Source organism: Zophobas morio, unplaced genomic scaffold (genome assembly GCF_036711695.1).
Source record: "Zophobas morio isolate AGI-343-1 ecotype UQ-CSIRO unplaced genomic scaffold, CSIRO_AGI_Zmor_V1 ptg000030l, whole genome shotgun sequence".
Taxonomy (NCBI): Eukaryota; Metazoa; Arthropoda; class Insecta; order Coleoptera; family Tenebrionidae; genus Zophobas; species Zophobas morio.
The window spans coordinates 7,040,396-7,293,191 of record NW_026972135.1 but is presented as its reverse complement, the minus strand read 5'-3'; the positions used below and the strand labels follow the sequence as shown (position 1 = coordinate 7,293,191).

The 252,796-nt window shown below is 33.1% G+C and overlaps 12 protein-coding genes, 5 non-coding genes and 2 pseudogenes across 29 annotated transcripts; 11 read left to right on the top strand and 8 right to left on the bottom strand.

Annotated features, from left to right (window-relative positions):
- Positions 1 to 5,889: 5,889 nt before the first annotated feature.
- Positions 5,890 to 14,204, bottom strand: LOC135138236 (fatty acid synthase-like). Its single transcript, XM_064068163.1, has 18 exons — positions 13,659 to 14,204; positions 13,327 to 13,530; positions 12,299 to 13,270; positions 11,780 to 12,241; positions 11,500 to 11,729; positions 10,871 to 11,231; positions 10,565 to 10,822; positions 9,503 to 10,508; positions 9,325 to 9,455; positions 9,118 to 9,274; positions 8,432 to 9,069; positions 7,911 to 8,066; positions 7,610 to 7,861; positions 7,407 to 7,560; positions 7,005 to 7,357; positions 6,642 to 6,954; positions 6,324 to 6,587; positions 5,890 to 6,261 (listed from the first exon to the last, which is right to left on the bottom strand). The coding sequence occupies exons 1-18, from the start codon at positions 14,192 to 14,194 to the stop codon at positions 5,914 to 5,916; spliced, it is 6,795 nt and encodes a 2,264-aa protein (XP_063924233.1). The 5' UTR covers positions 14,195 to 14,204; the 3' UTR covers positions 5,890 to 5,913.
- A 19,421-nt stretch (positions 14,205 to 33,625) lies between these two features.
- On the bottom strand, positions 33,626 to 33,813 carry LOC135139166 (U2 spliceosomal RNA). The gene has a single exon (XR_010282133.1). It is a non-coding gene; the product is annotated as a U2 spliceosomal RNA (small nuclear RNA).
- Positions 33,814 to 37,150: 3,337 nt separating this feature from the next.
- LOC135139170 (U2 spliceosomal RNA) lies at positions 37,151 to 37,254 on the bottom strand (annotated as a pseudogene).
- Positions 37,255 to 49,455: 12,201 nt separating this feature from the next.
- LOC135139167 (U2 spliceosomal RNA) lies at positions 49,456 to 49,643 on the bottom strand. The gene has a single exon (XR_010282134.1). It is a non-coding gene; the product is annotated as a U2 spliceosomal RNA (small nuclear RNA).
- Positions 49,644 to 53,443: 3,800 nt separating this feature from the next.
- LOC135139169 (U2 spliceosomal RNA) lies at positions 53,444 to 53,544 on the bottom strand (annotated as a pseudogene).
- A 1,742-nt stretch (positions 53,545 to 55,286) lies between these two features.
- On the bottom strand, positions 55,287 to 55,477 carry LOC135139172 (U2 spliceosomal RNA). The gene has a single exon (XR_010282137.1). It is a non-coding gene; the product is annotated as a U2 spliceosomal RNA (small nuclear RNA).
- A 6,336-nt stretch (positions 55,478 to 61,813) lies between these two features.
- Positions 61,814 to 63,806, top strand: LOC135138183 (zinc finger protein 69 homolog). Its single transcript, XM_064068089.1, has 3 exons — positions 61,814 to 62,048; positions 62,097 to 62,258; positions 62,308 to 63,806. Exons 1-3 carry the CDS (start codon positions 61,905 to 61,907, stop codon positions 63,592 to 63,594), a joined length of 1,593 nt encoding a protein of 530 aa, XP_063924159.1. The 5' UTR covers positions 61,814 to 61,904; the 3' UTR covers positions 63,595 to 63,806.
- A 6,025-nt stretch (positions 63,807 to 69,831) lies between these two features.
- On the top strand, positions 69,832 to 71,585 carry LOC135137829 (Kruppel-like factor 1). The gene is made up of 2 exons (XM_064067580.1): positions 69,832 to 70,819; positions 70,872 to 71,585. Exon 1 carries the CDS (start codon positions 69,832 to 69,834, stop codon positions 70,492 to 70,494), a length of 663 nt encoding a protein of 220 aa, XP_063923650.1. The 3' UTR covers positions 70,495 to 70,819; positions 70,872 to 71,585.
- Positions 71,586 to 92,511: 20,926 nt separating this feature from the next.
- Positions 92,512 to 95,282, bottom strand: LOC135139016 (zinc finger protein 99-like). The gene is made up of 2 exons (XM_064069080.1): positions 95,113 to 95,282; positions 92,512 to 95,057 (listed from the first exon to the last, which is right to left on the bottom strand). Exon 2 carries the CDS (start codon positions 94,995 to 94,997, stop codon positions 92,676 to 92,678), a length of 2,322 nt encoding a protein of 773 aa, XP_063925150.1. The 5' UTR covers positions 94,998 to 95,057; positions 95,113 to 95,282; the 3' UTR covers positions 92,512 to 92,675.
- Positions 95,283 to 102,683: 7,401 nt separating this feature from the next.
- LOC135139021 (myotrophin) lies at positions 102,684 to 103,332 on the top strand. Its single transcript, XM_064069087.1, has 3 exons — positions 102,684 to 102,834; positions 102,881 to 102,991; positions 103,037 to 103,332. Exons 1-3 carry the CDS (start codon positions 102,766 to 102,768, stop codon positions 103,208 to 103,210), a joined length of 354 nt encoding a protein of 117 aa, XP_063925157.1. The 5' UTR covers positions 102,684 to 102,765; the 3' UTR covers positions 103,211 to 103,332.
- Tweek (tweek) lies at positions 103,276 to 211,380 on the bottom strand. Of its 6 annotated transcripts, XM_064069072.1 has the most exons (29): positions 211,039 to 211,380; positions 210,584 to 210,987; positions 201,837 to 202,958; positions 191,721 to 192,584; positions 186,874 to 187,428; positions 179,921 to 180,048; positions 179,101 to 179,872; positions 178,804 to 179,050; positions 178,646 to 178,743; positions 159,202 to 160,590; positions 150,322 to 150,930; positions 144,020 to 144,304; positions 143,681 to 143,795; positions 143,457 to 143,570; positions 143,279 to 143,410; positions 142,828 to 143,223; positions 142,607 to 142,771; positions 142,395 to 142,556; positions 134,153 to 134,335; positions 131,862 to 134,108; positions 126,031 to 126,222; positions 125,460 to 125,985; positions 124,933 to 125,406; positions 124,212 to 124,885; positions 123,650 to 124,162; positions 114,763 to 115,371; positions 114,042 to 114,713; positions 104,134 to 104,319; positions 103,276 to 104,079 (listed from the first exon to the last, which is right to left on the bottom strand). In XM_064069072.1, the coding sequence occupies exons 1-29, from the start codon at positions 211,280 to 211,282 to the stop codon at positions 103,379 to 103,381; spliced, it is 14,778 nt and encodes a 4,925-aa protein (XP_063925142.1). In that variant the 5' UTR covers positions 211,283 to 211,380; the 3' UTR covers positions 103,276 to 103,378. The 6 variants fall into 6 exon arrangements, with proteins under 6 accessions (XP_063925142.1, XP_063925141.1, XP_063925143.1 ...); XM_064069071.1 differs by having other exon boundaries at positions 178,646 to 179,050; XM_064069073.1 differs by lacking the exon at positions 143,681 to 143,795 and adding an exon at positions 143,903 to 143,945 and having other exon boundaries at positions 178,646 to 179,050; positions 211,039 to 211,379.
- On the top strand, positions 167,724 to 173,241 carry LOC135137827 (terpene synthase-like). The gene is made up of 8 exons (XM_064067579.1): positions 167,724 to 167,798; positions 167,848 to 167,891; positions 167,949 to 168,109; positions 168,173 to 168,320; positions 168,383 to 168,509; positions 172,656 to 172,801; positions 172,850 to 172,952; positions 173,012 to 173,241. The coding sequence occupies exons 2-8, from the start codon at positions 167,850 to 167,852 to the stop codon at positions 173,239 to 173,241; spliced, it is 957 nt and encodes a 318-aa protein (XP_063923649.1). The 5' UTR covers positions 167,724 to 167,798; positions 167,848 to 167,849.
- Positions 211,381 to 218,314: 6,934 nt separating the features above from the next.
- LOC135139019 (solute carrier family 25 member 3-like) lies at positions 218,315 to 220,169 on the top strand. Of its 2 annotated transcripts, none has more exons than XM_064069085.1 (4): positions 218,315 to 218,394; positions 218,772 to 219,010; positions 219,063 to 219,859; positions 219,911 to 220,169. In XM_064069085.1, exons 2-4 carry the CDS (start codon positions 218,803 to 218,805, stop codon positions 219,992 to 219,994), a joined length of 1,089 nt encoding a protein of 362 aa, XP_063925155.1. In that variant the 5' UTR covers positions 218,315 to 218,394; positions 218,772 to 218,802; the 3' UTR covers positions 219,995 to 220,169. The 2 variants fall into 2 exon arrangements, with proteins under 2 accessions (XP_063925155.1, XP_063925156.1); XM_064069086.1 differs by having other exon boundaries at positions 218,323 to 218,394; positions 218,780 to 219,010.
- A 124-nt stretch (positions 220,170 to 220,293) lies between these two features.
- LOC135139022 (U6 snRNA-associated Sm-like protein LSm8) lies at positions 220,294 to 226,345 on the top strand. Its single transcript, XM_064069088.1, has 4 exons — positions 220,294 to 220,512; positions 220,576 to 220,616; positions 220,664 to 220,791; positions 226,233 to 226,345. Exons 1-4 carry the CDS (start codon positions 220,482 to 220,484, stop codon positions 226,321 to 226,323), a joined length of 291 nt encoding a protein of 96 aa, XP_063925158.1. The 5' UTR covers positions 220,294 to 220,481; the 3' UTR covers positions 226,324 to 226,345.
- Positions 226,305 to 228,250, top strand: LOC135139017 (uncharacterized). 2 transcript variants are annotated; one of them, XM_064069083.1, is made up of 7 exons: positions 226,305 to 226,681; positions 226,734 to 226,895; positions 227,027 to 227,362; positions 227,421 to 227,624; positions 227,674 to 227,781; positions 227,837 to 228,077; positions 228,128 to 228,250. In XM_064069083.1, the coding sequence occupies exons 1-7, from the start codon at positions 226,369 to 226,371 to the stop codon at positions 228,198 to 228,200; spliced, it is 1,437 nt and encodes a 478-aa protein (XP_063925153.1). In that variant the 5' UTR covers positions 226,305 to 226,368; the 3' UTR covers positions 228,201 to 228,250. The 2 variants fall into 2 exon arrangements, with proteins under 2 accessions (XP_063925153.1, XP_063925151.1); XM_064069081.1 differs by having other exon boundaries at positions 226,946 to 227,362.
- A 2,051-nt stretch (positions 228,251 to 230,301) lies between these two features.
- Positions 230,302 to 244,034, top strand: LOC135138812 (uncharacterized). Of its 2 annotated transcripts, XM_064068833.1 has the most exons (7): positions 230,302 to 231,434; positions 242,100 to 242,548; positions 242,601 to 242,762; positions 242,813 to 243,229; positions 243,288 to 243,491; positions 243,541 to 243,895; positions 243,948 to 244,034. In XM_064068833.1, exons 2-7 carry the CDS (start codon positions 242,236 to 242,238, stop codon positions 244,018 to 244,020), a joined length of 1,524 nt encoding a protein of 507 aa, XP_063924903.1. In that variant the 5' UTR covers positions 230,302 to 231,434; positions 242,100 to 242,235; the 3' UTR covers positions 244,021 to 244,034. The 2 variants fall into 2 exon arrangements, with proteins under 2 accessions (XP_063924903.1, XP_063924904.1); XM_064068834.1 differs by lacking the exon at positions 230,302 to 231,434 and having other exon boundaries at positions 239,794 to 242,548; positions 242,894 to 243,229.
- LOC135139171 (U2 spliceosomal RNA) lies at positions 234,508 to 234,698 on the top strand. The gene has a single exon (XR_010282136.1). It is a non-coding gene; the product is annotated as a U2 spliceosomal RNA (small nuclear RNA).
- Positions 236,460 to 236,650, top strand: LOC135139165 (U2 spliceosomal RNA). The gene has a single exon (XR_010282132.1). It is a non-coding gene; the product is annotated as a U2 spliceosomal RNA (small nuclear RNA).
- A 783-nt stretch (positions 244,035 to 244,817) lies between the features above and the next one.
- LOC135138195 (uncharacterized) lies at positions 244,818 to 248,939 on the top strand. 5 transcript variants are annotated; one of them, XM_064068113.1, is made up of 4 exons: positions 244,818 to 244,930; positions 245,526 to 245,633; positions 245,699 to 247,053; positions 247,108 to 248,939. In XM_064068113.1, the coding sequence occupies exons 2-4, from the start codon at positions 245,565 to 245,567 to the stop codon at positions 247,799 to 247,801; spliced, it is 2,118 nt and encodes a 705-aa protein (XP_063924183.1). In that variant the 5' UTR covers positions 244,818 to 244,930; positions 245,526 to 245,564; the 3' UTR covers positions 247,802 to 248,939. The 5 variants fall into 5 exon arrangements, with proteins under 5 accessions (XP_063924183.1, XP_063924179.1, XP_063924182.1 ...); XM_064068109.1 differs by having other exon boundaries at positions 245,699 to 248,939; XM_064068112.1 differs by lacking the exon at positions 244,818 to 244,930 and adding an exon at positions 245,013 to 245,139 and having other exon boundaries at positions 245,699 to 248,939.
- The last annotated feature ends 3,857 nt before the right edge of the window (positions 248,940 to 252,796 follow it).

The following is a 252,796-nucleotide window of genomic DNA, read 5'->3' as shown; positions in this document are numbered from 1 at the left end:
AAAATGCAATCCCCACAGAAACACAATTGATTCAAAACTACCTAAAAATTTTAGTACACGGGTACTTTCTTATTAAAATACCTCTCTCATAAAATTTTTACTATTTATTCATTTATTTATTTGGAGTACTGAAATATACAAAGTCGCTAGCTCTTAATATTAATGGGTATTTAATTTGCAAATCACCGTGTTACATATACAGGTCCAACTATCTCGATGAATATGCACTTTTGTTTTCACGGAATATCAGGTTACATTCGAAGGAAAATTACGTTCATAAGTTTTCATACATTTCAATCATTCTATATTTTTACTCTTAATATTTAAAGTATTTCTTTAAAAGACAAAGTGGCGAAAATTCACTTATTCTGGCTAAACTTATTTCAATAAATTGTGACGAGCTTGGGAGGTTTTTAAAATTAACTTTTGTTAATTTATCTGATAGGGAACTCTTATCGTGGTCCTTGTGCTCGACATAGAGTGAAAATGTTATTGGACAAAGCGAATACTATATACATTTTACTTAAATGAATAACCAGGTACATATAATTTGGAAATGACTATTTACAAAAGAGATTTAGTTTACAGGAGAATAATTTGCTATAACAATTATAGTATAGTTTAGACATGAAAATATAATTAACAGCAATGAATTTCAGTATTAAATCATTAGAATAAATTCAAGAAAACGTTGTAAGCATAAAACCAAATCATTGAAAGAATAAAAAAAAAACCGTCACGGGGCACAATAGTTACATTGGCACTTTTTTTTTCAAAAATCTTTTTTTTTTCTCTTTTTCTCTCGAATTGTGTATTATCTATGTTTATGACGTCAAAACAATTTCTTATTCATGAAATTACCCCACTTTCTCGTAAAGATGAGAATATGCCCCTCTCTATTTAAAAATGTAAAACCCTCTCGGGGGCGCCAAATGTTTTTTTACTTCCCGAGCGTAAGCAAAGGAAGTATTGTAATCGAGTCCGTCGGCCGACTCTCTACTTTTACGTTTTCTCGATCTTTCATGACCCCTAGAAGACGAAGAAATAGGTCTCCCATTTCCGTCTGTCTGTCCGTCTGTCCGTCTGTCCGTCTGTCCGTCTGTCCGTCTGTCCGTCTGTCCGTCTGTCCGTCTGTCCGTCTGTCCGTCCGTCTGTCCGTCTGTCCGTCTGTTGTCACGGATTTTTATTAGACAGATAATCTCCGAAAGTACTCGACCGATTGTTGTGAAATTTTGTATTTATATTAAGAATATCATGTAGATGGTAAAACGCTAACCAAAATTTGTCTAATCATCCCCACCACTAATGCGATGACGTCACTTCAAAATTGTACATAGTAAATGGGTTTTCAATTGTATAAAATAACATAGTCCTACACATGTAGTTTACAACTCTGAATCGACTTTTCACCCGAAACGTCCAGATTTTTGGAAAAAAAAATCAAAATTATAAAACAACATTTTGAAATTTAATTTTTAATCTGCTAACCAGAATGCTTTGAAATGTTGCAGATGTTTTAAGGCTATAAAGAGCATCATAAATCTTTAGTCAAAAAATATTTGCTTATCCCCTCCAAAAACTTGATGACGTCAGCTCAAAAGTTTGTGGAATAAATCATATCTAAAATGTACAAAATATGATGAGTCTGTACTTGTGAACTATCACTCCATTAATATTTTTTGGATTTGCATATACAGGGTGACTCAAAAAAATTAATGAATGCGTAAATATATTTTATTGATTTAATCAGGAACTACAAAACCGAATGCTCTGAAATCTTGCAGATGTTTTAAGGTCATAAAGAGCATAATAAATGTTTAGTCAAAATATATTTGCTTATCCCCTCCAAAAACTTGATGACGTCAGCTCGAAAGTTTGCCGAATAAATCATATCTAAAATGTACAACATATGATGAGCCTGTACTTGTCATTTATCACTCCATTCATATTTTTTGGATTTGCATATACAGAGTGACTCAAAAAAATTAATGAATGCGTAAATATATTTTATTGATTTAATCAGGAACTACAAAACGGAATGCTCTGACATCTTGCAGATGTTTTAAGGTTATAAAGAGCATAATAAATGTTTAGTCAAAATATATTTGCTTATCCCCTCCAAAAACTTGATGACGTCAGCTCGAAAATTTGCCGAATAAATCATATCTAAAATGTACAAAATATGATCAGTCTGTACTTGTGATCTATCACTCCATTCATATTTTTTGGATTTGCATATACAGGGTGATTCAAGAAAATAAATGAAAGCGTAAATTTATTTTACTGATTTACTCAGGAACTACAAAACCGAATGCTTCGAAATCTTGAAGATATTTTAAAATTATCATAAGCATGGTAAATTTTTGATCAAAATGTATTTGGTCGTCCCCCCTAAAAAATTTATGACGTCACCACAAAATTTTGCTGAATAAATCCTATCTAAAATGTACAAAATATGGTGAGTCTCTTCTTGTGATTTATCATTCCATTCAAATTTTTTCGATTTGCATATACAGGGTGACTCAAAAAAATTAATGAATGCGTAAATTTATTTTATTGATTTAATCAGGAACTACAAAACCGAATGCTTTGAAATCTTGCAGATGTTTTAACGTTATAAAGAGCATAATAAATTTTTAGTCAAAATATATTTGGGTATCCCCTCCAAAAAACTGATGACGTCAGCTCAAAAGTTTGCCGAATAAATCGTATCTAAAATGTACAAAATATGATGAGTCTGTACTTGTGATTTATCATTCCATTCATATTTTTGGATTTGCATATGCAGGGTGACTCAAAAAAATTAATGAAGGCGTGAATTTATTTTATCGATTTAATCAGGAATTACAAAACCGAATGCTTTGAAATCTTGGGAATATTTTAAAGTTATTATAAGCATGGTAAACTTTTGTTCAAAATGTATTTCTTCATCCCTCCTAAAAAAATTGATGACGTCACCCTTAAATTTTGCTGAATAAATCCTATCTAAAATGCAAAAAATATGATGAGTTTGTACTTGTGATTTATCATTCCATTCATATTTTTAGTTCCCGAGCGTAAGCAAAGGAAGTATTGTAATCGAGTCCGTCGGCCGACTCTCTACTTTTACGTTTTCTCGATCTTTCATGACCCCTAGAAGACGAAGAAATAGGTCTCCCATTTCCGTCTGTCTGTCTGTCTGTCCGTCCGTCTGTCCGTCCGTCTGTCCGTCCGTCTGTCCGTCCGTCTGTCCGTCCGTCTGTCCGTCTGTTGTCCCGGATTTTTATTAGACAGATAATCTCCGAAAGTACTCGACCGATTGTTGTGAAATTTTGTACTTATATTAAGAATATCATGTAGATGGTGAAACGCTAACCAAAATTTGTCTAATCATCCCCACCACCAATGCGATGAGGTCACTTCAAAATTGTACATATTAAATGGGTTTTCAATTGTATAAAATAACATAGTCCTACACATGTAGTTTACAACTCTGAATCGACTTTTCACCCGAAACGTCCAGATTTTTGGAAAAAAAATCAAAATTATAAAACAACATTTTGAAATTTAATTTTTAATCTGCTAACCAGAATGCTTTGAAATGTTGCAGATGTTTTAAGGCTATAAAGAGCATCATAAATCTTTAGTCAAAAAATATTTGCTTATCCCCTCCAAAAACTTGATGACGTCAGCTCAAAAGTTTGCGGAATAAATCATATCTAAAATGTACGAAATATGATGAGTCTGTACTTGTGATCTATCACTCCATTCATATTTTTTGGATTTGCATATACAGGGTGACTCAAAAAAATGAATGAATGCGTAAATATAATTTATTGATTTAATCAGCAACTACAAAACCGAATGCTTTGAAATCTTGCAGATGTTTTAAGGTTATAGAGAGCATAATAAATGTTTAGTCAAAATATATTTGCTTATCCCCTCCATAAACTTGATGACGTCAGCTCGAAAGTTTGCCGAATAAATCCTATCTAAAATGTACAAAATATGATCAGTCTGTACTTGTGATCTATCACTCCATTCATATTTTTTGGATTTGCATATACAGGGTGATTCAAGAAAATAAATGAAAGCGTAAATTTATTTTACTGATTTACTCAGGAGCTACAAAACCGAATGCTTTGAAATCTTGAAGATGTTTTAAGGTTATAAAGAGCATAATAAATGTTTAGTCAAAATACATTTGCTTATCCCCTCCAAAAAATTGATGACGTCAGCTCGAAAGTTTGCCGAATAAATCCTATCTAAACTGTACAAAATATGATGAGTCTGTACTTGTGATTTGTCACTCCATTGATTTTTTTTTTTGGATTTGCATATACAGGGTGACTCAAAAAAATTAATGAATGCGTAAATTTATTTTATTGATTTACTCAGGAACTACAAAACCGAATTCTTTGAAATCCACTGCGAAAAAAAAACATAATAGGCATGCAGTCGTCACGTTTCCGACAGCGAGGGAAGTACTGTCTAAACTCTTTAGACCAATTTTTTAGATTTTCTTAAGAGGTGGTTCAAAAAAATTAATGAAGTCAATTTATTTTATTGATTAAATTAAAGGCAACACTTATTATTAGTATTACACCCCAACCAACCCAATTTGGTAGACACAAAATTTGTTAAAGGAAAAACTCGGTTGAAACATAAGGGTAGCACGCTTATTTACATCGACTTTAACATTACAGACCTGCATTTGTTTTATGCGGTCACTTGGTTCCGCGAATGCAAAATAGACATGTTTATAATCAACCAATTGTGAATTTCACCGTCAAGAATTAAAATAAAACCTAATGTTTTGTATAATAAGCAGAAGTCGAAGCAATAAAACCGATGGTCGTGTTGTTTACAGTTTCTCTGTTTGTTAAATTAAGAATGTTTATACATAAACGATTTTCAGTTGCCTCTCATATTACACTGATATTACTAGACAGCGGATTTCTGTCGGGCTACGTCACGATTATAGTTGGGGACGCGCTGGATCGCCGGGACTCAGTAGCGGGTGATAGATAATCACTGAATTTAATCAGTACTAATTCCATAAATATAATTAACGATTTATTAATCAAACGGCTAAGTAAATGAGAGCGGGAATTAACAGCAGAGTGCAACGAAACAGCGTTATTCTAATCTCAAATAAACGAAGTGCAGTCCGTAACTGCAATGAATTCGCACCCCGTACGAGCCGTACCGAGTTTGGCCTTGCCTAACCGGACAGAAATCCGCTCTCTACATATTACACACCGACGTCGTATACGTGAGTAAATTGTTTCGTTATTTTACTGATTATAACAAATCAATATTCAAAACGACCCAATTCATTTTCCCGAAAATTTGGGTATACAATAATTTTATTCTTAGTATTACACTACATCTATCCCAACTGATACACGTGTCCTTGCAAAAATGTTGATGACGTCATCACAATTTTTTTTTAAATTCCCACTACAAAAATGTAATGAGAAAAAACACAATAGGCATGCAGTCGTCAAGTTTCCGACAGCGAGGGAAGTACTTTCTAAACTCTTTAGACCAATTTTTTTAAAAAGGCGAAACCTTCTCGATGGCTCCAAGTGTCTTTGAGTGAATCCTTGTTTTTACTATTATACTCTGACTGAGTACCTTCTATACTGTTTTTACTCTATAGAGGTTATCACGAAAGAGTAAAATTTCGCAAAACAAATTTTATAAATTTTCAGAGAAGCAGTATTTGTTGGAGTGTACTGCAAAAGCGAGGTTAAGTTCTGTCGAAACTACTTTCGGCCAATTATTTGTTATAATAATGCAGTATACTACACGTAACTACAAACCAACCCACAACATCTTGTAGGACACACGTCCATAAAATGTTTTTCCACTATTCGTGTTGCTTCACGGGTCAAAAAAAAAAGAAAGAAGTGACTATTTTATTTCAAGTTATGATTTCAGGGCTACGATTTCATTAACACCTTGCACAAGATCTGGGTTCTTCAAAATTGTTACATGGTCACCATCTATCGCAGTTACTTGCGCTAGTTTTTCGCTTATTTTTGACAATTGATAATCATCCTCTTCGTCAACCATGGAATATTTTGCCTTGAAGAGGTGCACTGACCATTTAATTTTCTCATTTTTGAACGTGTAGTTAAGCATAGATTTGCACCGGTGGTATAGTGCAACACCTGCCTGCTTTTCTAACTTTTGTTTGTTACTTGTTTCGGGGGGTATCAACGCCAAAAGCAAATTGATTCTTTCTTCAAAATCTTTACATTTCAGTAAAGTTTCCTGAAATAAACACATCCCTACTTTAATCGTGTAAATAAAAAAATTATTGAACAACCAGTTACCTCATTCTGAAAAAAAACATCCAACGGAATCACGAAAGCAGAAATTTTTCTTAAAATAGCAGTTTGGAATTGAGCTTCCGTTTCATGAGCGAACTGTTTTTTTAAAAAAGAAGCTAAATAAGCTGGTGAGCCGTCGATTAAAATCAGAATACCGGTATAGCCCTTTTTTTCTAGCAAACTGATCATTTCTAGAGCGACTAGAGTTCCAAATGAATATCCAATAATGTAAAAGGAAGTGTTTCTAGTTAAATAATGTTCGATGTGCTGAAAATATTATCATAAATAAGCTTTAACATACGTATATAAATCTTAACGAACTGGCAGTGTATTCCGTGCAAGTTCTTCAATAGAGTTCTCTGAATGTTTATAATTGTACTGTACTCCTATTACGTGTGCTTTCAATGAAGTCGTCAAAAATTCTAGCGGTTGGAAGATGCCTTCTACTCCTGGTAACAGTAATACGGTTGGAGCTTCCACATCTGGTTCCACTCTACTATTTAATTTAACAACAGGCAGATGAGTATTTTCGTTATTGGGGATACACTGAATAATCAAACTTGTGCCTTCTTCTATTTTTTTGTTTACAACTTCTTCAGACGCTTTCGTTTTCTCTGCCTCCATTTCAGTCAGTCTACAGTTCAACAATAAATTACAACATTTTCGCAATGACATAATAATTACTTTGCAAATGTTAAACTTCTCACATCTTTGGATGTTACGTAGATTCCAAAATCTTTCTCTAAAAGTTGTATAATCTCAGTACCCATTAGTGAATCCATACCGAGTTCTGCAAATGTCGTATACTGGCTTATAGTTTTCATATCTTTTATTCCTAAAACATGCGCAACCGCTTCTACTGCACTAACAATGCCACTTTTATCGTGTTTTTTAGCAACCACCATACTAGAAACAACGGGATATTCGTGTTTCAATAACACATCTAATACCTCCAGACAACTTGAAATTTTTTGTTGAAGAGTACCACCAATTACTAACTCTTTATTCTCCTTCTGCATTTTCGCCACCAAACCAACCTTTAAAATACTCGCAGTCTTAAGGAATATTTAAAAATGGGTTGAGTACTTCACCGATTGCGCCCCATTGGATAGCTACGGCTGGTAGTCCTCCTCGCTTTCGATTTTCACATATTCTTTCCATAACAGAGTTTGCCATACCGTAGTTGCTCTGGCCCGGATTCCCACGACCACATGATACTGACGAAAATACAACAAAGTGCCTAAAATACATCACCAAAGTCAAATGTTGTCTCTAAGTTGTAAGTAAACCTTAGTTTTGGACACAATTTTCTAGTGACTCGATCCAAATATAGGGTAGCGCGTGCTTTAGGTGCCAAGGAAGCTTCGAAATTTGCATGAGTTTGATTTTCAAAGAGTGTGTCTTTAAGGACAACAGCTAAGTTAAAAATAGCATCGACAGGTCCAAGGGTAGTCGCTTCTTTAATTAAATCTTCACATCCTTGCTCAGTCGTTACGTCTTTTATAGAAATTTTAACTTCGACACCGTAGGTTGTCCAAATTCTAAAATTGCTATTGGTTATGTTTACTGGGTGAAGAGATTATATTTTACTTTATTCTTTGCTGATGGTGACCATTTTGTATACCCGATCTCGAAGTTAGTACTAGTTTTCTTGCACCTCTCACAATCAACCAGTCGCTTAATTCTAAACCAACTCCGCCTAGTCCTCCAATAACGACGTAGGTGTAACGCACGTCACAGTGGAAACTTAAAAAAAATGACTGATTATAGACAAAAAATTGTAGATAATGATACCGCATTTACAATATTGAGATATAACATGAACAAAATCATAGTGGGATGAAACCGAAAATATGTGACAAATTATATTACAAATAAATATCTGTTTCTCAAAAAATTTCTAGATTTTTTTCCTTGTTTTCAATCGTCAATTTTTTCTTTCTAATGTCAACTTTTGTAACTTCCCTTCATTCTCTCCTTGCAGCCTTCTGTTTTGCTAACCTCACCTATTCGTGTTACTGCTCTATTTTCATTCATTCCTTCTGAATGTTCCATTTTAGCCACACATCTTTGATTGCATCGAATCGTACTTTATCTCATTATTAACTTACCGTGGATTTGACATTATCTGGAATTTACTGACACTCTGTTCTTCTTCATTCCGCAGCTTGATCAATATCCTCCCAATATGTTTACCTGTCATCATGTATCTGTAAGATTTTTCAACTTCATCTGCCCTGAACACAATCCTGGGAAGTGGTTTTACAAAACCTGCTTCAATTCCCTCCGTTAAACGTTTGACCAGCTTGGGCTTCATTTCTTTAAAGTTTCTAAATACCACATCTAACAATATGCCATGATAGCTGGCTTCTTTTTCCATGAACAAAAGATTTAAAGAACTGTCATTCGCCAAATCGTATTTGCCAATTTCCATAAACTTTCCTCCTCGTGCTAAACACCTAATCGAAGCCTGCAATTTATCCTCACTTAGGGAGTTCAAAATGATGTCAACCCCTTTATTCCGGGTTTTTCTTTTAATCATTTGTTCAAATGAGGTGTCTCGTGAATTCCCGATATGGTTGTCCGGGATTTGTGGATAATTTTCTCTTAAATAAGCTCGTTTTTCTTGAGTGCCTACGGTTACATAAATTTCACATTTGTAGTGAAGGCAGATGTTCAAGGCAGCTAGTCCAATACCACCAGTGGCGGAGTGAATAAGAACTGAGGAATTTGGTTTCATATCGCCAACCTTAAAAAGACGTTATTAGAGAAATTAAGTTTCTTCGGACGTAGGTACCATTAAAAGAGCATAAATAACAGTGGAATAGACAACAGGAACCGTTGCTGCATCTTCAAGTGTCCATGAGTCTGGTATTTTCCAAACTAAGGAAGAGTCGAAAGTAACATAGGACGAAATACCTTGATCGTTAGTCATTCCAGCTATTCTACGACCACTGTAAATCAAGTGTGTAACTTTGTTGATTTTTCCAATAAATAGTACCACCTTAAATCTTTTCCTGAAAATTCAAACCCTATTAGAAATTCTTGCTCCAGTCGATGAGGTTGTAATATTTCGGGATTTACACGTCCAGAAGCGGCCATAATATCTTTAAAGTTAACTGACGAATAATATGTCTACAAACAGAGATCATTTCCATAGAACTGTGTTTTATGTAACTTACTGAAACCAAAAGTTGTCCTTCTTTTAGTGGTACTTGTTCAGATAAATGTCCCTCCAACCATTCGAAACTGGATATGTCCCCTCTACTTTTAAAATATGCATAAGAATGTTCACAGTTAATCTTCGCCCTCTCTTCCAAAACCAAATGTCGATATGTTCCCCACGATTTGTCCTTATATACGTTTACAGCCAAATTTTTACTAATTTGTTTACTATAGAACGGATGTTGGGGATCAAATTCCGGAGCATCGTCCATCATGAAGAAACACTTGACTAAGTTTCCATTGGTTTCTCGCCTGATGCAATTTATCAAACCTAATATTCCTTCGGGATTTGTGTTAGTCGCATACACTATAACATCTCGTCCGACATTTAATGCGTTTTGTACCTCTGAAATCCAGTTGAAATTACTAGAAGATATTTCGATAAACTTCTGATTGACATTTTCCATTTTTCTTCGCAATAAAATGAGTCTTTCGATTGGTGTTACATAGTCAGTTAGAATATCTGCTTCAGGAATATCTTTTTCCAAATTGAAACCGATATCTTCCCGCGTTAGGATAAATCCGTTTCTGCTAACAGGCGCAAAAATTTGTCTTAAAGTATTTGATTGTTCTAGAATTTTACTGCCAATATATAAAAGTATGTTACTTTGAGGAGTTAACGTAACAGTTTCCAATTTTATTCCAGATGTCTCATCTATGGTTGTTTCTGACGAAATGGTTAGATCAGGTGTTACTACAGGAATGTGTTCTAATGCTTTATCGACAAAACCTAAGATGTGTTCAGCATTTATATCCGTGAATTCGTTGACGATTTCCACAGCTTTGAAATTGCTCTCTAAACTATTTTCTAAGATAATTTGCGTATTGACTCTCACGGCTTCTTCTAATTCTAACGATAAATTATTTGGAATAAACACGTTCTTTTCTAAAACTGGGTCCAGTGGTGGTTTTTTCTTGAAAATAGATTTTACTTGGACTCCATGTATTTCAATTCCACCGGACCTAGACAAGATAAAATTATTTTTTTAATGTAATTTATTAGTAAATAGTTTATTTACTGGATCAAGTTGCAATTCTTATTCCCATAGACAGGTAGAAGACATTCTTCTGAATCCTGTTTGTTCACAATATCCATGTGTTTTAAGGGGTCTATAATTATTTTCTTAATGGCAATAGGAACGAAAAGCAACCTTGTGTCAGACTGAAGAATTTTCATTTGAAGCATATTATCCATAAAAGCACACCAGTTGTTCTCCCATTTAATCAAACCAACAGAAGCGTCTACAGTGCATCGTTTAATTGATTTGAATAAACCACTAAAAACGTCTATGCAACAAATTGTGTCTCACCGTTATCAAACTAACCTGTAATTGTAACCCCTTAGGTAAAATTCTCGATAAATATCGTCTTGTTCCAAGATTTCCAATTTATCGTCACTGAACGAATTAAACTCTGGTAACATAATTTGCTGCTGGCTTGCATTTGGGCAAATTTGGAGACGACCACTAACTATTAACGAATCTTTCTCTAGAATTTCAAAATTGCCTGTGCCCCTTTGAATCGTTACAAGCAGTTTCACGTAACCACTATTAGGAATTGTAACAGCTCTGATAAATTTACAGTTTTCAAATAATACCGGAATATCGGTGGTTAATAATCGTCGACTCTGTGCATAAGTTTGCCAAACTAAATTTAAATATTCGGTAGCAGGGAAAAGGTTGCGCCCTAAAAATGTTGTTTGTCATGTTAATACCACATGATCGAACAAAAATTTATTAATATATTTTTACTTTCAACGAAAATTTTCAAAAACTCGGAAAGCAGGCAGTGACAGATTACAAAAGAACGAACAACTCAAAACTTAGAACAGTTGGAGGAACGTATGATTCGTTCACCCAAAACTACTATCCGTAACGTTTCACAGCAAACACAAATACCGTTTGAAATTACTAGACGACTTTTTTCGATCATTTAGTATATTTTTTAGTATTACCATCGATGCAATGGCCTTTCATAAACTGTTGTTCCTCGTGTAAGTATGAAATTCTGTATTCTCTCTGGTCCGCGTCCGATGATGTAAATTCACTAAATTTATAGGTATACCATGATTTTTCGTGATTCCATCGAATAGAAGGTGAAATCATGGAGGTGCTTCTACTTACAGGGAATTCTACTTGAGGATACAGTTTATGAACTTGAAAATGATAACCTTCTGTATATAATCTACAGATTTAATTCATGTTCTTTAAATTTCATTGCTACCAAATTCTTACCTTCCTAACAGACACAGTAAGTTCAAGCCATCATTTTCTACCACTAAGTTATCTTCATCATTCAGTCGTAGATCGGATATATTAAGTATTGTTGTGCCTTTCGATACTTTCATAGAATTTAGGAATGCTGAATAATCCTCGTTTAATATGTTTTTATCTTTTGAATTCATCAAGTTTGATAGTGTTTGGAAATTTAAATTAATATCGGAATTTACTTTACCAAGTTTTACCGCTGTTGACACAGCCTCTTTCAGTTGAATAACGTTGTAATAGTAAGCAGCAACGATTTTCCCGGAAGCGTCACCGAAAACGCCAGTAGGAAACAATTTCAACTCTTTGATAATATCAACCAATATTAACTGCAAACATATTGACCCTAATGCGTCTTCATCAACGTTTGTCTTTGTTTGTAAAATTTCTTGAAACGTTTTTACTTTGTTGAGTACCAAAATTTGATTAACCCTTTCAACAGAAAAATAATATCTTAGTTAAGCACCCACAAATGAGATCTTAACGTACCTTGTTTCGACGTATTCGAAGATCGAAAACTTCTTTAAGTAAGACGCCAGTATGCGAAAATTATTGACGAATTGTCCAAAAAATACATAGAAATGTGGTCTGTGGGAAGGCAATAGTTTGGATGACATCGATACAACTCCACGTTTGGAAACTACAGCATATCCTCGATATAAATGACTTGGGTTATTAATTTTATATAACTGATGGAGAAGACCCACGTATTCTTCATCCAAGCTTTTGTTACTAACGTCTTCTAAAATTTTTAAAACTGCTTCATTAGTGCGACCACTAACACAAATTAATCTAGGAACGTCATCTTTTGGCAATCCACCATCGATTTTCTGTTTTTTAAACCTTTTTAGTATTACGTGACAGTTGTTACCTCCGAAACCAAAGTTGTTAACACCTACAATTGCATCATTTTTTAAAAGCTCTGTGGCTTCTGTCACAATTTTCATTCTATTTTGTTCAATTCCTTCCAGTCCTTTTCGAACTCTTTTCAAGTTGATGTTAGGTGGTATAAATCCGGTTTCCATTGCAATCAACACTTTTACGATTGAACACAGACCAGAAACAGGCTCTGTATGACCGATATTTGACTTTACTGAACCCACGAGAAGCTGCTTTTCACAATTTTTGGCCAGAGCCCTGTCTATAGCATTAACTTCTTCAGGATCACCAGCTTGAGTGCCAGTACCATGTGCTTCGACGTAGCTCACTTCTGAAAGTTTAATGCCACTTTCTTTATATATTTCAGTCATAAGCTTTTCTTGTATTTGCGATGAAGGATATGTTATTCCTTCCTTTTTAAAACCGTCGCAGTTCACTTTGGTATTAATAACTTGTGCGTAAATTCGTTTCGCATTTTTAGACTTTTGGAGCAAAATACAAGCGCAAGCCTCACTTCTAACGTAACCGTTTGCGTCCTGATCGAATATTTTTGGTATTCCGTCCGGACTTAAAACTCCTAAGCTAAAATGTATTGTTGTGACAAAGAAATTATAATCTTGTATAAATCGGAAATGTACCGAAAAAATTGAATTGTGCCTCCAGGATGGATGGTTAAATTACAGCTAGCGACTATTGCATTTTCACATTGACCACTTCTCATGGATTTAAACGCTGCATGGAGAGTATTCCCAGAACTACTACAAGCAGAGTCAGCTGTGAATGACGGTCCCTTTAGTTTCAAATAATAGCTGAGGCGATGAGCCAACAAAGATTTAAAATAGCTGAAAGAAATACATTGTTGTTAAAAATTAAGCATATTAAATATTATCTAAATAGCTTTGCACGCACTGCGTTTATTAACGTTTCTCAAGAAAAATTGAGCTGAAATTTGTTCATAAAATTTTCTTACCCGGTAACGGTAAATTTTTGAGGTTCCGTCATACCCATGATAGTAAGATTTTCCAAATCTGAACAACAAAAAGCGATGAACACGCCAGTTTTGCTTCCTTGAAGCTCTAACGGATTTACTGCAGCATCCATTATAGATTCCATTACCGTTTCCATCAAAACTTTCATGGAAGGGTCTAAATTATCAGCTTGACGATAATGTAGCCCAAAATACCCAGCATCCAGTTTGTCAATATTATTGATGTGAGCACTTCGTTTCGGTACATCTGGATGATTGATTTTCCATCTTTTCTCATTTTCAGTAAACATCTCCTTTTTGTTAAACAGATTATCACGAAACTCGTAGACATTATCACATTCTGGGAAACGACCAGATATGCCAGATATGACCACTTCTTCACCGGTCGGAGGTGAGGACAACCAACGACCATATTGAAAGTTAGCATTAAACAATTCTTTTTCTTGAATTTCGTTTAGGTTCGTCATGATCTTTCCAACAACGTTAAAAATTTGAAGGCGAACAGACACACACAACATGCACGTAGTGCTGTCTAATATATAAAGTGCAGCGGAATGAGGGGAGTTACAGTGTATTATAGTACAATGTTAATGCATTCCAGTGGGCCAAACAATTCAAAACAACAAACTATGAAGGGCACCTGTTTATATATATAAACTATGTTAAGAATTTGGTTAACATTTTAATATATAGGGGCCAATTTTGTCAACGAACGATACCTATGTATACCTTACATAATGTAAATTAATAACACCACCTTAAACTTGTATTTATACAACTCTTTGTTGTATTTAGAGTTCCTATTTAAGATATAGACGCAAAAATCATGGAACCACTATTTTCTACAATTTTAAAAATTGTCTGCGCAGGGAAACTTGAATTTAAACAACTTATTCGACTTAAATTTTTTATTCGATTAGGTTCAAATTGCATATGTAATGATGTCCTCGTAACTAGATTTCATACAACGTTATTAAATTACCTTGGACTTCAGGACATTACTTTTTAACATCAGCGACCAAGTTTAATTAAAAATTAATTTTAAATACAAAAAATGCAATCCCCACAGAAACAAAATTGATTCAAAACTACCTAAAAATTTTAATACACAGGCACTTTCTTATTAAAATACCTATCTCATCAAATTTTAATTTATTTATTCAAAAGTACTGAAATACACAAAGTCGCTAGCTAGTAATATTAATGGGTATTTAATTTGCAAATCACCGTGTTACATATACAAAACATAGGTAATTGTCCAACTATCTTGATGAATATGCACTTTTGTTTTCACGGAATATCGGGTTACATTCGAAGAAAATTAAGTTCATAAGTTTCATAACATCAACACAGCAAACAAATATGCTCTGCTGGTGGACGCTAATCATCCTGTATTTAAAGTATTACTTTAAAAGATAAAAACAATAAAAGTACAATGAAAACAACGAATCTAACATTGTAAAGCGTTGGCGATGTCATCTCTGCGTATTTTTTTGTTTCATTGTTTGTAAATTCACAGTTCATGGTGATACATTTTGTTGTGCCTGCTTCTAAAACAATGTAACTGCAATCACGTCAATGTCAATATAAAACACGTGGCGGAAATTCACCTGTTCAGGCTAAACTTATTTTAATAAACTGTGACGACCTTGGGACATTTTTAAAGTTAACTTTTGTTAATTTATCACCTGACCAAATTCCAATGCAACACAAAATACATATCTCATATATGTAATTCTTTTTATATTTTATTTTTCTAAAATGTACAAACATAGTTACCTAGTGGTTACCTAATTTTGACCTTCGCTATAATTCTATTTCTCAATTTTGAGCTCCGATAAGTTTTTAGTCTTCGCGATAAAATGAGAGGGATAAATACACGAACGATGAAAAGGTTGATATGATTTTGATTTTTGGAGAATGCGGAAAAAATGCCGTTGCAGTAGCAAATCTCCACGAAAGAAGATATCCCGACAGGCGACATCCATCTGACCAAATCTTTAGATGTTCAGAGAAAACGTTGAGACAAAATTGTCCAAAAAAACAAGAAATAAAGGACTTATCGCCACTGGTGTCGAAAATGAAATTCGTGTAATTGAAGTGGTAGACAATGACCCGCATGTGAGCCAAAGATTTATAACACGACAGGTAGGAGTATCACAAACTTCCACTTCAAAAATTTTGAGAGCGAATACGTTCCACCCTTACCATGTGACATTAGTACAATATCTAAAAAAAGAAGACTTTCCCAGAAGAATACAATTTTGCAATTTTATGCAACATCAACCAGAGTTGGACAACAATTTTTTATTCAAAGTTTTGTTCAGCGATGAAGCAAGTTTTGGCAATAGTGGAGTTGTTAATTGGCACAACTGTCACTATTACTTCCAAAATAACCCACACTGGATCAGAACAACTCATTCAAAACGTTTATTCCATAAATGTGTGGGCTGGTATTATTGCAGATTACGTAACTGGCCCACACTTCTTCGAAGGCGACTTAACACGACACAGGTATCGACAATTTTTGGAAAATGAGTTTCCGGGGTTATTAGAAAATGTTCCACTCAATCTCCGACAAGAGCTATGGTTTCAGCCGGATGGGGCACCACCTCATTATCACAGAGTCGTCAGAGACTATCTTGATGAGACGTTTGCAAATAAGTGAATTGGCAGAGGCAGTGTGAATGCGTGGCCCTCTCGTAGTCCCGACTTAACACCTTTAGATTTCTTTCTCTGGGGGGTTGTACAAGAACAAGTTTTAACCAAAGTCCTATTCGGAATTGTGAAGATTTAAAAACCAGTTGTGTTGCATTGAAAATTGGTCAGAGTCCCATTATTATAATACTCACCCTGTATAATGAAATTCAACATAATTTCTTTCTGTATTCATAATTTTAAGAAACTAATAACTAATTTCAAAATTTATGGATTTATTATTATTATTATTATTATTATTATTATTATTTAATTAAATTGCCCAACGAAGAAAATTCCATTTACAGGGCAGGTTAGAAGTAATGAATATTAACAAACAAGAAAATTGGTGAAAGAATTCAATGTAACTAACACAGCAAGAAATGTTCACGAATCCTATTGAAGGAATTTAATCTAAAAATATCTACAGCGTGTTCAATATTTTCGTAATTTGTAATCATTCGATAGATAGGAGAGTTTGATAGAATGTTCGTTTTGAACTTTGGTATAAAGAAAATATTATGAAGCCTTTTATTTAATGCTGGAACTGCAAAGTTTATATTATTTAGTAGCTCTGGACTATCGATTAGGTAGTAAATTAATTTAAATAAGAATATTACAGAAAAATATGATCGCTTGCAAGACAGAAATGGGAGGTTTATACGTTAGTCACTACAAAGAGGATCAGAGAAAGAACTCGAGAAATACTTCGCAAAACCGTTAGCTATCTTCTGAGGGCTATCTAAACTAGAGGACCCATAACTCATAACACTTGGTAAACCACCAGACCGGGAGATTTTGTTCATATATGAAAACAGCTTTTTTAGATTCGTTTTTATATTATCCTTAATTACTTGTAGGTAATTGGAATAGGCAGCTCGTATCTTCCTTTTCAATTCAGACCGTAGTTGTTTAAATTTATTGCCGTATTCTTCGTCACCAGTGGCTTTTTACCTTTTCCACAATTTATACTTTTGTTTAAGACGCAAAATGATGTTTTTATTGTACCATTCAGGAAAAGCTCCCATAGAGTTATTTTTATAGGGAATATGTTGTGCAAAGTTTATCATTAGTTGGTCGTAGAAAATATTGACGATGTCATAGCTGTCCAAAACCGTATTTAAAAAGTCCCAATCTACCTTCAATAAAGCAGCATAAAGACCCACAAAATTGGCCTTTTTAAAGTTAAACTCTTTTAGGTTTGTGGCGCAGGATTTTATAGTTTTTGATGTTTCAAAACTAATTCCAATTTCTAACGCAGGGTGATGTTTGTCCTCCAAGATTATTTCACTATCTTTGCAAACTGAAGGAAATTTATTACTAAACACCAAGTCGAGAAGTCTACCCATTGAATTTGTAATAAGATTAAATTGTTTTAATTCAAAATAGTTAATCAAGTTATTAATAATATCAAACTTTGCGGAGTGTGTATTACATTCTTCACAATTAAGAAATTCCGAGATATTAAAGTCATCAATAACTATAAGATCAGACCCATATATGCAATTCAATGACATGAGTATATCAGAGAACACAGCAAAATCATCACAGGTACTGTTCGGTGGTATATACACAGTAAGTATATATATATAATTCGATGTTCAAAAAATACCTTAACACGAAGTAGATCAATATGAGGAATATCACCGAGATTATCAGTAATTAAATCTAGTTCAATTTTTATGCCCGTTAATATTTTAGATCTTAGTGCTAGTAACACACCACCACCTCTTTTCTCAGTTGAACGATCACTTCGGAAGACACTGAAATTAGATAGATCAAAAAGTTCACCATTCATTATATTGTCATTAAGCCATGTTTCAGACAAAGCTAATATATCATAAAAGACAGATTGAGAAGCTAGCAAGATTTGACTGGTTTTGGTACCAAGTCCACGTACATTCTGATAATACATCGTAAGAGAGCATTTTCTAACACAAGGTAAATTATTATTGGTACTACAACGAGTTGATTGCTATTGCGAATTTAAAATAATGTTTTTGAAGTTGTCTACATGGGTTTTATACACAACACATTTGTTAATTTCCCAAGTCGCATGATTTGAGTCTACATTGGAATTAGTTTGTTGGCAAAATGATGGAAACCACAACAATTGTAACATCGACGCACATCTATACCATCCCAAATTTTGCAATATTTATATCCAATCAGCACTTTTTGCGCTTTCAACAATTTATTATAGGACTCTAAGGCAGTTTGAACAACAGCCTGATATAATTTACTATTTGTATTACGCATAGCTCTAAAACTAATTACTTTATGGTTCTGATTACTATTGAATAATAATTGATTCTGATGTACAAGACACCTCGAAAACATCTCAGAATTAATCTCCTTGGGAATTCCTGAAACTCTTACTCTGGGACAAAGACTAGGCAATTGTTCAGCATTATAATTCTCATGAAGTTCACTATTTACCAAATCAATGATTTTCTTTGTGTCCTCACTTTTTTCACAGTTGATAATGGCACCTCCGTTTAATATACTGGCCCCGCATGCGGGGCGTATCAGATATTAAGCTGATAAGAACAGAAGAAACTTTATTCAGAAAATTTTTTTACAAAGTAAGAAGAGACGCTGTATATATATAAATGTGTAAAAAAATAAAATGTAAAAGTATATATATCAAAGAAAATATGTAAAAGAAAGAAAAGAAAGAAATTAATCAGGCTTCCTCCGCATCTGGTCCTGGCGCCTTGTATTGCCGGACCCCCGTCACGTGTTTGAGGTAAATGTCCCGGCTCCACTTGATGGCGTCCGAACACATCAATTTCCGCATTAGGCCAGAGTATTTACAACTAATTCCTAAGCGGTTCATGGTGTGTTCGTTGGCCGGGTCCCATCCCCCGAGGGGTCCGACAGCGAAGTAGAGATGTGTCGTTCGCGAACGAACGAATCAAATTGAACGGGTCGTTCGAATGAACGAGTGACCGAAATCGTTCCCAACGCAAACTAGTCGTTCTTTCGTTCATTTCGTTCACTCGTTCACCGTTCGTTCACATTGTCTCGACTGGATCTTGGTTTCGTTGGATCTTTGAATCATGGCACCAGCACAGTTCTATGTTCTGTATCCAATACTAGGAGCACATGCTATGCTATTTATGGAATTAACTAAGAACGTAAGTTTTCCAGACAGATTAATTCCAGTAGTATGAATTTAAATTAGGAACCGGGAACAAAAATGACAATTTATGACGATAACTTATATACAATGTTCATAAACGACTGAACATTAGAAACTAAATAAATAAATGTAAATTAAGAATTATTATTACTATTGTAATGATTATTAATAAAAAAAAATCCGTGTTATTTTTTTAGAATACAGGATTGTGTGACGTCAGATTAAATCGTTTTAAATATGCTACGACCTGATTAATTAAGAATATTTAACATTTAACGTTCATTTGTTTTTGTCTATGACATTCAACTTTTTTTTAATACATCGTATACATTGTTTAGAGATTCTTCTAGGTTTTTTTTTAATTCTTTGATTTAGCATATGCCATATTTTACTGAAAAGTTGCTTGGAAGCTGTGATAAAAACGAATTTAATTTTTGTGTCGAAAGTGCTATTGATGTATTTATTAACACAATTATTTACGTCCACAAATTCAAGTTACTTTTTTTAAATATTAAATTATTATTTATACATCACAGAATTCAGAAAAAAATCGTTACATGAATCTCTAAAAAATGGGAGGCATTAAAAAAAATTAAATGTAGACAAAACCAAATAAACGTTAAATCATTAATTTTTCGAATCAGATCATAGTATATTTCAAACGATTTAATTTGACGTATCACACAATGCAGTATTCGAAAAAAAAAAGACAGCAATGGCCCGGGTTTTTTTTCTGAATACCTATGCGATAGTTCTGAGCATGACCTTCCCTATAAAGTGATCAGATTCAAGCAAAAGGGAAACTAAGACCATTGACCGAAGAGCCGAAAGACCGAATGATTCATCAATAGATCCCTGAGCCTTGAATGATTAAGAACGAAGTGAACGGTGAACGAAGTGAACGAAATGAACGAAATGAACGAAATGAACGACATTTGACGGCCGGGTCTTCGTAACGACCGAACGATGAACGATCCGTTCGTAGTGATGACCGAATCTGCCCATCCCTACAGCGAAGCCTTCCAGGAATACTTCGAACCCCTCCTCTTCGAAATGCCTCTTCATATGGTCGTATTTCGTCCTCTTCTCCCTCCTCGCCTCCTCGAACGCCTCGTACTTATTTTCAAATGGCATGGTGACATCGACTATCGTCACCCTCTTCGTCCCCTCATTTATGACGACAAGGTCAGGCCTGAGACCGTCCGTGAATCCGGGCACCGTTTGATTCACCCTCTTTACGGCCCCCGGGCGACGGCCTGATGGCGTTGCGTCGGATGTCACGTGGTAAACTTTGCCCTGGTCAGGTTTCGCCAGCAGTCTCCGCTTGTAATAATCCCGGATCGCGCAGCGGAGGGCCTTCTCGGTGTCTCTTGCCTTAAGGGGGCTGTCGTTAAGCGTTAGCTGGAGCACGTCGTTGTCGTCGGTCGCCCATGCGACGTTGGTCGTCGTCTTCAGCCTCGTCGTGGCCGCCCGCAGGCGAATCCAGGTGCTGGAGATATCGCTGGACTCGTTGGCGAAGTCGTCACGCATGCTCCCGTTAAGGTACTCGGCGACTTCTGGCGGCGTTTTTTGGCGACCGCTGCATTTTTGAGGTGGAAGGAAATGCAGGGCAGAATAAACGTGCTGACGGTGTCGATTTTTTGCCACGGAGCCAGCAGCGAGGCGTCGATTTTTGTTAGATCGGCGGTCATCTTTTCTAGCACTTTCTCCGCGCACGGTGCTTTATGGTAGCCGGTGGGACACCCCGATGTTCGTACACGTCATCCTCCTTCATGGGCTCAGGTACGCCGCTTTGAATAGTAAATCGTGTTGGGACGGCTTCTCGATGTTTCCCGTTAATGTGCAGGGTGGCACATTTTCGGGCGTTGAAGGTCAACCCTGCCCAGCGGGCGACCGTTGTTGTCACGTCGAGAAGCCGTTGCAGGTCTTCCGGCTTCGGCGTAATGAGGACGACATCGTCGGCGTATGCAAGAGTATCAATCTTGGACTCCTGCATCCTGTAGCCGACGTTGAGTGCCCCGACGGCGCGGAGAATTGGTTCGATCGCCAGATTAAAGACTATGGGCGACAGCGGGCATCCTTGTTTGACGCCGGCTTTGATGGGGATGGCCGGCGTCGGTCCCGTGCTCGTGCGGACGCTGGTGGTCGTGTCTGCGTACAGGTGTCGCACGACCTGGATGGCATCCTCGTGCAGGCCTGCCCACTTCAGCGCCTCAAAAATGGTGTTGTGCGGTACGGAGCCGAAGGTGTTCGTCAGGTCCAACCACGCGACGCAGCACTGTTTGCCGTTGCGACGGGCGTCGGTGATGATTGACTGGAGCACGAAGTTGTGCTCCGCGCACCCGTCCACCGGCATGAAGCCCTTCTGTTCCCCAGGCGTTCCGCGAACACGGACGCGTAAGCCTTGGCGATGGTATTTGCCAGCGCGATGGGCCTCCAGTTGCTGATGTCGTCGCGGTCCCCCTTTTTGTGGATGAGGATCGTCGAGGAGGTGGTCCACGCCTGCGGAATGTACCGCAGGCGCTTGACGCAATTAAAAATTGCAGCCAGGACATTCGCACCGGCGTCGGCCCTTTTCCAAACGGGATATCGAATCCCGTCGGGACCGGGCGCAGTGTTACTACACCTCCGTAAACGTCTCCATACCTCTTCCGCGGTGAAGTCGGCGGCGAAGGGGTTGTTGTCGTCGTCGTCTGCGAGGAGCTGGTGTTCTGGCACCTCCTCCGGCATCTCGGCTCCGGTGGGAGCTCCGCCGCCGTACACGCCGGTGAAATGCGTGTGGATCGCCTCGGCGGGGATCTCGCAGAGGGAGGACTCGGCCTCTGTTACCTCCCTGAAGTCGTGGGGGCGCCATCGACGATACAGCTTCTGTATCCTCCACGCAGCTTGGGCGTCGTACTGCTGTTGCTGGCGGCTGCTGGATCGGCGGTCGATGGGGCCATCGCTTCCGGTGGTGTGGTTGGCGTGGCCGCCAATGATGCATTCCGGTTGCTGCTTCTGCTGGGTTTTGCATGCCTTGAGGGTCTCGAAGACGGTTTCACATCCTCGACACTTGAAGACAAGCTGGTGGACGTGGTAGCGGCGAATGTGCTTACTCAGGTCCCCATGTCTTTGTATTTTTTTGGCATGGGGGCGCAGATTCGGCACACAAACTCCTCCTCCAGCGGGCAGTCCAATTCGTAGTCGAGAAGTGATTCTTCGTTGACCTTGGTTAAAGCTGCAGCGGTCGCAGTAGAACTTGGGATTGCCATATTTTATTTTATAATTTTTTTTCCGGAGATATCTGAGCGAATATGTGTGATCACTTCACGGTACTTTAACTATTGCACTGAACCAGTGAGTATAGATGTTAAAAGAGAGGCAACCTTATGGACAAGTGGGGGGCTAATGCTCCGTCTTACCCCTCACTTCACTTCATCCACAAACGTAATAGTGGCTAGTGGCTCTCCCTCCTTTTTTCTTGTGAACTACGTTAACAGTAGTCTGGACGAACACCAACTCATCAGCCTTGTGGCCAGTGCGATTACGTTAAAGCAAAATAGCCCATCCCCAGATGTACGGTAGACTGGTGAAAGGTTTTTGTTCAATTTTAGCCAAATTTCAGATTTTCTTTAATTATTATTGTTATGATAAGCACATGTTGCCAGTAAATCCCAATTTTTGGAGGATGCCTGGTGTATGCGTTTAAATTCATCCTTAATTTAAATAAAAAAATGAACGGCCATTATAGTAGATATAGTTATTATTTTTATTATTTTTCAGTTTTTCGACCGTTTTATATTTCAATTTCTCAATTTTTCAACTTCTCAATATTGTAATTTTTCATTTTTAAAATTCTAGATTTTTCGATTTCTCGAGTTCTCTGTTCTTCTATATTTTAATTTTTTTATTTTCACAATTTTTAAATTTTCGATTTTTCAATTTTTGAGATCCCGATTTATCAATTTTTCCATTTTTAACTTCTCGATGTTTCGATTTTGGCCTATTTCGGTTTCTCAATTTTCCGATTTTTGGACTTGTCGACTTTTCGATTCCTCGATTTCTTCATCTTTTGATTTTTCGATTTCTCGATTTGTCGGGTTTTGATTTTTACTTTTCGACTTTTCGGCTTTTCTATGTTTAGATTTTTATATTTTAGATTTTTCAATTTTTATTTTTTTTATTTTTTGCTTTTTAGATTACTCCATTTTTCAATTTTACGATATTTTAATTTTCCAATGTTTTAAATTTTAGATTTTTCGATTTTTCAGTTCTTCAAAATTTTTTAATTTTTCAAATTTTGACGTTTCAGAATTTTCAGGTTTCCGATTTCTCAATTAATCTACTTATTTTGACTTTGCTTTTTGATCTCTTGATTTCTCAATTTTTCAATTCTTTAGCTTCCTAATCTTTGAATATTTTGTTCAATTTTGTAATTTTTCACTTTTTCGACTTTTTACTGTTTGAATTTTCAATTTTTCGTTTTTTAAACTTTTCAGCTTTTAAAATATTAGGTTTCAGTTCTTCTATCTCAATTTTTCAATTTTTGGAATATTAAAATTTTTGATTTTCCATTTTTTTTTAATTTTTCGATTTTCCATTTTTTTTTTAATTTATCGATTTTCCGTTTTTTTTTTAATTTTTCGATTTTCCATTTTTTTGTGGGTATCGTTGGTGATTTTTAGAAAAAGCGACGGTTACCGTTTTCAGATTTTATTTAGTTCCTTACTGTTTGAGAGTACCAGGGAGAAGAAGATCGAAGGGTGTTTGAATGGTCAACAGGTAGGCTCGGTTTCAAATAGGTGGAAGTAGGTAAAGAAAGAGTTTAGAAAATTCTAGAAACGGAAAGAGAAAGTATGTAGGAGCGTAGGGCAGGTAGACGAAAGATAGGACGTATTTACATTTGTACAAATATTATGAATGCGCTCAGGTAGAACACCTGATGTTGTGGGAACGGTTGTTCCTACATTTTAATTTTCCGATTTTCCACTTCTTTTTAATTTTTCGATGTTTCGATTTTTCATTTATCCAATTAATCAATTTCTCTGTTTTTAAATTTAATTTTTTTTTTATTTCTTTATGTTTAGACTTCTCGATTTTACAGTTTTTCGATATTTGAATTTTTCAAGTTTTAATTTTGCCATCTTGGTTTTTCGATTTTTTAAATTTTTCAATTTATAGATTTTCCGATTTTTCAAGTTTTCGATTTCTCAATTTTTTCAACATTATCAGTTTTGGGAACTTTTCAATTTCTTTTTACTTCCCGAACGTAAGCAAAGGAAGTATTGTAATCGAGTCCGTCGGCCGACTCTCTACTTTTACGTTTTCTCGATCTTTCATAACCCCTAGAAGACGAAGAAATAGGTCTCCCATTTCCGTCTGTCTGTCCGTCTGTTGGCCGTCCCGGATTTTTATTAGACAGATAATCTCCGAAAGTACTGGACCGATTGTTGTGAAATTTTGTACTTATATTACGAATATCATGTAAATGGTATAACGCTAACCAAAATTTGTCTAATCATCCCCACCACTAATGCGATGACGTCACTTCAAAATTGTACATAGTAAATGGGTCTTAAATTGTATAAAATAACATAGTCCTACACATGTAGTTTACGACTCCGAACTCAGTTTTTACCCGAAACGTCCAGATTTTTGGAAAAAAAATCAAAATTATAAAACAACATTTTGCAATTTAATTTTGAAACTGCTAATCCGAATGTTTTGAAATGTTGCAGATGTTTTAAGGCTATAAAGAGCATCATAAATCTTTAGTCAAAATATATTTGGTTATCCCCTCCAAAAACTTGATGACGTCAGCTCAAAAGTTTGTCAAATAAATCCTATCTAAAATGTACAAAATATGATGAGTCTGTACTTGTGATATATCACTCCCTTCATATTTTTTGGATTTGCATATACAGGGTGAAAAAAATTAATGAATGCGTAAATTTATTTTACTGATTTACTCACGAACTACAAAACCGAATGCTCTGAAATCGTGAAGATGTTTTAAATTATCATAAGCATGGTAAATTTTTTATCAAAATGTATTTGGTCGTCCCCCCTAAAAAATGTATGACGTCACCACAAAATCCTATCTAAAATGTACAAAATATGGTGAGTCTCTTCTTGTGATTTATCATTCCATTCAAATTTTTTCGATTTCCATATACAGGGCGACTCAAAAAAATTAATGAATGCGTGAAGTTATTTTATTGAGTTAATCAGGAACTACAAAACCAAATCCTTCGAAATCTTCTGCGAAAAAAAAAATAGGCATGAAGTCGGCACGTTTCCGACAGCGAGGGAAGTACTGTTTAAACTCTCTAGACCAATTTTTTCAATTCTGAACCAGTGACTATGTATTTAAAAGACCGGCAACCCCGTATCCTTATGCGTACCAGTGAGTTAATATTCGCGGTCAGATGGCGCCCCAAAATGCAACAAAAGCCCTCTAACCTTCAATGGTTGTTACTAATACCATTTTACGGATTGTTGTCTGAGCTTGTACAACACAACTACTGTAAGTGAATCGCTCTTGCAGCCGTTTTAGTTTGAAATTTAACAAGTCGGACGGCGCGGAAAATTACTGACACTTTGCGACTCGAATCAAATAAGGGTGTGGGGACCAAAAATCTGCCCAAGTTTCAAACTAGCATAACTTTATTATTGAATGACGAATTAAAAATGTAACTGTTAACATTTATAAAACAACTTTATAGAGTACGATTTGCAACATATCTACTTGCTTCACAAATTTTTGTTTTAACACGGCGCGGCGCATTAAATTTGTGAAAGCCAATATTTTTTTCTGCCAAATTTTCAGCAATACACACTGCTTAATTCTATATGTGTGAAGGATTCCTACCCTACATTTTTCACACAAATTCCACTTTAGATTTCTTCAAAAGCGTTCAATTGGTCGCAGTTGAGGGACGTTCGGAACATTTTTGTCCTTAGGAATAAACTGAATATTTATGCATCAATAACGTTGGCAATGTAATGATTCAGATTTTTTTTTTTTAATTTTTGCTTTTGTTCCAATTTTTGTTTTTCTGAATATTTGGGAATTGATTTTCGCTTTGCAAATATTATTTTATTCTCCCTTAGTAACGTACTTTTTGCCGATTTTAAATTTCTGTCCAAGATTTCTAAATGACATTTCAAGTTTACCGTGGTTAGTGAGTATGGATGTTAAAAATAGGGCACACTATTTACACTATTATATTACTAAATTACTAGTTACAATGTTTCAATACATGGTTACTGCCGTGGTTCTGACTGATTAAGGCTTCTCTCCTCTTCTGGGCCATTTTTGTTGCTGGAATTCCACTTCTTGTCTGTCTTTCTATCGAATTACCATTCTCTAGAGTTATAATTTGTCCTTTTTGATATCCCCATTTGGAAAAAGTGATTAAATGTGAAGGCCTTTTTTAAATGTATACGAGTGTTCCATTTTCGCACAAAAGATTAAACTTCTAGTGGAATTAGCGATAACAATTTTTGATAAGTCGTCGCCTGGGAACATGTTTGATCCACAGACCAGAGCGCGCTCATGCCAATGTCGATTCTAAGCGTTCAGAATTGAAAAAAGAAATCGAAAAGTTCCCAAAACTGATAATGTTGAAAAAATTGAGAAATCGGAAAATCTATAAATCGAAAAATTTTAAAAATCGAAAAACCAAGATGGCAAAATTAAAACTTGAAAAATTCAAATATCAAAAAATTGTAAAATCGAGAAGTCTAAACATAAAGAAATAAAAAAAAAAAATTTAAAAACAGAGAAATTGAATAATTGGATAAATGAAAAATCGAAACATTGAAAAATTGGAAAATTGAAAAATTAAAGAAAAGTGGAAAATCGAAAAATTAAAATGTAGGAACAACCGTTCCCACAAATTCAGGTGTTCTACCTGAGCGCATTCATAATCTTTGTACAAATGTAAGTATCTTTCGTCTACCTGCCCTACGCTCCTACATACTTTCTCTTTCCGTTTCTAGAATTTTCTAAACTCTTTCTTTACCTACTTCCACCTATTTGAAGCCGAGCCTACCTGTCGACCATTCAAACACACTTCGATCTTCTTCTCCCTGTCACTCTCAAACAGTAAGGAACTAAATAAAATCTGAAAACCGTACCCGTCGCTTTTTCTAAAAATCACCAACGATACCCACAAAAAAAATGGAAAATCGAAAAATTAAAAAAAAAACGGAAAATCGAAAAATAAAAAAAAATGGAAAATCGAAAAATAAAAAAAAATGGAAAATCAAAAATTTAAAAATTACAAACATTGAAAAATTGAGATAGAAGAACTGAAAAGTCGAGAAATCGAAAAACCTAATATTTTAAAAACTGGCAAGTTTAAAAAACGAAAAATTGAAAATTCAAGCAGTAAAAAGTCGAAAAACTGAAAAATCACAAAATTGAACAAAATATTCAAAAATTAGGAAGTTAAAGAATTGAAAATTGAGAAATCAAAAGATCAAAAAGCAAAGTCGAAAAAAGTAGATTAATTGAGAAATCGGAAATCTGAAAATTCTGAAACGTCAAAATTTGAAAAATTAAAAAATATTGAAGAACTGAAAAATCGAAAAATCTAAAATTTAAAACATTGAACAATTAAAATATCGTAAAATTGAAAAATGGAGAAATCTAAAAATCAAAAAATAAAAAAAATAAAAATTGAAAAATCAAAATATAAAAATCAAAAAACTAAAAAATCAACAAATCGAGAAATCAAAACTCGAAAATTAAAAAAAATTGGAAAACTGAAAAATCGAATAATATAAAAATCTAAACACAGAAAAACCGAAAAGTAAAAATCAAAAACCCACAAATCGAAACATCGAAAAATTCAAAAACTGAGACATCGAGAAATCGAAAAATCGAAAGATGTAGAAATCGAGGAGTCGAAAAGTCGACAAGTCGAAAAATCGAAAAATTTAGAAACCGAAATAGGCCAAAATCGACAAATCGAAAAGTTAAAAATTGGTCTAAGGAGTTTAGACAGTACTTCCCTCGCTGTCGGAAACTTGACGACTGCATGCCTATTGTGTTTTTTTTCTCATTACATTTTTGTAGTGGGAATTTAAAAAAAAATTGTGATGACGTCATCAACATTTTTGCAAGGACACGTATATCAGTTGGGATAGATGTAGTGTAATACTAAGAATAAAATTATTGTATTCCCAAATTTTCGGAAAAATGAATTGGGTCGTTTTGAATATTGATTTCTTATAATTAGAGAGCGGATTTTATGAAATTTGCATATTCTTTATTTTTTGCATAGAAGTCTTGATATTTAATATGTGAACGAATCATGCTAATTAAAAATGAATGCAGCTATAAAAAAATTGCATATTTGCATATTTTTGCCTTCTGCTGCATATTTCACGTAACGGGTGCATATTTTGCATTTTTATCAATGTTTGTGCTAATTTGAAAAAAAAAAATTCTATCGGCATTTATCTAGCACGACGAAATTTCATGAATCGTATTGCAAATATTGTCCTGAGTTTCAAATAACTAGGAAAGGTATGAGTTAAATACTTTTGGAAATATAGTTCGTTCCCAATATTTTGTTAATTTTGTTAATCCTATTATTTTTCATCCTGAGTTTGCATTGAAAGCATTTAAAGCGATACAGGTAGGTCAATGTGTCGAAGATAACTCAAATTAATTTATCAAACCTTTTCCTGAACTTGTGTGAGTGCGCAGTTTTTCTATTTACAAATACATACTTTAGAATCACCGGAAATACTTTTTGTTAGAATATCACGAAAAGTGTTTAAAAATAAATTGTTTCCAAAATAGTAAATAGCTGATTACTATTATTTTTTTAATTCGTTCTGTTTACCTATTATATTTTAGTATAAAAACATTGTCTTTAAAAATGTGATTTATGTGCCAGTGAGATCTAATTAAACACTTTACAATGTGATTTATGTCTTTTTTTTAATACAAGGTAAGCACGGTAAACCTGTATTTGTAATTTGTAAATAAATTTAGTTCGGTTGTTACGCTTTTTTTTAATTTTTGGAGCATATGCAACTGCATATCTCTGCATATATTAAGAAAGTTACTGCATATTTGCATAAATTTGATGCATATCATATGATCATATTTCCCAAAATTTTGCTGCATATTTTCCGCTCTCTACTTACAATCAATAAAATAACGAAACAATTTACTCACGTATACGGCGTCGGTGTGTAATATCTAGAGAGCGGATTTCTGTCGGGCTAGGCAAGGCCAAACTCGGTACGGCTCGTACGGGATGCGAATTCATTGCTGTTGCGGACTGCACTTCGTTTATTTGAGATTAGAATAACGCTGTTTCGTTGCACTCTGCTGTTAATTCCCGTTCTCATTTACTTAGCCGTTTGATTAATAAATCGTTAATTATATTTATGGAATTTGTACCGATTAAACGTGACGTAGCCCGACAAAAATCCGCTGTCTAGTAATATGAAAGGCAACTGAAAATCGTTTATGTATAAACATTCTTAATTTAAGATGACAAGCGTAACAGCATACGTGAGAGTCAAACAGAGAAACTGTAAACAAAACGACCATCGGTTTTATTGCTTCGACTTCCGCTTATTATATAAAACATTGTGTTTTATTTTAATTCTTGACGGTGAAATTCACAATTGGTTGATTATAAACATGTCTATTCCACATTCGCGAAACCAAGTGAGCGCATAAAACAAATGCAGGTCTGTAATGTTAAAGTCGATGTAAATAAGCGTGCTACCCTTATGTTTCAACCGAGTTTTTACTTTAAAAAATTTTGTGTCTACCAAATTGGGTTGGTCCAATGTAATACTAATAATAAGTGTTGCCTTTAATATAATCAATAAAATAAATTGACTTCATTAATTGTTTTGAGCCACCTCTTAAGAAAATCTAAAAAATATGAATGGAATGATAAATCACAAGTACAAACTCATCATATTTTTTGCATTTTAGATAGGACTTATTCAGCAAAATTTAAGGGTGACGTCATCAATTTTTTTAGGAGGGATGAACAAATACATTTTGAACAAAAGTTTACCATGCTTATAATAACTTTAAAATATTCCCAAGATTTCAAAGCATTCGGTTCTGTAATTCTTGATTAAATCGATAAAATAAATTCACACCTTCATTAATTTTTTTTGAGTCACCCTGCATATGCAAATCCAAAAATATGAATGGAATGATAAATCACAAGTACAGACTCATCATATTTTGTACATTTTAGATACGATTTATTCGGAAAACTTTTGAGCTGACGTCATCAGTTTTTTTTAGAAGATAACCAAATATATTTTGACTAAAAATTTATTATGCTCTTTATAACCTTAAAACATCTGCAAGATTTCAAAGCATTCGGTTTTGTAGTTCCTGATTAAATCAATAAAATAAATTTACGCATTCATTAATTTTTTGAGTCACCCTGTATATGCAAATCCAAAAAATATGAATGGAGTGATAAATGACAAGTACAGGCTCATCATATTTTGTACATTTTAGATATGATTTATTCGGCAAACTTTCGAGCTGACGTCATCAAGTTTTTGGAGGGGATAAGCAAATATATTTTGACTAAACATTTATTATGCTCTTTATGACCTTAAAACATCTGCAAGATTTCAGAGCATTCGGTTTTGTAGTTCCTGATTAAATCAATAAAATATATTTACGCATTCATTATTTTTTTTGAGTCACCCTGTATATGCAAATCCAAAAAATATTAATGGAGTGATAGTTCACAAGTACAGACTCATCATATTTTGTACATTTTAGATATGATTTATTCCACAAACTTTTGAGCTGACGTCATCAAGTTTTTGGAGGGGATAAGCAAATATTTTTTGACTAAAGATTTATGATGCTCTTTATAGCCTTAAAACATCTGCAACATTTCAAAGCATTCTGGTTAGCAGATTAAAAATTGAATTTCAAAATGTTGTTTTATAATTTTGATTTTTTTTCCAAAAATCTGGACGTTTCGGGTGAAAAGTCGATTCAGAGTTGTAAACTACATGTGTAGGACTATGTTATTTTATACAATTGAAAACCCATTTACTATGTACAATTTTGAAGTGACGTCATCGCTTTAGTGGTGGGGATGATTCGACAAATTTTGGTTAGCGTTTTACCATCTACATGATATTCTTAATATAAGTACAAAATTTCACAACAATCGGTCGAGTACTTTCGGAGATTATCTGTCTAATAAAAATCCGTGACAACAGACGGACAGACGGACAGACGGACAGACGGACGGACAGACGGACGGACAGACGGACAGACGGACAGACAGACGGAAATGGGAGACCTATTTCTTCGTCTTCTAGGGTTCATGAAAGATCGAGAAAACGTAAAAGTAGAGAGTCGGCCGACGGACTCGATTACAATACTTCCTTTGCTTACGCTCGGGAAGTAAAAATGGAAAAATTGATAAATCGAGATCTCAAAAATTGAAAAATCGAAAATTTAAAAATTGGGAAAATAAAAAAAATTAAAATATAGAACAACTTTTGTTAAGTTTTGCGTTAATGTTTCGTTATTTGATGATTTCTATTTAGTTTATTTGTTTGTTGATTCGTTTTGCTACAAATTGTACTCCTTTATCTTAAATCTATTTTATTACTTTCATAATAACCCGTCAATTCTTAATAAAAATTAACATTACTTAAAAAAAAACTCTAAAAATTCGGGTGTGCCATCATAAGAAGAGTACTACCTATGATGGCACACTTCATGGTTTTTGGTTCTAATTTTTTTTCAAAATAAATATTGAATATATTGAAAATTTGATGAATTAATATCAATTTCAATATAATTGCTCCTTTAAATTATCCACAAAAAATCCCTAATATCATAGAGGAGGTTATACTAAGGTGTCAAAGTTAAGTATGCAATCATAGGTAGGTTTCCCCTAAGCATGCAGCTTTTTGTCTGTAAGGATACGATGCATGATTGATCTTGAGCTTCCACTCATTTGTGCCACTTGTTCTTCACCGTCTACGCGTACAATCCGTGGAGCCAGACATCAATAACTTAGTGGTACTGGTACCGATTTGTTTATAGTTTGTATTGTTCTTAAATAAAAAAAATGCAATGAAACGATTTTTGTTATATTTTGTATTCGTATATTTTCAATCTCTAATTAAAAAGTATCCACAACTTTAAAGAAACTGTTTTAAATCATCATGTGCAACATCAATATTATTCTTAAATAAGTCTCCGTTTTCATTATCTTCTCCATATGATTGACACCACAGCAGATACCTATGATCTCAATACACCAGAGAAGTGGAGTCTCGTCTCTTTCTTCGTTATTTAGATTATCAGCAACAAAGCTGTTCAGTAAAAATTGATACTCTTTATTGAAAATGATAGGCCCCGATTAACCAAAAGCGATATTTATGTTTTAGTACACTTAATAACGTCCTTTGAATGGACATGTGGTACTTTTTTCAGTAATAACGATAAACTTAATATCAATGATATGATATATAGTGAATTCTGAAAATGCACTAATTTTCGTTAAAAAAAGAACACATTATTCACGGGGCTCTTAAGAAAATGACTTCTAATACCTGCTCTTCGGTATCTACAGTACAAACTATGTGGAATCCTAATAAATGTTTTATTTGTCTACGATGAAATGAAACAGCTTCTCTTATGTCCCTTGCTACTTGTATACATTTTAATTTTTTACAAAAAAATTAAAGAGTAAACAATGGTCCCATCAAAACATGAAGAATGTTTTTTAGAATGTCTCTGTGAAAATTACACATAACTACAATAATTCCACCAGAAGATCAGCTTTAAACCATCAAAACCAATGCAACTAAACTGTCGAATTTCAAATATTTCGGATTACAGTCACTTGACATGTCAAGATCAAGACTTGCTTTCTGAAATCCTGTCTGAAATGGCCTAAAGATGTGACCGTTTCGTCCAAAAACAGTTGCAACGTTGCAACAGGTGCGTTTTAGCGTCTGCGCACTGTACTTCCTGCACGTGCCGGACTGTTGAACTTTAACCAATATTGCAATTAGTTTCCCGAAAATCTGAAAACTTCGTGATTTTACCGTGAATATGTTCGATGAAATTATGTTTAATTTTATTAGGTGGGCCGATCCCGACTGTACTGCAATGCCGGGCCAACCCGCGACGGAGGTGGAGCAAGCCCCTAGCCTCCGTCAATTTCCAAAAATCAGTTTAATATACTGGCCCCGCATGCGGGGCGTATCAGATATTAAGCTGATAAGAACAGAAGAAACTTTATTTAGAAAAATGTTTTACAAAGTAAGAAAAGATGTATATATATAAATGTGTAAAAAAAAAATAAAATGTATAAGTGTATATATCAAAGAAAATATGTAGAAAGAAAAAGAAAAAAAAGAGATTAATCAGGCTTCGTCCCCATCTGGTCCTGGCGCCTTGTATTGCCGGACCCCCGTCACGTGTTCGACGTAAATGTCCCGGCTCCACTTGATGGCGTCCGAACACATCAATTTCCGCATTAGGCCAGAGTATTTACAGCTGATGCCTAAGCGGTTCATGGTGTGTTCGTTGGCCGGGTCCCATCCCCCGAGGGGTCCGACAGCGAAGCCTTCCAGGAATACTTCGAACCCCTTCTCTTCGAAATGCCGCTTCATATGGTCATATTTTGCCCTCTTCTCCCTCCTCGCCTCCTCGAACGCCTCGTACTTATTTTCGAACGGCATGGTGACGTCGACTATCGTCACCCTCTTCGCCCCCTCGTTTATGACTACAAGGTCAGGCCTGAGGCCGTCCGTGAATCCGGGCACCGTTTGATTCACCCTCTTTACGGCCCCGGGCGACGGCCTGATGGCGTTGGCCAAGCGATCCAGGACTGCGTTGTGGCGGCGCGTGACTGTGACCATGTGGTGGCGACAATGGTTCAGGACGTGTGGCAGGGTTTCGTTCGCGTGGCCACATCGTCTGCACCTCTTGTCGCCGTTCCCGAATCTCTTCGTCCCGTTCAGGGGCACACAGTCCAGCCTCGCGCGATGGACAAACCTCCAGTCGGCAAAGCGGGTGAAGTCGCCGGCGCGCATGAAATGGTTTGGCGCCGTTGCGACGGATGTCACGTGGTAGACTTTGCCCTGGTCAGGTTTCGCCAGCAGTCTCCGCTTGTAATAATCCCGGATCGCGCAGCGGAGGGCCTTCTCGGTGTCTCTTGCCTTGAGGGGGCTGTCGTTGAGTGTTAGCTGTAGCACGCCGTTGTCGTCGGTGGCCCATGCGACGTTGGTTGTCGTCTTCAGCCTCGTCGTGGCCGCCCGCAGGCGAGTCCAGGTGCTGGAGATGTCGCTGGACTCGTTGGCGAAGTCGCCACGCATGCTCCCGTTCAGGTACTCGGCGACTTCTGGCGGCGTTGCGGCGCGACGCAGCCTCCGTCGTACCACCGACTGCAGGAGCCGCTCGGAGAGCGGTCCCACCGACGGCGATTTCAGGAGGCGGAGGCCGTGGATGAGCTGGCTGGCGTCGGCCAAGGTGTTGATCGGCATCAAGTTCATCCCGCCCGTTTGATGGCTCATGTATAGAATTTCCGTCCCCACTCGTTGGGGCAGATTGAGCCATCTTTTTGCGGCCGCCTTTATCTTGTTGTCGAACGCCGTCAGGCGTTTTTTGGCGACCGCTGCATTCTTGAGGTGGAAGGAAATGCAGGGCAGAATGAACGTGCTGACGGCGTCGATTTTTTGCCACGGGGCCAGCAGCGAGGCGTCGATTTTTGTTAGGTCGGTGGTCATCTTTTCTAGCACTTTCTCCGCGCACGGTGTTTTATGGTAGCCGGTCGGGACACCCAGATGTTCGTACACGTCATCCTCATTCATGGGCTCAGGTACGCCGCTTTGAATAGTAAATCGTGTTGGGACGGCTTCTCGATGTGTCCCGTTAATGTGCAGGGTGGCACATTTTCGGGCGTTGAAGGTCAACCCTGCCCAGCGGGCGACCGTTGTTGTCACGTCGAGAAGCCGTTGCAGGTCTTCCGGCTTCGGCGTAATGAGGACGACGTCGTCGGCGTATGCAAGAGTATCGATCTTGGACTCCTGCATCCTGTAGCCGACGTTGAGTGCCCCGACGGCGCGGAGAATTGGTTCGATCGCCAGATTAAAGAATATGGGCGAGAGCGGGTATCCTTGTTTGACGCCGGCTTTGATGGGGATGGCCGGCGTCGGTCCCGTGCTCGTGCGGACGCTGGTGGTCGTGTCTGCGTACAGGTGTCGCACGACCTGGATGGCGTCCTCGTGCAGGCCTGCCCACTTCAGCGCCTCAAAAATGGTGTTGTGCGGTACGGAGCCGAAGGCGTTCGTCAAGTCTAGCCACGCGACGCAGCACTGTTTGCCGTTGCGACGGGCGTCGGTGATGATCGACTGGAGCACGAAGTTGTGCTCCGCGCACCCGTCCACCGGCATGAAGTCCTTCTGTTCCCCAGGCGTTCCCCGAGCACGGACGCGTAAGCCTTGGCGATGGTATTTGCCAGCGCGATGGGCCTCCAGTTGCTGATGTCGTCGCGGTCCCCCTTTTTGTGTATGAGGATCGTCGAGGAGGTGGTCCACGCCTGCGGAATGTACCGCAGACGCTTGACGCAATTAAAAATTGCAGCCAGGACATTCGCACCGGCGTCGGCCTTTTTCCAAACGGGATATCGAATCCCCTCGGGACCGGGCGCGGTGTTACTACACCTCTGTAAACGTCTCCATACCTCTTCCGCGGTGAAGTCGGCGGCAAAGGGGTTGTTGTCGTCGTCGTCTGCGAGGGGCTGGTGTTCTGGCACTTCCTCCGGCATCTCGGCTCCGGTGGGAGCTCCGCCGCCGTACACGCCGGTGAAATGCGTGTGGATCGTGTCGGCGGGGATCTCGCAGAGCGGGGACTCGGCCTCCGTTACCTCCCTGAAGTCGCAGGGGCGCCATCGACGATACAGCTTCTGTATCCTCGATGCGGCTTGGGCGTCGTACTGCTGTTGCTGGCGGCTGCTGAATCGGCGGCCGATGGGGCCATCGCTTCCGGTGGTGTGGTTGGCGTGGCCGCCAATTGGTCGCGGGGGCGGTTTGGCGCTGGGGCGGGCTCCCGTGCGTTCGGCAGTCTCGGAGGCGGAGTGGCGGCAAGCGCGGGTGTTGGGGCGGCTGGTTTTTCTGACCGTGGCGTTTGGGTTGGCGGGCTGGCCGGCCTCGGTGCGTTGACGTCGGTGGCATCGACGGCGGTGATGCATTCAGGTTGCCGCTTCTGGTGGGTTTTGCCTGCCTTGAAGGTCTCGAAGACGGTTTCACATCCTCGACACTTGAAGACAAGCCGGTGGACGTGGTAGCGGCGAATGTGCTTACTCAGGTCCCCATATCTTTTGTATTTTTTTGGCATGGGGGCGCAGATCCGACACACAAACTCCTCCTCCAGCGGGCAGTCCAATTCGTAGTCGAGAAGTGCTTCTTCGTTGACCTTGGTTAAAGCTGCAGCGGTCGCGGTGGAACTTGGGACTGCCATATTTTATTTTATAATGTTTATAATTTTTTTCCGGAGATATCTGAGCAAGTATGTATGATCACTTCACGGTACTTTAATTATTGCACTGAACTTTGAATTTTAATTATTGCACTGGTTTTTGAATTTTGAGTTATTGCACTTAGGTGATATGGACATTTGACAAATTTTGTATTTTAAATTGAGGATATTAAGCTGATAAGAAAAGATTCTACACTTTGATCTTCGCCATAAGGCCGAGAAGCGATAACAACTCAAAATTTTCAAAAAACTGATATACCAAAACCGAATTTATCCGTTCGGCAACAGCAAGCGTCAGCGGTATCTACGAGTCACACTAGTTACTAGCACGACTACGCTCGCTCAATAACCCTCAGTTCCACCGGCGTGAATATGGTGGGGTGGTATTGACCCCCTATGACTTGGAGCAGTAATAAAAGTAATAAGAAAATATCGCAAAAAAGTTCGTATAAACCAAAAAATCGATCCATCAGACTTTGACAATCTGCGATATCTTTCATAGCACCCATTGATCCATCTGAAACATAATAATTAATGTTCCAAAAATCAGTTTAATACACTGGCCCCGCATGACGTCGGCATCATTTACGTAGATCAAGAAAGTACGGGGCTCATATATACTAGACCCTTTTGGAAGTTCATATGTTTCACCTCAATTTTAATGGATTTCTTGTAATTGAAGCCGTAGACAATGATCCGATGCGAACCAAAGATTTATAACACGACAGGTGGCAATATCTCAATCTTCCAAAAATTTTGAGAGCGAATAAGTTCCACCCTTATCATGTGACATTAGTACAAGATCTAAAAGAAGAAGACTTTCCCAGAAGAATACAATTTTGCAATTTTATGCAACATCAACTAGAGTTAGACAACAATTTTTTATTCAAAGTTTTGTTCAGCGATGAAGTAAGTTTTGGCAATAGTGGGGTTGTTAATTGGCACAACTGTCACCATTACTTCCAAAATAACCCACACTGGATCAGAACAACTCATTCAAAACGTTTATTCCATAAATGTGTGGGCTGGTATTATTGCAGATTACGTAACTGGCCCATACTTCTTCGAAGGCGACTTAACAGGACACAGGTATCGACAATTTTTGGAAAATGAGTTTCCGGGGTTATTAGAAAATGTGCCACTCAACCTCCGACAAGAGCTGTGGTTTCAGCCGGATGGGGCTCATTTTCACAGAGTCGTTAGAGACTATCTTGATGAGACGTTTGCAAATAAGTGAATTGGCAGAGGCAGTGTGAATGCGTGGCCCTCTCGTAGTCCCGACCTTTAGATTTCTTTCTCTGGGGGGTTGTAAAAGACCAAATTTAACCAAAGCAGTGACTATATATTTAAAAAGACCGGCAAGCCCGTATCCCTATGCGTACCAGTGAGTTAATATTCGCAGTCAGAGGGCGCCCCAAAATGCGACAAAAGCCCTCTAACCTTCAATGGTTGTTACTAATACCATTTTACGGGTTGTTGTCTGAGCTTGTACAACACAACTACTGTAAGTGAATCGCTCTTGCAGCCGTTTTAGTTTGAAATTTAACAAGTCGGACGGCGCGGAAAATTACTGACACTTTGCGACTCGAATCAAATAAGGGTGTGGGGACCAAAAATCTGCCCAAGTTTCAAACTAGCATAACTTTATTATTGAATGACGAATTAAAAATGTAACTGTTAACATTTATAAAACAACTTTATAGAGTACGATTTGCAACATATCTACTTGCTTCACAAATTTTTGTTTTAACACGGCGCGGCGCATTAAATTTGTGAAAGCCAATATTTTTTTCTGCCAAATTTTCAGCAATACACACTGCTTAATTCTATATGTGTGAAGGATTCCTACCCTACATTTTTCACACAAATTCCACTTTAGATTTCTTCAAAAGCGTTCAATTGGTCGCAGTTGAGGGACGTTCGGAACATTTTTGTCCTTAGGAATAAACTGAATATTTATGCATCAATAACGTTGGCAATGTAATGATTCAGATTTTTTTTTAATTTTTGCTTTTGTTCCAATTTTTGTTTTTCTGAATATTTGGGAATTGATTTTCGCTTTGCAAATATTATTTTATTCTCCCTTAGTAACGTAGTTTTTGCCGATTTTAAATTTCTGTCCAAGATTTCTAAATGACATTTCAAGTTTACCGTGGTTAGTGAGTATGGATGTTAAAAATAGGGCACACTATTTACACTATTATATTACTAAATTACTAGTTACAATGTTTCAATACATGGTTACTGCCGTGGTTCTGACTGATTAAGGCTTCTCTCCTCTTCTGGGCCATTTTTGTTGCTGGAATTCCACTTCTTGTCTGTCTTTCTATCGAATTACCATTCTCTAGAGTTATAATTTGTCCTTTTTGATATCCCCATTTGGAAAAAGTGATTAAATGTGAAGGCCTTTTTTAAATGTATACGAGTGTTTCATTTTCGCACAAAATATTAAACTTCTAGTGGAATTAGCGATAACAATTTTTGATAAGTCGTCGCCTGGGAACATGTTTGATCCACAGATCAGAGCGCGCTCATGCCAATGTCGATTCTAAGCGTTCAGAATTGAAAAAAGAAATCGAAAAGTTCCCAAAACTGATAATGTTGAAAAAATTGAGAAATCGGAAAATCTATAAATCGAAAAATTTTAAAAATCGAAAAACCAAGATGGCAAAATTAAAACTTGAAAAATTCAAATATCGAAAAATTGTAAAATCGAGAAGTCTAAACATAAAGAAATAAAAAAAAAATAAAATTTAAAAACAGAGAAATTGAATAATTGGATAAATGAAAAATCGAAACATTGAAAAATTGGAAAATTGAAAAATTAAAGAAAAGTGGAAAATCGAAAAATTAAAATGTAGGAACAACCGTTCCCACAAATTCAGGTGTTCTACCTGAGCGCATTCATAATCTTTGTACAAATCATTGATTAAATACATATAGATAGACCCATGCTATTGTTTGGAGCGAACAGGCCAACGGCCGGCGAACAAGAGATGGCGCACCAACAGTCGGCCGTCAAACGCCGGCGAAAAGCTTGGACACCAATCGCGCGCGTAGATAACTCAAATCACAGCAACAATACATTTAATAAAGCTACCACTCGATAGAGGGCGACGAAAAAATGTGTAAAAATCTCATAGTTATCATTTAAATAATTTGCAACGTTGCCAGATGAGCCTAACACAAATTTGCCGTTATTTCTAGCCAAGTAGGATTTATTTCGTTTAAAAGTTTCTGATAAAGAAATGGGATTATTATAATGAATAAAAATAAATAAAACAAACAAATTATTAAGTACTTGTTATTTTAAATACTTGTTAGTGCTAACATTATTATAAATACGGTCCGGTAACTCAAATTTTATAGAAAGAGTGAGATGTTTCAGGACGAGGCGACCGTAGGGAGCCGAGTTTTTAATTTCGAAACGAGTTCTGCGAAAAGAGTTATCGGAGGTATGTCGTTATGGATTTTATTTCATACTGTCAACATATTTTTTTTGTTCGATAAAATAATTACTATTTTGGAAAAAGTTCAAATCAAGTCACTTTTTCTGACATCGTTAGCAACCGCTGTTTGGCTAATGTTTTAATTTGTTTATTCGTGCAAATCAGCATCAAATGTTTAAACTAAAATTTATTAGTCTAGAGACGGACAGATATATACTAAAGACAAAACATATCCATTCATATATGTCTTAAAAAACGGGTAACATATGCCGCATAAACTAAAAAATAAGACATTTTCTTTCACATTTTATATTGTAAATGCAATTAAGTATATCGATAACTCGCTACTGAAAATTTATTGAAATATAATTTCTGCAAAAAAAAGATTGTTGTGGTTTTATGGTTTATTGACATAGTTTACTTATTTAAAATGAATCTTTTTCATACATAGCACAAGTTCTTGATATTATTTATTTTAATTTCAAATAATAATTGTGTTTCCTTTAATTTTAACCAAGAAAATTTTTCGGTTATTATCCAACATACTTTTGTACATTAAGAAACTCCATTTCACGTCGCGGGACGTTACAGAACAATATTTAAGTAAATAAGCTTTTCCAAAAAGAAGTCGTTTTTATGTGTTTTAAAACTCACTCTTTTATCTCCGGACTTTCGGCTTTTTAGTGTTTCACTTCGACACAAGAATATAAACAGTGGAAAAATGGAACAGTTTTAAAAACTATTCATCTATTTGTTCTGTCTTGCAGCGAGAAAGGAATATAGCATATTGTACCCACATTTCATAGTAAAAATATGGATCCGGTTTAAAATTTTACCTACCTACTTAATTACGTTAACAAACTAAAATTTTCATTGAAGAGACAGGCTGTTCTAGGAAACTTTATTACAAATCTCTTCATTTACGAGCTGCTGAAGGACCGCCGGTCTCATTGATAATTCTTACCTACTTCAGTTCTTACCTGGCTTGTACTTAAGAATGAAGCGAAAAATAGGATAAAGAATTAAATGCGCACTGGCTTTCCTAAATGATAAAATTTACAGTTCAAAATTTTTGACGTTCGGTTTACTTGAACAGTGAGCATTACATACAAATACCATAATTACATCACAATATTTGTTGGGCAAACTTTTGTTTGGAGGAGCAGGATGACAATAGGAAAAAATTAAAATTGTATTAGGTGGTACGTCTTTCGATAAAAATCCTAACTGTAGTCATAATTTGTACTTGTAGCTGTAAACGAAAATAAATATTTTGTAGTTATTATTGTGAACTTCCTACGAATGCAACAGAGAGAAAGATGAATTTATGGTAGTGTTTCCCGCGTAATTTTCAGGTAGTCACTCAGATGTTACGATTGTTTGCCTGGTTTTCAAAATTGTCTAGTACTTTTAGATAACAATGTCCTATACGACCCAACCTATTTATCTTTTACGTGTATTACTGTTTTTCAGAATTTGACAATTTTCATTAATATTTATATGTATTAATGATAATGAACATGGTTTCATCGAAAGCTGAGTGAGCGTCACTTTATTAATAACTCGATGTTTATCGTGTGTTAACATTTCATAATTTAATTTTTATATTACAGTTCTGAAGGAATTAGTTTTGTCAAATGTATTATATACATATATACAGGGCGATTCGGCCTAAATGACGAATTTAATTTGTCGTTAGCACGAAGTCTGTGATTTTAAAAACGTCAAAACAACTGTACAAAAAATTGTATACCTAAAAATCGATAAATAATATACAAATTGTAAAATAAATTTAAATATAAAATTAAATAATAAATTTAAGAAAATAAAATATACGAACAATGTAAGTAAATAGTTCTTTATGCAACTAGTGAGTAAAGTGTATCTTTTTTTCACGAGAAGGAAAATTTGCCACAAGAGCCGAAAGCGAGTGCGCAAATCCGCCAAATGAAGAAACGTCACTTTGCTCGCAAGTTGAGTTCAAAATTTTTTTCGCGTTCATAACAAAGCTCAACAACCACCTACTTCAAAAACTCTTTATTTTGGAACATGGAATATTAAATGTGGCCGTACTTGCCGACTTGATGATTTCTTCAGGAGACCACGAGAAATCTTCGTCGCTGTACGACTCCATGGTGCGAGTGAACAGTTTAGCACAAAACAGAGAGAAAACTAGTGCAGTGCACTTAAATAAGAATTAAATTATACAATTTTTGAATGCATTTTAATTTCTGACAAATGTGTTGATGAATCGTCATAGCAACGGCAGCTTCTATATTTTGCGTTTAAATGTCTTCCGTTAACAAATGACAAGCTACGACACAATGTTTCATTTAAATGCGCGAAAAAATGAACTGTGACATTTTTTTTCACTCCTCTAGTACATTGAAAAGAATGTATCCTTTATAAACAAAAATTAATAAAAAATGTTACACTTTTTTTAACGAACGTGAAAAAAAAACAAAATTTTTAGGAATATCTACAACTTTTTGTAGATATAGTAATATATAATTGCGTTATAATTTTTATTTGCAACCATGCAGTTTTATTTATGTATTTTATGTAAAATAAAAGTTGAATTTATTCTGGAATATGTTTTATACAGTTTAACCAATAACTTGTCAATGCTTTTCACAAAATCAATAAAATTGTATATTTTTTATTAACTGTTTTTCTTTGTAAGTCATGTGTCATACACTTATATCCAAATCAGTAAATGTCATTAGAAAATTATTAATTGTCATGTTTGCATTTCGTGTCAAGATATTTCCTTTGTGCTGCATTCACCTCATATGTACAGTGTGGGACACGGAATTTCAAACGACCTGTCAATCATAATGACAATAAGGTATAAGACTACAATGTTTTTAAATGTCAGAAAGTTGGTTGTCGTTTGAAATTCCGTGTCCCTGACTGTACAGAGTAATTAGGGTTAACATTCTGATTACTTTAAAAATCATATTTCCTAATTAAAAAAATATGTATGTGTAAGTACAGACTACAAAAGCATAAATAAAATATTTAATGCAATTGTAGAATACACCCGCCAGTACGCAACTACGCATTACAGTAGACGCCGCTTAATATGATCACGGTTAATGTTATCAACCGCTTAGTGTGATCAAAATGGCTTGGAACGGGCCCACGCAATACCTATGCACTACAGTTTTTCCGTTTATTGTGATCAATATTTCGCTTATTGTGATCAATCTCGCAATTCTAAAACAAACGGGAATTGCTTTTTTGGAGAAGCGAGACGACTGAAACTAGTATTGTGTTTTAATGAACATTCATTGCTCTCAAAAGGTACTACTCATTTTATACAACCACAATCAGTGGTCAGAGAAAAAAAAAAAAAAAAATTCAGCCCTTACTTAACAAATTTCTACAACAACCAAAGGAAATCGAGGGTTCCTTTCTCAGAATGGTAACCAAAATTTAAAATAAATTCTAATGTTTATGTACCTTCATCTACCAGCGTAATAAACACTGTCTTGTTCATGATTTTGTTTTGTTTCGAGTTTTACTGTCACTGATTGTGGTTTTCGCTTATTATTATCAGTCGGTTAGTGTGATCAATTTGTCTGAGTCCCAAAGTGATCACATTAAGCGGCGTCCACTGTATATTAAATTAAATTTATAGTTAAAAAATTTGCATTAAGCAGCTTATGAATTAGTAGTGTTCAAACACTCTTACATTTTTTAATTAATCCTTATAATACAATTGACAAGACTAATTCCTTTAAAACTGTAATATAAAAATTATAAAATGTTAACAGACGATAAATATAGAGTTACGTATTAATAAAGTGACACTCACTCAACTTTCGACGAAACCATGTTCATTTATCCTTGTACGATATTAGTGAAAATGGTCAAATTCTGAAAAACATTAATACACGTAAAAGATAAAATAAATACGTCGGGTCGTATAGGACATTGTTATCTAAAAACGCTGGAGAAACTTGAAAACCAGGCAAATAATTCCAGAATCGTAACATCTGGGTGACTACCTGAAAATTACGAGGGAAACAGTACCATAAATTCATCTATTGTGGCTCTGTTGCATTCGTAGGAAGTTCACAATAATAACTACAAAATATTTATTTTCGTTTACAACTACAAATAGATACAATTTACCGAATACCGTTAGGATTTTTATCGAAAGACGCAGCACCTAACATAATTTTAATTTTTATATTTTAAAAAGGAATGATTTTAAATTTAACTAGTCATCAGTAACAACTTGTTTTCTATTCTCATACAGCTCCTCTTCTGTTTGCCGAACAAATATTGTGATGTAATTTTGGTATTTGTTTGTATGTAATACCCACTGTTCAAGTAAACCGAACGTCAACAATTTTTAACTGTAAATTGTATCATTTAGGAATGTCAGTGTGCATTTAATTCTTTATCCTAAAACTAGCTTTTGCCCGCGGCTTCGCACGCGTTAAATTAGGAGTAAAACAATGTTATTGTGGGTTATCTATAAGAGATAGACATATACCATCGCGCAGTTTTCTGTAGACCTTTTCAAACTGTACAATATCGTACTTCGTACATTATTTTGAGAAATCTCGTAGGGTTCAGCCTGCGTTTGCAATGTAAACGGAAAAAATGTAATTATTATTAATAACAATATTTCTTTACTATATAACATTGATTAAATACATATTTATGTATTTAATCAATGTATATAATGAATGTTATTATACATATAAACCTTCCTCTTGAATCACTCTATCTATTAAAAAAACCGTATCAAAATCCGTGGCGTAGTTTTAGAGATCTAAGCATACATAGGGACAGACAGCGGAAAGCGACTTTGTTTTATACTATATGTAGTGATGCATGCAATTTGTTTACAAACATATGAATATATTTTGGATTAACTTATTGAGGTGTTCATATATTATTTTAAAGGATTCAGCTCTGAGGAATATTTAATGAAATTTTTAAACACTAAAATATTTTGCTCTTCTTAAAAAAAAACAATAGATAAACGAATATCACTAAGAGTATGTTATTGTTAAATTCAGGAAAAACATGTATTGCATTTTTCATGTATTTTAAATTGAGAAATTTTTATCAAACAAAATCAAAAGATACGATTTGAAAACATGCGAATGAACGTATGTTCACTGATTCGTTGTAAAATTCGACCAAACAATTCTTTCCCGCAGAAATTATGGTAGAAACCGGTTCCTTCGTTACAGTAGACGTGGACCGAATTCGCTCTAACGCAAGGCAGCAAACGTTTCTAGAATGTGGTCTGTAGACCAAATCGCGTCTGAACGCTAAGGTCGAAATTGGCCCGGACTCGCTCTGGTCTGTGGACGACTTAAGTTCTCAGGCGACGATATATCTGTCCGTCTCTAGACTAATAAATTTTAGTTTAAACATTTGATGCTGATTTGCACGAATAAACAAATTAAAACGTTAGCCAAACAGCGGTTGCTAACGATGTCAGAAAAAGTGACTTGATTTGAACTTTTTCCAAAATAGTAATTATTTTATCGAACAAAAAAAATATGTTGACAGTATGAAATAAAATCCATAACGACATACCTCCGATAACTCTTTTCGCAGAACTCGTTTCGAAATTAAAAACTCGGCTCCCTACGGTCGCCTCGTCCTGAAACATCTCACTCTTTCTATAAAATTTGAGTTACCGGACCGTATTTATAATAATGTTAGCACTAACAAGTATTTAAAATAACAAGTACTTAATAATTTGTTTGTTTTATTTATTTTTATTCATTATAATAATCCCATTTCTTTATCAGAAACTTTTAAACGAAATAAATCCTACTTGGCTAGAAATAACGGCAAATTTGTGTTAGGCTCATCTGGCAACGTTGCAAATTATTTAAATGATAACTATGAGATTTTTACACATTTTTTCGTCGCCCTCTATCGAGTGGTAGCTTTATTAAATGTATTGTTGCTGTGATTTGAGTTATCTATGCGCGCGATTGGTGTCCAAGCTTTTCGCCGGCGTTTGACGGCCGACTGTTGGTGCGCCATCTCTTGTTCGCCGGCCGTTGGCCTGTTCGCTCCAAACAATAGCATGGGTCTATCTATATGTATTTAATCAATGTACAAATGTAAGTATCTTTCGTCTACCAGCCCTACGCTCCTACATACTTTCTCTTTCCGTTTCTAGAATTTTCTAAACTCTTTCTTTACCTACTTCCACCTATTTGAAGCCGAGCCTACCTGTCGACCATTCAAACACACTTCGATCTTCTTCTCCCTGGCAGTCTCAAACAGTAAGGAACTAAATAAAATCTGAAAACCGTACCCGTCGCTTTTTCTAAAAATCACCAACGATACCCACAAAAAAAATGGTAAATCGAAAAATTAAAAAAAAAAACGGAAAATCGAAAAATACAAAAAAAAATGGAAAATCGAAAAATAAAAAAAAAATGGAAAATCAAAAATTTAAAAATTCCAAACATTGAAAAATTGAGATAGAAGAACTGAAAAGTCGAGAAATCGAAAAACCTAATATTTTAAAAACTGGCAATTTTAAAAAACGAAAAATTGAAAATTCAAGCAGTAAAAAGTCGAAAAACTGAAAAATCACAAAATTGAACAAAATATTCAAAAATTAGGAAGTTAAAGAATTGAAAAATTGAAAAATCAAAAGATCAAAAAGCAAAGTCGAAAAAAGTAGATTAATTGAGAAATCGGAAATCTGGAAATTCTGAAACGTCAAAATTTGAAAAATTAAAAAATATTGAAGAACTGAAAAATCGAAAAATCTAAAATTTAAAACATTGAACAATTAAAATATCGTAAAATTGAAAAATGGAAAAATCTAAAAATCAAAAAATAAAAAAAAATAAAAATTGAAAAATCAAAATATAAAAATCGAAAAACTAAAAAATCAACAAATCGAGAAATCAAAACTCGAAAATTAAAAAAAATTGGAAAACTGAAAAATCGAATAATATAAAAATCTAAACACAGAAAAACCGAAAAGTAAAAATCAAAAACCCACAAATCGAAACATCGAAAAATTCAAAAACTGAGACATCGAGAAATCGAAAAATCGAAAGATGGAGAAATCGAGGAGTCGAAAAGTCGACAAGTCGAAAAATCGAAAAATTGAGAAACCGAAATAGGCCAAAATCGACAAATCGAAAAGTTAAAAATGGAAAAATTGATAAATCGAGATCTCAAAAATTGAAAAATCGAAAATTTAAAAATTGGGAAAATAAAAAAACTAAAATATAGAACAACTTTTGTTAAGTTTTGCGTTAATGTTTCGTTATTTGATGATTTCTATTTAGTTTATTTGTTTGTTGATTCGTTTTGCTACAAATTGTAGTCCTTTATCTTAAATCTATTTTATTACTTTCATAATAACCCGTCAATTCTTAATAAAAATTAACATTACTTAAAAAAAAACTCTAAAAATTCGGGTGTGCCATCATAAGAAGAGTACTACCTATGATGGCACACTTCATGGTTTTTGGTCCTAATTTTTTTTCAAAATAAATATTGAATATATTGAAAATTTGATGAATTAATATCAATTTCAATATAATTGCTCGTTTAAATTATCCACAAAAAATCCATAATATCATAGAGGAGGTTATACTAAGGTGTCAAAGTTAAGTATGCAATCATAGGTAGGTTTCCCCTAAGCATGCAGCTTTTTGTCTGTAAGGATACGATGCATGATTGATCTTGAGCCTCCACTCATTTGTGCCACTTGTTCTTCACCGTCTACGCGTACAATCCGTGGAGCCCCAGGAAGGCCTTCCCGAATAGGCTGAAAAGATCCATCTTCTTTTGCTAGATGCCACAAACGACGAAACACAGTGGCTGCATAGCGTTTACATTCTTCATAAATTAACATCATTTCCAAATATTCTTTATATGAATAAGACATCAATAACTTAGTGGTACTGGTACCGATTTGTTTATAGTTTGTATTGTTCTTAAATAAAAAAAATGCAATGAAACGATTTTTGTTATATTTTGTATTCGTATCTTTTCAATCTCTAATTAAAAAGTATCCACAACTTTAAAGAAACTGTTTTAAATCATCATGTGCAACATCAATATTATTCTTAAATAAGTCTCCGTTTTCATTATCTTCTCCATATGATTGACACCACAGCAGATACCTATGATCTCAATACACCAGAGAAGTGGAGTCTCGTCTCTTTCTTCGTTATTTAGATTATCAGCAACAAAGCTGTTCAGTAAAAATTGATACTCTTTATTGAAAATGATAGGCCCCGATTAACCAAAAGCGATATTTATGTTTTAGTACACTTAATAACGTCCTTTGAATGGACATGTGGTACTTTTTTCAGTAATATAATATATTATACGATAAACTTACTATCAATGATATGATATATAGTGAATTCTGAAAATGCACTAATTTTCGTTAAAAAAAGAACACATTATTCACGGGGCTCTTAAGAAAATGACTTCTAATACCTGCTCTTCGGTATCTACAGTACAAACTATGTGGAATCCTAATAAATGTTTTATTTGTCTACGATGAAATGAAACAGCTTCTCTTATGTCCCTTGCTACTTGTATACATTTTAATTTTTTACAAAAAAATTAAAGAGTAAACAATGGTCCCATCAAAACATGAAGAATGTTTTTTAGAACGTCTCTGTGAAAATTACACTTAACTACAATAATTCCACCAGCTTTAAACCATCAAAACCAATGCAACTAAACTCTCGAATTTCAAATATTTCAGATTACAGTCACTTGACATGTCAAGATCAAGAAGTGCTTTCTGAAATCCTGTCTGAAATGGCCTAAAGATGTGACCGTTTCGTCCAAAAACAGTTGCAACAGGTGCGTTTTAGCATCTGCGCACTGTACTTCCTGCACGTGCCGGACTGTTGAACTTTAACCAATATTGCAATTAGTTTCCCGAAAATCTGAAAACTTCGTGATTTTACCGTGAATATGTTCGATGAAATTATGTTTAATTGTATTAGGTGGGCCGATCCCGACTGTACTGCAGTGCCGGGCCAACCCGCGACGGAGGTGGAGCAAGCCCCTAATCTCCGTCAATTTCCAAAAATCAGTTTAATATACTGGCCCCGCATGCGGGGCGTATCAGATATTAAGCTGATAAGAACAGAAGAAACTTTATTTAGAAAAATGTTTTACAAAGTAAGAAAAGATGTATATATATAAATGTGTAAAAAAAAAAAATAAAATGTATAAGTGTATATATCAAAGAAAATATGTAGAAAGAAAAAGAAAAAAAAGAGATTAATCAGGCTTCGTCCCCATCTGGTCCTGGCGCCTTGTATTGCCGGACCCCCGTCACGTGTTCGACGTAAATGTCCCGGTTCCACTTGATGGCGTCCGAACACATCAATTTCCGCATTAGGCCAGAGTATTTACAGCTGATGCCTAAGCGGTTCATGGTGTGTTCGTTGGCCGGGTCCCATCCCCCGAGGGGTCCGACAGCGAAGCCTTCCAGGAATACTTCGAACCCCTTCTCTTCGAAATGCCGCTTCATATGGTCATATTTTGCCCTCTTCTCCCTCCTCGCCTCCTCGAACGCCTCGTACTTATTTTCGAACGGCATGGTGACGTCGACTATCGTCACCCTCTTCGCCCCCTCGTTTATGACTACAAGGTCAGGCCTGAGGCCGTCCGTGAATCCGGGCACCGTTTGATTCACCCTCTTTACGGCCCCGGGCGACGGCCTGATGGCGTTGGCCAAGCGATCCAGGACTGCGTTGTGGCGGCGCGTGACTGTGACCATGTGGTGGCGACAATGGTTCAGGACGTGTGGCAGGGTTTCGTTCGCGTGGCCACATCGTCTGCACCTCTTGTCGCCGTTCCCGAATCTCTTCGTCCCGTTCAGGGGCACACAGTCCAGCCTCGCGCGATGGACAAACCTCCAGTCGGCAAAGCGGGTGAAGTCGCCGGCGCGCATGAAATGGTTTGGCGCCGTTGCGACGGATGTCACGTGGTAGACTTTGCCCTGGTCAGGTTTCGCCAGCAGTCTCCGCTTGTAATAATCCCGGATCGCGCAGCGGAGGGCCTTCTCGGTGTCTCTTGCCTTGAGGGGGCTGTCGTTGAGTGTTAGCTGTAGCACGCCGTTGTCGTCGGTGGCCCATGCGACGTTGGTTGTCGTCTTCAGCCTCGTCGTGGCCGCCCGCAGGCGAGTCCAGGTGCTGGAGATGTCGCTGGACTCGTTGGCGAAGTCGCCACGCATGCTCCCGTTCAGGTACTCGGCGACTTCTGGCGGCGTTGCGGCGCGACGCAGCCTCCGTCGTACCACCGACTGCAGGAGCCGCTCGGAGAGCGGTCCCACCGACGGCGATTTCAGGAGGCGGAGGCCGTGGACGAGCTGGCTGGCGTCGGCCAAGGTGTTTATTGGCATCAGGTTCATCCCGCCCGTTTGATGGCTCATGTATAGAATTTCCGCCCCCGCTCGTTGGGGCAGATTGAGCCATCTTTTTGCGGCCGCCTTTAGCTTGTTGTCGAACGTCGTTAGGCGTTTTTTGGCGACCGCTGCATTTTTGAGGTGGAAAGAAATGCAGGGCAGGATGAACGTGCTGACGGCGTCGATTTTTTGCCACGGGGCCAGCAGCGAGGCGTCGATTTTTGCTAGATCGGCGGTCATCTTTTCTAGCACTTTCTCCGCGCACGGTGCTTTATGATAGCCGGTCGGGACACCCAGATGTTCGTACACGTCATCCTCATTCATGGGCTCAGGTACGCCGCTTTGAATAGTAAATCGTGTTGGGACGGCTTCTCGATGCTTCCCGTTAATGTGCAGGGTGGCACATTTTCGGGCGTTGAAGGTCAACCCTGCCCAGCGGGCGACCGTTGTTGTCACGTCGAGAAGCCGTTGCAGGTCTTCCGGCTTCGGCGTAATGAGGACGACGTCGTCGGCGTATGCAAGAGTATCGATCTTGGACTCCTGCATCCTGTAGCCGACGTTGAGTGCCCCGACGGCACGGAGAATTGGTTCGATCGTCAGATTAAAGACAATGGGCGACAGCGGGCATCCTTGTTTGACGCCGGATTTGATGGGGATGGCCGGCGTCGGTCCCGTGCTCGTGCGGACGCTGGTAGTCGTGTCCGCGTACAGGTGTCGCACGACCTGGATGGCATCCTCGTGCAGGCCTGCCCACTTCAGCGCCTCAAAGATGGTGTGGTGCGGCACGGAGCCGAAGGCGTTCGTCAAGTCTAGCCACGCGACGCAGCACTGTTTGCCGTTGCGACGGGCGTCGGTGATTATCGACTGGAGCACGAAATTGTGCTCCGCGCACCCGTCCACCGGCATGAAGCCCTTCTGGCTCTCGCTGACGCGTCCGTTGCGAACGGCCCAGTTCCCCAGGCGTTCCGCGAGCACGGACGCGTAGGCCTTGGCGATGGTATTTGCCAGCGCGATGGGCCTCCAGTTGCTGATGTCGTCGCGGTCCCCCTTTTTGTGTATGAGGATCGTCGAGGAGGTGGTCCACGCCTGCGGAATGTACCGCAGGCGTTTGACGCAATTAAAAATTGCAGCCAGGACATTCGCACCGGCGTCGGCCTTTTTCCAAACGGGATATCGAATCCCGTCGGGACCGGGCGCGGTGTTACTGCACCTCCGTAGACGTCTCCACACCTCTTCCGCGGTGAAGTCGGCGGCGAAGGGGTTGTTGTTGTCGTCGTCGTCTGTGAGGGGCTGGTGTTCTGGCACTTCCTCCGGCATCTCGGCTCCGATGGGAGCTCCGCCGCCGTACACGCCGGTGAAATGCGTGTGGATCGTGTCGGCGGGGATCTCGCAGAGCGGGGACTCGGCTTCCGTTACCTCCCTGAAGGCGCGGGGGCGGCATCGACGATACAGCTTTTGTATCCTCGATGCGGCTTGGGCGTCGTACTGCTGTTGTTGGCGGCGGCGGCGAGGTTGTTGTGGGCGTTCGTTGTGGGGTCGGTCGGCGGGGGCTCTCTGGGGGCGGGCGTCGACGGCCTGGCGCGCTGCCGTTTTCACTTTCTCCGTGAATTCGGCCAGCAGGCGCTCGAGCTCTCCCGGTTCCTGGACGTTATTGAACTGTGCGACCCAGTTTCTCTGGGACGCGGGGATGTCGGTCGGGACGGTGGCAGGTGTGGCCGGCCCGGGGGATGGCTCGCGGGGGCGGTTCGGCGGGTGTGCGGGCTCCCGTGAGTTGAGCAATCTTGGGGACGGCGTGGGGGCTGGGGACGGTGTTTCTGGCGGGTTCGATTCCACTGCGGCGGCTGCTGGCTCGGCGGCCGATGGGGCCATCACTTCCGGTGGTGTTGTTGTCGTGTCTGCCGATTTATCGCGGGGGCGGTTTGGCGCTGGGGCGGGCTCCCGTGCGTTCGGTAGTCTCGGGGGCGGTGTGGCGGCAGGCGTGGGTGTTGGGGCGGCTGGTTTCTCTGGCCTTGGCATCCGGAATCTCATAACCGGCCGGCCAGTCGCGGACGCCTGTGGCGGCGTTTGGGTTGGCGGGCTGGCCGGCCTCGGTTCGTCAATGTCGGTGGCATCGGCGGCGGAGATGCACTCCGGTTGCCGTTTCTGGTGCGTTTTGCACGCCTTGAGGGTCTCGAAGACTGTTTCGCATCCTCGACACTTGAAGACAAGCCGGTGGAGGTGGTAGCGTCGAATGTGCTTGCTCAGGTCCCCATGTCTTTTGTATTTTTTTGGCATGGGGGCGCAGATTCGGCACATAAACTCCTCCTCCAGCGGGCAGTCCAGTTCGTAGTCGAGGAGTGCTTCTTCGTTGGTCTCCGTCAAGGCTGCAGCGGTCGCGGTGGAATTTGGGGTTGCCATTTCTATTTTTCTTTAATATATCTGAGTAAATATATCTGTGATCACTTCGCGGTATTATTGCACTGAACTATGATTTGATTTTTAATATTGCACTGAGATTTACTTATTGCACTGAGGTTTAATTATTATTGCACTGAGATTTAATTATTGCACTTTTGAATTTTGAGTTATTGCACTTAGGGGTGGTTGCGGATAATTTGTAAAAAAAAAAAAAAAAATATTAAGCTGATAAGAACAGATACTACACTTTGATCTTAGCCATAAGGCCGAGAAGCGATAACAACTCAAAATTTTCAAAAAACTGATATACCAAAACCGAATTTATCCGTCCGGGAACAGCAAGCGTCAGTGGTATCTACCAGTCACTTTCGTTACCAGCACGACTACCCTCGCTCAATAACCCGCATTCGCACTGGGGACAGCATGGGGTGAAGGGGGGGAGGTGATGCTACTACCGACCCCACAAATCAAAAAAACATCAAAAACGGGAAAACGTAAAAAATTTTCGAATCTGAAACATAATTAAATTACGTTTCAAAAATCAGTTTAAGACACTGGCCCCGCATTAATAGTGATAATGACTTGATTTCTTTCACAATTCTCCAGAATCTTTTCCGCTTGCCATGCCGAATCTATGATTTGTTCCTACAAATAAAACACAAATATAAGTATAGTGTACTTATCAAAACTAAAATAAACACCATAAGTCTACTGTGATAAGTTGCACTATCCATTACAATAAGAGACGCTTCCGGAAGATTGGATATTAATTACTCTTTAAACCACTTGTCACAATTTTCCTGGTTCATGTTATGATAATCACCAGATTTTGTTTTTGCTTTAAAAACTAGAGACGCTCCTTCAGTAAATCGGTGTTTATTGCCAGCGCGAACTACAATCTATCTACATCCTTCTCCATGCTGATATTTACGCAAAAATTTTGTTCTTCTTAGCTTAATGGATGGTCTCTTCATTAGAAACAATCGATTATTATTTTTATGAAACTTAAAACAAACGTTTCTAATCCATGTGTTTAGTGTCGTGGGTCCAACTTTAAAGTCCGTTATCCCTTCCATAACTCTAGCATGAAGCGTTTTAATAGCTACGTGGAACCTGGATTTTTTTGTAAATTAATAGACTAATCAGAAATTTTTAACATTTCGGCCGCCAGTTCTGTTTTTCCTTTTCTCTCAAATTGCACAACATCATGGTTTCTTTCTAGATAATCCAAAACAATTTCAAAATTTGACAAAATATCTACGACATATTCAAAATTTGGTAATTTTTAGTCTCACACAAAATACCTGGGGTATTTTGTATTAATAAAATTGTCAGGTTTCAACTAAATTCTTTCAGTTTATGCAACCAATTACTTAACAACAACATATGATACCTCGACCTGCCTCCATATTTGCGATCGTTATTTATTTATTTTATGTCCACGAGTTTTTAAGGGTCCCTTCTTATCCTTCGCAATGTTCTCAACACAAAATATCTGTGCTCATCAGATGGCAGCACCGAAAACTGATGTCCAGAGGGATGATATCGTGTTTTCGTTCCTATAGGGCGACAAAATGTTTGAAACGGACCCAACAGCCAACTTTCTAGAAAGGCCGATGTATGTGATCCGTGTTTTACCCAATTCGGTTCCTCAAACCTTAGATTATCTAATCTTGAACCTTGTCCCCGCTCGACGCCACATGTTCGGAGAACCCGTCTCTGAATGGCAATGAATTGAGTGTTAAAATGGTTGTGTCGATCTATGTTGAATGATGGGCCCGTAATTTGACATGTCAAGTAGGCCTTTTGAACTGAAAGAGGCTGAAGATGCGACCGTTTCCAACAGTACACAATAACAAGCAACAGGTGCGTTTAGCGTCTGCGCATTGTGCTTACTAGACAGACGCAATTAAGAGCGACTGTTGAACTTCACCGAATGTTGCGATCAGTTTTTCGAATAACTTAAAACTTATTCGCAGTTTTACCACGAAAGTATCGATGAAAACTTATGTTTTATTGAATTAGGTGGGCCGATCCCGACTGTACTGCAATGCCGGGCCAACCCGCGACGGAGGTGGAGCAAGCCCCTAGCCTCCGTCAATTTCCAAAAATCAGTTTAATATACTGGCCCCGCATGCGGGGCGTATCAGATATTAAGCTGATAAGAACAGATACTACACTTTGATCTTAGCCATAAGGCCGAGAAGCGATAACAACTCAAAATTTTCGAAAAACTGATATACCAAAACCGAATTTATCCGTCCGGCAACAGCAAGCGTCAGCGGTATCTACCTGTCACTGTACTTACTAGCACGACTACGCTCGATCAATAACCCACATCCTCGTATAAAATTAGGTATTTTTTAAAAATTCCACAGATTTTACTTTGTTTTAAACGAAAGTCATGTTCAGGTGTTTCACCTAAATGCATAAACACGCACGCATGTAAGCAGTATCACAATTCGACTGTATTTTATATCATTTTAACGTTAAATAAGGATGAAGCACGAGTGTATTTAATGTAATGTTTTAAACATTTCGGGTGCTTTAGTTACATGTTTTGTACATTTTTTACTTTTCCCGTTTAATAAATTAAAAATCTGTAAACGGAAAATTGTCTTACAAGTAACACACACCCTTGGAAATTTTTCCACCGAGTTTCTGCGGTTTTTTTTCTCGAAAACTACCTACTTAATAATAAAACCATAATCAATATAACAAATAAGTGTGACCTTTTGAATCAAAACCGAAAACGAATTAATGGATTCTAACGAAAATAGCGACGGTCTTATGAATTAAATTTTATACTATTTTATTATTATTGCAATAATACACGAAGTGTCCAAATAATTTGAAAAATTGTTATCAATACATACGTTACATAAAATAAGGTTTAGATATGCCGCGTACGACACTGAAACATGCCATGAGAATCACCTTTAAAAAATAATTGGTAATTAATATAATTTTAGAGCACTCATCTCTTAGAAAACTCGTCTGACGACTCGTTTTCTAATTTTGGGATGTAATAGAGAAATAATAATGACAAGGAGCGGACTCACCGATTATTCCAAATTATCTCGAGAACCGATTACTAATAAGTAATAACTAATAAGTGATAGCTACACCCCTCAACACCCTTTCAACTTTTGCCGCTTGTTTCGCACAACATTTTATCTATTTCCCCGTTCGCGTTTATTTTCCGACTAAATTATCCACCAACACCTTTTTAGTAAATGTATCACAAGATCACGGCATGGGATGTGGGTGCCCATCAATCAGTCAACCCCGATTAGGTATGGCCAATTGAGTTGACGGATTTGTAGTGGTTCCAGCAAACTGTTACCTGCTCCACTCGTCGTTTTATGATAAGACATTTCTAACGGTGCCAAAAATGCGGGAAAACTTAGAAGGACTCCTTCAAATTAATGCTGAGAAATTTAACAACACTTATTTAATGATTTCAGAACATTAATAAGTCAATTACATTTATTCATCCACTCCAAAAACTAATCATGTCTGTTGAAAACAACGCTTTTGGTTCATTTTTTTTTAGATGTTATGTATACGAAAATAAATTCCAACAAATTACTTAAATCTGTTTTACTTTCACAAACTGAAACAAGGACTGTAAAATGAGTGAAATAAATAATTGTTGTTTGAAATATATGCGACGCAATTAATAGCCCTTAACCTATTACATAATAAAAGCGAAATACTCGATCAAACTTGAACGATCCACAAATACCCTCTTTGGTTTAGTGCGAAATTAATTAAAATAAACAAAATACCATTTACCTCCGTCTTGTAACACATAACAACTTCGTAGATACATAGGTATATTTATTACACGTACTTTCGTACTTTCACAACAGAAAATCTTGTGAAAATGATTAGCAATGAAGCTTTAGAGAACACTTTGACAGCTTAAATGGCTTAAACCGAATTTGATGAGTCTATCTACATTTTCTACATCTTCGTAACTATTCACTAACACTGTCTGAACTTTGTAGTACAAGCAAATGGGCCACTTGTATTGTAATATTGTTAGTTGAAAAATATACAAGTGGTTGGATATGCAACCAACAATTACAATTAGCACACAAATCAGTATGTTCTAAGTCCTAATAAGATCTGGTCACATCTGGTTTTAGTACCCGTGATGTCAGAAATTTTGTCTGGATTTTATTAGAAAAATTATCTCTGAAAGTACTGGACTGATTGTTGTTACATTTTACATACATTTTAAACGCATACCAAAACATCCCCGTCAAGCATTTGATCTTATCTCAAAATTTTGCAAAATAAATTCCGCTTAAATTAGTTTTTAACTTAAGTGTCTAGATTTTTGGAAACATGTAAAATAATATTTTACAATTTAACTTACAACCCAAAAAAACCGACTGCTCTGAAATTTTGCACATGTTTTAAAATCATCATAAACATCGCTAATCATTTTTTTGTTTATCCCTTTCAAAATCTTCACGACGTCATTTCAATTTTTTTTTAATAGTATGGACTTAGGATTGTGGTTTATGACTGCATTCGTGTTTGTTACAGTTATAATTCTAATATTTTAATATTTTAACACTATGTAAAAAAATTGAAGATGCTGTTTGAAAAATTTAAAACATTAATGAAGACAATTATAATTAATTAATTATATATATTATGTAGTGAGTGACTATTTTGGTTCGTGACAGTTCTCATGACATTTTCTGTGGTCACACTTGCGAGTCCAAATCAGAACTTTGATAGGAGAATAACTCACGTCAAAATTAACCACTGATAATTGACATGCTACCATTTTTGCTGCCAATATTTCAGAATTGCCAACACAAAAATTTGTTTCAACCAACAATCACCTTGTGTTGTTAAATAGCCTGCAATTTTTAAAAATAGCTTTAATAGCTGAATATTTATGTGGTTAAAAATCTGGATTTTCAGTCGTAATTTATCCAAGCAGATTGATCTGGTAAAAATCCTTTAGCAGAAGATGAATTAAGTTATATTATATAGCTTATTCTATAGACGACATAACCCTTCAAATTTTAATTTTTCTTTTAAATATTTGACTATACCGGGTGTCTGGAAAATGGTGGATTAACTCTTCAGCACTTGATGTATATTTCGGAGTCCCAAAAAAATTAAAAAAATTCTTTATGATGTAGATTATGTATGAAAAGTAAAATTGGCAACACTGCACGCACCTAATGTGTGAATACCTCCGGGTTCCTTTCTGATTTCTTAGTATCCTTATGACTGAAATCCACCTTTTATTTTTTAATCGTTGTGTACTATTATCAGTAAAACAAGCTGTTATTTTTCATTAATAAATAAACCAAAAAAAAAATGTAATAAGACATTTATATATTATAAACAAGAACAAAACTAATAAAAGAAAAATCCATTAAAACATAACCAACTAAACACTAGAGAAGATGTTCTAAATTCCTGCCTTGTACATATATTATATAAGTAAACTCGTAATGTTTCCAAACTTTGATATTTTTTTGTAAATGTTAGTCATCAGTAAGTACTTGCTAAGATAAGACTGATTTTGGCAAATGCCATATCCTCTAAGAAACGAGAGGGTGGGTGGGTGGGGCTAGTAACTGCTAATAAGATAAGACTGATTTTAGCAAATGACGTATCCTCTAAGAAATTTAATTAAATTATTATAAGAAAAGACATTAGAGACTCCAAAGTACTGTAAATTTTTTTCTAAACAGGAATATCTACAACCTCAAGATTGTTTTAAACTTTTCAAAAAAAATCTCCATGGGCTCCCAAAATAAAAAAGTCTCCCGAATTAAAAAAAAAACACTGCGGCACTGAAAACTTTTTCAAATTCATAAAAAATAAAACACTAAAAGCTCAAAAAATTTGTTCAAGTTCATCCAGCAACGAAACGCCAGATCCCTTCGATTTTGGCTGATTTGTACATTCGCAAACATTGTTGTCAAATGGAATTTTATCAAATTACTACAAAAACAACACAACCATATCTTTGTACATTTTAAGTGGATTTTCCAGACACCTGGTGTTTTATTTCATGTTTTTACACATAGTTTTCTCTGTTTTCATTTTATAATATGTATCATAAAAATCTTAATAATTTTTCAGAATAAATATGACAACAGTGGCTAATGTTTCACCATTTTTAAGTTATCTGTCTAAAGCGATACCTATTTTGTTTTTAAACGTGAAAGTTAAAATTTGATTTATTATTACAATATTGTCAAAAATAAAAAAAAACAATTCTATTATATACAATACAAAATTTTTAAAATTGAAACGTTTTGTCTGTGTCAACAGAATTTTCATTTTCTTCGGTTTATTCACAGTCCTCGAGGACTGTGAATAAACCGAAGAAAATCATTATCATGATCATTATCAGTCTCGACTTATAAAAATATTTCTTGTGTTTCTGGATCATTTGCCAATAGCTTTACATCATTGTGCTTATCAGTTTCCTTTGATTACTTTTTTCTTTATTGCTATTAATCAGTTTTAAATGAGCCTGGATTGCTACAAGATTTGCCATTTTCTTATTAGATTCCATCTCCATTGGCGGCAAATTTGAAAAAAAGCTTTACGGCTATTTTAATAAAGAGCCTCGGATATTTCACCTGATCTTTTGTGGCTATTTACTATGTACTATCAATACTACTCTCGTAGTATAGTAGCATAAGCTCGAAAAAAGTGCTCTTAGGCCATGAAATTTATTTTTTAAATAACTCTGTTTAGTTTGACAGTTATGGCAGGGCTATGAAAGTCTCAGCTGATTCCATAAGAAATACATGGGGAGCTTACGGAACGACATAAAGAGGTCACTAGCGTCACTAAAGGTGCTCCGACCTTGAAGAACATAGTTTCTTTTTCATTTTAAGGTTTTCGGTGAACGTTTTGTCTGGTTTTGTCAACAAGAAATGTCATTTTAATTACGGAATCATACGGGATGTTGGGTTATGGAGTTAAAAACAAACGTAAAATTTATTTTAACAAAGTAATAGATACTTACGATACATGTAAAAAGTACTAGAAAATTCCAGGCTAAAAAGGTCAACAAACTGCAGGTTAAACGAAATAGTTTAATTTTCGATGTGTGCGTGTTTGAGCCGTCCAAGATTTATTTTTAAATTTTAATGTGTAAAAAATTCTAACTAATAAAAACTGAAACTAGGTAATCAAGAGGAAAGTCTTTGCAGGGGTGGTGGAATGGTATTTTTGTATGGTTCGTTTTTTAGCCGCAAACCAGTTAACGACTACGGTGCATAAATTGGGAAAACTGACAAAATGTATTACCCATCGGAGTATAAACTGCAAAATGTTTAGGTGGTATCATTAAATCGCTAAAAATCACATCTTCATTGAAGACTTTAAAATGTCACACAATTAAAACAGGATGTACCACTTCGTAAGAATGTGCAAAGTTCACAACAAACTTCGCAGAAGTGGTGGTGTAAGAATTTTCGTATTAATGAGTATCCACAAACATACCATAAACAGTTGTGTTCTTTCAAGGTGAGTTTCCGGTAACTCACATCACTTAATGATTGTTGAAGAGGCTGGAATACAGGGGAGATGTGTTGTGGAAGTTTGTTTAAAAGAACACCTTAGCAAATTTTCCATTTCGAATAAAATAGTGTTTCACAGTTGGTTCTTGCACTCGTATCGAAATAATCTGTAGTAAATAGTTTCCGAAACACACTTTGGAATTGTATTGGTGTGGGATTTATACAATTCCCAAATTGACGTCTCACAGAGACAAACAAATATGTCGAGGGTATTTTATGAATATGTCAAACAATACTGATTTAGCTGCAGCAACCTTTTAGTGAAAATTGTAAACAAATTGTATTCTGTGAAAACTTAAAAATAATAAGCAAAATGTTTATGTTCCTGAAGTTGTTTTTTATTTTTTTGTGAGTGATTTAAAAATATTAAGAGTGAAATAAAAATTTTGCAATTCACTTGTGGATAACAACTTATTTGTCAGACTTGTTAAGGATTTAATAAACGCAGTTTAAAACGTCAAAATTGAATAAAAATGTTTTGCTTGAATACATTAATAATTTATAAGAAAGAAAAAAATGGCCAATGTCACTAGTATATGCCACCCATTTTTATTTTTGTGTACAATTATTAGTATTATATGAATCACATACGAATGCTACGAAATATTTGAATCTTCGTGTTTCCCGGGAACGGGCTCCCAAGGTCACACCCGTTCCGCAAATATTGCTGAAGTTTCGTTACTGATCTACTGTGGTTATGGTGTCAAACAAAATGTCAAAAGCTGCGATGCCAACATCATTATTTCAAAAATAAATTTCATGGCACCTTTGAGGTTTTTTTTTCGATCATACTGTGTTATAGAAGTGATAAATTATTACTTCTTGAGCATATTTATTCTATTTATTTAAGCTAACGCAAATGACGTTTCCGCGTTCTCAAAACGGCGCCAAACTTTCAAACTCCGCCACATTTTTTAATTCAAACCGCGCTTCCTTTTCCCGCCACTGGTGTCGCTGGCGCATCGGCGTCGTCAGCTGTCATTCAAAAACTGACATTTATGTAAATAATCATCAATAAACTAGAAAATAATTAATGTTTTTATAAACAGAAACCCACAATGGCAGGTTATAAACGCGTAAATTTTTACGAGCTATGCAGACTATGCGCCACGAACCAACAAAAAGACAAAACTCACATATTCCAAGAAGAGGGACGCAAAATTCAACTACAAAACAAAATCCAAAGTTGTTTATCTTTAACAGTAAGTACACCCCTGTGTGCGTTCAGATGAAAACAGCCCCAATTGCAGGTTTGCGAAAACGATTTCCTGCCCAAAGTCGTGTGTTCCAAATGTCTTCGTACCTTAGAAGTGTGTTACTCGTTCCGACAAGAGTGCGTCAGTTCGGAGAGCATGTTGTCGAGTTATTTTAAGAACTTTAGGTATACGGAGGATTTTAAGAAGAGTGGAAAAGTATGAGTCGTTTACTGCGGTAATCACGCACTCAAGTGATCAATTTTAGGTTTATATCAAAGACACGACGAGTAAGTGTACGGTACCTCAATATCAGCAAACGGAAGCAACAACGGCGGCCTCGAGTAGTGTAATTAACACGAACACTTTTGCGACGGTTAACGAAGTCAAACCCATGGAACATGTCCCTTTTTATACGTTACAGTTACCGGCGATAGTCACCAACCAACCCATTGACAACAAAGTAGTCAAAACGGAGAAGATTTTACAGAACGCGAACCAGCTGCAGGGACAGGTTGGCTATAACCTCAACACGATCAACTTGGCGGCGATTAAAGCCATCCCGAAAGTGGGCTCGAACGAAGGTTTGAGCAACGTCGTGGTGAACGCGAACGGTGAAGTGATAAACATCGCCCAGTTGGTGGATTTCGAGTCGCTCATCAACCAAGCGAATTTACAAAAAGTGAAAAGTACAAAACCCCAGAAGAAGGACAAAGAAGATCCTATTATTAAAATAGACTTAACGAATAGCGAAGTTGAGACTAATTACGATACGGGTCAAAGTAAATTTGACAAAATCCAAAAAAACAATCAGAACAAGTTTGCTTACGCAATCAAAGTCGAGGAAAAAATAAACCCCAGCGTTATTTTTAATAATCTACAAGAGTTTAATCAAAACGGTTTCAACGGGTATAGTAATAATATATACCCGACGAATTTATTGAACGGGAACACTAGCAACGTAGTCGCCACCCCCAACATCATTTGTAATTCCACAGTAGAACCCTCAACTGTAAATTTAAACGTTTTGAACCAAGACCTGAACCAACAACAAACACAAAATTTCCCTAGAAGCCTACCAACCAACAACTTTCCAACCAACATAGTGACGAGTCAGCCGAAAATCGCCCCTCCAGCCGACGACTTACAGAACTCTCAGGTCAACAATCAAATCATAAAAACGCACGTGTGTGAGATCTGTCAGAAGAGCTTCAAGCGGAGAGAACACTTGTACCAGCACGTGAAACTCCATACGGGGTTTCGGCCGTACACGTGTGAGAACTGCAATAAGAGTTTCATGAGGAAGGAGCACCTGTTGAGACACATGACCTCGCACAGTGGTCAGAAAAACTTCACCTGTAATATTTGCGATAAGAGTTTTTCGAGGAACGATAATTTGTTGAAGCATAAAAAGACTCACGATAAGCAGGCTAGTTATACTTGTGATATATGTCAGAAACAGTTTGTAATGAAACATTATTATTTGGCGCACAAATTGACGCATGACAGTGATCGGTGCAGCTTGGCTAATGTCTGGAATGCACTCAAAACGTAGGTTTATGTATTCGGCGAGCTTTGACTTGTGTAATCTCATGATATGGTACAAAGTTAGTATTAATTTTTATTTATTTATTTATTAGGGAGAGTGCGTACGACCAAACCAAAAATTTTGAAATTGGAAATGCTAGTCTTTTATTTATTTTTGATGTAAGTTTTGTAAATACGTTTGAGTTGATGTGTTTTGTTTAATAAACTAGACTGATGAAGCGAGGGGTGTTTTTCTGGGGGGGATAATCAGTGTTTTTGAGTTCCAGATGTCACTGATAAAAATTTTAGTGCTTTAACTTGTATTGTGGGTTGCCTATACAAAATCTACTTATGGAAGCATTATAAACAAAAAAGTGTATGGTTAAAATTTCAAATTTCTTGGAACAATAATGCCGCATAATTTTTTAAATTAAACATAAAGAGAAGTTCTGCAAACAAGCGATGTCGAAGACGTAGGGTGTAGCTTAATTATTTTTTATTAAACGTGATTGTCACTGACACAAATTCAGGTTAAACTGATTAAACTGCACCCTACGTCTTTCACATCTTTTGTTTACAGATGTTTTCCGTATGTCGAGTCTGTCTAAAAAATCATACGGTATTTAATAAAATTACCACCAGCCAGTGGATAAAGGATGAACAGACGACAGACAAACGGAAACGGGACCTACTTTTTCTCATTCTAGGAGCAATGAAGTGTCGACAAAACATGAACTTTGTTATTTGGCAATTGGGTCTAGAATATCTAGAATAGCTGGTTTTGGTTTATTGGTTTTTCGAAGTTGATTAAGGGCCGAATTCTGTATCTTAACCTTTTAATAAGGGATCCGTTTGTTAAAGGCATTACCGTAAAGGAAATGTGAAAGTGAATCCTTGTGCAAAATGTAAAGGAACGAACGGATGTTTTTACTACGATAGTATACGCTTTTAAAAAAGGAACGCTTGCGTTTATCATTGTGTCAAGAGAGACGGAATCTATTGTACATAACCTCAAATTTTCACAATATCGCTATGGTTGGTGTGACGGGCTGGGGAGATTTTTAAACTTAAATTTTGTTAATTTATGAGATATGAAATTCTTGTCGTGGTCTTTGTGCTTGACATATAGTAAAAGTATTATTTATTTGCTCGTATGTTGGTTCGTGATGATGGTAACACATTAAAAACTTAAAAAAAAATAATAAACACTTTATGAAATCATGTACATTTTTGGAGATATCAGCACTGGCCCCTTATGTACCAACACACTGGAGTGGCAACTGGTCAGGGGAGTCTGGCGTTTAATGGATTTTTTGGTCTTTTTTATAAGTAAAGACTCCTCCAAAGGAATTGTTTTTGCAAAGTTGTTTATTAGAGTTACCAGTCTATTTGGAGCATCGTAAAAGTATTTGTATTTCCACCAAATTGGGCTTAATTAACTTTAATATGACGATTTTTAGTGGTTTTTGCTATTCTTAACAAATTTAGACCATGAAATTATAAAACTGGAAGGAGACATGATTGTTCTGATTCATATATACCTTTATTGTAATTCCTCTAGGATAAATAATCATAGATTCTCCATTTCTTCCCTTTTATTTAGAAACGGTCACCACATAAAGCTAATGAAACTGACAGATAATTTGCATAAAGTGACTGACACATATGACCATACGTTGCACAAGGGAAACTATAAAGGACTTCACCTTTATGCAACGGATCTATAAGGGTCCTATCTTTATATAAAGGACAATCCTTTTACCAAAGTGCCTTTATACTTTACAGAATTCGGCCCTAAAAAACAGTGATTCAAGATTCAACGAAAAAATACTGTGTTTTGATATAAATTATTTTGTATTATTTTTTATTTTATTATACCGGAATAGTGGGTGACTATTAATGGTTGTAATTTTTTTGTCTAACTGGCAACGAAAAATTGAAAAATTTCTCACTGAAAAAAAGGTTATAAAATCAGAACATTACAAAACCGAAAAATTGAAAAAATAAAAAGATAAAATCCCCAAACCAAAAATTGTAACATCCAACTTTTCGATTTTTGAGTTTCTTAATTTTTATTATTTCGATTTTTCAGTTATTCGTTTCTTCAATTTTTCAAGTTTTTTTTAGATTTTTCAAAGTTTTTATTTTGAACTTTTCCTTTTTTCATTTTTGATTTTTCAGTATTATTATTTTTATAAAATCGGCACATTAAAAAGTCGAAAAAATGTAAAAAAGAAAATAAAAAAGAGGAAACGAAAAATTGATAATCGAAAATTTGAAGAATGAAAAATTGAAAAAGCGAAAAATCGGGAAACTTAAAAATCGAAAAAAAAAAATCAATCGAAAAATTGGAAAACCCAAAAATTATAAAGTCGAAAAATTGTTAAGACTGAAAGTTCGAACAATTGAAAAATTAAATATCGAAAAATTGAAAATCCAATAAATGAAAAAGTTTTAAAATCTAGTAAATGAAAAATGGAAACATTCTAAACTGGTACAATTGAAAATCAAAAAATTGAAGAAATAGAGAAAGTAAAAGACGCAAACGAAAATTTGAAGAAATGTAAAACTGAAGAAACGAAAATTTGAAAATTACAAATAGAAAAAACGAAAAGTCGAATACATAAAAAAAATTTTTGAAAAATGAAAAAATTCTAAAATCCTAAAATTGAAACAATGAAATTGCAAACAGAAAAATTGCAAAATCAAAAAATTGAAACATTCAAAAGTTGGAAAATCGAAAAACTGAAAAATTTAAGAATGGAAATGCATTACGTAAAATTAAAAAAGAAAGAAATGAAAAACTGAAAATCCAAAAATTGAAGAAACAAATAATTGAAAATATCGAAAAATTTAAAAAATAGTAACTGAAAAATGGAAAAATTCTAAAATGGTGCAATTGAAAAATCAAAAAATTTAAGAAATAAAGAAAATAAAAGACGTGAACGTAAATTGCAATCGAAAATTTGAAGAACTGTAAAACTGAAGAAACGAAAATTTGAAAATTAAAAATAGAAAATTGAAAAGTCGAATACATGAAAAAAATATTTCAAAAATAGAAAAATTCTAAAATCCGAAAATTGAAACGGTGAAATTGCAAACAGAAAAATTGCAAAATTAAAAAACTGAAACATCCAAAAGTTGGAAAATCGAAAAACTGAAAAATTTAAAAATGGAAATGGATTACGTAAAATTAAAAAAGAAAGAAATGAAAAACTAAAAATCCAAAAATTGAAGAAACAAATAATTGAAAATATCGAAAAATTTTAAAAATAGTAACTGAAAAATGGAAAAATTCTAAAATGGTACAATTGAAAATTCAGAAAATTGAAGAAATAAAGAAAATAAAAGACGTGAACGAAAAATTGCAATCGAAAATTTGAAGAAATGTAAAACTGAAAAAACGAAAATTTGAAAATTAAAAATTGAAAATTGAAAAGTCAAATACATGAAAAAAATATTTCAAAAATGGAAAAATTCTAAAATCGGAAAATTGAAACGGTGAAATTGCAAACAGAAAAATTGCGAAATTTAAAAATTGAAACATCCAAAAGTTGGAAAATCGAAAAACTGAAAAATTTAAAAATGGAAATGCATTACGTAAAATTAAAAAAGAAAGAAATGAAAAACTGAAAATCCAAAAATTGAAGAAACAAATAATTGAAAATATCGAAAAATTTAAAAAATAAAAATCGGAAAAAATCGAAAAATTGAAACATCGAATAAATGAAAAAGTTTTAAAATCTAGTAACTGAAAAATAGAAAAATTCTAAAATGGTGCAATTGAAAAATCAAAAAATTGAAGAAATAAAGAAAATAAAAGACGTGAACGAAAAATTGCAATCGAAAATTTAAAGAACTGTGAAAATAAAGAAACGAAAATTTTAAATTTACAAATAGAAAAATCGAAAAGTCGAATACATGAAAAAAAATATTTGAAAAATGGAAAAATTCTAAAATCGTAAAATTGAAACGGTGAAATTGCAAACAGAAAAATTGCAAAATTAAAAACTGAAACATCCAAAAGTTGGAAAATCGAAAAACTGAAAAATTTAAAAATGGAAATGCATTACGTAAAATTAAAAAAGAATGAAATGAAAAACTGAAAATCCAAAAATTGAAGAAACAAATAATTGAAAATATCGAAAAATTTAAAAAATAGTAACTGAAAAATGGAAAAATTCTAAAATGGTACAATTGAAAAATCAGAAAATTGAAGAAATATGAAACTGAAGAAACGAAAATTTGAAAATTACAAACAGAAAAATCGAAAAGTCGAATACATGAAAAAAATATTGGAAAAATGGAAAAATTCTAAAATCCTAAAATTGAAACAATGAAATTCCAAACAGAAAAAATGCAAAATTTAAAAATTGAAACATCCAAAAGTTGGAAAACTGAAAAATTTAAAAATGGAAATGCATTTCGTAAAATTAAACAAGAAAGAAATGAAAAACAGATAATCCAAAAATTGTAGGAACAAATAATTGAAAATATCGAAAAATTTTAAAAATAAAAATCGGAAAAAATCGAAAAATTGAAAAATCAAACAAATGAAAAATTTGTAAGTTTAATAACTGAAAAATGGAAAAATTCTAAAATCCTAAAATTGAAACAATGAAATTCCAAACAGAAAAAATGCAAAATTTAAAAATTGAAACATCCAAAATTTGGAAAACTGAAAAATTTAAAAATGGAAATGCATTTCGTAAAATTAAACAAGAAAGAAATGAAAAACAGATAATCCAAAAATTGTAGCAACAAATAATTGAAAATATCGAAAAATTTTAAAAATAAAAATCGGAAAATATCGAAAAATTGAAAAATCAAACAAATGAAAAATTTGTAAGTTTAATAACTGAAAAATGGAAAAATTCTAAAATGGTACAATTGAAAATTTGAAGAAATGTAAAACTGAAGAAACGAAAATTTGAAAATTACAAATAGAAAATTGAGAAGTCGAATGAAAAATGAAAAATATATTTGAAAAATGGAAAAATTCTACAATCCTAAAATTGAAACAATGAAATTCCAAACAGAAAAATTGCAAAATCTAAAAATTTAAACATCCAAAAGTTGGAAAATCGAAAAACTGAAAAATTTAAAAATGGAAATGCATTTCGTAAAATTAAACAAAAAGAAATGAAAAACAGATAATCCAAAAATTGAAGAAACAAATAATTGAAAATATCGAAAAATTTAAAAATGGAAATGCATTACGTAAAATTAAAAAAGAAAGAAATGAAAAACAGATAATCCAAAAATTATAGAAATAAGTAATTGAAAATATCGAAAAATTTAAAAATAAAAATGGGAAAAAAATCGAAAAATTGAAAAAGGAACTGAAAAATGGAAAAACTCTAAAATGGCAAAACTGAAAAATCAAAAAATTGAAGAAATAAAGAAAATAAAAGACGTGAACGAAAAACTGCAATCGAAAATTTGAAGAAATGTGAAACTGAAGAAACGAAAATTTGAAAATTTCAAATAGAAAAATCAAAAAGTCGAATACATGAAAAAAATATTTGAAAAATGGAAAAATTCTAAAATTCTAAAATTGAAACAATGAAATTGCAAACAGAAAAATTGCAAAATCTATAAATTGAAACATCCAAAAGTTGGAAAATCAAAAAAGTGAAAAATTTAAAAATGAAAATACATTTCGTAAAATTAAACAAGAAAGAAATGAAAAACAGATAATCCAAAAATTGTAGGAACAAATAATTGAAAATATCGAAACATTTTACAAATAAAAATCGGAAAAAATCGAAAAAATGAAAAAGTTTTAAAATCTAGTAACTCAAAAATGGAAAAATTCTAAAATGGTGCAATTGAAAAATCAAAAAATTTAAGAAATAAAGAAAATAAAAGATGTGAACCAAAAATTGCAATCGAAAATTTGAAGAAATGTGAAATTGAAGAAACGAAAATTTGAAAATCACAAATAGAAAATTGAGAAGTCGAATACATGAAAAAAATATTTGAAAAATGGAAAAATTCTACAATCCTAAAATTGAAACAATGAAATTCCAAACAGAAAAATTGCAAAATCTAAAAATTGAAACATCCAAAAGTTGGAAAATCGAAAAACTGAAAAATTTAAAAATGGAAATGCATTTCGTAAAATTAAACAAGAAAGAAATGAAAAACAGATAATCCAAAAATTGTAGAAATAAGTAATTGAAAATATCGAAAAATTTAAAAATAAAAATGGGAAAAAAAATCGAAAAATTGAAAAAGTAACTGAAAAATGGAAAAACTCTAAATGGCAAAACTGAAAAATCAAAAAATTGAAGAAATAAAGAAAATAAAAGACGAGGAGAAAATAAACCCCAGCGTTATTTTTAATAATCTACAAGAGTTTAATCAAAACGGTTTCAACGGGTATAGTAATAATATATACCCGACGAATTTATTGAACGGGAACACTAGCAACGTAGTCGCCACCCCCAACATCATTTGTAATTCCACAGTAGAACCCTCAACTGTAAATTTAAACGTTTTGAACCAAGACCTGAACCAACAACAAACACAAAATTTCCCTAGAAGCCTACCAACCAACAACTTTCCAACCAACATAGTGACGAGTCAGCCGAAAATCGCCCCTCCAGCCGACGACTTACAGAACTCTCAAGTCAACAATCAAATCATAAAAACGCACGTGTATGAGATCTGTCAGAAGAGCTTCAAGCGGAGAGAACACTTGTACCAGCACGTGAAACTCCATACGGGGTTTCGGCCGTACACGTGTGAGAACTGCAATAAGAGTTTCATGAGGAAGGAGCACCTGTTGAGACACATGACCTCGCACAGTGGTCAGAAAAACTTCACCTGTAATATTTGCGATAAGAGTTTTTCGAGGAACGATAATTTGTTGAAGCATAAAAAGACTCACGATAAGCAGGCTAGTTATACAGGGTCATTATAAAATATTGTAGTCGAAGAAGGCCATGATTTTGGTGACATTTTGTGCCGCCTTTTTCAGTTTTGTGGAAAGGATTACACTAATATTGGAATTTTTATTTTTAGCGCCACATTAGTTGACATTAGCGGCTGCACTGTTTCAACGCTTCATCAAATTCTGTCAGATGTCAATAATTTTTTCGTTTGTACTGCTACGTTTTCCCTCACTTTGTGCGTTAATTGACTTGTCTTGTTTTCATTTTTGCTGTCTTCCTCTTTGTTAGAACTTTAATAAGTGTCTCAAAAAACAGTTTTTATCAAAACTACAGATCATTGTGGAATAATCTCAGGTAATGAACAGAGAGGAATAACTATGGTCAGTGTTACAAATGATTTTTTTAGTCCTTTGGCGCAATCATCATGCCTATTACCGTAATGGGGTGTTAAATGAGGATGGGGATGGAGTGTACTCTGTGGAGGCGTCTAAAAACGAGTATCTAGTGAAATGTTCTGTTGTCATTGATGAAGAATCTTTGAAGACGCTATATGGCGAATTATGGCCAGATTTAACGACACTGGTAGCATTTCTAAGTGAAAACCGACGGGGAGACCTCAAGTTAGTGAAGACGTTGTTGAAGATTTAAGGATGAGAATGGAACAAAGTCCGAATAAAGCTTTGTCAAAAATCTTTACTGTCCGGAGTACCATACAGCCCATGTCAGAAAATCGTAAAAGAGAAGTTACATATGCATCCATACAAGATTTTGTTGGTTCAGGAGCTGCAACCAGCTGATTTTCCTTGCCGCGTTGGGTAGTGTAGTTGGTTTCAAGCTGATATGGACGATAACGGGATTCTCGATTTGTCGTTCTTTTCTGATGAAGCCTGGTTTCATCTGTTAGGCTATTATGTCAACTGACAGAACTTCAGAATTTGGTGTATAGAAAATACTCACCTTTTGAAGAAACACCATCACACGCAATGAAGGTTGGTGTGTGGTTAGCAGACGACGATTCATAGGCCTGATACTTTTTCAAGTAAATGAATGTGATCAATAAACAAAATTAGATGCAGAAAGTGTATGTAGGTACTGCAATAAAGTTTTTTATTTTCAGTAACTTTCATTTTTCTTTCGGTGTTAGTTGCATTCTCTTAATTTAAAACTTACTTCAACTTACTGTTTAGTAATAATTGTAATTTTACTATTAGGAAAGTTAAAAATCTTTATTAAACATTCTGTTGTTTCAAGAGATCTCATAATCAGCTACAGAACTCTTAACACTATGCTCCTGAAATTTTATTGGTTTTTTCATCTTTTTTCTTATAGAAATTTTGAAAAATCTTGATATTACGATGGCCATGTGGGCGTGTTTTGGGTAGAACCTCTTTGACATTCCTGTTATGCAGATCTGGCATGTTTCAGATATCTAGAAACTGCAAAGCTGAAGGTAATGTTTGGACATAGCAATTTTCACCTATTGTAGGGATGAAGATCAAGGATTTCAGTTGTGTTTTTTCAAGAGAAAAGCACCGGTCACAAACCATGTCTGCACCAATATTTTGACGATTCCTTACAATTTACAAACAGAACTTTCGCGGGATCACAACTTTGGCAAAATTATTTACTGCAAAAACTCATTAGGTACTCATAGTGTTCGTTAACTGTGATAAGACTTGCTCTGCCATTGTCCATTACGTGATTTTTCACAATTTTTACCTTCAGGGTACCTATAAAAATGTAATTTTTTAAATAATTACCGTGTTCATTGGTTTCGACAAACTTAACCTCACTTTTTGGATTTCATTATTTGAAAAATTATTGCTTCTTTGCAAAACAGACCAGATGATTTATTCTGTTCAACTCCAATCGACTTTCCAAGGTGTAATTCATGACAAAGCCCTTAAACGTTTTTCTGACAATTTACAATTTTTGAAACTGAAATGTATTGCAGTGGCGTTCACAAATGCTCGATAACACTGCAACCCTTAATGCTCTGGCCTGGCGTCTTTTCGTGTCTATTTAAAATGAAATTAAACCGCGAACCGGGCATTTCAATTTTTGACACATCTGACAGATTTGTTTGGACGTTCGTGACATTTCAAAACAGTTCAAATCATTTTGGTGATTAGCGGCACGAGAAAAATTTCATTTGTTTTTCATAGGTGAGTTGACTACAATATTTTATAATGACCCTGTACTTGTGATATATGTCAGAAACAGTTTGTAATGAAACATTATTATTTGGCGCATAAATTGACGCATGACAGTGATCGGTGCAGCTTGGCTAATGTCTGGAATGCACTCAAAACGTAGGTTTATGTATTCGGCGAGCTTTGACTTGTGTAATCTCATGATATGGTACAAAGTTAGTATTAATTTTTATTTATTTATTTATTAGGGAGAGTGCGTACGACCAAACCAAAAATTTTGAAATTGGAAATGCTAGTCTTTTATTTATTTTTGATGTAAGTTTTGTAAATACGTTTGAGTTGATGTGTTTTGTTTAATAAACTAGACTGATGAAGCGAGGGGTGTTTTTCTGGGGGGGATAATCAGTGTTTTTGAGTTCCAGATGTCACTGATAAAAATTTTAGTGCTTTAACTTGTATTGTGGGTTGCCTATACAAAATCTACTTATGGAAGCATTATAAACAAAAAAGTGTATGGTTAAAATTTCAAATTTCTTGGAACAATAATGCCGCATAATTTTTTAAATTAAACATAAAGAGAAGTTCTGCAAACAAGCGATGTCGAAGACGTAGGGTGTAGCTTAATTATTTTTTATTAAACGTGATTGTCACTGACACAAATTCAGGTTAAACTGATTAAACTGCACCCTACGTCTTTCACATCTTTTGTTTACAGATGTTTTCCGTATGTCGAGTCTGTCTAAAAAATCATACGGTATTTAATAAAATTACCACCAGCCAGTGGATAAAGGATGAACAGACGACAGACAAACGGAAACGGGACCTACTTTTTCTCATTCTAGGAGCAATGAAGTGTCGACAAAACATGAACTTTGTTATTTGGCAATTGGGTCTAGAATATCTAGAATAGCTGGTTTTGGTTTATTGGTTTTTCGAAGTTGATTAAAAAACAGTGATTCAAGATTCAACGAAAAAATACTGTGTTTTGATATAAATTATTTTGTATTATTTTTTATTTTATTATACCGGAATAGTGGGTGACTATTAATGGTTGTAATTTTTTTGTCTAACTGGCAACGAAAAATTGAAAAATTTCTCACTGAAAAAAAGATTATAAAATCAGAACATTACAAAACCGAAAAATTGAAAAAATAAGATAAAATCCCCAAACCAAAAATTGTAACATCCAACTTTTCGATTTTTGAGTTTCTCAATTTTTATTATTTCGATTTTTCAGTTATTCGTTTTTTCAATTTTTCAAGTTTTTTTAGGTTTTTCAAAGTTTTTATTTTGAACTTTTCCTTTTTTCATTTTTGATTTTTCAGTACATATTATTTCTATAAAATCGGCACATTAAAAAGTCGAAAAAATGTAAAAAAGAAAATAAAAAAGGGGAAACGAAAAATTGATAATCGAAAATTTGAAGAATGAAAAATTGAAAAATCGAAAAAGCGAAAAGTTGAAACACTGAAGAATCGGGAAACTTAAAAATCGAAAAAAAAAATGAATCGAAAAATTGGAAAACCCAAAAATTATAAAGTCGAAAAATTGTTAAGACAAAGTTCGAACAACTGAAAAATTAAATATCGAAAAATTGAAAATCCAATAAATGAAAAAGTTTTAAAATCTAGTAAATGAAAAATGGAAACATTCTAAAATGGTACATTTGAAAATCAAAAAATTGAAGAAATAAAGAAAGTAAAAGACGCAAACGAAAAATTGCAAATGAAAATTTGAAGAAATGTAAAACTAAAGAAACGAACATTTGAAAATTAAAAATAGAAAAATCGAAAAGTCGAATACATGAAAAAAATATTTGAAAAATGGAAAAAATTTAAAATCCTAACATTGAAGCAGGGAAATTGCAAAATCAAAAAATTAAACATTCAAGACTTGGAAAATCGAAAAACTGAAAATTTTTAAAATGGAAATGCATTTCGTAAAATTAAACATGAAACAAAAGAAAAGTTTTAAATCCAAAAATTGAAGAAACAAATATGTAATTGAAAATATCGAAAAATTGAAAAAATAAAATCGGAAAAAATGGAATAAATGAAAAAGTTTTAAAATCTAATAACTGAAAAATGGAAAAATTCTAAAATGGTACAATTGAAAAAAAAAATGAAGAAATAAAGAAAATAAAAGACGTGAACGAAAAATTGCAATCGAAAATTTGAAGAAATGTAAAACTGAAGAAACAAAAATTTGAAAATTAAAAATAGAAAATTGAAAAGTCGAATACATGAAAAAAATATTTCAAAAATGGAAAAATTCTAAAATCGTAAAATCGAAACGGTGAAATTGCATACAGAAAAAATGCAAAATTTAAAAATGGAAATGCATTACGTAAAATTAAAAAAGAAAGAAATGAAAAACAGATAATACAAAAATTGAAGAAACAAATAATTGAAAATATCGAAAAATTTTAAAAAATAGTAACTGAAAAATGGAAAAATTCTAAAATGGTGCAATTGAAAAATCAAAAAATTGAAGAAATAAAGAAAATAAAAGACGTGAACGAAAAATTGCAATCGAAAATTTGAAGAAATATGAAATTGAAGAAACGAAAATTTGAAAATTACAAATAGAAAAATCAAAAAGTCGAATGCATGAAAAAAATATTTGAAAAATGGAAAAATTCTAAAATCCTAAAATTGAAACAATGAAATTGCAAACAGAGAAATTGCAAAATCTAAAAATTGAAACATCCAAAAGTTGGAAAATCAAAAAACTGAAAAATTTAAAAATGAAAATACATTTCGTAAAATTAAACAAGAAAGAAATGAAAAACAGATAATCTAAAAATTGTAGGAACAAATAATTGAAAATATCGAAAAATTTTAAAAATAAAAATCGGAAAAAATCGAAAAATCGAATAAATGAAAAAGTTTTAAAATCTAGTAACTGAAAAATGGAAAAATTCTAACATGGTGCAATTGAAAATTCAAAAAATTTAAGAAATAAAGAAAATAAAAGATGTGAACCAAAAATTGCAATCGAAAATTTGAAGAAATGTGAAATTGAAGAAACGAAAATTTGAAAATTACAAATAGAAAAATCGAAAAGTCGAATACATGAAAAAAATATTTGAAAAATGGAAACATTCTAAAATCCTAAAATTGAAACAATGAAATTGCAAACAGAAAAATTGCAAAATAAAAATTGAAACATCCAAAAGTAGGAAAATCAAAAAACTGAAAAATTTAAAAATGGAAATGCATTTCGTAGAATTAAACAAAAAAGAAATGAAAAACAGATCATCCAAAAACTGAAGAAACAAATAATTGAAAATATCGAAAAATTTTAAAAATAAAAATCGGAAAAAATTGAAAAATTGAAAAATCGAATAAATGAAAAAGTTTTAAAATCTAGTAACTGAAAAATAGAAAAATTCTAAAATGGTGCAATTGAAAAATAAAAAAATTGAAGAAATAAAAAAAAAATAAAAGACGTGAACGAAATACTGCAATCGAAAATTTGAAGAAATCTGAAATTGAAGAAACGAAAATTTGAAAATTATAAACAGAAAAATCGAAAAGTCGAATACATGAAAGAATATTTCAAACATGGAAAAATTCTAAAATCCTAAAATTGAAACAATGAAATTGCAAACAGACAAATTGCAAAATCTAAAAATTGAAAGATCCAAAAGTTGGAAAATCGAACTACTGAAAAATTTAAAAATGGAAATGCATTTCGTAAAATTAAACAAGAAAGAAATGAAAAACAGATAATCCAAAAATTGTAGAAACAAATAATTGAAAATATCGAAAAATTTTAAAAATATAAATCGGAAAAAATCGAAAAACTGAAAAATCGAATAAATGAAAAAGTTTTAAAATCTAATAACTGAAAAATGGAAAAATTCTAAAATGATGTAATTGAAACATCAAAAAATTGAAGAAATAAAGAAAATAAAAAACGTGAACGAAAAACTGCAATCGAAAATTTGAAGAAATCTGAAATTGAAGAAACGAAAATTTGAAAATTATAAATAGAAAAATCGAAAAGTCGAATACATGAAAAAAATATTTCAAACATGGAAAAATTCTAAAATCCTAAAATTGAAACAATGAAATTGCAAACAGAAAAATTGCAAAATCTAAAAATTGAAAGATCCAAAAGTTGGAAAATCGAAAAACTGAAAAATTTAAAAATGGAAATGCATTTCGTAAAATTAAACAACAAAGAAATGATAAACAGATAATCCAAAAATTGAAGAAACAAATAATTGAAAATATCGAAAAATTTAAAAAATAAAAATCGGAAAAAATCGAAAAATTGAAACATCGAATAAATGAAAAAGTTTTAAAATCTAGTAACTGAAAAATGGAAAAATGCTAAAATGGTACAATTGATAAATCAGAAAATTGAAGAAATGAAGAAAGTAAAAGACGTGAACGAAAAATTGCAATCGAAAATTTGAAAAAATGTAAAACTGAAGAAACAAAAATTTGAAAATTCTAAATAGAATAGTCGAAAAGTCGAATACATGAAAAAAATATTTGAAAAATGGAAAAATTCTAAAATACTAAAATTGAAAGAGTGAAATTGCAAAATCTAAAAAGTGAAACATCCAAAAGTTGGAAAATCGAAAAACTGAAAAATTTTAAAATGGAAATGTATTTCGTAAAATTAAACAAGAAACAAATGAAAAACTGAAAATCCAAAAATTGAAGACACAAATAATTGAAAAAATCGAAAAATTGTAAAAAAGAAAGAAAATAAAAAACCAAAACGAAAAATTATTATCGAAAATTTGAAGAAATGAAAAATCCAAGAGTCGAGAAACTGAAAAATTAAAAATCGAAAAATTGGGAAGTCGAATAAATGAAATAGCTTTAAAATGCAATAATTGAAAATCGTAAAATTGAAAAAGTGAAAAAATTTTTGAAATAAGGTTATTACATATTTAAAATAAAAACTAAAAAATTACAAATCAAAAATTGAAGAAACGAAAAATTGAAACATCATGAAATTAAAATTTATAGAAGCATAATAAACAAGAAGTGTACGGTTAAAATTTCAAATTTATAGTTCCAGAGATAATATAGTCTAATAGGAATATAGAACAATAATACCGTATAATTTATTAAATTTAACATAAAGAGAAGTTCTGCAAACAAGCGATGTCGAAGACGTAGGGTGTAGCTTAATTATTTTTTATTAAACGTCATTGTCATTGACACAAATTGAGGTTAAACTGATCAAACTGCGCCCTACGTCTTTCACATCTTTTGTTTACAGATGTTTCCCGTATGTCCAGTCTGTCTAAAAAATCATACGGTATTTAATAAAATTATCAACAACCACTGGATAAAGGATGAACAGACGACAGACAAACGGAAACGGGACCTACTTTTCTCATTCTAGGAGCAATGAAGTGTCGACAAAACATGAACTTTGTTATTTGGCAATTGGGTCTAGAATATCTAGAATAGCTGGTTTTGGTTTATTGGTTTTTCGAAGTTGATTAAAAAACAGTGATTCAAGATTCGACGAAAAAATACTGTGTTTTGATATAAATTATTTTGTATTATTTTTGATTTTATTATACCGGAATAGTGGGTGACTATTAATGGTTGTAATTTTTTTGTCTAACTGGCAACGAAAAATTGAAAAATTTCTCACTGAAAAAAAGATTATAAAATCAGAACATTACAAAACCGAAAAATTGAAAAAATAAGATAAAATCCCCAAACCAAAAATTGTAACATCCAACTTTTCGATTTTTGAGTTTCTCAATTTTTATTATTTCGATTTTTCAGTTATTCGTTTTTTCAATTTTTCAAGTTTTTTTAGGTTTTTCGAAGTTTTTATTTTGAACTTTTGATTTTTTCATTTTTGATTTTTCAGTACATATTATTTCTATAAAATCGGCACATTAAAAAGTCGAAAAATTCTAAAAAAGAAAATAAAAAAAAGGAAACGAAAAATTGATAATCGAAAATTTGAAGAATGAAAAATCGAAAAAGCGAAAAATCGGGAAACTTAAAAATCGAAAAAAAAAATCAATCGAAAAATTGGAAAACCCAAAAATTATAAAGTCGAAAAATTGTTAAGACTGAAAGTTCGAACAATTGAAAAATTAAATATCGAAAAATTGAAAATCCAATAAATGAAAAAGTTTTAAAATCTAGTAAATGAAAAATGGAAACATTCTAAACTGGTACAATTGAAAATCAAAAAATTGAAGAAATAGAGAAAGTAAAAGACGCAAACGAAAATTTGAAGAAATGTAAAACTGAAGAAACGAAAATTTGAAAATTACAAATAGAAAAAACGAAAAGTCGAATACATGAAAAAAATTTTTGAAAAATGAAAAAATTCTAAAATCCTAAAATTGAAACAATGAAATTGCAAACAGAAAAATTGCAAAATCAAAAAATTGCAACATTCAAAAGTTGGAAAATCGAAAAACTGAAAAATTTAAGAATGGAAATGCATTACGTAAAATTAAAAAAGAAAGAAATGAAAAACTGAAAATCCAAAAATTGAAAATATCGAAAAATTTAAAAAATAGTAAGTGAAAAATGGAAAAATTCTAAAATGGTACAATTGAAAAATCAAAAAATTGAAGAAATATCAAACTGAAGAAACGAAAATTTGAAAATTACAAACAGAAAAATCGAAAAGTCGAATACATGAAAAAAATATTGGAAAAATGGAAAAATTCTAAAATCCTAAAATTGAAACAATGAAATTCCAAACAGAAAAAATGCAAAATTTAAAAATTGAAACATCCAAAAGTTGGAAAACTGAAAAATTTAAAAATGGAAATGCATTTCGTAAAATTAAACAAGAAAGAAATGAAAAACAGATAATCCAAAAATTGTAGCAACAAATAATTGAAAATTTCGAAAAATTTTAAAAATAAAAATCGGAACAAATCGAAAAATTGAAAAATCAAACAAATGAAAAATTTGTAAGTTTAATAACTGAAAAATGGAAAAATTCTAAAATGGTACAATTGAAAATTTGAAGAAATGTAAAACTGAAGAAACGAAAATTTGAAAATTACAAATACAAAATTGAAAAGTAGAGTACATGAAAAAAATATTTCAAAAATGGAAAAATTCTACAATCCTAAAATTGAAACAATGAAATTGCAAACAGAAAAATTGCAGAATCTAAAAATTGAAACATCCAAAAGTTGGAAAATCGAAAAACTGAAAAATTTAAAAATGGAAATGCATTACGTAAAATTAAAAAAGAAAGAAATGAAAAACAGATAATCCAAAAGTTGAAGAAACAAATAATTGAAAATATTGAAAAATTTAAAAAATAGTAACTGAAAAATGGAAAAATTCTAAAATGGTACAATTGAAAAATCAGAAAATTGAAGAAATAAAGAAAATAAAAGACGTGAACGAAAAATTTCAATCGAAAATTTGAAGAAATGTGAAACTGAAGAAACGAAAATTTGAAAATTACAAATAGAAAAATCAAAAAGTCGAATACATGAAAAAAATATTTGAAAAATGGAAAAATTCTAAAATTCTAAAATTGAAACATCCAAAAGTTGGAAAACTGAAAAATTTATAAAAAGAAAATGCATTTCGTAAAATTAAACAAGAAAGAAATGAAAAACAGATAATCCAAAAATTGTAGGAACAAATAATTGAAAATATCGAAAAATTTTAAAAATAAAAATCGGAAAATATCGATAAATTGAAAAATCGAACAAATGAAAAAGTTTGTAAGTTTAATAATTGAAAAATGGAAAAATTCTAAAATGGTACAATTGAAAATTTGAAGAAATGTAAAACTGAAGAAACGAAAATTTGAAAATTACAAATAGAAAATTGAGAAGTCGAATGAAAAATGAAAAATATATTTGAAAAATGGAAAAATTCTACAATCCTAAAATTGAAACAATGAAATTCCAAACAGAAAAATTGCAAAATCTAAAAATTGAAACATCCAAAAGTTGGAAAATCGAAAAACTGAAAAATTTAAAAATGGAAATGCATTTCGTAAAATTAAACAAAAAGAAATGAAAAACAGATAATCCAAAAATTGAAGAAACAAATAATTGAAAATATCGAAAAATTTAAAAATGGAAATGCATTACGTAAAATTAAAAAAGAAAGAAATGAAAAACAGATAATCCAAAAATTATAGAAATAAGTAATTGAAAATATCGAAAAATTTAAAAATAAAAATGGGAAAAAAATCGAAAAATTGAAAAAGTAACTGAAAAATGGAAAAACTCTAAAATGGCAAAACTGAAAAATCAAAAAATTGAAGAAATAAAGAAAATAAAAGACGTGAACGAAAAACTGCAATCGAAAATTTGAAGAAATGTGAAACTGAAGAAACGAAAATTTGAAAATTTCAAATAGAAAAATCAAAAAGTCGAATACATGAAAAAAATATTTGAAAAATGGAAAAATTCTAAAATTCTAAAATTGAAACAATGAAATTGCAAACAGAAAAATTGCAAAATCTATAAATTGAAACATCCAAAAATTGGAAAATCAAAAAAGTGAAAAATTTAAAAATGAAAATACATTTCGTAAAATTAAACAAGAAAGAAATGAAAAACAGATAATCCAAAAATTGTAGGAACAAATAATTGAAAATATCGAAACATTTTACAAATAAAAATCGGAAAAAATCGAAAAAATGAAAAAGTTTTAAAATCTAGTAACTCAAAAATGGAAAAATTCTAAAATGGTGCAATTGAAAAATCAAAAAATTTAAGAAATAAAGAAAATAAAAGATGTGAACCAAAAATTGCAATCGAAAATTTGAAGAAATGTGAAATTGAAGAAACGAAAATTTGAAAATTACAAATAGAAAATTGAGAAGTCGAATACATGAAAAAAATATTTGAAAAATGGAAAAATTCTACAATCCTAAAATTGAAACAATGAAATTCCAAACAGAAAAATTGCAAAATCTAAAAATTGAAACATCCAAAAGTTGGAAAATCGAAAAACTGAAAAATTTAAAAATGGAAATGCATTTCGTAAAATTAAACAAGAAAGAAATGAAAAACAGATAATCCAAAAATTGTAGAAATAAGTAATTGAAAATATCGAAAAATTTAAAAATAAAAATGGGAAAAAAAATCGAAAAATTGAAAAAGTAACTGAAAAATGGAAAAACTCTAAATGGCAAAACTGAAAAATCAAAAAATTGAAGAAATAAAGAAAATAAAAGACGAGGAGAAAATAAACCCCAGCGTTATTTTTAATAATCTACAAGAGTTTAATCAAAACGGTTTCAACGGGTATAGTAATAATATATACCCGACGAATTTATTGAACGGGAACACTAGCAACGTAGTCGCCACCCCTAACATCATTTGTAATTCCACAGTAGAACCCTCAACTGTAAATTTAAACGTTTTGAACCAAGACCTGAACCAACAACAAACACAAAATTTCCCTAGAAGCCTACCAACCAACAACTTTCCAACCAACATAGTGACGAGTCAGCCGAAAATCGCCCCTCCAGCCGACGACTTACAGAACTCTCAGGTCAACAATCAAATCATAAAAACGCACGTGTGTGAGATCTGTCAGAAGAGCTTCAAGCGGAGAGAACACTTGTACCAGCACGTGAAACTCCATACGGGGTTTCGGCCGTACACGTGTGAGAACTGCAACAAGAGTTTCATGAGGAAGGAGCACCTGTTGAGACACATGACCTCGCACAGTGGTCAGAAAAACTTCACCTGTAATATTTGCGATAAGAGTTTTTCGAGGAACGATAATTTGTTGAAGCATAAAAAGACTCACGATAAGCAGGCTAGTTATACTTGTGATATATGTCAGAAACAGTTTGTAATGAAACATTATTATTTGGCGCACAAATTGACGCATGACAGTGATCGGTGCAGCTTGGCTAATGTCTGGAATGCACTCAAAACGTAGGTTTATGTATTCGGCGAGCTTTGACTTGTGTAATCTCATGATATGGTACAAAGTTAGTATTAATTTTTATTTATTTATTTATTAGGGAGAGTGCGTACGACCAAACCAAAAATTCTGAAATTGGAAATGCTAGTCTTTTATTTATTTTTGATGTAAGTTTTGTAAATACGTTTGAGTTGATGTGTTTTGTTTAATAAACTAGACTGATGAAGCGAGGGGTGTTTTTCTGGGGGGGATAATCAGTGATAAAAATTTTAGTGTTTTAACTTGTATTGTGGGTTGCCTATACCAAATCTACTTATGGAAGCATTATAAACAAAAAAGTGTATGGTTAAAATTTCAAGTTTCTTAAAACAATAATGCCGTATAATTTTTTAAATTTAACATAAAGACAAGTTCTGCAAACAAGCGATGTCAAAGACGTAGGGTGTAACTTAATTATTTTTTATTAAACGTCATTGTCATTGACACAAATTGAGGTTAAACTAATTAAACTACGCCCTACGTCTTTCACATCTTTTGTTTACAGATGTCTCCCGTATGTCCAGCCTGTCTAAAAAATCATACGGTATTTAATAAAATTACCAACAGCCACTGGATAAAGGATGAACAGAGAACAGACGATAGACAAACGGAAACGGGACCTACTTTTTCTTATTCTACGAGCAATGATGTGTCAACAAAACATGAAGTTAGTTATTTGGCAATTGGGTCTAGAATATCTAGAATAGCTGGTTTTGGTTTATTGGTTTTTCGACGTTGATAAAAACAGTGATTCAAGATTCGACGAAAAATACTGTGTTTTGATATAAATTATTTTGTATTATTTTTGATTTTATTATACCGGAATCCTGGGTGACCATTAATGATGGTGATTTTTTATCTCGTTGGCAACGTATTTAGAATTTTATGATGGCATACCTGATTATCAGAAAAAAAAAATCCAAAATTGTCAAAACTGAAAAGTAAAATTTTTAAAAAAAGTATAATTATTATTACATATTAAAATGATTGCTACAACTGCAACTCAGAAATTGAAGAAACGAAAAAATGAATAAGTTCTCACTGAAAAAAGAAAGATTATAAAAACAGAACATTACAAAACCGAAAAATTGAAAAAATAAAAAGATAAAATCCCCAAACCAAAAATTGTAAATCGAAAAACTGGAGGAATGAAAAGTTGAAAACTCGAACAACTGAAACATTGAAATTTTCGATTTTGTACATTTCGATTTTTCCGTTTTTCGTTTCTTCAATTTTTCAAGTTTTTTTTAGCTTTTTAAAAGTTTTTATTTTGAACTTTTCTTTTTTCATTTTTGATTTTTCAGTATTATTATTTTTATAAAATCGGCACATTAAAAAGTCGAAAAATTGTAAAAAAGAAAATAAAAAAGAGGAAACGAAAAATGGATAACCGAAAATTTGAAGAAATGGAAAATTAAAAAATTTGAAAAATTGAAAAATCGAAAAGGGAAAAATTGAAACACTGAAGAACTAAAAATCGGGAAACTTAAAAATCGAAAAAATAAATGAATTGAAAAATTGGAAAACTCAAAAATTGTAAAGTCGAAAAATTGTTAAGACTGAATGTTTGAACAATTGAAAAATTAAATAACGAAAAATTAAAAATTAAAAATCGGAAACAAATCGAAAAATTGAAAAAACCAATAAATGAAAAAGTTTTAAAATCTAGTAACTGAAAAATTTTAAAGTGGTACAATTGAAAAATCAAAAAAATTAAAAAATTAATAACAAAAAAAATTAAACATTCTAAAGTGGGAAAATCGAAAATCTGAAAAATTTTAAAATGGAAATGCATTTCGTAAAATTAAACAAGAAAGAAATGAAAGACAGATAATCCAAAAATTGTAGAAACAAATAACTGAAAATATCGAAAAATTTTAAAAGTAAAAATCGGAAAAAATCGAAAAATTGAAAAATCGAATGAATGAAAAAGTTTTAAAATCTAATAACTCAAAAATTAAACAAGAAACAAAAGAAAAATTGAAAATCCAAAAATTAAAGAAACAAATAATTGAAAATATCGAAAAATTTTAACAATAAAATTCGGAAAAAATCGAATAAATGAAAAAGTTTGTAAGTCTAATGACTGAAAAATGAAAAAATCCTAAAATAGTACAATTGAAAATTTGAAGAAATGTAAAACTGAAGAAACGAAAATTTTAAAATTACAAATAGAAAAATCGAAAAGTCGAATACAGGAAAAAAATATTTGAAAAATGGAAAAATTCTAAAATCCTAAAATTGAAACAAAATTGCAAAATCTAAAAATTGAAATATCCAAAAGTTGGGAAATCGAAAAACTGAAAAATTTAAAAATGGAAATGCATTTCGTAAAATTAAACAAGAAACAAAAGAAAAATTGAAAATCCAAAAATTGAAGAAACAAATAATTGAAAATATCGAAAAATTTTAAAAATAAAAATCGGAAAAAATCGAATAAATGAAAAAGTTTGTAAGTCTAATGACTGAAAAATGAAAAAATCCTAAAATAGTACAATTGAAAATTTGAAGAAATGTAAAACTGAAGAAACGAAAATTTTAAAATTACAAATAGAAAAATCGAAAAGTCGAATACAGGAAAAAAATATTTGAAAAATGGAAAAATTCTAAAATCCTAAAATTGAAACAAAATTGCAAAATCTAAAAATTGAAATATCCAAAAGTTGGGAAATCGAAAAACTGAAAAATTTAAAAATGGAAATGCATTTCGTAAAATTAAACAAGAAACAAAAGAAAAATTGAAAATCCAAAAATTGAAGAAACAAATAATTGAAAATATCGAAAAATTTTAAAAATAAAAATCGGAAAAAATCGAATAAATGAAAAAGTTTGTAAGTCTAATGACTGAAAAATGAAAAAATCCTAAAATAGTACAATTGAAAATTTGAAGAAATGTGAAATTGAAGAAACGAAAATTAGAAAATTACAAATAGAACAATCGAAAAGTCGAATACATGAAAAAAATATTTGAAAAATGGAAAAATTCTAAAATCCTACAATTGAAACAATGAAATTGCAAACAGAAAAATTGCAAAATCTAAAAATTGAAACATCCAAAAGTTGGAAAATCGAAAAACTGAAAAATTTAAAAATGGAAATGCATTTCGTAAAATTAAACAAGAAAGAAATGAAAAACAGATAATCCAAAAATTGTAGAAACAAATAACTGAAAATATCGAAAAATTTTAAAAATAAAAATCGGAAAAAATCGAAAAATTGAAAAATCCACTAAATGAAAAAGTTTTAAAATCTAGTAACTGAAAAATGGAAAAATTCTAAAATGGTGCAATTGAAAAATCAAAAAATTGAAGAAATAAAGAAAATAAAAGACGTGAACGAAAAACTGCAATCGAAAATTTGAAGAAATATGAAATTGAAGAAACGAAAATTTGAAAATTACAAATAGAAAAATCGAAAAGTCGAATACACGAACAAAATATTTTAAAAATGGATAAATTCTAAAATCGTAAAATTGAAACGGTGAAATTGCAAACAGAAAAATTGCAAAATTAAAAAACTGAAACATCCAAAAGTTGGAAAATCGAAAAACTGAAAAATTTAAAAATGGAAATGCATTACGTAAAATTAAAAAAGAAAGAAATGAAAAACTGAAAATCCAAAAATTGAAGAAACAAATAATTGAAAATATCGAAAAATTTAAAAAATAGTAAGTGAAAAATGGAAAAATTCTAAAATGGTACAATTGAAAAATCAAAAAATTGAAGAAATATGAAACTGAAGAAACGAAAATTTGAAATTTAAAATTAGAAAATTGAAAAGTCGAATACATGAAAAAAATATTTCAAAAATGGAAAAATTCTAAAATCGTAAAATCGAAACGGTGAAATTGCAAACAGAAAAATTGCAAAATTTAAAAATTGAAACATCCAAAAGTTGAAAAATCGAAAAACTGAAAAATTTAAAAATGGAAATGCATTTCGTAAAATTAAACAAAAAAGAAATGAAAAACAGATAATCCAAAAATTGTAGAAACAAGTAATTGAAAATATCAAAAAATTTTAAAAATAAAAATTGGAAAAAATCGAAAAATTGAAAAATCAAATAAATGAAAAAGTTTTATAATCTAGTAACTGAAAAATGGAAAAATTCTAAAATGGTACAATTGAAAAATCAGAAAATTGAAGAAATAAAGAAAATAAAAAACGTGAACGAAAAATTGCAATCGAAAATTTGAAAAAATGTGAAATTGAAGAAACGAAAATTTTAAAATTACAAATAGAAAAATTGAAAAGTCGAATACATGAAAAAAATATTTAAAAAATGGAAAAATTCTAAAATCCTACAATTGAAACAATGAAATTGCAAACAGAAAAATTGCAAAATCTAAAAATTGAAGCATCCAAAAGTTGGAAAATCAAAAAACTGTAAAATTTAAAAATGGAAATACATTTCGTAAAATTAAACAAGAAAGAAATGAAAAACAGATAAAGCAAAAATTGTAGGAACAAATAATTGAAAATTTCGAAAAATTTTAAAAATAAAAATCGGAAAAAATCGAAAAATTGAAAAATCGAATAAATGAAAGTTTTAAAATCTAGTCACTGAAAAATGAAAAAATTCTAAAATGGTGCAATTGAAAAATCAAAAAATTAGAGAAATAAAGACAATAAAAACGTGAACGAAAAACTGCATTCGAAAATTTGAGGAAATGTGAAACTGAAGAAACGAAAATTTGAAAATTACAAATAGAAAAATCGAAAAGTCGAATACATGAAAAAAATATTTGGAAAATGAAAAAATTCTAAAATTCTAAAATTGAAACAATGAAATTGCAAACAGAAAAATTGCAAAATCTAAAAACTGAAACATCCAAAAGTTGGAAAATCGAAAAACTGAAAAATTTTAAAATGGAAATGCATTTCGTAAAATTAAAAAAGAAAGAAATGAAAAACTGAAAATCCAAAAATTGAAGAAACAAATAATTGAAAATATCGAAAAATTTTAACAATAAAAATCGGGAAAAATCGAAAAATTGAAAAATCGAATAAATGAAAAAGTTTTATAATCTAGTAACTGAAAATTGGAAAAATTCTAAAATGGTGCAATTGAAAAATCAAAAAATCAAAACATCCAAAAGTTGGAAAATCGAAAAACTGAAAAATTTAAAAATGGAAATGCATTTCGTAAAATTAAACAAAAAAGAAATGAAAAACTGAAAATCCAAAAATTGAAGAAACAAATAATTGAAAATATAGAAAAATTTTAAAAATAGTAACTGAAAAATCGAAAAATTCTAAAATGGTGCAATTGAAAAATCAAAAAATTTAAGAAATAAAGAAAATAAAAGACGTTAACGAAAAATTGCAATCGAAAATTTGAAGAAATGTAAAACTGAAAAAACGAAAATTTGAAAATTAAAAATAGAAAATTGAAAAGTCGAATACATGAAAAAAATATTTTAAAAATGGAAAAATTCTAAAATCGGAAAATTGAAACGGTGAAATTGCAAACAGAAAAATTGCGAAATTTAAAAATGGAAACATCCAAAAGTTGGAAAATCGAAAAACTGAAAAATTTAAAAATGGAAATACATTACGTAAAATTAAAAAAGAAAGAAATGAAAAACAGAAAATCCAAAAATTGAAGAAACAAATAATTGAAAATATCGAAAAATTTAAAAAATAGTAACTGAAAAATGGAAAAATTCTAAAATGGTACAATTGAAAAATCAGAAAATTGAAGAAATAAAGAAAATAAAAGACGTGAACGAAAAATTGCAATCGAAAATTTGAAGAAATGTGAAACTGAAGAAATGAAAATTTGAAAATTAAAAACAGAAAAATCGAAAGTCGAATACATGAAAAAATATTTGAAAAATGGAAAAATTCTAAAATCCTAAAATTGAAACAATGAAATTGCAAACAGAAAAATTGCAAAATCTAAAAATTGAAACATCCAAAAGTTGGAAAATCGAAAAACTGAAAAATTTTAAAATGGAAATGCATTTCGTACAATTAAACAAGAAAGAAATGAAAAACAGATATTCCAAAAATTGTAGGAACAAATAATTGAAAATATCGAAAAATTTTAAAAATAAAAATCGGAAAAAATCGAAAAATCGAATAAATGAAAAAGTTTTAAAATCTAGTAACTGAAAAATGGAAAAATTCTAAAATGGTGCAATTGAAAAATCAAAAAATTTAAGAAATAAAGAAAATAAAAAAGTTTTAAAATCTAGTAACTGGAAAATAGAAAAATTCTAAAATGGTGCAATTGAAAAATAAAAAAATTGAAGAAATAAAGAAAATAAAAGATGTGAACGAAAAATTACAATCGAAAATTTGAAGAAATGTAAAACTGAAGAAACGAAAATTTGAAAATTAAAAATAGAAAATTGAAAAGTCGAATACATGAAAAAAGTATTTTAAAAATGGAAAAATTCTAAAATCGGAAAATTGAAACGGTGAAATTGCAAACAGAAAAATTGCGAAATTTAAAAATGGAAACATTCAAAAGTTGGAAAATCGAAAAACTGAAAAATTTAAAAATGGAAATACATTACGTAAAATTAAAAAAGAAAGAAATGAAAAACTGAAAATCCAAAAATTGAAGAAACAAATAATTGAAAATATCGAAAAATTTAAAAAATAGTAACTGAAAAATGGAAACATTCTAAAAAGGTACAATTGAAAAATCAGAAAATTGAAGAAATAAAGAAAATAAAAGACGTGAACGAAAAATTGCAATCGAAAATTTGAAGAAATGTGAAACTGAAGAAATGAAAATTTGAAAATTAAAAACAGAAAAATCGTAAGTCGAATACATGAAAAAATATTTGAAAAATGGAAAAATTCTAAAATCCTAAAATTGAAACAATGAAATTGCAAACAGAAAAATTGCAAAATCTAAAAATTGAAACATCCAAAAGTTGGAAAATCGAAAAACTGAAAAATTTACAAATGGAAATGCATTTCGTACAATTAAACAAGAAAGAAATGAAAAACAGATATTCCAAAAATTGTAGGAACAAATAATTGAAAATATCGAAAAATTTTAAAAATAAAAATCGGAAAAAATCGAAAAATCGAATAAATGAAAAAGTTTTAAAATCTAGTAACTGAAAAATGGAAAAATTCTAAAATGGTGCAATTGAAAAATCAAAAAATTTAAGAAATAAAGAAAATAAAAAAGTTTTAAAATCTAGTAACTGGAAAATAGAAAAATTCTAAAATGGTGCAATTGAAAAATAAAAAAATTGAAGAAATAAAGAAAATAAAAGATGTGAACGAAAAATTACAATCGAAAATTTGAAGAAATGTAAAACTGAAGAAACGAAAATTTGAAAATTAAAAATAGAAAATTGAAAAGTCGAATACATGAAAAAAGTATTTTAAAAATGGAAAAATTCTAAAATCCTAAAATCGAAACGGTGAAATTGCAAACAGAAAAATTGTAAAATTTAAAAATGGAAACATCCAAAATTTGGAAAATCGAAAAACTGAAAAATTTAAAAATGGAAATACATTACGTAAAATTAAAAAAGAAAGAAATGAAAAACTGAAAATCCAAAAATTGAAGAAACAAATAATTGAAAATATCGAAAAATTTAAAAAATAGTAACTGAAAAATGGAAAAATTCTAAAATGGTACAATTGAAAAATCAGAAAATTGAAGAAATAAAGAAAATAAAAGACGTGAACGAAAAATTTCAATCGAAAATTTGAAGAAATGTGAAACTGAAGAAACGAAAATTTGAAAATTACAAATAGAAAAATCAAAAAGTCGAATACATGAAAAAATATTTGAAAAATGGAAAAATTCTAAAATTCTAAAATTGAAACAATGAAATTGCAAACAGAAAAATTGCAAAATCTATAAATTGAAACATCCAAAAGTTGGAAAATCAAAAAAGTGAAAAATTTAAAAATGAAAATATATTTCGTAAAATTAAACAAGAAAGAAATGAAAAACAGATAATCCAAAAATTGTAGGAACAAATAATTGAAAATATCGAAACATTTTACAAATAAAAATCGGAAAAAATCGAAAAAATGAAAAAGTTTTAAAATCTAGTAACTCAAAAATGGAAAAATTCTAAAATGGTGCAATTGAAAAATCAAAAAATTTAAGAAATAAAGAAAATAAAAGATGTGAACCAAAAATTGCAATCGAAAATTTGAAGAAATGTGAAATTGAAGAAACGAAAATTTGAAAATTACAAATAGAAAATTGAGAAGTCGAATACATGAAAAAAATATTTGAAAAATGGAAAAATTCTACAATCCTAAAATTGAAACAATGAAATTCCAAATAGAAAAATTGCAAAATCTAAAAATTGAAACATCCAAAAGTTGGAAAATCGAAAAACTGAAAAATTTAAAAATGGAAATGCATTTCGTAAAATTAAACATGAAAGAAATGAAAAACAGATAATCCAAAAATTGTAGAAATAAGTAATTGAAAATATCGAAAAATTTAAAAATAAAAATGGGAAAAAAAATCGAAAAATTGAAAAAGTAACTGAAAAATGGATAAACTCTAAATGGCTAAACTGAAAAATCAAAAAATTGAAGAAATAAAGAAAATAAAAGACGTGAACGAAAAATTGCAATCGAAAATTTGAAGAAATGTGAAATTGAAGAAACGAAAATTTTAAATTTACAAATAGAAAAATCGAAAAGTCGAATACACGAAAAAATATTTGAAAAATGGAAAAATTCTAAAATCGAAAAACTGAAAAATTTAAAAATGGTAATACATTTCGTAAAATTAAACAAGAAAGAAATGATAAATTGAAAATCCAAAAATTAAAGAAACAAATAATTGAAAAAAGTCGAAAAATTGTAAAAACGAAAGAAAATAAAAAACCAAATCGAAAAATTATTATCGAAAATTTGAAGAAATGAAATAGCTTTAAAATGCAATAATTGAAAATCGTAAAATTGAAAAAGTGAAAAAATTTTTAAAATATGAACATTACATATTTAAAATAAAAACTAAAAAAATTGCAAATAAAAAATTGAAGAAACAAAAAATTGAACAATCATGAAACTGAAAAAGCTAATTGAAAAATCTAAACAAAAATAAAATATTTGGCAGTTTTGAACTCCTTGTATACTTAAACTACCATGTGAGTATTAAGACTGTGATTAAGGATTGAAGAAAAATTTTGGGTTGGCCGTTCTGAAATATTAGCAGCACTGTAAACATGTCAGTCTCAGTGGTCACAGTATAGGAGGATAACCTGTAGTGTGTGTCAGTTCACAGTTGTCAATTTTGACATAAGCATGAACTTGTGCCCAAAATTTCAATTTTATATCAGGTATGCCATAATATTTTTTTAAATGTTACCAACCTGACAAAAACAGTCACAAACACTTTAACAGTAACTCAGTCGACATTGCTGCTAATAATTGAGAACTGTCAATTTGTATAAGGAAAAATATGGCTACGTATATTAAGAAAAAAAAAAGACAAAATATAAGACCCGCCCACCCACCCTATCTCAATTGTGATGATTTTTTTATTCGTCGTGAGCCAAAGGGGCAGAGCTTAACTGCAAAATCCTTATTTCTCTACAAGAAATAAAAATATGTTTTTGAGTATCGTGTTATTCAAAGAATACTATGTATATTAAGAAAAAAACAAGCCAAAAATTAGGCCCCACCCATAACGAAGCTATAACGAATTTTTCATTCGTTGTCAGACCGAGGGGCGGAGCCTAATTGCAAAATCGATATTATCCTACAAAAATTTACCATGTCACAAAACTAGATTTTTTTATTACTACTAGTGGGATTTTTATGGAGCTTTATTTGAGTCATATTCTGACTAATATTTAATTAAATTATTGTGCATACTTTGATACATTTTTTGACCATATATTTTCACATTATTACCTGTTGGATTAAAAAAAAAATTGTGGTGGCAGCACTGTTGTTTTCCATTTAGGTAACCTGTCAGTTTGACATTTGTACTGTCAGTTAATTAAAAAACGCATATTAAGATATATGCAACACATTATACACACGATATTTTTTTTACAAATTTATAAATTGGCTTATGAATATACATAAACATCTAACCACAATGTTTACCCAGAAAAAAATCACTTTATTCCACATAACAAGCTGTTAAGAAAAATCAGAAAAATGAAAATATTCACTCTAATCAGTCCCTTTTCCAGCATTACACAATTTCTCCATCCGGATCACGGAGATAGAAGAGATCCGGATGTTGCGAATTAACATGTTTCTTCAAATCAGAACCCCTCTTAGACTTATACGAACACATTTTGCACTCAAACCATTTAACATCCTTCTCTTCCAAATGGCGCTCATTGACGTGATTTTTCAAACTCGACTTTCTTTTAGCTTTGTACGAACAATCCTGGCACTCGAACCACTTAATCTCACTCTCATCCAAATGCCGAGCCGTCACATGCGTCTTCAAATCCGCCTTCTTTTTAGCTTTAAACGGACAACTCTTACACTCAAACCACTGAATCTCACTTTCGTCCAAATGTCGCACGTTGATGTGGCTTTTCAAGTAAAATTTCTTTTTAGCTTTATACGGGCACTTTTTACACTCGTACCATTTAATCTCGTTGTCTTCCAAATGTCGTGAGTTTACGTGATTTATCAAATAACTGTTTCTCTTAGCTTTATACGGGCACTGTTTGCATTCGTACCATTTAATGTCCTTTTCGTCCACATGATGCACGACGACGTGTCGTTTCAAAATGTATTTTTCTTTAGCTTTATAGGGGCACTTGTCGCATTGGTACCAATTAATGTCTTGTTCGTCCAAATGTCGCACAATCATGTGACGGTTTAATCTCGACTTGTCCATAGCTTTAAATGAACACTGGTCACATTGGTACCATTTGACGTCGTTTTCGTTTAAATGGCACGACCGTACGTGGTTTCTTAAAGTTGTACTAACTTTGGCTTTGTAAGGACACTCGTCACATTCGTACCATCGGACATCTTTTTCGTCCATGTGGTGGGCGTTTATGTGGTACCTTAATATAGTGGTAAATTTACTTTTATACGGACACTCTTTGCACTGATACCATGTAATATTGTGTTCGTGAAAATGCGGCACAGCTATGTGCTGAATTAAATTACTAATCACTTTAGTTTTGTATGGGCACTTTTCACACTTATACCATACGGTATGCTGTTCAACCGCATGGTTGTTTACGTGTTTATTTAAATTCGATTTGTTCTTAGATTGGTACGAACACTTGTCACATTTGTACCACTGAATATCCCGTTCGTCTTCATGCACCATATTTATGTGGTGCTTTATATAATATTTATATTTAGTTTTATACGGGCACTTTTCACATTTGTACCACTTAACGTCATGTTCGTCCAAATGTCGTGAGTTAATGTGTGTTTTTAAAACTCCTTTATATTTAGTTTTAAATGGGCACGATTTGCATTGAAACCATTTAACAACACTTGTGCGATTGCTTGAAACGTGATTGCTAGACGAATGGTATGAATTCACGTGTTGCTTTAAATTTGACAGTGCTTTAGCTTTATATGGACACTTGTCACACTCATACCATTTGATATCACTTTCATTCGCATGTCGCGTAATCATGTGCTTTTTTACATACGACTTGTATTTGGTTTTAAATGGGCACTTTTTGCATTCGTACCATTTAACATCCAAGTGGTGCCAACTTAAATGACCTTTTAAAGCACAATGAGTTTTAGCTTTATATGGGCACTGATTGCATTCGTACCACTTAATTTCTTTTTCGTCCAAATGAAGCGCAGTTATGTGGTTTTTCATACACAACTTATACTTAGCTTTATAGGGGCACTTTTCACACTTATACCATTTGATCTCCCGTTCGTCCAAATGTACAGCATTTTCGTGCTTTTTTAAATGCGATTTATACTTGGTTTGGTGTGGACACTTTTCACACTTATACCACACAATATTCTCTGTGTGTTGTAAATCTATATGTTTTCGCAAGTTTGATTTTAATTTCGTCTTGTACGAACATTTTGTACAGTGGTGCCAACACACTTCATCGTCGTTCGAGTGTTTCAGAATTTTGTGTTTTTTCAGGTTTTGGTTGCACTTGAAGACGCGCCCGCACTGTTTACAGTCGTACAATTTGGCGGTTTTTTCGTTTTTGGGATGATTTATTAAAACCTGAAGGTGTTCATTACCGAAACACGTAGCGGTGTGTTGAAGCCACTTAAGCACGAATAGGGTTTTGAAATCGCATTTTTCGCACTTGTAGCTTTGGATGGCGATTTCGTCTTCGTTTTCTGTTTTTATTTTGTAATGGTTTTCATTGTGTTGTTTGTACAGGAGGCTCAGATTTGTCTGGAAATTGCAATCTTTGCAGTAGTAGCTTTCGATGGGGAGGTCGCATCTGAAGGGTGGGGGCGTTGAGTGGTGGCGTCTGCCGTGGCTTACCAAGAGAAACCATGATGGGGTAAAGTATGGGCAAAGCTTACAATCGTGGATATTTTTTGACATTTTTTGGTTAGTGGTGAGCTCGTTCAGGCATTGCACGAAGTATATGGATGTTGGTTATACCTAATAAATTACCATTTTTTTAAACAAAAATGAATAATTGTGTGTAGTTTCTCACCTATGTTTAACATAACCACAAAAATAGTAGTCTCGATTTATTAATTCTAACACTGCACATTTGCCACTCGTTTTTTTTTTCAAACAATACCTCTATCACACAAAAAATCGGTACAGAAAATTGTAGAACTTTCAAAAATATATAATTTCGTCGTATTTCCAAAATCAAATTTACATAACCTCAATCACAAGCAATTTGGTTTTTAGATGTATGCAACACACAATACACATGCAACAAGTGAACGATAGCTTTAAAATGGTCAGAATCGGGTGTTTGACGCCTGTATTTTAATCATAAGGGGGTAAGGTGGTCTAAATTTTTATTTTGGGATTAAAATTCTACTATATAACTACATGGATACTTCAGTGTTTTAACAAATTAAAATAACCTCTTTCTTTCTTCCTATAAGAAACAATGTTATTATTAAAATAAGCAATCACTGTACAATTTTTGAGAAGAAGCATAACGATTTTTTCCTTTTTTCTACGATAAAATGAAATTAATATACATAGATGAAAATCTGGTTCTAGTCCACTTTATTCTACCTAAGTGTTTAGAGCTTATGGAAACCCGCAGTGAGGAGATGGAGCAGCCTAATTTCCTTGCTCTCTTTCTTCGGTCCTCTGTTCTCTGTCTTCCATTCTCCGCTCTGTGTCCTCTTTTTTCTGTATTCTATATTTTGTGTTTTATCCGCTATTCCGTGCGTTCTATTCTCTGTCTTCTATCCTCTCTTCTCTGCCTTACACCCTGTTCTGTGACCACTACCCTGTTTTATGTTCTCTGTCCTGTGTTTTCTAACCTGCTCTTTGTCGTTTATCCTGGTCTTTGTTCTCTATACCCTGTTCTGTGTCCTCCATACTCTGCCCTTTATCTTCTATCCTCTCCTCTCGGTCCTAACCTGTTGTGTTCTCTGTTACCCGTTTTCTCTTTTAAATCTTTTATTCTCTTTCCTCTGACCTCTATCGTGTTACCTGTCCTCCATTCTCCTTTCTCTGTCCGCTATTCTCTATTTTTTATCTCATGTCTTATATCCTTTGCTCCTTGTCTTCTATCCTCTCTTCTCCGCCCACTAATCTCTTTTATGTCATATATCCTCTGTATTCTAACTTGTTCTTTATCGTCTGTCCTATTCTATGTCCTCTATCCGTGTTCTGTGTCCTCCATGCTCTGCCCTTTATCTTCTTTATTCTCTCGTCTCGGTGCTCTATTTTGTTGTTTTCTGTTATCTATTTTCTCCTTTCTATCTTTATTCTCTCTTCCCTGAGCTCTTGTTACCTGTCTTTCATTCTTCTTTCTTTGTGCGCTCCTCTCTATCTTCTATCTTCTATTTACTGTTCTATGTCCTCATCCTATACCCCGTTCTGTGTCCTCCATACTCTGCTTGTTTATCGTCTATTCTCGCTTCCCGGTCCTCTATCTTGTTGTGTTCTTTGTTATTTCTTTTTTCTTTTCTCGCTTTTATTCTCCCTTGTCTGACCTCTATCCTATTACTTGCAATCTATTCTCTTTTTCTGTCCGCTGTTCTCTATTCTTTAGCTTTTGTCTTCTATCCACAGTTCCCTGCCTTCTATTCTGTACTCTGTGTCCTCTATCCTCTGTTTTCTGTCTTCCATCTTGTTTTCTGTCCACTATCCTGTTATATGTCTCCGCCCGAAGTTATCTGTCTTCCATTCTCCCTTCTCTGTTCTCTGTCTTCTATTCTCTGTTCTCTGTCTTGTACCCTCTCTTCTCTGCCCACTAACCTTTTCTATGTCTTCTAACCTTTGTTTTCTAACCTGTTCTTTAACGTCTGTCATATTCTATGTCCTCTATTCCCGTTCTGAACCCTCCATACTTTGCTTTTCATCTTCTCTATTCTCTCTTTTCCATCGTTATTTTCTCTTCCCTGACCTCTATCCCGTTACCTGTCTTCCATTCTCCGTTCTCTGTGCGCTCTTCTCAATCTGCTATCTTCTATTTTCTATTTTCTTTTCTCTGCCTACCATTCTGTTCTATGTCCTCTATCCTCTGTTTTCTAACCTACTTTTTATCGTCTATCCTATTCTGTGTCCTCATCCTAAACCCCGTTCTGTGTCTTCCATACTCTGCTTCTTTATCTTCTATTCTCTCTTCCCGGTCCTCTATTTTGTTGTGTTCTCCGTTATCCCTTTTTTCTTTTCTCTATTTTATTCTCTCTTCTCTATGTTTTATCTTTTGTCTTATAACCACAGTTTCCCACCTTCTATTCTCTGCTCTGTGTCCTCTATCCTCTGTTTTCTGTCCTCCATCTTGTTTTCTGTCCACTATCCTGTTATATGTCCCCTGCCCGATGTCATGTGTCTTCCATTCTCCCTTTTCTGTCCTCTGTTCTCTATCTTCCATCTACTATCTTCTATCCGCTGTTCCCTGTCTTCTACCCTCTCTTCTCTGCCCATTAACCTCTTCTATGTCCTCTATCCTCTGTTTTCTAATCTGTTCTTTATCGTCTATCCTGTTCTGGGTCCTTATCCTATACACCATTCTGTGTTCTCCATACTCTGCTTCTTTATTTCCTATTCTCTCTTTTCGGTCCTCTATCTTGCTGTGTTCTCTGTTATCCCTTTTTTCTTTTACCTCTTTTATTCTCCCTTCTCTGACCTCTATCTTATTACTTGTTCTCCATTCTCCTCTCTCTGTGCGCTCTTCTCTATCTTCTATCTTCTATCTTCTATTGTCTGTTCTCTGTCCTCTATCCGCTCTTTTCTAACCTGTCCTTTATTGTCTATCCTGTTCTGTGTCCTCATCCTATACCCCATTCTATGTCCTCCATATTCTGCTTCTTTATCTTTTATTCTCTCTTCCTGGTCCTCTATCTTGTTGTGTTCTCTGTTATCTCTCTTTCTTCTCTCTTTTTTATTCTCTCTTCTCTGGTTTCTATCCTATTACTTGTCTTCTATTCTTCTTTCTCTGTCCGCTATTCTCTCTTTTTTATCTTTTGTCTTCTATCCACAGTTCCCTGCTTTCTATTCGCTGATCTGTGTCCTCTATCGTCTGTTTTCTGTCGTCCATCTTATTTTCTGTCCACTATCCTGTTATATTTCCCCTGTCCGATATTATCTATTTTCCATTCTCCCTTCTCTGTCCTCTGTTCTTTGTCTTCCATCTTCTATCTTCTATCCTCTGTTCCCTGTCTTCTACCCTCGCTTCTCTGTCCACTAACCTCTTCTATGTTCTCTATCTCTGTTTTCTAACCTGTTTTTTATCGTCTATCCTGTTCTGTGTCCTTATCCTATACACCGTTATGTGTTCTCCATACTCTGCTTCTTTATCTTCTATTCCCTCTTGTCGGTCCTCTATCTTTCTCTGTTCTCAATTAGTTACACCTTTTTTTTTATCTCTTTTATTCTCCCTTCTCTGACCTCTATCATATTACTTGTTCTCCATTCTCCTCTCTGTGCGCTCTTCTCTATGTTCTATCTTCTATTTTCTGTTCTCTGTCCTCTATCCGCTCTTTTCTAACCCGTCCTTTATTGTCTATCCTGTTCTGTGTCCTCATCCTATACCCCATTCTATGTCCTCCATATTCTGCTTCTTTATCTTTTATTCTCTCTTCCTGGTCCTCTATCTTGTTGTGTTCTCTGTTATCTATCTTTCTTCTCTCTTTTTTATTCTCTCTTCTCTGGTTTCTATCCTATTACTTGTCTTCTATTCTTCTTTCTCTGTCCACTATTTTCTCTTTTTTTATCTTTTGTCTTCTATCCACAGTTCCCTGCTTTCTATTCGCTGATCTGTGTCCTCTATCGTCTGTTTTCTGTTCTGTCGCCCATCTTATTTTCTGTGCACTATCCTGTTATATTTCCCCTGTTCGATGTTATCTATCTTCCATTCTCCCTTCTCTGTCCTCTGTTCTTTGTCTTCCATCTTCTATCTTCTATCCTCTGTTCCCTGTCTTCTACCCTCGCTTCTCTGCCCACTAACCTCTTCTATGTTCTCTATCCTCTGTTTTCTAACCTGTTTTTTATCGTCTATCCTGTTCTGTGTCCTCAACCTATACACCGTTCTGGGTTCTCCATACTCTGCTTCTTTATCTTCTATTCCCTCTTCTCGGTCCTCTATCTTGCTGTGTTCTCTGTTATCCCTTTTTTCTTTTATCTCTTTTATTCTCCCTTCTCTGACCTCTATCTTATTACTTGTTCTCCATTCTCCTCTCTCTGTGCGCTCTTCTCTATCTTCTATTTTCTGTTCTCTGTCCTCTATCCGCTCTTTTCTAACCTGTCCTTTATTGTCTATCCTGTTCTGTGTCCTCATCCTATACCCCATTCTATGTCCTCCATATTCTACTTCTTTATCTTTTATTCTCTCTTCCTGGTCCTCTATCTTGTTGTGTTCTCTGTTATCTCTCTTTCTTCTTTCTTTTTTATTCTCTCTTCTCTGATTTCTATCCTATTACTTGTCTTCTATTCTTCTTTCTCTGACCGCTATTCTCTCTTTTTTTATCTTTTGTCTTCTATCCACAGTTCCCTGCTTTCTATTCGCTGATCTGTGTCCTCTATCGTCTGTTTTCTGTCGTCCATCTTGTTTTCTGTCCACTATCCTGTTATATTTCCCCTGTCCGATGTTATCTATCTTCCATTCTCCCTTCTCTGTCCTCTGTTCTTTGTCTTCCATCTTCTATCTTCTATCCTCTGTTCCCTGTCTTCTACCCTCGCTTCTCTGCCCACTAACCTCTTCTATGTTCTCTATCCTCTGTTTTCTAACCTGTTTTTTATCGTCTATCCTGTTTTGTGTCCCCATCTTAGACCCCATTCTATGTCCTCCATACTCTGCTTCTTTATCTTTTATTCTCTCTTCCCGGTCCTCTATCTTGTTGTGTTCTCTGTTATCTGTCTTTCTTCTCTCTTATTTATTTTCTCTTCTCTGGTTTCTATTCTATTACTTGTCTTCTATTCTTCTTACTCTGTCCGCTATTCTCTCTTTTTTATCTTTTGTCGTCTACCCACAGTTCCTTGCCTTCTATTCTCTGCTTTGTGTCCTCTGTCCTCTGTTTTCTGTCCACTATCCTGTTATATGTCCCCTGCTCGATGTTACCTGTCTTCCATTCTCCCTTCTCTGTCCTCCGTTCTCTGTGTTCCATCTTCCAGCTTCTATCCGTTGGTCCCTGTCTTCTATCCTTTCTTCTCTTCCCACTAACCTCTTCTATGTCCTCTATCCTCTGTTTTTTAACTTGTTCTTTAGCATCTGTCTAATTCTATGTGCTCTTTGTTCCTTCTGTGTCCTCCATACTCTGCCCTTTATCTTGTCTCTTCTCTCATCTTGGTCCTCTATCTTGTTGTGTTTTCTGTTATCTATTCTCTCTTTTCTATCTTAATTCTCTCATCCCTGACCTCTATCTTGTCACCTGTCTTCCATTCTCCTTACTCTGTGCGCTCTCCTCTAACTTTTATCTTCTATTTTCTGTTTACTGTCTACTATTCGAATCTATGTCCTCTGTCCTCTGTTTTATAACCTGTTCTTTATTGTCTATCCTGTTCTGTGTCCTCATCCTATACCCCGTTCTGTGTCCTCCATAGTCTGCTTCATTATCTGCTATTCTCTCTTCCCGGTCCACTATCTTGTTGTGTTCTCTGTTATCTCTTTTTTCTTTTCTCTCTTTTATTCTCTTTTCCCTGACTTCTATTTTATTAATTGTCCTCTATTCTCCTTTCTCTGTCCGTTATTCTGTATTTTTTATTTTTGGTCCTTTATCTACAGTTCTCTGCTTTCTGTTCTCTGATCTGTGTTCTCTATCGTCTGTTTTCTGTCCTCCATCTTGATTTCTGTCTATTATATTGTTATATGTCCCCTGTCCGATGTTATCTGTCCTCCATTCTCCCTTCTCTGTCCTCTGTTCTCTGTCTTCGATCTTCTTTCTTCTATCCGCTGTTCCTTGTCTTCTACCTTCTCTTCTCTACCCACTAACCTCTTCTATGTCCTCTATCCTCTGATTTGTAACTTGTTCTTTACCATCTGTCTAATTCTATGTGTTCTTTGCCCCTTCTATGTCCTCCATACTCTGCCCTTTATCTTGTCTCTTCTCTCAACTTGGTCCTCTATCTTGTTGTGTTTTCTGTTATCTATTCTCTCTTTTCTGACCTCTATCTTGTCACCTGTCCTCCATTCTCCTTTTTCTGTGGGCTCTTCTCTATTTTCTATCTTCTATTTTCTGTTTACTGTCTACTATTCGAATCTATGTCCTCTGTTCTCTGTTTTACAACCTGTTCTTTATTGTCTATCTTGTTCTGTGTCCTCATCCTATACCCTGTTCTTGTCCTCCATACTCTGCTTCTTTATCTGCTATTCTCTCTTCCCGGTCCACTATCTTGTTGTGTTCTTTGTTATCTCTTTTTTCTTCTCTCTCTTTTATTATCTCTTCTCTGACCTCTGTTCTATTACTTGTCCTCTGTTCTCTTTTCTCTGTCCGTTATTCTCTATTTTTCTACAGTTCCTTGCCTTCTATTCTCTGATCTGTGTCCTCTATCCTCTGTTTTCCGTCCTCCATCTTGTTTTCTGTCCCCTATCCTGTTATATGTCCCCTGTCCGATGTTATCTCTATTCCATTCTCCCTCCTCTGTCCTCTGTTCTCTGTCTTCCATCTTCTATCTTCTATCCGCTGTTCCTTGTCTTCTACCCTCCCTTCTCTGTCCACTAACCTCTTCTGTGTTCTCTATCCTTTGTTTTCTAATCTGTTCTTTATCGTTTGTCCTACTCTATGTCCTCTATGTCCGTTTTGTGTCCTCCGTACTTTGCCCTTTATCTTCTCGATTCTCTCATCTCGAGCCTCTATTTTGTTGTGTTTACTGTTATCTATTTTCCGTTTTCTCTCTTTTATTCTCTCTTCTCTGACATCTATCCTGTTACACCTGTCTTCCATTCTACTTTCTTTGTCTGCTGTTTTTTGTATTCTATCTTCTATCTTCTGTCTACTATCTGCTGCCCCCTGTCTTCTATTCTTTCTGTGTCCTCTATCGTCTGTTCTCTGTCCTCCATTCTATTGTCTGTCCACTATCCTGTCCTATATCCCCTTTCCTCTAGTATCTCTCTTCCATTTTTCATTCTCTGTACTTTTTTCTCTGCCTTCTATTTTGTTCTCTATCTACTAGTCTCTCCTCTATCCTGTGTGCCCTGTGTCTATTCTCTTTTTTCGTCCTCTATTTTCTGTTGTTTATCTTCTATTCTCTATTCTGTGTCCTCTATCCTCTGTTCGCTGTTCTCTATCCTCCATTCTCTCTTCTCAGTCCTCCATTCCGTTCTGTCCTCTATCGAATGTTCTACGTCCTCTATTCTACATTTTTTATGACCCGTTATGAGGTTGAAAAAAAAAATAGAAACTTTCATAGATTTTTCTTCAGTAAACCATTTTTAGTTGCCCCATTTAGTAAAATTTGCCTTTTTTATCCGGATCAGCACACTGAGCAACAATTTGCATTATTAATATTTCAAAAAGAATACGGAAAATGATTATTATGTGTTGAAGGTCTAATAAATATGTTTGAAATTGCTAAAAGCGCGGTGTTTTTCGATTTTCAAATTTGACATTTCCGTCAGTTCCAAACGCAAATTCCCCAGCCGGTTATTTACTTACGTCATATGTGGTTGACAGCTGTCACTTTCGGCAAGTCACAATTCGTTGTTTTCCAAATATTACAGTAAAAAAACATGAGTGAGTTAGTGTGGGGCATCAAGAACGGTGATTTGGAGCAAGTTAAGGATATCGTCGAGAAAAAGGTAAGAATTGGCAGCGCAGCCCCCTTGTGCTAACTCCGCTTCGCAGGCTGTTAACGTAAATGAACAAATAGATGGGCGCCCCCCGATCCTTTACGCCGCCGACTACGGCCAGACTGACGTAATACAGTATTTAATCGCGGCAGGCGCCGACGTCAACGTAAGTAGCCCCCTCGAAGCGACTTTCATGACCCGTCCGTTTCAGTCGAAAGACAAACACGGAATCACAGCGATCCTAGCCGCCATCTGGGAGGGCCACAAAGACTGCGTCAAGCTCCTCTTGGCGAACGGAGCATCGAAAAATGGGGTAGCCCCCGACGGAAAGACTTATATCGAATCTGCCGATAATAACGAAATTAGGCAGTTGCTGTCGTCCTAAATTATTTATATGCTTATTGACGCTGTCCTAGATATTCTAAAGAGAGTTAAAAAAATCGAATGCAATAGAGTGCTTATTTATGTTTTATTAATCTAAATTTCAATAAACGTTTTTTTGTATTACTCCATCACTTTATTTTCCTACTGACTGACTAACATTGAACTTAACCTACTTTTTCCCTTCAACAGCCTTGGTTTCTTTGTCGGTTTTGTTGCCGTCTCCCTTCACCACCTGGACCATCCGGAGGGTTAACACTGCCAGGATGGCGTCCAGCGGATCCATGAAGCCCCGTTGCATCCACTTGGGAATCGTGGTGCGGGCGTGCGAGAAGCCCAACTTTTGTAAAATATAGTCTATACCGTACGGTTCTATGTACTTCCCGGCGACACTCAGCAGCCTCACCGTGGGCTCCAAATGCCACGTTTTGCAATTGTAGTTCCTCCAATCTTTCGCAAAAATGTCCATGTCGATCGAACCTTTTTTCGTCGGGTTTTCCGACAATTTGGACTTTTCAGCGACGTCTGCAGCGCTACGTTTTTCACTGAACCCAAGCTTCTCTTTTTCCTTGACGTACGACGTGATCAAGTCGTGTAGAAAGAAAAAGGCTTCGGCGTCCACCGTCACGAAGATGTGGTCTTCGAACTCGGTGATGAAGCTACACTCGACGGTGGGTTTTTCCCCCAGGAGGTCGGGTACGGTCGCTGTTTGTAGATGTTCGGTTTTTAAGTGCAGCTGCAAACTTGGTAGGGCAAAAATCACTTCGCGGTTGTGGTTGGGGTCGGCTAGTTTTGAGGCGCTGCCGCGCCCTCTGTCGATGGAATTGTTACCGTCGCCTTTTTCGCGCTCGAGGGACGGGAATTTGTCGACTTCTGCAAAAAGGGGTGGTGTGATTGTTATTGCGAGCGAAGCGAGCTATTGTTTACCGTCAATTTGACTATTAGCGAAGGCGTAGTGGAACCACTCCTGCAATGTCTTGAACTGTGGTGGAAAGATCACACTCCGGCTCACTTTACACACCGTCGCCATCGACAAGTGAGTCTTGTAAGTACTCAGACCTAAACTGCACGTGAGGGTTTGCACCACGTGCACATCCTGCGCTGGAGCGTTTTCTAAAAAAAAAAAATAATTATAAAATAACAAACTACTCTATTATCCATTCACGATCTTTATTTTTTTTTCCTAACAATCCTTATTAGACATATTTTGTCCCTCTTATTTTTACTCGTTTTATGTAACTCGCCAAGTTTCGATTCTTTCGTCATTTTGTCAAAATAGAAAATATTGGTGGAATTAAAAAAAAATATCAGCACAACACACTCAAAATTATTCGAATGCTATCGGTGTTTTATTTTTGACACTCAATGTAAATTGTTGAATTATAAAAATTGGTCTAAAGTTATTTAGACAGCACTTTCCTCGCTCTTAAAGTCCGGTAGGTATAACATATTCAGTTTTGTCAGATAATTGTAAGATTCGATTTAGAGATTTCTTTTGCTGATAATGCAGTAAAGAGATCCATCTGGCGCAGTTTTTCTAATTTTCAGGCTTTCATTTTTCCATTCCATGATTTTCCACGTTGAAAATTTTTCAATTTGCAGTTTTTGGATTTCCAGTCTTCCAATTTTTCAATTGCTTTAATCTTCAATATTTTGATTTTACAATATATATTTCTTTTTTTATTTTTCACTTTTTAGAATTTTAAGTTTTTCAAATTTTAATTTTTCGATTTTTCAAATTTTCGTTTCTTCAAATTTTCATGTTTGATTTTCACTTTTGACATTTTTCAAGTTTTCACTTTTTCGTTTTTTTATTTTTGATTTTTCAATTTTACAGTTTCTTGACTTCTAAATTTTCCAATTTTTCGATTTGCAATTTTTTAATTTTGCAATTTTTCGATATTACAGTTTCTCATTTTTCGATTTTTAGATTCTCAGTTTTCAATTCTTCGTTTTCTCGATTTTTTAATTTTCATTTTCTCGATTTTGTCACAATTTTCATTTTTTCAGTTCCTTTATTTTTTGTTGTTTCTTTCGATTTTTCAATTTTTCGTTTCTTCAATTTTTCGAATTTTCAGTTTCTCAATTTTTCGTTTCCACAATTTTTCATGTTCCTGATTTTTATTTTTCAGTGTGGCGAATTTTTAATTTTTATTTTCTCGATTTATATCACGATTGTCCGTTTCCCCATTTCCTTTATTTTTTTTTATTTTACAATTTTTCATTTGTTCAGTTTTTCAAAGTTTACATTTTGTAATTTTTCGTTTTTTATTTTTGATTTTTCAATTTGGCAATTTTTCAATATTACAGACTTTCATTTTTCGATTTTTCAGTTTCTCAACTTTTCATTTTTTCCTTTTCCAACTTTTTGTTTCCGATTTTTATTTTTCATTTTCCCGATTTTTTAATTTTCACTTTTTCGATTTTATATCACAATTTTCCTTTTTCTGATTTCCTTTATTTTTTGTTGTTTATTTCAATATTTCAATTTTTCGTTTCTTTGATTTTTCGAATTTTCAGTTTCTCAATTTTTCTTGTTCCCGATTTTTATTTTTCAGTGTGGCGAATTTTTAATTCTTATTTTCTCGATTTATATCACGATTGTTCGTTTCTTCATTTCCTTTATTTTTTTTTTCGATTTTACAATTTTTCATTTGTTCAGTTTTTCAAATTTTCAGGCTTTGAATTTTCAGTTCGTCCATTTTTCAATTTTTAAATTTTTGGCTTTGCAGTTTTTGGATTTCCAGTCTTCCGATTTTCCAATTTCTTTAATTTTAAATATTTCTATTTCATATTACATATTTCTTTTTTTTTTGATTTTTCACTTTTTCGATTCTTCAGATTTTTCAAGTTTTCATTTTGTAATTTTTCGTTTTTTATTTTTGATTTTTCAATTTTACAATTTCTCGACTTCCAAAATTTTCAATTTTTCGGTTTACATCAGTTTTTCAATTTGGCAATTTTTCAATATTATAGATTTTCATTTTTCGATTTTTCAGTTTCCCAACTTTTCATTTTTTCCTTTTACAACTTTTTGTTTCCGATTTTTATTTTTCATTTTCCCGATTTTTTAATTTTCACTTTTTCGATTTTATATCACAATTTTCCTTTTTTCTGATTTCCTTTATTTTTTTTCTACAATCGTGTAAAAAATGACTCATATGTCAATGGTTTAGAGTGCAAAAAGTGGCACTTTCTTGCACTAGTGCAAGAAAATTTTTATTGCACTCTAATGTCAATCTAATCGACGTCAAATTTCATGTATATTCATATTTTCTTTCACCAAAAGGGAAGCACGTATCATGGAATATTCGGACTCGAGGGTAGAAGACTTTACCTTTGTTGACTGATTGGAAAAATAAGCCAGCAGCACGGTTTCTGTTAACTACACAACATTTTTGTCCGCACACCATTCTTTGAACCGGTTGTATGTCAGATCATATTGTTTTGTGGGATTTCTCGGGCAACAAATTAAATATTGACGCATTGGCCATCTCGGTAATTTCATTTTCGCTCGAATCGCTCATTTTGGGGTCAGCACGGTTCAAAACACTCACTCACTACTTATTTATGGCGTTTTATTTTATTTTGCAAATTGTTTTTTTTGGAAACATTGTTTGGTTGTCATGGTAGTCACGACTAACTAACATAAGACAGCATGATGATACCTTTTGGTTGTTGTAGAATTTTCTTCAAATCTCCAATAAAACTGGTGCATTATACCCACGATTGTAGAAAAAATGTTGTATGCAACACGTGCAAAAGTGTTCTTGCACTTGACGTATTGTCCAACTCGACCTTCGGTCTCGTCGGACAATTGTTACGTCGCGTGCAAGAATCAGTCACTTTTTGCACTTGTTGCATAAATAACTATTGTTGTTTATTTCGATATTTCAATTTTTCGTTTCTTCAATTTTTCGAATTTTCAGTTTCTCAATTTTTCTTGTTCCCGATTTTTATTTTTCAGTGTGGCGAATTTTTAATTTTTATTTTCTCGATTTATATTACGATTGTCCGTTTCTTCATTTCCTTTATTTTTTTTTTCGATTTTACAATTTTTCATTTGTTCAGTTTTTCAAAATTTTCAGGCTTTGAATTTTCAGTTCGTCCATTTTTCAATTTTTAAATTTTTTATTTTTGATTTTTCAATTTTACAATTTCTGGACTTCCAAAATTTTCAATTTTTCGGTTTGCATGTTTTTCAATTTGGCAATTTTTCAATATTACAGACTTTCATTTTTCGATTTTTCAGTTTCTCAACTTTTCATTTTTTCCTTTTACAACTTTTTGTTTCCGATTTTTATTTTTCATTTTCCCGATTTTATATCACAATTTTCCTTTTTCTGATTTCCTTTATTTTTTGTTGTTTATTTCAATATTTCAATTTTTCGTGTCTTCAATTTTTCGAATTTTCAGTTTCTCAATTTTTCTTGTTCCCGATTTTTATTTTTCAGTGTGGCGAATTTTTAATTTTTATTTTCTCGATTTATATCACGATTGTCCGTTTCTTCATTTCCTTTATTTTTTTTTCGATTTTACAATTTTTCATTTGTTCAGATTTTCAAATTTTCAGGCTTTGAATTTTCAGTTCATCCATTTTTCAATTCTTAAATTTTTGACTTTGCAGTTTTTGGATTTCCAGTCTTCCGATTTTCCAATTTCTTTAATTTTAAATATTTCAATTTCATAATACATATTTCTTCTTTTTTTGATTTTTCACTTTTTCGATTCTTCAGATTTTTCAAGTTTTCATTGTGTGATTTTTCGTTTTTTATTTTTATTTTTCAATTTTACTATTTCTCGACTTCCAAAATTTTCAATTTTTCGGTTTGCATGTTTTTCAATTGGGCAATGTTTCTATATTACAGACTTTCATTTTTCGATTTTTCAGTTTCTCAACTTTTCATTTTTTCCTTTTCCAACTTTTTGTTTCCGATTTTTATTTTTCATTTTCCCGATTTTTTAATTTTCACTTTTTCGACTTTATATCACAATTTTCTTTTTTCTGATTTCCTTTATTTTTTGTTGTTTATTTCGATATTTCAATTTTTCGTTTCTTCAATTTTTCGAATTTTCAGTTTCTCAATTTTTCTTGTTCCCGATTTTTATTTTTCAGTGTGGCGAATTTTTAATTTTTATTTTCTCGATTTATATCACGATTGTCCGTTTCTTCATTTCCTTTATTTTTTTTTTCGATTTTACAATTTTACAAAATTACAAATGTTCAGTTTTTCAAATTTTCAGGCTTTGAATTTTCAGTTCGTCCATTTTTCAATTTTACAATTTCTCGACTTCCAAAATTTTCAATTTTTCGGTTTGCATGTTTTTCAATTTGGCAATTTTTCAATATTACAGACTTTCATTTTTCGATTTTTCAGTTTCTCAACTTTTCATTTTTTCCTTTTCCAACTTTTTGTTTCCGATTTTTATTTTTCATTTCCCCGATTTTTTAATTTTCACTTTTTCGATTTTATATCACAATTTTCCTTTTTCTGATTTCCTTTATTTTTTGTTCTTTATTTCGATATTTCAATTTTACGTTTCTTCAATTTTTCGAATTTTCAGTTTCTCAATTTTTCTTGTTCCCGATTTTTATTTTTCAGTGTGGCGAATTTTTAATTTTTATTTTCTCGATTTATATCACGATTGTCCGTTTCTTCATTTCCTTTATTTTTTTTTCGATTTTACAATTTTACAAAATTACAAATGTTCAGTTTTTCAAATTTTCAGGCTTTGAATTTTCAGTTCGTCCATTTTTCAATTTTACAATTTCTCGACTTCCAAAATTTTCAATTTTTCGGTTTGCATGTTTTTCAATTTGGCAATTTTTCAATATTACAGACTTTCATTTTTCGATTTTTCAGTTTCTCAACTTTTCATTTTTTCCTTTTCCAACTTATTGTTTCCGATTTTTATTTTTCATTTTCCCGATTTTTTAATTTTCACTTTTTCGATTTTATATCACAATTTTCCTTTTTCTGATTTCCTTTATTTTTTGTTGTTTATTTCGATATTTCAATTTTTCGTTTCTTCAATTTTTCGAATTTTCAGTTTCTCAATTTTTCTTGTTCCCGATTTTTATTTTTCAGTGTGGCGAATTTTTAATTTTTAATTTCTCGATTTATATCACGATTGTCCGTTTCTTCATTTCCTTTATTTTTTTTTTCGATTTTACAATTTTTCATTTGTTCAGTTTTTCAAATTTTCAGGCTTTGAATTTTCAGTTCGTCCATTTTTCAATTTTTAAATTTTTGACTTTGCAGTTTTTGAATTTCCAGTCTTCCGATTTTCCAATTTCTTTAATTTTAAATATTTCTATTTCATAATACATATTTCTTTTTTTTGATTTTTCACTTTTTCGTTTCTTCAGATTTTTCAAGTTTTCATTTTGTAATTTTTCGTTTTTTATTTTTGATTTTTCAATTTGGCAATTTTTCAATATTACAGACTTTCATTTTTCGACTTTTCAGTTTCTCAACTTTTCATTTTTTCCTTTTCCAACTTTTTGTTTCCGATTTTTATTTTTCATTTTCCCGATTTTATATCACAATTTTCCTTTTTCTGATTTCCTTTATTTTTTGTTGTTTATTTCGATGTTTCAATTTTTCGTTTCTTCAATTTTTTGAATTTTCAGTTTCTCAATTTTTCTTGTTCCCGATTTTTATTTTTCAGTGTGGCGAATTTTTAATTTTTATTTTCTCGATTTATATCACGATTGTCCGTTTCTTCATTTCCTTTATTTTTTTTTTCGATTTTACAATTTTTCATTTGTTCAGTTTTTCAAATTTTCAGGCTTTGAATTTTCAGTTCGTCCATTTTTCAATTTTTAAATTTTTGACTTTGCAGTTTTTGAATTTCCAGTCTTCCGATTTTCCAATTTCTTTAATTTTAAATATTTCTATTTCATAATACATATTTCTTTTTTTTGATTTTTCACTTTTTCGATTCTTCAGATTTTTCAAGTTTTCATTTTGTAATTTTTCGTTTTTTATTTTTGATTTTTCAATTTGGCAATTTTTCAATATTACAGACTTTCATTTTTCGACTTTTCAGTTTCTCAACTTTTCATTTTTTCCTTTTCCAACTTTTTGTTTCCGATTTTTATTTTTCATTTTCCCGATTTTATATCACAATTTTCCTTTTTCTGATTTCCTTTATTTTTTGTTGTTTATTTCGATGTTTCAATTTTTCGTTTCTTCAATTTTTTGAATTTTCAGTTTCTCAATTTTTCTTGTTCCCGATTTTTATTTTTCAGTGTGGCGAATTTTTAATTTTTATTTTCTCGATTTATATCACGATTGTCCGTTTCTTCATTTCCTTTATTTTTTTTTTTTCGATTTTACAATTTTTCATTTGTTTAATTTTTCAAATTTTCAGGCTTTGAATTTTCAGTTCGTCCATTTTTCAATTTTTAAATTTTTGACTTTGCAGTTTTTGGATTTCCAGTCTTCCGTTTTTCCAATTTCTTTATTTTTAAATATTTCTATTTCATAATACATATTTCTTTTTTTTGGTTTTTCACTTTTTCGATTCTTCAGATTTTTCAAGTTTTCATTTTGTAATTTTTCGTTTTAATTTTTATTATTCAATTTTACAATTTCTCGACTTCCAAAATTTTCAATTTTTCGGTTTGCATGTTTTTCAATTTGGCAATTTTTCAATATTACAGATTTTCATTTTTCGATTTTTCAGTTTCTCAACTTTTCATTTTTTCCTTTTCCAACTTTTTGTTTCCGATTTTTATTTTTCATTTTCCCGATTTTTTAATTTTCACTTTTTCGATTTTATATCACAATTTTCCTTTTTCTGATTTCCTTTATTTTTTGTTGTTTATTTCGATATTTCAATTTTTCGTTTCTTCAATTTTTCGAATTTTCAGTTTCTCAATTTTTCTTGTTCCCGATTTTTATTTTTCAGTGTGGCGAATTTTTAATTTTTATTTTCTCGATTTATATCACGATGGTCCGTTTCTTCATTTCCTTTATTTTTTTTTCGATTTTACAATTTTTTATTTGTTCAGTTTTTCAAATTTTCAGGCTTTGAATTTTCAGTTCGTCCATTTTTCAATTTTTAAATTTTTGACTTTGCAGTTTTTGGATTTTCAGTCTTCCGATTTTCCAATTTCTTTAATTTCAAATATTTCTATTTCACAATACATATTTTTTTTTGATTTTTCATTTTTTCGATTCTTCAAATTTTCAAATTTTCCTTTTTTTATATTTTTGGTTTTTTATTTTTGATTTTTCAATTTTTCAATTTCTCGACTTCCAAAATTTTCAATTTTTCGGTTTGCATGTTTTTCAATTTGGCAATTTTTCAATATTACAGACTTTCATTTTTCGATTTTTCAATTTCTCAACTTTTCATTTTTTCCTTTTCCAACTTTTTGTTTCCGATTTTTATTTTTCATTTTCCCGATTTTTTAATTTTCACTTTTTCGATTTTATATCACAATTTTCCTTTTTCTGATTCCTTTATTTTTTGTTGTTTATTTCGATATTTCAATTTTTCGTTTCTTCAATTTTTCGAATTTTCGGTTTCTCAATTTTTCTTGTTCCCGATTTTTATTTTTCAGTGTGGCGAATTTTTAATTTTTATTTTCTCGATTTATAACACGATTGTCCGTTTCTTCATTTCCTTTATTTTTTTTTTATTTTACAATTTTTCATTTGTTCAGTTTTTCAAATTTCCAGGCTTTGAATTTTCAGTTCGTCCATTTTTCAATTTTTAAATTTTTGACTGTGCAGTTTTTGGATTTCCAGTCTTCCGATTTTCCAATTTCTTTATTTTTAAATATTTCTATTTCATAATACATATTTCTTTTTTTTTGATTTTTCACTTTTTCGATTCTTCAGATTTTTCAAGTTTTCATTTGTAATTTTTCGTTTTTTATTTTTATTTTTCAATTTTACAATTTCTCGACTTCCAAAATTTTCAATTTTTCGGTTTACATCAGTTTTTCAATCTGGCAATTTTTCAATATTACAGATTTTCATTTTTCGATTTTTCAGTTTCTCAACTTTTCATTTTTTCCTTTTCCAACTTTTTGTTCCCGATTTTTTAATTTTCACTTTTTCGATTTTATATCACAATTTTCCTTTTTTTGATTTCCTTTATTTTTTGTTGTTTCTTTCGATTTTACAATTTTTCCATTATTAGATTTTTAAAATTTTCAGGTTTTTAGCAATTTTTCTTCAAATTTTCAAGTTTGATTTTCACTTTGTACATTTTTTAAGTTTTTATTATACCCTTTTTCGTTTTGTTATTTTTGATTTTTCAATTTTACAATTTGTCGACAAATTTTCCAATTTTTCAATATTACAATTTATCATTTTTTCATTTTTCACATTTTTCCGAGGTTTACGATGCGTAAGCATAGCAAGTATGATATAATTAACAGTGACATTGCAAGTCAAAGTAAATATGCATAAAATAATAATAAATAATATTTCATTCATATTTTTTGGATTCGGATATACAGGGTGACTCAAAAAATTTAATGAATGCGCAAATTTATTTTATTGATTTAATCAGAAACTACAAAACCGAATGCTTTGAAATCTAGTCGTCACGTTTCCGATAGTCTTTAGACCAATTTTTTTGATTTTCCCATTTTTCCATTTCTGAATTTTTCAATGTTTCAGTTTGGGATTTTTTCACTGTTTCGATTCTTTAATTTTCCTTCCATTTTTAGGTTTTTCAATATTTCAGCTTTGGAATTTTGCAATATTTCGTTTCTTCAATTTTTCAAATTTTTGATATTGTGTTTTCTCGGTTTTTAAATTTTTCGATATTTTAATTTTTCAGTTTTTAAAGTTTTAGGTTTTTAGATTTCTGACTATCTCGACTTTTCGATTTTTCAGTTCCATGATTTTTCAATTCGTCGAATTTTTAAATTTTAGATTTTTTGTTCTCGATCATTAAATTTTCTGAGTTTTCAGGCTTAGATTTTTTTTGTTGTTCAATTCTTGGATTTTTAAAATTTTTGTTTTTTAAATTTTCCTATTTATCAGCTTACTGGAATTCCAATGTTTTGATTTTTTGATTGTTCAATTTCTCGATTTTTTGAATTTTTTGTTTTTGATACGATTTTTTTTTTTTCAAAAATTTTCAGTGTTTCAATTTATTAACTTCACGATATTTTAGTTTTACGATTTTTAAATTTTTTTATTTTTCAGTTTTCAATTTTTGACGTTTCTAAATTTTTCGATTTTTCAATTTTTCGATTAGCTGATTTTTTGATTTTCCCATTTTTCTATTTCTTGATTTTTCAATTTTTTCTTCAATTGTGATTTTTCAATTTTTCGATTTCTGGATTTTTCAATGTTTCAGTTTTGGATTTTTTCGCTTTTCCGATTCTTCAATTTTCTCTCCATTTTTCAGTTTTTCAAGATTTCAGTTTTGAATTTTTTCACTTTTTCGATTTTTCAATTTTCCTTCCATTTTTCAGTTTTTCAGTATTTCAGTTCTGAGATGCAATGTTTCGGTTCTTCAATTTTTCCATTTTTTGATGTTTCGATATCTCGGTTTTTCAATTTTAGATTTTTTGGTTTTCCAATTTTTCGATTTTTAAATTGTTTAATTTTTAGATTGTTCAATTTCTCGATTTATAGATTTTTCAATTTTTCGGTTTACCGATTTTTTCATTTAAAATGTTTCAATTTTTCAATTATTAAGTTTTCGATTTTTCAATTTTGGTGTAATTTAAAAACGGTATTAATAATACATTTAGGCGAATAAACTAATATTACTATGTAAAGATCGTGAACGGATATACTTATAGTTTATGAATCCGAGTTGAGTTTTTTTTGTTACACAATTCCTCCAATACCAACCTGACGTCGACGGTATCTCCTGCCCCTCCGTGTTGAACGTGATCGACGGCTCCCTCAAGCTAAACAGCGCCCACGATTTGCTCTTGAAGTTGATCCCGTGGAAGCACGCCAGCGAGATGTTGTTCCCGCACAACTCCATCGTGCCGCCTAGGACCGTCCCAAACTGCGGCAGCGGCATGTCCATCGTGCTCAGTTGGAGCCCCCCCACGTGCGCCATGACCTTCTGCCAGTGCCTGTGGTGCCTGGCGTCCGTCGTGTTCGTCGGGGGCGTGGTGAACTCGCGGCTCTTCTGCGGGGTGACCCGCGGCGGCCGCGACGAACCGGCGAAGCCGCTGAACGCCCTCTTGCTGCTGTTGAACTGCTGCGAGAAGAACTCCTCCAGCTTGTTGAACATCTTGAGGAGGTCGGCCGTGGTGGATTTGGAGATCATCATCTGGAGCTGGTCCCAGGTGAGATTACCGTGCATGAAGATGGAGGCGGGGCGGCGCGTGGGGATGGAGTCGCGCGACATAGCCCGATTGAGTTTCCACTCGTCGCGTAGGTTGACGTTGAGGTCGCTGACGCGGCACATGAGGACCGAGGTGGCCATGTAGTCAAGGCGGAGCTCGAGAGCGCGCAGCCGCAAACCCACGGTGTGGTCAGGCTCAACCTCCGGTTCTTCACGTATATGGACTGCAATAAAATTCATGTTTGGTTGTTCAAGTCACAAAAAATAACTTACTGAATGTGTCAATGTTGGCAATTTCGATGTTTCCGCCCACAATACCACCCTTAGCGTCAAGACTCGACCCCCCTAACCCTAGCGCTATGTACAAATTCTTGTGTCCAGTGGACCCGATACTCAGTCGACCGTCGCTGCGGAAGTCCTTCGTCATCCACGACACATTCCCCATCACATTCCCCATATTCATATGAACATTCAACTTCTTAAAATTAACCGCGAAGAGCACCAGCGTCTCCCAGGCCGTCAAATTCTTGAACTCGGAAGGACTCGGAGTGTCCTCCTTGTTCGAGTCGCCGCTGAACGCCCGCCCCAGCTCCTTCATTTTGTTGTGCCTGATGACATCCGAGTCCAAACTCAGCTTCAGTCGATCCTTGTTGTTCAAAAGGGGCGACTTCTCGTTCTTCCGGGCTTCGTGGTTCTTCAAATTGGGCGAACCTTGGCTCATCATCGACTCGTCTTCTTCGTTATACGCAGCGGACATACTTAAGTCACCTAGGAACATTCTGCGGACGATCGACCGCCGGTACCAGGCTTTCGGAAATGCGAGAATTTCAGTCAGACGGCGCATGTCGTACTTGAAAGACGCTGAACCGATGTCAATTATGGCTAAAAATGAACAATACGACATGTTTTAGCACGCGACGAATCTCAGGACTGGAGCTAAATATATGCCCCGCCCACCCGCCCTAGCGCAGTTGTGATGATTTTTTTTATTCGGGGTGGAGCTAATTGTAAATCCAATTTTTCTACAAAAATTGACCATTTTGAAGATGCTTTAACTTTCTTGTTTTTTCTTAAATCCATATATGTAGTAATATTTTCATAAGAAAATACGTAAAACATCTTCAAAGTGGTCAATTTTTGTAGAGAAATATGGATTTTGCTACTAAGCTCCGCCCTCCGGTTCACGATGAATAAAAAAAATCATCACAATTGAGATAGGGTGGGTGGGCGGGGCTTATATTTATCCTGTTTTTTTCATTTACAATTTTCTTTCCAAAATGAGAAACTTAAAATATGTTAAAAATAATTAATTTTTGTAGAGAAATATGGATTTTGCAATTAACCTTGCCTCCCGGCTCACGACGAATGAAAAATTGATCTCAATTAACGTTGGGGCGGGTGGGTGGGGCTTAATCTTTACCTTTATTTTCTTAATACAGTTTTCTTTTAACAACAGAATTCCTAAAATATCAAATGGTCAATTTGAGGTTAGAATTATATCCGACACTTCGTATTTTTAGATTTTTACAAAATGTTGGACATAATTAACCTCAGATTCACTATTTGATACTTCAAATATTCTATTGTTCAGAGAAAACTATATATAAATTGTGATGAATTTTTCATTCGTTGTCAGACGGAGGAACAGAGCTTAATTGCAAAATTACATATATTAAAAAAAAAAAGATGGAGCTAGTCGCTGCTAAGATAAGACTTATTTTGGCAAATGAAATACCTTCTAAGAAAAGAGAGGGTGGGTGGGCGGGGTTTTACTAAGGTAAAACTGATTTTGGCAAATGACGTATCCTCTAAGAAATTTAATTAAATTATTATAAGAAAAGAAACTAAAGGCTCCAAAGCACTTTCAAATTTTTTCCAAACAGGAATACCTAGAACTTCGAGATTGTTTTAAATTTTTCAAAAAAAAAGGGGGTCCCAATATTTGCTACCCTTGAGAAGAGTACAGCTATAGATTTTAGTGCTCTGTCTTTGAACCAGCAAGTCTCGATTGCGGCGTCCAGAAAACGTTCGAAGCGGCGTTCGCTAAAGAAAGGCCTAGAAACGGAAGTCGCCATGGATTCCAGAAAGACCTCGATTGGGAAACATCGAGAAGGGAATACGAGTTTAAATACGGCTACCGTCGGGGGCGGGATTATTCAGGAATTCAGTCAGAGTGTCGAGAAACTCCAGACAAGAAGCGCCGGAATTATTTTATGCTTAATCGTGTAATAGTTGGTTGTGTAAATTCAAGTTAGTAAAAAATAAATTGTTAAGTTTTTCCACATGAGTTCTTTAAATATCATTCGTGTACTAAGCTTGAGGAAAAGTTTGAACGCGGCGACCCAAGAATTAACCAGTTAGTACAGCTTGTAAGGAGCACGATCTTGCTTATTCACGAAATATAACTTTCAAACAAATCAATTTCATCAAATAAAATTTAACCATAAGTATAGAGTATAAGAATTAAGTTTAATTTCACTAAATATTTATTGTATTTGAATTTGGGAGGATAATTTTTTTATTTCTTCGAATTTTTGGTTTACCTTTGCCGATATTCCGTTACGTTCTCGGACAAAAACCATCCATGTGGAATCGTATTGTTCAAAGAAAACTATGTGTATTAAGTAAAAATAAAGCCAAAGATTATTATTATTCTCTTAGAGGAAATGACATTCGCCAAAATCAGTCTTATCTTAGCAAGAATTAGCCCCGCCCACACGCCCACTATTTTCTTACAGGTTATATCATTTGCCAAAATGAGTCTTATCTTAACAAGTATTATCTCCGCCCTCTTATCTTCTTCGAGCGGATATGACATTCGCCAAAATCAATCTTATCTTGCCAAGTATTAGCCCCTCCCACCCACCCACTATTTTCTTAGAGGTTATACCATTTGCCAAAATGAGTCATATCCTAGCAAATATGTCCTCTATTTTCTTAGAGGATATGACATTCGCCAAAATCAGTCTTATCTTAGCAAGTATTAGCCCCTCCCACCCACCCACTATTTTCTTAGAGGTTATACCATTTGCCAAAATGAGTCATATCCTAGCAAATATGTCCTCTATTTTCTTAGAGGATATGACATTCGCCAAAATCAGTCTTATCTTAGCAAGTATTAGCCCCGCCCACCCGCCCACTATTTTCTTACAGGTTATATCATTTGCCAAAATGAATTTTATCTTAGCAAGTAATATCCCCGTCCTCTAATCTCTTAGAGGACATTACATTCGCCAAAATCAGTCTTATCTTGGGCAAGTATTAGCCCCGCCCACTCACCCACTATTTTCTTAGAGATTATATTCTTTGCCAAAATGAGTCTTATCTTAGCGAATATTGTCCCCACCCTCTACTTTCTCTGAGGATATGACATTCTCCAAAATCAGTCTTGTCTTAGCAAGTATCATTAAGAAAAAAGGTAAATGTGAGTCCCACGCACCCGCCCTATCTCAATTGTGATGAATTTTTTATTGGTTGTCAGACCGAGGGGCGGAGAGTTTTTGCATATCCATATTTACGTACAAAAATTTACCATTTCAAACAATTTTCAACTTTCTTGTTATGAAAACAAGACTGCGTCTATTAAGAAAAAACGGTAAATGTGGGTAGCTGCGAAGATAAGACTGACCTTGGCAAATGCGATACTCTCTAATAAACGAGAGGGTGGGTGGGCGGGGCTAGTACCTGCTAACATCAGACTGACTTTGGCAAATAAGATACCTTCAATAAAAAGAGGGGGCGGGTGGGTGGGGCTAGTACCTGTTAAGATAAAACTGATTTTGGCAATGACAATTTGTGAAACCAATTTTTGCCAGTGGTGCATTTGTAAATTTTTTACAAAATATAATCTCTTTCCACATCTTTTGGTGTGACGCGTGCAGCACTTGTACTCATTTTAATAGGAAAATACCGAATTGTTTTCAGTTTTCACCGTATTATAAGACCATAAAAATCTCGAATTACGTTAACCTGATTATCAATATTGAGGATCGCTTATAAGGTTGAGAAGAAGCTTAAACGCGGTGACCCAGGAATGAACCAGTTAGATACAGCTTGTAAGGTGCACGATCTTGTATATTCACGAAATATAACTTTCAAACGAATCAACTTCATCAAATAAAATTTAACCATAAGTATAGTATAGTGATAGTATATATGAATATATATCAATACTGGATCAATAATTGTGCAAACATTTATTTTGCAAAACTTAAGTTTTTCGGTTAATTACTAAAGGAATTCACTGGCTCATTTTTGCACTGGTAAGATTCATATCCCTGTCGGGATTAGACGTCACAAACTGGAAAATATGCCTTCTACGAACGCATTTATTATATTCATTTTATTGCTTCTTCGAATTTTTGGTTTACCTCTGCTGGTTACGTTCTCGGACAAAAACTATCCATGTGGAATAAAAGTAATTTAGCAGGTGAGGGACATGAGAATAGTGATTAATATAAAAGCTGGGATTTTCAAAATTTCCAGCCACTTTTCAAACAGCCCTTGAAGAGCAATTGTCGATCTTATAAGTGTGAGTTATATTGAGATTGTGATTATTATTATTACAACGACCACCATAAACAGTGGTCTTCATTTACCTTGGCTTGGCTATGAAAAATTTTTTGCATGTAGTGAGAAGTCGTCTAAAAATTTAAAAGCGTAATGTAAGCTTTGTTTACCTGTAACAAAAATATTATCGTGCATCCTTAAATCTGCAGAAACAAATTTATCATTTCAAATATTTTTCAAATTTCTGTTGTGAAAACAAGCCTACGTCTGTTGGGAAAAAAGCTAAATGTGCGCCCCACCCACCCGCCGCATCTCGATTGTGATGAATTTTTTATTGGTTGTCACACCGAGGGGCGGAGCATTTTTGCAAAATCCATATATACATACAAAAATTTACCATTTCAAACATTTTTCAAGTTTCTTATTATGAAAACAAGCATATGTCTATTAAGAAAAAAGGTAAATGTGAGCCCCACCCACCCGTCCTATCTCGATTGTGATGAATTTTCTATTGGTTGTTACACCGAGAGTTTTTGCAAAATCCATATATACATAAAAAAAATTACCATTTCAAACATGTTTCAAATTTCTTGTTATGAAAACAAGCCTACGTCTATTAAAAAAATTGGTCTAAAGAGTTTAGACAGTACTTCCCTCGCTGTCGGAAACTTGACGACTGCATGCCTATTGTGTTTTTTTTCTCATTACATTTTTGTAGTGGGAATTTAAAAAAAAATTGCGATGACGTCATCAACATTTTTGCAAGGACACGTATATCAGTTGGGATAGATGTAGTGTAATACTAAGAATAAAATTATTATATTCTCAAATTTTCGGGAAAATGAATTGGGTCGTTTTGAATATTGATTTGTAATAATCAATAAAATAACGAAACAATTTACTCACGTATACGTATCAGAGGCAAATGAAAATCGTGTATGTATATTCTTAATTTAAGATGACAGGCGTAACAGCATACGTGAGAGTCAAACAGAGAAACTGTAAACAAAACGACCATCGGTTTCATTGCTTCGACTTCCGCTTATTATATAAAACATTGGGTTTTATTTTAATTCTTGACGGTGAAATTCACAATTGGTTGATTATAAACATGTCTATTTCACATTCGCGGAACCAAGTGAGCGCATAAAACAAATGCAGGTCTGTAATGTTAAAGTCGATGTAAATAAGCGTGCTACCCTTATGTTTCAACCGAGTTTTTCCTTTAACAAATTTTGTGTCTACCAAATTGGGTTGGTTGGGGTGTAATACTAATAATAAGTGTTGCCTTTAATTTAATCAATAAAATAAATTGACTTCATTAATTTTTTCGAACCACCTCTTAAGAAAATCTAAAAAATATGAATGGAACGATAAATCACAAGTACAAACTCATCATATTTTTTGCATTTTAGATAGGATTTATTCAGCAAAATTTAAGGGTGACGTCATCAATTTTTTTAGGAGGGATGAACAATTACATTTTGAACAAAAGTTTACCATGCTTATAATAACTTTAAAATATTCCCAAGATTTCAAAGCATTCGGTTTTGTAATTCCTGATTAAATCGATAAAATAAATTCACGCCTTCATTAATTTTTTTGAGTCACCCTGCATATGCAAATCCAAAAATATGAATGGAATGATAAATCACAAGTACAGACTCATCATATTTTGTACATTTTAGATACGATTTATTCGGCAAACTTTTGAGCTGACGTCATCAGTTTTTTGTAGAAGATAACCAAATATATTTTGACTAAAAATATATTATGCTCTTTATAACCTTAAAACATCTGCAAGATTTCAAAGCATTCGGTTTTGTAGTTCCTGATTAAATCAATAAAATAAATTTACGCATTCATTAATTTTTTTGAGTCACCCTGTATATGCAAATCCAAAAAATATGAATGGAGTGATAGATCACAAGTACAGACTCATCATATTTTGTACATTTTAGATATGATTTATTCCACAAACTTTTGAGCTGACGTCATCAAGTTTTTGGAGGGGATAAGCAAATATTTTTTGACTAAAGATTTATGATGCTCTTTATAGCCTTAAAACATCTGCAACATTTCAAAGCATTCTGGTTAGCAGATTAAAAATTAAATTTCAAAATGTTGTTTTATAATTTTGATTTTTTTTCCAAAAATCTGGACGTTTCGGGTGAAAAGTCGATTCAGAGTTGTAAACTACATGTGTAGGATTATGTTATTTTATACAATTGAAAACCCATTTACTATGTACAATTTTGAAGTGACGTCATCGCATTAGTGGTGGGGATGATTAGACAAATTTTGGTTAGCGTTTTACCATCTACATGATATTCTTAATATAAGTACAAAATTTCACAACAATCGGTCGAGTACTTTCGGAGATTATCTGTCTAATAAAAATCCGGGACGGCAGACGGACAGACGGACGGACAGACGGACGGACAGACGGACGGACAGACGGACGGACAGACGGACAGACAGACGGAAATGGGAGACCTATTTCTTCGTCTTCTAGGGGTCATGAAAGATCGAGAAAACGTAAAAGTAGAGAGTCGGCCGACGGACTCGATTACAATACTTCCTTTGCTTACGCTCGGGAAGTAAAAAAAAGATAAATGTGAGCCCCACCCACCTGCCCTGTCTCAATTGTGATGAATTTTTAATTGGTTGTCACACCGAGGGGCGGAGCCTAATTGCAAAATCCATATATACGTACAAAAATGTACCATTTCAAACATTTTTCAAGTTTCTTGCTATGAAAACAAGCCTACGTCTATTAAGAAAAAAAAAGACAAATTTGAGCCCCACCCACCCACCCGCCTTATTTCAATTGTGATGAATTTTTTATTGGTCGTCACACCGAGGGGCGGAGCCTAATTGAAAAATCCATATATACGTACAAAAATTTACCATTTCAAACATTTTTCAAGTTTCTTGTTATGAAAACACGCCTATGTCTATTAAGAAAAAAAGATAAATGTGAGCCCCACCCACCCGCCCTTTCTCGATTGTGATGAATTTTTTATTGGTCGTCACACCGAGGGACGGAGTCTAATTAAAAAATCCATATATACGTACAAAAATTTACCATTTCAAACATTTTTCAAATTTCTTGTTATGAAAACAAGCCTACGTCTATTACGAAAAAAAGGTAAATGTGCGACCCACCCACCCGCCCTGTCTCGATTGTGATGAATTTTCTATTGGTTGTTACACCGAGAGTTTTTGCAAAATCCATATATACATAAAAAAAATTACCATTTCAAACATTTTTCAAATTTCTTGTTGTGAAAACAAGCCTACGTCTATTAAAAAAAAAAGATAAATGTGAGCCCCACCCACCTGCCCTGTCTCAATTGTGATGAATTTTTAATTGGTTGTCACACCGAGGGGCGGAGCCTAATTGCATCTAGTATGCAGTTTTTACAAAAAAAAATTATAAAATTGAACAACTTTTACATCACATTTTAACCGGCACATTGATGCATTTTTTGACGAAGTGCTGAAGTTTTTTGCATTCTGAGATAGGATGTCCCCTGGGGAAAAGTGTCAGCTTTCTTTTGATACCATTTATAATATTAAAAAATCCACGACTGAGGTAACTAACTCGCGAAAGTCAAAATCTATTGAAACGAGAAATCGGCATTAAACGAGCTGTGATGCGGTAGCAGAATACAGGTTTACTTAGATTCAGACTTGTTTGGAGATTTCAGTATTTTAAAAATGCAATTCCGGAAACTACGACGATGTTTTCAATGTATTTACTATTGGGCGAAACCGAACCAGACGCCACCCTTAAGAAAAAAAAGAAAAATTTGTGTCCCACCCACCTGCCTTATTTCAATTGTGATGAATTTTTTATTGGTCGTCACACCGAGGGGCGGAGCCTAATTACAAAATCCATATATACGTACAAAAATTTACCATTTCAAACATTTTTCAAGTTTTTTCTTTTGAAAACAAGCCTACGTCTATTAAGAAAAAAAAGGTAAATGTGAACCCCACCCACCCCCCCTGTCATACCAAGGGGCAGAGCGTTGTTTTTGCAAAATCCATATATACGTACAAAAATTTACCATTTCAAACATTTTTCAACTTATTTGTTATGAAAACAAGACTACGTCTATTAAGAAAAAAAAGACAAATTTGAGCCCCACCCACCCGCCCTATTTCAATTGTGATGAATTTTTTATTGGTTGTCACACCGAGGGGCGGAGCCTAATTGCAAAATCCATAGATACGTACAAAAATTTACCATTTCAAACATTTTTTAAGTTTCTTGTTACAAAAAGAAGCCTACGTCTATTAAGAAAAAAAGGTAAATTTGGGTAGCTGCTACGATAAGACTGACGTTGGCAGATGCGATATCCCCAAAGAAACGAGAGGGTGGGTGGGCGGGGCTAGTACCTGCTAAGATAAGACTGACTTTGGCAGATGGGATACCTTCCAAGAAAAGAAGGGGCGGGTGGGCGGGGCTAGTACTTGTTAAGGTAAGACTGATTTTGGCAAATTTTTCAATAACTATGACATACACATATTTCTGACAACCACATACATAACCTAAATTATTTTGATATGGAAGCTGTCATTCGTGTCTACACTCTTAAAAACCACATCATACGTCAAACCAGTCTACTCAGATCAAACTTACTCGAAAACCTGATCACTGCTCTGCTCTGATCACCCCCTTTCCCCTTCGTCGCTCCTTCCTGCTTAAAATTCAGCATCCTAGACCTCGACAGGTGGAACTTCACGAATTCCACGTTAATCGAAAGCGAGTCTTTGCGTTCGCTGTCGGACAGCGGCGACCACTGCGCTTCCTTAAGCGCCGACTTCTTGCCCCCATACGGATGAAAAATGTACACCGAGAAGTCCGAAAGACACCCCGTGACGCTCAAACCGCCCACCGCGGTGGCGGCGGCGTGCGACGTCCCACCGTCCCCGAATTCGCTGCAGAAAAGTTCGTCCTCGGCGCGCTTCGAACTGAACACGATATCGAGAGACGGCAGCTGAAGCATACACTCGACCCTCGACACCGGCAAACAACTAAAACGGAATGTACTCGGTTGCATGTGGAAGTAGACGATCACGTCAACCGGGAAACTCGCGTAGACGTAATTGCCGTAGTTGGTGATGTCTTGATCCGACGGCAGGATCGAGGTATCTAGAAAACACGGGTTAACCATAGTCGGGCGCCAGTTTTCCAAATTTACCTGTCGTGCTGAAGTTGGTCTTGGCAGGGATCGGCTCGAGGGTTTGCTCCAGAAACTCCAATATGTGAGGACTGATTATAGTTTCCTCGGGGACACTTTGTAGCGTCATCCACGCGAAAAGCGACGCTTTTTTAACGCCGCCTCTGCGATGACCCGGTGGTCCCCCGGTTTTAATGTCGTGCGGGGGAGTAGGAGTCCCGCCGAACTGCAAATCGTCCAAACTCGTTTTGCTCGAAGTCGGGCTGCAACCGTAGTTCGGGTTGGTGATTCCGTGCATCGAGCTCGACATTTTAATATCGTAGTTGCGTGCGGGAGTCGCTATTGGTTGACTCTCTTGTCGTTTGAAAGCTTTATCGATTCGGTTTTCTTCGGATTCGTCGAAACTCAGGCGCGTTTTGCTGTGTGGTCTACTGAAGGCCTTCTCGAAGTCGGGACTTTGGATTAGGGTTTCGTTTTCACAGACTACTTTCGACGTGTAGTGTAGTTTGACGTCCATTCCCGGGATGTGGAATATGGTGAGGTCGACTAGAGTGGCGTGCGGGGTCGATCTTAACCGAGACGCGCTCGACTGACCGAGCAGTTTGTCTTTGTTGCGTCGGGTGGGATCGGGGCTGCTCGTTGGCGGAAACTCGAGGAGACCGGCGGAACAGCTACGATCCTTCCGCATCCGACTCCTAAAAAAACAAGGGTTAAAGTCACTCTTATTGGGTCACCGTCTTACAATTTGAGTTCGTCTTCTCTCGGGTCTTTGGTGTGTAAAACACACTTCCCGCTGTTGATGAAGACCTTCACGTCCAACTCCAAGTCGACGTTCGGTTCTTGGGTTTTTTGCGCGATTGACGACTGCTGAGCCGCACCTCCCCCTCCTTGGAACGGGCTCGAAGTCGCTGCCTGGTCATGCGCTAGCTCCAACCCACTCCCTTCTTCCACGGACTCGCAACTCGTCGGAAACTTCTTCCTCAGCAAGATCTTCTCACCATCTATATCTAGATACTCAGCCCAGTCGAGCTGCGCCTCAGGCAAACTAATCTCAGAGCTGGCACTAGCCAAACTCGCCTGTCGAGAGTCACTGAACGTCACCTTCGGCACCATTTCGTTGTTCCTCACTCTCAACGAAGCCGACCTTGATGGTCCCGATCTGGGCGAACTCTCAAAGCTCCCAGAATTCCCAGTGGCAGCTCCTTGATTATCCGGACTAAATTAAATCAAAAGTGAAATCAAATCCCACCGACTGCGCCATTTACGCACCTGTCTTTGCGCTCCATCATCGGACTCTGCACCATGAACGACTTGGACCGGAAGGCGCTCTTCGACCCCAACCCGAACTTACCCTTAATCGACTGCGCCTTAATGCTCTGCCTGCGCAACTTCTGGATCATATCCCGTCTGAAACCCTTATAAACGATGGTCTCGAGTTCGTGCAGTCGCTTCATTTCCAGCTCGATCGTGCCGTGGGAGGCCCCCAGGGTCCGCAAGTCGTTGATTATTTTCGCCTGTTCGTTCATTTCTTTCTCCATGAGTTTGGAGCGGCTTCGGTTGTCCAGATTCGGGTCGAACATGAAAGGCGGGAGGATGCTCTCTTGGGAGACCCGGGTGCCGTCGATGGGTTCGTTGTCGTCGCTGTCGTAGTCGACGGGGAAGGGTGCTTCCTCGGCGCCGGTGAGCATGGTGAGGGTGTGACCCAAGGCGGAGAGTTGCTTGCCCACGTTGGTGTCTAGGTGGATGTCGACGCCTTCCATTTGCCACTGGACGTTGAGGAACCATTTCGCGTTTTCTGTAAATGGAAGGTGAGAGGGAGAAGTGAGGGTGGAGGACGTACCGTTGGGTTGCTTGGCGGCTATGGTGCGACTGCACACTTCGTAGGTGCCGTCGCTCACCACGCACAAGTTCATTATGGAGGAGTCGGTCATGTCGGGCTTCCAGTCGTCGAGGGAGGTTTCGAAGTCATCTGCGAAGCGTAGGCAGAGGTTGGAGAATTTACCCTTGCTGACGAGTGAGCCGGAGCTACAAGCTATAATGGAGAAATTCCAGTGTAGTCTCAATAAAATAAAGTAATAAGGTAGATGAAAGAGTGGGGAAAGCATTACTGAGTAAAGTAGAAAAAAGGTTTCATTGTAACCAGTGTTTAAGTGAACTCCCACACCCTTTCTTCCTCATCCTCAAATGATGTAAAAAGAAATTAAGAGTCGAGAGGAAAAACAGGAATAAATTTTACAAAATCTTCTAATATCTGCTAGTACTGAACGAAAGGCAAATTTTACATTTGCTTTTATCCTCTTAAGGTCTTTATATTCGTTCAACATAAGAGTCAATTTTGTTACGAAAGCTAAAGCAGTAAGCGTTCACTACTGGTTTTATTTACTTGAAAAAAAACTAAGATCGAAATATTCAAAAACTGACACATCGAGAAATTGAAACATCAAAAAATCGAGGAATAGAAAATTTGGAAAAGTCGAGAAGTCGAAAAATTGAAAAACCCAAAAATCTAAAACCGAGAAGTCGAAAAATCGGAAGATCGAGAAATGGAAACATCAAAAAACTGAAAAACCAAAATTGGAGCAACGAAGAACTGAAAAATTGAAAAATCTAAAAAAATTAAAGAGTCGAAATATTCCAAAATCTCAAAACTGAAATATCGAAAACTCAGTTAATCGAGAAATTGAGAAATCGAAAAATTGAAAAGTCTAAAAATCGGAAAATTGAGAAATCTAAAAATAAAGAAATCGAGAAATCGAAAAGTTGAAAAATGGAGGAATCGAAAAGTTGAAGAATGGAGGAATCGGAAGGCCAAAAAATCGAAAATTTGAAAAATTGCCAATTTTTTTTTAAAAACTCTCGAAACATCAAAAAACTGAAAAATCAAAAATCGAAAAAGCATATCGAAAAATCGAAAAACTGACAATCGAAATATTGCAAAATCCCAAAACTGACAAATCGAAAATTTGAAATATGGAAAATTTTAAAAATTTCAAAACTGAAACATTGAAAAATTGGGAAATAGAAAAATTAAAAATTCGAGAGATCGAAAAGTTGGAAAACTGAAAAATCAAAAAACTGAAAGTCGAAAAATTGAATGGTCTAGAAATCGAGAAATCGAAAAATTGAAAAATCGAATAATTAAAAACTGAAAATTTTAAATTTAAAAAAAATCGATCACTAGACAAATCGAAAAACCGAGAAGTCGAAAAATCGGAAGACCAAGAATTCGAAACATCGAAAAACTGAAAAATCTAAAAATGGAAAATCCAAGAACTGAAAAATCGATTTTTCGATCGAAAAATCTAAAACCGAGAAGTCGAAAAATCGGAAGATTGAGAAATCGAAACATCAAAAAACTGAAAAACAAAAATTGGAGCAACGAACAACTGAAAAATTGAAAAATCTAAAAAATTGAAAAACTGAAAAATCGAGAGATCGGAAAATCAAAAAATCAAGTAATCGAGAAATTGAGAAATCGAAAAATTCAAGTTTAAAAATCCGAAAATTGAGAAATCTAACAATAAAGAAAACGAGAGATCAAAAAGTCGAAAAATTGAAGAATCGAAAGGCCAAAAAAATCGAAAATTTAAAAAATTGAGAACTCGAAAAATTGCCAACTTTTTTTTAAAAACTCTCGAAACATCAAAAAAACTGAAAAATTCAAAATTTAAAAATTCGAAAAATTGAAAAATCAATTGAAGAACTCAAAAATCGAAAAAGCAAATATCGAAAAACTGACAATCGAAATATTGCAAAATCCCAAAACTGAAAAATCGAAAAATTGAAATACCTATGGAAAATTCTAAAAATTTCAAAACTGAAAAACGAAAAATTCAAGAATCGAAAAACTAAAAAATCTAAAAATGGAAAATCCAAGAACTTCGATCGAAAAATCTAAAACCGAGAAGTCGAAAAATCGGAAAATTGAGAAATCGAAATATCAAAAAATCGAAAAATCTAAAATTTTAAAATGTGTGAAAAATTAAAATATTGAACAATCGAGAAATCGGAAAATCAAAAAATCAACTAACTAATCGAGAAATTGAGAAAACGAAAAATTGGGAAATCAAAAGTTGAAAAATCGAGAAATGGAAAAGCCGAAAAATCGAAAATTAGAATAATTGAGAAATCGAAAAATTGTTGACTTTTTAAACTTAATAAAAATCTGAATAACCCGAAAAATAGAAAAATCAAAAAACTGAAAAATCTAAAACTTAAAAATTCGAAAAATGAAAAATCGAAAAATTTAAAAATGGAAACAAATTGAAAAATCAAAAAACTGAAAATCGAAAAACAGAAAAATCGAAAAATTGAAGAATCAAAAAAGTGAAAAATCTAAACACTGATTGGTCCAGAAAGCGAGAAATGGAAAAGTCCAGAAATTGAGAAATCTAAAAATAAAGAAATCGAGAAATCGAAAATTTGAAGAATCGAGAATATGAAGAATCGAAAAATTGAAAAATCTCAACACAAAAAATCTAAAAATTGAAAATCGGGAAATAGAAAAACTGAAGAATAAAAAACGGAAAAGTCCCAAACCTGACATATCGATAAACTGAGAAACCAAAAAATTGTAAACTTCTTTTTCCAAAAATCTCGATAACAATTTTAAACTTATTGAAAATATGAATAAAAAGAGAATAGAAAAATCGCAAAAATTGAAAAATAGGAAAATAAAAAAATTTAAAATCAAAATATCTAAAGCCAAGAAATCGAAAACTCGAAAGATCGACAAATCCAAACAACAAAAAACTGAAAAATCTAAAACTTAAAAATTCGAAAAATTGAAAAATCAAGAAATCGAAACATCAAAAAATCGAAAAATTGGGAAATTGAAAAATCAAAAAACTGCAAATCGAAAAATCGAAGAATCAAAAAACTGACAAATCTAAACATTGAATGGCCGAGAAATCGAGAAATGGAAAATTTTTCCAAAAATTGCCATAAAAATGTTAAACTTACTAAAAACAAAGCGAAAAATAGAAAAACAGAAAAATCACAAAATTGAAAAATAGAAAAATAAAAAATTTTAAAATCAAATTTAGAGAAGACAGTAAGTCGAGAAATCGAAACATCAAAAAACTGAAAAATTTAAAATTTAAAAATTCGAAGAACTGAAAAATCGAAAAATCGAGAAATCAAAAATCTAAACTTTTAAAAATTGAAAAATTATAATATTGAAAAACTGAAAAATCGGGAAATCGAAAAATTTTAAAAATCGAAAATAGAAAAATTGAATAATCAAAAAACGTAAAAATTTAAACATTGAATGGTCCAGAAATCGAAAAATTGAAAAAACGAAATACGCCAAAATCTAAAAATCGAATAATTAAAAATTGAAAAAAAAATCGATAACTAGACAATCGAAAAACCGAAAAATTTAAAACCAAGAAGTCGGAAAATCGGAAGATCAAGAATTCGAAACATCCAAAAACTGAAAAATCTAAAAATGGATAACCGAAGAAATGAAAAATCTAAAAATCGAGAATTATGAAAAGTAAAAAATTTAAATATCGAAAAATTGAAAGATCTAAAATTAAAAAAACGAGAAACCGAAAAATTGAAGAATCGAAATATTGAAAAAATTCCAGAATTGGAATATCGAAAAATTGAAAAATCCCAAAACTGAAAAAACGAAAAATTGGAAAACTGAAATATCGAAAAATTGGGAAACTTAGATAAATTGAGAAATCGAAAAATTGTTATATGTATTTTTAACTTTTTTTGAAAAATCTCGATGTCTAGGGTAAAAATTCATAACGGATTCATAAACCACAATTTCAGGGCTATGTTATTTTTTAACATTTAGACGACATTGTTATACAATTTATATCATCAAGTTAAATGGCAAAATGTTCTTATACAATTTTCATTTCTTTTATTTCTGGGTAAACACTCAACACAGATTCATAAACTACATGTATAGGAGTATCTTATTTTATACAACTTAACTAACAATTACCAACGTAAATTTTAGTGATGACATCATCCTATTGTTGGTGGGGATGACTACGCAAATTTGAATTTTAAATTTATTAAAAATCTGAATAAATCGAGAAATAGAAAAATTGAAAAATCGAGAAATCAAAAAAATGAAAAATTGGGAAATCCAAAAGTTGATAAATCCAAGTCCAAAAATTAAAAAACTGAAAAATCGAAACATTAAGAAAGATCAAAATCAAAAAATTTAAAAGTCGAAAAATTGAGAAATCTAAAATTTTAAATTTTAATTGAAAATCCTAAAGTTAAAAAACCGAGAAATCGCAAAATAGAAAAAATATTTAAGAACAGAAAAATTGAAAAATCCCAAATCTGACACATCGAAAAACTGAAAAATTGAAAAATCGAGAAATCGAAAATTTAAAGAATCCAAAAATTGAAAAACTGAAAAATCGGAAAACTGAAATATCGCAAAATTGAAAGATGGAAGAAAAATTTAAGAATCGAAAAATTGAAAAATCCCAAAACTGAAACATCGAAAAATTGGAAAATGGAAAAATCGAAAAGTCGAAAAATTAAAAAACTGGAAAATGGAAACATTGCAAAGTCGAGAAATCGAAAAATAGAAAATTTAGATCCCTCAAAAATTGCAAAATTGAAAAATTTAAAAATCGAAAACTTGAAAAATCGTTAAACTGAAAGAAACACCGAGAAACCTAAACATCAAAATATCGAGAAACGAAAAGCCGAGAAGTCGAAAAATGGAAAAATTGAAAAATCGAAATAGACCAAAATCGAAAAATCGAATAGTAAAAAATTGAAAAATTTAAAATAAAGAAAAAAATCGATAAATTGAAAAACCGAAAAATTTAAAACCAAGAAGTCGAAAAATCGAAAGATCCAGAAATCCAAACATCAAAAACTGAAAAATCGGAAAATCGAAAAGTCGAGAAATCGAAAAATTGAAAGTTTAGATACGTCAAAAATTGAAACATTGAAAAGTTTAAAAATCAAAAAATTGAAAAGTCGAAAAATTGAAATTGTTAAGATTTTTTTTTAGGGTAAAAACTCAACACAGATTCATAAACTACATGTGTAGGAATATCTTATTTTATACAACTTAACTAACATTTTAGAGATGACGTTGTCCTATTGTTGGTGGGATGACTGGGCAAATTTAAATTTTAAACTTATTAAAAATCTAAAAAAATCGAAAAATTGAAAAATCGAGAAATCAAAAATTTTTAAAATCAAAAAATCTAAGACCGGGAAGACGAAAAATCGAAGGATCGGAAAATCGAAACATCAAAAAAACTGAAAAATCTAAAATATAAAAATGGAAAAATAGGAAAAATTAGAAAATTGAAAAAGTAAAAAGCCAAGATATCAAAAAAATTGAAAAACTGGAGACGTAAACTAAAAATAGTAAAGAGGTAATAGTCAATTACAAATAGAACAAAACTGTTGTCTTGTAAAGTCATCATGAAATTTTGTAGTAGTAATAGTTAGCATAGGTCACAACTGTGCAGATGTTTCGACTTTATCAAAATTATTAAATCTTTATTAACCCTCAATGTACTTTTTACCGTTTTTGTACACGTGTAGTGTAGTGAAAATAAAATAAAGTAATAATGAAAGAAATAAATATTGTAGGAGAAATGCTTCCAATTCTCTAAGTCTTTATACTCCTTTAGCATAAGACTCAATTTCGTTACTAAACCTAAAACTCACCTGAAATACTCGTATTCTCCAACGTCACCACCACCGCGCCCCGACTCTCCTCATACACATTCCTCTGATTCCACGCCATCGGCAACGGATTCAACGGCAAACAAATCCCCATATCCTCCACCGTCAGCTGCAAAAACAGCATCCCCAAATGCGGCGCACTCAACTGACTCGTGAACTGCCCGAACTGAAACTTCTCATACACCTGCTGCGTCGCCGTCAACACCTCCTTATTCAAATTCGCCCTCTTCTCGTTCCAATAATCATACGCATTCTTGTAATTCAGCCACACCAAAATCGCCTTATCGATCGCCACCGGCTGTATATAAATCAGCGGCCGCTTCAACGTAATCAGCACCACCTCCTTATCCTCCCCTTCCACGATCTCGTCCTGGAAGGCGTTCCTCAACCCGATCCGCGTATTGAAGAACGCCACCGGCTGGTACTCGATCTCGGCCTCCTCGAACACCGCATTTCTAATAATCTGACCTAAAGACAGGTTCAAGTCGACTTGCGCTTTCCCGAAGAGACGCGCGGTGGCGCTGCTTTGCGCCGACCCGGACACGTTTTGCACGCGGTTGGATAGTTCCAACACGACTGCGCCAGTTTCGAGGCGCACGGCCGAGCTGCCGGCGGTGGTGGCGGTGAGTTGGATGCGGCGAATCCTGATGACTAGGGAGAAGAGGAGGCGGTTGAGGGAGGAGGGGTCTTCGGTGTCTTCCAGCCAGATGGGGACGGGGCGTTCGCCTCCGTACACCTTTTGTACGACTTCGTTCACCTCTTTCATGAATACTTTTTGGACGAAAACTAAGTGGTTGAGGAGGTCGGTGGTGAGGCTGTGTTCGAAGACCCCGATGTCGGCTTGCGCGCTGATGTAGCCGCCTTGACGGAACACCACGCCGTCGGGGTTCTTGTGGACGGTGGTGGCGTTCTCTGGAATGTATTCAGCGGAGACGTGGACCGCCGGAAGAGCGATACTGGCCTCGGATGGTAAATTAGCCTCGACTTTTTCGTAGTAGCCTTGGAGGATCGTGTTGAAACTGAGCGAATGGTGGGGTAAATCAACCGTAAACTTGGCTTTGCTACCGGTAACCCCCGAACTGTTAACCTTGTCCATTTTATAGGTAGCTTGTAACGACGGTAACAAAGCCGCAGTGATGCTCAAACTTTGCAAAATGACCGAAAATTGCATCACTAGTGGCTGCAGAAGACTCTTCTCCTCAGTACCACTCTTAGCGAAAGTACTCGACACTGGTACGTTCCGAGTCGGGTGATTCGGCGAACTTTGTTGCTCATCTTCGGGTTGTACCCCCCTAGATAACCGACTCGCGGTCCGGGTGACCCTCAACTCCTGCAAGGTCGAGCTCAACTGTTTGCTCCCTCTGGTGACCATCCCGTGCAAAGCGACAGGGTGCTGAGGTATGTCGATGTTAACCGCCCCCACAGTCAACAACCCCGAATTCTTATCCTTACTCTTTTTCTTCACACTAGAATACAACGTCTGCGACTTTCCAATAGTCACCTTAACCACGGTTTGCTGATTCGGGGACACCCCCTCCAACAAATTAATCATAGTGCGCCCGATTTGCCCCGTCAACGAACATTCGAGCATCGCAGGCGTCGACTTCTTCCGACACGTGAAACTCGAGTGCAAACTCGTAATCTCAGCCTCGAGTTTCAACCCCGACAACGTCGCTAAAAGTCGTGTCCGGTGTATGCGCGCCACCCCAAACACAACCAACTTCGTGTGTTCTTTCGAAACCGCCCCCTTACTAGTCGGAACTGGGGGCGTCGACTCCGGTTTATCCAACTCCTCACTGGACTTCATCTCCGTCAGAAGATCGTACTTCCGATTACCCTTATAGTGCTCCGAAATGTCGTACGTCCCCACCGAAAACCTGTGTTTGATGGTCTTCGTGTCGGGCATGTTTGCGTACAAATCCACCAGATGGTAGATGGTTTTCCAGCACCGACCTGTGCTTTTGTCCGACGACACGGTCATGTGGTCCAGCGCGGAGCCTGAAGGGCTGCTCATGGTTAAGGGTGTGCCGACTCCTTCGTTGAGATTGACGTAGCCTTTGACGCTTTTCCCGGTGGAACGGAGCTTCTGGGCGAAGCTTTGGGGGCGCGAACGCAGACTGGGTGATGGGGATACTACTGGTTTAGGTTGCGAGGTGACGGATCCCGGGTCGGAGATCTTCAAGCTTAGTTGTTTGGATGTGTCGATGAGGGGTTCTTGGATGTCTGAAACTGGATGACAGTTAGGGAAGAGTGGTGATTTAGTGGTGGCTTACTGGATGAGTGGTGGTGCTTGATGTCGATGTGGTCGCTGGCGCTCGTTTTCGGTCGGCGGATTTCGACGGGTTGTTGCTCGCGTAGCTCGTTTTGGGTGTCCTTGACGTTTTGGTACATGTTGGTGATTTGGTGGAGAAGGCGGAGGAGGGGCATGTTGACGCGCTGGGAGATGTAGCGGACACCTGGGAACAAAGTACGTGTAGTAATGGGCAGTAGCCGTGGTACACCAGGCCGAATCCAAATTTGCTTAAATTACGTCAACAACAAAACAAGGGATCCTTAATATTCTCTTAAACTACTTTAAAAATAAAACAAAAGGAGTTGTCGAGATTCTATCAAAACTACATACTTCCAAAAACTAAACACAAGGAATCCCCAGGATTCTTTCAGGCTGTTTCAAAAACAAAACAACTGGGTAAACGAGATTCTTTTAAACTATTTCAAAAACAAAAAGGGAATCGAGGTTCTTTCAAAACTACTGCAAAAAAAAACACAAAAGGAGTTCGCGAGATTCTTTCAAACTACTTCGAAAAAAAAAACAGCTACCAGACACATTTTTTCAAATTACTTTAAAAACACTACAAGGGATCCCAAAGACTCTTTCAAACTACTTCAAAAACAAATCAAAAGTGGTAATCCAAAACTACTTCAAAAATCAGACACAAGGGGACCGAAGGATTCTTTGAAATTACTTCAAAGACAAAACAAAAGCGATCGCGGAGATTCCTTCACGCTACTGCAAAAATAAGACAAGTGATCTCCGAGGTTCTTTCAAACTACTTCAAAAACAAAACACAAGGGGTCGCCAAGATTCTTTGAAATTACTTCAAAAACAAAACAAAAGTGATCCTCGAGATTCTTTCAAAATTACTTCAAAAATTGTCATAAGGGATCCCTAAGATTCTTTCAAACTACTTCGAAAACAAGATAAGGGATCCCCGAAAATTGTTCAACTATTGCAAAAACAAAACATAAAGGAACCCCCCGATTCTCTCAAATTACTTCAAAAACAAAAGAAAGTATCCCTGGAAATGTTTCAAACTACTTCAAAAACCAGACACGAGGGGTTCCTCAGATTCTTTTAACTTACTTAAACTTGCTTTAAAAACAAGACAAGTAAGTGAAACTGGATTTTCATTCAAACTACTTCAAGATTCTTTCAAATTACTTAAAAAAAAGGGGTCCTCGAGATTCTTTCAAACTATTTCAAAAACCGAAGCCAAGGGATCCCAGTGATTTCTTCAAATTACTTCAAAAACAAGAGAAGTGATCCCCACGATTCTTTCAAATATAAAGATAGAACTTCCCTTGTCTTTTTTAAATTCAAATTCAAATTACTTCAAAAACCAGACACAAGGGATCTCTAGATTTTTTCAAACTACTTCGAAAACAAAACAAAAACCAGACACAAAGGAATCGCAAGATTCTCTCAAATTACTTCAAAAACAAGACAAGGGGAAAATATTAAAAAAATTATGAAATCCATGACAAAATTACAAGACAAAAAAATCTGTTTCAGGTTCCATTCAAGAAAAAAACCATTTGTAAAAACTGTTTGTATCAGGTTTAGAAATGTATAATAGGTTACCTACGGAAATTACAGCTACTACAAATTTGCGGCTCTTTAAAAATAAACTAGAATATTATTTAGTTAAGAAGTGTTTGTATACAGTGAATGAATTCTTGGTTTGACTTATGTCTTTGTAAATTGTAAATGTATTCTCTTTTGTTTTATTTTCTATACTGACGATTTCCATGCAAATGTATTTGTCTCTCTGGAAATAATATTATTAAAAAAAATGGTTTCTCGAGATTCTTTCAAAGTATTTCAAAAACCAGAAACAAGAGATCCTCGAGATTCCTGCAAACTACTTCAAAAACAAGACAAGGGATCTCCGAGATTCTTTCAAATTACTTCTTCAAAAACAAAACAAAAGTGGTCCTCGCGATTCCTTCAAAACTACTTTAAAAACCCGAGATTCTTTCAAACTACTTCTAAAACAAAACAAAAACCACCCAAGGGATCCCCGAAATTCTTTCAAACTAGTTCAAAAACAAGATAAGAAATCTCCGAAAATTGTTTAAACTATTGCAAGAGCAAAACACGAAGGAATCTCAAGATTCTTTCAAATTACTTCAAAAACAAGACAAGGGATCCCAAGCTCGTTCTAAACCACTTCAAAAACCACACGAGGGGTTCGTCAGATTCTTCCAAATTACTTCAAAAACAAAATAAAAGGGTTTTTCAAGATTCTTTCAAACTATTTTAAAAACAGAGACAAGGGATCCCCGAGATTTCTTCAGAATACTTCGAAAACAAAACAAGGGATCTCCGAAATTCTTTCAAACTACTTCAAAAACAAAACAGAAGAGGTTCCCAAGATTCTTCCAAATTATTTTATTTTATTTTTATTTTATTGGTTAACGTTACCCAACAGGCCGGAGGCCCAATTACAGGGTAACGGGGGACATACACAACACCCAGAGCAGGGCGGAAATCGAACCCACGACCCAAGGTGTGGCAGGCAAGCGCGATGCTACCTAACCCACCCGGGTTAGTTAGCATCGGGGTAGAAATTATTTCAAAAACCAGACACCAGTGGTCCCGAGATTCTTTCAAACTACTTCAAAAACAAGATAAGGGATCTCCAAAAATTGTTCAAACTATTGCAAAAATCTTACACAAAGGAACCCCACGATTTTCTCAAATTACTTCAAAAACAAGACAAGGAATCCCAAGATTGTTTAAAACTACGTCAAAAACCAGCCACAGGGGGATTTGCCAGATTCTTCCAAATTACTTCAAAACTAAGACACGTGAATCCGGATTTTCATTCAAATTACTTCAAGATTCTTTTATTAAATTACTTCAATAACAAAATAAAAGGGTTTCTCGAGATCCTTTCAAACTATTTCAAAAACCAGAGACAAGGGATCCCCGAGATTCCCTCAAACTACTCCAAAAACAAGATAAGCAATCTCCGAGATTCTTTCAAACTACTTAAAAAAAAAAACAAAACAAAAGGGGTAATCGAGGTTATTTCAAAACTATTTCAAAAACCAAATAAAAGGGGTCGGGAGATTTTTTCAAGTTACTTAAAAAAAAACAAAAGCGGTCCCCGGGATTTTTTCTATTACTTCAAGAACAATACAAGGGATGCTAAAACTCCTTCCAACTACTTCAAAAACAAAACAAAATTGGTCCCCGAGATTCTTTCAAATTTATTTTATAAACAAAAAAATACAAGAGGGATCCCTAACATTCCCTTAAACTACTTCAAAAACAAAACAAAACAAGTCCTCGAGATTCTATCAAACTACTTTAAAAACTAGACACAAGGGGTCCCCAAGATTCTTTTAAATTACTTCAAAAACAAAACAAAAGTGGTCCTCGAGATTCTTTAAAAACTATGTACTTCAAAAACCAGGCACGTGGGGTTCGCCAGATTCTTTAAAATTACTTCAAAAATAAGACAAGAGAAACCTAACATTCGCTTAAACTACTTCAAAAACAAAAAAAAAACCAAAAGCGGTCCCGGAGATTTTTTCTAGTACTTCAAGAACAAGACAGGAAAATCTAAAATTCCTTCAAACTACCTCAAAAACAAAACAAAAACGGTCCCCGAGATTTTTTCAAATTTATTTTATAAACAAAAAATACAAGAGGGATCTAACATTCCTTTAAACTACTTCAAAAACAAAACAAAAGGAGTCCCCGAGATTCTATCAAATTATTTCAAAATCTAGACACAAGGAGTTCCCAAGATTCTTTTAAATTACTTCAAAAACAAGAGAAGTGAACCCCAAGATTCTTTCAAATTACTTCAAAAACACGAGATTCCTTCTAACTACTACGAAAACAAAACAAAAACCAGACACAAGGGTTCCCCGAGATTCTTTCAAACTATTTCAAAAACAAGATAAGGGATTCCCGAAAATTTTTCAAACTATTGCAAAAACAAAACACAAAGGAACCCCAAGATTCTCTCAAATTACTTCAAAAACAAGATAAAGGATCCCAAGATTGTTTAAAACTACTTCAAAAACCAGACAAAAACGGTCTCCGAGATTTTTTCCACTACTTCAAGAACAAGACAAGGGATCCTAAAACTCCTTCAATCTACTTCAACAAGAAAACAAAAATGGTCTCCAGGATTCCTTCAAATTTATTTTATGAACAAAAAAATACAAGAGGTATCCCTAACATTCCTTTAAACTACTTCAAAAACAAAAAAGAAATAATCCAAGAGATTCTTTCAAATTTATTTTATAAAGAAAAAAATATATAGAGGGATCCCTAACATTCCCTTAAACTACTACAAAAACTAGACACAAGGAATCCCCAAGATTCTTTCAAACTGTCTCAACTACTTCAAGATTCTTTCACATTACTTCAAAAACAAAACAAAAGAGGTCCTCGAGATACATTCAAACTATTTCACAAACCAGACACAAGGGATCCCCGAGATTTCTTCAAATTACTTCAAAAACAAGACAAGAGATCTCCGAGATTCTTCCAAACTACTTCAAAAACAAAACAAACAGGGTCTATGAGATTCTTTCAAAGTACTTCAAAAACACAACAAGATATCCCCAACATTTTTTCAAACTACTTCAAGAACAAATCAAAAGGAATCCTCGAGGTTCTTTCAAACTACTTCAAAAACAAGATAAGGGATCCCCGAGATTCTTTTAAACTACTTCAAAAACTGGACACAAGGAACCCCAAGATTCTTTCAAACTGTTTCAACTATTTCAAGATTCTTTCAAATTACCTTAAAAACAAAACAAAAAGGGGTCCTCGAGATACTTTCAAACTATTTCAAAAACCAGCGACAAGGGATTCCCGAGATTTCTTCAAATTAATTCAAAAACAAGACAAGAGTTCTCCGAGATTGTTCCAAACTACTTCAAAAACAAAACGAACAGAGTCCATGAGATTCTTTCAAAGTACTTCAAAAACAAAACACTAGGGCCCCCCGAAATTCTTTCAAATTACTTCAAAAACACAACAAGATATCCTCAACATTTTTTCAAACTACTTCAAGAACAAATCAAAAGGAATCCTCGAGGTTCTTTCAAACTACTTCAACACCAAGATAAGGGATCCCCGAGATTCTTTTAAACTACTTAACAAAACAAAAGCGATCCCCGAGATGCCTTCAAACTACTTCAAAAACAAGACAAGGAATCTCCGAGATTCTTTCAAACTACTTTAAAAACAAAAGACATGGGGTCCCTAAGATTGTTATAAATTACTTCAGAAACAAGAGAAGTGATTCCCAAGAGTATTTCAAATTACTTCAAAATCCAGACAAATCGGGTCGCGAAATTCTTTCAAATTACTTCAAAAACAAGACAACGGATCCCTAACATTCCCTTAAACTACTTCACAAACAAAACACTAGGGCGCCTCGAGATTCTTTCAAACTACTTCAAAAACAAGATAAAGGATCACCGAAAATTGTTCAAACTATTGCAACAAAACACAAAGAAACCCCAAGATTCTCTCAAATTACTTCAAAACCAAGACGGGGATCCCAAGATTGTTTAAAACTACCTCAAAAAACCAGACACGAGGGATTCGCCAGATTCTTTCAAATTACTTAAAAAATAAGACAAGGGATCCCTAACATTCCCTTAAACTACCTCAAAAACAAAACACTAGGCCTCCCCGAGATTCTTTCAAATTACTTCAAAAACAAGACTAACGGATGACTAAGGTTCTCTCAAAACTACTTCAAAAACCAGACAAAAGGCGCCGTGAGATTCTTTCAAATCACTTAAAAAAAAAAAAACCAAAAGTGGTCCCCGAGATTTTTTCAAGTTTATTTTATAAACAAAAAAAAATAAAAGGGATTCCTAACATTCCCTTAAACTACTTCAAAAACAAAACAAAAGGGGTTCTCGAGATTCTATCAAACTACTTCAAAAACTAGACACACGGGGTCCCCAAGATTCTTTTAAATTATCTCAAAAACAAGATAAGGGATCTCCAAGATTCTTTCAAACTACTTCAAAAACAAAATAGTGTCCCCGAGATTCTTTCAAAACTACTACAAAAACCCGATATTCTTTCAAAATATTTCGAAAACAAGACAAGGGATCTCCGAAATTCTTTCAAACAAAACATAAGGGGTAATCGAGGCTCTTTCAAAACTCAAAAAACAGACAAAAAAAACAAAAGCGGTCCCCGAGATTTTTTCTACTACTTCAAAAACAACACAAGGTATCCTAAAACTTCTTCAAACTACTTCAAAAACAAAATAAAAATGGTCCCCGAGATTCTTTCAAATTTATTTTATAAACAAAAAAAATACAAGAGGGATCCCTAACATTCTCTTAAACTACCAGAGACAAGGGATCCCCGATATTTCTTCAAATTACTTCAAAAACAAAACAAATGGAGTCCCTGAGATTCTTTCATACTACATCAAAAACAAAGCACTAGGGCTCGCCGAAATTCTTTCAAATTACTTCAAAAACACAATGAGGGATCCTCAAGATTCTTTCAAACTACTTCAAGAACAAATCAAAAAGGATCCTCGAGGTTCTTTCAAACCACTTCAAAAACAAGAAAAGGGATCACCGAGACTCTTTTAAACTACTTCAAGAACAAAACAAAAGGGGTAATCGAGGTTCTTTCAAAATTACTTCAAAAACCCCACAAAAGTGATCCTCGAGATTCTTTAAAATTATTTCATGAACAAAATGCAAGAGAGTCGGCAGATTCTGTCAAATTACTTCAAAAACAAGACAAGGGATCCCAAGATTCTTTCAAACTACTTCAAAAACAAGACAAAAGATGTCCTTGAAGTTCTTTCAAGCTATTTCGAAAACAAAATACAAGAGGTGCCCGAGATTCTTTCAAAATACTTCAAAAACAACCCAAAAGGGGTCCTCGAGTTTTTTCAAACTACTTCAAAAACAAGACAATTGATCCTCAAGATTCTTTCAACCTACTTCAAAAACAAAACAAAAATGGTGCCCGTGATTCTTTCAAATTATTTCATAAACAAAATACAAGAGATTCTCCAGATTCTGTCAAATTACTTCAAAAATAAGGCAAACAATCCCCAAGATTCTTTCAAACTACTTCAAAAACAAGATAAGGGATCCCCGAGATTCTTTTAAACTACTTCAAAAACAAAACACAAGAGGTCTCGGACACTCTTTGAACTACTTCAAGAACAAAACAAAAGGGGTAATCAAGGTTCTTTCAAAATTACTTCAAAATCCCCACAAAAGTGATTCCCAAGATTCTTTAAAATTATTTCATGAACAAAATGCAAGAGAGTCTGCAGATTCTGTCAAATTACTTCAAAAACAAGACAAGGGATCCCAAGATTCTTTCAAACTACTTCAAAAACAAGACAAAAGATGTGCTTGAAGTTCTTTCAAGCTATTTCGAAAACAAAATACAAGAGGTGGCCGAGATTCTTTCAAAATATTTCAAAAACAACCCAAAAAGGGTCCTCGAGTTTTTTCAAACTACTTCAAAAACAAGACAGGGGATCCTCAAGATTCTTTCAACCTACTTCAAAAACAAAAACAAAAATTGTGCCCGTGATTCTTTCAAATTATTTCATAAACAAAATACAAGAGATTCTCCAGATTCTGTCAAATTACTTCAAAAATAAGACAAAGAATCCCCAAGATTCTTTCAAACTACTTCAAAAACAAAACAAAAGAGGTGCTCGAAGTTCTCTCAAACTATTTCAAAAACAAAACACAAAAGGTGCCCGAGATTCTCCCAAATTACTTCAAAAAAGGGCAAAGGATCCCCAAGATTTTTTCAAACTACTTCAAAAACAAGATAAGGGATCTCCAAGATTCTTTCAAACTACTTCAAAAACAAAACGCAGTGTCCCCGAGATTCTTTCAAATTACTTCAAAAACAATACATAGAAAAATTCCCGAAACTCTTCCAAATTTCTCCAAATACAAGACATCACGGGTAGTAGCGGATGGGAGCGCTCGTGCCCGAATCCAAATTTCATATACCACGTGATCAGAAATGACTGAGTCCGTTGGCAATCCTGGATTTTTAGTTAAAAATGGCATCATGATGTTTTTTACAATTTTCGGGTGTCGGCTGTCAAAATTGACAGACTGTTGACATTTTTAATTTGGAAAATGTATCCAATTCGGTTATGCCAACATAAACGCAAGAAAAATTCACATTTTTGTTCAAAAAGTATTGCCTCTACCTTCTAGCATTGAGTAAAGCTTAATATTTACCAATCGTGAAGTTAATGACCGTGCTCGTGTGATTCTTCAGTTGACCCCGCGAGATGTAAAGCACGTTCTTCGTCTTCATCATTTCATTTACGGCCATGTCCGTCATTCGGTCGATTTCCAGCTCAACGGACACCTTTTCGCACACAAAAGCCGGAGATTCGTCTGCGAACAAGTTTGATTAATATGACCATCTCGCAATTCCGACCACTCACTTGCGTTAACTTCGATATACAACCGCTTCCCTTTAGTTTTGGCCTTCTTCTTCTCGGTTTTGCCGTGTTCTGACACCACGATGTCGATGTGCATGGTCTCCATGTTTCCGACTAGACAAAAATTGGAGCCAAGGGCGTCCAGCGTGGTCACGTCATTACCAGCATCTGATAGACAAATCGTGCGTGAATTTTTTGTCAGTTTAAAAAAGTTAATAAATTACTTGAATCCGACATGGTCGTGAATCGTAGTTGTTGCGGCATGACTCCGAGCCCTGATAGCAGCGGCTGGAAGATCTGATTGGCGTCCAGTAGTCTGACGGAGTCGTGTATCGGGTATAAAGAAATCTCTGGGGCGGTTATGCTTTCTTTGGGTAGAGTGCCTGCGTCGCCTGACGACTCGGTCTGCAACGTGTCAATTTTGGACTCCATGTATCCTTTCAACGAGCCGACTGTGTCTTGTTTCGCCATCCAGGAATACAAATCCTCTGATGAATGCGTGTGTCCCATGGTCTTGTGTAGAGGACTCGACGGTAGTTCGGGACTCGAGTGGCTGTAGACCTCGCTGGGGTCCGACCCCATGTTGTAGATCAAGCAGTCTTCGCGCAACGTCCCGTAACCTAAACCCGGCGAAAATAAACATAAAAATGGCGCAGTCGGTCGGATCGCACTCACATATGCTATCGTCATTGATGCGTTTTTGATTAAAAGGGTTGTTGTTAGTTAGTAAGGGTAAGACTACGCTAGCCCTGCTACTATTCGGATGCTGAGTGGGCTGCAAGCTCTTTGTTCGTTTCCTGTGGGGAACTTGACGGGATCGTTAGTACTGTTAAGGTTGAAACGTCACAATTACCTGTCGGACTCGGCGAAGTCAGCACGCTCTCGACCCCTCCCGACACCACCGCCACTTGCGGCGTGTGCACCGACGTCTCCAAGTAACTCGGAATGTTCTCCTTACTCGACACCCCTAAACACGAACGATTAGTCTTACTAAACCTGGATTAATAGGTCTGGGGGACGGTTAGTCACGAACACATGCAAACTAATCAGCGTCAAGATGATGTCTAAACAACCTACCCACGTTTTTGTGAGCGTTCGGCTTTAAAATGATGCCCGAATGGAGCAAGCGTGCGTGCTCGTCGGTTATATCGTGATCTTCGTTACCGCTGGCCTCTCCGTCAGTGATACAGACCTGCGAGCCAAAAGCACACACGGAAAAAATCAAGTGTTATGAAACAATGGAAAGTTAGTGCAATGATTCTAACAGAAGCGGCGTTACAATTAAATCAAGGCGCTTACTGTTTTCCTCTACATCTATCTCCACTTCTAACTCGCGGCTCATCTGCAGAGGATTTTTTTCGAGAGGAGCGAACAATCCAGTCATTAATCACGTAAGCTCAACGTTTGTAATCTTACCTCCTCCACCTCGGGCACCGCGATCGTCACGTTCAGCGGTTTGATTTTCGACTTGCCAGTGTGCTGAGGCAGCAGGGGCGTGTACAGGATGTTCTTCCATTGGCGGCTTAGCACGACCACGCCCTGCCTCAAAGTGAACAACTGCGGCAGCTCGGATTCGCGCAGGTTGTTCTCGATGAAGCTAGGGTCGATCTCGAGGTAGTACTGCTGGAGGATGCAGCATAGTTGGAGACTTGGGTCTTCCTGGAGGGTCTGGGCCAAGGGAGTCAACTTGTCGTAGCGACTCTGAAAAGCAAGTTTCTCTATTATTATTATTATTATTATTGCATTGTAATTGTAATTGCACCAGTTATAGTTTACTTCTTTTAAACTTGGATGTTCTATATTTGGAAGTACCTATTCCTGATTTTTAGAACGGAAAGAGACAATATCTTAAAAATTGGTCGAAGGTCATTTCGACAGAACTCCCCTAGTCACTCAAATGCAGCCCAACAAATCCCGCTTTTTTGAAAAGTTATAAAAAATGTTTGTGATTTTTGTTTTATTCTGATAACCTCTATAAATTAAAAACCAGTGCCGTAACTAATACTCCCGCAATTTTTTAAGTTTAAATTTTACAATTTTTCGATTTAAGTTTTTCGAGTTTTCAATTTTTAATTTTTCAGTTTTTCGATTCGCAATTTTTCGTTTTGGTTTTTTATTTATTTATTTATTTATTTATTTATTTATTTCAATACAGTGCCCAACGGGCTTAAGGCCCAATAACAGGACAAGGTAATCATACATACATAAAAATACAATACTTATTACAAAACAAAAATAAACTAATAATAACATGTGCAGATAGGTGACTTACGGATGTTCAGGTCGAAATTGTTTTTTTATATCATTTGAAGTTGAATTAAAAATGTCGATATTATCTTGGATACAGGTGTAGTTGGCGAGCATGAAAATGAGAGGTGAATTGGACATAATGTTGGTCCTAGAAGTCTTGATGTAGAAAGTGTCGTTACTTCTAGTGTCGCGTACAGGAATCTTGAAATCCAACTGATTTAGTATACAAACACATTCATGTCGCCCGTGTATGAGATTAAAAAGAAATAGGATTTTTTATTTTCTTTATTTTTTCGCTTTTTCCGTATTTCAATGTTCCGATTTTTATCTTTTTTTTAAGTGAAATTTTTCAATTTTTAGATGTTTCAATTTTTCGTATTTGGAACTTTTAGATTTATTAACTTTTGGTTTTTTCCGTTTTGCAATTTTTTTGTTTTCATTTTAAATATGTAATAACACATTCACTATTTTTATTTAATTTTTTCAATTTTACAATTTTAGTTTTTCCATTTTGCACTTGGAATTTAAAATATCTTCATTGATTCCATTTTTCAATTTTTAATTTTTCGATTTGGAATTTTTATTTTCTTTATTTTTTCAATTTGTCGGTATTCAATTTTCCAGTTTTATTTTTTTTTTCAAAGTGAAATTTTTTTTTCAATTTTTCGGTTTTAATTTTTCGTATTTTCAACTTTTAGATTTATTAACTTTTCGTTTTTCCAGTTTTTCAATTTTTCAATTTTTCGTTTCTTCAATTTTAATTTGCAATTTTCTAGTTTTCATTTTAAATATGTAATAATATTCATCATTTTTATTGCACTTTTTCAATTTTACAATTTTAGAGTTTTTCAATTTTTCAATCATTGGATTTTAAAACATTTTCTTTGATTCGATTTTTCAGTTTTCCATTTTAAAATTTTTCAGTTTTTGGATTTTCTAACTTTTGGACGGACGAAAAAGAACGAAAAAGGGTAATAAGGGCGAACAGAACGAAAAAGGATAATGAGGACGAACAAGGACGAAAATGACGAAAAAGGACGAAAAGGACGAAAAGGACGAAAAAGACGAACAAGGACGAAACAGGATAATAAGGACGCAAAAGGACGAAAAAGGACTAAAAAGGATAATAAGGAGGAAAAGGACGAAAAAGGATAATAATTTTCAATTTTTAGATTTTTGCGATTTTTCAATTTTTAATTTTTCGATATGCGATTTTTGGTTTCGGTTTTTCAATGTTTCGATTTATATATATATTTTTTTAAGTGAAATTTTTAAATTTTTCGTATTTTCTACTTTCAGATTTGTTAACTTTTGATTTTTTCAGTTTCAGATTTTTCATTTCTTCAATTTTAATTTGCAATTTTCTAGTTCTCATTTTAAATATGTAATAATATTTATAATTTTTATTTCATTTTTTCAGTTTTACAATTTTAGAGTTTTTCCATTTATAAGTTATTGGATTGTAAACATTTTCATTGATTCGATTTTTTAATTTTTCAATTTTTTGTCTGGGTTTTTTATTTTCTTTATTTTTTCAGTTATTCGATTTTTCAATGTTTCGATTTTACCATTTTCTGTTCTTTCAATTTTACGATATGCAACTCTTCGAGTTTTCGTTTTTAAATTATTCAGTTTTTCGATTTTTCAACTTTTGGATGTTTCAATTATTACATTTTGCCATTTTTCGTTTCGGATTTTTATTTTCTTTATTTTCTCAATTTTTCGGTTTTTCATTGTTTCGATTTCATAATTTTTTTTTCAAAGTGAAAATTTTCAATTTTTGGATTGTTCAAGTTTTCATGTTGTCAACTTTATTAACTTCTCGTTTTTTTAGTTTTAGATTTTTCAGTTTCTCAATTTTTCAATTTTTCGATTCTTCAATTCTAATTTGCAATTTTCTAGTTTTCATTTTAAAGATGTAATAATATTTATTATTTTGATTTCATTTTTTCATATTTACAATTTTATAGTTTTTTCTTTTCCATTTTTAAGTTCCCATTTTTAAATTTTTGAGTTTTTCTATTTTCCAACTTTTGGATGTCTCATTTTTTAGATTTTTGCCCTTTTTCGATTTGCAATTTCACAAGTTTTCAGTTTTTATTTTTTCGATTTGCGATTTTTGGTTTCGGTTTTTTTATTTTCTCTATTTTTTCAATTTTCTTATTTTTCAATTTTTAGACTTTTTAGCTTTTGGTTTTTCAGTTTCAGATTTTTCGTTTCTTCAGTTTTAATTTACAATCTTCTAAATTTAATTTAAAATTGTAATAATATTTATAATTTTAATTTCATTTTTTCAATTTTACAATTTTAGAGTTTTTTCATTTTTTAATTATTGGATTTTAAAACATTTTCATTGATGCAATTTCTCAATTTTTCGATTTCCAATTTTTCGTTTTGGTTAATTTTTTTTATTTTTTCAATTTTTCGGTTTTTCAATGTTCCGATTTTATAATTTTTTTTTTTCAAAGTGAAATTTTTCAATTTTGGGATTTTTCAATTTTTTGATTTTCAATTTTTCGATTAATTAACTTTCCGTTTGGTCAATTTTGATTGGCAATTTTTCTAGTGGTAATTTTAAATATGTAATGGAGTAATATTTACAATTTTTATTTCATTTTTTCAATTTTTTATTTTTCGATTTTCAATTTTTCATTTTTACGTTTCCATTTTCCTACTTTTGGATTTTTCAATTTTGCGATTTTTCAATGTTCTGATTTTATAATTTTTATTTTAAGTAAACTTTTTCAATTTTTGACTTTTTTTAATTTTTCGGTTCTCAATTTTTCGTATTTTTAACTTTTCGTTTTTTTCAATTCTAATTTGCAATTTTCCAGTTTTATTTGAAAAATGTAATAACAGTTAGAATTTTTTTTTCATTTTTTCAATTTTATAGTTTTAGGGTTTTTCGATTTTCCAATTATTGGGTTTAAAACATTTTCATTAATTCGATTTTTCAATTTTTCACTTTTTCGATTTTCCAACTTTGGAATTTTTCAATTTTTAATTTTTCCATTAGCAATTTTTCCTTTCGGTTTTTGTTTTCTTTATTTTTTCAATTTCTCGTTTTTTTATTTGTCAATTATTGGATTTTAAAACATTATCAATGATTCGATTTTCTAATTTTAATTTTTCTATTACCTAAGTTTTCATGTTTAGGTTTCAATTTCTAAATTTTTCATTTTTACAACTTTTGGGTATCTCAATTATTAGATTTTTGCCATTTTTCGATTTGCAGTTTCACGAGTTTTCAGTTTTTAATTTTTTGATTTAAAATTTTTCGTTTCGATTTTTTATTTTCTTTATTATTTCAATTTTGCAGTTTTTCAATGTTCCGATTTTATAATTTTTGTTTTCAAAGTGAAATTTTTCAATTTTCGATTTTTTATTTTTTCGATTCTCAATTTTTCAGTTTCTCGATTTTTCAGTTTTTCGATTCTACAACTTTAATTTGCAATTTTCTAGTTTTCATCTTAAATATCTAATAATATTTACCATTTTTATTTCATTTTTTCAATTATTGGATTTTAAAACATTTTCATCGATTCGATTTTTCAATTTTTATTTTTTCAGTTTTAAGTCTCCATTTTTAATTTTTCAGCTTTTTTTAATTTTCCAATTCTTGGATATTTCCATTTTTATATTTTTGCCATTTTTTGTTTCGGTTTTTTATTTTCCTTATTATTTCAATTTTTCAGTTTTTCAGTGTTCCCATTTTTGTCTTTCAAATTAAAATTTTCCAATTTTTGTTTTTTTTAATTTTTCGATTCTCAATTTTTCAGTTTCTCGATTTTTCAATTTTTCGATTCTTCAACTTTAATTTGCAATTTTCTAGTTTTCATTATAAATATCTAATAATATTTATAATTTTTATTTCATTTTTTCAATTATTGGATTTTAAAACATTTTCATTGATTGGATTTTTAAATTTTCATTTTTAAATTATTCACATTTTCGATTTTCCAACTTTTGGATTGTTCAATTTTTAGATTTTTGCATTTTTCATTTCGGATTTTTATTTTCTTTATTTTTTGGATTTTTCGATTTTTCAATGTCCTGATTTCATTTTTTTTTCAAAGTAATTTTTTTCAATTTTTGGTTTTTTAATTTTTCGGTTCCCAATTTTTCTACTTTTAGATTTATTAAATTTTTAATTTTAAATATGTAATAACAGTCATAATTTTTATTTAATTTTTTCATTTTTATAATTTTAGAGTTTTTCCATTTTCCAATAATTACATATTAGGTTTTAAGATATTTTCACTGATTCGATTTTTCAATTTTTCACTTTTTTGATTTTCCAACTTTTGGATTTTTTCAATTTTTAGATTTTCGCCATTTTTCGATTTGGAATTTCATGAGATTTCAATTTTTTATTTTTCTATTTGCAATTTTTCGTTTCAGTTTTCTGTTTTCTTTATTTTTTCAATTTTTCGATTTTCTATGTTTCCATTTTGTATATTTTTTTCAAAGTAATTTTTTCAATTTTTGATTTTTTCAATTTTTCGGTTCTCAATTTTTTGGAATTTAAACTTTTAGATTTATCAATTACATATTCGTTTTCTCAGTTTTAGATTTTTCCACTTTTCGATTTTCCAACTTTTGGATGTTTCAATTCTTAAGGATTTTGCCATTTTTCGAATTCCAATTTCACGAGTTTTCAATTTATAATTTTTCTATTTGCAATTTTTCGTTTCAGTTTTTTGTTTTCATTATTTTTTCAATTTTTCGTATTTTCAACTTTTAGATTTATTAATTATTCATTTTTTCAGTTTTAGATTTTTCAATTTTTAGTTTCTTCGGTTTTAATTTGCAATTTTCCAGTTTTCATTTTAAATATGTTATAATAATATTTATAATTTTTATTTCATTTTTTCAACTTTACAATTTTAGAATTTTTTTCCATTTTTCAGTTATCGGATTTTAAAATATTTTCATTGATTTGATTTTTCAAATTTTCAATTTTTGATTTTTCCATTTTTAAGTTTTCAATCTCTCAGTGTTACTTACAGTTTTTCGACTTTACAATTTTGACAATGCTATAATAACAATTTTTGGGTTTTCCAATTTTTCGATTCGATCCATTTTTGCTTTACAATGTTTAATTTTTTTCTTCAATTCTTCGATTTTCCACTTTTTCGATTTTGCAAATTTTCGTTTTTTCAGTTTTTCGATGTTTCAATATTTTCCGATCTTTAGTTTTTCGATTTTTAATTTTTCGTTTTTCAACTTTTCGGGGAACAAAATGGAAAAATTGCAAAATTGTAAAACTGAAAAATCAAAAAAGAAAAAAACGAAAATGTATAAAATTATAACTTTGAAAAATCTAAAAACTGGAAATCAAGAACTTGAAAATTTCAAGAAACGAAAAATTCAAAAATCGAAAAATTTTGATATAAGATCGAGAAAATAAAAATAAAAAAAAAATCGAGAAAATCAAAATTAAAAATCTGGAAACATAAAGAACTAACCTTAGTCAGCATGTGTGCCTTCTGCGTCTCTAACGCCTCCGCCATAAGGCACGCCACCGTCGCCGTAGACCTCCTATACATAGTCCTTACCATATGTACCACCCGAATCGCCAACCGATTACTCGGGTTCATCCACGCATTAATCGCTGGCGACGCCGTACTCAAAAGGTTCCAATCCAACCTAGTATAGTCGATTTTCCGGGTAATCGGAGCCCTCGGAGGTGCCGCAAAATTGAACCAAACCACCTTAAGCTCGATAATACACGACGCCACATTCCCCGAATCCTTAGCCAAGACGGTATTCTCCTTATCGTTGACGTTTTCCCAGTCGCTCTTCGGAGCTTCCGCATCACCGCCTTCCTTCGGCGTGTGCGTTTCTTGCTTTTTCTCGTTCAGCTTCGGAGTCGTCGTCGTGGATTTAGTCGGTTCGGAGGACTCGACGTCCTCGGCTGACTTAACCGACTCTTCCACCGTGTCCTTCACGTTCAATTTACACTCCACGTGCTCGAACTGCGACTTCTTCACGATTTTCAAGGACACACCTTCTAAGCCGCACTCGAACATGATGAAACCGAGTTTGTCTTCGGTGCCTTCTTCGCTTTGCACCACCTGAAACCCAATGTCACTCTTGTTTCGACTTAAGGCTCCACCACACCTCAAGAAAATTTCTATTTTAAAAGATATGCAACTTGTAAAACACCCATGCTACCTCGTTATGACAGCTGCCACTCATCTCTAAGGGTTAAAATCGTTCACTTCGTTTATACGAGCCCTAACAACTAAATATTGGGACACAGACAATTTCTCAAAAAAATCCAGTACATATTTTTGATATCATTCAATTCGTTTGGACTAAATGCAAATTTGGCATGGGCATCTATTTTGGCACAGAGTCAGGTATTTTGCAAATTAATAAATTTTCTTAGAGCGCAAAAATTGTCACCTAAATAAAAAATGTGCCATTTTTGCTGACATTTAAATGTTGGGACACCCGAGAAAATTTGCTAAGTATACCATCGAAATACAAACGTAGTAGCTGGTAAATGGTGCCATTATTATAGGGATCGTAGCATTTCATACTAGTGTTGGTTTCACTTAGAAGAAAATAGTTAGTGGTGGGCTAGTTTTAGTAAAATTTCTGAAAATAATAATTTCGCAGTACTGCATGGGAAAATCGATAAGAAAAAGTGAAGATTTGTTCTAAATAGCTAGGTCGTCGATGGTAAACATCGTAAAATATTACGCAGACAGAGGTACCATAGGAATAAAAGGTAAAATTGCCGGTAGGCCACCACTTGTGAAGCCGCATGATCAACGACAACTGATGAAAATTTATAAAATTGGACGACGGAGTACTTCAAGAGAAATTACTACTTGCTGGAATAGCGATAACCAACTAAATGTTTCAAGACAATATTGTCACGAATGGATACACAAATCAGGCCTTGGTTTTTACGTTGTAAATCTTAAATAAAGCGATCTTTGATTGACTTTATTATTTATTTATATTATGTTAGGCTAAAGTAAAACCACAATTAAAAACTGCCCATAAGAAAAATTGGTTAATATGACCAAAATAAAAATTGGAGAAAAGTAATATATAACGCTGAGTCCAAATTTGATGTATGGGTGAGATAATAGTCGAAAAAGAGTTATTGAAATAAAAAAGGAATTTTAATATTGATTATCTTAAACAATCAGTCAAGTTTGCAAGCGGAAAAATGGTTTGGGGGTGCATGTCTATTAACGGAATTTAAAGACCAGTTAACAACGTTCATGGAAGGGAAATTACAAATTCAAACAAATGTCAAGAGCCTTTGTAAAAAAATATTAACAACTACTGAAGCAGTCTATCCTGTTGATATTTATATTTTTCAACAGGATGATGCTTCAAGTTACACACCTACAACACCTATTACAAAGAATAATAATATAAATGTTTGCCCTGACCATCGAATACCCCAGATCCTAATCTTGTATAGACGGTATGGCGTGAAATAAAAAAATATTTAGGAAATCATCCATGACAAGCGATTGTCAATCTTCAACAGGAAATTTAGCGAGTATAGCATACCGTAACAACTCCTATGTATTGCAGAAAATTAGTTGAAAGTATGATGGCAAGAATTCCTGCAGTTATTAAGGCAAAAGGAGATATGACCAGGTACTGAATTTGCTGTGTTCCAATATTTATGTGTCACAAAATGTTACGTTGTTTTAGAGTTTTATGTCACTGTTTGAGTTAGAAATCAGTTTTTGTTGTGCTGTAAACATTAACAGTTTTGCAAAACCAAGTAATTTTAAAATTTTAATTATCTAAAATAAATTACATTTTTGTTAAAAAGTTTGGTGATTTTTTTATAAAAAATTTTTGTTGTCCCAATATTTAGTTGTTAGGGCTCGTAGTAACTAGTTTTATTACTGCTATTGTCAGCGGGGGAACTGTATCCCAGCTTGCAGGTAGAGCAGAGTAAGGAACTAAAATATTTATCTACTATGAAAGAAAACAAACAATATTTCTTAGCTTACGTTCCAGAAGTAAAAACGCAAAAACACGTCTACTGGTATATAAAAATTGCCATTTTGTAATATTAGTTTCAAAAGTTTTGAGCGATATTTGACAGGTGTATGACGTCATCGATATTTTTTTAAATAGCACCTCCTACCTTTTTTTAGCATAAAGTCCCTTGAAAGAGAATTTTTGATATGCGGTTTAACCTAATTTACTGTCATAAGAAATGAAAAAAGCCAAATGTGTGTTTTAAAATAAATTAATAAAATCATTGTCAGAGACTGTTGAGATCTTTACTCGCAATACACACAACAAAGAAATGCTTGTTCATATATATAATTCCGACCATAATTCTTCCTCTTATTTTTAAATTCCTGTATTACCAGTGCAAGAAAAAACAACGAGACGTATATCAATTTGGATTGGTGCAATGTAATACTAAAAAAAATCAGTATTGAATTCCCAAAATTTTCTGAGAAAATGGAGTGATCAGTTCCTGATTCAATCAATAAAATAAATTGACTCATTCATTAATTCTTTTGACCCACCTCTTTAAGTAAAACTAAAATATATGAATACAATGATAAATCACAAGTAAAAACTTATCATATTTTGCACATTTTAGGTAGAATTTATTCGGCAAAATTTTGAGATGATGTCATCAATTTTTTGAGAGAAATAAACAGACATATTTTGATTAACAATGTACCATACTTACAATAAATTTAAAACGTCTTATTCAGTTCAGTATCCAGTTTTACAATTCTTGATTTAATCAATAAGAAAATTGACTCAGTCATTAATTTTCTTGAGACACCCGTTATAAGGAAATCTAAAAAATATTCATGCAGTGATAAATCACACGTATATTTTGCACATTTAAGACAGAATTTATTCAACAATATTTTGAGATGACGATATACATTTTTTAGGGGGATGAGCAAATACATTTTGATAAAAAAATTACCATGCTGTTGATCATTCATTGATTTTTTTTTAATTAGCCTGTATAAGCAAATTCAAAAAATATGAATGGAACGATAAATCACAAGTATAGACTCATCATATTTGGACATTTTAAATAGGATTTATTCGGAAAAATTTTGAGCCGACGTCAGGAATTTTTTGGGGGGATAAACAAGTGTATTTTGATTAAAAATGTATTATGCTTATCATAACTTTAAAATAGCTGCAAGATTTCAAAGCATTCGGTTTTGCAAATTCAAAATTAAATTTCAAAATATTGTTTTATAATTCTGATATTTTTTCTAATAAATCTGGAGGTTTCGGGTAAAAACTCAGCACGGCGTCATAAACCATTTTCTTATTTAATACAATTTAAAACCCATTTGCTATGTACCATTTGGAAGTGACGTCACCACACAATTAATGGGGATGATTAGATAAATTTTGGTTAACGTTTTACCATCCACATGATCTTCCTAATGTAAATACAGAATTTGACAACAATTTGCCCCATACTTTCGGACATTATCTGTCTAATAAAAATGGGGACAGCAGACAGAGACATACTCTTGCATGTGTAATTGAAGAATCCGTGTTGACTTTTTACGCTAGAGATCCAGATTTTTTGGGAAAAAATTAAAAATTGTATTTTACAATTTAACTTTGAAATTGCAAAACCGAATGCTCCGGAGATAAATGATTACTCAAAATTTACTGATTTACGACCTCCCCGAAAATCATGATGCTATATCATACAATTCTGCCGAATAAAATTATATAAAATGACATGCACCTGCATGTGTAATTTATGAATCCGTGTTTTTACCCTTGATTTACCCAGATTTTTGAAAAAAACTCAAAATTATCTAAAAATATTTTACAAATTAAATTGTAAAAGCTGAATGCTGTGAAATCTTGAAAATATCTTAAGTTTATTGGAAGCATGGTAATCGTCAATAAAACTTTGTCCATCATCTTATAATCTTGCAGGATAAATGTTCTTCAAATGTATTGTGTTTTTGGCAAAAAACTGAATGTGATTAATTTATTAATCAGTCCTCTCTTCTGCTTTGAAGTGAAAAAAATCAGTTTAATTTTCTTTTAAGAGCTGATGCTTGTAATCTAAACTTTTTAGTCGTCTAATTATATAGGCAGTTGAGAGTAAGCATGTACTGAGAAATTGAGAATATCTACATTTTTTCCTGTTGATTATCTGCGATGCAGAGGCTGCCTAATGTTAATTACGCCACTGGTTTTTACTTTATAGAGGTTATCACGAAACCAGTGATTGGAACAATTACTTTTAAAAAGTAATGCATTACTTTAACAATTACTTTTTGCACTTTGAAAATTTTGATCGACACTATTTTAGATGTTTGTTGTATGGTTCCAAAGGGTCAAGAAAAAACATGTTAGAATGAAAAAGGGAGTGAATGATTTATTTTACTAACGCATTTGTTGCATATCCACATCAGTAAATAAAATAAAACGAATAAGTACTTCATGTAAGAAGACTATATTCATAATTTAAATTCAATAATAACCGATATTCAAAATTTTCGTCATTTAAGGCACGACGTTTTGTCTTAAAAACATCCTTTCCACTGCGGCGCTAGATGGAACTGTTGTGGGGCAACATGTTACATATTTTACTAAAAATTGAAGAGCCAATTCTTTTGCGCCTAATTTCATTCCACTCTAGCTACCAATAAAAGTTCGATGCCAGCTGCAACAACAAACGAACAAACAAAAATTTGCATTGGTAGGAGATTTCAAAATATCTTATTGGTTTGCAAATGTATCGTAAATATTAGTTCACTAATCTTTAACAAAAAGGGTGTTCCCAAGTACTTAGAAGGGGGCTACAAGATAATGTAAACTTAAAAGTCTGTCTTTAATTGCCTCTTGCTTGGAGTTGTGACTTACAGATAAAATTTAGAAAACCTTAGAGGGTGGACACTCTCATAAAATATTATGGTCGGATTATGAGGGGTTTAAAAGGACGGGCTCTATGGGTTACTTCTTATAGATTTGAGTGGACCAGAAAAATGGCCTAAAGTTTGTTTGGCCACAATTTTTAAATATTCTGCCCCTGTTTGCTTCTGTTTATTAAGATATTTTATTTCTGTAAAGCGCAATGGATTTTTTTAATACAATTTCTACCAATGTACCTTTTTGAAAATTTAAAATTGATCCATAAATAGCGAAAACCAGATAATTTCATATTCCCCACAATTTTAATGCGTTGTAGTTTTTTTTGACTACAAAATTTAAAAAACGGAAAAGCACTGTGGGTAGGGTTTTTTACGCACATTTCAACGGTGTGAAGTTTATTACAATCGGACGTATACTTTTGGGAAAAACTTGGGCAGAACTGTATATGAATTTCCTTATGCTGCAATATATTTTAGCTCACCCTTAAAATGATGAAGAGCTTATGTATATTATGGCTAAACTCCTTTTAGATTTTAACTCCCTACTGGGTTAATCTTCTGTTTGTGGGGACGATCTAGGTATAATAAACCCAGCAGGTTAAGTAAATGATTCGCAGAGAAAAACAAAACAATATTTTTGAGTATTTGGGTAAGTATTTGGGTAAGTAATTGTAGAAGTGACTGAATTATTCAAAAAAAGTAATTCGGTACAATTACTTATTACATTTTTTTAAAAGTAATGCATTACAATTACTCATTACTTATTACTTCCAACCACTGCACGAACCTAACGTCGCAACATCAATTTTTTAATGGATCGGGATTTGTCGGACTATATTTCAACGACCAGGAAAGTTTTGTCGAAGTAACCTTCAACCATTTTTTTTTACTGTATCAAAAACGATATATTCAATTTTTGTGACATTCTTAAAATAATGTCATCTTTCACCACCTCACAGATACGTACATACAAAAATTTTGAACTTTTGTATAAATAATTTTAGATAGCAGTAATTCTTCTAGCATATTGTCACCCAAAAACCTAAGCTCCGGTCCAAGTCGTGTGGTCACTAATTCGAAAACCTAATAACTGTATTTTCTTCTTCGTCATTTTCATCTTTCCAGATCGATTTCAATTTCTTCCAATGCTGTATTTTTAAAATTAATAGTATTTGCTTTTTTTCCATTAATTTTTTCAAACTGTAGCCACTTATTTTCTCCGCAAACTGTGCTTTATAAGTTTCCTTCGTCCTTTATACAGATAACACTTTTTTTCTTTTCCAACTTTGTTTATCTAAATTAAATATTATTTTAACTTTTCTCTCTGTCTTTGTAAATGTCTTGCAAAGTATTTAGAAGTCATGGTACTGTAAATTTATAAAACGTAAAGTTTTTTTTAAATCTATTTTCCACTAAATCTGATTAATTGTAAACTTGAGAAGTTACCGGCTGTATTTCAAAAATTTAGAATTTTCTACTTTATGGCATATATGTAGTTATAATTAAGAACTAAAAAGTATTTTAAGGGAAATTTGATTTTTAAGATAATATGAAATTAAATAGAACGATATTCTTCCATTTATAAGTTGTTGTATTCTCAGATGAACTAATCTTTTACTTCTTGAATACATGTTTCACAATTAAAACTCAACGAAAAACTTCACGGCGAATACGAATACTCTGTAAATGCCGTGAACGCAGTGGTGCCAGTTTGATACAAGTACATAGTGGTGCCAGTTTGTGGTGCTATTATATCTGTATATAAATCTGTATATGCAAGGGCGCCCTCTGGTGAGTACACCTTCCAACTAGTGGAATATAAGCGGAAATATATATTGTAAAAGTGGCACCAATACGAAATTTCGTAGTTTTTCATTTCGATGTCAGATGACGCTAATGAGCCGACTCCCATTTAAAAACAAACTGGCACCCAAAGTCGGGTGCCACTTTGTAAAATCGGGTGCTACTATTGCAACGAACATACGTTTTGGGTGCTACAATTACAAAAAAAACATGTATATATATATACTGAAAAAAGATTTATAGACTAACGTTAAGTTTCTTTTAGCAATAAGTGTAAAATGTTGAATTTTATGCTTTGAAGAGGTCTTTGCTTTGTTATTATTTTTATTTTATTAATATGATTTTATTGATGATGATATTTTCCTGTGATTGTTTAATATTTAAATGCTTATTAAGATTAGATTTAATGTCCCTCGGCCTGCATCGAGATATGTTAACACCTTTGATATCTCCACCGCCCGAACTAATATCCTTCGTCGTTCGCCAATTACTACAATGTGTCGATGTGCAGATAGATATGTAGCTGATATATTTTATTCAAATTAGTTTATACTTGGAATTATGTTTTTGTTATTGTTATAATTTTTGTGTTGGTTATTCATGTAAGTAATTATTTAGATTTGTCCTGTCATTAGGGTAACCTGTTGGACAATAAAAATTATTATTATTATTATTATTATTATTAAATGCAGTGTATAGAGGCAGGGATGTCAGCACTCTGCTTACCAAACTCACAAAACGCAATGCGATTACACCTTTTTGCTATCTATAAATTCCTGCTTGAAAATTCTTTGGTATCATAAAATCTATCTCTCCCTTTCGTACTGTCGGAGCCAACGTAACAACTCAATATTCGGCGCCGGATTAAAAAACCGACCGCGTCAGCCAGTTTGTATGTACCCGTTTCCATTTGTGCAGTATAAGTACTCCTCTCTTAGGAATTTATAGCTGCAATTTTATTTGCTTTACTGCACATATTGTCATATTGCTTAATTATGGAATATTGTCATAGACATATCCTAATATAGCTTGAATAAATGTATTCCAATAATAAAATTCCATTTAATTAATATCATTCATTTAATTAAAAGGGGGAATCAAATCAAAACAACAACGTAGAAATGTCATCATATTTCTGTAAAAATTTTACTCGCCTATATCCTTCTTAATGCTATTGTCAGGTACTTCAAAGGGTGGTCAAATAAGCTGAAGGTATTTAAAAGGTGCTCTATTGTGTGGGCCATTAATTACAGCTTACCGCCTCAGCTAATATTTTGGGTTGCCTAAACTTACCAAAATTTGCCCAAAATGCTTTGCAGTTTTTTTACAATAACTAAAAGAAGTAAAATTTTAACAGAAAACGAAAAATGGCGCCTAAAGTAGAAAAAAATTCTCTATCACCTCGATATTTTTTAAAAGCACACCGAGTTATAGTTTTCGCTAAAAATCCGCTCGGGTTTTACGCACTTTATTTTTTATTTTAAAAACTGCTACGTTTTTAAAAAATACAAGACTCTTCCTTAAAGATTTTTATGTCATGAGCACGTACATGTATCGTCCTGCTCTTCAACTGTTAAAATGAAGGCGCAAAATGGGTTGGCGTTTTGCCTTATTTTGGCATTTTTTAATGACTGTGTGGCGGAGCCTTAAAATCAACAAACTTACGCTACTTTCAATAGGTGGGGGCTGCAAATAGTACTCCACCCCGCGGTACTGTGGCCCCACTTTGGCCGGCGTGAATAAAACCTTGGACTTGTAGTTCGGGATGGCGGTGATGATCGCGTCGTCCAAGATCGAGCTTTCGTTCCGCAGTCGCCTCAACTGCGCATGCGCTTTACCTACGTTCAGACAAACGACGAGCTGCTGCTGCTGTTTCTCACAACTTTCGATAAACACAGGCTCGCCTTGGATGATGTCCGCGTTAGTGTTGGTTTGCAAACCCAGCAAGATTTTGGCTTTGTTTGCGCCCTTTTTGCTCCCGGTTTGGACGACAGCGGGTCGATTGAACCTTTGTAACACCTCTCTGGCTTGCTTGTCGCAGTGGAGCTTCGCGGTGACGTTGTCGAAGCAAACCGAAAACAAAGACACACAAGTCAAGTCCTTCATGTTGTCTAGAGCAGAGAAGGAGATGATTTCCTCGACTATGGACACTTGTAACAAGGTCACGTTGACTTTTGGCAAGAAAATGGCGGCTTGCAGCTGGGTTTTGACGGTTTCTTCGTAGATGCCGTCGCTGACTGGAGCGTCTCCAGTAGGGGTTTGACACAGCTTCGCTATATTTTCTGTGGTTTTTAAAATATTGGCGGACTCGACTTGACTGACGCAGGATGTGTGTAGGTGGTTGACTACAGTGAGCGGGTGTAAATTGGCCACGGTGGGAGTCAAAGCGTCTACGAAGCGTTGCAATGACTCTAGAAGCAGCGGGCTGATCATAATATCCAAGTCACCCTTGAGTTTCACAATAACCAGAGTCCTAGACCCCGCGTCTGTCTGATTACTCAACAACTCCTCCTCTTGGAACGACGTCGGGTCGTCCACGTCCTCTTGGTCCCAGACGTGGATAAAAGGCGACGTGGGTGTCTTATTATTAACGACGGGGTCCGACTTGGACACCATCTTCAACGACGTGATGCCCTCGCTTGACAGTTCCATGTTGGGTACGAATCGCGCGCCCACGTACACTAGTTTACCTTCGGGGTTTTTCTCGAAGAGGGGTACGGAGAACTGGTCGGAGTTCTTGGATTGGCCGCCCCAGTTGCTGCATTTGCTTTGGCTTAAGTGGGTGACGTAGCTGGACATCAGCATGGGGGAGTCGATGATGAGGCGGTTCACTTGCATGTGGAGGTCGACGAGGGTGAAATCTTCTTGGCTTCCTACTGCCGAGACGTAGGAAGTGCTGCTGTAGCTGTCGGAGGAGTCGCCGAGGCTGTCGCTGACGGCGTCCTCGCTCTCGGTGCCCGTGACGGCGATGAATTTGGGGCTGATGGAGCGGTTGACGTTGGGGAGTCGTTGCGGGGTGACTAGGCCTTGGACTGTGCGCTGGTTTTCTTCCAACTGGAACAAGGGGTGTCGAGGACGACATTAGAAAAGCTGTCACTAACAAAATGACGTTTAAGCAAAGGCTACTATGTTTTACATTTGAAAAAAATCGTAAAAACGGAAAATTGAAAAATAGAAATATTGAAGAACTGAAAATCGAAAAAACGAAACATCAAAAAATTTAAAAAAATTAAAAATTTGAAAATCTAAAATGAAAAATCGCCCTTTCAATTTCTCTATTACTCAATGTTTCAGTTTTTTAATTTTTGGACGTTTCGATTTTTTGTTTTCTCGCTTTTTCGATGTTTCAGCTATTCAAATATTAGATTTTTCGATTTTTCAGTTACTCAGATTTTCGAGTTCCCAATTTTTCGTCTTTTCAAAATTACAAGTTTTTAAATTTTAATTTTTTGATATTTTAGTCTTTTATTTGTCTATTTTTTTAATTCAAATTTTCCAATTTTTTTTGTTTAAATTTTCGATTTTGCGGTTTTGGGTTATTTATAATTCTTCTCGACTTTTTCGCTTTTCAATTATTAGATTTTTCAGTTTTTCCATTTCCCAATTTTTCGTCAGTTTTGGACTTTGTCAATTTATCGAGTTTTTAGTTCTTTGGTTCCTCAATTTTCCAATTTTGCAAATTTTCGATTTTCTAAATTTTGTATCTTTCGCTTTCTCGATTTTTCGGTTTTTTGATTTTCAAATTTTTAGATTTCGCAATTTTTTAATGTTTCAATTTTGGGGTTTTTCAGTTTTTAGATTCTTGAATTTTTCTCAATTTTCCAATTGTCGATATTACGACATTTCGATTTTAAATTTTTGAGGTATTTCTATTTTTCGAATTCTCGACTTTTCAATTTCTCGATTTCTCAACGTTTCAGTTTTTCAACTTTTGTATGTTTCGATTTTTTGAATTGTCGCTTTTTTCCAATTTTTGATTTTCGGCTTTTAGATTATTAGAGTTTTTAGATTTTTCAGTTTCCCAGTTTTTCAATTTCCCAATTTTTCGTCATTTCAGTTTTGAAATTCGTCAATTTATCGATTTTTCTTTGAATTTAAAATTGTTTAATTCTTTGTAATTGTTAATGTTAAATTCTTCATTTTCAACATTTCGATTTCCCGAATTTTCGACACCTCGAAATTTCCATTTTTCGATGTTCCAGTTTTTCAAATTTTCGACTTTTCGGCTTTTTAGATTTTTCGATTTTCTAGTTTTTCGATATTTCGATTTTTCATTAAAAAAATAACTCATCAAAAAATTAAGAAATCTAAAAAGATTTCTTAATATTTTAATGTTTTAGTTTTAGGATTTTTCAGTTTTTAGATTTTTTAATTTTTCTCGATTTTCCAATTTTTCGACTTTTCGATTTCTATATCTTCTGATTTTTCTAAATTCTTCAATTTATCGTTTTTTTTTAATTTATTTTTTTTGTAGTTGTTATTTTTAAATTTTTCATTTTCAACTTTTCGATTTCCTGAATTTTCGACATCTCGAATTTTCCATTTTTCGATTTTTCGATTTTCTAGTTTTTTGATATTTCGATTTTTCAATAAAAAAATAAAAGATTTCTTAATTTTTTGATGTTTTAGTTTTGGGATTTTTCAGTTTTTAGATTTTTCAATTTTTCTCGATTTTCTAATTTCTCGATTTGTCAATTTTTCACTTTTTCGATTTTTGTATCTTCTGATTTTTCTAAATTCTTCAATTTATTGATTTTTTTAATTCATTTTTTTTTAATTTTTTGTAGTTGTTAATTTTAAATTTTTCATTTTCAACTTCTCGATTTCCCGAATTTTTGACATCTCGAATTTTCCATTTCTTGATTTTTGGATGTTTCAGTTTTTCAAAATTTCGAGTTTTCCGCTTTTCAAGTTTTAGATTTTTCGATTTTCTGTTTTTCGATATTTCGATTTTTCAATTTTTAGATTTCCCAAATTTTTCTGATTTCAGTTTGGAATTTTTTAATTGCTCGAAGTTTCAGTTTTTTGAATTTTCAATTTTCCAATTTTTAGATTTCTTAATTTTTTGATGTTTTAGTTTTGAGATTTTTCAGTTTATAGATTCTTCGATTTTTCAATTTGTCAGTCTTCGATTTCTGTATATTCTAATTTTTCAATTTTTTAAATTTTAGATTTTCCGATTTTTCAGATCTTCAATATTTCTATTTCTTCATTTTTCTGATTTTTAAATGTTAGTTTTTCAGTTTTTTGGTGTTGCGACTTCCCGATCTTTCGATTTTTCAACTTCACAATTTTTGATTTTTCAATTTTTCGATTTTGGGTTATTTATGTTTTTCGGTATTTTTCGACTTCTCGACTTTTCACTTTTTCGACATTTCAGTTTTTCAATTTTTGGATGTTTCGATTTTTTGATTTTCGGCTTGAAAAAATTTTAAAACCTATAATTTAAAAACCGAAAAATAAATAATGGAAAAATCGAAACTCGAAAATTTTAAAAATCGAAAAATTTAAAGATCAGATAATTGAAAAATCGAAACATCGAAAAACTGGAAAATCGAAAAACCGAAAATTAGAAAAGTAAAAAATCGAAAAACCGAGAAATTGAAAAATCAAAAGATGGAGAAATCGAAAATTTATCAAAAAAAAAGCATCCAAATCTCGATAAATCGAGAAATCTAAAAATCGAAACATGAAAAAATCGTAAAACCGAAAAATTGAAAAATAGAAATATCGAAGAACTGAAAATCGAAACATCAAAAAATTAAAAAAAAATAAAAATTTGAAAATCTAAAAACGAAAAATCAACTTTTCAATTCCTTTATTACTCGATGTTTCAGTTTTTTAATTTTTTGGATGTTTCGATTTTTTCATTTCTCGATTTTTCGATTTTCTGGTTTTTCGATGTTTCAATTTTTAGAATTCCCAAATTTTCCTGATTTCAGTTTGGAATTTTTTAATTTTTTGGATTTTCGATTTTCAATTTTTAGACTTCTTCATTTTTTGATGTTTCAGTTTTGAGATTTTTCAGTTTTTAGATTCTTTAATTTTTCTCGATTTTCCAATTTTTCGACTTTTCGATTTCTCAATTTTTCACTTTGTCGATTTCTGTATCTTCTGATTTTTCAATTTTTCGATATTTCAATTTTATGATTTTTCAATTTGCCAGTCTCCAAATTTTCTATATTTTAATTTTTCAATTTTTTTAATTTTAGATTTTTCGATTTTTCAGATGACAATATTTCTATTTCTTCATTTTTTAAATTTTTAAATGTTAGATTTTTCAGGTTTTTGGTGTTGCGATTTCCAGATCTTTCGATTTTTCAACTTCTCAATTTCTCGATTTTTAAAAATTTTTGATTTTTTAGTTTTTCGATTATTCAATGTTTCAATTTTTAACTTTTGGATTTTTCGATTTTCGGTTATTTCTGTTTTACGATATTTTTCGACTTCTCGATTTTTCGATTTTCGGTTTCAAAAAATTTTAAAATCTAAAATTTAAAAACCGAAAAGCAAATAATGGAAAAATCAAAACTCGAAAAATTGAAAAATTAGATAACTGAAAAATCGAAACACGAAAAACTGGAAAATTGAAAAACCGAGAAATCGAAAAATCAAAAGATGGAGAAATCGAAAAGTTAAACAAAAAAAAACATGAAATAACGATAAATCGAGAAATCAAAATATGTATTTAAAAATTAAAAATCGAAACATAAAAAAATCGTAAAACCGAAAAATTGAAAAATAGAAATATCGAAGAACTGAAAATCAAAACATCAAAAAATTCAAAAATTGAAAATCTAAAAACGAAAAATCAACTTTTCAATTTCTCTATTACTCGATGTTCTAGTTTTTTAATTTTTTGGATGTTTCGATTTTTTGATTTCTCGATTTTTCGACTTTTCGGTTTTTCAATTATTAGATTTTTCGTCATTTCAGTTTTGGACTTTGTCAATTTATCGATTTTTTAGTTTTTTAATTCCTCAATTTTCCAAAATATGTATTTAAAAATTCGAAAAATTGAAATATGTATTGAGAAATCGAGAAATCTAAAAATCGAAACAAAAAAAAACGTAAAACCGAAAAATTGAAAAATAGAAATATCGAAGAACTTGAAAATCTAAAAACGAAAAATCTACTTTTCAATTTCTCTATTACCGGATGTTTCAGTTTTTTAATTTTTGGATGTTTCGATTTTTTGATTTCTCGATTTTTCGACTTTTCGGTTTTTCAATTATTAGATTTTTCGTCATTTCAGTTTTGGACTTTGTCAATTTATCGATTTTTTAGTTTTTTAATTCCTCATTTTCCAAAATATGTATTTAAAAATTCGAAAAATTGAAATATGTATTGAGAAATCGAGAAATCTAAAAATCGAAACAAAAAAATCGTAAAACCGAAAAATTGAAAAATAGAAATATCGAAGAACTTGAAAATCTAAAAACGAAAAATCAACTTTTCAATTTTTCTATTACCGGACGTTTCAGTTTTTTAATTTTTTGGATGTTTCGATTTTTTGATTTCTCGATTTTTCGACTTTTCGGCTTTTCAATTATATTAGATTTTTCGACTTTTCGATTTCTCAATTTTTCACTTTTTCGATTTCTGTATCCTCTGATTTTTCTATTTTTCGATATTTCAATTTCCCGATTTTTCAATTTTTCAGTTTTTTAAATTTTAGATTTTTCGATTTTTCAGATCTTCAATATTTGTCTTCATTTTTCTGATTTTTAAATGTTAGATTTTTTAGTTTTTTGGTGTTGCGATTTCCCGATCTTTCGATTTTTCAACTTCACAATTTTTGATTTTTCAATTTTTCGATTTTTAAAAATTTTTGATTTTTCAGTTTTTCGATTTTTCAATGTTTCAATTTTTAACTTTTGGATTTTTCGATTTTGGGTTATTTCTGTTTTTCGATATTTTTCGACTTCTCGACTTTTCAATTTCTCGACTTTTCAGTTTTTCAATTTTTGGATGTTTCGATTTTTTGATTACTCGCTTTTTCCGATTTGTCGAAATGAAAAACTCGAAACTCGAAAATTTTAAAAATTGAAACATTGAAAAATCAGATAATTGAAAAATCGAAACATCGAAAAACTGAAGAATCGAAAAACCGAAAATTAGAAAAGTAAAAAATTGAAAAACCGAGAAATCGAAAAATCAAAAGATGGAAAAATAGAAAAGTTAAACAAAAAAAAACATCCAAATCTCGATAAATCGAGAAACCAAAATATGTATGTAAAAATTCGAAAAATTGAAATATTGAGAAATCAAGAAATCTAAAAATCGAAACAAAAAAATCGTAAAACCGAAAAATTGAAAAATAGAAATATCGAAGAACTGAAAATCGAAACATCAAAAAAATTTTAAAAATGAAAAATTTGAAAATCTAAAAAAGAAAAATCAACTTTCAATTTCTCTATTACCCGATGTTTCAGTTTTTTAATTTTTTGGATGTTTCGATTTTTTGATTTCTCGATTTTTCGACTTTTCGGCTTTTCAATTATTATTAGATTTTTCGATTTTACAGTTTTTCCATTTCCCAATTTTTCGTCATTTCAGATTTGGACTTTGTCAATTTATCGATTTTTTTGTTTTTTGATTCCTCAATTTTCCAATTTTCCAAATTTTTGATTTTTAAAATTTTGTATTTTTCGCTTTCTCGATTTTTCGATTTTCCAATTTTTAGATTTCTCATTGTTTAAATGTTTCAGTTTTGGGATTTTTTCAGTTTTAGGATCCTTGAATTTTTCTCGATTTTCCAATTTTTCGGTTTTAAATGTTGGATTTTTCGATTTTGGGCTATTTCTATTTCTCGATATTTTTCGACTTCTCGACTTTCAATTTCTCGATTTCTCAACGTTTCAGTTCTTCAATTTTTCAATTTCTCGGTTTCCCAGTTTTTCAATTTATCAATTCTTTTATTTTAATTTTTTTTAATTATATGTAATTATTAATTTAAAATTTTTCATTTTCAACTTTTCGATTTCCCGAATTTTCGACATCTCGAATTTTTGCATTTCTCGATTTTTTGATGTTTCAGTTTTTCAAATTTTCGACTTTTCCGCTTTTCAAGTTTTAGATTTTTCGATTTTCTGGTTTTTCGATATTTCGATTTTTAGATATCCCAAATTTTCCTGATTTCAGTTTTTTGATTTTTCAATTTTCCAATTTTTAGATTTCTTAATTTTTTGATGTTTTAGTTTGGAGATATTTCAGTTTTTAGATTCTTCAATTTTTCTTGATTTTCCAATTTTTCGACTTTTCGATTTCTGTATCCTCTGATTTTTCTATTTTTCGATATTTCAATTTTCCGATTTTTCAATTTTTCAGTTTTTTAAATTTTAGATTTTTCGATTTTTCAGATCTTCAATATTTCTGTCTTCATTTTTCTGATTTTTAAATGTTAGATTTTTCAGTTTTTAAAAATCGAAAAATTGAAAAATCAGATAATTGAAAAACTGAAACATCGAAAAACCGAGAAATCGAAAAATCAAAAAATCGAGAAATCTAGAAATCAAAATACATATTTAAAAATTCGAAAAACTGAAAAATTGAAATATTGGAAAATCGAAAGATCAAAAGATCGAGAAATCGAAGTCATGAAATCGAAAAACCGAAAAATTAAAAAATCGAAATAGGTTAAAATCGAAAAAACGAAAAGTTGGAAGTCAAAAAATTGGAAAATCGATAAATCTAAAAGTGGAAAAATAAAAAAACGAAAATAAAAAATCAAAAAATTGAAAAATCAAAATTGAAGAATTGAAGCTGGAAAATCGAAACAGTCGAAAGTGAAGAAATGGGAAAATCAAAACATCAATTGATCGAAAAATCGAAAAACTGAGAATTTAGAAGTCAAAAATTGTAAAAATTGGAACTTTTGAAGATATCAATATGAATATGAGTCACGACAATCGTCATCGCCTTAAAATATCCAGGATATCTTATCAATCTTGCAATTTATGTCTTCCCAAAATAGCAACATTGTCCTTATCGCCCTCGTAGTTTAAATTCACGTATAATTTAAATAATGTAAACGTTTTGCCACAAAAAACGTCACCATTTCGATAATTTAAAGCTCATTTGGTACGACATGAATAACTTTCCAAAATAAAAGCCACATTTTATTACGTCAAAAAAAGTCAGTATAAAAACCGGACAAAACACACTTTTTGGAGTGCACTCACTTACAAATTCAAGGGAGGAAATCGAGCCCATTCGCTCTAAAACGGTGAGTCATAGTGGCGGTATTGTTAAAATAAGGAGTAAGTACTGAATTTTGCTGTTGGTTTTGGTAATAATTTGAAACTGTAGACATGACAACAAGTAGACCTCAAACGCAAATCCAAGACGAAGAGGTAACCTACAGGCAAAATAAAACACCACAAGCTATTTAATTAAAACTATGCTCGTAGATAATACTAAGACCTACGGTACATATTACACAAGCAGGAAGAGAATATAAAAATATTATGAGACGAATTTGGCGTGCTTGTAATTATTGGATCAAGTGTCCCAAAGACAGACAAAAAATTTATGGCAATATTGGAGAAGCATTTTATAATGTTGCCCTTATGTATGTAAACAGACGTTATGTTTACGTACTGGTTTAAATACATTTTGTTTTGTACTTTTTTAGTGTAGATGATATGGAAGATCATACGATACTTCGTCGAGGAATTCCTGCCGCTCATATGGTTTATGGAATTCCTTTGACCGTGCAAGCTACGATTTACAAGACTATTCTTTCACTTGAAGAATTGTTCCTTTATTTAGAAGATAGTAAGGTTTGTACATAGTAATTTCTTTATTGAGATTCATTTTCTACTGAGTTATTATTTTCGTTTAGGAAGAAGCTACTGATTCATTAATTAAACTCGGAACTCGCCTGTTTGCAGGACAAGGAATAGAGATACACTTCACTGATATCGTAAAGTGCCCTACCTTTGACGATTACAGAGCGATAATTTACGGCAGTAAGTTAAAATTTAGCACTACGTTGTTTAAGGTGGTATCACTCAGAATTGTCACACAACAGTTAAGCATAAATAACTCTTCACGTAGTCCAAACACTCTCTAGTGTTCTCTAGTCACTTTCCAAATATCTTAACGCCTAAAATTGAAAAATTCAAATATAGAAGAACTGAAAACTCGAGAAATCGAAAAACTTAAAATTTTTAAAATTGAAAACTTAAAATATCGAAAAGTTGAAAGATTGTGAAAACCGAAAGTTCAAAAAATGAAAAATTGAAAATCCAAAAAGTAAAGTCGAGAAATTCCGAACGTGAAAAATCCCAAGTCGAAATACTCAAAAATCCCAAAATTGAAAAATTGAAGAATCGAAAAACTGAGAAAACTTACAAAATTGGACGAAATATCCAAAAATTAAAAAATTGAAAAATTGGGAAATCGAAAAGCCGAAAAATTGCAAACCTAAAGAATCGAAAAATTGAAAAATCTGGAGCCTGAAAAATCGAAAAATTGGGGAACTGGAAACCTGAAAAATCGAAACCTTGGCAAGTCTAAAATGGAAAAATAAAAAATAGATCAATTGAGAAATCGTCAAAACTTGAAAATTTAAAAAATCGGAAAATTGAAAAATCGGAAAATTCAAAAACTGAGACAATCAAAACATCGAAATATCCGAATCTCGATAACTTGAGTTCTCAAAAAATTGAAAAATCGCAAAATAAAAAAATTCGGAAAAAAGAAAAATTAAAATATACAAGAACTGAAAACTCGAAAAATTCACTAATCGAAATATATATAAAACAGACGAAAATTGAAAAATCTAAAGTTTAAAAAACGAAAAACTGAAGAATTAAAGAACTGAAAAATCGAAACTGCGAATTCGAGAAACGGGAAAATAAAAAAATATATATATTAATCGAAAAATCGGAAAACTGAAAATTTAGCAACGTCAAAATTTGAAAAATTGTAAAATAGAAATACTGAAGAAATCGAGAGAATTGAAAAATCTAAAATTTAAAGCATTGAACAGTTGAAATATCGCAAAACTGAAAAATGGGGAAATCCAAACATCAAAGAATCAAAAAAGCAAAATTCGAAAATCTAAACTTAAAATCGAAAAACTGAAAAATCGACACATCGAAACTCCAGAATTTAAAAAAATTGAAAAGTCGGATAACTGAAAAATCGAAACATCGAATTCAATAAATAGGGAAACAAAAAAAATTGAAAGATTTTAAAACAGAAAAATTAAAACATGGAAAAGTTGAAAAAAAATTAAGAAATCGAGGTATAAAACTGTCGAAAATTTGAGAAATCTAAAGTTTAACGAAAAATTGAAAATCCAAAAAGTAAAAAAGGGGTGGAAACCCAAAAACTGCAAACTGAAAAATTTTTAAATTGTAAAATCGAAAGAAACAACAAAAATTAAGGTAATGAAAAAACAAAAAATTGTGATATAAATTCGAGAAAATGAAAAATAAAAAATCGGGAAAATGCAAAATAAAAATCGGGGAGTTGAAAAATTGATGGGGCGGAAAATTGGAAAAGGGCACAATTAAAAATCGAGAACGTGAAAAATGGAAAAATGCGAAATTGTAATATTGAAAAATTGGTAAATTTGGAGGTCGACAAATTGTAAAATTGAAAAATAAAAAATAAAAAACGAAAAAGTGTATAATAAGAACTTGAAAAATGTACAAAGTAAAAATCAAACTTGAAAATTTGAAGAAAAATTGCTAAAAACCTGAAAATTTGAAAAATTTAATAAAGGAAAAATTGTAAAATCTAAAGAAACAACAAAAAATAAAGGAAATCAAAAAAAGGAAAATTGTGATATAAAATCTAAAAAGTGAAAATTAAAAAATCGGGAAAATGAAAAATAAAAATCGAAATCAAAAAATTGGAAAAGGGAAAAATTAATAATTGAGAAACTGAAAAATCGAAAAATGAAAATCTGTAATATTGAAAAATTGCCAAATTGAAAAACTGATGCAACCGAAAAATTGAACGAACGAAAAATTGAAAATTTTGGAAGTCGAGAAATTGTAAAATTGAAAAATCAAAAATAAAAAACGAAAAATTACAAAATGAAAACTTGAAAAATCTTAACAATCGAAAAAGTGACAAATAAAAAAAAAAGAAATATGTATTATTAAGTAGAAATATTTAAAATTAAAGAAATTGGAAAATCGGAAGACTGGAAATCTAAAAACTGCAAAGTGAAAAATTTAAAAATCGAAAAATGGATGAACTGAAAATTCAAAGCCTGAAAATTTGAAAAATTGAACAAATGAAAAATTGTAAAATCGAAAAAAAAAACACAGAAAATAAAGGAAATGAAAAAACGGATATAAATCGAGAAGATAAAAATTAAAAATTCGCCACATTGAAAAATAAAAATCGGGAACATGAAAAATTGTGGAAACGAAAAATTGAGAAACTGAAAATTGGAAAAATTGAAGAAACCAAAAATTGAAAAATCGAAAGAAACAAGAAAAAATAAGGGAATTGAAAAAAAATGAAAATTGGTGATATAAAATCGAGAAAATGAAAATTAAAAAAATCGGGAAAATGAAAAAATAAAAATCGAGAACTTGAAAAATTGAGGAAACGAAAAATTGAAAATGACAAAAATTAAAAACTGAGAATGTGAAAAATCGAAACTGTAATATCAAAAAATTGCAAAATTCAAAAATTGCAAATTGAAAAATTGATAAATTCAAAAATCGAAAAGCCGAAAAGTAAAAAAACGAAAAACCGATAAATCGAAAAATCGAAAAATCGAAACATCGAAATATTAAAACTGAGACAATCAAAACATCGAAACATCCGAATCTCGATAAATCGAGTTCTCAAAAAAAATGAAAAATAAAAAAAATCGGAAAAAAGAAAAATTAAAATATACAAGAACTGAAAACTCGAAAAATTCACTAATCGAAATATATATAAAACAGTCGAAAATTGAAAAATCTAAAGTTTAAAAAACGAAAAACTGAAGAATTGAAGAACTGCAAAATCGAAACTGCGAATTCGAGAAACGGGAAAATAAAAATATATATAGTAATCGAAAAATCCGAAAACTGAAAATTTAGCAACGTCAAAAGTTAAAATGGAAATACTGAAGAACTGGAAAATCAAAAAATCCAGAAATCGAAAAATCTAAAATTTAAAGCATTGAACATTTGAAATATGGCAAAATTGAAAAATGGGAAAATCCAAACATCAAAGAATGAAAAAAGAAAAATTCGAAAATCTAAAACTTAAAAATCGAAAAACTAAAAAATCGACAAATCTAAACTCCAGAATTTAAAAAAATTGAAAAATCGGAAAACTGAAAAATCGAAACGTCCAAAAATTCGAAAATCGAAAAAAATTGAGAAATTGATAAATTGAGAAATTGAACAATCAAAACATCCAAACGTCTGAATTCGATAAATCAAGAAATAAAAAAAATTGAAAGATTTTAAAAAAAAATATTAAAACATCGAAAAGTTGAAAAAAAATTAAGAAATCGAAGTATAAAACTGTCGAAAATTTGAGAAATCTAAAGTTTAAGGAAAATTTGAAAATTCAAAAAGTAAAAACGGGGTGGAAACCCAAAAACTGCAAACTGAAAAATTTTAAAATTGTAAAATCGAAAGAAACAACAAAAATTAAGGTAATGAAAAAACAAAAAATTGTTTTTTCATTTTCAAAAATCGAAAGAAACAAGAAAAAATAAAGGAATTGAAGAAATGAAAACTTGTGCCATAAAATCGAGAAAATAAAAATTAAAAAAATCAGGAAAATGAAAAATAAAAATCGAGAACTTGAAAAATTGAGGAAACGAAAAATTGAAAATGACAAAAATTAAAAACTGAGAATGTAAAAAATCGAAAAATGAGAAACTGTAATGTCAAAAAATTGCAAAATTAAAAAATTGCAAATTGAAAAATTGAAAAATTTAGAAGTCAAGAAACTGTAAAACTGAAATCAAAAATAAAAAAACGAACAAGTTTATGATGAAAACTTGAAAAATGTTAAAAGTGAAAATCAAACATGAAAATTTGAAGAAACGAAAATTTGAAAAATCAAAAGATTACAAATTGAAAAACTTAAAATTCGAAAAAGTTTTTTTTATTTTGTCATATTTGAACCCATTTTGGTTTTAGAATCTTTCGCTGTTATACACTGGGGAGTTCGATTATTGGAATTATTTGCCAAGAAAGAAAAAATCCAGTTTGGTGCAAAATTTTGGGATAATTTGAGTTACTTTGCAGCGGTATATGACGATTACGTAAATTTGCACAACCCTAAGGTAGGCAAATTTTTGTTATTTTTGAGTTTGGTTTGACTCGTTTCGTAGTGGGCAAGCGTTCGGGTCTACTGTGATGATCTCGATGAAGGAAAATTTAGCTTTCCTATGATTCATGCTATTCAGAGTCATCCGAATGATCATCGGCTTTTGAGTATCCTTTACATGATATTCAGTCAAAGAAAGCATTTATTTTCTTAATTATTGTCTTAGCTATGTTAAAAAACAGGCCACTGGATATGGAAAGTAAGAAACTTTTCGTAGATATAATGGAAAGTTTTGGAAGTTTTGAGTATACTAGAAAACTACTGGAAGATACGAAAAATGGTGTTTTCGACGAAGTGGACAAAATGAAAATAGGGAAAAATCCACATTTGCAACGAGTTCTTGAAGATATATTTACTAAATTAGAAACTGACCTTTTTATCGACAAGTGTAATTAAACGGAAACTTTGTTCTTTTTTATATCTCCACTAATTACTAAAATAATCGCACTTGGGTTGTAAATGTTTTGGGAAACCTGCTGTCTAAGCTTACAGTTACACTTACTTATAGTTACGCCGATTTTGCAAACTTTTATTTGTGGTAACCTCTATACATTAAAACGAATATAGATAAGGCAAGTCTTGTAAATTTTGTACCGGTTTTATGATCTGTCAAAGGTAAAATTGACTGGCAAAAAAATTAGTACTCATTCAAGCAAAAACACTACTTGGTCATATTTATATGTACCTGTTGAAGTTACAATTATTCAAATTACTCAAATTGCAAATTTTCAATAATTTAAGCTCATTTGGTACGAGATAAATAATTTTACAACCTAAAAACGCACCGAAATATTTAAAAATCCTAAAACTGAAATTTCGAAAAATTGAAAAATGGAACAAAAACTGAAGAATGAAAAAATTGAAAACTCTCAAAACCGAAATATCCAAAAACTGAGCAATAAAAAAATTTAATTTTGAGAAATCAAAAAGTCAAAAAAGTGAAGTCCAAAAATCAAAACCTTAAAAAATTGAAAAATCAAAAACATAAAAAATTGAAAAATTGAAGAATTAAAGAAACGAAAAATCGAAAAACTGAGAGTTCATAAAAGTCAAATTTGAAAAATTGAAAAATCAAAATATTTAAAAATCGTAAAATTGAATAATACATAAACTAAAAAGTCCCAAAACTGAAATATCCAAAAACTGCAAAAAGTGAAGTCGAAAAATCGAAACTTTAAAAAATAGAAAAATTAAAAACCTGAAAAATCGAAAAATTGAAAAACTGAAAAATCGAAACAGTCGAAAGTCAAGAAATGGGAAAATCGGAAAAATTGAGTTTATAAAAGTCAAAAATTGAAAAATCGAAATATTTAAAAATCTTAAAATTGAAGAGGAAAATAATTTAAAAAACGTGAAACTTTGCATTTTTAACCCTAATTGGCCACTTGACGTAGTAAAATCACAAAATTGAACGAAATATTCAAAAATTGAAAAATTGAGAAACCGAAAAATCAAAAAAGCAAAGTCGAAAAATCGAAATCAAAAACCTGAAAAATCGAAAAATTGAAGAACTGAAGAATTGAAAGATCGAAATATTGGGAAGTCGAGAAATGGGACAAACAAAAAACAGATTAATCAAGAAATCAGAAAACTGAAAATTCAGAAATGTCAAAATTTAAAAAGTTAAAAATATAAGGAAGAACTGAAAAATCGAAAAATCGAAAATTGAAAACATTAAAAAATTAAAATATCGTAAAATTGAAACTCGAAAATTTGAAAAATTGGATAAATTCAAGAATGGAAAAACCGAAAAGTAAAAAATCGAAAAACCGACAAATTGAAAAATCGAAACATCGAAAAATTCAAAAACTGAGACATCCAGAAATCGAAAAATCAAAAGATCGAGAAATTGAGGAGTCGAAAAATCGAAAAATTGAGAAATCGAAATAGGCCAAAATCAAAAAATCCAAAATTTAAAAATTCGGAAAATTGAAAAATTAAAATATAGAATTGGAAACTCGAGCAATCGAAAAATCTAGAACCCGAAAATTAGAAAAGTCAAAATACTAAAAAATCCCATAACTCGAATATCGAAAAATTGAAAAATAAAAGAAAAACTGACGAATCGAAAAACTGAAAAATCATTGAAAAATGGAGAAATCCAAGCATCAAAAAATCAATAAATCGAAACTCGCAAATTTAAAAAATTGGATAATTCAAAAGTCGAAAAACCGAAAAGTAAAAAATTGAATAACCGACAAATCGAAAAACCGAAACATCAAAAAATTCAAAAACTGAGACATCGAGAAATCGAAAAATCAATATATCGAGAAATTGAAAAGCCAAAAAGTCGAGAAGTCGAAAAATCGAAAAATTGAGAAACCGAAATAGGCCAAAATCGAAAATTTAAAAATTCGGAAAATTGAAACATTAAAATATAGAATTGGAAACTCGAGCGATCGAAAAATCTAGAACTCGAAAATTCGAAAAGTTGAAATGCTAAAAAATCCTAAAACTCAAATATCGAACAATTGAAAAATAGAAGAAAAACTGAAGAATCCAAAACTGCAAAATCAGAAAATTGACCGAAATGTCCAAAAATTAGGAAATTAAAAAATTGAAAAATTGAGAAAATGAAAGGTCGAAAAATCGCAAACTTAAAAAATCGAAAAATTGAAAAATCAAAAACCTGAAAAATCCAAAAATTGAAGAATTGAAATATCGACACTTTGGGAAGTCGAAAAAGGGGAAAATCAACAAATAGATTAATCGAGAAATCTGAAAACTGAAAATACAGAAACGTCAAAAATTGAAAAATTAAAAAATATTGAAGAATTGAAAAATCGAAAATCGAAAATTGAAAAATTCGGAAAATTGAAAAATTAAAATATAGAAATCGAAACTCGAACAATCGAAAAATCTAGAACTCGAAAATTCGAAAAACTGGAGAATCGAAAAACTGAAAAATCACAAAATTGAACGAAATATCCAAAAATTAGGAATTAACAAAATTGAAAAATTGGGAAACCGAAAAGTCAAAAAAGCGAAGTCGCAAAATCGAAAACTTAAAAAATCGAAAAATTGAAAAATCAAAAAATGCAGAACTGAAAGATCGAAACTTTGGGAAGTCGAGAAATGGGAAAATCAAAAAATTGATTAATCGAGAAATCGGAAAACTGAAAATTCAGAAACGTCACAATTTGAAAAATTAAAAAAATCTAAAATTTAAAACATTGAAAAATTAAAATAGTGTAAAACTGAAAAATGGAGAAATCCAAACATCAAAAAATCAAAAAAATAAAATTCGAAAATCTAAAAATTAAAAAATTGGAAAATTGAAAAATGGAAGAAAAATTGAAGAATCCAAATACTGAAAAATCGAAAAATTGAACTGAAATATCGATACTTTAGGAAATCGAGAAAGGGGATAATTAAAAAATAATTAATCGAGATATCTGAAAACTGAAAATTCAGAAACGTCAAAATTTGAAAAATTAAAAAATATTGAAAAACTAGAAAATCGAAAAATTGAAAATTTAAAACATTGAAGAATTAAAACATCGTAAAATTGAAAAATTGAGAAATCCAAGCATCAAAAAATCGAGAAAATTAAATTGGAAATTCTAAAATTTAAAAATCGAGAAATTGAACTACCGGATAATTGAAAGATGGAAAAATTGGAAAAAAATTAAAAAAATGGAAAATCGAAAATTTAAAAATTCCGAAAATTGAAAATTTTGAAATATAGAACTGATGAAAACTCGAGAAATCGAAAAACCTAAAATTTTAACAACTGAAAAGTTAACATCGAAAAGTTGAAAAATTGAGCAATCGAAGTATAAAACAGTCGAAAAATTGAAAAACCCAAAGTTGAAAAAACGAAAAATTGAAAATCCAAAAAGCAAAAAGTCGAGACATCTAAAAATCCAGAACTCGAAAAATTGAGAAGTCGAAATACTAAAAAATCCCAAAACTCAACTACCGAAAAATTAACAATAGGAGAAAAATTGAAGAATAGAAAAACAGAAAAATCATAAAATTGAACGAAATTGAGAAATTAAAAAATTAAAAACTTGGGAAATCGAAGTCGAAACAGCAAAATCGAAAAATCTAAAAATTGAAGAACTGAAAAAATGAATGATCGAACTTTGGGAAGTTGAGAAATGGGAAAATCAAAAAATGTATTAATTGAGAAATCGGAAACCTGAAAATTCAGAAACGTCAAAATTTGAAAAATTAAACTATCGTAAAATTGAAAAATGGAGAAATCGAAACATCAAAAAAATAAACATTCGAAAATCTAAAATTAGAAATCGAAAAACTGAAAAATGAACAGATCAAGAAATGGAAACATCGAAAAATCGAAAAGCCGAAAAGTGAAAAAACGAAAAACCGACAAATCGAAAAATCCAAAAACTGAGACATCGAGAACACGAAAAATCAAAAGATCGAGAAATCGAGGAGTCGAAAAGTCGAGAAGTCAAAAAATCGAAAAATTGAGAAACCGAAATAGGCCAAAATTGAAAATTTACAAATTCGGAAAATTGAAAAATTAAATAATAGAAGAACTGAAAACTCGGGTAATCGAAAAATCTAGAATTTTAAAAATAAAAAATCCAAAGTTTAAAAAACGGAGAACTGAAAATCCAAAAAATAAAAAATCGAAAAATCCAGAAGTCGAAAAATCGAAAAGTCGAAGAATCGAAATATTGAAAAATCCCAGAAATGAAAGAAATATCCAACAATTTAGAAATCGAAAAACGAATAAAGCAAAGTCAAAAAATCGAAGAATTGAAAAACTGAAAAATCGAAACTTGGAGAAGTCGAGAAATGAGAAAATCAAAAATGTTTGGTTATCGAGAAATCGGAAAACTCAAAATTTAGCAACGTCAAAATTTGGAAAATTGAAAAATAGAAATACTGAAGAAATGAAATCAAAAATTAAGAAATCTAAAAACCTAAAATTTAAAACATTGAACAATTAAATTATCGCAAAATTAAAGAATCGAGAAATCCAAACATCAAAAAAGCAAAAAATAAAAATTCGAAAATTTAGAATTTAAAAATCGAAAAATTGAAAAATCGACAAATCGAGAAATCGAAACTCCAGAATTTAGAAAATTGAAAAATAGAAAAAATCGAAACATCAGAAAATTGGAAAGTCGAAATACTGAAAAATCCATAAATCGAAATATCGAAAAATTCAAAAACTGGGACACTGAGAAATCGAAAAACCAGAGGATCGAGAAACCAAGGAGTCGAAAGCTGAGAAGAAAAGTTAAAAATTGATAAATTGAGAAACTGAACAATCACAACATCGAAAAAATTGAAAAATCCAAAGTTTAACGGTAAATTGAAAATTCAAAAAGTAAAAAATCGAGAAATAAAAAAAAAAAGATTACTTCAGAAATCGGAAAACTGAAAATTTAGAAACGTCAAAATTTGAAAAATTGAAAAATCGTATCATTGAAACATTGGAAAATTGAAAAATAAAAAAATCAAGAAATCGAAAATTTGAAGAATGAAAAAATTGAGACATCTAAAGTTGAAAAATCGAAAAATCGCTTAGAGTCGATATTGGCCTGAGTGCGCTCTCGGGTGGGATTTTGTTTCCATAACGATAAAATATCGATACCGATAAAATGTGGTCGTCTTTTTCTTTCGCATCTGAAATTTATATTTTCGTCCTTATCATTTATCGCTTCGTATCGTACCGGTAGAAACAACATCCCACCCCATGTCTATAGATCAAACAAGTTCTCAGGCGACGAATCTATTGGCAATCCTGGTTGTCAGCTGTCAAGATTGCCATATTTTTGACACTTAAATTTGCAAAACACACTGACACTCCCCCACTCACCTGTCGATTCGTGCCGAAGCTCCGATGCTCGGGCGTGTGTATCTCATGGTCGCTCCTATGCGAAGACAACCGCAACCTATTAGCCTCAGGAGCCGAACCTGGAGCATGAATCGGACCAACCGTTTTATATTGCCTATCGGCAACAATACTAAGCTCACTCGAAAACTTTTTTCTCTGCGGCGGCACACTATTACTATCCTGCCTCGTCAACGTCCCTCCCGCACTCAAAATCGAGTTCCTCAAACTCGAACTCCTCGAGTTGATTATATCCTCATCCGCCGAAAAGAACGCCTCTGATTGGTTCTCGCTCGACATCGACGTCGTCCTTTGCACTTCCTTCTGGAGACGTTCGTCCGAGCTTATCCTTTCTCCAAGCGAGTGATGCGATTCCGACGTCTTGGCCACCTGCGACAATCAAAGTTAGGTTATGTTCGTCTAGAAAGCGAACGAAGTACATTAGGTGGGGGTGACTCGGGGTGCGTGTCGATCACGGGGGCGTTGAAGTAGTCGACTGCCAGTTTCGAGTCTGATATGCTGTTTTTAGGTAGGGGATCGGGTTCGTTGGTCACTGACAATTTCCCGACTTCCGTGTGAAGCTTGGAGTCGCTGTCCAGCTTCGACGGTAGCATGGAGGGGCAAGTTTCGACCAGTCGTGCATAGGGGACTTCTTTCATCACCGAGCTCCGGATGGAAGTCGAGGAAAAGCGGCGGCTGACTTTGCGTTCGTTCGTACTGACAGGGCTGACTTTCGAGTCCTCGTCTTTCTCGGTAGGGCCGATTCGGGGGCTTGGGGTTTTTCTGCGAAGAGTGTCCTGGAGGGAGATCTCCTGGACTATGTATGGCGGGGTGCGGAATATCAGCATGCCGTCGTGGAGGATACTCTGGCCGAAACCTGGATCCTTGCCGGGCTCGTTGATCCTGAAGGCTGCCACGTTGAGTCCTTCCTCCAAATCCTTGCGACTGGGTTTGAAAAACCTAGTCCCGTTTTTGTTCGTCCCGAAGAAGGTGCAACCTCCCGTGCATCCGCACTTCCCGATGGTTTTGTTCAACTCGGGCCACAGAAACCAGAGTTTCTTGAACCTTTCGTCGTGCATTTTCAAAAATTTTTGCTGGGTTGCGTGGAGATCTTGCTCTTTGACGTCGGAGGAAATTGCGGATTCGACTATCAGGGGTCCGAAGTTTATGGCACCTACTTCTAACCAAAGGTCCATATTGTCTGAATTCAACCTAATATTTCGTTAGTAACACATAATTGAAAACGAAAATTGGACTTACTTGCTGTGGTTGTACTTTTGGGTTTGCCACACCATCTGTCGTATGGACATACTGTATATGATGCAGCTGAGTCCAGAGCTCACTTGTTTTCCGTGTAAATTGCAGTTAGCCAATCGAATGGGAGACACCTGAAACAACAAGTAAAAAAAATTTTTGTGTTGGTAATTCTGAATTATTGTACGTCAATTCACAGTTGTCAATTTTGACATTAGACGCCTAGTAAACATGTTGATTGGTTCAGGTATGCGATCATAAAATTTTAAATGGGTTGCCAACTTGACAAAAAAAATCACGAAAATCAAAAACCGAAGAATCGAAATCCGACAAGTTGAAAAATCGAACAATCGAATCATCAAAAAATCGAAAAAGTAAAATATCCAAGAATTGAAAAATCCAGGAATTGAAAAGTTCCCAAAATTAAAATATCGAAAAATTGAGAAATCGAAATATCGAAGAACTCAAAAATCGAAAAATCGAGAAATTAAGAAAATCGATAAACGTCGAAAAATTGGGAAATTATAAAACTGAAAAATTGAAACATCGAAAATCCGAAGAGTCGAAAAATTGAAAAACAAAAAAATCGAAAAATTGAAACATCGAAATATTCCAAAAATTGAAACACCGAGAAAACGAACCAACAAAAGATCGAAAAGTTCAAAATTGACATATGTATTTACAATTAAAAAAAAATGCATAAATCGAAAATTCGAGAAATTGACCAATCGACAATTAGAAAAACTGAAAAATCAAAAAAATTAAAAACCGAAAAATTAGAAGATCGAAAAATAAAAAATTTTGAAAATCAAAAATTTAAAACCGAGAAGTCGAAAAACCGAAAAACGGAGAAATCGAAAAGAATAGAATTTTAAATATTGAAAAAACTGAAATATCGAAAATTTGAAAAAATTGAAATATCACAAAATCGATCGGATAGTTAAAAATTGAAAAATTCAAAATTAAAAAAATGGTAAATCGAAAAATTGAATAATTAATAATAATCGAAATATTGCAAAATCCCAAAACTGAAATACCGAAAAATTGAAAAAAGGGAAAAATCAAAAATTTTAGAAATCGAAAAATTGAAAAACCGAGAAGTCTTAAAATCGAAAATCCGAAATTAAAAAAAAAAGTTGGAAAAGCGGAAAATTAAAGAATCTTAAAACTGAAATGATGAAAAATTCGGAAACTGCAAAATTGAAAAAATCGAAAATCGAGAAATCGACCAATCAAAAAATCGAAACATCTTGATAAATCGAGAAATAAAAAAAATTGATAATAGAAAAAATTAAAAACCGAAAAACTGAAAAATGGAACAATGGAACAATAAAAAATTTTAAAAATTGAAAAATCTAAAACGGAGAAATCGAAAAACCGACAAAACCAAAGTCCAAAACAACTGAAAATCGAAAAACTGAAAAATTTTAAAAGTGAAATGATGGGAAATCCGAAAAGTCGAAAAATCGGGAAACCAAGAAATCGAAAACTAGAAACATTTAAATATTCAAAAACTGAAATACCGACAAATCGAAACAACAAAAGATGAGAAATTGGGAATAGAAAAGTCAATAAGTAGAAAATCGAAAAATTGAGAAATTGAAATGCGCGAAAATCGAAAAGTTAAAAATTGACAAATTTACAATTAAAAAAAATCGATAAGTCGAAAATTCGAGAAAGCGACCAATCGAGAAATAGAAAAAATGAAAAATCAAAAAACTTAAAAACCGAAAATTAAAACAATCGAAAAATCAAACATTTTAAAAATCAAAAATCTAAAACCGGGAAGTCGAAAAATCGAAAAATGGAGAAATTGAAAAAACGAAAAGTCGAAAATTTTGAAAATTGAAAAAATTGAAATATCGGAAAATTGAAAAAATTGACATACATTAAAAAATCAAGAAATCGAAACATTAAAAAATGCAAAAGTGAATAATATAAAGAATCGAAAAATTGCAAAATCCCAAAACTGAAATATTGAAAAATTGAAAAATTTCAAACTTAAACATCGAAAAATTGAGAAATCGAAAAATTGAAAAATCGAAAAGTCGATTAATGAAAAATAAAGAAAAATGAAGAATTGAAAAACTGAAAAATCAAAAATCAAAAATTTCTAAAATTGAAAAATTGAAAAACCGAGGAGTCGGAAAATCGAAAAATCGAAAATCTAAAATTTAAAAAATCGCAAAAATTGAAGAACCGAAAAACTGAAAAAAGGAGAAAATTGAAAAATCTTAAAACTAAAATGATGAAAAATTGGGAAACTGCAAAATTGGAAAAATCGAAACCGAAAAGTCGAAAAATTGAAAAACAAAGAAATCGAAAAATAGAAACATCGAAATATTCCAAAAATTGAAACACCAAGAAAACGAACCAACAAAATATAAAAGTCGAGAAGTCGAAAAATCGAAAAATTGAGAAATCGAAGTAAGCCAAAATCGAAAGTTTCAAAATTGACATATTTACAATTAAAAAAAATCCATAAATCGAAAATTCGACAAACTGACCAATCGACGATTAGAAAAACTGAAAAATCAAAAAATTTAAAAACCGAAAAATTAGAAAATCGAAAAATCAAAACTCTAAAACCGAGAAGTCGAAAAATCGAAAAACGGAGAAATAGAGAAATCGAAAAGAATAGAATTTTAAAAATTGAAAAATCAAGAAATCCAAATAAGCCAAAATCGATCGGATAGTTAAAAATTGAAAAATTCAAAATTAAAAAAAAAATGGTAAATCGAAAAATTGTATAATATAAGGAATCGAAATATTGCAAAATTCCAAAACTGAAATATCGAAAAAATTAAAAAAGGGACTAATCAAAAATTTTAAAAATGGAAAAATTGAAAAACCGATTAAGTCTTAAAATCGGAAAATCGAGAAATCGAAAATCCAAAATAAAAAAAAAATTGGAAAGGGGAAAATTAAAAAATCTTAAAACTGAAATGATGATAAATTCGGAAACTGCAAAATTGAAAAAATCGAAAATCAAGGAATCGACCAATCAAAAAATCGAAACATCTTGATAAATCGAGAAATAAAAAAAATTGAACCATCGAAAAAATTAAAAACCGAAAAACTGAAAAATGGAACAATGGAACAATAAAAACATTTAAAAATTGAAAAATCAAAAGTCCAAAATTTAAAAAATTGCAACAATTGAAAATCGAAAAATTGAAAGGACCGAAAAACTGAAAAATGTAGAAAATTGAAAAATCTTGAACTGAAATGATGAAAAATTGGGAAACTGCAAAATTGAAAAAATCGAAATATGGAAAAATCGAAAAATTAAGAAATTGAAAAATAGAAACATCTAAATATTCTAAAACTGAAACACCGAGAAAACGAAACAACAAAAGATGAGAAATCGGGAAATAGAAAAATCAAGAGGTAGAAAAATCGAAAAAAACAAATTATTATTATTATTATTATTAATAATAATAATAATAATAATTTGTTTGAGAATGAGAAATCGAAATAAGTTAAAATCGAAAAATCGAGAAATTTAAAATTGAGAAATTTACAATTAAAAAAAACCGGTAAATCGAAGAACTGAAAAATCGAAAATCGAAAAATAAAAAATTTAAAAAGCGAAAAATTTAAAAACCGAAAATTTGAAAAATGGAACAATAAAAAATTTTAAAAATTGAAAAATCTAAAACGGTGAAAACGAAAAATCGACAAATCGAAAGTCCTTAATTTAAAAAATTGCAACAATTGAAAATTGAAAAATTGAAGAATCGAAAAACCGAAAAATTGAAGAATCGAACAACCGAAAAATTTTAAAACTGGAATGATGACTGAAATTAGGAAATATCAAAATTGAAAAATCAACATATCCAAAAATTGGAAAATCGAAAATCCGAAAAATCGAAACAAAAGATGAGAATTTACAATTAAAAGAAAATGGGTAAATCGAAAAATTGAAAAATCGAAAAAAATGAAAAATCGATAAACTGAAAAATTTTAAAACTGAAATGAAAAATTGGGAAATTGCAAAATCTGAAAAGTCGAAAAATCGAAAAACAAAGAAATCGAAAAATCGAAACATTTAAATATTCAAAAACTAAAACAATGAGAAAACAAAACAACCAAAGATCGAGAAATCGGTAAATCGAAAATTCGAGAAATCGACCAATCGAGCAACAGAAAAACTGAAAAATTAAAAAAATAAAAAATCAAAAATTAAACATTTTAAAAATCAAAAATCTAAAGCCGAGAAGTCAAAAAATCGAAAAATGGGAGAAACTGAGAAATCGAAAAGTAGAAAATTTTGAAAATTGAAAAAAACTGAAAAATCAAAACATTCAAAAACCGAAAAATTGAAAAATCGAAAAATTCAAAAATTGGAAAACCGAAAATCCAAAAAGTCAAAAAATCGTAAAGCCAAGAAATTGAAAAATAGAAACTTGGAAATATTCAAAAACTGAAACACCGAGAAAACTAAAACGCAAAAGACGAGAAATTGGGTAATAAAAAAGTCAAGTAGAAAAACTGAAAAAATAAAAAATCAAAATAAGCCAAAATCAAAAAGTCAAAAATTGACAAATTCACAATTAAAAAAAATCGGTAAATAGAAAATTTGAAAAATCAAAAATCGAGAGATCGACCAAAAACTGAAAAATTTAAAAACTGAAAGATTGAAAAATCGATTAAAAATTTTAAAAATCGAAACATCTAAAACTCAGAAGTCGAAAAATCGAAAAATCTAAAACTCAGAAGTCGAAAAATCGAGAAATCGAAAGATGTAGAATTTAAAAAATTCAAAAAATTGAAATTTCGAAAAACTGAAAAATCGAACAATCGACAAATCGAAAATCCAAAATTAAAAAAAAAAATGCAAAAATTGAAAAATCGGAAAATGGAAGTATCAAAAAACTGAAAAAATTTAAAACTGGAATGATGAAAAATTGGCAAACTGCAAAATTGAAATATCGAAAAATTGGAAAATCAAAAATCCGAAAAGTGGAAAAACCAAAAACTGAAACACCGAAAAAACGAAACAACAAAAGCCGAGAAATTAGGAAATAAAAAAGTCAAGACGTAGAAAAATCGCAAAACTGAAAAATCAAAATAAACCACAACCGAAAAATCGAGAAGTTAATAATTGGTAAATTTACAATTAAAAGACAAATCGGTAAATCGAAAAATTGAAAAATCAAAAATCGAGAAATCGACCAAACAAAAAATAGAAGCATCGAAATCTCGATGAATCGAGAATTACAAAAATTTTAAAAATCGAAAAATCTAAAACGGAGAAGTCGAAAAATCTACACCGAGAAGTCAAAAATTGAAAAATCGGGAAACTGAAAAAAATTTAAATACCGAAAAACTGAAAAATTCCAAAACTGAAATTATGAAAAATCGGGAAATTGCAAAAGTGAAAAATCGAAAAATTGGAAAATCGAAAATCCGAAGGCGAAAAATCGAAAAACCAATAAATCGAAAAATAAAAACATGGAAATATTCCCAGAAACGAAACAACAAAAGATCGAGAAATTGGGAAATAGAAACGTCGAGATGTAGTTAAAATGAAAAATTGAGAAATCGAAAAATTGAAAAATCTAAAATTCGAAAAAACGAACAATCAGAAAATCGAAACATCGAAATCTCGATAAATCGAGAAATAGAAAAATCGAAAAATTTAAAAATCGAAAAATTTAAAACCGAGAAGTTGAAAAATCGAAAAATGGAGAAAGTCAAAATCCAAAATTTAAAAAATTGCAGGAATTGAAAAGTCGGGAAATTGAAGAATCAAAAACTGAAAAATCGAGAAACTGAAAAATTGACATTTCCAAAAGTGGAAAATAAGCAAGAAATCGAAAAACAGAAACATCGAAATATTCAAAAACTAAAACACCGAGAAAACGAAACAACAAAAGATCAAGAAATAGGGAAACAGAAAAGCAGAGAAGTACAAAAATCGAAAAATTGAGAAACTGAAAATAGTCAAAATCGAAGTTAAAAATTGAAAAATCAACAATGAAAAAAACCGGTAAATCGAACAATTGAAAAGTCTAAAATTCGAAAAATCGATCAAAAATTTAAAAAATCGAAAAATCTAAAACCGAAAAATATAAAATTTTAAAAATTGAAAAATTAAAAAATTAAAAAATCGAAACATCAAAACGGGGAAGAAAAATTGAAGAATAGAAAAATTGAAAAATCGGGTAATCGAAATATCGATTAATCGAAGTCGAAAAATTGAGAAATCAAAAAACTAAAAATCAAAAAATTGGAAAACCGAAAAACTGAAAAATCATTGAAATGACGGGAAATCGAGAAATAGGTCAATCAAATCGAGAAACTGACAAACGGAAAGATTGAAAATTTAGAAATGTCAAAAATTGAAACAATTAAAAATCGAAAATTAAAGAGTCGAAGAATTAAGAATCGTAAAACTGAAACATCTGAAAATTGAGGAATCGAAAAAAAAAGAAATCGATAAATCGAAAATTTTAAAATTCGAGAAATTGAAGAATCAAAAAATTGAAAAATCCCAACACTGAAATACCGAAAAATTGAGTAATCGAAAAATTGAAAATCGAGAAAAATTGTTATATCCATAATTATGTTTTTTTTTCCACAAATCGCGATGTCCAGGACAAAAATTCATAGTGGATTCATAAACCACAAGTTCTGAACTGTTACTTTTTGAGATTTGAATAACATTTATTTGATAAAACTGTAAGATGACATCATCAATTCCTGGGCGGACATGGATAGAAAAATTTTGATTAACGATTTACCATGCTTACGAAAAAGTTAAATTTGATTTTTTTTTTTTTAATTTGTACTCGACACATATTCATAAGCCACATGTGCAGGGGTACACAACTTAAGTAATATTCACTAACGTGTAATGATTTGCGTTTTGTCATCTACACGATATTCCTATTATACATATAAATTTGACAACTATCAGTCCAGTAGTTTTGAAGATTATCTGGTGAACTTACCCAAAGCTGTAAGGCGGCGCCGCTCTCCACCAACCAGAAATCCACGGCGTCCACCGCCAACCTACACAGCTTATACTTCAATTTGTGAGCATTCCTATTATCCGGGTGCTCCTCAGGGGGAACGGTGCTCCGCACCGAGCCTTTCTTCTCCTCCTCGGCCTTCTTCTTGTCCGCTTTGCCCTGGTTTTGGCCCGTTTTGGGGGCGTTCGTGCTGCTCTGGTTGTTTTTGGACGAGTTCGACGTGCTTTTGGGTTGCAGGAGTTGCTGGATGGCCTGTTGGACTTGTTGGACGTGGACGTTTTGACTAGACACGGTGCTCTTTTTCGTGGTGACGGGTCGTGTGAGGAGGACGTCTTCTTTCGTGGAGTTGAGTTCGTTCTCTGTGTCTGTTAGTAGGAGGATTAGGGTTTCGAGGGAGGCGAGGAGGGAGTAGAGTTGAGGGGAGGTTAGTTTTCCGCTGAGTTTGCCGAGTTGGACCTCGACGAGCCAGGCGTACTCGATGGTGTCTTGGTCGAGGGATTGGCCGACGTTCGAAAACATGGCGTGGCCTCTGACCTAGAATGTGGTTTTAAAATGAGCTATATAGAGACAGGCACAACTAAAATATTTACAAATATTAGTTTTCCATGCTGTTTATTTTGTAAACTGGAAATATGAATAGTATTGCTTTCATATTTATTGTTTATTAAAATTTATGTTGTGTGCTTTTTAAGTGCCACTAATTTTAAAATTACAATTTTTTGGCTTTTCATTTCTCAATTTTTAAATTTTCGATACCTCAATTTTTAATTTTTCGATTTTTCAAGATAATTTTTATTTTTGATTTGCCGACTTTCCAATGCATCTATTTTTCGGGGACATATTACTGTGTAAAAAGGAGTAAAAAATAGTGTTTGCACAGGGAAAATAAATAATCCAAAATCCCTATAGTTTACAATTTTTCAAAATTAATTTCTGTCTGAATAAATAATGTTTTTTGCTGAAAAATTGTGAAACTAAAAATCTAGAAAATGAAAAATCAAAGAAAAAATTATTGAACAAACTAAACTACTTGAAAAATTGTAAAACTGCGAAATCGTAAAATGGGGAAAACGGAAAGCTGAAAAATTTATAATCAAAAAATAGGTTTAGAAATCGAAAAGTTAAAAGTGTAAAATCGTAAAAATGAAAAACTCTCAAAGTGACAAATCGGAAAATCGCAAAATTGTAAAAATTAAAAGTTATAAAATTGCAAAACTATCAAATTACAAAGTAGAAATGAAAAATCGAGAGACTTAATTTCGAAAAAATGAAACCATCAAAAATTAAAATTTCTAAAAATTGTAAAATCGAAAAATTAAACTCGGGAAACCAAAAAATTGAAAAAAAAATCGCAAAACTGATAAACCAAAAATTGACGAAACAAAAAATTGAGGACCGAAAATTAAAAAAATAAAAAACGAGAAACCGAGAAAGCGAAAAATGGAAAATCAATTAAGAAATCGGACAAAATTGTAAAACTAAAAAATCGAAAATTTAAAAACCTAAAAACAGATGTCAGACTGAAACACGAGAAACCAAATTATCTAAAAATTGAAAAATTGAAAAGTTGAAAAATGCTAAATAAAAATCGACAAACAAACAAATCGAAAAACGGATAAATTGAAATTTGAATAAGTGTAATCTGTAAAAAAAATAAAATTGGGAACCAAAAAATCAAAAAACTGAAAAATTTTACAATGAAAATTCAAAAATTACGAAAATAAAAAATCGAAAAATTGGGGAATTAAAAAGAAATCGAAAAATCAGTTGATTGGGAAATCCAAAAGTCGAAATATTAAAAATCAATTTGCGAATCAGATATAATTACAAAATTAAAACTCGACAAACCAAGAAATTGAAAAAAAAAATCGCAAAACTGATCATCCAAGAATTGAAGAAACAAAAAATTGAAGACCGAAAATTGAAAAATTAAAAAAAAAAATACCGAAAAAGTGAAAATTTGGAAACCAATTGGGAAATCGGACGAAATTGTAAAACTTATAAGTTGAAAAATCGAAAAATTAAAAAACTAAAAACCCCGAAACCGAAAAATTGAAAAATTACATAATTAAATATCGATTGATCGATTGGAAAATTAATAAATATGTAAAATCGAAAAATTAAAAGTCGGAGAATCGAAAAACTGAAAGATTAAAAATCGAAAAATTGAAAACTAAAAAACGAAAAACTGAAAAATTAAAAATCAGGAAATTGAAAAATCGGTTGACTGAGATGTCGAAAAATCACAAAACTGAAATTGAAAAATCAAAAAATAACAAAATTGTAATTAAATTGAAAAATCTCAAAGTGAAAAATCAGAAAATTGCAAAGTTGTCAAACTGAAACACGAGAAACCAACTTATCTAAAAAGTGGAAAAATTGCTAAATAAATATCGAAAAATAATCTAAAAACGGGAAAATTGAAAATTCGAAAAACTGTAAAACAGTAAAAAAAAATAAAATGGAGAAACTAAAAAATCCAAACATTGAGAAATTGGAAAATCAATTGATTGAGAAATCTAAAAACCACAAAACTGCAACATGAAAAAGTCTCAAAAATTGCAGAATCGAAAAATTGTAAAATTGAAAAAACGAAACACCACAATATCTATAAATTAAAAAATGGAAAGCGAAAATAAAAAAATTAAAAATCAGGAAACTATAAATAAAAAAAAAACAAAATTAAAATATTGCAAAATAAAAATCGATATACAAAAAATCGACAACGGATTAATAGGAAATCAAAAAATCAAAAGACATCGAAATCTCGATAAATTGAGAAATGGAAAAATCGAAAATTTTTAAAACCGAAGAATTGAAAATCCAACATTTAAAAAATCGAAAAACTAAAAAATCCAGAAATTGAAAATTTTTAAAACGGAAATGATGAAAAATTGGGAAATTGTAAAATTGACACATCGAAATATCGGAAAATTGAATATCCGAAAAGTCGAAAAACCGAAAAACCAAGAAATCGAAATATAATAAAACTGAAACACCGAGAAAACGAAACAACAAAAGAGAAATCGGGAAATAGAAAAGTCAAAAAGTAGAAAAATCGAAAAACTGGGGAATCAAAATAAGCCAAAATAAAAAATTAAAAAAATCGGTAAATAGAAAAATTGAAAAATCGAAAACCGAGAAATCGACCAATCAAAAAATCGGAACATTGAAATCTCGACAAATCAAGAAATAGAAAAATTGAAAACTCGAAAAATCTAAAACCGAGAAGTTCAAAATTTGAAAAATGTAAAACCGAGAAGTCTAAAAATCGGAAAATCGAAAAATAGAAACATCGAAATATTCCAGAAATGGAAATCCCGAGACACGAAACAACAAAAGATCAAGAAATAGGGAAATCGAAGTCGAGAAGTAGAAAAATCGAAAAATTAAGAAATGAAGAAATCGAACCAAAATTTAATAATGTAATCATTTAAAAGTCGAAAAATAACAAAACTGTAATAAAAAATTAGAAAAATTGGAAAATTAAAAAATTAAAAATCTCAAAGTAAAAAATCGGAAAATTGCAAAGTTGTCAGACTGAAACATGAGAAGCCAAATTATCTAAAAACTGAAAAATTGGCAAATAAACAAATCGAAAAACGGATAAATTGAAAATTCGAAAAACTGTAAAACTAAAAGAAAAAATTTAAATTGGGAAACTAAAAAAACGAAAAATTGAAAAATTAAAAATAGGGAAAAAAACGATTGATTGAGAAATCATAAAATTACCAAAATGGAGAAGTCTAAAAGTTGAAAAATCTAAAAATTGTAAAATTGAATAAACCAAAATCCAAAATATCTAAAAATTAAAAAATTTAAAGTGAAAATTAAAAATTAAAAATCGAGAAACTATAAATCAAAAAAGTTAAAAAACCAAAAATTAAAATTTTGCAAAATAAAAATTCAAAAACAAAACATCGAAAACGGATTAATAGAAAAGTCAGAGAAAAATTAACAATAGAGAAAAAAAAAATATAAAAAACTCAAAAAACACATAAAATCGCGAAATCGTAAAATTGAAGAAGCGAAAAATTAACAAATTCAAATTTGAAAAGTAAACAATTTCTAAGCAAAAATTGATAAAATAAAAATTTTTATGCAAGTATACGTTTCCGGGAAAATCCGAAATCCAAAAATTGGAAAAACAAAAACTTAGTTCGAAAAATTGAAAAATTCAATACACAGTTGAAAAATCAATAAATTGAAAAAATTTAAATTGAAAACTCGAAAAATTGCATGACGAAAATTTATAAACCCGATAAATTCTACCATTGAAAGATTAAAAATCGAGAAATTGGTAAATTTAAAACTTGCAGAAACGAAAAATAAAAAAATCAAAAGCTGCAAAGCAAAAATTTATTATCTAACAATTGTACAAACCAAAAACTACAAAATAAAAATCGAAAAACAAAAAGCAAAGAATTAACTGAACATTTTGAAAAACCGAAAAATTAAATATGGAGAAATGTAAAATTGAAAAATCGAAGAAATTCAAAATTGTAAACAAGAAAAATGGAAAAATTAAAAGATACAATCTAGGGAAAAATCGAAAAATTCAAAAATTTCATAGTTACAACTAGAAACATTGCAAACCGAAAAACTGAAAAATTGAAAATTTGAAAAACTCAAAATTGAAAAATCAAGAAATTGTTAAACTGAAATTCGAAAATCGGAAAATTGTAACATTGAAAAAACGAAAAACTAAAACATCGAAAAATTGGAAAAAATTGTTACGTCGAAAAATTGGCGATTTTTTCATTATTTAAAAACAAAACGCCCTTTTTCAAACCCATCATTTTTTATTTTACGCCTTCTCAACCTACCTGCAGCGACGACAAAGTAAGCTTCCCTTGATTCAAGTGCTTATCCTTCGACGACCGATTCACATTGTCCGACACCAGCAGCACCGACGGACTCACCAGAAGCTGCAACTCCGTCTGATCGTACCTCTTCTTCATCTCAAACCCGAACCTCTCGATCAAAATAATCGGACACGGCGGATCCTTCTCCGTGCAATTCTTCAACAAATGCGCCTGAATATCGTGCGCTATAATCGACACGTCCACCTCCAGCGGCCTATAATTCCTATGATCGAAATCCTCCCTCAACTCCAGCGGCAAATTCGCCGAACTGTCCTCGCTCTTCAAGTCGCCCCCGGTCCCGTTCTCCGCCTGACTCGCCTGCTGCATGTCCGTGAACGACTGATCCTCCCCAAAGATGTTCTCCTTGAAGTTCATGAAGTTCTTCAGCGCCGTGCCGTACAAGAGGAGAACCGACGGCCCGATCTCCAGCTCCACGGAGACGGTGTCGGCCTTGAGGCTCATCGGGTCGAATTTCTGGACGCCCTCTGGGGAGCGCTTGCGGTTCTTGCGGTGGTGGGGGAAGCGCATGGGGGATAGGAGGATTTCTTCTTTGACGGGGGTGGAGATGTCGGCTTGGGGGGTGGTGCCGAGGGGAGGGCAGGGGTGGTAGGTGTAGACTATGTTGATGGCGCCGATCGGCACCCACCAGAAGTCGACCCAGCCGGCGCTGTTCTGACACGCGTTGCGCCACTTTGGTATGATTTCAGTCTTTTTGGTCGTGGAGCCGTCTTTTGAAAGGACTTTTGCGTACTTTTCGAGCGACTGGACGATGTTGCGGCTGGTGTGGAACTCGGGGATGAAGAGGCTGAGGTCGATGCTTTCGCCCTGGAAAAATTGGTCAAAAGTTAATTAAATAAAATAAATTTGATATTGCGAAAATTTTACTTTTTTTTTTTTTGATTTTTGATTTTTGTTTTTTAGCTCTATAAAGTAAAAACTAGTGGCGTAAATAATAACTTCGAAAAATAGAAAAAGAGAAAATCGAAAAATCACAATATCGAAAAATCTTTTGGACAGTCAAAAAATCGAAAATTGAAAAATTGAAAATTCGAAAAGTCAAAAATCGAAAAGTAGAAAGACAAATAAAAAAAAATCGAATATCGAAAAATCGCAAATTCTAAAACGAGAAAAATCGAAAATTCGAAATTTAGAAAAATTGAAAAATTCGAGAGTCGAAATATAGAAAAAAAGAAATGTCGAAAGTCGAAAACTCGAAAATTCTAGAACTGAAAAGTCCAAAAATGGAACAACTGAAAAATCAAGAAATCAAAATCAAAAAAATTTGAATACCGAAAAATCGAAAATTGGAAATTTCGAAAATTGAAAAATTAAAAATTCAAAAAATCAAAAATCGAAAACTCGAGAACTTTCAAAATCGAAAAGAAAAGTGATCGAAAAGTCGAAAAACTGAAGAATGAAAAATTGAAAATTCGAATGTCAAAATATCAAAAAGTAAAAAAATCAAAAAGTCTAAAAACTGAAGAAATAGAAAAATTGAAAAAACGAAAATTCAAAAAATTAATAACCAAAAATTTGAAAAATCGAGAGATCTAAAAGAAAACAAAAACAAACTGAGAATTCGAATATTGAAAAATCGGAAATTCGAAAATTAAGATTTCGAAAAATCGAAAAATTCGAGAGTCGAAATATAGAAAAAACAAAATGTGGAAAGTCGAAAACTTGAAAATTCGAAAACTGCAAAGTCCAAAAATGGAACTGAAAAATTGAGAAATCGAAATTAAAAAAATTCGAATACCGAAAAATTCAAATTTTGAAATTTCGAAAATTGAAAAATTAAAAAATGGAGACCTCGAGAAATAAAAAAATCGACAAGTAAAAAAATTGAAACGGCGAAAAAATGAAGAATGGAATTAAAAATTTGAGAAGCAGAAAAGCAAAAAATTGAAAAATCAAAAATCGAAAACTCGAGAACTCAAAAAACCGAAAAGAAAAGTAATTGAAAAGTCAAAAAACTGAAAAATAAAAAATTGAAAATTCGAATATCAAAAAATTGAAAAGTAAAAAAATTTAAAACTCTAAAACTGAACAAATGGTAAAATTGAAAAAACGGAAATTCAAAAAATCAAGAACCGAAAATTTGAAAAATCGAGAGATCTAAAAGAAAACAGAAACAAACTGAAAATTCGAATATTGAGAAATCAAAAAATCGAAAAGTAAAAAGATTGAAAAACCAAAAAAATGAAGAATGAAATTCAAAATTTGAAAAGTAAAACTGAAAAATGCAAAAATTGAAAAATCTAATAACTGAAGAATGTAAAAATTGAAAAATTAAAAATTCAAAAAATCAAAAATCGAAAACTCGAGAACTCAAAAAATCGAAAAGAAAAGTAATTGAAAAGTCGAAAAACCGAAGAATAAAAAATTGAAAATTTGAATATCAAAAAATCAAGAAGCAAAAATTTGAAAAATCGAGAGATCTAAAAGGAAATAAAAACGAACTGAAAATTCAAATATTGAAAAATCGAAAATTCGAAAATGGTGATTTCGAAAAATTGAAAAATTCGAGAGTCACAATATAGAAACGAAATGTCGAAAGTCGAAAACCCGAAAATTCTAAATCTGAAAAACTGAAAAGTCCGAAAATGGAACTGAAAATTAATCGAGAAATCCAAATCAAAAAAACTCGAGAAATCAAAAAATCGAGAAGTAAAAATTTAAAAGTCGAAAAAATGAAGAATGGAATTAAAAAATTGAGAAATAGAAATGCAAAAAATTGAAAAATCTAAAAACTGAAGAATGTAAAAACTGAAAAATTAAAAATTCAAAAAATCAAAAATCGAAAGCTCGAGAACTCAAAAAATTGAAAAGAAAAGTAATCGAAAAGTCGAAAAACTGAAGAATGAAAAATTGAAAATTCGAATATAAAAAAATCGAAAAGTATAAAAATTAAAAAAAAGTCTAAAAACTGAAGAAATGGTAAAATTGAAAAAACGAAAATTCAAAAAATCAAGACCGAAAATTTGAAAAATTGAGAGATCTAAAAGGAAACAAAAACAAACTGAAAATTCGAATATTGATAAATCGAAAATTCGAAAAATCGAAAAATTCAAGAGTCGAAATATAGAAAAAAAGAAATGTCGAAAGTCGAAAACTTGAAAATTTTAAAACTGAAAAGTCCAAAAATGGCACTGAAAAATTGAGAAATCGAAATCAAAAAAATTCGAATATCGAAAAATCAACAATTCGAAATTTCGAAAACTGAAAAATCGAAAAAATGAAGACTGGAATTACAAATCTGAGAAATCGAAAAGCAAAAAAATTGAAAACTCTAAAAACTGAAGAATGTAAAAATTGAAAAATCAAAAATTCAAAAAATCAAAAATCGAAAGCTCGAGAACTCAAAAAATCGAAAAGAAAAGTAATTGAAATGTCGAAAAACTGAAGAACAAAAAATTGAAAATTCGAATATAAAAAAATCGAAAAGTAAAAAAATTAAAAAGTATAAAAACTGAAGAAATGGAAAAATTGAAAAAACAAAAATTAAAAAAAATCAAGAACCGAAAATTTGAAAAATCGAGACATCCAAAAGAAAACAAAAACAAACTGAAAATTCGAATGTTGAAAAATCGAAAATTCGAAAATCGAGATTTTGAAAAATTAAAAAATGGAGAACTCGAGAAATCAAATCAAAAATGGAATTAAAAATCGGGAAAAGCGAAAAGCAAAAAAAATGAAAACTCTAAAAACTGAAAAATGTAAAAATTGAAAAATTTAAATTCAAAAAATCAAAAATCGGAAACTCGAGAAATCAAAAAACCGAAAAGTAAAATAACTGAAAAATCGAAAAACTGAAAAATGAAAAACTGAAAATCCCAAATTCAAAAAAACTGAAAATCGAAAATTCAAAAAATCAAAAATCGAACATTTAAAAAACCGAAAATTTGGAAAATCGGAGAACTCAAAAATTGAAAAATCGAGAGATCTAAAAGAAAACAAAGCGAAAATTCGAATATTGAAAAATTGAAATTTGGATGACTCTCGAAAATCGAGATTTCGAAAAATCGAAAATCGAAAATTGAAAATTTTTTGCGAAACGTCGGAAAGTCGAGAAATTGCCAACCCGAAAAATCTAAAATAAGTGTTGAAAAGTTGAGAAATCGAAAACTTGAAAAATTGAGCAATTGGAACATTTGAAAGATTGAAAAATGGGAAAGTTCAAATCAAAAAAATTAATTATATTCAAAAATTAAAAATCCGTAAAATTCTATGAATCAAATATTCAGAATTCGAGAATTCGAAAAATGGAAAAATCCATGAGTCGAAATACAGAAAGTAAGTAAGTAAGTAAGTAGTTTATTTACGGAATAGAACTTTCCATTAGTACAAATAAAATATACAATAAATAATAAGATATTACCAGCGTACAAAAATATTAAGAAATATAAAACAGTATACAACACTCCAGATGGGTACACAAAAACACTTAAGACAAATATAAAACAAACAAACCATTACAAATGACTTATCTTATGACTTAATTACTGGTTCGAATTAATTATGAGTCTTCTTGCTTGGAACTTAAAGGAAGCATATGACTTGCCAGAAAAAAAATCTAATTTGTCACCATACTTATTACATGCATGGCATATTGCGTTTAACGGGCAGTTAAGTGCATAGTTGGTTTTGGCGGATGCAATCTTAAATACAGGCATATTCCTAGTAGGATATTGAGGGACATACAGCTGAATGTTGCCTAATATGTCCTGTGAATCAATCAAATTGTTGAGTAACTTGTACATAAAGCATAGAGCAAAAAATTCTCTTCTTCTCTTTAGCAAAGAGAAGCCGAGGTAGTCCCTGCATAGGGCAATATCTTGGCGTACAAATGAAGGTAGTCTACTTTTTATGAAGTTAATAAATTTAATTTGCACTGATTCGATTCTCCCCTCATGTGTGCGATAATATGGAGACCATATTAAGCAACCGTATTCGAGAATAGATCTTACATTAGACACATATAAGGTCGAGAGCGTTGCGATATTCCGAAAGCCTCTGCAATGTCTTTTAACTGCACCCAGTGATCGATTTGCTTTGTTAACAATGAAGTCATAGTGCGATCTAAACGAAAGTTTGTTATCAAGTAGAATACCTAGGTCTTTAACTACCGGCTTCAAAGCCAAATTTATGTTATTGAGCATATATTTAGGAATTGATGAAGAGAGTTTCCTACTAAAATTGATTGCAAAGCATTTATCTGAGTTCAGTGACATGGTATTAAGCGTGCACCATTTATGTAATGCATCGATGTCAGATTGTAGCGCTTGGACGTCGCGATCTGAATGTATAACATTATATATTTTCAGGTCATCGGCGAACAATCGGAAGTTACATCTAAAATTGTAGCCGATATCGTTAATAAAGACCGAGAAAAGGATGGGACCAATTACTGAGCCCTGAGGCACTCCAGACGGCACTGTTTGCACGCGCGAATAACAGCTCCCAATTTTGACCTGCTGGGTTCTTTCACTCAAGTAACTCTTAAACCATTCAAGTAAATTTCCGGCAATACCATAAGCTTGTAACTTTTGAATAAGGATATAGTGATTCACCTTGTCGAATGCTTTGCTAAAATCTGTATATATCGCGTGTACCTCAGATCCTTTGCCTATCGCGTTGATGATAAAATTGACATAGCCGATTAGGTTAGTAATTGTAGATCGACATTGAAAAAACCCGTGTTGTTCTTCCACTAAAACATTTCTCAAAAGGGGAGTAACCTTCGAACAAACAACTCTCTCGAATACCTTGCTAACAGAAGAGAGAATCGAAATAGGGCGGTAATTGACAATTTCTGTTATTGAGCCAGATTTGAAAATTGGGACTAAATAGGCATGCGTCCATGCTGCCGGGAAAATGCCTGAACTTAATGACATATTGAATAAAACATGCAATGGTAGTACTAGACTGTCTTTACAATTTTTGAGAAAAACAGGTGGTACGCCGTCAGGACCGCAGCCTTTGCTGACATCTAGATTTCGCAAGGCAAGATCTATTTCGCAAGCGTGTATAGTGATAATACTAAGATCTACAGAAATATCCGACTTTAAGTGAGATTTTACAAATTTGGAGTCGTCATACACCGAGTAAAAGTAGTCCATAAAGGCATTGCTAATATCAGTTTCACTAGTTAAAATGGACTCTCTGTATTTCATCTGTGGAGGTAAAGATGTTCGCGTTTTAGTTCTGATAAATTTCCAGAATTTCTTTGGGTGCCTTTTTAAGTCCGTCTCTAAATTATTTAAATACGATGTGTAAGATGCCTTTATGCTCTCCTTACACTGGCTTCTCAACTTGTCAAATTTTAAATAGTCCGCTCCACTTTTACTAGCTTTGTACTGTTTGTGGGCAGCTTTTTTCATTTTAACTAATGATATTGAACGGGAGTTAAACCATGCGGGGTAGGTTGATTTAAATTTATAACTAACAGGAACGAACAGAACAATTGCTTGATACAGAAAAGAATATAAACTGTCAAGTGCCTCATTAACATTAGAGGCGGATGAAAAAATTTCTAGCCAGCTAATGTTACTTAAAAACCTGCCTATTTCTTCATAGTTTGCTCGTTTGAAATTGTAAAAGGAATCGATACTATTGTATAATAAATTATCCTGGTAACTATCTAGATACACAACAAAGCAAGGGTGGTAAACATCAAGTTTAGAAATAGCGGCACATTTTACCAATTCGATGCCACTGCAGTTACAGAAACATAGATCAAGAATTTTGCCATTAGCGTTTTCAATGTTGTTGAGCTGATTAAAACACAAATTAAAATAATTGTCACAAACACAAATTTCGCATTCACTTGTAATATTGGTTGGAAGAAGCCCATCGAAATCTGGCTCGTGAGTCCATACAATATTTGGCAGATTAAAATCGCCGACGACTACTATGTCACAGTTTGGATTTAAATCGCAGATACTCTGAACAGACTGGATATGTGCATTGTAAGTTTCGACAGCAGATTTGGGAGGCAGGTATATGCAACCTATGATAAGAGAGCGTGAGGGGATATAAACTTTCACCCACACCTGTTCAGTCACTGAGTCCTCACTAGACACTTGCGAACATTTATATTTGTTGTTTATTGCTAGGAGAACACCTCCACCGCGACTTTTAGAACTATTTTGAGCATTACGGTCGTTCCTAAAAACATTATACCTGGTGTCTAATATTTCGCTGCTGTGTATGTCTGGTGATAGCCAGGTTTCAGTGAAAGCCAGGGCACAAAAGTTCTCTCCTAATACTTCACAATAGATGTCACTAAGCTTAGATCTGATGCCTCTGGTGTTCTGATAATAGACAGAGAATTTTGGGATTTCCTGATTAGAACCATTGGGATCCAGCACAATGTTGCGTTTCATCTCATTTATTGAGCTTAGGTAGTTTTCTCTAAAAAAGATTTAGTTGAAAAATTGAAGCGTCTTACAACGACGCCCTGGGGCCAGAATTCTTCCTTGAACAGGGTATCTTTGTAGGCGAACTTCACACCAACCCTGAAAGACTGGTAGGACCCTTGAGTATTAAGCTTATCCACCGTCACTTCATCCGAGGGGAGCTTTCCACTAATGTATGATTTGACATCATCACTGCTTGTCTCATTGTTAACCTTGCCGACATAAAACCAGGCTTTCTTCACATATGTTGACCTGAAATTACTCTCCGATGCCGATGCAGCAACGGACGTTCCTATTATGGGCGGAGGCTGCTTCTTCCTATTTCTTCGCGAACGTCGAGGTACGGTCCATTTTTCTTCAACGCTGACATTCGAGAGACCGTCTTCTACTTCCGAATGCCAAGAGCGAGAGGGAGGCGTCTGAGGAACAGCTGATGTTTGTTTACCACCTTTATCATCATTTCTTATATTTTCATTTCTTGTATGCAATTTCCCATGATTACTTATAATAAAACCTTGTTTTTTCGAGATTGGTTCAGTTCTTTTCTGTCCAACGTATGACAATGGAATAGGGTCCACTTTTTTCAATTTTGAGGAGAAAAGCGATTTATTATCTGATACATTAGCGCCACTGGTTAGAACTTTAACCAGGTCGATGTTACTTTCTTTGAGGGAAATAATCTCTGCTCGAAGGTACTTGATTTCCTCTAAAAGCGGTTCCATTGCTTTCTTTATTAAAACCGAAATATCCACAGTACTATTTGTAGGAGATGAGTGCAGGGATAGATTCACCGAATCCAATTCCTTTTTCGACGAGCCATCGACGTTATCGCAGCATATTATCTGCGTATCACTGATAATCTTGATGTTTTTTGATATTTTCACACAACTGGGATGGCTTAACGAACCACATTTTACACATAATAACCCACTAACCGGTAAAATTTTACACTTCCTACACGGAAGTCCGGAGAGAGCTGGAAACACGTCTTTACTCTGTGACATCGCACTGAAAAAACGAAATATCGAAATTCGAATAATCGAAAATTCTAAAACCGAAAAAATCGAAAAGTCCAAAAACGGAACAATTGAAAACTCGAGAAATTGAAATTTTAAAAATTCAAACGACAAAAAATCGAAGATTCGAAAAATGAAAAAAAAAATCAAAAATTCGACATTTTGAAAACTGAAAATTTAAAAATCAAAACAACGAGAAATCGAAACATCGAAAAATTGAAAAATTCAAACGTCGAGAAACCGAAACAACAAAAGATCCAGAAATCCAGAAAACCAGAAATCCAGAAATCGAAAAGTCGAGCAATCGTAAAACCGGAAAATCAAAATTAAAATATCGAGAAATCGAAAAAATTGAAAAATGGACAAAAAACTGTCATAATTGAAGTCTTGAAAAATTGAGAAGTTGATAACTTAAAAAAATGAGAAATCGAAAAATTTTAATTAAACATTGAAAAATCGGGAAGTCCAGAAATGGAAAATTCGAAAAATCGACATGTCGAAAAATTGCAAATCGAGAAATCGAAATTAAAAAAATTCGAATATCGAAAAATCGAAAATTCAAAAAATGGAAAATCGAAAACTCGAAAATTGAAAATTTGAAAAATAAAAAAACCGAGAAATTGAAACTAAAATTCGGGAAGTCACGAAATCGTCAAACCGAAAAATCTAAATTAATATATCAAAAAATTGAAAAATCCAGAAATGGAAAAATTACCAAAATTGACAACTTGAAAAACTGAAAAATCGAAAAATTTTAAACTTGAAAATCGAGGAGAACTGGAAAACTGAAAAATGGCGAAATCGAAATTAAAAAATATCGAATATGGAACAAAACGAAAATTCGAAAAACTGAAAAATCGAAAACTTCATCAAAAAATTGAAACATTCAAACATCTAGAAATCGAAACAACGAAAGATCGAGAAATCGAAAAGTCGGAATGTCGAAAAATCGTCAAACCGAAAAATCTAAAACAAGAAGTTGAGAAATGGAAAATTCGAAAAATCAAAAAACTGAAATATTAAAAAAATTCAAAATCATAAAATTCAAGAATCCAAACATCGAACAAGAGAATTGAAACATCAAAGGATCGAGAATCGAAATAGCCCAAAATTGAAAAACTAAAATTTGAAACATTGAAAAATTTTAATTTAAAAAAAATCGAAGAATTGAAGAATTGAAAAATTAAAAAACGAAAAACTGAAATATCGAAAAATTGAAAAATCAAGACGAGAAATCGGTAAACTTAAAACTTAAGAAAAAAAAAAATTGAAGAATCGCAAAATTGATCAGTCCATAAGTCGAAAAATTGAAAAACTGGAAATTTGAACAACCGAAGAAAAATTAAAGAACTGAAAAACTGAAAAAGCCGACAACATTGAAAAACTGATTTGCAAGATTGCTTTTGTATTTTGAAAGTTAAATTGGAAAATGTTATACAATTTTTTTTTTTTTGGTTAGCGTTTTACACACAGCATACAGACAGACAGACGGAAACGAGAGACTACTTTTTTCGTACTCTAGTGATCATGAAACGTCGAGAAAACATAGAAGTAACTAGTTGTCCAATGGACTCAATTACAATACTTAAAATGTATATGTATATATAAAAATTTTGGGTCTCGGGCGCCAGTTTTCGACTCACCTGCACGCTAAAATTCAACGGCACCGTCTCCGGCAAGAACTCATCGAACGGCAAATCGAAGCTCAAATGTAAAAAGTGCGCACACAGCGCCAACTGCGTGTTCTCCAACCTCGTCCTCTGGCCCACGCTACTACAATCTATCCAATTATACTGATTGACTAGAGTGATCAACTCGCAGTGCTTCAGCGTCAGCCCGAACCGCCACGTATACGGCACGAAGTGCATCAAATCCGGCAGCTGCTTCGACGCCCAATCGTTAATCAAGTCTTGAAAGAACCACTTGTGCGAAAAAATCAGCTTCACCGTCGCCTTGCAACCCGTCAGGTTGATCTCCCACAGCTGATGGTCGTTCCACACGAGCGGATAATGGCACAACAGGCAAAACTCCAGCGTCTCGCTCTCCACCAGGTCCCTAAACTGCAGACTCGTCGTCGCCTCCAGGTGAAGCAGCTGCCCGTTGATCTTCGTCGCGTACCCCTCCTGGAGCGTGATCCACGGCAGGGTCACCTCCAGGTAGCTCCCGGCCCCCACGTTAATATGCACCGCGTTGGTCTCCTTATCCTTCGTGAAGAGTATATCTATGGTGGCGTCGTTCTGCATCACCAGCCGCACGTCGAACGACTGCATCTGTCTTTTTTCGCCGGGTTTGGGCATCTTGGTCACCTCCATGGGCACGTAGTCCTGGGGGTAGAAGAATTTGAAGAGGTGCTCGCGCTGGCGGTCGGCCCACGGTCCGTAGCTGAAGTCCGTGCCTTTGCCGCACTTGATGTCAACGCCCCATTGCGGCGGGCTGGACTCGACGATGTCGCCGTTGGCGAGGGTGATCAGGACGGGCTCCTCGGGGACTAGGCCGGGTTCGTCCATGTAGAAGTACAGTTCTAGGTCATTGGTGGACATGAGGACGAACCCTTCGCCCATGTAACGAGGGGGGTCGTCGAGCATTCCTGTGTATTTGAGGCTGGGGGCGAGCATGACGCGGACGTTCTCGGCTTTACATTTGACGAAGTGCATGAAGCGGTCGAGGGTGCAGACGGCGGGTTTGGTGGAGTAGACGAAGTGGGATTCTTCGAAGGTTATGCTGAGGGTGGTGGGGACGAGGCGGTTGCCGAAGACGAGGCGGCTCTGGAAAAAATTAAAGAATCAAACTATCAAAATCACTACTATCAAACCGTAAAAATCTCGAATTATATTTATCTGCGGTTCGGGTACTAAGCTTGAGAAAAGGCTTGAACTCAGGAATTAATAAGTTAGATACATCTTGTAAGCAGTACGATCTTGCATACTCAAGAAATATAACATTCAAACAAATCAATTTCATCAAATAAAATTAAGTAAGTATAGTGTAGTAATAGTATACAGGGTGTTCATTTTATCTGTTCACGCCTGAATATTTCTGCATAGGCAACCCATAGGAAGGGAAAATATTGTAGAAGAAAAATTTTTAAATGTTTTAGTGACAACAAAAATTAAAATAATCTAAAATTCGAAAATTCCAGAAATTTAATAATCGAAAAATCGACACCTTAAAAAATCGTAAAACTAAAACATTGAAAAACCGAAATATCGAAGAACTGAAAATCGAAAAATGAAACATCAGAAAATCGAAAACATGTATAATTCAAAAATCTAAAGTTTAAAAACCGAATAACGAAAAATCAAAAGATCAAGAAATCGTGCAGTCGAAAAGTCGAACAATTGAGAAACCGAAATAGGCCAAAATCGAAAAATCGAAAAGTTAAAAATTGAACAATTTATAAATTGAGAAATTGACAATCAAAATATCGAAAAATCCAAATCTCGATAAATCGAGAAATCAAAAAACTTAAAAATTCGAAAAATTGAGAGATTGAAAGATCAAAAGAACGAGAAATCGAAAAGTGATGAAGTCGAAAAATTGGAAAAGCGGAAAAATAAAAAAAAAATAATTTTTGTTCTATTTTTCAAATTTCCAATTTTAAAAATTTTCGAGTTTCGATTTCTCGATTTGTTGATTTTCAGTTTTTCGATTTTTAAATTTTAGTTTTTCGAATTTTTGTTTTTATGATGTTTCGATTTCTCCATTTTTCAGTTTTACGATGTTTTAATTTTTCAATGTTTTAAATTTTGGATTTTTCGATTTTTCAATTCTACAATATTTTGTAATTTTTCAAATTTTGACGTTTGTGAATTTTCAGTTTTCCGATTTCTCGATTAATCTAAAAAATAGATTATTCTCCCATTTCTCGACTTTCTAAAGTTCCGATCTGTCAGTTCTTCAATTTTTCGATTTTTTAAGTTTGCGATTTTGAGACTTCGCTTTTTTGAATTTTCGGTTTCTCAATTTTTCAATTTTTTTAATTCTTAATTTTTGGATATTTCCTTCAATTTTGTGATTTTTAAGTTTTGCGACTCTTCAGTTTTTCTTCTATATATTTTTTAATTTTTCGATATTTGAGTTTTGGGATTTTTTTAGTACTCCGACTTTTCGAATTTTCGGTTTCTCAGTTTCTGGATTTTTCGATTTTTCGACTTCTCGACTTTTCGACTCCTCAATTTCTCGACATTTTGAATTTTCGATTTGTCGATTTTTCGATTTTTTACTTTTTGGTTTTTCGATTTTTGAATTCTTTCATATATTTTTTAATTTTTTAAATTTTGACGTTTCTGAATTTTCAGTTGTCCGATTTCTTGATTAACCTATTTTTTGATTTTCCCATTTCTCGACTTCTCAAAGTTTCGATTTTTCGACTTTGCTTTTTTGACTTTTCAATTTTTCAAATGTTTCGATTTTTCGACATCCCGGTTTTAGTTTTCAGTTTTTCAATTGTCGTTTTTTCAATTTTTCGATTTTTAAATTTTAGATTTTTCAGTTTTTTGATATTTTAATTTTTCAATATTTAAAATTTTAGATTTTTCGATTTCTCGATTTTTCATTTCAGTTCTTCGATATTTCCGTTTTTCATGTTTTCGAATTTTTCAAATGTTTTGATTTTTTAATCTATCGATTTTTCGACTGCCCGGTTTTAGATTTTCTGTTTTTCAATTGTCATTTTGTCAAATTTTCGATTTTTTAATTTTTCAAATTTGACTTTCATAAACTCTCAATTAATCGATGTTTTCATTTTCCGATTTCTTGACCTTCGAGTATATCGATTTTCCTGTTCTTCAGTTCTTTAATTTTTTTATTTTTCAGGTTTTTGATTTTTCAATTTTGATTTTTCAATTTTTCGATTTTTTTAAGGTTTCGATATTTCGACTTCACTTTTTGGATTTTTCGGTTTCTCAATTTTTCGATTCTTTAGGTTCTCAGTTTTTGGATATTTCAGCTTTGGGATTTTTTAGTTTTGGATTTTTCGATGTGTCGACTTTTTACTTTTTCGATTTTTAAATTTTAGATTCCTCAATTTCTCAGTTTTTTTGGTAATTTAATTTTTCAATATTTAAAATTTTAGATTTTGCGATTTCTCGATTTTTCATTTCAGCTCTTCCATATTTCAATTTTTCAAATGGTTCGATTTTTCGACTCAAATTTTGACGTTTCTGAATTTTCAGTTTTCAAATTTCTCGATTAATCTATTTTTTGATTTTACTCTTTCTCGATTTCTCAAAGTTTCGATTTTTCAGGTTTTTGATTTTTCATTTTTTAATTTCCTAATTTTTGGATATTTCGTGCAATTTTCTGATTTTTCGGTTTTTGGATTCTTCAATTTTGCTGAAATGAAAAATCGAGAAATCGAAAAATCTAAAATTTTAAATATTGAAAAATTAAAATACCAAAACATTAAGGAATCTAAAATTTAAAAATCGAAAAAGTAAAAAGTCAACACATCGAAAAATCCAGAACTGAAAAATCCCAAAACTGAAATTTCCAAAAACTGTGAAATTAAAAAATTGAGAAACCGAAATAGACCAAAATCGAAAAATCGAAAAGGTAAAAATTGAACAATTTATAAATTGAGAAATTGACAATCAAAATATCGAAAAATCAAAAAACTTAAAAATTCGAAAAATTGAAAAATTGACAGATTGAAACATCAAAAGAACGAGAAATCGAAAAGTGATGAAGTGGAAAAATCGAAAAATAGAGAAATCGATAAACAAAAAGTTAAAAGTTGAAAAATTGGAAAAGCGGAAAAATCAAAAAACGAAAAAATGGATAACTGGAAAAACTGAGAAACCGAAATAGGCCAACATAAAAAATTGAAAAACTGATAAATCGAAAACCTGAACAATCAAATCAAAACAAATCGGGAATGAAAAATTAACAAATCGAAAAATTGAAAAACAGAACATCTAAAACCAGGAAGTCGAAAAATCTAAAGATTAAGAAATATTGAAAAATTAAAATATCAAGATTGAAAAATCTAAAATTTAAAAATCCAAAAATTGATAAATCGAAAAAGTACAAAGATAAATCAAAAAAGTGAAATCGAAAAATAGAAACCTTAAAAAATCGAAAAATTGAAAAATCAAAAACCTGAAAAATAAAAAATTAAAGAACTGACGAACCGGAAAACCGAAACACTCGAAGGTCAAGAAATGGGAAAATCAAAACATCGATTAATTGAAAAATCGAAAAATTGAGAGTTTATGAAAGTCAAATTTGAAAAATTAACAAATCGAAAATTTGACAAAATGACAATTGAAAAACAGAAAATCTAAAACCGGGAAGTCGAAAAATCAAAAGATTAAGAAATCGAAACATTTGAAAAATTCGAAAACTTGAAAAATTTAAATACCAAAAAACTGAGAAATTTAAAATTTAAAAATCGAAAAAGTAAAAAGTCAACACATCGAAAAATCCAGAACTGAAAAATCCCAAAAATTGAAATATCCAAAAACTGAGAATCTAAAGAATCGAAAAATTGAGAAATCGAAAAATCCAAAGAGTGCAGTCGAAATATCGAAACCTTAAAAAAATGGAAAAATTGAAAAATCAAAAACCTCAAAAATAAAAAAATTTAACAACTGAAGAACAGGAAAATCGAAACACTCGAAGGTGAAGAAATGGGAAAATCAAAACATCGATTAATTGAAAAATCGAAAAATTGAGAGTTTATGAAAGTCAAATTTGAAAAATTAAAAAATCGAAAATTTGACAAAATGACAATTGAAAAACAGAAGATCTAAAAGCAGGAAGTTGAAGATTAAGAAATCGAAACATTTGAAAAATTCAAATATCAATGAACTGAACTGAAAAATCGAGAAAAAAAAATCGACACATCGAAAAATCCAGGAGTCGAAAATCGAAATGTCGAAGAATCGAAATATTGAAAAATGCCAAAACTGAGATATCGAAAAACTGAAAAATGAAAGATAAACTGAGAATCTAATAACCTGAAATTTCCGAAAACTAAAATATCGAAAAACTGAGAACCTAAAAAGTCCAAAAATTGAGCAATCGAAAAATCCAAAAAGTGAAGTCGAAAAATTGAAACCTTAAAAAAACTAAAAAATGAAAAATCGAAAAATTAAAGAATTGAAGAACAGGAATAGCGAAACCCTCAAAGTCAAGAAATGGGAAAATCAAAACATCGATTAGTTGTAAAATTGACAGTTTATAAATGCCAAATTCGAAAAATTGAAAAATCGAAAATTTGAAAAAACGACAATTGAAAAGCAGAAAATCTAAAACCGGGAAGTCGAAAAATCGATAGATTAAAAAAATCAAAACATTTGAAAAATTCGAAAACATGAAAAACGGAAATATCGAAGAACTGAAATGAAAATCGAGAAATCGAAAAATCTAAAATTTTAAATATTGAAAAATTAAAATATCAAAAAACTGAAAAATCTAAAATTTAAAAATCGAAAAATTGAAAAAACGACGATTGAAAAACAGAAAATCTAAAACCGGGATGTCGAAAAATCGAAACATTTGAAAAATTGAAAAGTCAAAAAAGCAAAGTCGAAAAATCGAAAAATCAAAAACCTGAAAAGTCGAAAAATTGAAGAACTGAAGAACTGAAAGATCGAAACTTTGAGAAGTCGAGAAATGGGAAAATCAAAAAATAGATTAATCAAGAAATCGGAAAACTGAAACGTCATAATTTTAAAAATTAAAAAATATATGAAAGAATTCAAAAATCGAAAAACCCAAAAGTAAAAAATCGAAAAACCGACAAATCGAAAAATCAAAAGGTCGAGAAATTGAGGAGTCGAAAAGTCGAGAAGTCGAGAAGTCGAAAAATCGAAAAACTGAGAAACCGAAATAGGCCAAAATCGAAAAATCGAAAATCTCAAAATTCGGAAAATTGAAAAATTAAACTATAGAATTGGAAACTCGAGCAATCGAAAAATCTAGAACTCGAAAATTCGAAAAGTCGGGAGTACTAAAAAATCCCAAAACTCAAATGTCGAAAAATTGAAAAATAGAAGAAAAACTGAAGAATCGCAAAACTGAAAAATCACAAAATTGAAGGAAATATCCAAAAATTAAGAATTAAAAAAATTGAAAAATTGAGAAACCGAAAATTCAAAAAAGCGAAGTGGCAAAATCGCAAACTTAAAAAATCGAAAAATTGAAGAACTGAAAGATCGGAACTTTAGAAAATCGAGAAATGGGGGAATCAAAAAATAGATTAATCGAGAAATCGGAAAACTGAAAATTCACAAACGTCAAAATTTGAAAAATTAAAAAATATGGTAGAATTGAAAAATCGAAAAATTCAAAATTTAAAACATTGAAAAATTAAGACATCGTCAAACTAAAAAATGGAGAAATCGAAACATCAGAAAAACAAAAATTCGAAAATCTAAAATTTAAAAATCGAAAAACTGAAAATCAACAAATCGAGAAATCGAAACTCGAAAATTTCTAAAATTGGAAATTTGAAAAATAGAACAAAAATTTAAGAATCCAAAAACTGAAAAATCAGAGAAAATTGAACGAAATATCCAAAAATTAGGAAATTAAAAAACTGAAAAATCAAAAACCTGAAAAATCGAAACTTTGAGAAGTCGAGAAAGGGTAAAATCAAAAAATAGATTAATCGAGAAATCTGAAAACTGAAAATTCAGAAACGTCAAAATTTGAGTCGAAAAATCGAAACATTTGAAAAATTGAAATATGGAAGAGCTGAAATGAAAAATCGAGAAATCGAAAAATCTAAAATTTTAAATATTGAAAAATTAAAATACCAAAACACTGAGGAATCTAAAGTTTAAAAATCGAAAAAGTAAAAAGTCAACACATCGAAAAATCCAGAACTGAAAAATCCCAAAACTGAAATATCCAAAAACTGAGAACCTAAAGAATCGAAAAATTGAGAAATCGAAAAATCCAAAAAGTAAAGTCGAAATACCGAAACCTGAAATCGTAAGATCGAAAAATTGAATAATAAGTAAACTGAAAAATCCCAAAACTGAAATGTCCAAAAACTGAGAAATTAAAAAATTGAAAAACTGAGAAATCGAAAAATCAAAAAAATCGAAACCTGAAAAAATAGAAAAATTGAAAAACCAAAAAACCTGAAAAATCAATCAATTGAAAAATCGACAAATAAAGAGTTTATAAAAGTCAAAAATCGAAAAATCGAAATATTTAAAAATCATAAAATTGAAGAGAAAAACTGAAAACTGAGAAATTGAAAAATTGAGAAATTGTAAAATCCAAAAATTGAATAATAAATACGAGTAAACTGAAAAGTCCCCAAACTAAAATTTCGAAAAACTGAGAATTCGAAAGTTGAAACAGCAAGAAATTATAGGTTAGGATGTGTATCAGATCACGGATCATGGCTTATAAATCAAATCGTTTCTAAACGCTGAGAGTCGACATTGGCCTGAGTGCGCTCTGGTCTGTAGATCAAACAAGTTCTCACACGACGAACTGTAATTCGTGTGATTTGAATTAAAAGTGAAGTGGTAAATCTAGTGTCAATTTGTCGAAAGTAAAACGCGTCGTTAAAAATATTGACATTTTTTCTATTGTAGTTAATTTTATTCCTAGTTAGAAACAAACACTGTTGCCAACATAAGTCGAGGAGTCCTCAACCGTCATTTAATTTAAACTATGACGCTTCTCTATGTTCTCTGATTATATTCTGAACTTTGTGCATTACCTTATCATAACCCTGTATATATACATTTAAAACTTGTCAAAATAAATTTCATGGCCTACTAGACGGCTTTTTTGATTATCTGTCAAACAAATTTTTAACAGACAAACTAACGCGGAAAATACACACAAAACATGACTTTCTTTGATAAACGTAAATATGAATATGAAATTTATGATTTCATTGTAGAAATTCCCACTGTTAACTTTATTATTGTATACATCATAAACAGTGTCATATTTTAACACAAAATTGACAATGTGGGTACCACGTGCTGGAAATAAATTAAGACATTCCTTAAAAATTACAGTCCATTATAATCGTGTTATTAGTCATTTCTGACTCAGAGAATTTTAATTGTCATAAAAATCTGTACACACTAGTATCAGTGAACAGTTTTATGACCGAACAAACAAACGAAAATCAACGTCAGTCTAATTGTAAATTATAATTGCTTCAGCCAGTTTAGTACATAACCAACAATAATTAATTCTATGTTTGCTTGTGATAAGCCAACATTATATTTATATTATACAAACATCCTATTTACAAACATAAATACCAACCAATTTCATATTTACTTTAATGCTTGTTTGTCGTTAATAATAATTAACCTTGTACGCCAAGCCAACACTAATTTCATTATAAAATAAGCCACAACTCTGTTTTACTATTTTTTCATTCATGATTTAATAAAACAGTACTTACTGAAGAGACATCACATTTTATGACTGGTATCAAGTCTCGCCATGTCCTCGCCATGGCAGCCTCTGGTCTCGGTTTCCTCACCGAGCTCTGACTCTCTGACTGTGTCACATTCTCACTAGCCTTCACATCATAGTTAGGTATAATATTAGCTGGAAGTCCAAACGTCCGCTCCAAATTTGAATACAACTGAGATCTATTGTACACATGTAACTCAAACCCATTCAACATCACCGACAGCCTCGTATCAGAGTGCGACAAATCCTCGCTCACGTCTTTAGGAACATAGGACCTCCACCACCGGAAGATCAAATAGCCATCTTGCACCCGAATTGTGTAGTCATGTGTAATATAAACCACATCCCTGAACATGATCTTTCCAGACAGAGCGTTCAGCGACAGCGACCCTGCAAACGACACTATAGTAAAAAAGTTACAAACAAAAGTCGTCAAAGTACCAATTTTGAAATAGCCCTCTCCAATGAAGAACCGGTTCATGGTCTTCGTGATCACAAAACCCACCAGCCGGGAGTTGTAGTACGTTATGTAAATCACCCAAATCACTGCAAATACCAAACTGCACAACAACATAGCAAAGTTTGAATCCATTTTTATGTCTTCTAAGTTCCCAAAGGTCGAGTTGGAGTTCCATTCTAGCGTTTTTGCTTGGTCGAAGCTGTTATTTCGGTAAGTGTCTTCCATTATTGCGGTGTTGATGATTTTGTACTGATTTTTGTCTTTTAGCCCATGTTTAACAATAACAAAAACATTTTGTTGCTGTCAGAGTGACAGTTCGACAGGGGGAAGGGGGCACGGATACGCAGTTGTGCCAACTCATGCGCACTTGAACTTTGGTTTGGAAAGAACGTGATTACTGTAATTACGACGAAATAGGATTTTTACAAGTAATGATAAGGGAATGCGATAGAGGGGAGGATTAATATCACGAATTCTATGATTTACGACAGCGGAGATATGGTAATGATGGGTAATGAGTTCACGTGGGAAATTGGTGTTCATCAGGTATTATCACGTTCACGTTGGTGTCGCGGCTAAAAAATCTAGAATGTCTTAAGGCCCCAGCCAATGAAACACGGTTCCATTGCATCCAATCACGAAACGTTGTTTTCCCGCCGAGTTTAAACTGTAACTTCCTTTTACCAATTTAATTCCCGAGCGTATCCAAGGAAGAACTATATTGTAATCGAGTCCAACGGCCGGCTCCCTATTTTTACGTTTTCTCAATCGTTCATCATCCCTAGACTACTCCGAGTGAAAGTAACTTTCGACCAACTTTTTTCAATATTTTATTTGTTTAAAATAATATTGAACAAAGATTATCTTATTATTGTGTAAACGTTTGCTGTAAATAAGGAAAACTAAGACGTACAGATACAAAAAACTAACAATATAAGAAAAATATGTTTGAATCTTTAATAAGATTATTCTTTTTTGTCAAACATTTTTAGTAAGTACATTTTAAATCAAGGACGTATTGATTTATTAATACAACGTCTTTGAGACAAATATGTTAATTTGAATAAGTATAGTGTAATATTAATATTAATAGTAATAGTACTGTATTCCTCTAATTTTACGAAAATAAAATAAAGTATTTTTGACTTTCAACCAATCAAATTGAAGGAAAATTGCTTAAGGTAGGTTGGCCATTTTATCGATATTGCAACACAATTGAGCTTCCGATGGATATGGGTGGGGCTTAATTTTTGGCTTGTTTTTTCTTAATATACACAGTATTTCTTTAACAACAAGACACTCAAAAACGTGTTTTTTATTTCTTGTAGAGAAATAAAAATTTTGCAATTAAGCTCCGCCCCCTTGCCTCACGACGAATAAAAAAATCATCACAAATGAGATAGGGCGGGCGGGCGAGGCTTATATTTTGCCTTTTTTTTCTTAATGTGTAGTCATCTTTTCACAACAAGAAACTTAAAACATGTTTAACATGGTAAATTTTTGTAAGGAAATATGGATTTTGCAATTAGGCTCCGCCCCTAGGTCTGCCAACGAATAAAAACTTGTTTACAATTTATACCAGGGCAGATATAGGTGGGGCTTAATCTTGGGCTTTAATTTTTTCTTAATATACGTAAGTAGTATTCTTTGAATAACACGATACTCATAAACATGTCTTACATGGTAATTTCTTGGATCTTGCAATTAAATTCCGTTCCTTTGGCTATCGACGATTTAAAAAAAAAATCATCACAATTGAGATAGGGCGGGTGGGCGGGGCTTATAGTTAGCCACAGTTCTTAATATACGTAGTCGTCTTTTCAGAACAAGAAACTTAAAACAATTCTTGTAGACAAATAACTTTCAATTAAGCCCCGCCTCTCGATTTGACAACGAATGAAAAATTCATCGCAACTGTGAATTGAGATCGGAGCGGGTATGGGTGAAACCTGATCTTTGGAGTGATTTTTTTCTTAATTGTATAGTATCCTTTGAACAACAGTATACACAAAAAGATATTTTTAATTTCTCGTAGAGAAATGAGGATTTTTAGTTAAGCTCCGCCCCCTTGGCTCACGCCAAATAAAAAAAAATATATCACAACTGAGATAGGGTGGGTAGGTGGGTTTACATTTTGTATTTTCGTTGTAATGTTTGTAGACTTCCTTTCACAACAAGAAACTTAAAACATATTTAAAATGGTAAATTTGAATAGGGAAATATCGATGTTGCAATTACGCTCCGCCCCTCGGTCTGACAACGAATGAAAAATTGTTCACGATTGAGATCGAGACGGTTGGGTGGGGCTTCTCTTTTGGTTTTCTTATAGGTTTTCTTTTTTAATTAATACATTTAAAGGGCCGGTTTATAGAACAGTAAATTAAATATTTAATCCTCGATTAATTTAACACAGGATTAAAATGTCGAATATGAGACCGTGATTGGTTAAAACATATACGTTACCTAGCAACCAACCTCAATTAAAAGTTAATCGCGAATTAACTTTCATTTCGTGTTCTGTAAACCGGGTCTTACTTTTTTTTGTATAACACGATTACATAAAAACATATTTCACATAGTAATTTCTCGTAGAAAAATAAAGATTTTACAATTAATCCCCTCCCCTCGGCTTACGACGAATAAAAAAAATCATCAGAATTGGGATAGGGCGGGTGGGAGGGGCTTTTATTTTAGCTTTTTTTTAATATAGCTAGCCATCTTTTTATAACAAGAAACTTAAAACAAGGTTAAAATGGTTTTTGCAAGGAAATGTGGATTTTGCAATTACGGGGCGGAGCCTAATTGCAAAATTGATATTTCCTTATACAAATTTTCCATTTTGAACATATCCTTAAGTTTCATGGTGCGAAAAGAAGTCCACATATATTAAAACAAAAAGACAAAATGTCAACCCGCCCACCCGCCCTATCTCAATTGTGATGATTTATTTTTATTCGGCGTGAACAAAAGGGGCGGAGCTTAACTGCAACATACTAATTTCTTTACAAAAATCAAAAACATGTTTTTGAGTACGGTCGTGTTCAAAGAATACCATATATATTAAGAAAAAACGAAAAAATATAAACCCTGCCCACCCACCCCGTCTCAATTGTAATGATTTTTTATTTTTAGAAACTTAAAACAGGTTGAAAATTGTAAATTTTTGTAATATGGATTTTGCAATTGAATTCCGCTCCTTTGACTCTCGACGATTAAAAAAATCATCACAATCGAGATAGGGTGGGTGGGTGGGGCTACATTTTGCTTTTTTTTTTTTTTTTCTTGATATGTGTAGACTTATTTTGACAACAAGAAACTTAAAACCTGTCTAAAATGGTAAATTTTTATAGTAATCAATTTAAATCTTGCACTTTTCACAATTTTCAGCACTAAAAGCAACGTCAGCAGTATAAATTCATACTATTTGGATTATTTAAGATACAATTTATTTAAAAGATTTGAAACGACATCAAGTTTTTGGAGAAAATAAATAAAACATTTTTGATTAGCAATTTACCATGTTTGCAAGATTTTAGAACAGTTAGGTTTAAAGTTTCCAAGTTAAATAGTAAAATGTTATTTAACAATTTTTTTTTGTCAAAAGCTAGACTTCTAAGGTAAAAAATAAGAACGAAAGAATAAACCACAAGTACAATAGTACAAAAACATGTTATTTCATAAATTTGAAGCTTTATTATCTGCACAATATAGTCCTAAAATTTTAATAAAGAATAAATTATACTGTAAATATTTCCTGCAATCTTCTTGTGCCTAAAAAAGTTGTCGGTTAGAGTATCACTTCTTCTGGAAGAAAATGAAAAATTAGTAACAATGTATTTCAATCAACAAGTATCTTTCTTTTTGAAAGATTAATATTCGAACTACTTAATTTTACGAAAATAAAGTATTTTTGACTTTCAACCAATCAAATTGCGGTAGTGTGCAGTGCTGCGAACTTGAAGGAAAATCGCTTAAGGTAGGTGGGACATTTTATCGATTTTGCAATTGAGCGTCGGATGAATATGGGTGGGGCTTAATTTTTGGCTTGTTTTTTCTTAATATACACAGTATTCTTTGAACAACATGATACTCAAAAACATGTTTTTTATTTCTTGTAGAGAAACAAGGATTTTGCAATTAAGCTCCGCCCCCTTGCCTCACGACGAATAAAAAAAATCATCACAATATTTTGCCTTTTTTTTTTCTTAATATACATAGCCATCTTTTCACATCAAGAAACTTAGAACATGATTAAAATAGTACATTTTTGCAAGGAAATCAGTATTTCCTTATACAAATTTTCCATTTCAAATGTTTTAAGTTTCAAATTGTGAAAAGAAGTCTACATATATTAAAACAAAAAAGCAAAATGGCAGCCCGCCCACCCACCCTAACTCAATTGTGATGATTTTTTTTATTCAGCGTAAACCAAGCCGGAGCTTAATTGCAATATACTTGTTTCTTTACAAAAATTAAAAACATGTTTCTGAATATGGTCGTGTTCAAAGAATACTAAGTACATTAAGAAAAAAAGGCAAAATATAAACCCCGCCCACCCACCCTGTCTCAATTGTAATGATTTTTTTATTTTTAGAAACTTAAAACAGGTTTAAAATGGTAATTTTTTGTAATATGGATTTTGCAATTGAATTCCACTCCTTTGGCTCTCGACGATTTAAAAAAAGTCATCACAATTGAGATAGGGTGGGTGGGCGATTCTTATATTTTGCCCTTTTTTCTTAATATACATGGTATTCTTTAAAACAACACGATATCCAAAAACATGTTTTTAATTTCTTGTACAGAAATAAATATTTTGCAGTTAAGCTCCGCCCTCTTGGTTCACGACGAATAAAAGAAATCATTACAATTGAGGACAGGGCGGGTGGGCGGGCTGACATTTTGCCTTTTTGTTTTAATATGTGTAAACTTCTTTTCACAACATGAAACTTAAAACATATTTAAAATGGAAAATTTGTATTAGGAAATATCGATTTTGCAATTAGGTTCCACTCCATAATTAAAAAATCCATATTTCCTTGCAAAAGCGTACCATGTTTTAAGTTTCTTGTTGTGAAAAGATGGCTATATATGTTAAGAAAAAAAAAAGGAAAAATCTAAGCCCCGCCCACCCGCCCTATCTCAATTCTGATGATTTTTTTATTCATCATAAGCCGAGGGGCGGAGCTTAATTGTAAAATCCTTATTTTTCTACGAGAAATTACCATATGAAATATGTTCTTAAAACTAGGTTTATTAATCAAAAAAGAAAACCAAAACAGAAGCCCCACCCATCCATCTCGATCTTAATTGAGATGAATTTTTCATTCGTTGTCAGACCGAGGGGCGGAGCGTAATTGCAAAATCGATATTTCCCTATACAAATTTACCATTTTAAACATGTTTTTAAGATATTTGAGTAATCACTGGAATTGGGTGGATGGGCGGAGCTATTGCTTGCTTATAAAACTCTGTAAGAAAAAGTTAAACTTAGCCCCACCCACCCACCCACCCATTTTCTTCTTGTTTTTTTTTCTGAAATAAAAAATAAATCTTATAGCGAATAGTATACCAAAAAAAAAACGATATAATATCTCACCAACCCACCCTCCCTTCATCTGTGGAATGAAGAGGGGGTAGGTGGACGGGGCTATTGCTTACTTATAAAAAAATGTAGCACAAAGTTAAACTTGGCCCCGCCCATCCACCCGTTCTGTCATCTTGTTTCTTCTTAAATAACTCTTATAGCAAATAGTATATTATGTTTTGCTTTTTTTCTTAATATACGTAGTCGTCTTTTTAGAACAAGAACTTAAAACGTGTTTAAAATGGTAAATTGTTGTAGACAAATATGGATTTTGCAATTAAGCCCCGCCCCTCGATCTGACAACGAATGAAAAATTCATCACAATTGAGGATTGAGATGGGGGCGGGTATGGGTGGGGCCTAATCTTTGGCTTTATTTTTGTCTCAATACACAGACTATTCTTTGAACAACACGATGCTCACAAACATGGTTTTAATTTCTCGTAGAGAAATAAGGATTTTGCAGTTAAGTTCCGCCTTCTTGACTCACGACGAATAAAAAAAATCATCACAATTGAGATTCGGGTGGGTGGGTGGGGCCACATTTTGCCCTTTTTTCTTAATATGTGTAGACTTAGTTCGACAACAAGAAGTCTAAAATGGTAAATTTTTCTAGCAATCAACTTAAATCTTCAAACAATTTTCAGCACTAAAAGCAACGTCAGCAGAAATAATAGCTGCAACGGGAACTTCAACGTCAACAGCAAGTTTGTAAATCTCACTTTAAGCACCAAAATAAATTGCTCATTTGTTTATTCTTTTGTATAAGTACCTAACTCTAATAATATTAATGCACTGATAAATCACAAGCATAAATTCATACTACATATTTTGATTATTTAAGACACAATTTATTTAAAAATTTTGAAATAACAAGCTAGACTTTTAATAAAGAGTAAATTATACTGTAAATATTTCTTGCGATCTTCATGTGCCTAAAAAAGTTGTCGATTTTCCTCTAAAGTCGCGATCTTTTCTATAGAACCACTCCCTAGTGTAAATTTTCAAAATTTGTTTGGTGTAAGTGACCTTGACGGGTTTCTGGGGGAAAACATATGTGTCAAAAATTTGACAGGTTAGATGGCCCCATTGTCAATGTAGATATTTTATTTTAATAAATAGATGAACAGAACATACAGTCTGCACGGGATACAGTGCGGCATAGCTGAGGGCAACCGAAACATTCGTGTTGTGCTAGTTTCGATTGCCATGTCAACTACCGCTACCAACCGCGTTCGGCGTAAAGTACTAGGTGACAGGGCTACCAACTTGACTTTTTATTGAGTGGTTCCGTAGAAATGACCGCTACTGTAGATAATGCTTTTTTGGGAGTCGATATAGTATCATTTCTTCTGGAAGAAAATGAAAAATTAGTAACATTGTATTTGAATCAACAAGTATCTCTTGCTTTTGGAACGATTGATATACTAGTTATATTCGAACTATTTATGAGCATAGGCAACCAGTATTTCAAATAAAAGTAACATATCCGATGAACTTCAATTGCTTTGTATTTTACCATTTAACGTTTTCCGCCCTTAAAATAGTGGCGAAAATGTTAAGTTTGCATTATTAACAATACCAACAACATGAAGAAAAATTGCATTTGACCTTTATTCTGTGACATGACATTATGCAACGATCACGTGACCTTGATCAATGACCACGTGCACTTGCGCAATGCAGCGCCACTTAACCAGCTGCGGCCAACGCGAAAACCACCTTCACGGGGTTACAGCCATTGTTGCCAGGTAAGCTACAAATTTTTTCAAAAATTGAACCACAAACCTTTCTAAATTAACAAATTCTGTGACTTAATAACCCGTCTTTTCGATTACCGCCACCTTGATTAATAAAACGCAATTTCTATATCATATTCCGAATTTTCTCGCTTATGTAACCCGCATGAACTTGAACCATTTCGCGAATTTTCACGGTTGATTAACGCCCTAATTTCCATTTACCGTACGCTCGCTAAAGCCCTTTTTGTGTAATTTTTGGTTATGTAACGTAAATCGATCACTTATCAAGTGATCCCACATACGTCAAAAAGTGTGGTTATGTCTTCGGAAATTTTGCGCAATTTTTGACAAGTATGTTCCTTCGTCCAAATTTATTTATATTGTAGAGTTTCAGAGCCGTACCGGTGACGATTTGCAATGTTCTCATCGCTGTTTTCGCGGGCCATGTGCCAGAACAACGCCCCTGCCACCAGCCAGAATGAAGCCCCACAGCAGATGGGTCTGGTTAAATCGCTAGTCGCTGGACGGACCATCGCAGCCGCCGCCGCCAACGTCGGGGGTACTGCAGAGGGCTACAGCTGCGAGTTCGGCTCGCCTCACTACTTTGCGCTCTGTGGACTTGGAGGTCTTGAATCCATACTTGTTCGAAGTACTAGGGCTTCATTGTCGTTTCACAGGTGTCCTGTCATGCGGAATCACACACACAGCCATCGTGCCCCTCGATCTTGTCAAATGCCGCATCCAGGTCGACCCCGCCAAGTACAAAAACGTTTTCCACGGCTTCAAAGTGACCATGGCGGAAGGCGGCGTCCGAAGTCTGGGTCTCGGCTGGGCCCCCACCTTCTTCGGCTACTCAGCTCAGGGTCTTTGCAAATTCGGTTTCTATGAAGTCTTCAAAGTCCTGTACACTGACATCATCGGCGAAGAGGCCGCTTTCTTGTACCGGACCTCGTTGTATCTGGCCGCCAGTGCTTCCGCCGAGTTCTTCGCGGACATCGCGCTGTCCCCCATGGAGGCCGCCAAGGTCAAAATGCAAACTTCCCCTGGGTACGCCTCGACTCTGCGGGTGGCGTGGCCCAAGATCTACGCCGAAGAGGGCGTTAATGGGTTCTACAAGAGCTTGGTCCCGTTGTGGATGCGACAGATCCCTTACACCATGATGAAGTTCGCCTGCTTTGAGCGAACGGTCGAACTGTTGTACAAGTTTGTCGTGCCGAAGCCACGATCAGAGTGCTCGAAATCTGAACAGTTGGTTGTTACTTTCGCTGCTGGTTACATTGCTGGCGTGTTCTGCGCCATTGTGAGTCACCCCGCCGACACTGTAGTCTCAAAGTTGAACCAGGAGAAGGGTTCAACTGCTTTGGAGGCAGCAAAGAAGTTGGGAATGGCGGGATTGTGGAAGGGCTTGATGCCTAGGATTGTTATGATTGGTACATTGACGGCGTTGCAGTGGTTCATCTATGATGCCTTTAAGGTGAGTTGAGGGTCGAAGTAGGAGAAGGTGGTGATAATGGGAGTGTTTTAGGTCGCCATGCGCATGCCCCGTCCTCCACCTCCAGAAATGCCAGAATCTTTGAAGAAGAGATTACAAGCTGAAGGGAAGTTGTAAAACGTTATTTTAATTTAAATGTAATTTTAATTACTCAGTATTTCCGGCTAGACAAAAACGTGTCGTAAGTTGTTATGTAACATGTTAAAAGTTCTGTTGCTAGACTGTAAATAGAGCTAAAAGATAAGTTATTCTCTTTTAATCACTCTGCGAAATAAACCGACTTTCTGAACTATGTGGTGCTTTGATTACATCGCCCGAAATTGTGGCAAATTTTCAAATCATGGGGATTTTCGTGTTGTGTGTACGCACTGGCTGCTGCGTGCTAACCGTTAATAAATAAATTCAACACACGTGAACTCGTGAACTATTTTTAGCTCACGTTTCGGAATCAAAAACCGAGTCAATACGGTCCTTGACCCTTTTAAAAAAATCTAGGGAATTTTCTTGTCACTAGGGCAACCTTGACGTGCCTTGACAATCGACAGTGCTTTTGGCAGATAACCTCAAAACATAAACAAACGTTTGCGAATTAATTTTGCCTGAAATGGCTTCAGGACTGGATTCTTTTGTAAACCGTATCCTTTTTCGAGCTCTACAACGATAATAAATAAAATCAAGGACCTTAACTTTGTATATAGATACAGTTTCAATTATTACTTCAGATGGGCGCAATTTTATAGTAAGTTTTTAAAGGCGCATTTCGCTTGAAATAACGACGCTTTTTAGGGCACGCTGAAGGGTTTTGATCAGACAATCAACATAATCATTGATGAGTCACATGAGAGGGTCTATTCGACTACTTCTGGCGTCGAACAAGTTATGCTAGGATTACATATAATACGTGGTGACAATGTGTAAGTACTCATCATGCACGAAAGCAAGCGAAGGAATATTGTAATGCAACAATTTTTTTATTGAAGTATCTGTATCAAACTATATATAATTTATTCGATAAAATTTTGAGATGATGTAATTAATTTTTTGGTTTTGATCAAGTGATACATTTTGATTAAAAAGTTACCATAATTACAAAACTTCAAAACGTCTGCAAGATTTCAAAGTATTCAATTTTGCAATTCTTGAATTAAACAATAAAATAAGTTGACCCAGTCATTAATTTTTTTAAGACACTCTGTATAAGCAAATTTAATAAATATTAATCCAGTTATAAATCACAAGTATAGAGTCATCATACTGTTGTTCAACAAAATTTTAAGGTGACGTCATCAATTATACAGTTACTTTAATATAATGTAACAATACTTAATATATTATTTACTAAAATATAAAGTTTTGGAAAAATTAGAAACTCCTAAATAAGACATAAGACGTAGACTTCGAACACGAAAAGAGATAGAAATTTTTCAGTTTTTAATTTTTGTAATTTTTTTTCTAGATTCTAGATTTTTCGATTTCTCTCTTTTTTAATTATTCAAGTTTTCAATTCATAATCGTTTTTTCAATTTTCAATTATTCGTTGTCTCGGATTTTTAATTTTTCCATTTCCCAATTTCTCGAATTTTCAATTTTTTTATTGTTCTGTTCCTCGATTTTTCGATGTATCGATTTCTTAATTTTTCGATTTTTCGATTTTCCAGTTTATGCGATTTTCCGATTTCTCAATTTCTCAAACTTTCGACTTGCCGATTTAACAGTTACAAAATTTTTCGGTTTTTCAATTTTTCTATTGAAGAATCCAAAAAAACAAAATGAAAACAACATAACTTAAAAATTGAAAAATCGAGAAATCGAAATTTATGATTTTTCAATTTTTCGTTTTTTCAGCTTCTCGATTTTGTGCTTTCTCGTGCTCAGTTTTTCTATTTTTCACTTCTTCGATTCGTTGTCTCGAATTTTCATTTTGATATTTCAGTACCTCGACTTTTCGATTTCTTAATTTTTCGACTATTCGATTTTTCAACTTTTTAGTTTTTCGATTTTTCTACCTTTAGACTTTCGGATTCTCGAATTTTCAATTTTTCGGTATTTCAGTTTCTCAATTTTTTGATTTTTCGATTTTTCAAAAAGTCGAAAATTTAAGAGAGTAAAAAATCGAGAAATTGAAATTTGTGATTTTTCAATTTCCTGATTCTTCATTTATATGTCTTCCGATTTTTTTATTTTAACATTTCCCAAATTTTCGATTATATGTACAAATTTTCGATGTTTCGATTTGCAGATCTTTCAGTTACTCCAACTTTCAATTTTTCGATTTTTCAAATTTTCAATTTTTTGATATTTCATTTTTTCTTCGATTTATCGATTTATTAATTCTTCGACTTTCGATCTTTCCACTTTTCAGGTTTTCGATTTTTCAATTTTTAGATTCCTCAATTTAGTCGCTGTTTCAATTTCTTAATTTTTCTTTTCTAGCTTTTCGATTATACAAATTTTCGTTTTTTCAATTTTCAGATCTCTCAATTTCTCGAATTTAAAATTTGTTGATATTTCATTTCCTCGATTTATCGATTTCTTAATTTTTGGACCATTCGATCTTTCAACTTTTCAAATTTTCGATTTTGTCTTTATTGGCCTCGACTTTTCGATTTCTCAAATTTCCAATTATTCAGATTTTAGATTTTTAAATTTTTCGATTTTTCACGTTTTAGTTTTTTTTTTTTAGAGATACAAAAATCAATCGTCGAAAAATAGAAGATCCAGAAATTGAAAAATGGAGAAATTGAATTTGCGATTTTTCAATTTTTAACTTTTGTGATTTTTCTGTCTCTGGATTTTCCGATTTTTCGACTTTACTATTTTAATTTTTGTCTTTCAATGCCTCCATTTTTCTATTTTTCGTTTTTCGATTTCTCCGTTTCAATTATTCAAATTTTCAATTCATGGCTTTTTCATTTTTCAATTATTCGTTATCTGGGATTTTTAATTTTTCCATTTCCCAATTTTTCGATTAATAAAAATTTTCGATTTTTCAATTTTGAGTCCTTTCAATTTCTCGAATTTTCAATTTTTTGATTTTTCGATTTTCCAATTTATACGGCTTTCCGATTTCTTAATTTCTCAAACTTTCGACTTGTCGATTTCACAATTTCAAAATTTTTCGGTTTTTCGATTTTTCTGTTGAAGAATCCAAAAAAAAATCAGAAAATGGAAAACAGCAAAAATTAAAAATTGAAAAACCGAGAAATTAAAATTTGTGATTTTCCAATTTTTCGATTTTTCAACTTCTCGATTGTGGGCTTTCTCGAGCTAAATTTTTCTATTTTTCAGTTCTTCGATTCGTTGTCTCGAATTTTCATTTTTGATATTTCAGTTCCTCGACTTTTCGATTTCTTAATTTTTCGACTATTCGATTTTTCAACTTTTCAGTTTTTCGATTTTTCTACTTTTAGATTTTCGGATTCTCGAATTTTCAGTTTTTCGATATTTCAGTTTCTCAGTTTTTTGATTTCTCGGTTTTTCGATTTTTCAAAAAGTCGAAAATTCAAGAGAGTGAAAAATCGAGAAGTCAGAAAATGCAAACATCCGGAAATTAGAAAATCCCAAAACCTAAAAATTGAAAAATCGAGAAATTGAAATTTGTGATTGTTCAATTTCCTGATTCTTAATTTATATGTGTTCCGATTTTTTAATTTTCCCATTTCTCAAATTTTTGATTATACATATGTACAAATGTTCAATGTTTCAACTTGTAGATCTTTCAGTTTCTCGAATTTTCAATTTTTCGATTTTTCAACTTCTCGATTTTGGTCTTTCACGTCCTTGGTTTTTCGATTTTTCACTTCTTCGATTCGCTGTTTCAATTTTTTAATTTTTCCATTTTCCAGCTTTTCGATTACACAAATTTAGATTTTTCAATTTCCAAATCTCAATTTCTCGAATTTTAAATTTTTTGATTTTTCATTTCTTCGATTTATCGATTTCTTAATTCTTGGACTATTCGATCTTTCAACTTTTCAGTTGTTCGATTTTCCAATTTTTCAACTTTCCGATTTCTCGATTTTTCAAATTTTCGTTTTTGTCTTTCTCGGCCTCTAGATTTCTCAAATTTTCAATTATTCAGAATTTTAGATTTTGAAATTTTTCGATTTTTCACATTTTAGTTTTTTTTTAGAGATACAAAAATCGATCATCGAAAAATAGAAGAATCCAGAAACTGAAAAACCGGAAAACCTAAAACTTGAAAAATCGAGAAATTGAAATTTCCGATTTTTCAATTTTTAGCTTTTGTGATTTTTCAGTCTCTGGATTTTCCGATTTTTCGACTTTTCTATTTATGTTTTTCTCTCCCCCAATGTTTCTATTTTTCATTTTTCGATTTCTCTCTTTTTTAATTATTCAAATTTTCTATTCATGGCTTTTTCACTTTTCAATTATCCGTTGTCTCCCATTTTTCTATTTTTCATTTTTCGATTTCTCTCTTTTTTAATTATTCAAATTTTCAATTCATGGCTTTTTCACTTTTCAATTATCCGTTGTCTCGGGTTTTTAATTTTTCCATTTCCCAATTTTTCGATTATACAAATTTTCGATTTTTCAATTTTTAGACCTTTCAAATTCTCGAATTTTTATTTTTTTATTGTTCTATTCCCGGATTTTTCGATTTATCGATTTCTTAATTTTTCGATCTTTCATTTTTTTTTGTGTTTTCTGATTTTTCGATTTTCCAAATTATGCGACTTTCCGATTTCTCAATTTCTCAAACTTTCGACTTGTCGATTTCAGAATTTCTAAATTTTTCGGTTTTTCGATTTTTCTATTGAAGAATCCAAAAAACCAGAAAATGGAAAACAGCAAATTTTAAAAATTGAGAAATGGAAATTTGTGATTTTTCAGTTTTTCGATTTTTCAACTTCTCGATTTTGGTCTTTCTGGTCCTCAGTTTTTCCATTTTTCACTTCTTCGATTCGCTGTTTCAATTTTTTAATTTTTCCATTTTCCAGCTTTTCGATTACACAAATTTCGATTTTTCAATTTTCAACTCTCTCAATTTTTCGAATTTTAAATTTTTTGATTCTTCATTTCCTCGATTTATCGATTTATTAACTCTTGAACTATTCGATCTTCAGTTTTTCGATTTTCCAATTTTTCCACTTTCCGGTTTCTTGATTTTTCAAATTTTCGTTTTTGTCTTTCTCGGCCTCCACTTTTCGATTTCTCAAATTTCCACTTATTCAGAATTTTAGATTTTGAAATGTTTCGATTTTTCACATTTTAGATTTTTTTAACTTTTGTGATTTTTCAGTCTCTGGATTTTCCGACTTTTCTATTTTGTTTTTGTCTCCGCCCATTTTTCTATTTTTCATTTTTCGATTTCTCTCTTTTTCATTTATTTAAATTTTCAATTCATGGCCTTTTCACTTTTCATTTATCCGTTGTTTTGGGTTTTTAATTTTTCCATTTTCCAATTTTTCGATTATACAAATTTTCGATTTTTCAATTTTTAGAAATTTCAGTTTCTCGAATTTTCAGTGTTTTGATTGTTGTTTCTCGATTTTTCTATTATTCGATTTCCTAATTTTTCGATTATTTGTTCTTTCAACTTTTCAGTTTTCTGATTTTTCGGTTCATCGATTTTTGAATTTTCCAATTTTTCGATTCGTCGATTTCACAATTTCTAAATTTTTCGATTTTTATATTTCACAATCTTTCAAAAAATGGAAAAATCAACTTCTCGATTTTGGGCTTTCTCGTCCTCAATTTTTCGATTTTTCACTTTTTAGATTCTCTGTTTGAGTTTTTTAATTTTTCCATTTTCCAACTTTTCCATTATACAAATTTTCAATTTTTCAAGGAGAAAGGAAATGGGCGGGGCTAAATTTAGCTTTTTATAGTTTTATGAGCAAGCAGTAGCCGCGCTCACCCACCCCTTCTTCGTTCCAGTGACTACTCGTAATATGTATTGTTCAGTCCTATCTTAGCAAGTTTTAGCCCCACCCTGTTCTCATTCTAACGATTTTATCTCTCTTCAATTGAGATCCATCTGTCATTCGGGCTAGATAAAATGAATCACTGAAATGGAGGCGGGGCGGGTGGGCGGGTGAATTATATGTTCTTTTGTAAAGTGAGAACAGGTAATAGAACGCAGGCTGGGAAAAAAGCGTTGATCGTAATTTGTTGTTATACTACTTATTTGGTATAACATTTATTTCTTATTTCTGAAGAAAAAATGAGAGAACGGGTGGGTGGGCGGGGCTAAATTTAACTTTTTCTCCAGAATCTTTTATAAGAAAACAATAGCTCCGTCCACCCGCCCTCTATTTAACATGTTCTAAAAACATCCTGAACGATAATTATAATAAATTTTCTCCATTTGCCCTAAAAAATTAAATTTCAGGGCCATCGTGGGACTCATAGACGACGAACTAGACAATCGACTCAACCTAGCGAATATCAAAGCCGAACCTCTGAACTCTGTAGTTCATTAAAATAAAATCTAGTGACTTTTCACCCGTTTTTTATTTGTCATTTACATGCCATTTATGATCTTCTTCCTCCTTGTAACAGTCTCATGTACGAATGAGGCGGCAGATTTGAACGTAGGTACCACACTTTTCACTAAAGCCGACAATTGCAAGGAATGCTGGTCTTCGGAAAGTCTCGCCCTGTTAACTTCTCGTATGATTCTGGAGGACTTGCTCCCAAGCACGTCCATTTTGGTGATCGATTCGAACGAATTCGTGAGCGATTTGGTGGAGTACTTTCGAATGATTCTTGAAACGGTACGACAAGAAACTCATGGTAAAACTAAACACATAACGTTGCTAGCTTTAACAGATCTACTAGGTATAAATTTTAACTTTTGAAACAAGTCTAGTGGTTTAGCGTTTATTTTTAGGGGGTTATTTACATCACGCGGTTCTCCCTATAGCCAAATACGCCTATTACGCCGGACTGATCGATTACGACAGCATGGCCACGTTATTGGGGCTTTTCGACGAACTGAAGTGGTTCCTGAGGACGAACGGGCAAGGATGGGCGAAACCTCTACCTCAAAATAGTAAGTCACGTAGGTACTACAATAGTTGGCTACAGTGTTTGTCCACCCAGTGGAGAATTTCGAAATCCAACGAATCCCTCTGCAACCCATTTCCGATAAGGACCAATGTGCTAATTTAATTTTTGTGGAAGGTAATGCACCCGACGAAAAATCTAGTCGTTGTGACGCCACCATCCCTTTACCCTTTTTCGATTCCATTACTCGCCCTAGCGCTATTGCTCTCCCTACGAAAACTTGCCCTTTGTACAACGTCGAGTCCAACACTTCGAGTTACTTGGTGATGAAGTTCTTCGTCACGTCTTACAAGTGTCTTCAGTGGAAAAACGTCAAGACTGAAAACATGGAGAAGTTTCAGAATGAGTTTTGTCACTGGATCGAGGAACAGATTCTTCCGCGTCTGCAGGATGAGAAGTTCTATTCGGCGTTTGGGGGTGTGTTAAGGGTGAGGAATACTTTGAAAAGACTCGGTAAATACAAACTATAATTAAAAGTAGGTATAGTTGATCCGGAACAAAATTCTCTCAGGTGTCACTCAAAACAACCTGGAGAAACAACTGGACGAATTCCGGCACGCCGCAGATCAAAGTCAAAACGAAAATCTAGCCCCTACAAATAGCCAAATGAGCACATCCTCCATGATTTTGACAGCCGTGTTGATAACAATCTTTGTTTGGTTCCTTCTAGGCACACTCTTCATCTGTTACAAAATGCGACAAACTAAACAAAAAGGTTTTAAGTTTCAACATTGACTTAAATTGATTCAAATAGAGAATTACAGGTACTTGTCCTTGTCCCGAAGGAGGTGATAAAACAACAACCTGTTCGTCTCTAATCTCCAGTAAATACTTCTATCCAGAGAAACCGAAGCTTTGTGTGGAAAATAAAGGTACGTTTACCAGATCCAAAAACAGGCGAATATCATAACTGATTTGGTTGATAAGGAGGTGTTCGTCGTCATGAGATTATTATCAAGGCGTGTCGATGTGACAATGCCAACGACGAAGAAGAGGGTGACGAGACCACCCTGACGCCTGCCAGTGCGGGCATGGCAGACTCTTCGCACACTGATGGTCGTTTGCCGTCCATCACGGAAATGTCTGAACAGTCGACCTCGACGCCTAAACGAGCAAGAGGGAAAAGGTCGCCTGGGGGAAGCACGACCGCGGGTACGAATGATCCAAAGTAGTGTGAGGTGGGTTTTTTGGGGGTTGTAGTTGATGGTTGTTTTTTAGTCGCACTAAGGTGAAGAAGCAGGTGTATGATATGACGGATTCGGAGAGTGAGGAGTCTACGGAGCCGCCGTGAGTGTGAGATGTAGTGGGTTTATATTGTTTTTAATAAAGATGTTTTTACAATGCGTTTTGTATTATTTCGGTGAGGTAGTCACACATGGAAGAAGAGAAAACAGATAAGTACTTAAGCACCTCTTCATTTCACTATACTACATAGTGAAATATTGAAGAACTGTCTTTTGTTAATTCAATTGTAGCTATAATAAAAATTAAGAGATCCTTTTGGGTTTTCTAATGAATTGCAAAACTGTTTGTGGCGAAACAAATTTTTGTGTTGGCAATTCTGAAATATGTATCGTCAGCAAAAATGTTAGCATCTGATTAGTTAGCAGTGGTTAATTTTGACATGAGTTATTCTCTTATCAAAGTCCTGACTTGGGGACTTTACTTGTCTATAACAAGTGTGATCACAGAAAATGTGATGAGAAATTAGCAACTACTAGCTCAGTGTCCTAATTTTCAATTCAAAATAGTCACTGGGTATATAATATTTATGTAATATAATTAATTAATTAATTCTAATCATATAATTTCTTAAATAAATTGCACAATCAGCATAAAAAATTATAAAATTGTGCGTAATTAAAAATCAAGCTGTGTATTGTTGGTCATCTACATTACCATATCTCTTTATATGGCAGCTCAAGTTTATTATTATTTAATTAATTAATTGGTTAAAATTGCAGGATCGTTTTGTATTTTCTTTCTAGTTATTTTTTTTTGACATTTATTAATTATTCTAGTATGTTATACTCGCACGTTTTCCCGCATCGTTAGAGCCCCATCACAAAAGATTACGAGTGGAGCACGCAACAGTTTGCTCGAAGTGCTCGAAGTTCAAACAGTGTTAAATTAGTGAATAGTTACGAAGATGTAGAAAATGTAGATAGACGTATCAAATTCGGTTTAAGCCATTTAAGCTGTCAAAGTGTTCTCTAAAGTCTCATCCGTAATATTTTTCACAAGATTTTCTGTTGTATATATATATATATATATATATACCTATGTATCTACCAAGTTGTTATGTACTTATTACAAGACGGAGGTAAGTGATATTTTGTTTATTTTAATTAATTTCGCACTAAACCAAAGAGGGTATTTGTGGATCGTTCGAGTTTCATCGAGTATTTCGCTTTTATTGTGTCATAGGTTAAGGGCTATTAATTGCGTCGCATATATTTCAAACAACAATTATTTATTTCACTCATTTTACAGTCCTTGTTTCAGTTTGTGAAAGTAAAACAGATTTCAGTAATTTGTTGGAATTTATTTTCGTATATATAACATCTAAAAAGAAATGAACCAAAAGCGTTGTTTTCAGCAGACATGATTAGTTTTTGGAGTGGATGAATAAGTATAATTGACTTATTAATGTTCTGAAATCATTAAATAAGTGTTGTTAAATTTCTCAGCATTCATTTGAAGGAGTTCTTATAAGTTTTCCCGCATTTTTGGCACCGTTAGAAACGTCTCATCATAAAACGACGAGTGGAGCAGGCAACAGTTTGCTGGAACCACTACAAATCCGTCAACTCAATTGGCCATACCTAATCGGGGTTGACTGATTGATGGGCACCCATATCCCATGCTGTGATGTTGTGGGACATTTACTAAAAAGGTGTTGGTGGATAATTTAGTCGGAAAACAAACGCGAACGGGAAATAGATAAAATGTTGTGCGAAACAAGCGGCAAAAGTTGAAAGGGTGTTGAGGGGTGTAGCTATCACTTATTAGTTATTATTTATTAGTAATCGGTTCTTGAGATAATTTGGAATAATCGGTGAGTCCGCTGCTTGTCATTATTATTTCACTATTACATCCCAAAATTAGAAAATGAGTCGTCAGACGAGTTTTCTAAGAGATGAGTGCTCTAAAATTATATTAATCTCCAATTATTTTTTAACAGTGATTCTCATGGCATGTCTCAGTGTCGTACGCGGCATATCTAAACCTTATTTTATGTAACGTATGTATTGATAACAATTTTTTTATTATTTGGACACTTCGTGTATTATTGTAATAATAATAAAGTAGCATAAAATTTCATTCATAAGACCGTCGCTATTTTCGTTAGAATCCATTATTTCGTTTTCGGTTTTGATTCAAAAGGTCACACTTATTTGTTATATTGATTATGGTTTTAGACGTAAAAATATTGGTCTTTGAGTGCCGACAAAGAATTTAAAGCCCAGGCTGGAATGGTCCGTTAGAATAACAGATGTACGAGATGCGACACTGACCGGGACGGATGGCAAAAAAAATCGCATGCACAGAAAAAGTTCTGGTTCGGGTGAAATTTTAGCGGGAAAATATTATTTTACATTATTAAGTAGGTAGTTTTCGAGAAAAAAACCGCAGAAACTCGGTGTAAAAATTTCCAAGGGTGTGTGTTACTTGTAAGACAATTTTCCATTTACAAAGTTTTAATTTATTAAACGGGAAAAATAAAAAATGTACAAAACATGTAACTAAAGCACCTGAAATGTTTAAAACATTCAAATACACTCGTGCTTCATCCTTATTTAACGTTAAATGATATAAAATACAGTCGAATTGTGATGTGTGGTACCACCCGAAGTTCTCGGCCGCTCGGCTCTCGTCGGGTGTTCGGTACCACCCCCAATATTATTCATCACCGCCCTCCTGGACGAACGGGTGGCGGACAGAGTCACCAACAACCCGTCAACGGGCACGCGTCGCAAAAACACATAAATATTTTCATTATCAAATATATATATTGACATGTACATAATAATCAATAAATCGTTGTTAAAAGTGCACGTCGTTCCACAATTAATAATCACTACAGTTTCCACATTGGTCCTTCGAGCCGGATTTTAATACCGCGATTGTATTATTCCGAATTGAAACGCGACGCGTGGTAGTGACGTTCCGTGGAAGCAGTGGACAGCATTTCTGAAAAAGGAAACACCACCCCATGGAAGAAGTTTTCAACTAACAAATTCCGTGGAAGCAGTGGGCAGCATTTCTAAAAAAGGAAACACCACCCCGTGGAAGAGGTTCATTCAGCGATCTCCGTGGCAGCAGTGGGCAGCATTTCCGACACAGGAAACACCACCCCGCGGAAGAGGTTCATTCAGCGATTTCTGCGGCAGCAGTGGGCAGCATCTCCGACGAGGAATCACCACCCCGTGCAAAAATCTTCAACATCGGAACTAGGGCTTTAACAAGAGGGAGTCAGCACACGTTCAGCTACACTCTTATAAACCACTGAGAGAGGAGAAAGGTTAGTGGCTCTTTTGTCCTAAGATTTCCCTTTTTTACCATATTCGCACGGCTAGCTTCAACGCGTATTTGTGTATCTATACATTTTTAATTGGCTTTAAGGTTCATTAATTATTCAAAAATATGTCTAAATTAGATCAGCAAAAAAACAAATTGAAAACCATTGATGACACATTGAAACGAATAGAGGAATATGTACAGTCATATAGTCCTGGGGTCTGTATCAATCAATTAAAAGCACGATTATCACTTCTTGACGGAATTAGAAACGATTTTAACGAAACTCAATACCAGATAGACCAACTTGAAAAGGGGGCCGCAGAAGCCTATGAAGGCTGCAGATCGGAATTTGAAATTCGTTATTGCGATGTTGTGTGTCTTATAAACGATATCATAGAAAAAAGTCTCGCGGTTTCGGTTCCATCGACTTCTTTATTGCTTAACCCTACGGACGGTAAAAATCCACGAGATTCTAATGACAGCATGCAGTTGAATCTACCTGTTTTAAATATCAAATCATTTAGTGGCGATTACAAAGAATGGTTAAATTTTGAAAATTCGTTCAAATCGGTGATAGATGAGAATAAGGCGTTAAATAATCGTCAGCGATTTCAGTATTTAAAGTCTTCCTTGCGCGACGAAGCCTTGCGTACCATCGAATCTTTAGTTATTAACGATGAAAATTATAAAGAGGCATAGAGATTACTAACTAATCGGTTCAAAAATACTCGTTTAATAGTGCAAGATCACGTAATGTCCATTTTAAATGCTCCTAGTATAAATAAGCAATCACCATCCTTATTGCGGGCTCTTGTCGATACGGTGGTGTCGAATTTAACGTCTCTAAAATCATTAGGAATAACGGTGGACAAATGGGATGCATTACTTATTCCTATCATTGTAGAAAAGTTGGATTATAGTACAAAACGTGAATGGCAACTTTCCCTCGATAAAGATGTACCTACCGACTTACAAACAGTTTATTGACTTTCTAGAAAAACGTTGTTTAATGTTGGAATCATTAAGTTATATGTCGAATAATAAAACATCATATGAAGGAAAGGTTTATCATAAACAAAATAATTATTTCAACAAATCAAAGACTGTTTCTCACATAACCACTAATAAAAAACAAGCATCTTGTTCAATGTGTAAAAAATCATCTCATTTAATTTTTCAGTGTATAGATTTTTTGAAAATGTCAATTCCCGAGCGTATAGCGCAAGTTAAACGTCTTAAATTATGCATCAATTGTCTCCGAGAGAATCATCAGGTTGCTACATGTCGTACCAGTCATAAATGTCAAGCTTGTAACAAAAAACATAATACGTTAATACATACAGACGAAGCTGACGCCGATGAAAATAGTTCAGTAACTTTAAGTAATCATTCGTCTAGTTTATTAAAATGCTCAGATTCCGTTTTACTATCAACGGCTATAGTTCTTATTAAAAATGCTAAAAATGAATATGAAACTTGTAGAGCTTTGTTGGATCCAGGTTCTATGTCCAATTACATAACTGAACCGATGATTAAAAAACTAAAATTGAACACGAAACAAATAAATATTCAAATTAAGGGTTTAAATGGAGCGGCAAGTTCTTCTCAAAGGCAAGTTCTAGATGTGGGTATAAAATCTATTTATAATGCATACTCAACAAAAATAAATTGCATCGTGGTGAACAAAATAACCGAAAATCTTCCGTTAGTGTCTATCAACCCCTCATCTTTGGAAATTCCCAAAACCATAAAATTAGCAGATCCCAAATTTTTCCAATCGGGTACAATAGATCTTTTGATAGGAGCCGGCCTTTTTTGGAATTTACTTTGCATAGGCCAATTGTCCTCGCCGGGCAGTGGGTTAATATTTCAAAAAACACATTTAGGGTTTATTGTGGGAGGCCCTCTCGGTACCATAAACTTACCGACAAATTTTACAACATGCAATATTTCCATATCCGGACCCGACCCCGGCTTAGAAATCCAGGCAAGAAAGATTTGGGAATTGGAAAAACCAGTAATTACGGCGGATTACGATAAGAATGCGTCTAACGAAGAAGAAATTCTTTGTGAAACCCACTTCCGGGAAACTGTCCAACGGGACCATGACGGGCGATTTATTGTACGGTTGCCCATTAAAAATAACAAAATAAATATTGGTAATTCACGAAATGCAGCTCTCAAACGCTTTTTTAGTCTTGAAAGGAGTTTTATCAAAAACCCACACGTTAAAACAAATTATGTAGATTTCATGTTAGAGTACCTAACACAACTGCAATCAAGATCCAAATGGCAGAAACAGCAAGAGCATTACAGAAGAAAATGTACCACCTCTCACATGGAAAACCGGACGGAAACTGTTCATGGACTCACCAAACGCGCCTTACGTAAAGTGTGCGTTTTACCCATAGTGCGCGATCAATTGACATTACTTATGATGCGAACTGACTATTATAGGGGTTTTTCACGTTTAGACATTTTGGTACAATTTTCAATTTTCCAGGCTACCCCTCTAGGCCAGCCAGTCGTAATATGTTGAAGGACGCACCTTCAAGAGGGGAAGTCATGTGTGGTACCACCCGAAGTTCTCGGCCGCTCGGCTCTCGTCGGGTGTTCGGTACCACCCCCGATATTATTCATCACCGCCCTCCTGGACGAACGGGTGGCGGACAGAGTCACCAACAACCCGTCAACGGGCACGCGTCGCAAAAACATAAATATTTTCATTATCAAATATATATATTGACATGTACATAATAATCAATAAATCGTTGTTAAAAGTGCACGTCGTTCCACAATTAATAATCACTACAGTTTCCACAGTGATACTGTTTACATGCGTGCGTGTTTATGCATTTACCTAGTTGAAACACCTGAACATGACTTTCATTTAAAACAAAGTAAAATCTGTGGAACTTTAAAAAAATACTTAATTTTATACGAGAATGTGGGTTATTGATCGAGCGTAGTCGGGCTAGTAAGTACAGTGACGGGTAGATACCGCTGACGCTTACTGTTGCCGGACGGATAAATTCGGTTTTGGTATATCAGTTTTTCGAAAATTTTGAGTTGTTATCGCTTCTCGGCCTTATGGCTAAGATCAAAGTGTAGTATCTGTTCTTATCAGCTTAATATCTGATACGCCCCGCATGCGGGGCCAGTATATTAAACTGATTTTTGGAAATTGACGGAGGCTAGGGGCTTGCTCCACCTCCGTCGCGGGTTGGCCCGGCATTGCAGTACAGTCGGGATCGGCCCACCTAATTCAATAAAACATAAGTTTTCGTCGATACTTTCGTGGTAAAATTACGAATAAGTTTTAAGATATTCGAAAAACTGATCGCAACACTCGGTGAAATTCAACAGTCGCTCTTGATTGCGTCGTGTCTATTAAGCACAATGCGCAGACGCTAAACGCACCTGTTGCTTGTTGTTGTGTACTGTTGGAAACGGTCGTATCTTCAGCCTCTTTCAGTTCAAAAGGCCTACTTGACATGTCAAATTACGGGCCGTCATTCACATAGATCGACGAGAGACAACCATTTTAACACTCAATTTATCGCCATTCAGAGACGGGGTCTGCGAACATGTGGCCTCGAGCGGGGACAAGGTTCAAGATTAATGATAATGTAAGGTTTGAGGAACCGAATGGGGTAAAACACAGACCACATACATCGGCCTTTCTAGAAAGCTGGTTGTTGGGTCCGTTTCAAATACTTTGTCGCCCTGTAGGAACGAAAACACGATATCATCCCTCTGGACATCAATTTTCGGTGCTGCCATCTGATGAGCACAGATATTTTGTGTTGAGAACATTGCGGAGGGTAAGAACGGACCCTTAAACTCGTGCACAGACTAATAAATAAAAAAATAAATAACGATCGCAAGCATGGAGACAGGTCGAGGAGGTATCATGTGTTGTTGTTAAGTGTTCAATTGGTTGCATAAACTGAAAGAATTTAGTTGAAACCTGACAATTTTATTAATACAAAATACCCCAGGTATTTTGTGTGAGACTTAAAATTACCAAATTTTGAGTATGTCGTAGATATTTTGTCAAATTTTGAAATTGTTTTGGATTACTTAGAAAGAAACCATGATGTGCAATTTGAGAGAAAAGGAAAAACAGAACTGGCCCCGAAATGTTAAAAATTTCTGATTAATCTATTAATTTACAAAAAAAAAATACAGGTTCCACGTAACTATTAAGTCGCTTCATGCTAGAGTTATGGAGGGGATACCGGACTTTAAAGTTGGACCCAGGACACTAAACACATGGATTAGAAACGTTGGTTTTAAGTTTCATAAAAATAATAATCGATTGTTTCTAATGGAGAGACCATCCATTAAGCTAAGAAGAACAAAATTTTTGCGTAAATATCAGCATGGAGAAGAATGTAGATATATTGTAGTTCGCGCTGGCAATAAACTCGGATTTACTGAAGGAGCGTCTCTGGATTTCAAAGCAAAAACAAAGTCTGGTGATTATCATAACATGAACCAGGAAAATTTTGACAAGTGGTTTAAAGAAAAATTAATATCCAATCTTCCGGAAGGGTCTCTTATTGTAATGGATAGTGCAACTTATCACAGTAGACTTATGGTGTTTTTTTTAGTTTTGATAAGTACACTATACTTATATTTTTGTTTTATTTGTAGGAACAAATCATAGATTCGGCATGGCAAGCGGAAAAGATTCTGGAGAATTGTGAAAGAAATCAAGTCGTTATCAATATTAATGCGGGGCCAGTGTATTAAACTGATTTTTGAAACGTTATTTAATTATGTTTCAGATTCGAAGATTTTTTACGTTTTCCCGTTCTTGATGTTTTTTTGATTTGTAGGGTCGGTAGTAGCAGCACCTCCCCTCCTTCACCCCATGCTGTCACCAATGCGAATGCGGGTTATTGAGCGAGCGTAGTCGTGCTAGTAACGAAAGTGACTGGTAGATACCGCTGACGGTTGCTGTTACCGGACGGAGAAATTCGGATTTTGTATATCAGTTTTTTGAAAATTTTGAGTTGTTATCGCTTCTCGGCCTTATGGCTAAGATCAAAGTGTAGTATCTGTTCTTATCAGCTTAATATCTGATACGCCCCGCATGCGGGGCCAGTATATTAAACTGATTTTTGGAAATTGACGGAGATTAGGGGCTTGCTCCACCTCCGTCGCGGGTTGGCCCGGCACTGCAGTACAGTCGGGATCGGCCCACCTAATACAATTAAACATAATTTCATCGAACATATTCGGGACAAAATACGATAAAGGGCAAAATCACTGAAAAGAAAAAAATAAAAACTAACATGTTTTAGGTGTAATTTTTTGTTAATAGATTAACACTACAGGATGTTAAAAAGCAATTTATAATAATGTCCGCGAAAATATTTTAATAGGCAGCAAATGAAGGACTAGATTTTCTTTCTAAGCGAGGAACAGTTTTAATTATAAAATAATAATAAATTTTAATACGTTAATAAAATTTATTTGGCCTTTGTTGAAAGGAAAGTGGTTACAAATACAATTAAATGAGCATTCAAAATAACTTAATTTTCTACAAAATATGTTTTTTGGCTTCAATACTACACGTAATTTGGTGCATCGACGAAATGCCTGGAATGTTGAAAATATCTCTGTAACGCGTAGTTTTTAATTTTACCTGCTGTCTTAATCGCATCTTTTCATTTTTGTCCATGTCATTTATTTTCTTTCGATTTTTTAGATTGTACTCCGTGTCTTTCATTCTTTTTAAATTTCCATCTTTTTCCGACATTCTTACACGTTTTTTTTTTCTTTTCACGTTTATAGTCTCGTTTTCAGCTGCAGTTTTCTTCGTTTTCTTAAACATAAAATAATATGGCCGTTAGCCACTATAGATAAGAATTTATCGGTAAAATTAAAAATAAGGGGACCGGCGTTACAGGGGACCGTCGTCACAAAATACGTTTAATATATATATTTTGTAATTCGCAATAATCTGAAATTTAGCACATAACCATTTAATCAAATTGTTTTCAATGCTTTATTGGACAAACATAATACTTACGCTATAAAATTGAAAATACCGTTTATATCAGCGGGGACCGTCGTTACTTTAGAAAACATATTTTTTCAAATTACGAATAAATGATGTAAATAAAACGTGAAAACTACAACAACAAACAACTTAACTGTTTGGCCATTTTTTTCACTCACTTTGTCAACTTGTCAGAAGCAGTCACAACTTCTTCAGTTAAAAGCAATGATAACAATATCCATAAATGCTTACCAAATCTTAAATGATGCATTTGTAGGTACACATTTATTTATTTTTTTTGTACAACAATAAAGCAATTAAAAGACTTTTAATCATGTTTAAATAAATGTTCACGGTATTGAGTTTACAAAAATAAATTATACATAAATAACATGAATGCAGCAGTTGCCCACAATACGAAGCTTTTTGTAAATATCGCCTGGGGACAGGGGACCGGCGTTACATTTTTTAAAAATTTTATGGAAAACTGCAACTATGTATCACTTAATATTAGTGAACTGTGTAATATCTAATAATTATAAAGTCATTGTTTGTGATAAATTCAATATTTAAGAAAAAATTAAAAGAAAACACAGATAAATGTGGTAGGAACACGTTTTTGCCCATTATCGTATTTTGTCCCATTCACGGTAAAATCACGAAGTTTTCAGATTTTCGGGAAACTAATTGCAATATTGGTGTTAAAGTTCAACAGTCCGGCACGTGCAGGAAGTACAGTGCGCAGACGCTAAAACGCACCTGTTGCAACTGTTTTTGGACGAAACGGTCACATCTTCAGGCCATTTCAGACAGGATTTCAGAAAACAAGTCTTGATCTTGACATGTCAAGTGACTGTATTCTGAAATATTTGAAATTTGACAGTTTAGTTGCATTGATTTTGATGGTTAAAAGCTGATCTTCTGGTGGAATTATTGTAGTTAAGTGTAATTTTCACAGAGACATTCTGAAATACATTCTTCATGTTTTGATGGGACCATTGTTTACTCTTTAATTTTTTTATAAAAAATTAAAGTATATACCAGTAGCAAGGGACATAAGGGAAGCTGTTTCATTTCATCGTAGACAAATAAAACATTTATTAGGATTCCACATAGTTTGTACTGTAGATACCGAAAAGCAGGTATTAGAAGTAATTTTCTTAAGAGCCCCGTGAATAATGTGTTCTTTTTTCAACGAAAATTAGTGCATTTTCAGAATTCACTATATATCATATCATTGATATCAAGTTTATCGTTATTACTAAAAAAGAGTACCACATGTTCGTTCAAAGAACGTTATTAAGTGTAGTTACTAAAACATAAATACCGCTTTTGGTTAATCGGTACTTATCATTTTCAATAAACAGTATCAATTTTTACTGAACAGCTTTGTTGCTGATAATCTAAACAACGAAGAAAGAGACGAGACTCCACTTCCCTGGTGTATTGAGATCATAGGTATCTGCTGTGGTGTCAATCATATGGGGAAGATAATGAAAACGGAGACTTATTTAAGAATAATATGGATGTTGCACATGATGATTTAAAACAGTTTCTTTAAAGTTGTGAGTACTTTTTAGAGACTGAAAAGATACGAATAAAAAATATAACAAAAATCGTTTCGTTGCTTTTTTTTTATTTAAGAACAGTACAAACTATAAAAAAATCAGTACCAGTACCACTAAGTTATTGACGTCTTATTCATATGTATAAAGAATATTTTGAAATGATGTTAATTTATGAAGAATGTAAACGCTATGCAGCCACTGTGTTTCGTCGTTTGTGGCATCTAGCAAAAGAAGATGAATCTTTTCAGCCTATTCGGGAAGGCCTTCCTGGGGCTCCACGGATTGTACGCGTAGACAGTGAAGAACAAGTGGCACACATGAGTGGAGGTTCAAGATCAATCATGCATCGTATCCTTACAGACAAAAAGCTGCATGCTTAGGGGAAACCTACCTATGATTGCATACTTAACTTTGACACCTTAGTATAACCTCCTCTATGATTTTAGGGATTTTTTGTGGGTAATTTAAACGAGCAATTATATTGAAATTGATATTAATTCATCAAATTTTCAATATATTCAATATTTATTTTGAAAAAAAATTAGAACCAAAAACCATGAAGTGTGCCATCATAGGCAATACTCTTCTTATGATGGCACACCCGAATTTTTAGAGTTTTTTTTAAGTAATGTTAATTTTTATTAAGAATTGACGGGCTATTATGAAAGTAATAAAATAGATTTAAGATACAGGACTACAATTTGTAGCAAAACGAATCAAGAAACGAATAAACTAAATAGAAATCATCAAGTAACGAAACATTAAGGCAAAACTTAACAAAAAAAACTTATTCACAAGGTTCGCAGATGAATTGCTTCATTCTTTTTTCAACACCCGCGCACTCACTGTGGCACCAGGAACCACAACTCTGACATGAAATCCACATTTCTCTTGTTTTCGACCTAGAGAATATATCATTGCAATATAAACATGCAACATCGGCTTCATCGTCATCAAGATCTTCAACCTTTTCATTATCACTGACATAATTCGTTTCTTCTTCAACCAAAATCTTCCTTTTTGCTTTTCTTGATAACTTTTCCCTCTCCTTTGTTGTTTTTCTTCTACTTCCTTTTTTAATTCATCAATGTCTGGCGTGGAATTTATATGTCCTTTTTTACTAGGTTTTCTTAATCTTTTCCTTGAAGCTCCAAGTGAAGCTTGCGGCAATGGAGATAGTTCCTGAATACTATAATATCTTCGTTTCCTCGTTGACGGAAATCTTTCTGTCATGGACTTAGCTTTGGCAAATCCTGATGTTGAAGGTTCAACTTCAGTAGCTTCTGGTGTTCCAGAGCCTAATTTAGGCAGTTCAACGTCTGCGCCTCCTTGTTGTGGTTGTTTTTGACCATTTTGGTCATGTTCGGTTAACGGTCTATCAGTTGTGAAAGAGGATTGGAACATCCAGTCAGGAAAGATGTTGTCATCGAAGGGATATATTCCTGTTTTGGCAAACGCGTGTACTGCATTTGCGGGTGTAGCAGCCTTCAAATACGCTTTATTGAAAAGCCCAGCTACTTGGAAATGTGTGACGATTCTAGCAGGATGTTGTTTAAGCCAAGTCTGAATTTCTTGGCCGTAATAAGTTTGGAGAGGTGAAAAAAAACCTACATCCAGGGACTGTAGCCGGTGGGTACAATGTGCGGGAAAACAGAATAGTATCACACCATTATCTTTCGCGTATTGTAGCACTTCTAGGCTTTTGTGGCTGCTGTGGCCGTCCAATAAGAGTAAAACCTTGTTTTCATTCGAAGCTTTAGTGTAATGTACAAAATGTTCCAACCATTGTACAAAAATCTCTGAACACATCCAACCGTTTAGTTGACAATAGGCTTTGCTGCCCATTGGAGCGTTGTCCATCAGCTCATTCAGATTCGTCGATGTTGTAAATATTTTCTGGTGGAAAGTTATATTTTTCCATAACCTCGTTCAGAGATTTAAAATATAAAGCGATATTATTTTTATTGAAGGCTTGTGCCCGAGCAGCTGAGGTGTTTTCAGGCCTTCTGAGAAATATCTGTGGATTTCGTTTTAAAAATCCCTGAATCCATTTATCACCACCTGTTTCTTTTTCTTTGTTAAAAGGGTTTTTTATATTATTTTTAGATGCAAATTCGAAAATTAACTTCTTTAAATCTTTTAATGTTAAACCGAAGAATTTAGCTTCCATATCCTTTATATGTTGAACAAATTGATCTTCCATCTCCCGACTAAATACTGGTCTTTTACCCCCCAAATCTCCTTTGGTAGTGTTACAATTGTTTTTAAATCTTCTGCGCAGTGTGGTAGCAGGGACATTGAAGATTTTGGACGCTAATTGCCATCCCATCTACTTTTCGCAAAGCCTCTACTATGTTTTTTTTCCTCCCATAACTGCGTCTTAGCCTTACTGGACATTGTACTTGAGGCTGCAAGTGACATTCCTCTGTCATAAAAAAAGACTTCTCAGTTTTTATGAGAGTCAAAACCTTATACCTATGATGGCATACTATGCCATCAAAGGAAAAGCTTTGGGATGCCATCATAAGGAAATTCGAGGTTTTATTAAAATCAGTCTCTGTATTTTTTCATTTACTACACAACCCTAAACTGGCACCTGTATTACATGTGTCATATGTATAGAAAACATGAATTAAATTGGTGCCCCTGAGTTAAGCATAATAAGAACATGATTTCAAATTGATTAATATGTAAAACTTACTTCGAGAGTCAACAATATTTCATTTATTTTTCTGCCTTTCAAGAAACAGCCCTACACTCACACTGCTTTGTAGACATTCATGTACCAGTAAGGATAGCATCTTGAACAGGTGATTTGACCGCGAAATTCAAATGGTCCAAAAAATTTGAAGGCATGCCATCATCATAGGCTGGTTTTCCCTATTATTGACGAAAGTGCAGCATCTGCGACGACCCGACTGTGCGACGAGTGCATTTTGCTCAATGGTTATTGAGGTAAAATGAATCACTGAAATGGAGGCGGGGTGGGTGGGCGCGGTCCGCCCTCTATTTAAAATACTCTAAAAACATCCTGAACGATAATTATAATAAATTTCCTCAATTTACCCTAAAAATGCAATTTCAGGGCCATCGTGGGACTCATAGACGACGAACTAGACAATCGACTCAACCTAGCGAATATCAAAGCCGAACCTCTGAACTCTGTAGTTCATTGAAATAAAATCTAGTGACTTTTCACCCGTTTTTTATTTGTCATTTATATGCCATTTATGATCTTCTTCCTCCTTGTAACAGTCTCATGTACGAATGAGGCGGCAGATTTGAATGTAGGTACCACACTCTTCACTAAAGCCGACAATTGCAAGGAATGCTGGTCTTCGGAAAGTCTCGCCCTGTTAACTTCTCGTATGATCCTGGAGGACTTGCTTCCAAGCACGTCCATTTTGGTGATCGATTCGAACGAATTCGTGAGCGATTTGGTGGAGTACTTTCGAATGATTCTTGAAACGGTACGACAAGAAACTCATGGTAAAACTAAACACATAACGTTGCTAGCTTTAACAGATTTACTAGGTATAAATTTTAACTCTTGAAACAAGTCTAGTGGTTTAGCGTTTATTTTTAGGGGGTTATTTACACCACGCGGTTCTCCCTATAGCCAAATACGCGTATTACGCTGGACTGATCGATTACGACAGCATGGCCACGTTATTGGGGCTTTTTGACGAACTAAAGTGGTTCCTGAGGACGAACGGACAAGGATGGGCGAAACCTCTACCTCAAAATAGTAAGTCACGTGGGTACTACAATAGTTGGCTACAGTGTTTGTCCACCCAGTGGAGAATTTCGAAATCCAACGAATCCCTCTGCAACCCATTTCCGATAAGGACCAATGCGCTAATTTAATTTTTGTGGAAGGTAATGCACCCGACGAAAAATCCAGTCGTTGTGACGCCACCATCCCTTTGCCCTTTTTCGATTCCATTACTCGCCCTAGCGCTATTGCTCTCCCTACGAAAACTTGCCCTTTGTACAACGTCGAGTCCAACACTTCGAGTTACTTGGTGATGAAGTTCTTCGTCACGTCTTATAAGTGTCTTCAGTGGAAAAACGTCAAGACTGAAAACATGGGGAAGTTTCAGAATGAGTTTTGTCACTGGATCGAGGAACAGATTCTTCCGCGTCTGCAGGATGAGAAGTTCTATTCGGCGTTTGGGGGTGTGTTAAGGGTGAGGAATACTTTGAAAAGACTCGGTAAATACAAACTATAATTAAAAGTAGGTATAGTTGATCAAGAACAAAATTCTCTCAGGTGTCACTCAAAACAACCTGGAGAAACAACTGGACGAATTCCGGCACGCCGCAGATCAAAGTCAAAACGAAAATCTAGCCCCTACAAATAGCCAAATGAGCACATCGTCCATGATTTTGACAGCCGTGTTAATAACAATCTTTGTTTGGTTCCTTCTAGGCACACTCTTCATCTGCTACAAAATGCGACAAACTAAACAAAAAGGTCGTAAGTTTCAACGTTGACTTAAACTAATTCAAATAGAGAGTTACAGGTACTAGTTCTTCTCCTGAAGGAGGTGAAAAAACAACAACTTGTTCGTCTCTAATCTCCAGCAAGTACTTCTACCCAGAAAAACCGAAGCTTTGTGTGGAAAATAAAGGTAATAAAGGTGTTCGTCGTCATGAGATTATTATCAAGGCGTGTCGATGTGACAATGCCAACGACGAAGAAGAGGGTGATGAGACCACCCTGACGCCTGCCAGTGCGGGGATGGCGGACTCTTCGCACACTGATGGTCGCTTGCCGTCCATCACGGAAATGTCTGAACAGTCGACCTCGACGCCTAAACGAGCAAGAGGAAAAAGGTCACCTGGGGGAAGCACGACCGCGGGTTCGAATGATCCAAAGTAGTGTGAGGTTTTTTTTTTTGGGGGGTTGTAGTTGATGGTTGTTTTTTAGTCGCACTGTGGTGAAGAAGCAGCTCTTTGATATGACGGATTCGGAGAGTGAGGACTCTACGGAGCCGCCGTGAGTGTGAGATATATAGTGGGTTTATATTGTTTTTAATAAAGATGTTTTTACAATCTGGTTTGTATTATTCGGGTGAGGTAGTCACACACGGAAGAAAAAAAAAAATAGATACTAAGTACACTATTAACACTTTGAACAGTTCTTTGCGCAATCGAAGAAATCTGAAAACCTATTTTGTATTATTAAAATTATAGATTATCTCTCTTAATTTGACTATACTACCTAGTGAAGTATTGAAGAACTGCCTGTTTTGTTAATTCAACTGTAGTAATAATAAAAAATTGCAGACCCTTTTAAAAAATTATTTTTTTTTATTTTATGAGCAATACAGAATAAACAAAAAGTCGAAAAGTATGGAAACTGGTGGAGACCAATTGGAAAATCGGGTCAGGTCAGGTCAAATCAAGTCAAGTCATGTCAGATCAGGTTGATTTTTCTTTTTGATTTTTTAGTTTTACAATTTTTCAACTTTTAAATTTTTCGATTTTTCTTTTCACAGTTGTTTGATTTATCGATATTTACAATTGTCAGTGTAAAAATAAGCCCTAGGCAGTGACTATGTATTTAACATCTATACTCACTGCCCTAGGGGAGTTTTATTTGGTATCAACTTAGTTCAACAGGTGGTGGTTTTTTAATTTTTGAATAAACAGTACATCGAAAGATTGTCACGTATTTAGAAATTAGTTTGATTTGAATGAACAAAATTGAACAAAATGTTCTTAATGTCATTATTTTTTATGCGGTTTCTGCGTGTATTCTGTGTTGCCTATGCGGCAATCATTATGGTCGGTACTGTCAGTACGGCGGGTATATGTCTGCGTATCACGCATAGATTTTGTTCGTGGTTATTAGATTAGAAAAGCCGTAATCTCGAGTGTATTCTGAAGGTCACATGTGTCTTAAAGCTGGTACGTTGCATTTTGTTTACTAAATTTTATCAAAGTGCTAATCTGGAGTAGATTAAAAAGACAAAAAAGACACCAACGTTATCCACATGTGTAAATACTTCAGTAATTAACTAATTAGTCAACGATTTTATTAACAATCCTCCTTGCAAAATCGTGGCGAGGTGGGAAAAACCTTGTATCGTGAGTCAGTGTATTTGATTCCACTGCTCGTTTGTACATATTTGTAAGGATAATATTGTTATTTTATTTGACGCAATTTGTAGAAATAATGCATTTTTATTTTCTTGTATGACGACGAAGAAATGGGTAATTTTTATACACGAGATATTTCAATGTAATACGTTATATCTAATTTATAATATTTATCGAACTGAGTAAGTTTCCTGTACATTATTGCGACACTTCTGTATTTTATTTTGAGTGTATTTTGTGTTGCCATTTATGTGTTTTCAACTTGAATGTTGAATATTTTTTCCCGGACACTTCTTAGAGTGATGTGTGTACCAAAACTACGTCATTATGATTTTATATATAGGAAGAATATAAGATTTGAATTTTGTAAATATGAATGTCATATTTTATAACTGATTTTCAGGTTCCGGTATCCACTCAGTGAAGAGTTATCAATATCATTATGGAAGACGTGGTCGATAGGTCCGAAAAAAAATTACACACAAACACAAATTCATCACGTACAGAAAAGGTATTACAATTTATAGCTTAAAGAAGTAAAACCACCGTTGGTGTTTTTTTTTTGTGACGTTTTAGAACTTTCGGAAAAGACCTGGTACCACCGACAAAGGAAAGAAGTACGAAAATATGATAACTGCCAACATCATTCTTCACATGGTACAGCGGGATGAAGTAAAAAACTTCTACGTCTCCTCGGACGATGCAAATTTTGGAGCATTTGATGATGTGGTTGTTGAAATGGAGACAGATGAAGGAATACAGACAAAAGCAGTGCAATTAAAACACAGCAACAAGCCAGGAAGTTTAGGGATACACCGACTGGCAAGCGAAAAAGGAGATTTTAGCCTACTTAGATATTATAAATCGTTCCAAGAGATAAACAAGAAACCACATCATTCCATTTTGTTCACGAACCTTAAATTTAAAGTTTCTAAAGACACAAAATTTCAGCTCGACGGAAAAGAATTTTTCTTGGAACCTTACAAAGTAGAAATTGCTGATGATTGTTTGAAAATTTCTCAACATATAAGTCACTGCTATAAGTTCCGAATTCGAGAAGACCAAGATGATGCAGTGGTTCATTCAGAACTTCAACAGTTCAAGACATTTTTTGAAAGCTTTAGTCTTTATTCTAACCAAGAAAGTCTGGAGACACTTGAAAAATCGACAGCGAGTAACTTCGTGAAGACGTTCTGTTCTAATCAAGAAACGTTCGAAAAGTACGTTAGAATTATATCTGAGTGGGATATGCTAGAAGGATCAAAAATAAAGTTAGACAAGAAGCTGATGCAACGTACAATTGCGCTTTGTCTGTTATCTCCTTACGTTGAACATTTTACTTCTGGTCCAGTCAGCGACAAAGGGAAAATTCTTCGAGAAGCAATTTGTTCATTTGATATTACGCTGTTGGAAAACGCTGAGTGCGATGTGGTGAAAGAGTTGTGGGACGACTTGGACAAGAATGTTGACATCAAGGAACTAAATAGACTGAGATCTTTTTATCGCCTTTCTCCTAATTATATATCCAAGATAGAAGATCTAGATGGGAATGTGTTGGCGCAGTTGTTGTGGTTGATGGAGAAACGTCCCCTAATTGTAAAAGAGCACGAAAATATCGGAAAAGCTATTCAACTTTGTCCAGATGGTAAATTCATCTTGATTGGTGAAGGAAAACGGGGAGAATGGATGAAAGGTCGTTCCGTGTTTCAGAACTTGATGGACTTGAAATCAGAAGACAATTTGTATGAAACAGTGATGCAGAATTTTACGATTTCCTTCCAAGGGAAAGGTTTGCTTAATCTGATGGATATATGTGGAGGAAATGAAGAATTTTTAAAGAATATTATTGTAAATAATCTTTTAGGAATGATAGACGGTCCACGCTTGATAGATGGGAAAAAAGAAGTTCTTCCCAATCCTTACATCGAAAGGTATTTGTCGTTAAATGTTATAGATATTAAATATTTAAAACATGTTAATCGTAGTACGGTAGTTATTCTAAATTGTGCAGATAGTTCTAATGAAGTAGAAAAACTTCCAAATATTACACTGACAAACATCGACGATTATTTAAATGAAGCAGAATGCAGAACTCCTGATGATCCAATTTTCATTATAAGTAAAAATCATTGTAGCGAGTCTGAATTTGAGAAAATATGCTCCAAAACTCCAAAATCAAAAACTGTTCATTATTTCAAATTTCTTAAAAACAACATTTTAGAATGGGTCCGGAGCAAAGGCGATGTCGGAGATTTGCAAAATTATAAATTAACTAATCATTCTAAAAACGAAAACGAATTCTGGTCCTCCGAGTTTAGGAAGAACATTAATTTAGTAGTAGGTGATCCGGGGATGGGTAAGACTGAACTAACAAAAAGCTTAAAAAATAAGTGTTCTTCTAAATTCTGGACAGTACTTATTAGCCCTCAAGAAGTGAATTTATTTTTTAAACAATCAGAAGAGTGTAAAGTATCAAATCATGTAAATTTATTTGAAAAATTCGTCTTAGACACGAAATATCAATCTCTTAGAAGGATAGACAAAGAATTTTTTAAATTGTGTTCGGATCAAGCGCGTGTTTTCTACGTGTGGGATGCCCTTGATGAAATTTCTACTAAATATTTGGAAGACGTATCAGATTTGATTGTTTTGCTATCAGAGAAAGGATTCATCCAATGAGTTACCAGTAGAAAACACTTGAAATCTTTCCTTGAAAAAAAATTTAATACACTTTCGTTGAACATAAGTCAGTTTAACGAGCACGAACAAGAAGATTATATTAGGAAACGTCTTGATTGTATCGTTTCAACCGACAACATAGAAAGTGCTGTTCAAAAAATTAAATCTAGTTTTGCTTTCATAACACATGTCGATATTTTAGGAATTCCACTCCAAATATTTATGCTCACAGAGATAGTTCTTCAAAACAATGACAAATATTTAAAATTATTTGGCGATTGTTGGCGCTTGACTGATCTATATCATTATTTTATAGAAGAGAAATTCAACATCTTCTATCAAAATAAGTTGTCTCTTAACATCCAGGATTCTTATTCAAAACGTGTGTTTAACAGTGATAAAGAAAAAATCTTAACACACTATGCAAAACTTGCAGTTAACCTAATATTTTCGGACTGCGAAGATATTAAATGTCAAGAAGATACAGACAGCAGTTGTCACGAATACGAATCCATTGGTATTATAACTGGTTTCCAAAATAACACACCGCTTTTTTTGCATGCATCTTTTGCGGAATATTTGACTGCCACGTATTTTTTGAAGAATTTTCAAGTTATACCTGGGGATATATTTTTTCATCAGAAGTATGACAACGTACGATTTTTCTTTGATATGTTGTTGGGAAAAAACTCACCAGTTCACACTGCAGTCTTGTACAGAAATTTTGACGCTCTAAAGGGTTATGACGACAAAATATCAACAAGTACAGACGGCGGTGGAAGAAGTGCTTTACATTTGATTTGTTCGTGGGGACAACGACATTCCCGTCGACCTTTAAGAAGTTCTAAAATAAACAGAAATTTCATATACTATACTTCAGTCAGTATATTGTATTTATAAAATTCTACGTTACATTATATTCATATGTAATACTCCCTATGCACTAGATTTTTTAAATCTATTTAATTTCGAGAATGTAATCGTTGTCGTGCAATTGGGTTAGACTATTATCTGTTTTATTTATTTAATATGGCTAGGCTTATTTGAGATAACTGTATTATTGTCTTAATTCTCTATATTTCCATTTTGTCTTATAATGTTATATTGACGTTTACCAAACGTACTGTCCGTTTTTTGTACTAATGATTTAAATAAAAAAAAACTTTGTATTTGTTTATTGTAACCGGATTTTAATAGGCTATCAGTCGTCGCCCGCAAAATCGGTTTCAGTGAGAAGAATCATTTTTTGTAACTATGCAACCCAAAGTACCGATCCACCGCAGATACCGACCCTAAAACACGAGAGATCATGGTCATTGTAGGGAGTCCTTCATAAAATGCAAATCGGTAAACAACACCAGATAAGCTTATTTATTTTCAAATGAAGGGTACAGGGAAATAACCATCGAAATCCATTTGTATGTATTTTGAAAGAAATTGAGTTGCTAACACAGCTTTTTATTTTCTTTATAATGTTTTAAAAATATATAAAATAAACTGTTTATGTTCAAATATAACAGCAAAAAAAATTGGTGGAAAGTTGTTTCGACAGAACTTCCCTCGCACCTAAAATACAATGAAACATATCCAGCATTTTCGAGTTAAATTTTTACTTTAGGTACACAATTTGGTGATGAAATCATCAACATTTTGCAAGGACACGTAAATCAATGTGGATTAGATTAAAAATAACAGTATTCCAAAAATTTCTGGAAAATGGAGTGAGTCGAGACTGATTTAATCAATAGAATAAATTGACTCATTCATTAATTTTTTTGAGCCACCTAGGTATATAAACAAATCTAAAAAATATGAATGCAATGATAAATTACAAGTAAAAACTCATCATATTTTGCACATTTTTAGTAGAATTTATTCGGCAAAATTTTGAGATGACGTTATCAATTTTTTAGTAGCATAATCCTGAACTTGTGGTTTATAAATACATATTGAGATTTTTCGGCTTTTCGGTTTTTCGATTTTTCAACTTTTGATGTTTCAATTTTTCAGTATTTTAATTTTTGACATTTTAAATTTTTCTATTCAAATTTTCGATTTCTCCATTTTTTTATTTTTCGATTTCTCAACTGTCCGATGTTTCACTTATACGATTTCGCAATTTTTCAATTTTTCGATATTTAAATTTTTCAATTTTTAAAATTCTAGATTTTTCGATTTCTCGAGTTTTCAGTTCTTCTATGCATATTTCAGTTTTTCAATTTTCCGAATTCATTAAATTTCTGATTTTCAATTTTTTTTTAATTTTTCGATTTTCCAGTTTTTCGATGTTTCGATTTTTCAATTATACGATTGTTCAATTTCTAAATTTTAGATTTTCCAATTTTATTTTTTTGATTTTTACATGTTTGGACTATTTATTATTGCTAAAAATAAAAGTAAAAAATAACTACGAAAATTGTGACTAAAAATATGTAAAAATTAATAGAAAATAGAACACATTGCTGTTAAAATATTAAAATAACTGTACTTTCCCAAAAAAATCTATTGCATGATTACTGTTCGACTAGTATTGCTAATTTAGGACGTTAGTGTCAAACGCAATGAAAGAATTAATTGTTAGTTAAACAAAAAAATAGCTGCGTGTCAAAATCGAGTGAAACATATGAGATGTGTGTAAACAAAAGCATCTAAATAATAACTATTTCCCGCAGAATTTCTGGAGGTTTATAGAGTCGACATTGGTCTGAGCGCGCTCCGGTCTGTGGATCATACAAGTTCTCGGGCGACGATGTATCTTCGAATAACTTTGTTATTTGAAAAGCGAAGGGATCCTAATTGTCATGCTTCCCGCTGTGCCATTTTGACCGGTACCGGACTAATCCGATTACTACTCGCACTGAGCTACAAATATTTATTAAAAGCTATGTACTTGTCTGAAAAATATCTTTTCAAAAATTATTTTTTATAAATAGATATATAACGTCGAAGATAAATATGTCACACATTTTATTATAGATAAAATTTAATTATTTTTACGCTTAATAGAAAAAAAATAACGGCACGTCATATGAACCCGATTAGAATACATACATAACATTTTTATAGTGTTATTGTTTGTAGTTTTATAATCTTAGGGATGGTTCCATGTAAAAGGTCGCAACAATGTCTAGGTATTGTTACTTGCTCTTTGTTTTGTAATGGAATGAATAATTTCTTCCTGCAGAGCATATTGAACTCAAATTATCTCAAAAACACACTCATTGCTCGAAAGTAACGCATATAAACTTACATCAAATTGCTGTATATGTACTTATTAAATACAAACACTTTTTTAATGTGCTGAACCGATAAATCTACTTCACATATTTTGTCAAATATTTCGAAAAGGCGCCAAAAGGCACATTTCAAATTTTAAGAGATTTGTCACCAAACTTTACATTGTAAACAGTTATATGTACAATAAGCAATAACTAATTGTACGTAATCCCTCAGACATTTGGGTGTTCAGACCAGGTGATATTATTTAGAAAAACAAATGTTAGTTTTTCACAATTTTGGCCACGTATTTTCAGTTTCGTCCCACTGTGCATGTACCTGTGGGGATTAACGCCCCAAACTGGAAAAATATAACTGCCTTCAAGGAACGCATTTAATATTTTCATAAGATTAAGTTTAATTTCACTTGCAATTGAATTTCGGAGGATAATTTTATTCCTTTTTCAAATTTTTGGTTTACCTCTGCCGATATCCCGTTGCGTTCTCGAACAAAAACCATCCATATGGAATGAAAGTAATTTAGCACGGAGAAGAATGACAACAGCGATAAAAAAAATTGGTCTAAAGAGTTTAGACAGTACTTCCCTCGCTGTCGGAAACTTGACGACTGCATGCCCATTGTGTTTTTTTTCTCATTACATTTTTGTAGTGGGAATTTAAAAAAAAATTGCGATGACGTCATCAACATTTTTGCAAGGACACGTATATCAGTTGGGATAGATGTAGTGTAATACTAAGAATAAAATTATTATATTCTCAAATTTTCGGGAAAATGAATTGGGTCGTTTGAATATTGATTTGTAATAATCAATAAAATAACGAAACAATTTACTCACGTATACCTACGTATCAGAGGCAACTGAAAATCGTGTATGTATAAACATTGTTAATTTAAGATGACAGGCGTAACAGCATACGTGAGAGCCAAACACAGAAACTGTAAACAAAACGACCGTCGGTTTTATTGCTTCGACTTCCGCTTATTATATAAAACATTGGGTTTTATTTTAATTCTTGACGGTGAAATTCACAATTGGTTGATTATAAACATGTCTATTTCACATTCGCGGAATCAAGTGAACGCATAAAACAAATGCAGGTCTGTAATGTTAAAGTCGATGTAAATAAGCGTGCTACCCTTATGTTTCAACCGAGTTTTTCCTTTAACAAATTTTGTGTCTACCAAATTGGGTTGGTTGGGGTGTAATACTAATAATAAGTGTTGCCTTTAATTTAATCAATAAAATAAATTGACTTCATTAATTTTTTTGAACCACCTCTTAAGAAAATCTAAAAAATATGAATGGAATGATAAATCACAAGTACAAACTCATCATATTTTTTGCATTTTAGATAGGATTTATTCAGCAAAATTTAAGGGTGACGTCATCAATTTTTTTAGGAGGGATGAACAAATACATTTTGAACAAAAGTTTACCATGCTTATAATAACTTTAAAATATTCCCAAGATTTCAAAGCATTCGGTTTTGTAATTCCTGATTAAATCGATAAAATAAATTCACGCCTTCATTAATTTTTTTGAGTCACCCTGCATATGCAAATCCAAAAATATGAATGGAATGATAAATCACAAGTACAGACTCATCATATTTTGTACATTTTAGATACGATTTATTCGGAAAACTTTTGAGCTGACGTCATCAGTTTTTTGTAGAAGATAACCAAATATATTTTGACTAAAAATTTATTATGCTCTTTATAACCTTAAAACATCTGCAAGATTTCAAAGCATTCGG

Excerpts from the sequence above, each read along its gene's own strand:
- LOC135138236 (XM_064068163.1), bottom strand. The coding sequence starts at position 14,194 with ATGTTGTGTGTGTCTGTTCGCCTTCAAATTTTTAACGTTGTTGGAAAG. Across the intron at positions 12,242-12,298 it reads TTCGAATACGTCGAAACAAG|GGTTAATCAAATTTTGGTAC; the intron begins GTACGTTAAGAT and ends TTCTGTTGAAAG. Across the intron at positions 6,588-6,641 it reads TTGCACGGAATACACTGCCA|CACATCGAACATTATTTAAC; the intron begins GTTCGTTAAGAT and ends TAATATTTTCAG.
- LOC135138183 (XM_064068089.1), top strand. The coding sequence starts at position 61,905 with ATGGCAGGTTATAAACGCGTAAATTTTTACGAGCTATGCAGACTATGC. Across the intron at positions 62,049-62,096 it reads AAAGTTGTTTATCTTTAACA|GTTTGCGAAAACGATTTCCT; the intron begins GTAAGTACACCC and ends CCCCAATTGCAG. Across the intron at positions 62,259-62,307 it reads ATTTTAAGAAGAGTGGAAAA|GTTTATATCAAAGACACGAC; the intron begins GTATGAGTCGTT and ends GATCAATTTTAG.
- LOC135137829 (XM_064067580.1), top strand. The coding sequence starts at position 69,832 with ATGGCAAAACTGAAAAATCAAAAAATTGAAGAAATAAAGAAAATAAAA.
- LOC135139016 (XM_064069080.1), bottom strand. The coding sequence starts at position 94,997 with ATGTCAAAAAATATCCACGATTGTAAGCTTTGCCCATACTTTACCCCA.
- LOC135139021 (XM_064069087.1), top strand. The coding sequence starts at position 102,766 with ATGAGTGAGTTAGTGTGGGGCATCAAGAACGGTGATTTGGAGCAAGTT. Across the intron at positions 102,835-102,880 it reads AGGATATCGTCGAGAAAAAG|GCTGTTAACGTAAATGAACA; the intron begins GTAAGAATTGGC and ends TCCGCTTCGCAG. Across the intron at positions 102,992-103,036 it reads CGGCAGGCGCCGACGTCAAC|TCGAAAGACAAACACGGAAT; the intron begins GTAAGTAGCCCC and ends CGTCCGTTTCAG.
- LOC135137827 (XM_064067579.1), top strand. The coding sequence starts at position 167,850 with ATGACAACAAGTAGACCTCAAACGCAAATCCAAGACGAAGAG. Across the intron at positions 168,110-168,172 it reads TTTTATAATGTTGCCCTTAT|TGTAGATGATATGGAAGATC; the intron begins GTATGTAAACAG and ends GTACTTTTTTAG. Across the intron at positions 168,321-168,382 it reads TTTATTTAGAAGATAGTAAG|GAAGAAGCTACTGATTCATT; the intron begins GTTTGTACATAG and ends ATTTTCGTTTAG.
- Tweek (XM_064069071.1), bottom strand. The coding sequence starts at position 211,282 with ATGGAAGACACTTACCGAAATAACAGCTTCGACCAAGCAAAAACGCTA. Across the intron at positions 143,571-143,680 it reads GAACGCTCACAAAAACGTGG|GGGTGTCGAGTAAGGAGAAC; the intron begins GTAGGTTGTTTA and ends GTTCGTGTTTAG. Across the intron at positions 114,714-114,762 it reads TGCCAACATTGACACATTCA|TCCATATACGTGAAGAACCG; the intron begins GTAAGTTATTTT and ends ATTTTATTGCAG.
- LOC135139019 (XM_064069085.1), top strand. The coding sequence starts at position 218,803 with ATGTTCTCATCGCTGTTTTCGCGGGCCATGTGCCAGAACAACGCCCCT. Across the intron at positions 219,011-219,062 it reads TGCGCTCTGTGGACTTGGAG|GTGTCCTGTCATGCGGAATC; the intron begins GTCTTGAATCCA and ends GTCGTTTCACAG. Across the intron at positions 219,860-219,910 it reads TCATCTATGATGCCTTTAAG|GTCGCCATGCGCATGCCCCG; the intron begins GTGAGTTGAGGG and ends GGAGTGTTTTAG.
- LOC135139022 (XM_064069088.1), top strand. The coding sequence starts at position 220,482 with ATGGCTTCAGGACTGGATTCTTTTGTAAACC. Across the intron at positions 220,617-220,663 it reads CAGATGGGCGCAATTTTATA|GGCACGCTGAAGGGTTTTGA; the intron begins GTAAGTTTTTAA and ends GACGCTTTTTAG. Across the intron at positions 220,792-226,232 it reads ATAATACGTGGTGACAATGT|GGCCATCGTGGGACTCATAG; the intron begins GTAAGTACTCAT and ends ATTAAATTTCAG.
- LOC135139017 (XM_064069081.1), top strand. The coding sequence starts at position 226,369 with ATGCCATTTATGATCTTCTTCCTCCTTGTAACAGTCTCATGTACGAAT. Across the intron at positions 227,363-227,420 it reads GAATACTTTGAAAAGACTCG|GTGTCACTCAAAACAACCTG; the intron begins GTAAATACAAAC and ends AAATTCTCTCAG. Across the intron at positions 228,078-228,127 it reads GCGGGTACGAATGATCCAAA|TCGCACTAAGGTGAAGAAGC; the intron begins GTAGTGTGAGGT and ends GTTGTTTTTTAG.
- LOC135138812 (XM_064068833.1), top strand. The coding sequence starts at position 242,236 with ATGCCATTTATGATCTTCTTCCTCCTTGTAACAGTCTCATGTACGAAT. Across the intron at positions 243,230-243,287 it reads GAATACTTTGAAAAGACTCG|GTGTCACTCAAAACAACCTG; the intron begins GTAAATACAAAC and ends AAATTCTCTCAG. Across the intron at positions 243,492-243,540 it reads GCGACAAACTAAACAAAAAG|GTACTAGTTCTTCTCCTGAA; the intron begins GTCGTAAGTTTC and ends AGAGAGTTACAG.
- LOC135138195 (XM_064068109.1), top strand. The coding sequence starts at position 245,565 with ATGGAAGACGTGGTCGATAGGTCCGAAAAAAAATTACACACAAACACA. Across the intron at positions 245,634-245,698 it reads ATTCATCACGTACAGAAAAG|AACTTTCGGAAAAGACCTGG; the intron begins GTATTACAATTT and ends GTGACGTTTTAG.